Source organism: Achroia grisella, unplaced genomic scaffold (assembly GCF_030625045.1).
Source record: "Achroia grisella isolate CSIRO2021 unplaced genomic scaffold, CSIRO_AGI_Agris_v1 utg976, whole genome shotgun sequence".
Classification (NCBI taxonomy): Eukaryota; Metazoa; Arthropoda; class Insecta; order Lepidoptera; family Pyralidae; genus Achroia; species Achroia grisella.
In genome coordinates, this window is record NW_026713078.1 from 2,169,175 (window position 1) to 2,457,532 (window position 288,358).

A 288,358-nucleotide genomic window follows, 5' to 3' on the forward strand; every position below is an offset into this window, starting at 1 on the left:
TAGGTCACACGTGTCGGCGCGTGTCCCGAGTTACCCGGTGTTTAAGGATGCACTACACCAACTGCCGGGTAATTTGCTTTTTAAAGCACAATATAAACAAATTTCCAACGTTTGTTTATACTATATAATGTTATCTTATCTGTGGTTTATACTAATAATAAGCCCAGACAATTCATTTAGAAGCATCTAGTTCAGTGATTCCCAAACTGGTCTATATCCACACACAGCGGTCATCTTGTTGTTTTTACTTTATGTTTTTAACACTAAACTTTACTACAGTTAGAAATTTACAAAAAATCAGTACCAGGTATGAATGGGTCTACCCAAAACCGAAAAATATGGCAAGGGGTCTACGACACAAAAATGTTTTGGAAACCTCTGATCTAGTTTATTTGTCATAGGTTTTAGACAGTTGATAAAAATACTTAAATACACTTTTTTTGTGAATACGTACGTAATATATAAAGTAAAACTCAGGCCAAGATCTAGTGCCAAAATAAGCAGCTGTCATTGGTACTGGATAGCCGATATAAATACTTAGATACTTGTTTTTTATAAATATATATATAATATACATAGAAAATACCCAGACCCATACAAACAATCATACTAATTAATACATATGTTTTGTACCGTGCGAGGAATCGAACTCGCAACCATCGGAAGTAAAGTGGTGTGCTAAATCGCTAGAGCATTGAGGCTGTCAAAACAATATAAACAATCATGCTCATAAATGTCAATCATACAAATATTTTGCATCGCGCGAGAATCCAACCTGCGATCTTCGGAAGTAATGTATACATATAGCTTTGTAAAGTCATTTATTTTGCGCTATTCTGCGTGTTGTGTCAATCTAGATTGATTAAGTTAGGTGTTCAATATTTTCAGTATTAATTTTAATACTGAAAATATTGAACACCTAAATTAAATTATTAAATTTTTAAGCGATCTCTAACATACCACCAAAAATGAATAAATAGCTAAAAAAATACGATCCTAAAATCGTGAGAAAATTAGCTAGCATATTTCACACATTAGCACTTATAACATTTGTAATTGTATCCTAAAATGACACTTACAGCGATTAAGTAAATTCGTATATATTTTTGACTAATAAAATATAAAAAAACACTCTAAAAAATCTTTAATCATTATAAAATAAACACTTGGATAACAGAGCAGTAAATCCTATAGTATAAGCAATGAAATAATTAGTAAATAAATAAAAAAGTACAATATCCTAAAATCGTGAGAATTTTAACTACCATATTTCACACATTAGCCACTTATAACATTTGTAATTGTATCCTAAAATTACACTTATAGCGATTAAGTAAACTCATATATATTTTTCATGATACGAAACGGCTTCATACAGTTTTTTGTGCGACAAAAAGTGACACGCACCGTTTGAAGTGGGATGAACCAACAATTACACAATGTTTAAAAAGCTATCAATGTATGATAGGGTTAATTTTTGGACGTGTGAACTATACTGCCACTTGAATTAAGTAATATCACTATAATTTTATAATGAGGATTATGTTCAAGTGTTCATCATATTGGCGTGAGTTCGTGAGAATTTATATTTTTTTAAGAATAAACTATTATATATACATATAAATAAAATTGGAGTGTCTGTTTGGATATAATAACTGGCTGTACCCGCGACTTCGTCCGCGTGGAATTTAACTGTATTTTTCTAAACTAAAAGAATTTTTCTAAAAATAAAAGTAGCCTAAGTTATTCCTTATTACATCAGCTACCTGCTCCATTTCCGAGATTCGCTGGAACAAACAGACAGACAGACAAAAAATAGAAAAAAATGATATTTTGGTGTATGTACCGTATTTGCATGTAGTAAAAAACGGTTAGTTCAATATTACAAACAGACACTCCAATTTTATCTATATGTATAGATGTATAGATTAAGAACTAACTTTGTTTATGTATTTATTTGAGAAGAACAACAAAGAGTTTTTATTAAATTTAATTCATTAATAACTATGAATTCAATTTATTAAAAACTCTTTGTACTTATGAACTGAAATAATTATATTATAACTCAGAACAACTTACAGAGCGCCATCTAGTCCTAAGCTAAGCAGAGCTTGTGTTATCTTATACAAACTCATGTCAATTCACACAGCGCGGGAGAAAGAAATGTTTGTGTGTTTGTTTTAAACAAATCTTCGTGTCGATGCTCTGGAGCTGGAAATAGAAATAGAAATAGAAATAATCTTTATTCAAATAAACTCATTACAAGCACTTTTGAATAGTCATATTTTGATTCTACCACTCATTCGGAATGCAGATTCATCACAAGAAGAATGAGCAAGAAACTTGTGTGTTGCTCTTTTTAATAGATGTTTTTTTTTATATAAATAATTACAGTATAACAAGTAAGAGGCATGCGATAATCAACATAGAAGTCGCTACGCACTCATTATTAATGTAATCAGATAATATTGTCAGTGCTATGGATTTAAAGTTTTTCTATAAAAACATTATTATCGTTAACGAATTCTTCAATTTTATAGTAAGCTTTTTTGCAAAGGAACTGTTTTATTTGACATTTAAATCTTTTTTCTGGCAGATTTATAACATACTCTGGTATTTTATTGTAAAACCTTACGCAATTGCCATAAAACGAATTACTAACTTTAGCCAAACGACATTTAGGTAAAATCAGTTTGTTATTGTTACGTAAGCTTTTATTAGTGCAATCACTAACTCTTTTGAAACTGTCTATATTCCTTCTGGCATAGATGATATTTTCATAAATGTATTGAGAAGCAACGGTGAGGATATTTGATTCCTTAAAACACTCTCGCAATGACTCCCTGGAACCCATACCATAAATGGAGCGAATGGCCCTCTTTTGTAAAGTAAATATTGTATTTATATCAGCTGCTTTGCCCCATAACAAAATACCATACGACATAATGCTATGGAAATAGCTAAAATAGACAAGTTTAGCCGTTGCCACGTCTGTTAATTGTCTAATTCTTCTTACCGCATAAGCGGCAGAACTAAGTCGACTCGCCAAAAACCAATCTTTTGGCCAACATAATTCAGAAAACTAAAACATATATACTAATACATCTGTTTTTTTTATTGCGTATGAACTAATAACATCTAAATGCCTTCATATACTGCCATATCCATTACAGTATTATCAGGATACTACAACAGATTGAAGTTTTAGTGATTTCATTAAAGCCACGTGTCATGCACGTGACCGTCTCCAGATTGGGTATCTACATTAATATTTTTAAAATAAACAGTGCATTATCGACCAATTAGTCAAATGTTCAGGGTACATGCGACGTAATTAAGTTTTGAATGAAGTTTATTTCTTGAATATAGGTTCTAAAAAAAATCACAGATAATAAATGATATATTGATGACTAGCTGTTCCCGCGTCTTCGTCCGCGTGGAATATAACTTTATTTTTCTAAAATGAAAGTAGCCTAAGGTACTCAAGTAGCATAAAATTCTCGTGTCGCAGTTTTCGTTCCCATACTCCTCCGAAACGGCTTGACCGATTCTCATGAAATTTTGTGAGCGTATTGAGTAGGTCTGAAAATCGGCCAACATTTATTTTTCATACCCCTAAATGTTAGGGGTAGTCCACCCCTAAATTTTTTTTTATCATTAGACAAAATGTTTAGTTTCTATTTTTTTATGATACAACATACAAAAATACATACAATCCTAAATTTTCACCCTTCTATAATCAACCCCTATTTTTTAATAGCGTTATTAATTTATATGGCAAAACAACGTTTGCCGGGACAGCTAGTTATTATTATATTATTTCTGGCATAAACAAGGATGTAAGTGGTGGTCTTAAACCGCTACACCACCGAGGTCGTCAGACAGGTGCAGATTTTTATAATTGCCTAATCGATACATAACATCAGAGTACAGATGCACTCTCCACTTCAATGACGTCACTATTATCTTTACAAACAAACATACAAAGCTGCAGTTGGTTTTCAATCAACCTCAAGAGGTTGGGGTAAGTTTGGACAAAGTGTACCAAATGTTACAATAACTTTATAAGCCTCTATAGAGGTTTGATGAATTTATTTTTACATTCCAATTTAGTTTTTATAATTCTACTCAGAAAGTTCACATTACTTTATTTTTACCATAATTGTACATAAGCCTCTGTAGAAATTTACTGAATTTATTTTTACATTCCAATTTTAATTTTATTACTATAATAAGAAAGTTGATATTTCGTTATTTTTCCAATGATTGTACATGAATAATAGTTTTAAATAATGCTTACAACGTATTGTATTAAGGTTTATTTTGCAATAACTTTTCCATTGTTTCTTTTCAAGTGTTTACGGTCTATAGAAGGAATTAAGCAATTTATACTAGTATTCTACAATTGTAACATCTTTACATAGTATAAAATAAAGTCGTCATTGCTGTCTGTTCGCCTTTAACTTTTAAATTACACAATAGATTTGAATGCAGTTTTAGCAATAGATAGAGTGATTCAAGAGGAAGCTTTACATCTTGTTAATATTATAAATGCGAAAGTTTGTGGGTATGGATGGATGTTTATTACTCTTTCACGCAAAAAATACTGAACGAATTTTGATGAAACTTTACAGTAACATAGCTTATACATCAGAATAACAGATAAGCGATAAATTAAAAAGATATTGTGTAAATTGGGTGATATATAATGATAAGTGTGATGCAGACGAAGAAATTAAAAAGTATAAAAAAAACAAATTATGAATATATGTATAAATAATAAAAAATATTTTATAAATTATTATAGAATTTTATTACTATACATAAGTTAATATTTTGTACCCTCTGTCGGTCGGTGTAAGGAATGGAATTGTGTACAATGATCAATAATATTTCTATATCTACAAATACCCACGTATTTGCCAAATATTAAACCATTTGCAATGCCAATAAATGCTAAATATCCTTCGCCACAGATTATTAATAATTTATATTTGCTCACTGTCAGATGTGACCCTCATCACTCTATTTATTCGACCACTATAACGAGACATCTCATATCCATTGAAATACATTTCACAGACCCTTCTTATTGTACAACACGAGGGGCGAGGGAGGTTTAATTACATTGGGCATTTTTCTTATAATAATTTTAACAATTTGTTCTTTACTTCGTTGCAGTAAGGTTTATATTTGTTTAATTGGTTTGTTAAGTAAATATTTGAAATAATCAATTCATGGTGCTGCCGATTCATCTTTCGGTATTAGTGTTGTTAAAGTATGGAATCGATATTATTGGCCGTATCGAATTCGTTATAGGGTACTTATATATTTAATATATGACTACCTCAATGGTACACTGGTTTAGCACACGGCCTTTCGACCAATGTTCGGGTTCGAATCCTCGCACGCAAAAAACATTAGTTCATTCATGAGTATGATTGTTTGCATTGGTCCGGGTGGTTTCTATAGAAATATATTTAAGTATTTATATCAGTTGTCTAGTGCCTATAATATAAGCTCTTATTACCTTCTAGATCCTATTTTTATGTATGATAATGGAATAGTGCACCCGCCTGCGCTAACGATTTACGCTGGCGGGGCACCAGTGGAGGATGTTAAGATGAGCATGAGGTCAGGTCAGTTAGCCCATCGTGACAAATTCACTAGGAATTTATCACGATGGTTTCCAGAGGGAACCGCGTGGAGGTCAACCCGATATGGTACATTGCAGGTAATGGGGTCATGAGTCCACATTACTAACGATCCCCTTCCCCCTATAGATCCTAATAGATGGCGCTGTATGAATTGTCCAGAGTTTATATTATTTCGTAAAAAAGTTAAGGTGGTCTAACCTAACAACCTAGAATTGTTAGTAATGTGGAATGATCTCATTGCTAGCAATATACCATGTCAGGTTGACCTCCACGCGGTTCCCCTTGGAAAGCATCGTAATAAATTCTTGGCGAATTTGTCACGATGGGCTAACTGACCTGACTTCATGCTCATCTTATCATCCTCCACTGGTGCCCCGCCAGCGTAAACCGTTAGCGCAGGCGGGTGCACCACTCCATTATCACCCATAAAAAAAAACAACCTAGAATAGAATAGAATAGAAAATCCTTTAATAAAATAAACATCATTTAAACACTTTCAAATAGTCATAACAAATTTTTTAATCTACCGCTCATTCGAAATGCTGTCTCATCACAAGAAGAACGAGCAAGAAACTTGCTTGTATTATATGGCCTAGAATCTAGATACTTAAGATACAAAAATTACAATAAAATGTATATTCGCTGAGATAATTAAAAAGGTATTTTAAATTCAAATATTTTATAGTTAATAAAACGAACCCCACTAAGTTTAAAAAGCAAAACAAACTTCAATATTGGTTTACCGGACTGAATAAACACTAACCGCTGCCCCAGGCGCCGCCCGCACTGATGAATATTAAACAGACACAACAAACAGACAGTCAAACAAAGAGGCAATTAGCCTGAGGCTACTCGGACATACGATATGAACATGTGGTTTATATTTGATTAATTCTTTAAATTAAAAAAAATGTGTACTACTCCAGACTGATTATATAACTCTAGTCTGTCTGTCTGTCTCTTACCTTGTCATAATCATAGGCATTTATTCATGATACAATAATACAAATGTGTTTCAATATAAATAATAATAATATCTCAGGACAACTTACACAGCGCCATCTAGTCCCAAGCTAAGCAGAGCCTGTGTTATGGGTACTACACAAGTGATATACAATACATAAATACATACATACATACATTATGATACTTTTTTTTTTGTAAATCGATACTTAATGTATTTATATCAGTTGTCCCATAACACAAAAGAAGGAAAAATACATATGTTGTGAATAGATCAAAACATAAAAAATTAAAACGGAAGAAAAAATGAGCATACATACCAACAAACACAAATTAGTAAATAATAGTTCTTCCACAACAGAAGCTCTGCTTAGCTTCAGACTAGATGGCGCATTATATTTGTTTTTCTTTTTAATTATTATTAATTAATTAATTTATAAAATATAAGTAATTTATTATTATTAATTAATTAATTGTCTTTCATTATAATTATTATTATTTTAAAGACAATTTATACATCAACTAGTTAGTAATAATAATAACGGCGGCAACGATGTAATAATAATAATAATTATTATTGTGAATGTATAAATTGTCTTTAATTATAATAATAATTATTATTATATCGTTGCCACCGTTATTATTATTACTAACCAGTTGATTGGATTGCTGTAGGGAGGGGGTGAAATCAGAATTTCGGGAGATTTCCGTAGATGCGGGATTACTTGTTGATTGTAATGGAAATTAACGATCTAGGGGAGATACCGTTAAGCATGTCATTCCGCTATTAATATGCGGTGTTCGATTACTTCAAATTAATGTGGTTTTTTTAATGGGTGGTAATGGAATGCACCCGCCTGAGCTACGGTATACGCTGGTGCAACACCAGTGGAGGATGATAAGATGCTTCTTGTCATCTACCACTGGAACTCAAATTTAGAACAGCAGTTTTACATTTGACGTAAATAATTAAAATGGAAATAATTTTTATTCAAATAAACTTAATATAGTAAATAACGGAATGACTGCGAATAGAGATGAATGGAAGAGAAAAACATATTACGCCGACCCCAAATAAATCTGATAAGGAAGAAGCAGATGATGATGTCGATGATGATGAAACTTAATATAATTAAATTTATTTCTATAACAATTATTTCTATATCTTAATCAATATTTATCATTATTTGCGTTAGCAAAGTGCATTAGATATTTGTTCTTAATAATTCTATTTATTTATACACTTTATTGAAACTATTACATACAAAAAAATAATTAAAATAGTAAATATACAAAATTGATACAAAAGGAGGTTATGTCGCTAAGCAATCTCTTCCAGACTATCTTTGGGTGGATAGAAAAAATAAAAATAAGGAAATGTTAGGTGGTGCAGGTAATAAACAAAAATAAATATATATGTATATAAATATACATAACATAATGAAATTTTGTACACATGTTCTTGGAGGTATTAGAATGATTTACTTTTATTAAAAAAAAAAAAACCACATATTTTATTATAAAATAACAAAAAAATAAAATAACAGCATTTCACTTGCTATAAAGTGTATTCATCATATTGATAATTGTAATGATGAAATTGTAAAAATGTAATGAATTTCTATTGTAATGAACTCCGATACTTATTTAATGGATTCAATGCGAGCAAAACCGCGGGTGAAAGCTAGTATTAACATATATAATACAACATATGATACATAAGGTGTATAGTCATCGCCATTTTACCTATCATTGTTTGTTTATTTCATTATTTGTGCATTGATATTTTAATAAATAAATGAAAGTAAGGAATCTATTTTCTTCTATAATGAGTATACCAATATAATTTAAGCCTATTCACACATAAAGCAATGCAACAAGCGCGACAGTCGACAATGCACCCGAAACTGATGGATTATCACGGCTTGCCCCGGGGCTAAATACGGCCATACTGCGATGGGGTTGGCATGTTGGATTTGTTGGTACAAGCCACTAGTCAACCTAAGGATATTGAATGTGTTAAGTCTATTAAAAGTTATTATTGTTAATTTATTTTATCATTTACTACCATGACAACCGAATGCTTGTTAATGTCGTTGTATAAAAAACACAAAACTGGCATAACTTAGTTATATGTTTATGTTTATCCAACAAATATTTAATATATTGTGTGTTTAATATTTAACTCTAATAAATTAGTACTAGTTGGTAGTTTGTATTTACACATTTCGACTTAAAAAATTAAATTTACAACGATTATTTAAAAGAGCAACACGTAAGTTTTTGCCTGTTTTTCTTGTAATGAGACAGCTTTTCGAATGAACTGTAGATTCAAATTCAAATTTAAAATATCTTTATTCATGTAGATCTATTACAGACTCTTATGATATGTCAAATATACCACCAGTTCGGAATGATTTCAAGATGAGAAAAACTGACAAGAATCTCCGCTCGTATTCTTTTAAAATAATTATACATGTTTACAATAATACAGATTCATTTGAATTCAAATTGGGGAGAATAAAGTGACTATCAGCATATGCTGTTGCAAAAAACAAAAAATCGAATCAGTGATCGCAACCTGAACAGACCAGTCCCCACAAGCAACAACCGTTCACGAGTATGACGGAGAGATTATATTTTTTTTTACCATCGACAGTTAGTTTCAATTATTTATGTCGGTTAAAGTTAATAACCCAAATTTATTTCGGAAGTCAATTTCCTGCCACTGTTTTGTAAATCTCTAATGGCAAATAACCCGTGACGAATATTGATTTGTTCTAGAGGAGTATTTTAATTTGTGTGTTTGTAAGTTGCTCTGTATCTACTTATATAGTTTTTTTTTTATTAGTTAAAGAAGTAATACACGAATAAATTATTCTTTTTATTGTTATAAATAAGAGATTTATTGCATTTTCATTCATTGCAATAGCAATCAAAATTGTAATAGCATATGCTGGTAGTCACTGTAAACATGTACAACCATATTTGAAAAGAATAATAGCTGAGTTTCTTATCAGTTCTTCTCATCTCGAAATCATTCCGAACTGACGGTAGATTTGACATATCATAAGAGTCTGTAATAGATCTACATGAATAAAGATATTTTGAATTTAAAACTAAAATCCTTAAAAAAATATAATATATTAACTAAAATATATTATTAAAAGGTGTTGAGAGCAACACATAAGTTTCTTGCTTATTCTTCTTGTGATGAATCTGCAGTCCGAATAAGCGGTAGAATAAAAAAAAACTTGACTATTCAAAAGTGCTTATATTAAGTTTATTTGAATAAAGATTATTTCTATTTCTATTTCTAGTATGTCCTATTAGGCAAGGTTCCGAAGATACTGGCAGCGTTGAACTTGAATTTGAATTAAAAGATATAATGATAACTGGTGTAAAAGAAATTACAATTTCTCATACTACTAATTTTGAAGTCTTTTGCTACGACATCCACTATTTTAATATTTAATAAACTGTAAGCTAGTAAAATTATAACTAAACACATACATTATATTACAAACCGTTACGAATTTTCAATGCAAACATTAGTTTACGTAACTCGATCCAAACGGGTGCCCCCTTTCCACTATTCGCCTGTACCACCTTTATTCCATAGCAATAAGAACTGATTTCGTTAGTAATTATGTAGGTCGATTCCCAAAGATTCCGAACAATGGACATTCATAGGGGTGCGACTACCATTCACAACTTTTCGCTCTTTAGCGGCCATTGTTCCAATTTGATTTATATTCATTTCTTTTATTATTACTCAGTAAATCAAGTGTTCAGCTCTATATACGTTTAATTGGGAGTTGAGCAAAAAATCGACGAACTCAACTGTGGTTTGGGACCATTAACTGGTATAACAGAACGTTTTAGCAGCATAAATTATATGAATACTTCTATTCTATTTTATTATATATGTTGATGCTTTTCAACAGTTATATTCTAAACCAGTGTATCCCAATCATCATTCCCTACATTAGCCTTTCTAAAACATTAAAAAATTGAATTGTTCATTTAAGAAACTTAAATAATAGGTAGGTTTTAGGAACAAATCACTAGGAAATTGTTAATGAAATGGTAAGTAAATTTTTAAGACATGTAATGAAAAATTAACACATTATATTCACATTCCATATAATTTTAATAAAGAGTCCATTTTCGAATTGCCCTCTTAATAATAAATTATCCCCTTTAACAAATGTTATTTTAGCATCAAAAATCCATTGTTGAAATTATTAGAAACTTACACTAACATTGTTGAAAATCAACGATGAACCTTTTACAAATTCGGAAGGTTCACTCCTATCATGGAAGAGAGCAGAATAAAATAAAAGCAAATATATCAAAATAAATTTATTTAAAATTTTACAATAATGACTAGTTATAAACTTTGGTATATCCAACTTAAACTACGTATAAATCCTTACAGTTATTGTCTTTAAATTCACATTATCAATTCCTTCAAATATAAAAATTAGAAAATATAGTGACTAGTTTTTTATACACATCATTATACATTGTTAGAAATATATAGAATAAATTAAATTTGAGCATTTACTACATTATTGGTTCTGTTATAAAAATTTCTATAACATCTTTGGTCATTATAATATGAATTATTTTGACCATAGTAATTATCAATAAAATGTCTCTCGTTATATCCATACATAGAATTGGTGTATGGCTCGTAATTACTTGAGTAATCTTCACTTCTTGTCGGTCTTTTATTTTTAGCATTTTCAAAAGCGGTTTTAAATATTTCATAGTTTGTATTATTGAAATATTCTTCTGAACCATTATGTATATTTGAATTATAAGTGTCATTAGTACTTTTACAAGGTGAAAATTGTCTTTGATTATAACAAGTTTGTTGAATTGTGTCATCTCCGAAACTAGAGGGATTTGTAAAAAATCCACTTCCAGTCGTAGATGTTATGCAATTGCCGCCTTTATTGTTAACCGAAACTGTAACATTCCCAACATTTATCAGTACACCCTCAGGAGTCTGCATGAAATTAGACCCATTCGGAAAGGGTCTACTGAATCCTTGAAAACATCTATAACTACCATCATTGTTATATTCCTCAGTTTTATTGGGTACAAGAAATATTTCCCTAAACGCATCTTTGGTTATTTTTTCACCTGTGATAGAGTAATTTTGTAACTTTTCGTAATTCAAAGCATATCCTTCAGGTGGTATTTGTCCAGGATTTACATTATCTAGAGATTCTAAGGTTTGGCTAAGAGCAAAAATATAATTATGTGCAAATCTTAAGGTCTCTATTTTTGTTAGCTTCGTGTCTTCTGGAAATGTTGGTAGAACACACCTGAGCCGGTCTAACGCTTCATTTAACATATGCATTCTGTTTCTTTCTCTATCGTTAGCCTTCATTCTTCTATTCCTCTTTATTTTCATTATTTGTGTTGGACTTTTGGATCTTGTCACCCTATTCTTGCCATTAGCATATTTTCTTTTCGGTTTATTTGGATCTCTTGGTTTTCTTTCTCTAGATTTTATAGGAGTTGAAGTATTGTTATTTTCATGCATGTTTTCTTCAAATTTCTTCATGTCCACTGAATCTTGATAAGAGTATTCGTAGTTATCAGCAAATAGTTTCCTACGGACATTGGGTTCTTTTTTGGTTGGTGTGAGAGATACTCCCAAATCTATAGTATCATTTTTTATGGGTGTGCTGTTAACTGATACTGGAGTAGCCGATGAATCTACGTAGGACCTTTCAAAACCCGAATCATTGCTGCAGATACTATCGTTAAAATCGCAAAAATCTTCAAAACTAGTGCTGAACATTTTGGAGATCTGAAAAGAAAATAATATATTGTCAATAATTTATGATAACATATAACTAGTAAACAATAACTTTAGTGATAATAAAACTGTATTTTTATTAAGACAAACTAATTAAGATTTATTAAGTAATTAACCAATTTATTTAAAAGAGCAACACGCAAGATTCTTTCTCTTCTTTTTGTAACGAGAAAGAGACGGAATGAACGGTAGATTAAAAAAAGAGTTTCATGATGAGCAACATTTTCTTGTTTAATACAAGATTTTGCTTTGTATACTATTTGATCAACTTATAGAATATAGGAAAATACGTATAAATGTATATAGATGGATGCGAACGGAATGGCTGTCTAGTATAAAGTGATTCAAAGATATTGCTATTTAATTGTGTATATCCTTTATTTATAGGCAACTTTGTGATAAAGTAATCAATAAATAAAAATGTTAAATATTGCTGGATGATGTAGAAGCGAACTACCGTTCTCTCCTAGAAACGATGATCCGATTTTCTATTCAAATAAAGTTACTAGAAGTTAAAACTTACTAGTATATTTGAATAGAAAATTTTCTATTCTATTGTAATATCTCTTCTGTGATTCTACTATCCTTACTAATATTATAAAGCGAAAGCAACTCTGTCTTTCTGTCAGACAATCTATCTCGCTGTTACGCCTAAACTACTAAACCGATTTAAATGAAATTTGGTACACAGATAGTCTAGACCCTGAGAAAGGTCAAATGCTACTTTTTAATACGAAAAAAACGTTGTATGGGGTGGGAAGTGAAGATAAAAAAGAATGGAAATATCGTAATTTTTAAATTAGAAGCTTCAAACTTTTTGTTTTTTATACAACTTAGGTGGCAAACAATTTTCTAAGCTGTTAATTAAATATAACATTCGAATATTGTAAAATTACCACTTAAGGCGTCAAATAAAATAGGAAATGCTTTGAAGTCATTTTTGATGATAGAACGATGAAACTTTTTTCTTTGACTTTTTTGGTTAAGGTCACTATTGCACGCGGATGAAGGCGCGGGTACAGCTAGTAATTTATATATATGTACCTTATGTCCAAGTGCACCCTACTGTTTGTCCCAATATAATTACGTGTCTAACCGTGACAGGTGAGACACCCTAGCACCCGATTGCGTGACTAGTAAGTCAGTTGAACTTTATCACTTCCTATTTCCGCCAGATTTCCGATTTGGGGTTTGTTTGTGACTCCAGTGTTAACATTGCAGGCATTTGTTGTCCAGTGACAAATAATTGCTAAATGACGATTTTGTACTGTGTTATAATAATATGGAAATACTTATAATAAATATGCTATATTTTGTAAAATACATACACAATACACCTTTACAGCCTTTACAACTTTACAGGTGAGAGCAGAAGGCACTCGAAATATACGGAAGGACTTATAAAGCGACTGAAAGCCAACTCCTGCCTGATGGATACGACTTTTCCGAAGGGCATCGCTAGGGATTCTTGTTTCAGCTCAGACTGTCGTAATTTGGATCTCCATTTGAATAGTACAAAGGATCGATCGGAAGGGCATTTCACAGATGTTTGACCATCTATGAATATTTTAATTAGGAATGTACCTAAATATCTATTATACATATAAATAAAATTGGAGTGTGTGTTTGTAATATTGAAATAACCGTTTTTTACTACATACATATGACTCTAAATACTGTACATACACCAAAATAATATTTTTTACAATTTTTGTCTGTCTGGCTGTTAGTTCCGGCTAATCTCTGGAATGGCAGATTTTTTTTATTTTTTTTGGCCGGTAACGGATAGCTAATAAGGAGTAATTTAGGCTACTTTTTTTGTTAAATTTCACAATTTATCGCGGGCACATCCAGTTTATTATAAATGAAATAAGAAACAATTAAACGTTACATAATCAGGAGCTAGATATCTTAATAGTTGTACACTTGTGCTGTAGAGAGGGTGGGTCACCACCTGCCGCACGCGACTAACACGCGACCGTTTGCCGACGGCGCCCACCCAACCGTGGCGACGTCGAGAAGTTAATGAGCTTACAATTAATTTCTAGTTACTATACAATATTTGTATTTATGGCTTATAGGTGAATTATGGAATAGTGCATGGATTGAGTGCATTAAACAAATTTTAATAATTCTCTCTTTTATTAATTTTCTCAGACGTATCTCAGTTTATAGCCGACCGTGGCTACATCGAGAAGTTAGTGAGTTTACAATTAATTTCTAATTACTATACAGTATTTGTAAAAATAGCGTATAGGTGAATTATAGCGTTGGTGAATGGATTGAGTGTGTTAGAGTAATTTTAATAATTCTCTCTTTTATTAATAGACAGACATATATCAAAATACCTTTGTTCATGTAGGTCTATTACATACTCTTATGATATGTCGAAGATTACCGTCAGTTCGGAGTATTAATCATCTTAGACTATGTATAGTATATAGTTAATCAATCAAAATATCTTTATTCATGTACTTCTATTACAGACTCTTATGATATGTCAAAATCGGAGAGCATTTGAGCTAAAAAGAACTGGCAAGAAACTCAGCAATTATTCTATTCAAACATGCTTGTACTTGTTCACAAAAATACAGATCCATTTTTAAATAAACAATTAGGCATATAGAAAACTACATGCCCGCCCCGGCTTCGCACGGGTGTACATGTAATCACAGATAAGATATATTACGTAATATACATATAAAGCTTCAACTTGAATTACATACTCTATCCATTGCTAAATATTGCTTCAAAATCCGTTGCGTCTTTTAAAAGATATTAGTGAACAGAAACTGGTTGCGACTTCAGTTTATACTCAGGACCAGGATTCTAATGAAATTATTTACTTGCGAAATATTCGATCTACTTGATATAAAAATAGATAGGTATAGAAATATATATATTTATTTATATGTATATAAATAAATATAAGAAATAGAAAGTTGTTACATAAATAATTGATCTGCAATATTTACCACAATAGGTATGGAAATTTTAAGAAACTATTTATTTATGTAGAATATTGTTGAACACTAATATTATTTAAATGTAAACTCAACAATTCTTACATTCTTGAGTTTACGTTTAAATAATAATAAATAAATAATATATGTACATAAAATGTATATGTAACTTTAAATTGATTCATTTACAACATATACACGTAAAGGCGAATTATAGCATATAATTAAGAGACTAGATACTTGAATATTTCTTACGTAATAGTTACTTTACTTTGACATTTAGGTACTTAACTTGAAATTTTATTCGTTTAAAAGTTAGAGAAAATTGTTAAAATCGAAAAATAAAATTTGCCAATAAAATAATATGCTATTAAAATACCAAATTTTTATTTGAATGTAGACTCTATTGAATTTATTTACTTTTAATCTTTATTATTATTTATTATACTATTGTTAATTGATTGTATTTAATTTTCAACCTTGAATTCTTACCTCGTATATATATAATTTCCTAAAACTTTTAATCACAACACTAGAGTGTTCACACTCGCACACAACACTATTATAATTACAGAATGTATATTAAAAAAATAAAAATTTATTGTCTAATTTTAGTAGAACATAAAGTCTATTTTGTCCATGACTAGACTGGGGAGGCGCTGTGCTCCCGCGCGTGCGTAGAATTGCACTATGGGATGGGACACCATGCACCCTGTTATATGTGGAAAAGGGTCGTAGGTGAAGTACCGTGTACGCCCACCGCTAGGGCCTTGTTGGGGATACTTTATAAATAATAAACGGAGAAAATACAAGATCAAATATAAATTGAAATAAAATATTTTTAGCGCATTTTTCTTTGGTTAAATCCCAGAATAAAAAAAAACCAATTCTACAGTGGTTAAAATGTGGTTACTATTCTTTATATGTATACGGTTTCCCTTTTTGAACATAATAGGCAAAAACCGATTTTTTGCGCATTTTTCTTTGGTAAATCCATAATCCCAGAATAATAATAAAAAATAAAAACAATTAAATAGTGGGTAAAATGAGTTCACTAGTAGTAAACTCATTTTAACAATATTTTAAAAACCTGTGTACATACAAAGTTGTAATACACAAAGGCCTCGGTAGTCTAGCGGTTTAGCACACCACCTTAGTATTCATGGTCGCGGGTTCGATTCCTCGCATAGTACATACATTTGTATTCATGAGTTTGTACTGGTAATTTATATGTCTATCTCTATTTATATATGCATTTACAAAAAAATATATTTAAGTTTATACTGGACAAGGTGTCTGTTTGTACACATGTATCATATTTTCAGATCATCACATACTGTGTTTTCTAAGAATTATATAATGACTGATATATATATATATATGGCATTCCTAATAAAATACTGAATTAACTAAAAAATTATAAACTTTGGAAAAACCACTCTAAATATTTACGTTTTAAGTCCAAAGTTAAACAATTTGACATCTTTAATTTTTAGTAAACCCGATTGTAGTTTTGCGATATGTACATATTAAAAATACAACATATGCGAAGAATATTGCAAAATAGCAACTTGCATTAAACGGTTTGATTTGTTTAATAGGTTAATAGTGCGTGAAAATGTCTCATTTTTTATTGCCAACCCTTTTATCGATATCGACATGCAATAAATTATATAAATATTTGATCAGACACGGACTCGGCGCACATCAAAATGTGCCGAGTTGTAGGGTCACGTGGTTATTGAACATTTTGTTTTTTGTTTTTAGAAAATTTAAAAAAGTAACGTTAAAATCACCAAAAAATTTGTTATTTGCTAATGTAAACTGTTATTTAAAACTTTTGTATAGATATACTGTTTCATTGTGTTTTATAAATACTAGCGACTCACCCGGCATCGCACGACGTACCTAAACAAATATTGTAGAGATATCTATTTTTTGAAGTTTGCAGATTAATACCAAAAAAGACCAAATCTTATCTCTTTATGACATTATTTCAGATTTTTTTTAATGGATGATAATAGTATATCTGATTTATATGTAGCTGACGCCTGCGCTAACGGTTTACGCTGTCAGGACACCAGTAGGGGATGATAACATGAGCAAGAGGTTAGATTAGTTCATCGTGACAAATCTCCAGCAAGTCATCATGATGGTTTCCAGAGAAAATCGTGTGGATCTGGTAGTAATCCAATGGGGTAATCAGTTCACATTACTACTAATACTCTTTCCCCCTATTATTTTAGATTATAGGTATCTTTTATGATATGAATTATAACCATGTGATGTGCGGATGAATGAAAGATCAATGTTTTTTGTTACGGATTAATGTCGATTCGTAACAAACTGTTGACAAAGTGCGTTACGGTAAAATAAAAAGGTTAAACGGAAATATTGTTCATGTATATTCTTACGAATTTCTACAATACAGTCGCTATACATATATAGTCGTATATAGTCGTAAAGCATAAAATAGTGATACTATTCATGAACCAACTGAAAAAAATCGACAAGGAAGCAGAGGGAAAATTGAAAAATCCCCAAAGAAGTAAAGTTAATAATATTTTTTTTTTACTATATACTAAGTCACGTGATCAATTTAGATAATTAGATATATTTCGGTGTAGTTCCATTGAATATTCTGCTTAACTTTCTATTTATTATAGTATTTATGACTAAATAATATATATAGAAACTGTTAAAGATCGACCTAAATTTTAAAACAGCTGAACTTTTAAATTTGAATATTAATAACTGATTAAGTCCTAGAACTCATATTATAAACTCTGCTTTGTTTTAGATTAGATGACAGTGCGTGAGTTGTCTTAGGTTACTTTTATCTAATATTTTCGATGTTAATGTTAAAAAATAAGCTAGAACAGGTGTAATTACCTCTATAAAGTTAACGACGCGTCATTTCGACCCCTGCACAAATCTCAAAATTATAACACTGCAGTTTAAAATAATAAATATAAGCTAGCACAGGGTGGGGCTGCCAGTTTAGTTACTTTGCAGTCGGTACGCTTGAGAGCCCATGAATGCATTAAAATGTACTCTACGTACATGCAGTTGAAGGGTTAGAGAAAATAGTGTTGTACAATAACGAACTTTTAATCGATAAAGTTTTTATTAGTTACAACTAGTCATTTGTAATTTTTTATTAATTATTGTTATTGAAATTTTCCGTACCTCCAAGTAATTTGTACCACGCTTTGGAAATAATGCATGAGATGAATACAGAAAGACAGTGCATAAAATTCGAATGAAGAAACGAACATTGACTTTTTGTATAAGTACAAAAGTGTATAAGTACAGTAAAGGTGCTGCCTTTACTGCTGTATTAACAATACTTAAGTTGGTATTGACATATATAAAAAGGAAACTAATATTTTTTGTTAAATAAAAGAATAATTATTAATATGTGTTGATTAGAAGGTTGATTCCGCATTAAATTAATTCTAAATACTACTCCCGAGAACTGCGTCACTATGTCAAAATATCTAAACAGTATCATCATCTGTTTATTCCTTATCATCGATAAATTTCTTATAGGGCTATATATAAATTACGAAACTTTATATTTTTTATTCTAAATGCTAAAAAATATAGTGACTATATAAAAATATAATGTTTGGGATTATATTTAAGAAATTTATCGATGCAGAAACATATAGAAACGATATGTAAATATAATAACGATAGATAGATAGCACATCACTACAACTATCAACCCTCAAGAGTCGCGTGCGCGCCCCTCGCACGGACCAAACATCCCAACCCGTTCGCCACCGAGCATAATTCTGCGGACTGAACCCGGCTATATAAATCCATTGATAATTATTTGCTTGTTTCAGGGTTATCAGAATTATTATGTTCACGGCCACATCTTTGATGGGCAGATGCTGGTTGGTACATTGTAATTGCAGTGCAATGCAATGTAACAAGTAGGTTTATTTTATTTTCGACCCAATTCCTATAGCATGTAATTCTACAGTAACACAATTAATAATTTTTATTCCTGACTGATAATTTACAGTTGGTTTTATATTTTAAGTTTAGATAAAATTGTAAATAAAAACCAGAAATTTAAAGAATATAATAATAATAACAGTATCATGGCAGGTTGACCTCCATACGGTTGCCTATGGAAACCATCGTGGTAAATTGACATTTGCCAAGATGAGCTATCTAGTACTAACCTGACTTCATGGTCATTTCATCATTCTCCACTGATGCCCCGCCAGCGTAAACCGTCAGAGCAGGCTGATGCATTATTCCATTATCACCCCTAAAAAATATCCCTGGAGAATTTACACAACGCCATCTAGTCCTAATAGTATTATGGGTGAAAATTATTAGATACATTTTTTTAATAAATATATAATATATATAGAAAATGTCCAGCCCAAAATAAACAATCATATTCATGTAAACAAATGTAACGTTCAAGGAACCGAATCTGCGATCGTCTGAATTAAAGCGGTGTGCTAAACATATGTTTGCGCAAGAGCGCACAGACGATTTCTATGCTATACGGCGGAAGCGAATAATGTCCCTAGTAGGCAGCGAGCGGGCGAGTTCCAACAGTGTCCTGAAGACAATTGCTTGTAAAGTAGACTGTCCCATTCTAAGACACTGGGTGGGACAGGTAATATGTTAAAAGTTACATTTTTATTTTATTATATATTTTATTACTAACATAGGATAAGTTATGTCATTAAGCTGTTACTAACACAATGGATCATGTTGTCTGAAATAAAAAAAATATTATTAAAATTATAAACAGTTAGACCACCGAGGCCATATGAATTTTCGTTTTTTCTACAAGAATATTGCACACGTACACTTGTGAATTCAGATATCTAAAGATACGTACCAAATAATAATACCATTCTCTGCTACAGGGCGTAGTGTCAATAGTTATTTGTAATACGAATAGCACGGTAATAAAGAAATTTCATATGTGTATATATATATATATATATATCCTGATCATCATCATCATGTTTTATCCTGATCATTTGGATGAATGGCGGTCTTCCACAGTGCGGTTTTCTAGAAACTTTTTGCCTCGCACAACCACATTGTGGAATCACCTTCCAGCAATGGTATTTCCGAACCGATACGATATTGAAACCTTCAAGAAAAGAGTTTATTCCTTTTTAAAAGGCCGACTACGTACTTGCAATTCCCCTGGTGTTGCGGGTGCTCATGGGCGGTGGTAATCACTTACCATCAGGTGACCCGCATGCTCGTTTGTGCCCTGTGTTATAAAAAAAAATATAGAAGAAAGTGACCAAATATGGAATATTGGCATCCTAATATGGAATTCGTCCATTTCTCTAAACTACGAATTCACACATTTAAATAGACTGTGATTTTCCACCTCTTTCTACTCCCATTTACGCATACAAATTATAGCATGTTAATCGAGGAAGCATTTTCGTCGTTGTGACAGTGTTTTGTTTTATAACTACCACATAAGTTTCTAAGTTATGTAAAAACTAAATATTTCACGTACAGAAAGTCCGCACAGTATGGTTTTTATAGTTTTTATATACTGTTTAGATGTTCTATTGTATGTTTTAGCGGTATTATATTGTGTTACTTACATAAATATAAAAATGTGTATGTCAGTTGGAAATCGTTGGAAAATGCAAATATGGACAGATTACAGTATCCAATTATCGACTATTCCATAAATGGTAGCTCTGAAGTATCACCTGACTTGATAATTTTATTAATTATATATTTTTTATTGTTTATAAAAAAAAAGAAAATTTATTGGCAAAAAAAAAACAAATTTAAAAAATTGAATGAGAAGAAATCAAAAGAGAATACTAAGCCTACGTCAGATTCAGATGATGAGGAGGTGATACAGATAGTGAACCCAATTCCTTGATATGATATACTGCTCCAGATTCTGCAGATTCGGAGTATATTTTTTGTAATATGCTGTTTTTGAATGATACTCAAAGGAAACATGGGTTAAATGCCTCATGTGTGGGCTCTGGGTACATAATAATTGCGTTAGCCCCGAGGTTTATACCTGGATTGGCCATTTTTATACATAATTTGTGTTGCTCTCTATATTATAGCAACCTTTTTTAAGTCTCTTAAAAGTTAAGGTTAATTTTTGATATTGTTTATGGTATTCCATAAATGGAATGTACGTACGTATGTATTTACTTTACCTTTATTGCTATTTAGTTTTTGTGATTTTTTCTTACCCCAAAGTAATCAATATAACCTAATATTTTCACAAATTAAGTACATATATGACTATTAATAATTACCATAAAAAGTTTTTCTTTATTATAAGATTTGTGGAAATTATGCCTAAAGTCAAAACGGTATTCCATATTTGGTCACTTTCCTATATATATGTATATGATATCAAAATTTCTTCACTGCTTGTAAATAGCTTTTTATTTTACTAAAACATTGATCCCGTATACTACCTACCATACTATATTATATAACCGGTAACAGCTGTATTTAAAAGTCAATATACAAGAAATAGAATATTTGCAATTAATAAGAACTTTATTTGTTTGATAAAACTCATAAATAAATAATATTATCCAGAGAAATATCATAAATGTGTAACATTTATTTATTTATTTTATCAATAGTACTCTATCCTATTCTTTGAAATATTTTATTGATTTAATAATAATAATAATAATAAAACTCTTTATTGTGCATAAAAGAAACAAATAATTACAAAAAGGAAATAAAAAAAAAAAGAAGGATATGCAAACAAAAGGCGGCCTTATCGCTTAAAGCAATCTCTTACAGACAACCTGGGAGATAGAGACATTTAAAATACTGTAATAATAAAATGCATTCATGAAACGTTTCACTTTTTTCTTATAAAAAAAGACGATATTCATATAAATTTGAAAAAAAAAACAATTATTGACAAATTTACAATACCACTAACATACTCCTATAACTACTTAGAACATGTAATGCAAATAAATACACCTAATATTAAATTTGAAAATCTTTACAACAAATAAAAATATTATACCAACAATATTTACGTACACTCAGACAGACTAACATGACGTTAATCTTTTAAATATTAAAACATTTGCGCATGCGACGCTGCGCAACATTGTGCGGGTCAAAAATATACAATACACTACACAATTGCGACCCGGAGCTTTAAAATGTTAAAAAGTTTTGTTGTTAAGGGCTTATCCCAAAGGGTTGTAAATAATGACAATGCAACTCTTTTTAGAGAACTAAACGGTTGCCTATAAAAGGGGAGACCATTAAGTATAATGTTAGTTGTTACTGCTATTAAAGGTCTGGAGTTCGATTCCGATGTCACGGAAATATGTTATAATAATTATATATACTTGTAATGATCTATTTAATTTGACCGTGTTACTTGTATTGTTTTATTAAAGGTCTTGAGTTCGATTTTGATATAACGAAAAATTGTTACAATAATTAAGTAAGTATATGTAATTATTGTAACAATAAATTCAAATTCAAAATATCTTTATTCGTGTAGGTCTATTACAGACTCTTATGATATGTCAAGTCTTCCGTCAGTTGAGTGATTTCAAGATGAGAAGAACTGACAAGAAACTCAGCTCGTATTCCTTTCAAAGATATGTTGTATATGTTTACAATAATACAGATTCATTATAAATTCAAATTTTGGAGAATAGAGTGACCACCAGCATGTGCTATTGCAAAAAAAAAATTCTAGTCAGTGTTCGTAACCTGAACAGATCAGTCCCCACAAGCAGTACTCGTTCACGAGTATGACGGATGTGACATCGGAATCTACTCTAATATATTTTTAATTTTACAGTTTCTGTATGTATTATGGTTTTATACCTATTTGAAATTACGGGTGATGGAGGATTGACATCTTAGTCCTCCAGAATGACAATGCTCGACGGGGGACAGCAGACTGCGGTAGTGCTATTAATATATATAGACGACGACTGGTTTTTTTTTTGAGGGTTGATAATAGAATGGCGCACCCGCCTGCGCTAACGGTTTACGCTGGCGGGACACCAGTGGAGGATGGTAAGATGAGCATGCAGGTCAGGTCAGTTAGCCCATCGTGCAAATTCATCAGGAATTTAACACGATGGTTTCCAGGGGGAACCGCGTGGAGGTCGACCTGACATGGTACATTGCTAGCAATGGGGTTATCAATCCACATTACTAACAATCCCCTTCCCCCGGTTAGGGACGACGACTGGTTGCCATTTAACATTAGATATACCATTAGATTGTTTGCTATTCAAATTATACAAAAAAATATGTTATAATTTCTACATATTAGGAAACATTACAAACAAGCAGTGCTCTCCGTTTCGAGCGCATGAAATTTATAGCCTATCTGTTATTCTTGTGTATAAGCTATATTATTGTAAAGTTTCATCAAAATATGTTTAGTAGTTATTGCGTGAAAGAGTAACAAACATCCATCTATCTATCCATACATACTCACAAATTTTGCGTTTATAATATTAAGTAAGGTTACTCAGTTATATCATTGTGATTGAATTAAAATTATATAATTGCAGATAATGAACTATTCACTTGCGTACATTATAAAATTAAATTAGGTACAATAAAAATATAAAAGAAGACATCTTTTCTTGTTTTTCATTGTTTCGTGTTAAATATACTATTATATATTATTATTGCTCGTTGTATAATATTTCTGCTTGTGTTGCTTTTATTGAATATTTACCGAATAAACATTATTTCATTCTTTCATTTTAATGATACAATAATTAATATTTTTTCTTCTTTTATTTCGATTGCAGGATACTTAGCAAAAAACGGAGAATTATTACCTAAGCATGCAATATATCAAAAGCATCCATACCAACGTAAATGATCATATACACGAATATAAGAGTTTGTTTTGTACGAGAATCGAAGCCGAGACTATTAGAAGGCAAATGTATTAAACTGTTATACCACAACGATCATCTATAATATAATTGTATAATGCAAAGATGTAAATATGCAGTAACTCTATGAATAATTTGTAATAAAATGTGGCAATAGGATATATGATACCTATTACTATGAAACTGAACTAGACAGGCGTACAAACAAATACATCTATATATATTGATAAGACCTTCTATCAGTCACAAGTGACATTATCTTGACAACTTGGTGACGAGACATACAATAATGTTATATTAGTAATATAGCAAACAGAAATCACAATACTGCCAGCTGGCCGGTTCAATGAAAAAGTATAGGATAAATATTTATATACTGCCATAATTTGTAATTAATAAGTACTATTGATAAAGCCGTGGGAATTTTTCACCCTGTGACAGGTGGGGTGTTGACAGATAGCGATTTCATTAATTTTTGCAATATCTTTATGAAATAACTGTGATTGCAACGCTGTTCACAACGAATATCAGAGAACAAGTATAATATAATACCTCATTTATTAAAAAAAATAATGAAAACGTTGCAAGATATTATGTTTTTTTAATAGCTGAATATTAAATTAATACTATTGTATTATAGGCGTAATCAAGTCCTATGATTTAAAATAAATGTGTAAATAAAATTGGATCTATAGTAATTGGCAGAAGAATCTAAAAGTAATGATTGATAAGAACGTAAGATGTCAATTTATAAGCATAAAAATAGTTATAAACCGGTTATTCATGACTTATGTATTAAATATTAAATTAATACTTTACGTCCTATATTTTCTTGTAATAAACTTAAAAGGTTTATTGTGCCTTTCTATGTTCCTCTATTTCAGTTAGATATTATATACCTACTTTACTTGTACTTTATAACATGAAAGATTTACGAACCAACTCTATTGTCTAATTATTCTTTAAAGATTATATTATTCATTACCAGAAGATATTTCTCGAAATAGGAATCCATAGTCCATTTTAGAATGGTTACTTGTATCCAGAGCCGTAAAACATATTAATAAAAAGAATTAGTTACTTTTTTTGGTTCGGATTTTCCAATCACAGCAAAAGGACACATCATAGAACCATTGTGTTCAGAAATGGTCACATTTTAAACTGTCACATATTATGTTTTATGATTCTGTGTTAAAATGTTAATTTGTTCTTCAGGTCTGTAAAATTGATCTAGTTGTCTTCTTAGATTGTCTAATTCTGTATAAATATATACGACTATTAATAAAAACATATCTACCTGAAAGCTCGGAAATCAAAAATATTATTAGTTATAACTTGATAACTTATAAAATAAAAGATCAAATATTTATTGTATCCTAAGGTATTACCGTGGTATTACTTAGTAAATCCTACAATAGACTTCTACTCTTCTAGTCTTAACTACATATAATTGGCGGTAATTATAATTAAGTTAAAAAATAAGTTATTATTCTTACTTACGCTGAAACGTGTAGTTATAAGTTATATTATTATATTTGTTGTATAAAATTATATGCATAAAATACCCACACGTAATTTCACAGAGAAGGTTTTGCTCGAGATATTTTCCATGATGCTGTAATCTCCCAAGTTCATAAATTTTGAACGGAATTAAAAAAAATAAAAATATAATAAATTTGTTTCAAGAGTTTATTATATTAGAAATTAGCAAACTTAAACGAATGCTTCACTGTGGTTGATATTGGAAAAAAATATATGTTTCAATATTTATGACGGATTACTTAAAAAGTGCCCTCTAGTACTGAACAAGGCAATTAATAATGCAATAAGGGCCCCATCAAACTTACAAAAGTGGGTCCTGATAGAAAAAAAGTATTTCCAATCTTTAAAAGTAAAACATGAAGTAGATGGTCTGTGGTATATTTATGTGCAACTTGTTGTAATATATAGCGAAAGTTTAATGGGAATCCTATTGAGTTAATGTTTAAGTTACTAGAACATGTTTTAAGAAATTTCTGAGCATTTTGATTTTAATTTTTTTCTAATTATTTATGTACTTATAAGATTATTTGTTTTAAAATATTTACAATAATATTAATAAGAGGTTTAAGTGAAACAAACACGTAGGCTTTAGGGGAAAATTGGCAGCGCTACGAGTCATACAGCTCAGTGAAAAGCGCCGTAGCTGGCCACTACGCACAAGATGCGCCCGCGCCGCCCAACGTTTCAAGTACCCAAACAATCACCAAACACAACAAAACCACGTGCAAACCCTTTGACAATAAAATCGCAATATAATCATTAAATAAATACCAAAATACAATAAAAATTCAACCACTATTTGCACAATTGGCCGATTTTTTCTAGATAGCCGCCAAATGGTTGTTCTAAAACAGTTCCTGGATAAAGCAAAATTGATAATCGTGCTAATCCTTGTTTGCATTGATGGTGGAGTGCTCGATAAGCAGGCAGGTAGATCGGCAGAGCCATTTCTATTGGTGAATTTTTAGTTTTCATATCGGTTCTACAGCGGCGCCCCGTTGTTTTTTGCTATTCAATGAAGGGTTCGGTTTATTGTCGTTATTACGTGTATATTTATTTAAATGAATATGTAAAATCAATGCAATATAAGAGTAATGTTGTAATAAAAGTGTGTCGATTGAATATTTAATATTTGGCGCGCAATTCAAATGTCCGCCATAAGCGTAGCGATCAACATACGTATAGTAGCGCCGCGTAGTGGTAACTATATTAACTAAAATTCATGTTCCATGAATATACTTCAAAGAATATAGCAGTTTGGGATATTTATTACCTGCTAAATTTTATATGTAGTTAGTAGTTAATTATGTAGGTATATTCTCCATAAATATGAAGCAACATTCCTTATCAATCTGACATTTACTTCATTAGTTCTTTTAAATTAAACTTGAAGCTGTATAAAGGTAGATACAGCGTAATACAGCATACAAATTCAACATTAAACATTTAATATTCGCTTATTTCAAAAATAATTTAATTTTTTTAACTTTTTACTGTTAGTAAATTAACTGAGAATTCCTTTATATAAATTGTATAATAACTATATTATAACTACCTAATGCTATGTATTTTCCCTTATATACATACTTATATTATTGGCAAAGAATTTTTCAACTTTCGCATTTAGTACATATTATTAATATATGTAGTTAAATGGGTTTCAACACAAATATTTTTGCTATATAAAGATATATGTATGTATATTAATCTCCTTTATAAAAATAAATAATTATAGGTAATTCTCTCTCGACGTTTGTACGACTAAAATAGGTAGATCGACGTTTTGACTAGGTAGATTTCGAAAGCTAAATGAATACATTTATACAGCATAAAATTATTCATGTTAAAAACCGTTTGACTATACTAATAAAGAATTTTCCCTTTCAATTTTACAACTAAGTAACCGATGAAAATTTCATTCTTATATCCATTTTGGCCTTTCTATTATGTTTTTGTATAATATGTTCTGTATTTTGATTAAAAAATTAATATACTACCACTACAGGATCAAATTAATCCTTATCTATTCAAAAAAGCAACACACAAGTTTCTTGCTCATTCTTCTTGTGATGAATCGGCTTTCCGAATGAGTGGTAGAATAAAAAATATAACTATTCAAAAGTGCTTGTTTTGAGTTTATTTGTATAAAGATTAATTTTTATTTCTTACTATTTCCTTATCAGTTGTAGAAACACATATTTGCTATAGAGAAGCAAACTTTGTACAAAATTGACAAATTAATTATTATTGTTTAACATTTAAATTTAATATTTTATTGTAGCATTTAAATATATTGTATGCCATCTAGGCTAAACATGTCGGACAAATTCTTTGTATGTATATCATATACTTATGTAATCACGCATGTTTTACAAATAAAGAATCTTGAATCTTAAACCAACTTAAAATATATTTAGTCTTATAGACTTATAGACCCTATTACCGACTCTTATCAAATATATAATTCACCATTATTCTAGTATAAACTAAATCTACCTTCTGTTCTCGGGGTTTTCAAATGAACGTCTCATTTGAAAACCTAACATTCTAATATTATAAACTCGAAAGTTTTTGAGTATGGATGGATAGGATGGGTGTTTGTTACTCTTTCACGCAAAAACTACTGAACGGATTTTGATAAAACTTTACTGTAATATAACTTATAGGTACATTAGAATAATACATAGGCTATAGTGAATGCATTACAGTATGTAAATTAGGCGAAATATAATGATAAATATCAAGTGTAATGCAGACGAAGTTGCACGGGTCAGCTAGTTGTACATAAGTACATAATTATAATAATACAGAATTATTTATAAATTAAATTAGGGAGTTCTTCTCCTTAATTAATATTGGTAGATACATAACATAGATATAAAACATCCAGACTGACACAAACAAACATTCTCCGGAATACAAATATTTGCATCGTTCGAGGAATCAAACCCGCGGCTATTGGAAATAAGGCGGTGTTAGACCGCTACACCACAGTCAATGGGGGCTCCATTTATATATTTCTATACATATTTTTACAGCCCTTTTATATTGACCTTGTCATTACAAGGTCAATAAATCGAATCGTCGCTGGCACCTGTAAATGAAGGACAGAGGGGAAAAGAGATTCTTAATAATATGGATTAATGACCCTATTGTTAACAATGCAGGTTGACCTCCACGCGGTTTACCCTGGAAACCATGAATTTGTCTTAATGAACTATCAGTTAGTTCATTAATACACCTTACCTTTTCTTTATCTGATCATCCTGGTGCTAGCCAGCGTATACCGTTCAGACATGCAGGGGTACCATACTATACCATATATAAACAGACGCTGAAATTTTATCTTAACTTCAATCTGGACATTTTTGTTGCTCTATTTACACTACTTATAAAGATGTTATGAATTTTTATTGGCATAACTTAATTGTACAACTAAGAACCTAAAATTAAGAAGCTTAATAAATATAATATAATTACTAAAATATATTATTAAAATGCCCTTTAGGCAACGTTCCGAAGATACTGGCAACGTCAATTGATAATATGAGTTTGACAAAGTAACAAATAAGTTCGATCGAGATCTGTTCTAAAATGATACTTATCTATACATAGATACATACTACATACTATATATACAAACAAAATTGCAGTGTCTGTTTGTAACATTGAAATAACCGTTTTTTACTACATGCATATGAATATAAATACGGTACATACACCAAAATCTAATCTCTGAAATGAGTGGACCGATTTTGATGGGACTTTTTTGGCAGGTAGTAGATGTAATAAGGAGTAACTTAGGCTACTTTTATTTTAGAAGAATAAAGTTAAATTCCACGCGGACTGTGTCGCGTGTTCAGCTAGTCATACATACATACATAAAAATAAATGAAAGAGACGCGGATTCACACGGGCTGATGGGTGATCGTTGAGCTCTTCATTACGCTTATCTATTCGAATTTATAATACCGCAATAATTTCTTTTCATCACTTGTACACCTGTTAAACTGAACTGCTCGGAGTCTCCCTTTCTGCCACACTATGGACTCGATGCCCACGGTGAATCCAAGGATGATAAAAAGTTCATCTCTTTAAACTCGATTTTTAACAATACAAAATAAAATCTTCGAATAGCACCCAGTATCTATTTGTTTATATTCGACGGCCCCGGTGATGTAACTATTTAGTACACCGCTTTATCTCAACGGAGTTACTGTTGAAAGTATAATGCTGGAATAGAATCTTATATATAAAATTCTCGTGTCACAGTTTTCGTTCCCATACTCCTCCGAAACGGCTTGACCGATTCTCATGAAATTTTGTGAGCGTATTGAGTAGGTCTGAGAATCGGTCAACATCTATTTTTCATCCCCCTAAATTTTAGGGGTAGTCCACCCCTAATTTTTTTTTTATTTTTTAGACAAAATTTTTAGTTTCTTTTTTTTTATGATAAAACATACAAAAATACGTACAATCCTAAATTTTCACCCTTCTATCATGAACCCCTATTTTTTTGTAGCGTTATTAATTTATATGGCAAAACAACGTTTGCCGGGACAGCTAGTAATTATATATTTTTAAAGAATATGTCACTTTTATATCTCAGGAATTTTCCTCATGTCAACGTGTGAACTTCAGCATTTTAATATTTAATCTACTGATGATGTCTCTTATTTCCAAAAGTTACTCGCACGGTACAGTAATTTATATTCATGAGTATGATTGTTTTATTGGTCTCGATGTTTTCTATGTATATTATGTATTAAAAAATGTTTATTAAATATATGTATTAGTTGTCTATTAATGTAACAGAAGCTCTGCTTAGCTTGGGAATATAATCAAATCAAAATATACTTATTCATGTAGGTCTCTTACAGACTCCTTACATGTCAAAAAACTTCATCAGTTCGGAGAGCATTCGAGCCAAGAACTAAGAAACTCAGCCTTATTCTTTTCAAATATGCTTGTACATTATTGTGAAAAACACAGATTTATTTTTAAGTTCAAAATTAGGCTGAACAGTGTGATCACGAGTATATTGGGACAATGTTATCCTATTGGAATTAGTTTGCGTAGTAGACCGGCGTTTATGGAAAGAAAATATTCTCGAAACTTCTAGAATCCACTAGAAGTATATGGAAGTGGGTCATTACCCACTTCCATACACTTCTAGTGTAATAAATATTATTAGTACCTATAGTCATCATTATGACTATACTAATATTATAATGCTGAAGAATTTGTTTATTTGAACGCACTAATCTCGGGAACTACTGGTTCGAATTGAAAAAATTTGTGTTATTAGTCCATTTGTTTGCTTTCAGCTATATAACATTACGCTACGACCAATAGGAGCGGAGCTGCAATGAAAAATATTACAAAAGGTGGGGTACTGATACGCAGACGAAGTCAGGTCAGCCAGTGAGATATATAAAGTTCAAACTTGTGGCAGCGTGGTGGGCCGGGCCAATGTGCTTCCTCTAAAATGATTGCTCATCCGTCACACTCGTGAACGGGTGCTGCTTCTGGGGACTAATTTAGGGACATGTGGGAGTAACTATATTATTAAATGATTCTAATAATATATAATAAAACAAGTGAATTAAAACAAAACAATATATTTCATCACAGACAATACCTAATAATTAATACCATGAAAAAGATAAAAAAGATATATAGAAATATAAATAAATTTTGCCGTTATTTGCCGATACGATTTCTTACATATATTTTATTGCACCAAAAATTAATAAAAATATTATACATTAACTATTATATACCTAGTTACATAAGGCACTATAAAATCACAGTTTTACTTCACCCCTATTAATTCTTACCTACCTAGCTATGCTAGCTGTTACCCCCGACTTTGTTTATTTTTATATCAAAAGATATAATCCGCAAGTCGGAGTTTTTTCGTCAATTATTTCCTCTCGGTCGAAAAGAAACTTGTAAGATGGTTAAGGAAGCTTAACATATAAATTAACAATTGTCAAATTTTCGTATGAGAGGAAATCAATTATTTTTTTAATTAATACATAATATATGTTCGAGCTGGCGTATTAATTTATCGGGCCAGTATTTGTAAAAAACATTGTATTAATGTAATTGTAATGATGGTAAAAGGGCGAAACCCCTAAATTTTCGCCCTTCTACCATCAACCCCTATTATTTAATACCAATCTTAGTACTTAATAAATAAATAATTTTATAAATCTGTACACTATTTACATATTTTCACATGTAATTTCTATAACGCTTATTTTACCTTCTAATTCATCGTAAAGTAGAAATTTTGAAGTATTGCTTTTCATTAACAAGCTATTTTGAATCCTAATTTGAAAGAATATAAAAATCATTATAGAATCTACAAGTGTATTATTTGTAGATTCTATGATTTTATATCTACTTATTTTTTTTTACAAAGGAATAAATTGTTAACTTCAGTTAATTATTTTACTTACATTTTTTGCAATTACTTTCTTCCAATTGCAATGGGTACTTTATTATGGATAAGACTTATTTTTTTACAATGGAAATTTAATTCTTCATTTTATTGAATCATTTTACTTGTATTTTAAACAATTCTGCCAATTGCATATGGTTCTTTCTTATGAATAAGATAATTGCGTTAATTTCCGACCAAATGCGTAATTTTATATTTTTTTTTAATTATCTAAACGACGTTTGAAACCCAATTCTTAATATCAATAAATAATATTTTAATTAAAATTATTTATATTGATTTTTAAATTCAGAATATATTTACTTCTCACCACTCAGGATTGTACTATAGCCACCTTAGTGACACACAACTTACGACTCTATTGCGTACATAATTATGACTATAATCCATTGATTACATTTTACAGATTGCTCTTACGGGTAGCAATGTAGGGTAGACCTGCTTCACAGTACAATTTGTTCCAGAATTCAATCCTCTCGTTGTTGGCAGCCTGTGCAATCGCCAGAGGCTCTTCAATTCTTAGATAATCTTTGTTGAATGCTGTATACGGCTTCCAATTCACGTTGAGGCTCTGATCTGGAGTTGGGTTGCTGAGGATATAAATAATAATGTTGATTCTTTATTAGGTACAGAGCAAAACAATAGAATATTGAAAAAAATAGGACAAAAGGATATAAGCATATCATATAAGCACTCTGTTACAGACAACCTTATAAATAACAATGTGAATATTGTATGTACGGTAAGGGATGTCAAAACAACGACAGATGGACTGTACAAAAGATAAAATGATGACAAAAGATGACAGGAATCGAACCCACTTGTCGTGACATACAAGATATGTCTATAGTATAATTTTACGTCAAAATCCTCCCAACATTTGCATACCTCATCAAACTTCACCTATTCATATAATAATTGTAAAATCAATTAATCAAATCTTAGTGCCTACTAAGTATGTTAGCAGATTTAACAGTAGGGATAGTGAGAGTACCTACATTAGAGGTTGTTACACAGTGGATGTTATCAATCTGTAAAACTATTTAATAAATTAGCCAATGATTTAAAAAATGATCTTTATAAAAACAATTTCAACACAAAGCTTAAAAAATATTTATTAAAAAATGCTTTTACTCCGTGGACGAATATTTTGATGAATGACCTATAACTGTGGATCAATTCGGAAATTATTATTCTTTTATTTTGGAGGATTGTTGTATATGAATAAAATGAATGTGACTTTCAGATATAAAAAAATATTCATACCTAGTTTTAGCGAAGTTAGTCCACAATTTTGTCAGTGTGAACACCAATTCCCTTACTTTTTTCTGCTCGTTGTACAACACCTTTGTTGAACTATTAGAGAACAAGTAAAACAGTTCGTCTGCGTGACAAGTTCCATTCAAATCAGACAGTCCTAGTATCGTCTTTAACAAATTCAAATCAGAATTATAGTTAAATATGTACTTGTAAATTGGCTGTTCTGATGCGGCAAACAAATATGCAAATCTATTAGCACCATACGTGAAATATTTGTCAGACAACAAATCAACTTGTGCATTATTTTGTTCTTCACAGAAATCTTTGTCACCAAGGTAAAACTTTTTAATGCGTTCTCCAAACTCTGTCACTTTCTCTTCAGGTAGTTTATGTGATATTTCCTTGGGTACAAGATATTTCGGGTTTTTATTATTAAACTCTGCTTTCTTTATGAAATCTGGTATCATTAGAATGCTCTCAGCTGAATTATAACCAATTACAATTGGCACTTTATTGACATTGCCTGCAGCTAATGCATCTAGTGGATGTACATTAAAAAATGATTCGACATTATCAAATTTCTTTTCAACAGTAGGCGTAAACACTATTGGTAGGCCTCTGTGTTTCTCATCGTCAGATCTCACTTTGAATGTGAGTGCAGCAAGATCAACGGCAGGCACGCTTTGTAGAAACTCCAATAATTCATGTGGATTATCTGTGTCCTTTCCTAAAACTTTGCCAACTTGGAATGCTCTTAATTTTGAGTCCCCACACATTGCCCAATCATCTATGCATGTTCCACTTTGCATTATAGCTTTGTTGAACAAGCCTTTTGATAACGGGGATATCAGATGGCATGCTACTGATGCTGAACCGGCACTTTCACCGAAAATGGTTATATTATTTGGATCACCACCAAAATTACTGATATTCGTTTTTACCCACTTAAGTGCTGCAAGCTGATCTTTGAGGCCTGCATTACCTGGAACTTCTGGAATGTCCAGATTTAAAAAACCTAATACCTCAAGCCTGTAGTTTATTGTTACTAGGATAACATCATGTTGTAATAAATAATCTGGTCCATACATGGCTGCATTTCCCGATCCACTCATGTAAGCTCCACCATGGATAAACACCATAACAGGTAATTTGTCTTCAGGAGAGAGTGATTTTGTGTACACATTAAGGAACAAACAATTTTCATCTCCTTTAACTACCTCAGAAGTAAACATGTCATATTGTGGGCACACAGGACCATGCTTTATGGCTTCATAAACACCGGTCCAAGGCTTGGGTGGTAATGGTGCCTGAAATTACATTACAAAATTTATGAAAATCAAGTCTTATTATTATTAAACTTTATAAGAAACATGCAAATTATGGGACAACCAAGGTAGAAGCTTTAAAATACTATTGTTCCTTATTTATTTAAGGTTACCAAAATACTTACATCTACACATGTAATCTTACTTATGAATAAAATTTATTTTACCATGTACGGAATTAAACTTGTGACAAATGAAGTAAAGAGGTGTGTTAAACCGCTAGATAACGAAGACATTCAAACTCCTTAGCAGCAGAATTAGGAGAGTCATAGGTACCCATGAAGATGATTTTGTATGTATCCATCTAAATGAGGAAATGCCTCTACACATCCTATGTGGCTGTAGCCCTCTCATGCATAAACAAAATATCTCCTTTGAAAAGTATACACTATATGTCGAGGAGATAAAATCCATCGCTCCTAAGAATATCCTTCAATTCTTGTCCCTCACAGGTCTAGGTAACTTTGAATGAACACAATAGATCTATGTAGGTCGCAGTGTTACAGCTCTTAGCATCCAGCATAGCCCAAACCCCTTAATAAAAAAATATGACAATAGACCAAATGACCCAATAAAAAATAATGTATTTTGTTAAAGTCCTATGTCATAGAATATGTTACTTGCCTTAAATCTAAGCTTTCCAGTCGGAGGTTGTGCATAAGGGATGCCCTTGAAGCTGTAACATGATGATCCATCCAGTAAATTATATATGGAACCTTTCAATTTGCCCTGTATGATGCCTACTACAGGATTTCTGGTCATGGTCCTCTGAAAATAAACAGTTTATTAAAGTTTTAATATGGTAAAAAAATTACTAGATTAATTATTTTGACTCTAATGAACTACTATTTGGTAGTTTGTATTCACACATTTGGTGGGCAGTGGCCCCACCAACATAGAGAGAGCATTGGACACAGGAACATGGAGTCTTTTGGAGAAGGCCTATGTTTTAGGACAAACTGATGAACCTAGGCAGAGAAATAATAAATAAACAACACCAACTCTAACTTTATCATCAGCAAAAAGACAATAAATAAATAAAAATTCACACATTTTAAATAAAAAGTAAAGTTACAACAAAAATTTAAAAGAGCAACATACAAGTTTCTAGTTTGTTTTTCTTGTGATGAGACAGCTTTCCAAATCAGTGGTAGATTAAAAAAGTAAGAATCACTATTCAAAATTGCTTATATTTTAGGATTATTTGAATAAAGAATGTTATATTCCTTTACAATATTTATTGGAATTAGTGTAAATTAAAGGCACTCTAGTTTACAAAAAAATAAGCTTATCTAAATATCTATTGATAAAGATAAAGAACTCATTATTCTATCTATCCTTATAAAGGAGATTGTTAATGATACAAACTAAATAAATTACATTAATGTGCAAGATTTTAACTGATTGTCTTTTTCTAATTTGTAATTCCAATAATTGTAAATTGTTAGAGAAGGGAATGGGTACCTAAAATGCAAGTTTCTACTTAGTTGAGGTAACAGGGAACTATTTAAATTGTAAACATTGGTTGCAAAATAAAAAAAATATTATTTAGGTGGAAGATGTTGTGGTGTGGATGAAGTTATGTCATTTAGTCCATCAAGATAAATAAAAAAAACAATAGCTTCTAGGCAGGCTCAAATTGAGTTATCCGACATAGTACTTTGTTAGTATTTGTGAAAAGTCATTGAACCTGGCACGCCAATGGTCTTGTCTCCGTATCCTGTAAAATCACTACTACATCTCACTCTCCAACCAAAACATCTTACGATACAAGCTGCTTAGCAGCTGAAATAGACGGAACAGAGGTATCTCCTCAGTTGACTATGTATCTTTTACTTTTAAGTCTCTATAAAAGTATTGTAAGTGGTAAAAAGCATTTTTTGTTTAAATAAACTCCTTTTATATTTTATATCTTAAATTATATATGAAGTGTTCCGTAGATTCATGAAATATTCTCAGCAAAATATACATATTATTATTATCTTTATTATTATTATTATTATTATTAAATAAACTGTAATTAAATAATATTAAATATTAGCATAGACTCACCATTGTGGTAATAATAGAAGAAAAAACACTTTGGGTCAGGCTAGAAAAAAAACAATAATCATGTACACGTACACTGAATGAAGTATCTATAATTGTTAATTACTGATAAGCTGCAGATAGTGTTGAAATTTGGTGAAGGATTTTAAAATGTATAAAAATATTGTTGATTGAACTTTGAACAATGTCACATTTCTGCTACTACATCATATTCCGTAATAACAAGTAATAATTACAGCTACAACATTAATATTATAATTATGCTATGCTTATAATTTTAATATTTACTTGAATTTCATTTATAACTTGTTTGGGTGATGCTGTATATATTATGAGAACTCAATAATATAAATTGCATTTACCTACATCCAGTAAAAAATAAAAAACTAAATTAAATAAATAAACAATATCAATGTTTTTTTAATAGTGTGACCAGTTCTCAATTTGTGATTGTGCTAAGTTTTTTTCTTTCTTTGTTTTCTTTATTATTGTGTTAAGTCCTAACAAATTCTAGCCAGAATATTTTTATGTAAAATTTCTTAAATTATGTTATAATAATATAGTATAACATTATATTTCTGTATACTAATATTATGATGGATTGATGTGTGTTTGTTACTCCTTCACGCAAAAATTATTGAACGGATTTTTATGAAACTTTACAGTAATATAGCTCATACATCAAAATAACATAAGCTATAAATTTTACGCAGATGCAACTGCAGGTAAGGATGATATGCTAAATTACTGTATCTATTAATTGAAATTAATTCATTAGTTTTATAAGTGAAACAGTAACACAAATATATCCATCTATACATCCTTCCTGTAAACTATCCCCTAATTTTTTTTATACCGTAACAAAATCATACCGTCATTTCCGTCATCAATCAAACCGTCCGAGTTACTTTTTCGTTAGTTACCAATATTTCCTTTACCAGATAGTCAGTCAGAAATAAACACACAATAAATAGTAAATATAATTATGTCACATAACTTAATATTCTACTGCAAAAAAAATTAGGGGATAGTTTGCAGGATGGATGCATAATTGCATATCCATCCTTATGAGATTGTACCTTATAGTAGGTAAGGAAATACAAATAAAAATCTCGGCTAATACTTGTACTCACTAATATTTTAATATACAAAATATAAGAAAACGCAAAACGTAACACAACATATTTTAATTATTCGTCGCATTATTGTTATAACCTAATAATAAAAATAATGTAATGAATTAGTTCAGCTTCCACCTTAATGCAAATAATGATTAAAATACAAAAAAGAAACTTAAAAAAATAAATCTAACTACTATATTGTTCTGGTTTCATTATTCTAAGAGAGTATTCGTGATTAATATTGACAATATACTTATATACCTACACTGGAAAAGTGGTAAAAATAACAATGAATAATAATGAAGGTACCAAAATGATTTGTGATTAATTTATAAATATAATTGTCTATTCTTAAGCTTCAATCAAAGGATTTAATACAGAGAGCCTGTATTTACTCACAAGAACGGGCTTCATTATTGCTAATGAATTATCAGTTTAAGATATAACACTAATTAAATCTCGATATTCTTTTAGCTTACTCGAAGAAAATTTTATTTAGCTTACTCAAAGTATTGTCTAATACTTCGATCAAGCTAAAATAAAAATTTTCTAAATATCGTAGGTACATATGAACTATTATAGATTAATTATTTCAAAATTCAATTTAAATAAAAATATATGCCGAAGTTCATAATGTCAGACAAAATTGCTAAAATAGCAAAAATCTACTAAATCTGGTCACATTCTTTACGCTAGTGGTGTTATCGTTTTATAAAACCGTTGAATATCGGTTTCTACAATGATTAGAATGCTTTTATATAATCTAATGACTGCATATGTGTGTAACATAGTTACTGATTATAGTTTATGTGAAAATATTTCATCAGGCTGCTTGTGTGTAATATATGAAAAAATATCGATACTTTTCGACTATACACAAGTCTTCATAATTCCGGTTTTTCACGGATTTATTGAAAAAAAAAAACCCGCCTTTTTTAAACATCGATTTAAACTAGAAATAGTATATTGTTTTAGTATTTATAGTTTAATATATAACTTTTTATACATTTAACACATTACATATATGATCTACTTTTATTTGGAATAGCATAAAAACATGTGCACAGGCTTGCCTCCGACTATATCCATATTCCCGAGCATTTGTTTAAGTAAATTCATTTTAAACGTTGTGTCCGCATAAAACATTGTTGTAAAAAAATGTACAATATTTTTACAACAATGTTTAACTTTTTAACTTTTCTTTTTTTAAGAAACTAAAGGTTACACATTATGTATATTAAATGAAGGGGCTTCCGTTGTCTGTTCGCTTATATCTTTTAAATTACGAAACGGATTTTCATGCAGTTTTAGCAATATATAGAAAGATTTCAAGAGGAAAGTTTATATGTATAATACATGTACACCCGTGCGAAGACGCTGCGGGTACCTTATAAAACTTAGTGTTAATTGCTTAAATGCTCTGTTCAATTGTCATAATATAGGAAGACAGGTACGAAAATCCAATTTAATTAGGTTTAGGATCTCTTTCGTCAAGAGAGCGGCACTTAAATTATGAATGAAGATATTATTAATTGTTTTTAGAAGAAATAACATGTGGGAGTCCCGCATCACGGAAAAGTTGGTTCCAAAATTCGACTCTTTCACTGTTGGCAGCGTGCCCCATCCTGAGAGGCTCTCCGATATGTAGGTATTCCTTGCCAGATGGCGTGTATGGATTCCACTTCACTCCTAAGCTCTCGTCTGGCGTTGGATCGCTGTAGACAAAATGACGATAAACATACCGTTATTTTTATTAGGTATATATAGGCTTTATCTTATAACTAGCTTTTGCCCTTCCCATCGCCTTAGGGATGGAATTTATCAAAATCCTTTCTTAGGGGATGCTTACGTAATAGTAGCTTTATGCATGCAAAGTCTCAGCCCGATCGGTTTAAAATTGACAAAGTTTCATACAAATTTTCATCCCTTTGGGGGTAGAATTAATCAAAATCCTTTCTTAGCGGATGCCTACGTCATAACATCTACCTGCATGCCAAATTTCAGCCCGATCCGTCCAGTGGTTTGGGCTGTGCGTTGATAGATCACTATGTCAGTCACCTTTGAGTTATAATATATATATTTAGATCAGAGACTTTGTCAATTATAATAAAAACTAATACAATTGCTGATTATAATAAAATTTAAAAGTAATAAACGAGACAAAACGGTCAATAACTCAGAGGGGGCAGTGAGTCCACCCTCTCTGCTGTTCTGTTATAAGCCTTGTAATTGTCGTTGTCAATACAATTCTACAGCCGGAGGTTGTAAAAAATCCAACCTTTTTCTTAAATTAGATTTATTAATATAAAATAATAATTACAATGCTTATAGTTCGATGTTAGAACAGATAATGATTACTTTATATAACATTTGGTGCCGCGTGCACTGTTTATTGGGGACAGTACAATCCTCCTATACTAGGCTTGTGTAACATACTCATAAATACAAATATTTGTACCCTGACAATCGGGAGTGATGTGTGTGCTAAACCGATAGACCACCGAGGACATGAAAGGATGGAGGAGAAATGATATATGACAAACAGAGAGAGAAGATATGACAGTAAAATTACAAGGTACGAACGCATCACACCTGAGTGAATAAACAGGGTTATCCGCACATCCCTAAAGTGCAGGTTGGGGCCTTGGAACGAGCACCTTTATCCCGGCATGGATGGGCAACAACCCCCGGGGGTTGTTGCCCCCAGACTGGCTTTAAGCTCTTTAATATAAGCAGGAAATAAAAAAAAATAGGCTACTAGGACAAGATATACTTACAACGTAACCTAACCACAGATAACGTAATCTTATTTTAATATATATTATATACGCGAAAGTTTGTGAGTTCCTCTTCCACGCAAAAACTACTGAACGGATTTTGATGAAACTTTGCAGTAATGTTGCTTATACATCAGAATAACATATAGGCTATAAATTTCCCGAGGCTGAATCCGCGAGTACAGCTAGTATTACCTAATCTAACTAGGAACTAGTCTCATCTTTGAGAATTATTTATACTTTTTTAATTTTTTTGTTTTGTTTTTTTTTGCATGACCTGACACCTTTGTTGGTAATAACAATATCAACCCATTACGAGTATCACGGGCATCACATGATACCGTGATGTCCGTGGTGCCGTTCTTCTACGTAGTCGACCGTTATCACTTGCCATTTATCAATGAACAAATGTGCAGCCAGCTTAGCTACTAGTTCTTCTAGTCATAAAAATGATAAGAAAAGATTAAGACCTCCACGTGTAAAGAATACAAACGATATATATATGTATATATACAACTAGCTATCCCGCGCAACTTCGTCTGTTTCATTTCCCCACCTTTTGTAATATTTTCCATTGCAGCTCCGCTCCTATTGGTCGTAGTATAATGTCATATAGCTAGCGAGGCACGCTTTATCCTCGACAAATGGACTATCTAACACAAAAATAATTTACCAATTCGAGCTAGTAGTTCCTGAGATTAGCGCGTTCAAACAAACAAACTCTTTAGCTTTATAATATTAGTATAGGTTAGAAAGCCCATTGTAAGGAGGCCCTTCTTCCCCACTGGGCACGTGCCCAGGGCCCCACGATAGATTGGGGCTCACTAGTCTAGTCTACTCCCTACTCTATTACTAAACGATAATCGACTGCTATCCTACCCTAGAAAATAATAATAATAATCTCAGGACAATTCACACAGCGCCATCTAGTTCCAAGTTAAGCTAGCTAAAGCTTGTGTTATGGGTACTAGATAACTGATACAAATACATAGATATTTTTTTTTTCGTAAATACATACATATTATACATAGAAAATACCCAGACCGATACAAACTATCATACTCGTGAATACAAATGTTTGTGCCGTGCGAGGAATCGAACCCGCGACCATTGGATATAAAGCGGTGTGCTGGACCGCTATACCACCAAGGTCGTCAAAAATAACTTACCGACTATATATTTGTTGGTTATTATTTTTTTTTTTTATAAATGTTAGCAAGACCTTGAACCCCTCATCACATAACGACTTTTTAAAGGTAGAGCATCCCCATATACATCTTTAAAGAGTCATGTTCAAAAATTATTTTGTCTATTCTAACAAAATAGTGCTATATTACTATAGTCGTAGGGGGCCCATTATCCTAATGTGCCCAGGGCCTCAATAGGTGATAGACAGCCCTGATTGTAGTAGCTATGCATGATTATTGGTGACGAATAAGCTATAATATCGGCTATAGATATAATATGGGCGTTTATAACTATAAACCCAGAATTACGTGTATAATTTATTCCGATTTATTACCTACTTACAATCAAATGTAAAGATAAGTATAATAAATATAGCGATAATAAAATCTGTCTGGAAATGATTCTAATTCATACATATATAGTGTCGAATATTTTCCTAATCATTACTAATATTATAAATGCGACAGCAACTCTGTCTGTTTGTTTAATTAATTTTTTTTAAATAATTAAATTTTAACTTTATTTTTTAGGCTGTTGATTAAAGATAAATTAATATGACATTCAAAGTTTGTTGAAACCTTACTCTTAAGGGGCTTAAATAAAAATTACAAAAAAGGCAAAGATTTCATCGTTCTAGCTTCAAAAATGAAGAATATCCATAACCTGAAAATGAAGAATATTCATAACCTGGTTATGGATATTCTTCATTTTTGAAGCTAGAACGATGAAATCTTTGTCTTTTTTGGGTTAGATTGTTATATATTTTATGCGGACGAAGTCGCGGGCACAGCTAAAACGTTGTACTACAAAGTAGAGTGTGTAAGTTCTATACTAGAACGTGTATCTAAAGCTGCACTGTAAGGAAAGAAACCTGAGTGGTGAAGATGAGTGAGAATGAATGAAGATGACGTCGGCAAGACTACACCTAAACCTTACATAACTAAACGTGCAATTTTATAAAAGATATTGCCCTGTCTAAAACTGCAGTAAGTTAAATAGTGGCGTAATGATAATAATTACCTATATATATTTTATCATCACATATTTATCTTAAGGCTATAAATAAAGAGATCATTGTTTATCCGCTATTGTAAAAGAAATATCTTTCTTTATCGACGTTTAAAAATAAACAGTAATTACACTAATTTCATCTGATTGATAGTTGTATTTGGGTATAGTGTTATATGAAAATAGATAAAAGTAATAATATATATTATAAAGGATATCTGAGAAAGATTGCCAACCGATAAGAGAAAATAGTTAATTCTATTATACCTTTACTCCACGTGATTGTATAAATTTATCTGTGGATTGCCTAAGCATTTTGTATGGCAATAGTTTATAAATATATTACGTAAGGACAAATTCTTAGTCTGGTCACCGAATAGTCAACACTAGGCTCTATATCGAAACTCTATTCGTTGCCCGATGATACTTCGTTTAGAGACAAAATTTATGTTACGATATGGGTGTAGACTAAATAACGATCGGAACTTGATCACTAATAGAGAAGGTCGTAAAGGTTCTAGAAGCGGTGGTCAGGTTTCTTATAAATGTATATGTAAAAAACAGCGACATCTTCCTAGCTGACACTATATTTTAATAATATCATATTTGTGTAAGGAATTACTTTACCGTTTTACTTTTCTTTCTCCACTCCAGGACAATTTTACAGAGTCGTCTAGTCTCAAGTTAAGCGGCGTTTGTGTTGTGGGTACTGCCATATACCACTGATAGAAATACTTCTACATTAAATTCATGTGACAACACACTCAACCTTACTTGGACAAACTAGAATACTATAAAGGATAGGAAATAAGATATAAACATACCTAGTTTTCGCGAAGTTAGTCCATAACTTTGTCAGCGTATACACCATATTCCTAATATTCTCCTGCGCTTTATATATATCGGTGGTGGATTTATTAGAGAATAAGTAAAACTGGTCTTCGGCATGACACATCCCCTTAATGTGCTTTACTTTCAGCATTTTCTTAAATAGATTCATATCAGAATTGTAATCTAGTACGTAGTTATAAATTGGCTGATCAGTTTTACTGTACAAATATGTAAACCTGTTAATACTATAAGTATAATGGTAATCAGACAACATATGAATTTGTGCCTCAATTGTATCATCATTGAATTCCCCGTCGCCAACGTAAAACTTTTTAATACGATTTCCAAATTCTTTCAATTTCTCTGCTGACACATTATTAAACACAATTTCTTTGGGTACGAGATAATCAGGATTCTTGCTTCTAAATTCTGCTTTTTTGCGTATAGTCCCTATCATCATAATAGCTTCTAAAGAATTGTAACCTGTAAGTACAGGTATTTTACTAACATTTCCAGAAGCAATAGCATTAACTGGATCCACATTTAAAAAAGGCTCCACGTTACCAAAATCCTTTTCAACTATAGGAGTAAAGAGTATAGGCCCACCTCTGTTTGACTCTTCGAATGTTCTTATTTTGAGCGTAGATCCCGCGAAATTAGTAGCAGGGACGCTTTGAAGGAATTTCAATAAGTCTACTGGGTTATCGGTATCTTTTCCTAAAACTTTACCAAGTCTAAAAGCTCGTGCTTGCGAGTCTCTATTCCGCATCCAGTCATCCATAACGGTTCCACTTTGTGCTATGGCTTTGTTAAACAATCCTTTGGACATTGATGAAATCATGTGACTTGTGACTCCTGCTGCACTAGCGCTTTCACCAATGAGGGTTATATTATCTGGATCACCGCCAAATTTAGCAATATTACTTTTTACCCACTTAAGTGCAGCAACCTGATCTTTCATACCTGCATTTCCAGGTACTTCAGGAATATCGAGATTTAGAAATCCCAATACTTCAAGTCTGTAGTTTAATGTTACCAATATAACATCATGTTGTAAGAGAAAGTCTGGACCATACGCATCAGAATTACCCGATCCAGACATAAGTGCTCCACCGTGGATAAACACCATTACAGGCAACTTATCACTGGGTGCCAGTGATTTTGTGTATACGTTAAGATATAAACAATCTTCATTGCCTTCTATCACCTTTGCAGTAATTGTGTTTAATTGGGGGCATACAGGTCCATGTTTTGTGGCTTCATATACACCGTCCCAAGATTTGGGTGGCAATGGCGCCTGAAAATTATATTTAAAACATACAATCTAGAAAATTATATATAATTAAGTAAGAAGTATAACTTGATATAAAAAAACTTTTTTATGTTTGGGCCAGATTTAAACTGATGACCTTTTGAGTTTAATTCAAGGTAAGAAACTACTAAGCCACAACCACGAATGCATCCTATATTTTAGTCCATTTTTGGGCCTTAGAACAATAATAATATCCTTGGATAATTTTCACAGCGTCATCTAATCCCAAGCTAACCAAAACTTGTGTTATGGGTACTAGACAACTGATATAAATACATAGAACAGTTTTTTTAAACATATATAGATAATATACACAGAAAACCAATATAAATTCTGATACTCATTAATGCAACTATTTCTACAATATTGGAATTAAACGAAAATAATTTATTGTATATCTAGGGGGCGTATTATGAACTCTTTAAAATCCAGTCAGTTTCCAGGCAGTTCAGTTTACGGCCTTAAACTGAATTGTTCTTTTTCGTATTATGAGGGTCCAAATTCAAACCGTATTCTGCCTGGATAGTTTGTCTCTGGCTGGTTAGTGGATTTTCTCGCGCTGCGTTCGGATACGCATACATTCGTTGCAACGTTAAGTTGAGTTTTTGTGTGTCACTTTTTGGACAAAATATTAATTAAATAAATGTAAATTAAATATAGAAAACAGTAATTAAGATACAATGGTAGAATTTGTGTAATATACAAAAATATTCCAGACAGTTTTATTGTCTTTTTTAATAATTCGGATTTATTTGTAAAAAATATTTTCATTATAATATCCAAACGAACTTTGTGCATCTACTTAAAATTCCGCGCAAAGTACTTAATTCTGATTTTAATGTACAATTTGAAACTTAGCCTTTCCATGACTTTATACGCAAGTTAAATTTAATAATTCAATTGTTGTGAAAAATATACCTAATGTAACGTAAGTATTCCTAACATTTTCTTAGTAATGTTTTTTTAAAATGATGCAAATATTTAAATGTTTATATTTGTATATTTATCTAACTAAATTGTAGATCACGGACTGAAACCTCTCGCCTACGTCGTGTATCGTACCGGTAATTTGAAATTATATGGGATTTTTAAAATCCCATAAGGAAATGGCAAGTGGCTTTAATAAGTCCGCCCAAGAATACCATACCAATCGCTTGTGTGAGGACGTCGCTCAACAATTACACTCCTTAGGGGTTTTAAAGACTGGAAAGGATTGTCAAGTTTAAGTGTTATAAGGTAACCATCTGAATTTTAATTTATTTCATTTAATAGGAATCTCAGTAAAATCTGAAATACATGTATCTATGCAAATAAATTGAAGTATCTGTTTGTAATTTTGAAGTTCACCATACAACAGCTTTTCAGTAAATGCATACATATAGAAGGTAAGATAAATGACATTAAAAAAAAATAGTTGTCTGTCCATTTGTTTGTTCTTGCTAATCTTTGAAACAGCTGGGCCAAATTTGAGGGATACTTTCACTGTCATATGTAATGAGTTGTGTAAAGGAGTAACAAGTTGCTTTTATTTGAGATATTTTATTTATTTTAACAAAAACTAGGTATGCCATATGGACAAAGTCATAGGTAATAACTAGTATATAATAAAATTATCATATCCCTTTAATTATAACTACCAATAAAAGACATAAATAATGTACCTATATCATTTATTATAAAAACAAATAATTAAAACATTGAGCTATTAACAATATTATTATTTATAAATGTTTCAATTTCTTAGTTCCACAACTAAACAACATGGGTTTGTCTAGCAGCTAGACCTTCATTTAGTTCTCTATAAGAGCTCAAAGTACATGTAGGCATCTAAATCTAGAAGCCCAATTGTGCTCTCAATGATATTCCATGTTCTTACAGTGTAATATGCTTCTTGTGGTCCTGATATAACATTTGAGATGGGAGTATACTTCTCCAAAGCATATCCTGGATCTCCTAAAAAAAAAACAACATATTATATACTATAATATTAATATTTATTTACAAAAAGTATTATTTCATTAAAAACACAGCACAATAACTGTTGGTGCTGATAAATAACTATGTTTCTAAATTACTGAAGTTTAGAGCTTAGATTTAATGATGTTTATAGTTTCATAATAAAATTTTGTGCTTACCAAGTAATCATAAGGATTTATTCCAGCTTAAGTCCTCTAGATGTTGCCTAATGCCTCTGCTTTGCCCAAATGTCATGAGTAGCTCCAGTTCCAGTTGGCATCCACACTTATAATCTCCATGTCAGCATTACTAACCTAAATTTTTTTTCCAGATTAATTACATAGATGAAGATTATTTGAAACATAAGAGAATAATTAATGGATAAATATTATTTGAAACATATGTCTAAGTGTTATGGTCATTTAATATTTAAGTAAACAATTTATTGTTAGTATATAAGTAGCTTTAGAGATGTATAATCATTAACATATTTTGCATGTCTAAAATCTTGTTTATTGTTAATGTATATAATTATATTAAAAAAAGATATTAAAAGTGCTTATATTATTAAACATGTCTTTTAATTTATATTTCACTTACCAATTATATATTTAATGAATGGTATTGTTTTCTACAGTAATATCTCTTCTTAATTTACAATGGGGTGGCATGTGTACAGTCAAATACAGCCCAATACACCCAGCATTCCAAATTCCAATTATAAAACCTAAAATATAATTAATTTAATTTAATTAATTGTCCTCGGAGGAAAGTGCCGGAGAGACTGCACATCATCAGACTGTTGTATACTTGTATACTTGCTTTCTAGGCTTTACTTGTATGCATACATTTTACCATATATATTATCACTATATCATATGGTATGTTACATGGTACTCATAGAGTTGCTAATTGTATAGAAATAGATACCTTTGAATATTTATTATCTATCCTTTACTCAGATGTCCTTGGAATTTTATATATGTATTTACTTTTGGATGTTGGGTAAATGCAATAAATCGGTTATTTGCCATTGGCTGTACTAAAGAATGAACAGCAATATCACTAATAGGCCGTTGATAAATATGCCTGTAGCATAAATAATAATCCTACTAAAACCTGACATAGTCAGCTAGTGATTTAGTGAAATAATTACAATACATTATACCTTAGTTTCCACTGGTAGGTCTGTAAATTTCGATGATACCGGCATATGAGTTCGCACGCATATTACGCACCAAATCTTTATTTAGATTATAACGTTTTCTAAATTGTTCATTTTGATTGGATTGGTCGCGTAATCACCGTCTTTTCACTTTCCTTACTTCTTTTTCGTAGGGTGCACACATTTCCAAAAACTCCAATACTTCGAGTTCATCACACATAATTAAAATTAAAACGAAACAAAAACAATCGAAATAACTGCACAAACATGTTTTAAACATAATAAAAACTGACATAGAAATAGAAATAATAACCAAATTACAATAATGAAGCTATAAATTAGAAAACAATTCTATAAAAGCTAATATGAAGCCACCGTAAACTGAATTGTTTTTAAACGGTCTTTTTGACAGTTGCGTCCGCTTAGATCTGTCAAATGAAACGCTCATAATACGAAATAGCCGGTCAGTTTTCGGGCAGAAGACGTTCAGCTGTCACGTGACCGCTGACTGGCTGGCTAATAGCGTTCGTAATACGAAATCGCCAGGCAGTTCAGTTTAAGCCGTAAACTGAATGGGAATAAGAGTTCATAATACGGCCCTAGAACTCGACTACTAAAGTACTACAAAGTAACATTACTTTACAGTAGAAAAAAAATATTAGCACAAAAAACTTGACGTCCAAAAGCGGCTGAAATTTATCTATATGAATAAATGATTTGAATTAATTTGATATATGGTTATTATAGATTATATTACCTACTATTTGAGTTAATAGCATAATGAAAATTGAAACTAAGGGAACAATGAAATAATCTTTGCTAATTATACGATCGAATGAAAAAACGTATATACTTATTTTAAACAAATATAATTAATAATAAATAAATAATCCTGAACAATTAACACAGCGCCGTCTAGTCCAACGGTAAGCAGAACTTATGTTATGGGTACTAGACAACTGATATATATATATATATATATATATATATATATATATATATATATATATAGACAAAGGATACAATCAGATCGATACAAACGATTATACTAATGAATACAAATGTTTGCATCGTGCGAGGAATCGAACCCGCGGCCATCGTCATTATAAGTTAAGGTACGTTTAATTAATAATATTAAACTTACCTTAAATCTGAGGTCTCTAATTGGCGGCTGTGCATAGGGTATACCCTTGAAGCTGTAGTACTCTGATCCGTCCAGGAGTTTAGATGCTGCTCCTTTCAATTTACCTTGCTCCACAGCCACTATAGGATTTGTGGTCAAATTCCTCTGAAATACACGACATTTATACAATTACTCTGCCAAACAAAATATAAGTCTGGGCTGATGGTAGTCTAGCATATGGAGAAGGGGAAGGGGATTGATAATAGTGGGGACCAGCGACCTCATTGTACAATGTTAGATCGACCTCCACACGGTTCCTCCTGGAAACAACCGTGTTCAATCCCTAATTTGTTCCAAAACCTGATGTTATTGTTATCTTTTCGTGATCCATTGGAGCCCAGCCAGCGTATACTGTTAGCTTAGGAGGGCGCACTGTCCCATTACCCATAAAAAAAGCATATAGAGGCCAGAATATATATAGAAACTAGTATATATATATGTATATACTAAATTAAGATTTTTTATATTTGAATAGCTATAGAAATAAGTTATATATTATTTTCCATATAGATACGTATCGATAATAAAAATAGTGTCTAACTTATTTTTATTTAAATGACAACTTCTATTTAATTAATATTAATAAATTAAATGTAAATAATAAATTTCTTTCGTTCGTTCGTTTATTTATTATTCTCTTTAACATAAATAGCATAGAATTTGGATAATTCTACGCTATTTATGTTAAAGTGAATTTTATTATTTATACACTATTTTTTTATACCTTTTTAAGAATATTGACCAGACTGGAACAATTATTGTGTTTACACAAATGTTTAGCAAGGAGAGACATTGTTAACTATATTTTTAAATTAAATTTTATTTTTTTATTATATATTTTTAATATTTACTAAATTTTAATAAATTTGCTACGAATTACCAACACGGTCAGTCTAGAACTGGCTTCAATCCCATAAAATATCGAAAATAAATATTGAAAGATATGAAGGATTTCATATAATCATTTTGATTTCGTCAATCAAAATACAATATGATTCTATTTATTGTTTTATGTTATTGCAATCAGCAATGTTGCCAACAACTTGCTCAATTTTCCGGTATAAAATTAACACAATGTAAAGCACTTTTAATAGAAAATGTCTCTGTATAGATTTTTCAAAATATATCTATATCCTCTTTACTAATATTATAAATGCGAAAGTAACTCTGACTGTCTGTCTGTCTAGATTTCAGATCAAAACTACTGAATCGATTTAAATGAAATTTGGTACACAAATAGTCTAGGCCCTGAGAAAGGACTACTTTTTAATGCGATGAAAGGGTTGTAAGGGGTTAAAGGGGGGATGAAAGGTTGTATGGAAGAATCGACGTTTTTGAAGCTAGAAACTTGAAACTTATTTTTGAGGTTGTTAATTAAATACAAATAAATATGACATTCAAAGTTTGTAAAAATATTATCCATCTTAATGTAATTAAGTAAAAAATTTTACTTATATTTTTTAAGTTATTTGTAGTTGATGGAAGTTTGTATGGAAAATCTTTCATTTTATTTGCTTTTTTTGGGTTAGATTATTAATTTTTTTGTTTGGTCGAGGTCACTTCGATATGCGGACGAAGTTGCGGGCACAGTTAGTGATCTATAAATATTAAATGGCTAAAGTAAATGACAAATCTTCTTTCTGTGTCATATCTCTAAAGGTTTCTTTGATTCTCTTCCTATGAGAATACCTAATGAAGATTTTATTTTTATATAAAGCTCTGAAATTCATAACTAACTCAATTAGCAAAAATAAATAAAAATTAGCCTTGAAATAAGGAAATAGAAGATGGCAATACAAAGCATCATTCATAATTAGGATTACGTATCGGAAGGGTAAAACGAAAAGTAATAATTAGTCCGTCTTTATGTCTATCTATTTGTTACTGTGCAATATTGTAAATAATAAAAACGAAATAACTAAAGTTACTGAGAAAAGTAAAGTTACTAAGATATACCATCTTTAAAAATATTACAGGAAAAACAGAATAGTGCACCTGACTATTCTAGAAGTCAACAAAAACTCGACATAAACAAACTTAGTTTTGTTAAAAACAAGATATACTGTAATACTTCTAATATATTTCATGAGCATTAGATATCTATAGATCTCCGTAGGGTTCAAACACCTAATAATAGCTCCCAATAAAAAAAAATATTAGATACCTTGTACAGTATAAATAAATTATGTTGTGAAAAAATTTAATAATATTTTACCACCGTTACCTCTCCACTTAAATTCCTTTTCTGACCTTCTTGCTGTGTGTCTTGTTTTTTTGCATATAACATTATTGTTTTATATTGTATATTGCATGTAGTGTTTATATATATAGTATAATGTGTATTAGTTTTATAATAATTATTTGTATTATTATTCTACCTCTATTATTACCTTTATATTCCATGCTATTCAAGCGCCACCTTACTTTTGTTGTTTTTCTCTACCTACAGGTTGTCTGGAAGAGATTGCTTTTTGCTATAAGACCGCCTATTGTATATACATATGTATATATATCTCTTTTCTGTTTACTTTTTGTGTAAATATATAGTACAATAAACAATTTATAAATAAATATTATAATGATTACCGATTCGTGCTTGACCCGTTTTATTTTACGATATGAAGTGATAGAGTTGTCAACTTGGATTTTATTATAAAAAAAGGGGAGGGGTCTGCATTAACTGATATAATTAAGTATTGGATTATAAAATGTAGATCAATTTATTAACACATTTGTTGGTTTCCGCTTGCGACTCCTTTTGTCAATTTTATGACAGCGTGAAAGTGCAGACTACAAAGCGTAGTCTACTACCATACTACCAAGGTAGATTCAGTGTTAAGTCGTCTGTGACAGTATATTTTTAAGGGATTTTGGTTATTACTCGGTGCTAAAGATACCTGTAGCACTACAACCTGCATACATCTGTGCCTACACTTGTAATATTTCTGTCGACCCTTGAGACCCTTACAATTAGTTTACGTCTCCATTAACATAGATTTCAGTTAAGTGTAAAATCAGTCCGCTTTACGACTCCGCGTTGAGTACTCGCGTCTCTAATAAATATTGTAGCACATTACCAATACCAATAAATACTAAACTTAATAAATAGTACAATTATTTACCGGTATACTCATTACTTACATACTACAATAAATAATATATTAAGTAGCGACATTACAACATATATAACGCTACAGTGGTGAGTATAACCACCGCGCTACAGATCTATTGTGCTCGCCTTTTTTCAGAGTTTGCTGCCTAGGCCCGCCAGGGAAAAAGTTGAAGGATGGCTCTGGTGCGACAGTTTTTATCTCTTTAGGATAAAGTGCGTACTTTCGATAGTTGATATTTCGTTTATTCAAGAGTAGGCTACAACCACATAGGATGTGTAGTGGCGTTTTAACAAAGACTTGCAGATTTTGCCAAACAAAATTCAAATTTTCAAAATCTGGAAGGCCTAAGTTTGCTATTTGTTTATAAAATTTGTAGTGACCAGTCATGTTGCATATATTGTGGGTACTTAATCTCATCTATTTCAGTCTGGCTGGCACGATGGCTGCCTCGTCCGTCATACTTGTGAACGAATGCTGTTTCTAGGGACTTACTCTTATTTACTTACTTAACCAGTTTGTTGTGTGTCTAATATTTTAACTCTAATGAATTAGAGCTAGTTGGTAGTTATCACAGATGACATAATATTACAAAGTAGTATGTATTTACACATTGCCACTTAAAAATATAAAGTTAAGACAATAATTTAAAAGAGCAACACAGAAGTTTCTTGTTCTTTCTTCTAGTGATGAGACTGCTTTCCGGTATAATTAGCGGTAGATTAAAAAAATAAATATGACTATTAAAAAGTGCTTAAATGTAAGTTTATTTAAATAAAGAATTTTCTATTTTTTTCTATGATATTCTGAATAGTATAGTATTCTATGCTATACTATACTATTCATTTTGCCTTGTCAGATGTTTTGGTTGAAAGGTAAGACAAAGCTTGTCATGTACACCAGTGGAGAATGATAAGGCAGATAGGAGATAGGAGAAATAGATGAGGAGTAGAAAGAGATGAGATCAGGTTTACCTAACATCATAAATTCACCAGGAATTTATCACGATGGCTTCCAGGGAAGCCGCATGGAGGTCAAGCTGACATGGTACTTTGCTAGGAATGGGATCAACAGTCCGGATTACTAACAATCCCTTTTCCCTATCTCTCTCCCTCCAAATTCCCTATCTCCCTCCCTCTAAAGATGTAAACATTTTGTATAAAGATAAATAAATAATAAATTTTATTTCATTAACATAGATGTTTTACAAAATTTTTACATATCAACAATCACATATTTTTATTTATATATTTCCTTAGGCCGGGGCTGGGATCTCCTTGTAAGCATAATTAAATACTTGTGATAGGAGATCACGCTCTTCTAGGGTTATTTATTATTATATTAAGAATTTGTTCCTACTGTAAAAGACGTGTGTGTGTATGTATGTGAGTGTATATGTGTGTGTGGAAGGGTGTTGGGTGCGAATATATATTTATTAAAACATAAAGATAGGTAAGTCAGTTGTATTTTTCGAGTGACAGTAGATGCTTACGTCTGCCTTACAAAGTCATTGGGGTCAAGATCACACTTTTTATCATTACAAAAATACAAGATACAAACTAATACAATAAATAACCTTGGACCAACATATCACATAACCTCATGTATATTTTGACAATTAATGAAAATATACAATTACTAGCTGTTCCCGCGGTTTTATCCACGTATTCCCGTAATCCACGTAAAATTTATATACTATATATTATTCTAATAAATAGGCTATATTACTGTAAAGATTCCTTAAAAATCCGTTCAGTAGTTTTTGCGTGAAAGAGTAACAAACATCCATACTTACAAACTTTCGCGTGTGTAATATTATTAAGATGTACAAAATTTTATAGTGTGTAATTAGTACAGTAGAAATTTTTTATACTAGCACGTTTTATATGGAGAGCTGTCGGGAACATTCAGCCTTGAAGTCGGGATTGCCCATGACGCACCGAGAGAGTAATATAAACTGAATTATAGGCAGTGTCGCGATATACTAGTAATTAATTAACTAATACATCCATGCAACTTTAATTTAGTGTCCATTCTGGCTAGATTTTTTATAATTTTTTTTTATACATCAAGGAAACATAATAGATATGGACCTTGCCTTTGGGATAATATATAGTAATCATTTTCTCAGGACAATTCACACAACGCCATCTAGACCCAAATTAAGCTAGTTAAAGTGTCATGGGTATTAGATAACTGATACAAATATGTACATATATATATATTGATTCATAAATATATACATGGTATACATAAAAAATACCCAGACCAATACAAACAACTCATGAATACACATATTTGTGCCGTGCGAGGAATCGAACCCGCAACCACCGGAAGTAAGGCGGTGTGCCAAACCGTTAGATCACCGAGGCCGTCAACGTATGGTTTGTTCTGTGGAGGTGCCTATGTAAATATGCAGGGTACTGTAACGTCCCGCTCAGCTGTTAAGGAAAATTATTACAATACTCAGACTGCAATATAATACGAGAATAACCGATAGTACGTCAGATGTGATCTTACTTCAATGGTGAATAGTGTTATTGGATTATTTATAAGATGGTAAGTCATTTCCTGTTTTATCCACCATTTGCTGTCTTAGGATATAGATTATGAATAGATTCATATTTCAATCACTCATCTGAATAGTGTATTTTGATGTTTTTTGATTTCTATTATTAGTTTAATTATTACATACAATTTTTCATCATTAATATTAGCTCTTAAGAATATTATGTAATATATTTGGAAGACATATTACTTATTTTACATAAGTTGATATTTTACTTCAGTCTGAGAGCACTGCTAGGGGTTTGGAATGTGTGCTATCTTCTTCAACATATTCTGAGCGAACATAACTTTACCAATACTCCGCATTACAGTTCTAAATTGAGAGAATTAAATTTGTTTTGTATTCCCTATGTGTGTTATCAAAAAAATATATTCTTTCTTTCTTTCTGTTATCTTTTAAGGCTACCCGAAATATATAGTTTTGTACCAGTTTACACCAGTTTGTAGCGTTATCATAGATAAAGTAATAGTCGTTTTATATTTCTCTTATCATACTTATGTGACTTACCGAATGTTTTATCGAGTATTACCGAATCAATAAGGACTAATATGACCTTCTCGTATGCATTACGTTAATTATATTACCAGCCGGTGGTTATGGAAATTTAATCATTAAAATTTGGTAGAGCGCAATTTTGGCTTGCACATTCGTTCTACTCGTGAATAGGTATTCCTTGTAGGAACTGATCTGCTCTTATTTATTTATTGCATCAAAATTGCTAGTATATACATAAATATAACTTGCACATGTACCTTTGAATTCATGAACTTTAGTATTTTCTAGATATTCATTAACGGTTTAATCTGCTCTATTATGAAGTAGAGCTTTCAACAGTTTAACGAAATTTATTTTCTTCTTTTGTATTTTAATGTTTAAAATTAACATTGGCAATATTTTTTTAAACAGAAAGTTGTAGCGATCACGGCTGCGCTTTGTGCTACAATATTTGTGAAATTCTCCGATTGCCACAAGGTAAAACATTAATAATGATTATAGTATTGTATATAGTATTGTAACAAATGTTGCCCTTGCAGTTTATCTACCTAAATTTTACCCATAGCATGAGCCTCTAATTGTTCACCAAGTTTACTTATGTTGTGTTAGGGGTGTGGCTTATGTTTCGATCTCAATACTCCAACATATGGAGTTGGACGAGGGACATCTTCGAGTTTTTAATGTGTAAGAGGCTCACAGTATCCGCTTCTCTGGATGAGGGATTTTGTCCAAGTATAAAAGAGAAATATGGTTGTTAAATTATAGAATACACTGACATGACACAGTAATCCTCAGGAATAGTGGCTAGTTCATCTGGAATTAACAACGATGGTGTCCAGGTGGTCCCCCGTGGAGGTCAAATTAACATAGTGTTATGATAAGCAATAGAGTCCCTTACTAGTAATCCTCTCTTTATAAAAATGTAATAAAAAATATATTTGGGAGACTCTTGACGTTAATGTATTGATTTCTATTTCAGGGCTGTCAAAATCCAATAGTAACAGTCCGGGAAGGGCGAATAAAGGGTTCAGTGCACACTCTTATAGATGGATCCACGGCTTATAGCTTTAAAGGCATACCTTATGCAAAGCCTCCAATCGGAAAACTACGATTTAAGGTATACAATAACTAAATAACGTATTTTTTATAAGGTACGGTAAGGTATTTTCCTGAAAGTAATTTTCTCAAAACAACCTTAGAATTATATCAGTTGTTAGGGTCGAATAAGTTAGTAAAATAAAATATATAATTGTATATTATATTGCAGGCACCATTGCCCCCAGAACCTTGGGTAGGTGTATACGAAGCATTAAATCATGGGGCGGTATGTCCACAAATAGACATAACCACAGAAGAATTAATTGCAGGAAATGAAAGTTGTTTATTCTTAAATGTTTTTACAAAATCCTTAAAGTCATCAGCTAAATTACCAGTAATGGTATACATTCATGGTGGAGCTTTCACGTCTGGATCAGGTAACTCAGAATTTCTAGGTCCAGACTATTTATTACAGCATGACGTTATTCTGGTCACAATGAATTATAGACTAGAAGTGCTAGGATTTTTGAGTTTAGATATTCCAGAAGTACCTGGAAATGCAGGCATGAAAGATCAAGTTGCTGCGTTAAAATGGGTAAAAAATAATATAGCACAATTTGGTGGTGATGCAAATAATGTGAGTATTTTTGGTGAAAGTGCTGGTTCAGCCGCTGTTAGTCATCATGTATTATCACCAATGTCTAAAGGTTTATTTAAGAGAGCAATACAACAAAGTGGAACATCTATAGATGACTGGGGTGTTGGTAGAAATCCAGTTGCGAGGGCTTTCAGAGCAGCAAAGGTGCTTGGAAAAGACGCTAAAGATGTTTATGAACTATTGGAGTTCCTTCAAAGTGTGCCAGCTCTGGATCTTGCTGGATTAACATTTAAAACAGATACAGATGATGAAAAAAACAGAGGCCTTCCCATACACTTTGCACCAGTCATAGAAAAGAAATTCAATAATGTAGAATCATTTTTATGCGAAGAACCACTAGATACTTTGCTCGCGGGTAAAACAAACAAAGTTCCAATATTGATTGGATATAATTCAGCTGAAGGTCTACTAATGTTATCCGATCACTTAACGAAAGCAGACTTTAGAAATAAAAACCCTCAATATTTAGTTCCTCGAGAACTAGCACAAAGAATATCAGAGACTAAGACAAAAGAATTTGGAGAGCGCATAAAGAAGTTTTATGTAGGAAACAAAGAATTTTCCAATGATACAGCCGAGGCAATTGTAAATTTACAGACTGATTTAAACTTTGCCTACAACACTAATAGATTCGTCAATTTGTATAGTGCTTCAAATCAGCCTATTTACCAGTATAGGTTTAATTATGTAACTGATATGAACTATATAAAAATATCGTTGGGTTTGGCGCATATGAAAGGAGTGTCCCACGCAGATGACTTATTTTATTTATTCAACAATGCTGAGACTAAAGATGTTTATGAAAAACAAGAGAAAGTTAGGCAAATAGTATACAAAGTAACGAAACTGTGGACTGATTTTGCTAAAACCGGGTACGTATCTATGTTTATTATTTATCCAAAATACTGTATGGTGGTTTAGGGATTAGATAAAAGTATTCAGTGCAAATGATTCTACGTAGATGATAATTAGATTAATCTATAAATATACTATGGATTGAGACTTCCTGATAGAGGAGAAATTAGTCTCAGAAATTAGCTCTTCTATTGCATGATATACATAACTGTATAATTATGTTTCTCTTCTCGTTCTTCCTGTTCTCTACTTGTTTTTGTAAGAGCATCATAATAGACGACTGCAGGATATAGGAAATATTGCAACATAATTTTACTCCTATCTGTTAAGGGCGTGGCGAGAAGATATATATTAGTCTTTTAATTGCGGTCGATTGCACAATCTTGTTTTGTGCATGCATTATTATCAATGTTATGACTGGAACGCAACGTTTGTCTTATCGATATTTGTTGTCATGCAAAATATTTTATTATTTTATGACCATAAATATCTAACTTTATGAGCATATCTTTATATTGTTAAAGATGACTATTGTGTAAAACCTTGACTCATATCTAAGACTTGTTAATGGCAAGTTATTATTATTTGCTATGAAATGTTTTGAACCAGATAGGCTTCTAATACTTTCTTTGTAATTTGCTAAGACGTATCCGACTGGTTCATTAGTCAAATTTTAGATGATAGCCTTCTAAATTTCTTTTATTGATTTATAGCAATTATCCTATCTATGTAATTATATAAAATTAGCTCCATAACAGAGTAGGCTGCCAAAACCTATTATTATTGTCCATCCATATACAACTCTACAATTACTTAGTTGTCTTATACATTACAAATCGATCACAACGACGCTTGACTTCTTTGTCTCCTTTCATATTATATGTATCTCTTTCTTTATTTTTTTTACTATGTGTGCCCGGGTTTTTACCCGCATGAAATGTATAGCCTATGTTTTCTATTCTAATGTATAAGTTATATTATTGTAAAGTTTTATTGAAATCTATTTAGTCGTTTTTGCGTGAGTGAGCTACAAACATCCAACCATCCATCTATCCATTCATACTCACACACTTCCGCGTTTATAATACTTCTATTAGTAAGGTTCTACATGATTGTGACTGTTGTCTTCTTTGATCAGTCTTCTTTTGTATTATATATATATTTTTCTTTAATCTTTTTTCTTTGCATGTCCGGATCAATGTAGTATACACATTTTTATACTTATACTTTCTTTAAAATCTAACTAACTTCTAAATTACAAATGCTATCTAATCAGTTAGAAATAAGATAATTCTGCGTAGTTTGACCGTATTCATTCAACTTTAATAATGGCGCATGTTTATTAATATTACAATTTGTTACCCATATTGCACGTGTCGGTAAATCCAATATTAAACTAATCTATAGGCAATGAATGTTATTTGATTAGTATTATCGCAGTATAACAATATCTAAATCGTGTTGGATTTTTTTATCACTGAGTTGTTAACGATTTTAGAAACATTAAACTTAAACATCAAGCACGGTCAAGGAGTCGAGTTTATTAATATGAAAACGTTGAAGTCACTGTTGAGGAAAATGATAGTTTTCCTTTAATGCATTGGGTTTCTCCTGTTTAACAAGAACAATGAATGAATCATTCATTCATTGTTCTTGTCAAGTCTGAGTGTATCAGATAGACGTGGTTATAATTTGTTTACATATAGCTACCGAGATTGTTTTACATTCGTTTTATTGTTCATTACTGTGCGGCCTTGGCGTTGCTCTAGCGGTTTAGTACACCGCACACCGCCTTACTTCTAATGGTCGTGGGTTCAATTCCTTCATTCATTTGTATTCATGAGTATTGTTTTTATTGGTATTTACAGAAGAAAAATTGACTTATGCATTTCTATCAGTTGTCTAGTACCTATAATACTAATAATAATAAAAACCCTTGAAGTTAACACAGAGCCATCAAGTCCCACTATAAGCAGAGCTTGTATTATGGGTACTAGACAACTGACATAAATACTTATATTTTTTTTTTGTAAATACATATTTAATATATATAAAAACACCCAAACTGATACAAACAATCACATTCATAAATACAAATGTTTGCGAGGAATCGAACCCGCGACTATCGGAAGCAAAGCGGTGTGCCAAACCGCTTGACCACCGAGGCCTTCATTGTCGTCAATTTGAAGTGTTACTTAAGATGTATGTATGTAATATTTCTATTTCTAGTAATCCAACGCCCAACAATAGTCTTGGTGTGAAATGGGAGCCATTCAGTCGTGCTGGTCAGCAGTATTTGAACCTTGAGGATCCATTGTCAGTAGGACACGGCGTTGATCAAGACAGAATAAAATTCTGGGACACTCTGTACTGCGAATCGGGAGCACCTTGTATAGCGAAATAGAAAAAAAACGTTCGTGTACATAATAGACTACTTATAAAAAATAGATTTTATTATAATACAGTTCTGTACATTTGTTTTTATTATACCTTCTGCCATTGAAACCATTCTAGCCTAATGATTATGACTTTATTAAAGATTAATTATGTTTATTATTAGTGTTTCCATCACCGGAGAGTCAATTCAAAATATAAGTATGCTGGCTATGTACCATGTCAGGTTGACCTCCACGCGGTTCCCCCTGGAAACCATCGTGATAAAGTCATAGTGAATTTACCATGATGGGCTAACCTGATCTCGTGCTCATCTTATCATCCCCCACTGATGCCCCGCCAGCGTAAACCGTTAGCGCAGGCGGGTGCACCTTGCCATAAGAAAAAAATACATTATATAGTTTACAAATTACCTCGCCGCAAAGCCAATGGGTCGAGTCTGTCACATAGAATTTGGTAATCAACGTCTATGTGACAGACTCGACCCAATGGCTTTGCGGCGAGATATTGCATCTCTGTGCATTTTCTACCGCATATATCACGGGGAGTGTTCTGAGGAATTGTTCGGATTAATACCAGCTGCTGAGTTTCAACACCGTACCACCCGCCAGAAACTAAAATACCATCCTGATCATCTGGATGAATGGCGGTCTTCCACAGTACGGTTTTCTAGAAACTTTTTGCCTCGCACAACCACATTATGGAATCACCTTCCAGCAATGGTATTTCCGAACCGATACGATATTGAAACCTTCAAGAAAAGAGCTTATTACTTTTTAAAAGGCCGACAACGTACTTGCAATTCCCCTGGTGTTGCGGGTGCTCATGGGCGGTGGTAATCACTTACCATCAGGTGAGCCGCATGCTCGTTTGTCCCCTGTGTTATAAAAAAAAAAAAACCTACGTACATATACATATGTGTACCTATATGTTATTATACAGTAATATAATTTGATAAACATTGTTATCTAATATTAAATCATTATCTATGACTTAAATGAACTTGAATTAGTATTAAGCTATTTATTTCTATTCTAAGCATCGCTTTTACTATAAGAATCTATTAGACTGATAAGCATATTGGTTTACGTTTTTTAAATCCACGTGTAAAAGAAACATTTACTCGTGTCTCTACATATTTTTATTGCGTGTAGTTTGAACCCGTTACCTTCTAAAATAATTTTCCTGTAATCGCATGATCGATTATATCTATACATATAAATAAAATTGGAGTGTCTGTTTGTAATATTGAAATAACCGTTTTTTACATGCCTACGAATATAAATACGGTACATACAGCAAAATAACATTTTTTCAATTAGGTTCCGCCTAATCTCAGAAATGGCTGGACCGATTTTGACGGGACTTTTTTTGCAGGTAGCTGATGTATTAAGGAGTAATTTAGGCTCCTTTAATTTTAGAAAAATTAAGTTAAATTCCACGCGGACGAATCCGCGGGAACATAGATATATATGTTTTATCCGCATGAAATTTGTAGTCTGTCTAAAGTATCATCAAAATCCGTTGAGTAGTTTTTGCGTGAAAGATTAACAAGCATAAATCCATACATCTACCCATCCATACAACAACATATGACAATATTTCGCGTTTATAATATTAGTAAAATATTATTTAAGTTACAAGTGTAATAAAGAGTAATAATATATTATGAGCCAATATTTTAATAAAGCATTTGATAATATAATACTCCTTAAGCGTGATTGTGCAAAAATACAGGCAGTTTAAAAGTCTTAAATTTTTACAATATTAGGTCAATAGTCAATCCAATACATCACTTAAATTGGATAATGCTATATATATAATGCATATTACAAATATTAATTTGACAGCGGGGACTTTGTACAGATATAAGCAATATATATATTTAAAAGTCTTAAATTTTTACAATATTAGGTCAATAGTCAATCCAATACATCACTTAAATTGGATAAGGATATATATCCTTATCCAATTTAAGTATAATACACACTAAAAATGATACAAATAATAATATTTAATTAACTGTACTAAGTCTACACCGCTGTCAAAATAATTTGACAGCGGTGTAGACTTAGTACAGTTCTTTTTAAACCGACTTCAAAAAAGGAAGAGCTTTTTAATGTATGTTATGGGTGGATTGTGTGGAAGATGATATGTATAAAAGGAGAGTAAGCTCGGATATGCCTGAAGGGATCATTGGAAGATGATATATTGCGCCAACCACAAATAAAGGAAAAAAAGGCTTTTTTTCCTACTAAAAACCACTATTCAAATGCTGTCGACCGCAGTTGGTCCTTACAGCTTCACCAAACGATAGGGGGCGAGTGTAGATGGCACCCAAATCTGCGGTAGGACTTCTAGAGTGGTTGAAGGCCAACTCTTACCTGGAGGATACGACTTTACGCTGAGGGCACCACTAGGGGTTCGAACCTCGGCTCAGACCGTCGTAATATCGATCCCCGTTTGAATTGGACGGGGGATCGATCTGACTCAACCGGGATTGTTTCGGATGAGACACAACAGATGCAATCACAACACATTACGCATTACTAGTCGGAACGTAAAGATACTAAATGTACTAAACTAGAGATGTGTCAACTCGAGTTGCGCATAATTCGAGGTTAACTCGAGTTGAATCCTGCCAACTTGAGTTGGAAGAATTCAACTGGTAAATTAATGACGGCTAGGGGTTCGAACACCTATTCAGACCGTCGTAATTTTGGTCCCTTGTAATTTGAATTGGAAATCGTAAGGAGGCATTGAAGATTGTACAGGATAAAAAAAATTACTGTGTAAGCAACAAAAAATGATGTAACCATCATATATATGGTGCTAAGCTATACAAGATACGGTGAAGCTTGATAATCATATCAAAATGCATACATAGATTCATAAATTAAAAAAATCGTATGGCCTTGATCGTGTAATAATAGTAATCGTGTATTTGATAATGTAATTAAGCGGCTTAATGGAATAAAAAATGGCACACCGTTAAAAGATATCCTGGATTAAAAGTAGGATATTTATATCGACATTGACGTAGGCAAAGCCGCGTGTTTACGTCATAGTTGCTAGCTGTATCTGTCTAGTGATTCTTCAATTTTATACAGAACTGAACCCGCGACTTCATAGCTGGATAACTTTTTTATTACCAAACTAATTCATATTCAAATTCAAAAATCATTTATTCATGTAGGACATTTTAGCCGCTTATGAACGTTAAGTTTTTACATTATATTTTTTTTCCCTACCGTTCAGTTCGGTATATAGATCCAATTGAGAAGAACTGGCAAGAAACTCAATTGAATTACTTTTTTTTTAAAGCCAGTTTATTTACAATGCATAGGTATTTATATAGGTGTCTATGTCTAACATTAAATGAAAATCCCGATCATGAAAACTATTGCCATGCACACTCGTATTGCTCAGTAAATATGATTTAACAGATGTTTTGAATTAAGGGTAATTCCAATATATCCTTCGGTATCTTACTGTAAAATTTACCTATTCCCATAAAAGACCTATTGACTTTTTCTAAACGATACTTGGGGATTCGAGTAAATCAAACACTAAATTTTAAACGAAATTGACTAGGTACAATATATTTGTGAAAATGACATTGAATTCAGTTATGTCCTTTAAGAAATTAACTCAGAAATGCATAGAAAACAAACAAGACTCTAACAAACATTGTTTTGGGTTTTATTTGTATTGTAGATAATGGTGCACAACAATAATTTATTTTCTTAAATCTTTCATGTACTGTGATTTAAAAAACTCTTGCGTCTTTTATTTACCAAAATTACATTAAACTCATGGTCACAAATTCCGAGTAATTTCAAATTTAACTCATTCCTTACCATTATTCCATCTATTAACCTGTTTTTTTATATGAATGGTAAATGCCTTAAATAAATGGTAAGGGCATTTACCATTTATTTAAGGTATTTACCATTCATATAAAAAAAACAGGTTAATAGATGGACAGGTTTACAGGTAACAGGTTAACAGCCAGTGTAAATTGTTAGTGCACAGCTAGCGATTTACACTGGCGGCACACCAGCGGAGGATGATAACATGAGCATGGAGTCAGGTCAGTTAATTCATTATGACAAATTCTCCTTTAATTTGTCATGATGGTTTCCAGGGGAACCGAGTCGACGTCAACCTGACATGGTACATTGCTAGCAATGGGGTGAACAGTCCACATTACTATCGCAACTGCTGTATTGAAAAAGATCAAATGTAGTAATGTAGAGATCATATGTAAAACCAAACAAATAAAAAAAAATAAAGAAAACTGCAGACTAAAGTAAAATAATATCAAACAAAAACACACCGTGTTTCAAATGTTTAAATTATACATTTTTTGCAAAATAAACATAAACAAGTTAGCAGCGCTCGGCCGGCAACACATAGTAATAACAAAAGATGATAAGAAACACGTTTCAAGATAGCCTCTGACTTTACCAAGTCATGGAATAAAAACAATGCACTACCTAAAATTGAAGAAATTATACTGAGTGTGTTGTTTGCACTCACTTTGTGATGAATACTAACGTACATAATTTTATTACGAGCGTTTGTTCTTTATTGAAATCTCGCATGTACATATATGTATGTTTAGACTTCAATTCTTTCATACTCTACTGTGTAATTTTCGTAGAAAATGTATATTTTCGGACTACTGTAATGCTGTTGGGCGCAACTGGCCTTTACAGCTTCACTGGACGATAGGGGCGAGTGCAGAAGGCACTCCAAATCCGCGACAGTACTTATGGAACGGCTGAAGGATACGACGCAAGTCTGAGGGCACCTCTGAGTCGAACCTCGACTCAGGCCATCGTAATTTTGATCCCCGTTTGAATTGGACTGGGGATCGATCGGTAACATTTGTTTCATCTATTTATAATATAAATATTGCTTTTGTATTTGTAGTGTTTACTGAATAAATTACATTTAATTTTTTTATTTAAGCAAACTATAATTTAACTTTCAGTAAGGGTATAGAGAAATAATATTAACTACAAATAACATTAATCTATTCTCAATTTGACCACATATTTTAACAATAAACAAAAGAGCATATATGCGTATTGCGTCAAATGTATGGCAGTGTGTGTGTGTAATTTTTTTTTATTGATTTGAGATATTTTTGCACTCCTTCTCTATACAAAGTATAAGGGTGCGAAATTTTGATAAACCTCCGTCCGTGCAACTTTTTAGCTGCACGTATTAATATATAGATAATCAACGTCATACAAATAGTCATAGCTGAGTCTCTCGTGTTGTCATTCAGAGATTTCAAGAACTTAAGGAAAATAAAACGGAATTTCCTGCTTACTACATTTATGTAAAAGTGTACTATGAATAATAAATCTTGTGTTAGTATATCTACGACTGTGAATTAAGTGCAACGCAGTTTTGTGGTCCAGTGTTAACACAATGGTAAGTGACCTACATATTTATTGATTTATCTTAATAAAACTTCATTGCACAAATAATGGTACACAAGGTGCAATGGACATGAATAATTATTTTTTTTTGTAAATATATACATAATACACATATAAAACAGCCTGTTAAACAAACAATCATACTCATGAATACAAATGTTGAAGCGTGCGATGAATTGAACTAATATATTATGTAAATATTTAACAGACATAATAGAAAACACCCTTACAATACAAACAATCATACTAACGAATACAAATATTGTACCGTGCGATGAATCGAACCCGCGACCATAGATGTTCCAAACCGCTGAACCACCGCGGCCGCCCTAGATAAAGGTAGGCCTTGTAAAGATACTGGTTAAATCTATTAATACTTATATGTAAGTCTGAATATAATCTAACAATTCATTCACACATGATCGAACCTAAGTGGTCTCGGACAGTGCGGTTTCGGAAGAGCTTCCTCCCACGTACACTTAAATTGGGGAATTAACTTCCTGCCTAGATTTTCTCACTAGACTACAGCAAGGGGTTTTTCAAGAAGGGTATATTAAGGTTTCTTAAGAGTCGGCAACTCGCACACCTGGTGACTCAGGCGTCCATAGACTATGGTAACACATTACCATCAAATGACTTGTGTGCTTATTTGCCATCATATACAGTAGTCTAATTTGATAATTTGTTTATTCTGGACAGAGGGTGTTTGGCCTTTTGCTGTTTTGTATAATCGCTGCTAATGTAGACTGTAGTCGTAAGGTACGTGTGCAAAATGCATCTTTTTATATATTACTACAAAAATATAAATATTTTAAGTATGTATTTTTAAGGCCATATTATAAAAAAATAAAAAAAAACGTGGACCTCATGCTTCACTTCACTTATCATCCTTTACTGGTGCACCGCCAGCGGAAACACTCAATACAGACCATACTCATGAATACAAATGTGTGTATCGGGAGAGAAAGGGGATTGTTAGTGTGATGTGTACTATTGATCTTATTACTAGCAATCTACTATGTCAGGTTGACGTCCATGCGGTTCCCCCTGGAAACCATCGAATAAATCTTTGATGAATTTGTCATGATGGGCTAACTGACCTGACCTCATGCTCACCTTATCATCCTCTCCGTGCGAGGATTCGAATCCGCGACCATCGGAAGCAAAGCGGTGTGCTAAACCGCTAAACCACCAAGATCGTCAATTTCTGTATTAAAATTAGGTTAATTCAAAATTAATTAATTTTCAGAATGTTAACGATCAAAATCCCCTAGTACAAGTAAGACAAGGATCTTTAAAAGGATCAATCTATACACTCTTGGATGGGTCAACGTGTTACAGTTTCAAGGGAATACCGTACGCGCAGCCTCCGATCGGAAAATTGAGATTTAAGGTAACATCTTATTAATATTATAAATGCGAAAGTTTGTGAGTATGGATGGATGTTTGTTAATCTTTCACGCAAAAAACTGAACGGATTTTGTTGAAACTTTACAGTAATATAGCTTATACATCATCAGAACAAATGACATGCGGGTGAACCGCGGGCACAGCCATTTCATATATAAAAATAATTACTAGTATCATATCCTGTATTAACTTTATATCTCTCTCTTAAACTCTAAAATCCTTTTCCAAAATTATTGTAAAGTAAGAAACGTATAGTTGTTTCATTTTTACTATAAGTTAATTTTACTTTTATTAAACAAACTATCACTATATAGTATCTTATATGTATCTTTTTAAGATATATGAAAGAAGTAAGAATTACTTATTTATCTTTTCAGGCACCATTGCCACCGTTATCTTGGAAAGGTGTTTATGAAGCAAAAGAACATGGCCCAGTTTGCCCACAATTCGACATCACCTCGCAAAAATTGATAGAAGGAAATGAAAGTTGTTTATTCCTAAATGTATACACAAAATGCCTTAGATCCCCTAAGAAGTCACCTGTAATGGTATTCATTCACGGCGGAGCTTTCACATCTGGATCTGGGAATTCTGATGTATTCGGTCCAGATTACCTCTTGCAGCATGATGTAGTTTTAGTGACCATAAACTATAGGCTCGAAGTGCTAGGCTTCTTGAGCCTAGATATTCCCGAAGTACCTGGTAATGCAGGTATGAAAGATCAAGTTGCTGCGTTAAAATGGGTGAGAGAGAATATAGCTGAATTTGGTGGCGATCCAGATAACGTTAGTATTTTCGGTGAAAGCTCTGGCTCTGGGGCAGTTGCATGCCATATGATGTCGCAGATGTCGAAAGGTTTATTTCACAAAGTTATAGCCCAAAGTGGTACAAGCATAGATGATTGGGCCGTTGGTAAAGATCACGTTGCCAGAGCGTTTAGAGCTGGTAAAGTATTAGGCAAAGACACTGATAATGTGTATGAATTATTAGAATTTCTTCAAAGTGTCCCAGCAATAGATCTTGCTGGACTAACCTTTAAAACTGAAACTGACGAAGAAAAACTTAGAGGTTTGCCTGTACATTTTATACCGGTAGTGGAAAAGAGATTCGGAAAAGTGGAATCTTTTCTAAATGAGAAACCACTTGATATACTTCTGACCGGCAAAACTAATAAAGTGCCATTATTAATTGGGTATAACTCAGCAGAAGGATTATTTATGTTGGCTGACCATTTAAAGAAAGTAGAAATCCGAAACAAGAATCCTGAATATTTAGTGCCAAGAGAAATTTCTCAAAAAGTATCCCAAGATACTTATACAAAGGAATTTGGTGTTCGAATAAAGAATTTTTATGTAGGAAATAATGACTTTTCTAATGATACAGCTGAAGCTATTGTTAATTTACATACAGATTTAAACTTTGCATACAGTGTACATAGATTTATACATTTATATACTGCATCAAATCAGCCTATTTACCAATACGTATTTAATTACGTGACAGACATGAACTTTGTGAAGATATCTTTAGGTTTAACTCAAATGAAAGGAGCGGCTCACGCTGACGATCTATTTTATTTGTTTTATAACGGTGGAACGAAAAATGTTTATGAAAAGCAAGAACGAGCAAGACAAATAGTTTATAAGGTGACTAAGCTTTGGACGGATTTCGCTAGAACTGGGTATGTATAAATGGCTTAAACATACACAAATATATTTAAAACGAACTGAAATTTTAGTCCGGGATAGTTAACGAAGTTACGAGCGCCTTTGTATGTAGTTTAGGTAGGTAGTAACTGACTGACTCCCAGAGCAAACAATGCATTGACTTGCAACCTTTTTGCGTCTATGTGGTACACATATAAAGAAAGAGGAAAGGAAGGTCATATATGTAATTTTATATATATTGAATTTACTTCCTTTATATTTTTATTTTAATGTGTCGTAAAATGTGTCAAATCTACTGATGTAAATAAAGTAAAACATTTATCCATCTATATCTCATCAGTTAACACATTTCTTATTCTGCAATTATAGCAAATACTTCTGAAGCCTTTTAACATTTGATAAGGCTAAATATTGACACTTCAAAAGCTAATATTTGCATTGCAAATGCATTGTCGATTTAAAAAGAAACGTCCTTTTTGAAAAATCTTATACTGTAGTCTCTTCATTATTTTGGTGTAAAATGAGTCAATAATATTTGGGATAGAAAAGTTTTTCTAAACTATACAAGGAATATATCTGTAATGAATTGAAATCTAATTCTTCCTATTTGACTGTTTACAAAAAAAATCTTTAATAATTTTGCACAAGTTACATTCATGTATTTTTTATTTCTAGTAATCCAACACCACAAAACATTGATGGCGTGAAGTGGGAGCCATACACCCGTACTGGAAGACAGTACATGAAGCTTGAGGAGCCACTGTCTGTGGGTCACGCTGCGGAGCGAGACAGAATACAGTTTTGGGATGAGCTGTATTGCGAAGCTGGGCTACCGTGTATTGCCAAATAATACCTATTATATTTAACAAATTGTAAATGTAATATTAAAGGAAAACAAGTGTAAAACAGAATCTCTTTAAATGGTCATATTAGGTTTTTATAACTTATTCTTCGATGGATAGAATAAACCAAACATTGTTGTTTAACTTATTGTGGAAAAATTAAAAAGCAAATTTGTATAAATAAAGACCGTATTTATAATAAAAGATGAAAATATTTGTTGTTTGAAGTCTATTTCCCTACTATAAATATTCTTATATTAAACATATTCAATACATTCAAGCAATTCAGTAAATTTTATATTAACATATCACAAATCAGTTGAATTTGTTATCTGATGTTTGGATCTAAAGCTACCAGATATATCAGATGATAGAGTTATGAAATAGTAATATTAATTTTATATGCATAACAGTAAAAAATAAATGAATGTGATCCATTGTGAGATATCCAAGACTCTATTAAGGCCTCAACTTTATGTATTGGTGCATAGTTTTAATGAGTTTGGTAACAATCCTTTTAAGGCAATCTTGAGGTAACCCCTTCTGGAGCATAATAGAAAACTCGATTGGAGTACCAATTTCTTATCAATCGAGTTCAAATGAAACAGTAATATCTGTATTGCAATAACAATTAATTACTATTAATTAACTTGTTTACGATTAATACTCATAATCATACCATGAATATCTAATTACGTCAATCACCATAAATTATTAATATGATCATCATCATCATTCATCTTTGACTTAATTAGATTTTGTGATTTGTTGATAGCACTGCTTTAAAAACATTCATATCTACTATTATAGGCTTAAAGAATGCAAGAACTAAAACAATACATAAAATATATTACCAGTCTTATTATTTTGTAAGAACCAGAAATTTTGGTTTATTTCTAACACTACAGAGTGGTTTGGATCAGTTTATGTAAACCTTCAACATAGTTATTCCAAAATTTTGAATAAGCTTCTTCTTTCTTCATCTTCAAGACACATTATTGCATTTTTAACTGTTAAACAATAACCTTTCATTCTTCATCAGTTAATTTGACCAATTTTACAGATGAATCCCAAACCTGTTTAGCAAGATCATTGTCATATGCTCTTGCAATTGTTTTACAAAGTTTACAATTCTTAAAAAATTCTCCGCTCACTTTACCAGCATCTTTATCTAGCGCCACATGCATCGTAGTTTGAGCACCCTCCCATGGTGTTTTGGAGAACAAATAGAACAAGTAATAAATCAAACTAGCTATAACCACATTAAAACTTGAGTCGAAAATTCTTGTGCCCACTGAGCATGGGTCTAAATTGTTTATAACAACATTTGACTCACTAATTCTCCTTGTCAATTCTCTAGATGATAAAATAACCTACTTAATTAAAGTGTTCCACTTCAACTTTAGGTACTTTGATTACATTCGATGTAATATTAACAACTCTACTCGGTTCCGAATCTTTAGCAGTCTATTTCAATAGTGGTATTAGTAGTATTGTTAGTAAAAAATGACTGTAGTAATTCACTTGCATAGTATATTAAAATTGTCATTAGTCAGTTTGTCTTCAGGAACTGAATTCCTATTCCTGCGTTATTTATTAATATATCCAACATGCGTTCAGTCTTCATTTCAATATCTGCAGCAAATTCACGTACTGCAACTAAGCTAAATCCAGTGTCTTAAAAATTATATTAGCATCTGTGTTATGCTCTTTTATAATTTTCAAAGCATTTTTTCCTTCTTCTTCGAATGGACAGGCGACTATCACTCTAGCTCCTCTTCTAGTAAAATCTTTTGCTATTTCCAGTTCCATATCACTTGTTCCGCCAATGATTATTGTAGTTCTTCCATTTAGCATTTTTTGTGATTTGCAATAAGGATTTCTTGTAAAACAATGTATGGCGTATAAGAATATGCAAATAAACGCTATTAATAGTTCCATTGTGTGGACTGTACAGTAAATATCACTGCAATTTACTGTATCAATAAGCGTCTCGTTAGTTATGGTAATATTTTTGATATCTAAATGTATGTAGTTGTCAGACTTCGTATATAAAATTAATGTAAAAGGTCTGTATGTACTTCTATCTGCGTGTATGTGTTTGTATTCTCGATGAAGTAATATTAGTATGCGACAGTAGTTTCGTTCTGATGGATAAATTGTTTGAACAATACTTACTGTTGTTTTAAATTATGGAGATAAATAAAAAATGGTGGTATTTTCAATCTCTGTAATTTTCTACACGCTTATACGTAAAGTAGATCTAATTTTCCGGTTTTTGATATATAATGTAACTGATAAAACAAGCGTGCGTTATAAATGTAAATAGTGAAGTTATATTCCATAACCGGAAATTTTGCTATTTTTTTTAAATTTCGAACAGATCGTGCGCGGCGCCGGCCAGTAAGCAGCGCGGCGATTTAAAATAATTAAGGCGGGAAATCAACAGTGTGCATTAGTTTTATTTTTGACTTTGTTTAAAGTCGAGTGTGGTGAAAATCCTCGTACTATATACATGCGTATTTAACACACTCGGCTCTATTACGCCCTCTCTATTAGCCGAAATCAGCATCGTGTGTAGCATCATAACGCACATGTATAGTAATATCGTAGATTAATAGAAAAATGGCAGTAATAAAAATGTACTTTTTTTACAAGAAGAGCATTTATAGTTTTTTTATTTTATTTATTTAAATTATTTATTCCTATAAAGTTATTTACACAGAAGTATTATATCTTTTTAAAAGTATTTAGATAATGATTAAGACGGCGTGGTTAATTTAATTGACTTATATAAAAGGAGGCAATTTTAGCTTCTAATTTTGAAAAATGCTATTTTTCGATATATTATGATTCATAAAACAAATTAATGCTATGCATTCGAAATATGGAAGAGGTTTTTATGTCTTGTACAGCTGTTAGCAATTGCTTTATCGTGTTTGCCCCTCTCTAGTTTGTCGTAATTTTTCCAAAATAAGCCCAATATTTTGGAAAAAATTACGACATTGACAGTGATTACATCGTATTGATTATAAAAAAGAATCATCGAAATTTTGATAAAACTAAATTTCAAAATATCATTAGTTTAAAATTTACATAAAACATGCTGAAAAATAGAATTTGTCGTTATTGTTTTTAAACATTTTACAGACAAAGCACGGTCATATACTAGTTTTACATTATTTTTTTATTGATTTTACCTAAATGTCGTTTGGCTAAAGTTAGTAATTCGTTTTATGGCAATTGCGTAAGGTTTTACAATAAAATACCAGAGTCTGTTATAAATCTGCCAGAAAAAAGATTTAAATGTCAAATAAAACACTTCCTTTGCAAAAAAGCTTACTATAAAATTGAAGAATTCGTTAACGATAATAATGTTTTTGTAGATAAATTTTAAATACATAGCACTGACAATATTATCTGATTACACTAATAATGAGTGCGTAGCGATTTCTATGTTGATAAAAAAACATCTATTAAAAAGAGCAACACACAAGTTTCTTGCTCGTTCTTCTTGTGATGAATCTGCATTCCGAATGAGTGGTAGAATCAAAATATGACTATTCAAAAGTGCTTGTAATGAGTTTATTTGAATAAAGATTATTTCTATTTCTATTTCTATTAATGAACAAAGGGTATGTTATCAATCTATATGAATCATTTATAGAGGTACATGGTCTTTGTTGAGATGTACCTACATATTTGTTTTGAATTATAAAAAAGTATTAAAACTTTCATTCAATTAATAAAATAATCTTTACCTTATATTATTGTAGTAAAACCTATATTTATTACAGTATGTGAGGTATGTAATTAACTGTTATAAATTAAGAGATATTTTTATGTGTAGTTAATATTTGTCTAATGGTACAAAATTTTAACTTAGTTATACCATGGTTTCATTCACCTCATGAAATAAACATTTCATCTCATTTTCGGAATATAATTAATGTAAATAAAATGAATGTATATGGATGTAAAGGGAGGGGACGCCCTAAGAAAAGATGGATGGATTGTGTGAAAGATGATGTGAATAAAAGAAGAGTATGTTAAGATATGACGACCGATAGAGAGCAGTGGAAGAGAATGACATACTGCGCCGACCACAAATAATGGGATAAAGGCAAGGAAATGATGAATTAATGTAAATTGAAACAAAACATTAAGAAACATTATAAATTATTTATTCATTTAAAATTTAAAGACAATGAATTGTTAATTAACATATTTCGTTAATTTAATCTACATTTACATTTATTTTAATTCATTGCTCATTGTGACTTAGAATAAATAAATTTATTTTTAATATCACACTTACTTTATAATGACACGCAATACATTTGTACAAATAATATAGTTATTTTTATTTTTATTGAGGGTTTTGGGTTATTGTAAAGTGCTAAGACCTACATAGATCTATATGCAACACGCAAGTTTCTTGCTCGTTCTTCTTGTGATGACTGTCTCATCATCACATCTTTCCGACTGAGCGGTAGATTAAAAAAATGTAATGACTATTCAAAAGTGCTTCAATGTAAGGTTATTTGAATAAATGATTTTCTATTCTATTATATTCTATTTTGCTCGCCCATCTTAAAGTTCGCTACCTAGGGACAAGAATTGTAGGATATTTTTAGCAGCGATGGTTTTTATCTCCTCAGGATAGAGTATAAACTTTCCGAAGGAGATATTTCGTTTATGCCTGAGTGGGCTATAACCACATGTTTATGCATGAGTGAGCTACATAGGATCTGTAGTGGCGTTTTTTCTTCATCTTGGCAAAATCTGCAAATTATTGTTGCACACAGACCTAATTTTGCCTTGTGTTTATTAAATTTATATTGTCCAATGAGGGCCCTAGTCATGTTGCTTGTGTTGTTTATACTCAATAGCAATAGTCTATTGGAGTATTGATTCGAGTTGCCTGTTATGAGTACAAAACCTAAAACCACAAATATATATATATATAGACTTATCTATATAAGCAATTAATAATACTTATCAATAGGTAATGTAAGTATTAGAATATTATAATTACAATAAAATTATCGAAAGATTTTTATATAACGAAAATAAATTATATTGTACATATATTTAAGATTCAAATTCATTTCAAATCTTTCATTTGTTTTACTTACATGTTAATGATATTATAATACAAAAGACTGATCACTTTTAAACATTTTGTTTGTGTGATGTATGTACTCTTATGAAGATTATGTTTATTTGAGACAATTGATTATTAATCAAATCCTACAATTATCTATTATTATATATATGTACCTATAGCAATTAATCTCTGATAAGGTATTCCTCGTTCCAATCTATCTATATGTATATAACTCAAAGGTGACTGACATAGTGATCTATCAACGCACAGCCCAAACCACTGGACGGATCGGGCAAAAATTTGGCATGCAGGTAGATCTTATGACGTAGGCATCCGCTAAGGAATCCGAAAGTATTTTGATTAATTCTACCCCCAAGGGGAAAAAATGGGGGATGAAAGTTTGTATGAAACTTTGTCAATTTTAAACCGATCGGGCTGAGACTTTGCATGCCTAAATCTACTATGACGGCCTCCCCTAAGAAAGGATTTTGATAAATTCCACCCCTAAAGGGATAAATTAACGCGACGACAAAAGCTAGTAGAACATACAAATGTAAACAAAAAAATTATTATAATAATTATCAATATATAAAAATATATAAATATTAGTGATTTTTTAGTCGTACTGCTTTTTTGAATACATTTTCATATCTTTGCCTTTTTAGGTTCAATTGGAACGTGGTTTAGTTGCTATTTTTCTCTTAAGAATAATACACATAGATGATAAATAGACATGCGCAAACGCATTTATTACATTTTTATTGCCTTTGCCTCTCTGTATCAAGAACAAAATATGCATTTGCGTTAAAGGGAACACACACAAGGCACATAGCCCAAGAGCCCACGACGGCCAGACTTACGTCTTATTAGTAAATGTGAAAGTTCTTGTATGTGTATCCCCAACACATGTAAGAACGATCCCCAAACATGAAACGGGGGCGGGGGGTTGGATACTAACGGTCTTATTACAAAAAATCTGTTAAAACTCGGACGAAACGTGGTCTAAATGGTCGTGGTTTAAACCATTCCTAAAGTTAATACTTGGAATAAACCTAACATTATTACGAATCCAGATCTAACAGAGGACTACTTAGTACTACAGTTAAATCGTTCATTATGTATTCCATACAGAAATCAGTCACTCATGTCTGTCACCGTACAATTACGTTCCATTTTACCAGAAAACTGAAAAGATCAAAAATAATATTAGATCAAAGAAAAATGTATAAACTAAAAATAAATTTATTTCTATTTATCTATGTCTTCATTATAACTATTTCATGAATATATAATATTTATTAATGTACTATTAGGCTGAAAATCAGTTTTAAATTACAAGTAGGAGTCCTATACGGAGAAAAGGAACGGCGAGATATTTTTATTGGATCGTTCGAATGATGATAGTCATCATTCGAACGATCCAATAAAAATAACAATTAACGTCTTTTATATGTTTTTATTGTCGTAAAATTTGCTTTAAATATTTTTAGTTAATATATTTTTAATTTAGTTAAAATATATTTCTAAAAACTACAACTAACAATAGAATTTTTAAAATGGAGTTTGTATTTTTGCATTTAGACCACTGTTAAACTAGGGGCATCGCAGGTCTAACAGACCATAGACGAATCACGATTTAGAAATAAACTTCATTTTGTAATAAGGAATACATTGGTGAATGGTTTATTACTAGTGCTAAACCAGATTTATCTTTTTGTAATAAGGCCGTAAGTGTCTGGCAATGAGCAGCGCAAGTTATAATAATGCTACGAACAGAACAATATATGAAATAATGGAGTTTCTTAAAATAACGAATTTGATATGAAACTTTTTTACACCTTTGTTACCTGTTACCTGCCAAACGAACCACAATCCAGGTTTCATGTTTGGGGATCGTTCTTACCTGTGTTGGGGACACACGTTTACTAATAAGACGTCTGGCCGTCGTGGGCTCTTGCTCTAACAGTAATACAAAGAAAATAAGTAAATAAATAACTACATTGGTCAGTTAACAAAACACAATATAAAAAATTTAGGTACAGAAAATTTTTACTTATACATTTTTTGTAGCCATATTTTATTTTGTGTGTAGTGAATGTGCATCGCCCATACGCAAAAAAATGTATTTAACATTTTTATTGTGTTCATCCTTCGCGCGTGTTACATATCATTCCACTTTTATTTTTAAATTATGTTTTTATTCCACAGATTTTATTATCCAAAGACAATTATCAATAACTATAATTATGTCTTTGCTACGTAGTCAGATATCCGCCATTTTGCAATGATAATTGATTATTACAAAATATAAACGCTAAAGCACGCACGGTTGAAGGACGCGTGAATGCACTCAATGTTTGCGCGCGCGGTTTTTCTCGTTCTCTTTGTCTGCATTTAAATGCACACTTTCTTTCATGAAAATAGTATGAAAGAGCGTACGAGTAAAGGCATCTAATGTATACCTTTTTATATGCCAGGACAATTCACACAACGCCATCTAGTCCCATGCTAAGCAGAGCGTGTTATGGGTACTAGACAACTGATACAAATACATGGATGCATTTTTTTTAATAAATACATATTATACATAGAAAACATCCAGGCCGATACAAACAATCATACACATAAATACAAATGTTTGCACCGTGCGAGGAATCGACCCGCGACCATCGGATAGTAAAGCGATATGCTAAACCACTAGACCACCGAGGCTGTCAATTCAATTCATTCATTCATTGAATGTAAATTTATTAATTTGTAATTTTGAATGTATTATTTTTTTATAGGCATATTATAATGTTATTAGAATAATTAAGTGGCATTAACTTAGACTATAGTTAATTGTAGTTTCGTCACGTTGTGTAGAGTGGTTCTGAGTATAGTCTGGTGGGGACGGAGATGTTGCTGGGGGCAGCTAAGGTAGGTTCCCTGGCGAGCAGGAGTGCAGAACGTGCTCTATGTTTGGCTAAAATAGACAAAAATAGATAATTATTATAATATATAATAATAGATTTTGTTAAATTATCATAACATATAATTCGATTTAGGCTATAGCATTATTGTGTATTAATGCCTGCCATATAAAAGCTGTGCACTATGTACTATGAAATATTTTAATCGGGTGTGCAGCTGGTCGGCCATCATTACTAATAATATATGTGAAATGCATATTAATATGAGAAAGTTTTTCTGACTGTTTCCTAACAATAACCTTGGACAATTCACACAGCGTCATCTACGTTCAAGCAGAAGTGTTATGGATATTAGACTGATAGAAATACGATTATAGATTCTCATACCCTAATATATATCTTACTATGTTTTTGTTGAGGATGGTGGGATATGACACCCTCGAAGTAAGACGGAAGATTGCATTAATGGAATATGTAGTCAAAGTCATGGGAGGTGAAAAATGTAACCAAGCGGTATTAACATCAGTATCCATAAGAGCGTCCAATAATTACGTACAAGCAAGAAGACGAAACTTGTTTGATGTTCCATGTAGAAGAACAGAGCTGGCCAAACAGGCTCCTATTTCTCTAGCATTGATTCTACTCAATGGTTTAGTTAGTCGCTTTCCAGATCTAGACATATTTACTTGTAATTTGCTGGAGTTACGTAGGATTGCAGTAGATTATTTAGGTAGTATGTTAAATGGAGATTAGGTATTATTATTATTGTTTTTTATTTATGTGTTTATAATTGTGTGTATTTGTATATTATCTTCCTAGGTGGACATATTGGGAGACTGTAAAGCTCACTTAGTATGTATATATATATGTATACATATGTACAAATAAATAAATAATTTGTTGGAGTTTCGTAGGACGGTAGTAGATTATTTATGTAGTATGGAATATTAAGATTATTATTATTATTCTTGTATAATTAGTGTATGTAATAGTAACTAGTGTTTTATATGTATACAATCTTCCTAAGTGGGCATATTGGGAACTGTAAAGCTCGCTTAGTGTGACGTAAATAAATAAATACATTTTTATACCTATAAACAAAATAAAGATCTTAGACATATATAAACACACAACCCGATAAAAACAATCAAATTCAACAGTCAGCTCTAAAATAAATACAAGAACTATGCTTACCATTAGAATGCATACAGCAAAGTACAATTGCAGCAATGAATGCAGCAACAGGCAGTATCCCAGCTAGCACCAGTAAGGCGTGCTGCGCTGGAGAGTGCTTAGTTCTCGATACACCGCAATTCGTAATGTTGTGGACATTAAACGATTCTAAAATCTCTTGGAACTCCGTCCCTAGAGATCTTATAGCGGCTTTCATTGCTTTGGGCGTTAGTGCTTCTCCAGACTCAGTTTTACGTAACTGGAAGCACGGCCTGAAAACAAATAATAAGTAGTAGATTTGATATATCATAAGAGTGTGTAATAGACCTACATGAATAAGGATATTTTGAATTTGAATAACTCTGGACAATTCACACGGCGCCAACTGTATCGCAATGTAAGCAAAGCTTGTGTTATGGGTATATAGTAAGACAGTATAGACAACTAATATACTTACATATTTCTTTTGTAAATAGTTAAAATGCATAGAAAACACCTATCCCGATATATACTCATGAATACATGCTATTATTAAAATAATAGTTAAATATTATTATTTATGTACCAGGGATGTTATGGATATGAAATTTCGGATACGGATATGTTTCGGATATAGGAACGACTATTATACCGGATACGGATACGGATGCGGATATGAAATTATTTCGGATTATCCGTTCGATATTTCGATTCGGATAATTTCGGTTACGGATATTAATTTTTTAAGGATATTCCTTAAAAAATAGTAAAATACAAATAGCTTATAAAATGGTTACATAACGTGTCTCAATTAGCTCCGCTCCTATCCGCTATTATCCGACACTTTTATTTCGGATTCGGTTACGGTTACGGAGCTCCGTAACATCACTATTATACCTAAAGAGGATTTATTCCAGTCAACCTTTAAGTGACTGGAATAAACCCATTTATATTCTAAGTTATATGTGTCCTTTTATACATAATCTGTACAAAGAAGTGTTACAAAAAACAAACGTCCCGAGCGAGGATTGGAACCTACTACTATCGGAAGTAAGGTGGTCTAAATCGCTAGACCAGAAGCCATCTGAAAAGTACAAATCTTTCCAAGTCAGTTTTAAATAATCACTAATTCAACTTAATAAATAATAATTACCCAGGGTTGGCATAAAATGCCGTATGCGCAGCATCATGCAGTTGCATACGAAGACCTTTCGTAGCGAGTGCAGCGGACATGCGATCTCGTAGTTCCACCACCCTCGCACGAGTTCCACCGCCACCCAACACCAGTCGCAGTAGATCTCGTTCTCGAACCACCACGATCTAGAATTTCACATTTTTTTTGTCTTACAATTAGTGATATTTTTTCTATTGAAAGGCGCACCCGCCTATGCTAAAAGTGTACGGTAGCGGAACACCAGGGAAGGATGATAAGATGAACATGAGCTCAGGTCAGCCATGACATATTCTCCAGGAATATTTATTTATTTATTTGTACACATTACATCAATGGTTGTAGACAGGACAATTAACAGCAATCTCTGCACTAAGCTCAGGGCTTGTGTCGCAGGAATCAGAAATCCTTAATTACAAAAACATTAACTTAAAACATGAATATATTATGATTGTTTAATATATGTACAATAATTCATATATCACGTTTATATATCACGTTCAGTTTATTGGTCATACAATATAATAATATATTGTATTGGTCAATTTATATATTACATAAATTGATTTTTATATTGATTGAATATATATAATATATATTATATTTGAATATAATATTAGTTTCGATATATTATTTATATGCTTTATGGAGAATCGAAATATACTAAAAGTGTATTTATGTTAAAATAAAAAAACAAAGTATAAAATTATAAAGTTACCTCAATTAATATATCGCTGAATCTTTCGGGGTCTTCCGAATTGTTAGCACGTACCACAAGTCTGCAAATATACTACAATTTAGTATGTAGGACTTATACATTAAGATCCTGTGCTCGTAATCGATTCGCTGGGGCTGTCTCCTATTTTATGGTTAATACGAATTTTGTTAGATACCACATCTTATACACCTACATCAATGGATTTTATTAATTGAGTATTGTTGTAGATTTATATCATAAAAATTTTACAACTGTAAAAAATATGTGGACTTATAGGAAGAATATTTTATGTTAAACATTATATTTTATTATGATTTAATGTAACAACTGTAATATTACGGGATAATATGGATAAAAATCTGATAAATATGGATAATAATTTTCATCATCGTAATTCTTAAAAATGTACTTATGAAGAATATTTATTTAAAAGAGTAATAACCAAGTTTATTGCACATTCTTCTTATGATAAATCTGCATTCCGAATAAGTTGTAGATTAAAAAAATATATGACCATACAAAAGTGCTTATATTAAGATTATTTGAATAACAATTATTTCTATTTCTATTATTTTTAATGTCACGGAGGTAGCTTGTTACGCAAATAATGTGTTTAACATTTCTATTTATTTATTTATAAACCTATGTCGGAACGCAGACTAGAAGAAGAATGAAAAATATCTGAACCAAGTTTCATATTTCTTTTATCTTTAAATAGCTAAACTATCCACTCGTTGATAGTTTAGCTATTTAAAGATAAAAGAAATATGAAACTTGGTTCAGATATTTTTCATTCTTCTTCTAGTCTGCGTTCCGAATGAGTGGTAGAATCACAAAATATATTCAAAAGTACTTATATTAAATTTATTTGAACAAATATTATTTTTAATTTTATATAAATATTATTTTATTTGTAAAGTAATAACAAAATTATTTAAAAGAGCAACACGAAAGTTTCTCACTCATTCTTCTTGTGATGAGTTAGCTTTCCGAATGAGCGGTAGATTGAAAAAAATGATTTTCTATTCTATTCTATTTAAACGAAATCTTACCTAAATATCCCATCAGCGTAATGTATTAGATTCTTCATAATCTTCAATTCTCCAGTAACATTATTCAATACAATAACATTAGTAATATTATTTACTGATTTCGTTTTTATCGGCGATTCAAAACTCATGTTGACAACTTTATAATGTATTGGCAGTGCATCTGGATCTTCGTCTGCAGCTCTAACAGTTGCAACATTGGTATCTACTGGTACGTTAAGACGTACTCCAATGGTCAAATTGGCACTTTCAAATTGTGGTAGGTGGTCATCGATATCTAATACCTTGATTAATATTTGAATTTCTGACGGATCCTGTAATATATCAATATATCGTCGGTTAAATAGAAAAATTGCAGTATTCTAAATATAATTTTTTTACAAGATAAGCATTTAAAGTTTTTCTTTTAATTTATTTAAATTATTTTTTCCTTTCAAGTTTTCAATTTATACAGAAGTATTATATATATCATTTTAAAAGTATTTAGATAATGATTAAGACTGCGTGGTTAATTTAATTGTCTTATAGGAAATAGGAGGCAATGCTAATGTCTAATTTTTAAAAATGAGATTTTTCTATTTAATCGACAATATGTTTCAAATATGCTGTGACGACGCTCGTTTTTAGACTTTTATTATATACTAGCTCTAGTCCACGCGACTTCGTCCGCGTGGAAAATAATTTTATTTTCCAAAATAAAAATAGCTTAAATTACTCCTTATTACATTATATACCTGCTAATAAAATTCCCGTCAAAATCGGTCCAGCCATTTCAGAGATTAACCGGAACAAACAAACAGACAAAAATTGGAAAAAATGTTATTTTGGTGTATGTACAGTATTTATTTTCATATGCATGTAGTAAAAAACGGTTATTTCAATATTACAAACAGACACTCAAATTTTATTTATATGTATAGATTGTTTATATTTACATTTTAAATACGTTTTTTCGTTTGTTCTATTATTATATATCACCTTTGAAATATATCTTTTACCACCAGCGACGTTAGTTTCTCTTCGTATTAAAATGATTAATATACAGTCTTTAAGAAACCTTAGTTAGTAAAATAAGCCACATATTTAGGTAATTTTAGTCTACCGATTTCCTTCCGATGGTCGCGGGTTCGATTCCTCGCACGGTACAAATTTATTCATGAGTATGATTGTTTGTAGTGGTCTGGATATATTACAATACTAGCTACTTGCCCCGTCTTCACACGGGGGTGTACATATATTATACATATAAACCTTCCTCTTGAATCACACTATCTATTAAACGAAACGGTTCAAAAAATCCGTTGCGTAGTTTTAAAGATTTAAGCATACATAGGGACGAACAGACAGCGACTTTGTTTTATACTATGTAATGATATTATTTACTTACCAATCTGTTATAAGCAATATTCAATTTCGGTTTAGTATTATATTTAAAACATTTCACAGTAATCAATTCCTTAGATATCGCCTCTCTATCCAACCTGGCTGCAACTCTTATAACTGCTTTACTATTATTTGTGCGCTCTAATGTCAATAGACCAAGTTTATTTCCGTCTGCAAAAATATTATATTCATTATCATGTGACTCGCGTGTTCCCCTTTAGCTTAAGAGGAAGATTTACAAGACCATGATCCGGCCTGCTGTCTTGTATGGATCAGAGTGCTGTCCCGTAAAGGCGACGGATGAAAGACGACTGCATGCAACTGAAATGAGAATGTTGAGGTGGATGTGTGGTGTGACAAGAATGGATAAGATAAAGAATGAATACATTAGAGGAAGTATGAAAGTGGCACCGGTGTTAGAGAGGTTGAAGAGTAATCGTCTATCATGGTATGGACATGTAATGCGTAGGAATGAGGATAATATTTTAAGAAAGGTGTTACATATGAATGTGGATGGTTATAAGGGCAGAGGAAGGCCGAAAAAGAGATAGATGGACTGTGTGAAAGATGATATGGTAAGAAAGGAAGTAAATAACGCGATGACTGCGAACAGGTATGAATGGAAGCGAAAAACATTTTAGAGAACAAAGTGACTAGAGAATAGGAGAGAGAGAGAAAGAGAGAGAGAGAAAGAGAGAGAGAGAGAGAGAGAGAGAGAGAGAGAAAGAGAGAGAGAGAGAGAGAGAGAGAGAGAGAGAGAGAGAGAGAGAGAGAGAGAGCTAGAGCGAGAGAGAGGGGCTAATGTTGCGACACCGTATCTTACGTTATTATTGTTTTTTTAACATCAACACGTTAAAGACTGCATACCCACCGGTAGGTTCTATTCGCAACGCAAGTAAATTTACACGTTAGGACCAGAAATGGACGGGTGATCACCCGTGGGCACGTTAGTAAATCTAGGGGTTAAATAATATCTACCTCAAATTATTGTACAATATTTTAAACAACATACATTATTATAAGAAAATAAAAAATATTTTAAAAAGAAAACATATTTTAAAATTAATATAATGGAAGCGAAAAACATATTACGACGACCACAAATAAATGTGATAAGGAAGAAGTAGATGATGATGGTTAAGATTAAGGTGGATTTATACTTGTGTGATATGTTTTAACATGACGCGATAGAACGGTGATGGTTTAGTACATTTAGTATCGTTACGTTATGACTAGTAGTGCGTAATATATTGCGATGGCATCTGTTGTGTCTCATTCGAAACGATCCCGGTTGAGTCAGAGGGGAGGGCGAACGGACGGACGGAATAGAATTGGACGGGGGATCGATCGGAGGGGACGCCCCCCCTTCGATCGATCCCCCGTCCAATTCAAACGGGGATCGATATTACGGCCTTGGGATCGATATTGTATCGGTCTGGGTGTTTTCTATGTATAATATGTATCTATTTACAAAAAAAATATCTATGTACATGTATCAGTTATCTAGTACCTATAACAGAAGTTTTAGAGAGAGATTACTATTATTATTATTATTATTATGTACATTTTTAGTATGTAGTTATTGGTTGTATGTATTTATATTTGTTGTCTAGTACCCATTACACAAGTTTGGGACTAGTTGGAGTTGTGTGAATTATTATTAAATTATTAAGTTTAGTTTAGTTAAGCGATTTTTAATAATAATAATACTTGGATAACAGAAAAATTGATATAAAATTGTAATTTGTATTAGTATGTGATGTATTACATACTAATACAAATTACAATTTCCAATCCAAGTATTATTATTATTAAAAATCGCTATTTTATTATAATTACCAGTAATTGTGTAGTCTATAGCTGCATTATCACCAATGTCTTCATCAATCGCTTCGAATGTCCCAATGACAGTTCCAATTGGCACTTCTTCTTTGATTGTCATCAATAACGGAGGATCATCCTTGATGAACATAAAACATGAACCATTAAGTTTCATACTGTTCACTATATTAAAAATGAAATGTGCATGACATTATTCATGTCAAAACCCGTTTAAGTATATTAATTCTTTGTTCTACACGCGCAGTAAAATATACATTGGGAAAAATCACGGGATGTTTAGAGGACTAGAGAGAAAGAGAGGAGGGGAGGGGGTTGAGAGAGAGGAGGGGAGAGAGAGAGAGGAGGGGGAGAAAGAGGAGGGGAGGGAGGGAGAGAGAGAGAGAGAGAGAGAGAGAGAGAGAGAGAGAGAGAGAGAGAGAGAGAGTAATAGCTAACGTTGCGACACCGTATCTTATGTTTTTATTGTTTTTTTAACATCAACACGTTAACATCAACCGGTGGGTTCACTCCGCAACGAAATTAAATTTACAAGTTAGGATCAGGTGATCACCCGTGGGCACGTTAATAAATCTAGGGGTCAAATAATATCTACCTCAATTTATTGTACACTAAAAACATATATAAAAATTAATATACGTAAGTAACAATAACAAATGCCGGTCACTATGTGAGAAATAAGATTTAATTAATAACCCAAGACTTTAACTGTAATGCTAGCCGAGTTAATACGTAATAATGGCCGCGTTAAATTTGAAACAGTATTATTAACTTACCAAGTTGCGTGCAAAATGTGGTTTGTGGTCATCAACGTCTGCAACCGTGACAGTCACAATTCTGGTACTCTGCTGTGGCGGCTGACCTCTGTCGCTCACTAACAACACTAGTGTGTACGACGCCTTACGTTCTCTGTCTAGGGACTGGCGTGTTGTTATTATACCGGACTGGGGATCTGGAATTGTTTTTAAAATAGAATAGAATAATATTTATTACGTCACACATCACAACACAACAATAACAACATTTCTTTATATACTGCAGTTCTAGACAGGCCAAGATATTTAAATTCTTATTTTACATTTTTTTTTTTATCTTGCTTGTGTTATGGGTACTAGATAACTGATACATAGATATTTTTTTTTGTAAATACATACATATTATATATAGAAAACACCCAGACCGATACAAACAATCATACTCATGAATACAAATGTTTGTGCCGTGCGAGGAATCGAACCCGCGACCATCGGTCGTAAAGCGGTGTGCTAGACCGCTGGACCACCGAGGTCGTCAAATATATAGAATTTAAATTTTTATATGTTTTTTTTATAATTTATTGCACTATAAAGAGTGTACAAGAGGCGAGCTTAATGCCATATGGTATTCTCTACCAGCTAACGTTTGGGTAGAACTAGAAAGCGTTGTAGGGCAGTGATGGCGAAAATTTGTGATAATAATACTATAATATATAAACAACTAAACAAAATCTATGTACATATATAATTTTATATTTCACTAGCTTTTGCCCGCGGCATCGCTCGCGTTAATTTATCCCCTAAGGGGTGGAATTTATCAAAATCTTTTCTTAGGGGATTCCTTACATCATAGTACCTTTATGAATGCAAAGTCTCAGCCCGATCGGTTTAAATTTGACAAAGCTTCATACAAACTTTCATCCCCTTGGGGGTAGAATTAATCAAAATCCTTACTTAGCGGATGCCTACGTCATAACATCTACCTGCATGCCAAATTTCAGTCCGATCCGTCCAGTGGTTTGGGCAGTGCGTGGATAAGTCACTATGTCAATCACCTTTATATTTAGATTATATTTAGATTACATATAATTATATACATTAGAATTTTAAAAAAGTAAATATTTCCTATACAAATTTTAAAACAAACGTTCGTATTGTATGTATGAACAAGATGCCGACTCGTCACAAAAAATTGTTTTGGTTCAGTATGTTCTATCATTTTATTATTAGTTGTATAGCGATCATATGCTAAAGTATGTGTAACGGCCGCGTGTTGAACATCCCTATTTTAGAAGCTTGTAGAGAGAGATTTCGCTGGTATACCTCTCGCAAGAAGATTGTTAGTAATGTGGACTGATGATCTTATTGCTAGCAATGTACCATGTCAAGTTAACCTCCACGCGGTTCCTCTTGGAAACCTTCGTGATAAATTAATGATGAATTTGTTACGAGGCTAACTGACCTGACCTCATGCTCATCTTATCATCCTCCACTGGTGCCCCGTCATCGAAAACCGTTAGCGCAGGGTGTACCATACCATTATCATCAATAAACAAAAATATTCGTAAAGATAAGAATAGTTACCAATAGCAAATGATTTGGCATCAGCATTACTCTGTTGTATAGAATAATAAAGTTGTCCAGACGGTTGATTTGGGTCGTCGGGGTCACTCGCTACCACTTGGAATACTGTCGATCCAATTGTAGCATTCTGTAAATATAACATACATATAATTCAAATTATATATAAAAAAAAATACATCTTTAGGATTAAAAAAAAATATATTGCATAATAGTAACCAATGCACTTTGGTATGTCACAAATGAACAGCTGCATCATGATCTGGAGATAAACACTGTCAAACAAGAGATTTTAAAAGAAACCAAATCATACGATTAAAGAATGAAAAATCATCCCAACCGCCTGGCAAAGACACTGATGAAAGTGAGCCAATCTAGTCGCAGAATAAAACGCAAAATGCCGCAAGACCTTGCCAAATAAACAGTGCATATGTAAAGTAAAGTAGGATGTGTGTAACACATACCGAGCCTGTCACGACGAGATAACCCAACAAACATACTACTTAATGTTCAATTGTGACAGATTGTAGTACACAAAAATACAAAAAAAAAATCTTTAGGATTAAAAAAATAAATTTTAGCATAATAGTGCACCGCCAACAATCTTTCTCTGCACCACTCCTGGTTGCCTAACGTAGTAGATAACGCCGTATGGTGTTAAATCCGCCATAGGTACATATTGTTTTTGAGCATTAAAATGAAATAAATAATAAGTGATGTATAACACATTATATACAACATTAACATTATAGCTATTTCTAGTTTATTTTTTACATTTTGCAACAGGTATTCTTTATTTTACGTTCTTTATATTTAATTTATAAATATTAATTAATAAACTTTATAAACGTTTTATCACAGCACAAACATTAAAATAATAAATATTAAACTTAGATTGTGTAATGAACTAACTGCCGAGGTTTCTCGAGAGACTACAGCATGAGGTTTTTCAAGAAGGGTATATTAAGGTTTCTTAAGGGTCGGCAACGTGCATGTGACACCTCTGTTGTTTCAGGCGTCCAACTGTATTGTTTTTTATTAATGGTTTTTTAAAAAAAACTTCTTTTTATTTCCATGAGTATACTTTTAAGTTATTCCAATTTGTTCGAGTTTTTGGAGAAAACCGGTATATTTTAAGAATTATATATATAATTTATAATTATTTAAGGTGTGAACGATGATTTACAGTATTAAAGTAAATACAGTTTCAGGAATGAACAATTTTAAGGAAACAAACAAAAATTTACAATCTATCGATTTTTAATTCTAAAAATGTATAAAAAAAATGAGGGCAATATAAAAATAATAAAAAAAACCTGTCCACAGACGGTTTAGAATTTAGAATATCTTACACATGCATGTGCTGCTTTCAATTTACCTCGCTAACAGTCAGGACCTCACCAGCTGCAGGTCTAATAAACCTGGGGACCCCATCATTGGCGCTCACGTCCCCAATGTACAGGGACAATGAAGTGTCCCCCGTGTGACCTCCGCCGTCTGTGGCACCCACCAGCAGCCTGTAAGGGTCTGTTCGACCGCGGCCTGTTAAATCCCAACGTGTTCTTATTTCCCCTGTTTTTGGATCTATTGTGAAGAGACCTGAAATGTATAGATTAGTTAATTTTAAACTTTCGTGTTTAATATACATTATTTAAATTATTAACCGGGTCTTAACACGAATAGACGTGTCATCTCATGACCACGGCTAGTGCAACCTAGTCGAAACGTCGAGAGAGGTAAATACCTTTATTTGCCATAAAATTATTCGTGTTAAGACCCGGTTAATAATTTAAATAATGTATAGATTAGTTTTTTTTTACATTACGATGGTGGCAAACAAGCATACGGCCTATCCAATGGTAAATTGTTACCGTAGCCTGAGACACCGCATTATTAAATGACTATCTTATTATTAATATTATAAATGCGAAAGTTTGTAAGTTTACTCTTTTCACGCAAAAACTACTGAACGAATTTTTATGAAACTTTACAGTAATACAGCTTATGCATCAGAATAACACATAGGCTGTATTTTATATTGAAATTTAACGCGGAAGTAACCGCGGGCACAACTAGTGTTTATATATAAAAATAACTTAATAAGCAAAGGAATTTACGGCGGCCTGAGCCGAGGTTCGAATCTCTAGATGTGCCCTCTAAACTACTATCTAAAGTCGTATCCGTTAGGTAGGAGTAAGCCTTCAATTCCATAAGCACTTCTGCAGGTTTGGAGTGCTATCTGCACTCGCCCCCTTCGTCCGGTGAAGCTGTAAAGGCCATCTGCGGCCAACATCATTAGAGTAGTCCGAAAAAAACACGACAATTCACACAGCGTCATCTAGTCCCACAGACTACGCTGAGCTTATGTTATGGGCACTAGACAACTGATATAAATACTTAAATACATACATAATATACACTGAACGTATGTAATATTATGTTATCTGTGATTGAAAGCATCCAGACCGATACAAACAACCATACTAATGGATACAAATGTTTGCGCCGTACGAGGAATCGAACCCGCAACCAACGGAAATAAAGAGGTGTGCGACACCGCTAGACCACCGATCTCATTTATTTTATACCAGCTATCCACCCCGACTTCACACGGGTGTACATGTATTATACATATAAACTTTCCTCTTGAATCACATGTATTACTGAAACTGCATTAAAATTGCTTTGCAAATTTTAAAAGATCTAATCGAACAGACAGCGAAAGCAACTCCATTTTATACTATGTAAATATAGTAATTTATATGACTTTGGCTAACTTACCATTGGCTTCACCTTCATCCAGGAAATCATATTTAATTTCACCACCCAATCCTTCATCGGGATCTGTTGCAGTAATATTAATGACGCTTTTCCCGACTGCCACATTTTCTGGCACGACAGCTGTAAACGTTATAAACATTTAAATATATTTAAACTTCTATTCAACCATGCCAATTCATATCAATAGCAATCTGTATAAAGGACGGTAGGGAAAACATATTAACATTAAACAATAATGTCTGACTCACGGCGCGTTTAGCCAGCGACCTTATATACATATGCTAACAACACCTATTATTTATGTACGTAGTATGTATAGGTTAACAATATATGTATTACATAACACATCACATCATTTTTAATCTATTTATATATTGTATAATGTTTTGTAATTGTATAATTGTTTAAGAGCTCGAAATGTAATATATAAACATTTACGTATATATGTATATAAGTGTGTATTTAATTATAGGAGCCAGAGTATCAGCGCTGCAGACTTATCTGTAGCTTCATGCTGAGTTGGTTGCCTATTCATCATTGCGACACATAAAGCCACCTCCATTTTTATTTTATTTGTAATATTATATTTCTGTATTATTTAATTTGTAAACTTTATTTCTAATTATAAAATGTATCTCATGTATGCTAAGTGTTTGTAATTGTTGAATAAAGAACTTATCTATCTATCTATCTATCCTTCTAATATAAAAAAACTGGACTTTCATAAGCGACTTAAACGCCCTACAGTAATAAATTATTTTTTATTTGATTCGATTTATTAAATTTTCCAAAGTCATCATCGTCTGCTTCTTCGTTCTTTTCAATCATCATATTTATTTTAATATAAATAACGACGCTTTCAAAATTTTAAAAGAAAGATCATATGGTTATCCCAAACATTTGGGGCCGGCATAACATCTTTTTCTCTTCTGTTCTCATTATATTCTTCCTTTCTTGCCATATCTTTCTGTTAAAATTTTGAAAGCGTCGTTATTTATATTAAAATAAATATGGAATTAAGGATGGAATTTATTAAAATCTTACCATGGGCATGTCTACGTCATAGTAGCTTTAAATATGCAAAATCTCAGCCCGACCGGTTTAAAATTGACAGTTTCATGCAAACTTTCATCTCCTATTTTATCCCCTTGGGAGTAGAATTAATCAAAATCCTTTCTTAGCGGATGCCTACGACATAACATCTACCTGCATGCCAAATTTCAGCCCGATCCGTCCAGTGGTTTGGGCTGTGCGTTGATAGATTACTATGTCAGTAATCTTTAAGTTATATATGTTTACAAATAAATATACATTGTAAATAAACTGGCTTTAAAAAAAAGAAATTCAATTGAGTTTCTTGCCAGTTCTTCTCAACTGAATCTTCATACTGAACTGGACGGTAGGGAAAAAGATATAAATGAATAATCTGACGTTCATAAGCGACTAAAATGTCCTACGTGAATAAATGATTTTTGAATTTGAATTTAAACTGAACTAAATTAAGTCTCAAAATCATACCTGTATATACATTCTTCTCAAAAGCCGGTGCGTTATCATCGACATCTAAGACGTCGATTAAGACGGTAGTTTCTGACTTGAGACGATCCGCCCCACCATTAGGCGTATCTGCAGCTTCCACTATCAACCGTAGTACAGATTGGCGTTCTCGATCCAACGTCTTATTTGGTGCTATCTGAAAGATTATTTATTTCTAACTAGCTATACATACAACTTCGTCCGCGTGGAATTTAACTACATTTTTCTAAAATAAAAGTAGCCTAAGTTACTTCTTATTACATCAGCTACCTGCTAATAAGTCTCGTGAAAATCGATCCAGTCATTTCAGATATTAACCGGAACAAACAGACAGACAGACAAAAATTTAATAAATGTTATTTTGATGTATGTACCGTATTTACATTCATATGCATGTATTAAAAAAAACGGTTATTTCAATATTACAAACAGACACCTCAATTTTATTTATATGTATATATAGATAATAAAATCTTAATCAATTAACTCAGCGCCATCTATGCCCACGGTAAGCAGAGCTTGTGTTAGGTACTAGACAACTGATATAAATATATAGATATTTTTTTGTCGTAAATACATACCTACACATACATACATACATACCATGACTGATATAAACAATCATACTTAATACAAATGTTTGTGCCGTGCGAGGAATCGAACCTGCGACCATCGGTCGTAAAGCGGTGTGCTAGACCGCTAGACCACCGAGGGCGTCAGATTTTACTACGTTATTAGCATTAAATTATAAAAATTGCAATTAAATAATATCTACCTTTATAACTCCAGTAACATTGTCAATAGAGAATAGATCTGAATTTTCTCCTTTGAGTGTATAACGAATATCTGCGTAACCTTTGTGTTTGTCGTTTTCAGTGAGCACAGCATCTGCATCTGTTGCTTTTACTGTCACTACTTGTTCGGGATGTTTCACAGATTCTAATACACTTACTTTATAAAGCTAAAAAAAACAATTATAAATATTATTATTATTTTTTATTAGGTTTTACAACAAACTACAAGGGTCTATTCTAATCTGCCTGAAAAAATCTAAATATATATAACTCAAAGGTGACTGACGTAGTGATCTATCAATGCACAGCCCAAACCACTGGACGGATTGGGTTGAAATTTGGCATGCAGGTAGATGTTATGACGTAGGCATCCGCTAAGAAAGAATTTTGATTAATTCTACCCCCAAAGGGATAAAATAGGGGATGAAAGTTTGTATGAAACTTTGTCAATTTTAAACTGATCGGGCTGAAACTTTGCATGCATAAAGCTACTATGACGTAGGCATACCCTAAGAAAGGATTTTGATAAATTCCAACCCTAAGGGGATAAATTAACGCGAACGAAGCCGCTGGCAAAAGCTAGTGTTCATATAAAATTCTTACCTCTTTCTCAAACAACGGAGCATTGTCATTTAAATTCATGACTTCAATTATGATCTTGCCAATACTATGTTTACTACCATCATTACTAGTGGCTTTAACGGTTAGTGTCAAATTAGAAGTAGATAGCTCTTCATAATCAAGATGTTTAGTTAAGACTACCTGACCACTCAACGGATCAACTTGTAATAGTCCTGTTTCAGAATTTATGACTTTAAAATTTGTTATAACATGACCAGAAACAGGATCTTCAGCCGTCAAAACTAAAACTGTGCTACCAATGGGCTGTTCTTCTTTAATTCTATGGTATATTATTGAACTAGAACTGGACCAACCCGCGTTTGTAAACTGTGGATTTTTATCCGCGTATGGTTGAATATATATCGTATGTTCGATATGAGCAAACTGTTTATCTTTATTAAGTTCAGCGTTTGTGTCGATAACTTTTACAGTTAATATAACAATTGATGCCTGACTATAATCTAAAGCACCATTAACAAGTATTTCTCCAGTATCTTCATTAATTCGAAATATGTTTTTGTAGTCATATGGAGCATTTGCTTTCAGTTGAACACCAGCTTTTGAGAATGCCTTTATAGGTTCGATTAAACTGTATTTTAGTTGGGCATTAACATCTGTATCATAAGCAGATATTTTCGTGACTATGTCTCCAATTTTAGTTTTCTCTGAAATGTATGTGGTTGAATCGGTCATATTGAATTTTGGTGCTTTATCATTAACATCTTGAATTGTGATAAATACTGTAGTGGTAGCGGTTTCTGGTACTGGCATTCCACTGTCTACAGCCGATACTAGAATTTCGTATTTATCAGCATTTACATCTCTATCTAAATTTGCATCATTTGAAACAGTAATCAAACCAGTCCTGTAAAGAGTAAACAAGTTTGTAAATATGTTAAAGCAGAATTTTTTTATTTTATTTTGGAATATTATGCTTATATTTATAAGATTATCTTACTTTTCATTAATGACAAAGTTATCCTTAGATCCCGAAACTATATGATATGTCAAAAGATTATCTAATCCATCCGGGTCGTTAGCAATAACGGTCGTAACATTTTCTCCTGGCTTAGCATCTTCCCTGATACTGGCTTTGTAATTCATAGGATTTAAATCGAATGTGTAGTCCTCATTACTTTCTGGGTTTCTTTGTGTTAAGGTATATTTGTAGTGATGATAATTTCCTTTGAATGTCGGTCGTTGATTGCCTGGTACGCCTACACGTATATAAACTTTTGTTTCATTGTAAAGTGGCGGAGTTCCTATAATGAAATTAATCAATTATATACAACAATTATAATATTTTTTACAGTTAATCATTATTAATACATAAAATAACACCTTATACCACTGTTGTAACATTTGGTGGCTTCTTAGTTATCATTAGATAAATATGCAGGGAAATAAAATCTTCCTTATTAAAATAATATATTATAACTATCTAAAAGTTATTGAAAAACCTACCATAATCAGTAGCTCTTATAACAAGTTCATATTGTCCTCTCGGAGTATCCATAGTTTCAACTTTATCTACAATAGTAATTTCTCCAGTTTCTTCATTAACTGTGAACACATTACCCTTATTCGTAATACTATTATCAGATTCTAGTGTATATCTAATTTGGCCATCGCCTTGTGTTGGTCCATCTGCATCGGTTGCCTGTAAATAAAAATATTATTTCTTGTAACACTGAAATACTTGATAATAGTTATATAAACAAGAAATACGTAATTATTACTTACTCTAATTATAAGTTGAGGTTCAAAACTAGTGGCTCCATCTCTAATAGTTCTACTGTAATCTACAGATTCAAACATCGGAACGTTGTCGTTGACATCCAATACATCCACATAAATGCTGGTTGTGGTTCCTTTACCTCCTCCATCTTTTGCTAGAAGCGTCAAACTGTAACTTTTCTGTTTTTCATAATCCAGTAGTTGTGCAACATATATACCACCTTTGTTACTATCAGTCTTAAATAAATTGGAACCAAATCCAGTTAATATATAATCTATTTCACCAAATATGCCATAGTCCTTATCAGTAGCTTGAACGTCACCAATTTTAGTACCAATAGTTGCATTTTCTAGTACATTGAACTTATAACTTGGTTCTTCAAAAAGTGGTGCATTATCATTCATATCTAAAAGTTTGATATTGACCCGAGCGGAAGACAAATCCAAGTTACCCACTGACGATACGATGTCGAAACTATAAAGTCTTTGTTCTTCATTGTCGACATCGTAGTCAAGTTTTGTCGAATCCTTCACTTTGATACTAATTGGTGTTCTTCCTTCCCCGTGTTCCGTACTTATAGTAAATATGCCTTCGGAATTAAATACATCTCGTAATTTTAAATCGTATCTACTATTTTGCCCTATGTCGTTGTCTTCAACGTATATCGATAAACCAGGTATAGGACTTCCATTTTCAATATTTTCTGGTATTGATATATCAAATACTTCCTTATTAAATTTTGGTACATGATCGTCCACGTCTGTCACAATTATTGTAACAGGTGTCACAGTATAATCAGAGGGCACTTCATTATTTATTAATTCTGTGGCTTTAACAAAAAAGTTATACACTCCTCCATTTTGGATTACTACATCGCTCTCTCGATCTATCGGTATGTCTGAAGTGACCAGTACAGAACGACCTATGGATCTTTCAGGTAATAATTTAAAATATTTTTCTGTATCACCTTCTAATGTTAGTAATACTGGACGAGGATTTGCAGTGTCGCCATCCTTTGCTACAATTTCCATTATACTAGTATTCTGTGAAAAGGATTATAAACAATAGTTTTGTCTCTTGTATTAAATTTCTGAATTGTTAAAGCTTCAGAAATTTAAAACTTTGTATAATAATTAATGTGATGGTAAATTATAATGATTTCAATAATTACTTGTTTAAATAATAAACTGCAGTACTTGTACATAGTACATTGAAGACGGCCTCGGTGGTCTAGCGGTTTACGCCACCGTTTTAATTTCCGATGGTCGCGGATTCGATGCTTCGCACAGTACAATCATTTATATTCATGAGTATGATTGTTTGTATTGGTCTGGGTGTTTGCTGTGTATATTATGTGTATATTTACAAAAATATATCAGTTACCTAGTACCCAAAACACAAACTCTGCTTATCTTGGGACTATATAACGTTGTGTGAATTGTTCCGGGAAATTATTATTAATATTATTATTATATTAACAGAATGTATACATACGGGTGGAGTATTTTCAAGTACTGTTGCTGAATATGGTGCATTGATAAATGAAGGTGGTTGATCTTGAACATCTGATACTGCCACAGAAACACTAGCCGTTGCTCGAAGAGGTTTGTTTGACGAATCAGACGCTTCTAAGCTAATGACATATGCTGATCTACTCTCAAAGTCTAATAGATTATTGAGAAAAATTCGAACTTGGTACTGGTTAGGAGTAATCTGAAAATATAAAACAACTCTATTTACCTTTCGAATTGTATTACCTTTAGCAGCATGTGCGTAGCAGTGGCCACACACATCTTCGGAACGGTGAGGTCGCTCCGTGAAACCTCTGAAACCACCAGGAGACTGCGATATTGGGAGGGGCTTGGCTGGCTACTGTAGTAGTCTCGGCTCTACACGCACAACGGCCCAGATGAGATTATATATAGATATACTGAGGCTGATTGCGGAAAATGGAGTCTCACATTTTACCTTTGACAGTCTCAGTGATCCAGCGGCATAATAAACCCGTTTACTGGCGATTGTCGCTGGTTCGATTCATCGTACAATATAAATATTTGTATCAATGAGAATTACTGTTTCTATTGGTTTAAATATTTGTATTAAATCATTATCAGATTGTGTGTATTGGTCTAGGTAATTTATATATATTTCCAAAAAAATTACCTAAGTGAATATATCTACCTATTGATTGTTTTAGATATATATCTACCAGTTGTCTAGTACCCATAACACAAGCTCTGCTTACTTAGTGACTAGATGTCTCTGTGTGAATTGTCCGGGTTATCATTATTATTCGTGTAAGTGTCGTAAATTTAGTTGTTTTTTGTTTGCAATATAAAATAACAAAGTTACCATATCTGTGACGATCGCAAATGTTTTGCAAGCTTCAGCATCGCTTCCTTTTTCTTTTGTTGTACATCTCACTCGTATTTCTGAGTTTTCATTCTCATCACGATCTGTCACTATAATATTTGGAGTGACCTGATAAAAAATAATACTTTTTACAATATAAATCTACAAATAAGTAAATAATTTTTATAATAATATTCAAAATTGTAAGGTATATATATAACATACTGCAATAAAGAAGAAAGAGACGTAAAGCGATGACAGTAATGCGTAGGTCTTAATTTTCAACTACTTAATAAGAAATTAGTAGGTGAATGACGTTAGGGAAAAAATATTAATACAAAAACATGACGTTCCTAAGCGGTTAAAATGTCCTACACACCGTTGATTAATTTGATTTGATGGATCGAATAGAGATGTACTAACTCGTAATAAACATAACTCGAGTTGAAGTTCAGGTAACTCGAGTTACCTGGAATAAACAGATTTTTTTGTTTTTTTTTATTTTTCGAACCAATCTAATATTTTTGGCCGCAGCTAGGAGCATAGGGGGCGAGTAGAAATGGCACTTCAAAGCCGCGGAAGGACTTATAGAACGCATAATCAATTTAATGATACCATAACCGGACGAATATGCGACAAAAATAAATGATAACAACCTCAAATCAATATTGAAACATTTGTGACGAGTGAAAATTGTATGATATGAAATGATCGGAAAATTTCATGTCATTGTTGGTTCGACGATAGTATCATGCTCTCGATCTTTCACTGATTCGTTCATTTACCAGTTGAATACTTCCAACTCGAGTTGGCAGAATTCAACTCGAGTTAAATCGAACTGACACATCAACAATCTCTAGGATCGAATGGATGACAGTTATGAAATTCCAACTCGAGTTGGCAGAATTCAACTCGAGTTAACTCGAATTGACACATCTCTAGGATCGAATGGATGACAGTTATGAAATAAACAAAAGTAAACCTCAATTTCTGTTCCAGCAGTAGTAGCTTCGCTGATGTTGACGATATACGGTCGGTTGTGAAATACAGGCGGATTGTCGTTGACGTCCTTGACGGGTATGACGCGGCGAAGCGACACGGTGTTGGGTTCCGTGCCAGCGATGCCTTCATCTGGGATTTTAAAACGATAACTTGGTTATAACATATTTTATTACTTATTTTGAGTACATATTCGTCTACGATACCTGTGGAGCTGTTTATGGTTGCCATTTACCATCAGGTTTTGACTATAAGTTATATTATAAATGTTACTCTTACCAATTTTTTTTATTGGATTGTTTGTGCTATTGTCAGATGTGTAGCACCTGTAGCACTGCGACCTACATAGATCTATTGTGCTCGCCCTTTTCAGAGTTCGCTACCTAGACCCGTCAGGGACAAGAATTGAAGGATATTCTTAGGAGCGATCGTTTTTATCTCCTCGGGAAAGAGTGTAAACTTTCCAAAGGAGATATTTCGTTTATGCATGAGTGGGCTACAACCACATAGGATGTGAAGCGGCGTTTCCTCTTCAGTTTGGCAGAATCTGCAGATACTTGTCGTGCATAGGCCTAGTTTAGCCATATGCTTGTTTAATTTGCAGTGTCCTGTGAGGGCCCTAGTCATCATGCATATGTTGTTTTTACTCAATAGCAAGTAATCTATTGGAGTATTTGGTCGAGAAGCCCGATAGTAGGTCTTTTGAATGTGTTAATCCTGGCATTTCTTGCCAGTGATACTACCCTTACCAATACCCTTACTAATATTATAAGTGTGAAAGTAAGGATGTTTGTTCCGCTTTCACGCAAAAACTAGTAAACCGATCATCATGAAATTTTGTACACATATTCTTGGAGGTATTAAAATGACCATAGGATACTTTTTATTAAAAAAAATATTTGTTATTATGTATAATAAAAACCAAAAATTAAATATCAACATTTTGCTACTTCAGCGTCATGTAGCAGCCAGTAATGAAGTTATGCGAGCGAAGACGCGGGTAAAAGCTAGTAATATTATAAACGCGAAAGTTTGTAAATATGTTTGTTACTCTTTCACGTAATGACTATTGTACGGATTTTGATAAAACTTTACAGTAATGTAGCTTATACATCAGAATAACATATAGGCTATAAATTTCATGCAGATGAAACCGTGGGCAAATCTAGTACTTTATACAACTTAATTAAAGCTTACCTGTAATACTAATAATAACTTCGAGTGCATCTTGCTCTTCCCTGTCCAGGGTTTTTGCTAACGTGACCACACCACTTTGTGGATTCACAGAGAAATATTGACCAGATATAGAATACCGCAGTTGTCCATTCTCTGGATCAATACCTTGAATAGAAAAAAAAAATAACATAAGTTTTTTCCTGAACGATTCTAATGTCTGATCTGTTAGCCGCAGTAGGCAGATATTCTTATAATTAAACAGCCATTATTTGTAATAATATATTCGTCAATATTAAGATCCTGCATTATTTATAATATAAATATGTCAATTATTTATTAATGAAATATTTATATATTATACATGTAATTTTTTAATTAAATACTCCTGGACAATGTATTAAGATTTGGTTATTAGCTATCTACGCAGTTAATTTTTGAAAATAACTGTTCTTTTTCATTTTGTAAGTAAATTATCGTTATTTTGAATTCCAGTCTCACCTTTTAATTGATATACTGGTGTACCAGCGGGCGTGTCCTCAGAGAGACTGAATACACTCATATCTCCCGTCTGTGGCACGAAGTGTGGTGCTCTGTTGATCACTTGACTTGTACATAACTGTACTATACATATTATAAGTAATATTATTAGAGGATTCGGTTCGTTGACCACTGTGGCTACTTTACGTCGCTGAAATATTATTTCGGCCATCTGCAATGAAAGAAAATTATTTTTATAATCCCCGATGTAAAAAGGAAGATGTGGGGGTAAGGGGTGTGTTAGTAATGAGGACTGTTGACCCTTTGTTGATTGCTATCAATGTACCATGTCAGGTTGACCTCCACGCGGTTCCCCCTGGAAACCATCGTGACAAATTCCTGATTAATCTGTCACGATGGGCTAACTGACCTGACATCATGCTCATCATATCATCCTTCACTGGTGCCCTGCCAGCGTAAACCGTTAGCGCAGGCGGGTGCACCATTCCATTATAAAGCATCAAAAAAAAAAGAAAGATGGTGGTCGAGCACCGTGTTACTTCCGATGGTTGCGGGTTCGATTTCTCACACGGTACAAACATCTGTACTCATGAGTATGATTGTTTGTATCGGTCTGGATATTATATGTATATTGTGTATGGACAAAAAAATATCGAAATATTTATATCAGTTGAAGTTCAAGACCTGTTATCTTGGAGTAGATGACGCTATGTGAATTATCCAGGGATATTACCATCATCATTTTGACGTGTCAGTGTGTAGCGTTGTAGTTCTATATGGATTATAAACGATTTGTTGCGGTTTTTTTTATTTGCAAGTTGAAATGATCAAGATAATGCTTAGCTACAAATTATTTTTAATTATTTCAGACTACCAAATAAAAATAATCTAATAAAAATTGTAAATATTTTATTACACAAATAAAAAAAAAGTAAGTTAATTAATTTGAGTGCCTACTTAATATTTTAAATTTTATAATTATACAAATTGCAATACTAAGAATGGTACTTATAGTTTTCTGTATACAGTCAAATAGTTTAAAATTTTTAACTAACAAACTAGTAGTTATTTTACACTATTATATTTATTCTATAAATCTATTTCATACTAGCTGTTCCCGCGACTTCGTCCGCATGGAATTTAACTTTATTTTTCTAAAATAAAAGTAGCCTAAGTTACTCCTTATTACATCAGGTATCTACAAAAAAATTCCCGTTAAAATCGGTCCAGCCATTTCAGAGATTAGCCGGAACAAACAGACCGACAGACAGACAGACAAAAATTGTAGTGTTTTTTTTTTGTTTTATGTACCGTATTTATATTCAGATGCTTGTAGTAAAAAACGGTTATTTCAATATTACAAACAGACACTCCAATTTTATTTATATGTCTAGATGTATAGATAAATGTATTGAACTAGGTAAACTATTATGCATTAATGGATTACGTACTTATAACTATTGAAACTATAATATTATAGCAACGTTTCACAATCCGAAGTGAACTAGTCTTATATCGAGCAAGTGTCTGCAATGTTAGCCTTACGAAACCTTTACGTCACGTCGCGTCATCTCATGCGCCGGCGCAGACGTTTACTATGTTGTAATTACCTTTGTTATATACTAGCTGTGAACGCGGTTTCACACGGCGTTTCATTTAAATGACATGGCGGTCACGAAACGCAGTTTTTTTCGGACTATTCTAATGTTGACCGCAGCTGGCTTTTACAGTTTCACCGGACGATAGGGGGCGAGTGCAGATGGCACTCCTCGGCACACTTGAGGGGAAGGGAACTGGTAGTAATGTGGACTGATGACCCTATAGCAATGTACCATGTCAGATTGACCTCCACGCGGTTTCCCTGGAAACCATTGTGATAAATTCATGGTGAATTTGCCACGATGTGCTAAATGCCCTAACTTCATGCTCATCTTATCATCCTCCACTGGTGCCCCGCCAGCGTAAACCGTTAACGCAGGCGGGTGCACCATTCCATTATCATCCATAAAATGCTAAGAAATTCATTTCAGACACAAGTACTCTTTATGTCGTAATTACCTTTGTTTTATATTACATTACTATGAAGAAATTGAGACTGTTGAAGATTTTATCTATATAGCATATTTCTCACAATATCAAGTTAGCTTCTTATGAGTACTGAGTAGAGCAAGAGCCCACGACGGCCAGACCTACCTCTTTTTGTTGATTTCAGTTTAATAGTTCTCTGAATAATATATATAAACTTAAGCTTTAATAAAATAATGTAAGTATATTCATAAAATAATATAGTTTAGGGGTGTCCGGCGGGGGGTTGGAATAATACTAAGTGTCTGGCAATGAGCAGCGCAAGTTATAATACTGTGACGAGCAATATGTGAAAAAATTTAGTTTCATACATTAACGAATTTGATATGAAATTATATACACCGTTGTTACCTAATATACGCTTTCAATGCCTCTGGTAGGATGACAGAACCATCAAAACTGTCTGGCAAATTAGGAAACACAGTTTAATTTTCTCTGAATAATATATATAAACTTCAGCTTTAATAAAATAACGTAAGTATATTCATGAAATAATATAGTTTAGAGGTGTCCGGCGGGGAGCTGAAACCATACTGTCTGGCTATGAACAGCGCAAGTTATAATATTATTACAAACGATATGTGAAAAAGTTGAGTTTCTTAAAATTTTTACACCTTTGTTACCTGTTACCTGCCAAAGGAACCACGATCCAGGTTTCATGTTTGGGGATCGTTCTTACCTGTGTTGGGGACACATATACAAGAACTTTCACATTTACTAATAAGACGTACGTTTGGGCTTCGTGGGCTCTTGGGCTAGAGTATTACTTTAAAAAAAGTCGTCTGTATGGACCTCTTTCTCATGTATTTTAGCCGCTACATAACATACTTTGTAAGCTATGTTTCAGTTGAAATTGAGACCTAGCATTGAAATCACAGGATACCCCTTTAGATTTTAAGCCGTTTTTTAATGGCTGTTTAATGAATGGTACTACAGTCGTAACATGATAACGTGATACGTTGATGAAGGGGTGGTAAACGTGAAAATATAACTTCGATCGTTTTTCAATGTAACTCCGCTCCTATTGATTGTAGCGTTATGTTATACAGCCTATGACATTTCCAAATAATGTAGTTTTCTATTAGTAAAATAATTTTCAAAATTGTTTCAGTAAATCCAGATATTTCTTCCTACAATTTCACAAACTTTACTCCTTTAAACGACCTCGGTAGTGTAGTGGTTTAACACCTCACTTCACTATCAATGGTCGCGAGTATGATTGCTCACACGGTGCAAACATTTGTATTCCTATTTTTTTTTTATTTGAGGGTTTGGGCTATTACCAGGTGCAATGACCTGTAACACGACCTGTGTAGATCTATTGTGCTCGCCCTTTTTTTACAAAGTTCGCTACCTAGACCCGTAAGGGTCAAGAATTGAACGATATTCTTAGGAGCGATGGTTTTTATCTCCTCAGGATATAGTGTATACTTTCCAAAGGAGATATTTCGTTTATGCATAAGTGGGCTACAGCCACATAGGATGTGCAGTGGTGTTTCCTCTTCTGCTAAGGCCTAATTTCGCCATGTGCTTATTCAGCTTGCAGTGTCCAGTCCCTAGTCATGATGCAGTAGATTTGTATTCTTAAGTATGATTGTTTGTATAGCTCTGGGAGTTTTCTATATATATTAACTATCTATATAGAAAAAATATACATATATCTATGTATTTATTTAGTACCCAACACACAAGTTCTGTTTAGCGTGGGACTACATGGCGTTGTGCAGATTGTCCAGGAATCTTGTCATTATTATATTAGTATAGATTGTGTATATAAAGGATTGGTCATAAATTGTACTATACGTTATAACTCTTGATGATTAGTACATCTAAGGTGCTAATAGCTAAAAGGTGACTGACATAGTGATCTATCAACGCACAGCCCAAACCACTGGACGGATCGGGCTGAAATTTGGCATGCAGGTAGATGTTATAACGTAGGGATTCGCTAAGAAAGGATTTTGATTAATTCTACCCCCAAGGGCATAAAATAGGGAATGAAAGTTTGTATGAAACTTTGTCAATTTTAAACCGACCGGGCTGAGACTTTGCATGCATAAATCTACTATGACGTAGGCATCCCCTAAGAAAGGATTTTGATAAATTCCACCCCTAAGGGGTTAAATTAACGCGAGCGAAGCCGTGGGAAACTAGTAATTTATATAATTTATACATGATTACTAAAATTAGTCATCACGGAACACGCGTTGCGCAATCACAACTTGCACTTGACCGAATTAATTGAATTATATTCAGAAATAACATTTTCACACGTATTATAACATCGTAACAATAATAAAATTATATCTCTGAGTATATATTTATTATAATTATACATTCTTCACGCACTTGTTCTACATACCTTCTTTAAGAGCAAGCAATTAATCACGAAATGGTATAAAACTGCTATCCGCGGTTGTTTCTTTACTTATTTTATTGTATTCTACGCAATAGACAGTTTTTTTATACTACTATGGTCGCAAACAAGCATACGGCCCGTCTGATGGTAAACGGTTATCGTAGTCTATGAATGTCTGAGACACCATGGGAGCAACGCGTTGCCGACCCTTAAGAAACCACAATATAAAACCCATGGATATATTATATAGATTTATTTATTACTAGCTATGCCCGTAGTTTGACCCTCAACAATTTTATAGCCTATATGTTATTCTGATGTAGAAGCTATATTACTGTAAAGTTTCACCAAAATCCAGTTCAGTAGTTTTTGCGTCAACGAGTAACAAACATCCATCCATACTAACTGTCACGTTTATAATATTAGTAAGATCGTTATAGACTTTACTTCCTAATGACGCAAGAGCTAGAAGATTATTTGTAACTACTGGTGCTTTAAAAAGAGTACAAGAGATAGATACTGTTCCAGGGACAGCGCTCAAAGAATATATCAACATAATAAATAGTTGTTTTCCTGAAGAAATAGTAAGGTAATGTTAAGTCAATTTTCTCATAAAAGCTGAACGAGTGCAGCTGCAACACAGCTGCTTTTAGAAAATTAAACAATGAGAAAGAAAACTTCTACAGAGATAGTTGTCATCAGTTTTTCGCCTTACCATTGAGAAACCAGCGCGTTACTTTTTAAAAAAAAAATATTTTTTAAATAAATGTTGTTCACAATTAAATTTTTATGAATTTTGAATACAAACTACCAAACAGCAAACTGACATAAAAATAGTTACTTGAGTACCAATAAATCAATCATATAGAGCTACTAGCTTTTGCTCGCGGTTTCGCTCGCGTTAACTTATCCCCTTAGAGGTGGAATTTATCAAAATCCTTTCTTAGGGGATGCCTGTCATAGTAGCTTTATGCATGCAAAGTCTCAGCCCGATCGATTTAAAATTGACAAAGTTTGATACAAACTTTCATCCCCTGTTTTATCCACTTGGGGGTAGAATTAATCAAAATCCTTTCTTAGCGGATGCCTACGTCATAACATATACCTGCATGCCAAATTTCAGCCCGATCCGTCCTGTGGTTTGGGTTGTGGGTTGTGTGTTGATAGAACACTATGTCAGTCACCTTTGAGTTATATATATTTAGATAGTATAAAGCGAGGTATTTTTTAATTAAATTTCCTGACTCTATCAAACACGAAGAATATAAAAAACCGAAGCGCGAACAAATTAACAAATTTATAGTAATCGGCTACTAATGAACAAATAACAATGTCGTGTCTATTCGTCACAAATTAGACACGCACAGGATTTATTAGACAGGTTTATGTAATTAACTTACAAAGAATTATACATGATTATGTTTTTGTACTAAACACAACGAGCAATTAAATAATAATTTGACTAGCCGTCCAATGGAAACTTAAAGTAGCTGGAATTGTTTTTGTTACTGAAAATTTGCTTAGACTTTCAACAAAACTGCAATATTCATAATATTAATACTAGATTTAAAGACAAACTTGCTGTCCCCAAGTATCGTTTAGAAAAAGTCAATAGGTCTTTTATGGGAATAGGTACAAAATTTTACAGTAGTAGTTTATCAAAGGATATATTGGAATTACCCTTAAATAAATTCAAAACATCTGTTAAATCATATTTACGGAGCAAGGCCTATTACTCACTAAACGTTTACTTGAATGACGAGGGTGCATGGCAATAGTTTTCATGTTCGGGATTTTCATTTAATGTTAGACATAGACATCTATATAAGTACCTATGCATTGTAAATAAATTTACTATAAAAAAAAAGTAATAGAATTGAGTTTCTTGCCAGTTCTTCTCAATTGGATCTACATACCGAACTAGACGTTAGGGAAAAAAATTATAATGTATAAACTTGACGTTCATAAGCGGCTAAAATGTCCTACATGAATAAATGATTTTTGAATTTTGAATAATTACAAATTACGGAACGTACGAAAGGTTATGTAATTTGTAATTATTGAATTACAGGTCCATGCAATGGTCCTACCATTCAATAATTTTGTACTCAGGAATGGACGCATCATGCACTCCAGAGATCATAGGGAGCTCCGTATCCGAAATAAAAGTTTCGGATAATATAGGATAGTGGCGAAGCCTAATTGAGACACGTTATGTAACAATTTTATGTACTATATTTGTATTTTACTTTTGAAATTCTTTAAAAATGTATTCATATCCGTAACCGAAATTATCCGAAGCTAACGGATAATTCGAAATAATTTCACATCTGCATCCGTATCCGTATCCGGTGTACCAATCATTCCTATATCCGAAACCTATCCGTATCCGAAATTTCCTATTTATAATATCCCTGATGCATACCATAGACGTCGCGTGACAACGTGATGTCAGTAGTTTCTCTTTACGAACTATTTAAATTCTATAGGCCGCAGCTGGTCTTTATAGCCTTACCGAACAATAGCGAAGTGCAGATGTCACTCCAAAGTCCACAGATACGACTTTGGTCTGAGGGCACCGCTGGGGGTTCGAACCTGACCTCAGGCCTTTGTAATTTCGATCCTCGTATGAATAAGGCCAATTAAATTTCATTACAATAAAAAAAAAACATAACTACTTATGACGACTTCAGTGGCCTACCGATTGAGCACACAGCTTTACTTCCTGTGGTCGCGGGTTCGATTCCTGGCACGGTATATTTGTATTTATGATTATGATGGTTTATATCGGTTTAGGTGTTTATATCAAAGGTATCTAAAAAAATCTATTGTATAAAAGGTATCTGAGTATGAATTGTCTAGTACCCATAACACCAGCTGTGCTTAGCTCGGGACTAGATAGTGCTGTGTTAATAATTCTGGGTTATTATATAAATATACATACTAATATTATATATGCAGAATTGTCTGTTTATTTGCTACCTTTTCTCTACCAAACAGCTGAATGGATCTTAACGAAAAACCTGAAGATATATTATACAAACTCCATATTTCATCGTAAGAAAACTAAAGGAATACAGGGAAAACAGCTTAGTTGTGAATAAAATAGCCGAGCTGTTTTGTACAACAAAGATTTGAAAGGCATAACTTCTACGCTGCAGTGTTTAGAAGCAACAATGGTATATACATCACGACGCAAGTCACTGAACTATCACAATGCTCGTGGGAACAGTGATAATTACTGGTGATGCACGGCGTAACAGTTTTCTTGGCGGGAAACATTGGGCGTTGTTTACACCTATGCTAAATGATTCGATTAATAATACAGCTTTCGTTATGGTACATACATATATACATATATATCCACGTTCTTTGAACTGATGATAAATTAGCTATGAGTACTCGTCGTATGATAGGAACAAAACAATATATGTAATTCAGAGCAATTCACACAGCGCCAACTGGTCCCAACAAGAATGAATATAATATTATAAGAAAGGTGTTACATATGAATGTGGATGGTTATAACGGCAGAGGAAGGCCGAAATAGATGGATGGATTGTGTGAAAGATGATATGGTAAGAAAGGGAGTAAATAACGAGACGACTGCGAAGAGAGGTGAATGGAAGAGACAAATATATTACGCCGACTTTGGAGTCGGACTTTGGAGCCAAAGGAATCGGATAAGGAAGAAGCAGATGATCATGCCATCTAGTCCTAAGCTATGCAGAACTTGTGTTATGGGCACTAGGGAACTGATATAAGTATGTGGATAAGTATTTTTCTGTAAATACAATAGAAAACACCCAGACTGAAACAAGTGTTTATACCGTGCGAGTAATAGAACTTGCGACAATTGGAAATTCGGTGTGCAAAATCTTTCGACCATCTGAGATGCCAATTTTAAAATTATGGCCGAATTTGTACCACTGGGCGACCACTAGTTTTTATTAAATTACGAATTACCATTACGAAGCCTGGTGACCAGTTTATAAAATAGAAAAAAATAAGTTATCTGCATGTACGCCTGCGGTGACCCGAATCTAAACACTAACTCATTGTTGTCGGGGTAGCACAATAAGTCAATATGTTAAACAGTTGAGTCATATGACTCCATTTTTGAATACGGCTTCAAACTTTCATTTGTGTATGTCAATAGAGAAATGAGTAATATCTTAGTGACATAAGATAAACAGAATTCTCAAGAATTCGTGTTATAGAAAAATCCTCTGGGATTTTTCTATAACACGAATTGATATGATGAGAATCTGTTCTCATCATATCTTAAACGAAAAAGTTTCTGAGGTGAAATAGATGTTTGTTAGTAGTATTGGACCACTAATAAAAAATCTAGGGTTTACTAGGGTCGCTCCTCTGATCGATCCCCCGTCCATTTCAAACAGGGATGCAATTACGACGATCTGAGCCGAGGTTGCAACCCCTAGCGGTGTCCTCAGATCAAAGTCGTATTTGTTAGCCAGGATTTTGCCTTCAACCGTAAGTCCTACGCACTTTGGAGTACCGTCAGGCGGGACGTGGCCTTCAGTTTCTCCATAAGTCCTGCGGGTTTGGAGTGCCATCTGCACTCGCTCCCTATTGTCCTGCGAAGCTGTAAAGGCCAGCTGCGGTCTACATTAGTGTAGTAAAAAAAATTACTAACAATTCCCTCGCCCGTAAAGGTATATATTATAATGGTTGCACTAGCCGTGATCACTACTAGAGGTAAATACCTTTATTTGCCATAAAATATTCGTGTTAAGACCCGGTTAATAATTTAAATAATGTATATTAAACACGAAAGTTTAAAGGTAACTATAATTATTTGTAAATTGAAATGTGTATTTTCAAAGTGATAAAACTCTAGAATGAAAATCGCCAGGGATATCAGCTATAGTAGGTCAGGTAGGTATTATACAGCCAGCGTGACCAGTTTACTTAGTAGACACAATTTCACAGAGCTTGATATATGCAGAAATGCTGTCTGACGTTTGTTTACATGTGTTGTAACTAACGGCTAAGCAAGTGGAAGGGCCTTCAAATGACAAGATCTTGCAACGTCAACATTGTACCTATATAAATTCATTAAAACTATTGACTATATGAATTTATATATCTACTAGCTGACTCCGAAAACATTAATTAAAATCGCTATTAAAATATAGGGGGTTGATGGTAGAAGGGTGAAAATTTGGGGTTGTATTTTTTAATGCTACGTTAGATAAAAAAATTGTCTAAAAAATCGGTCAAGCCGTTTCGCCGATTTTTACAAAAATTGCGCGGACTGTAGAGTATGAAATTTCGCACATTTATAGTTAGTTTATATAGAGAAGAAGTGTAGAATCATATTTGTATTGTCGAAAATCGTTAAACCGTCAATTCTTTCTTTCAAGAAACACGTGACTAATCTCTGAAACAAACTGAACACCGGCTAATCTCTGAAATGGTTGAACCGATTTTGACGGGACTTATTGTGGCAGGAAGCTGATGGTAAGGAGTAACTTAGATTTCTTTTATTTTAGAAAAATAAAGTAAAATTCAGCGCGGACGTAGTCGCGGGAACAGCTGGTTTAATATATATTAATAATAATTAAGACAAATGCATAAAATAATATAGTTAACTAATGTCTGTCTTTATTAAATGTCTAAATACAAAATGTTGTCATATTAAATGTTTATTTCACATTAAATTTTGTAAATGTTTTGTTCAGAAACAGAATAATAATAATAATAATAATAAATATTTATTTATACCTAGGTATATATTAATAATAGAGGTTGTGAATGAGGTAATAGCACTTCTATTACCTCATCCAGAGCAATTACTATTACTATGACTGCTAGAATTCTATTATTACAATAAGTAATTATTATTTTGTTAATCAAAAACATATTTAAATTTATCTCACATTTCTATTATATGATAAAATTTAAGTTTTGTTATTCATTAAGTAATCAGACATTGGTTCACGATGACCTTGACAAACTTAAACCAAAGAAAGTTCCGCTTAAGCAAAGTAACTGTTATTTCACAGTTATGCCCAAATAAACGACTTCTTACCTTAAATTAGTAATTTCCATATATGATATAACTTCACTACATCACTCGAAACGTTTTATTTCACATAACATATAATAATATATATAAATTACATTTAATTAACACTAAATAATATAGTTAAACATAGTTTTACTCTACGGACTTGACTTCGTAAAGTTGAAAACATACTGTCTGTTGTACTGTCAAAAACTTGCACCACCGGTCTAAGGTACCGGATTTGTATTGTGTGCATCTCTTTCGCACACTTATACCAATTTCTTCATGTGCGAGCGAAATAGATAATGCTTGTCGGTCCGTACTTAAAGTTCTGCAGATAGAGCCTTTTTGCACAGGTAAAAGTAACGGGGTTTTTCTTGAGATGCGTGAGATGAGACGATGTGATTGAGGTCACGGAAGTGCGAGCGAGAAGTAGGATATACTAGGTCATGATAAAAGGGCGCAAGTATTAACTTGCATTGAGGTCACTACACTGGAATGAAAACTTTGAAAAAGAGTAATTGAATACCTACAAAGAAAATTTTTATTTTATTTTGTAATAAGTATCTAGTACTATTTGACCTACAAATAATAAATGAGTATAGTTACTTGATTTATTGTAGGAATATTTTAATTATATAAAGTAACACTTAAATAAATACATATAATAAAATATTATATGTATTTATTTAAGTTTACTATATTTCATTAATCTTGTTTTATTTCAAATTGCCCCTTTTTTCTGTTGTCAATATGACGGTTATTATATTAATTCTATTTTTATTTGATGTCTGAGCTAAGTATATGTTTACGTAATAATATCTATTACATAACAAATAAAATATGATATGATTACAAATATACTGGCATGTATAGTAAAAATATTTATATTATCTGTGGTAAGACGAACTACAATAGTAAGTAAATAATAATAAAATGTCCTGATTTTTGAAATACTAATTAAAATAATACACAACGCCATCTCTGTTCTAGTCTGTGAACTATATAGTTTCAAAAGCATCTCGAGTTTGCGTTGGCGCTTTAAATTTATGATTGCTTTTGTTGTTGACTATAGATGGGGTGATATGTAAAGAAAAACGTGTTAGTAAAATAGTTATTTTATTTACATTTCGTGCCCACATATTAGACATTGTGATCATCAAGTATCCAAATAAGCACATGTTATTATTATACAAAAGTCGGTGGGTCACTGGAAAATCGGATGTACTTAATTATATACAAGTTTTATGATCTTGAAGTATACGCTATATCATTTTTAGCAATAGCCTAATCAGTTTTTTGTGAATTACTTCTATCAATTTCTACGTAACTCGAATTAAAGCTTGGTCGCCGAAAACCTTTGGCTAACAGCTGAAGTCTTCTTTTTCTGTTCGCTTCAGAATTTGGGTCTAGCCATTGTTTCGCAATAAATTTATTACGGTAATGGCCATTTGTGTGTCTTATTTCATATTCTTTTGTAGTCGTATCTTTAATATTTTCCGTAGTTGTTTCTTCTTTAATTTTATTATGTGTAGTTGTCTCTTCAGTTACATTTTCAGAATTATTTTTAAGTTTTACCACAAGCGTTCTTTTTTCGGATTCTTTTTCGCTTGAATCCAAATCTACTGTAAAACTGCGTCTGTCAATTGTAATAGCGTCACTGCCAAAGTTATTTGTTTGCATGTTTATGTATTGATCGGGGATTTTAGCGTCTTCATGACTAAATTTTATAATATCTGGAGGATTCGTTACCCATGTATTTGTGGTCGTTGGTGTGATATCAAAAAATGGAATCATTGTTGTAACTATTGGTAGAGATGGTGGTGGCTCTGATCTAGTTTGTACTGGTAATACGCCAGAACTACCAAGATGACGATCTTCAACTTGAGTTGTTGATAATTGAATAGGCACATCAGTAACAGGAGTAATTCTTTTCTGATTATTGTTGTTTATTGTAAACTCTGTACTGTTTTCTGTTTTGTCATATAACTTGGATGTTTTATCGGCTTGATAAACATTGACTTGAACAATCATATTGGATTTTCCTTCGGAGTCGCTATGGTCCGTTTTATCTTTAGAACTGAATATAACCTCATTATACTTAGGTGTTTTGTAATTATTAAATATACGAGGCCTTTTACTAGAGACGGAAGTACGACGTACAATAGACTTTCTACGAAATAATGGACGCGAAGTAGTAATATAAATTTTATTGGGTACAGATTGCGTTGTTTTACCAAAGTCTACTCTTTTTGCTTTAGTGTCTAATAATGAAGGCAATAAAGGGTACAAGTTTAACATAACACTAAATGTTTTTGCTTTATCCTTATTATTATTTTCATTAGTATTAAAATTGTTGTTTAAAGAAGAAGACTGCAGTAAGTCAAAAGGTTTCTTCTGACTTGGAACTGGGATTGGTCTGAACATTGGAACTTTCGGATACTCTTTAGAAAATAAAGTAGGTGTTGCTGTTGGCAAAAAACGTAAATAACTATCAGCTAACAAATTTACATCACTAGGATTGTCTGGTTTATATTTAAATAGTGGATCAGACTGGTGACTTGATTTTATAGTTTCTATATTATTAGAACTTTCTAACAACAAATCTATAGAAGGGGGTTGTTTAGGTCCTTTATTGTCATGATGATAAGGCTCAACATAAACACCAGAAAAAGCTATTTGGGTACTAGGCGAAAGTCCGTGCATATCCCCAACTTTTGCGTTTATCGTCTTTTCTAAATATTTTATAACCTGTTGTATATTCTTCAGCCTTTCAGCATTTCGGTAACTTTCGACCCAGCTTTTTGATCGAAATGTTTTACTGAAAGGGACAGGTGTAGGACTTCTTTGTTCGTATATAAATGGTCTGGGACTAGTTCTTCTAATAGAATTCTCGTATTTTGCTTCGTTTGTCGTTATTTTCGGATTCGGGTAAATCATATCGATATTTTTTCCTCTCTTTTGTATCGTTGTATCTATGGAAGGGTCTACATAGCTATTTTCTTGCATAGCATTAACAAGGAGTGGCATTCGTTCATAGTAATCTTGGTCAAAACCGAAGTAACTTCGGTCGAGCCTGTCTGCAACAGGTGTATCATTTACTATTATCGTATTATTACTTCTTCTGTGATATGGTTTTTTGTTTTGTACTAAGCTCCATTCTACTGCAATCGCGTACTCGTAGATTAGTAGAATAACCTGAAAGTAAAAATATTTTAATTAGTTCGCTAATGGAACATGTACTAATAATTGACTGACAAGTTACTGTACACAGTATTGTATCAGTCAATTATACACATATATTGATGAATAACTTATATAAATCATACGTCATTTTCCGTGGCCTTGCTTGACCAGTATTATCTTTACATAATATAAAATGAAGTCGCTTCCTTTATCGATCTTTTAAACTACGCTTTAAATTAGATTGAATGATTCAAGAGCAAGGTTTATATGTATAGTACATACACGTACCCTTGCGAAGCCATGGCGGGTAGCTAGTAGTGCAAGTAAGTAGTAATATATTTTACATACCTGGGTAACTAACAATTCAAAAAAATATATATTGCCTTGTTTTCATAATACATATAATAATCAGTCGTAATATTACTCACTTTTTAGTGTTATATATTAAAAATTAAATAGGTTTTGTTTAGGATATAAATATACGAAATATTGACTTAAATAACTTAGTTTCTATCCGCCCCAACCGACTTCGCTTGGACACATTACAAATCTTTGAATTTCTCAGCTTGTTCTATACTATAACACGCATGTATTATACATATAAAGCTTCCACTTCAATCACTCTATCTATTTCTGAAAACTTCATTAAAACCCGTTGCACAATTTAAAATATATAAACCAACAGACAGCGGTGGCGGCTTTGTTTTTTACTATATAAAGATAAATTCTATATTAAGAAGACAGGAATTTAGTAATAATATGTCACCAATATATCTATTTATTATATTTCTTTAAAATATTAAACATAACTATAAATATACAATAATATTTAGTGTTTATTATAAAATTGTTATTAATATAAAAGAGTTAAATAACTTCAAAGAGTAGATATTAACATAGTTTCAAAAAGTATCTATTAATTTCATTATTATTCTAATAGTATTATATAATATTATCTTATCTATGGTATAATGCAGTTTAAAAAATCAGTCAAAACTATTATATTTCATATTAGTATCATAATCTATAGGCTCATCGTGTTTCCAATAATTTCTTTGAATTTCTAAATAAGTTGGCCGATTTTGAGGCAGCATTGATTGCGATTTCAAAGAGTTTTCTTCACTTTTTAGAGACTCCCATAAATTTGATTCTATGTCTGGTTTATTTTCTATTTCAATTAGTACACTTGTATTCTTATTTAGAACCGGTGTAATGGATGTTACCATTGTATCATCTGTAATAAAATCATCATCTATGCCATATCCTTCTACAACAACATTTAACGACGATTTTTTTAAATGTTTTGGTTGTTCCTTAGTACTTTTATATGCCTGAGTTTCTGTGTATATATCTGCAGGAACTTTTGCATTTACATAAATTTTATCGTTCCTATTTTCACTTGAAGGAATATGTTTTTCCTTCAGCTCTATTGAGAGTGAGATTTTAGGAGTACTTAATATAGGTAAAACTGTTGATGTAGTTTTTGTCTTTTGTATTATAATTTTAGGTACATTTCTTATTTTAATTAATTCTTTGACATTAATATCTTTAATTACATTCTGAGCTGATGCATCATGCTTATAATAATCGTCTTCAGTATATATGGGTATAGAAGGTCGAATTTTCAAAGGTAATTCATTTTGATTATATCCTGTAATTTTGTCGTTTGTATCCAATTTCTCTTTAGTGTCTAATTTATCTGTGGATAAACCAAATATTTTATAGAATTTAGGTTTTGGATAAATTCTGTTAGTTTTCACTACTTTTTCTGGATTTATTTGTAATGCGTATTTATTTATAATGAAAGAATCAGATTTATATATTTTTTCTCCATTATTATCGTTCATTAACATCGGTACTGTGGTTGTTACTTCATCGTAATATTCTGTGCCATCTATATAGCTTTTGGCAGTCGTACTGTATTCATAATGCATATTTGTATTCATATTATTTTCCGAAATTGTTGTAAAATTCTTTATGATTGCATAATATTTTGGACTTATATTCAAAGACTTACGAGGGAAGTAAGTATGGTTCTCCATTACCCTAGTTACAATATTTTGTAATACATTGTCAAATTCTGACATATATTTGAAGACTCTTTTTGTGGATTGTTCAGTTATCGTTTTTTTAGACAATTCTCTAATTTTTGTAGTGGTAGTTGTTATTTTCGTCTTAGTCGTTGTAACGTCTCGTGTAAAGAAAGAAGGTAACGTAGAGAATAAATTTGGTGACTGCGATTTATTTCCGTCGCAAGGTGTTGCTATAGTCATTCTATTGCTTTTATCATCATTTAACAATTGATGGATGCTAAAAATTAATTTATTCAATAAATTCCCCATATTTTTTGGACATTTACAATTAACAATGTTGCTATCAGACAACTGCTGAGAATTATTTTTGAATTGCATTTTTTGCAGCTGTTTCCGTAGCTTTGGTTTCGACTGTTCTTGATTTTTATAGTCAGTGTAAGATTTTGATTTGCTTGTTATTTTTTCAGTTGAACTAATATAATCTCTTCTCATAGATTTGGTATAGTCAATACCCCCTTTTTCACTTATCATTTTTTCGAGATAATTCATTATTCTGTTATAGTCTCTTATTTTTCTGATCTTTGTGTAATAATCGATATTTCTTGTCGGATATTTCAAATATATAATTGGCGATGTTTTATATTCGATAGTATACAGTTTAGACGTTGGAATTCTTATCCAATTTCTATTAGAGAATAAATTTGTCGCACTAGACATTTCTGTAGTGGCTTTAATTTCGTCTTTAATAGGATTAGAGGAATCTTCAATAAGATTCTCTAAATATTTATTATGTTTCAGCGCTTTTAAAATCAATGGTAGAAGCTTTATAGTGGATTTATCAAATTTAACAGTAGTTTTTCTGAACTTGTCTTGATAATTATTGGCGGTGTCATTTCTAAGATTGAGCCAATTAGTTCTGTGTAATGATTTCTTTTTATTTTTGAAGGCTGAATTGATTTCATATTCGTAGACGAGGATGACACACTGAAATGAAAAGAAAGATATACTTAAAATATATTTATTTTAATTTCTCGGTATGTATATTACATGCGAAAGTTTGTAAAGATGTTAGATGCTTGTTACACAAAGACAGATGAAGCTACTGATTACGTCTACATGTAAGCTAAAAGTTTTTAAAGAAACATTAAACATGTTGAATTTATCTTACCTTTGTATTGTAAAGACCAAAAATGAAGAAGGTGCAGTTAAAAATATTTTCAATACCAAATAATAGATCAACTAATTACAACGTTAATACATCACAATTGCTATAGTTTATTAATCGTTATATATACACGTGAAACAAAAACTTTGTACACTCGTACTTTGTATAGAGAAGGCTGCACTCCTTCTCTATACATATGGCAATATTTTTAATTATGCATAAAAAAAATATTAAATCAATTAAAAAAGTATTAAACACACTATAGTGTATTTGACAACTGATATAGAAATCTTTTTTGTAAATACATACTTAATCTCATGTATAAAATTATCGTGTCACATTGTTAGTTACCATACTCCTCCTCAGCATGACCGATTTGTATTAAATTTTATATGCATATTCAATAGGTGTGAGAATCGGCTACTATCTATTTTACATACCCCTAAGTGATAAGTGATCTATCCGTAACATTTTTTTTATATTTTTGTCATTTAGTTTTTATAATGAAGCACTAAAAATGTATACAACCCAAAATTTTCACCCTTCTATCACCAACCCCTATTTTTTAATAGCGATTTTAATTTATATGGCAAAACAAAGTTTGCGGGGTTACCTATATATATAGAAAACACCAAGACTAATACAAAATCAAATAGATATGATTGTTACATATATGTTGAAAACAAATGTTAGTACGGTAAAGCGGTGTGCTAAACTGCTAGACTACCGAAGCCGTAAAAGTTATAAAAGAATCTACAACGCAGTGAAAATTGACTTAAACTGACTGAACATAGAAAATATATTCAACAGTAATTCTAAACTCTCTAAAATCAAACTGATATCTAATATAGATAATGTCATAGATAAACGTAGATAGACGAGCCTTTCGTGCCGTATATAAATAAACTGGCATCTCGTGAGGAGTAACCATTTCATGCCAATTTCCATGCGAGTTTACGTCTGAATGCAGATGATTTCACCGTCATGTAGGAAATGCGTTAACTCTACATGAACGGAATCCAGATCAGATTTAGTCACCTACTAAAATAAGCAATTATAGAATTTTATGATCCACCAATGAATCTTTACGCTCCGTGAGGTTTGGACGTGTAAGAAAATTAAATAGAAAAAGCGGCAATTGTTGTAGAGATTTACAATATAATCTATACATATAAATAAAATTGGAGTGTCTGTTTGTAATATTGAAATAATCGTTTTTTACTACATGCATATGAATATATATATGGTACATACACCAACATAACATTTCTTACAATTTTTGTCAGTCTGTTTGTTCCGGCTAATCTCTGAAATGGGTGGACGGATTTTGACGGGACTTTTATTGGCAGGTATATAATGTAATAAGGAGTACCTTAGGCTACTTTTATTTTAGAAAAGTAAAGTTAAATTCCACGCGAACAAAGTCGCGGGTTAGCTATATCCAAGATAACACAAGATCTGTTTAGCTTGGGACTAGATGACGCTGTATCCTTACAACCCTATATTTTACTAACTAACCTGAACAACTTCATCTACATTACACTTATTTGACATTTATCATATATATCGCCAAATTTACATAATATATTTTTAAATTATAGTCTATATGTTATTCTAATGTATAAGCTACATTACTGTATTATTTCATCAAAATCAGTTCAATAGTGTTTACGTCGCGTCATGCAAACAACCATCCATTTATCCATCCATACTCACAAATATACTACTATAAATTTCGTGCGCGTATAACCGCGGGCACAGCTATGGCCTGATTTTTAATTTTAAATTCTGGTAACTAAATAGACAGGTGCAAAATTTTCAAATAATGTTACCATCTATAGCGGAGTACCTGCGATACCGATTTGTTTAATCGGTAGCTTTAGAGGGAAGGGATTGTTAGTAATGTGGATTGATGTCCCCATCGCTAGCAATGTACCCTGTCAGGTTGACCTTCACGCGGTTCCCCCTGGAAACCATCATGATAAATTCATGGTGAATTTGTCACAATGGGCTAACTGACCTGACCTCATATTCATCCCATCATCCTCCGCTGGCGTCCCAGTCCCAGTCCCACGTTACCAGTCTTAAAAAAAATCGGTAAATTTTTATTTCAACATATTAGTTTAGCTTTAAAAATTTAAATGACGTATCCAAAAGAGATTTTTAAAATTTACGTACATACACTAGTGTTTCGATTACTGTCGTTGTATACCTAAATACAACTTATACATGTTCCTTTCCTGGTATAGCAATATAAACAAGAACCAATGTGTAACATTATGTTAAATAATAATAATAATAATCTCAGGACAATTCACACAGCGCCATCTAGACCCAAGGTAAGCTAGCTAGAGCTTGTGTTATAGGTACCAGATAACTGATACATATACATAGATATTTTTTTTGGTAAATACATACATATTATACATAGAAAACACCCAGACCGATACAAACAATCATACTCATTAATACAAAATGTTTGTGCCGTGCGAGGAATCGAACCCGCGACCATCGGTCGTAAAGCGGTGTGCTAGACCGCTAGACCACCGAGGTCGTCAATGTTATATTTATGATGTATGATGAGGTCGTCAATGAGATATTAAATGTTATATTTATGAAATATTTTATTATAGTTAAATATAGAAAAAAAAAATGCAACCGCGAGAGGTAGACGTACCTACTAGAATATTCCATATTTCAGATATTTTAAATGCTGTATAAGAAGCTCTACCAAAGGCTGCATTGACCTGGTTGTTATGTGACTGCCATTATAATAAATCGTCTTTATTTAAAGTGAATTACTTCATACAAGCCTAGAGACCATTAAGGTTACGACACACGACAACTTTCTTTTTTTATGACCATAATGTAAGTACGCGACATAACGCACGCACGTCTATGGGCCAGTGACTTTGGGTATTGTATGTTCCTAATTTGAACATTTTGTGCATAATTTACATACCTTAATTATATGTGAAATTGGCTGTTATCATATTTAATGGGAATTTAACTCAACCCTACGAGAAACAGATTGAAAATCAAGCGGCCAGGCGGATGAAATAGGTGAATCAGAGCTACCAACTGACCACCTATGAAGACAACTTTATACAATGTCTTCACGTTAAATTCTTAAATTCAATTTTGACCCTATCAGATCATTTGAACATTTCTGTTGAGTTCTTCTCAACTGAAATTAAAATGTTGAAAGTAAGGCTATAATTTTTTTTTATGAGCACTTGGATTGGTCAATTTGTTAAATATATTTTGCTTATTGGGATCATCAAGAGATTAGACCTATCTAACCTTTTTACATATACAGGATTATTAATAGTGTATATTAATAACAATATTGGAAAACTAACTCTATTTATAATAAGTGATATAAATGCGTACATATTAAGTGGCAATTGAATTGCAAGTCCACTGAAGAAATTAACCGAAAACTTTTAATTTTATTGAAAGGGAGTTTTTTGATAAGGGTATATTTGAATTACTTAGTGTTTCAAGAAGGATATATTAAAGTTTCTTAAGGGTCGGCAACACGCACGTGACACCCCTGGTGTTTCAGGCGTCTAAAGGGTACGGTAACCGTTTACCATCAGATATCAGTATTCTTGATTGCTATAGTTATATAAAGTACCATAATATTGTAGAGGGGTAGGGGAAGACCAAGGCACAGCTACATCAAGCAAATTAAAGACAAAATGGGAGTCGTGCCGTATCATCATTTAAAGAGCATGATGGAACATCGTGGAAAGTGGCAAGAGCTCCACCGACAAGAGAGCCGTTCTTAAATTATGAATGAATGAATTGGTTCCTCATTGTCAAATAAAATACAGTTAGTACTCGCAATTGTACAGATCGTTTATTTTAAATTCTTTTATACAATGTAACAATAACTGTTGTTTATTTCAGCGAGCAATATTTGTTTAATTTGCATCAGTCGTACATTTTATTTATAAACATTCGGATCGTAGTTTGGTCGCCGAACAGACAACACTAGGCTTCCAAGCTATATCTGAACTCTATTCAATGCCTGATGATGCCTCGTTCAGAGGTGAAACAAGTGTCGTAATATAGGTGTAGACTCAATTACGGTCGGGATTTGATCACCAATAGAGAAGGAGATAACGCTTTCAGTAGCGGTAGTCAGGTTTTTTTTTTAAGGATGATAATGGAATGGTGCGTCCGCCTGCGCTAACGGTTTACGCTGGCGGGGCACCAGTGGAGGATGATATGATGAACATGAAGTCAGATCAGTTAGCCCAACGTGATAAATTCGCCGGGAATGTATCACGATGGTTTCCAGGGGGAACCGCGTAGAGGTCGATCTGAGCGGTAGTCAGGTTTCCATACCGAATATTTATAATCTCACACATGCTTATGATAGCGTAATTAAATAAAATAAATCCATTAAGTAAACATTCAGTTATAGTTATTCAAATAACAAATACAAACTACTTACAAGCAAGATTAGACAGGTTAGATAATTATATTTTAGCCGATTTCAAAAAAAGGAGGCCCTTAATGTTTGTTACCTCAAAACTCTACCATTTATGAATATTCGTTGTTTGTTATATACATATTTTGATTTCAAAACGAATTTTTCAATATAAAAGTAGGTACTTTTAAGATCTACTTCCAGATTGGAATTTTATTAAACTAAATAAATATGAATATATAAATAACCCTGGACAATTAACACAGCGCTATTTAGTACCACGGTAAGCAGAGCTTGTGTTATGGGTACTAGACAACTGATATAAACACTTAGATTTTTTAAGAAAACATAGAAAACTCGTAGGTCGATACAAACAATTATACTCATGAAAACAAATGTTTAGAACCGTGCGAGGAATCGAACCCGCGTCCATCAGAAGTAAATCGGTGTGCTAAACCGCTGGACCACCGGCCGTCAAAAACAACCTCAATCCAGTAATTTAGTTTTGAAATCAAAATATGTACATATCCCAGATGTGGTTATAAATAATTGAAGTTATTTTTTTTTGGGGTATAGCTATAGTTGTTTATCTATACATATAGATAAAATTGGAGTGTCTGTTTGTAATATTGAAATAACCGTTTTTTACTATGCATATGCATGTGCATATGAATATAAATACGGTGCATACACCAAAATACATATTTTACAATTTTTGTCTGTCTGTCTGTTTGTTCCGGCTAATCTCTGAAATGGCTGGACCGATTTTGACGGGACTTTTATTGGCAGGTAGCTGATGTAATAAGGAGTAACTTAGGCTACTTCTATTTTAGAACATAATTTTAACGCGGACGCTGGACGCCACGCGGACGAAGTCGCGGCTACAGTTAGTTCATAATATAATAATGAAATTACCACTACGATGGCAACAGTGATTGCCGTCGATATAACTGCGCAGGCGCATCCTTGCCTTATCTGTCTCTTCCTTGACAGCTTCAAGAACTCCTCAGTCCTGGCATCGATGGTCCTGTACAATCCAAATTGTCTGATCCTTGAACTAGTGTTGGTCGCTATCGAACTGTCACTGGACATTATGACGTGTCACATCACTATTCGAAGTATGTCTGTTTGTTTGTTTGCACACGCGCTAGCAATGCGTCCGCGCAGTGTAATGCGGCGGATTCTTTGAGAGTCGACCACTATGTGTTTTCCTTTGAGATCGTTGCTGTTTGATGTATTACTAGTGTTGGGATGGGAGCTTTCATTTTAATATCGATATAGGATTTATTTATGAATATAATAACACTAACAGATTTTGATTCTAAAAAGTGAATTAGTTTAAAAAAAACTGCGTAGTATTTATTTGCGCCTAACTTCAGAAGGTATAAATTTAAAGAAAATAATAAGTATACTACAAATGTAGCAAAAATAATAAAATAATATTCCTTTTTGATATGCTAACTAATATAAAATTACTATATAATATAAAATAAAAAGAAGATTTTATCGTCTGTTATAATTAAAACTCAGGTATTATGCATTTGGTTTTAAAAATATTTTCGATATAATTTCGATTTTTTTTAAAAGTATTAAATTTAGAGTTATTCAAAACAGTATCCTCGTAGTCGTACTTACTTGTTAAACCTTTATCTTATATTTCCGGAATCATAAATTTGGTTATAGATTTGCTTAGCTTCATTATTAGTTTAAAACTTAACTTAACGAAACATAAAAAAATACAATAATACTACCTTAGAATTACTTCAAGATGGTCAATTAATAATTTCTTCAAAAAAATGATATTGTATCTTCATTTGCAGTCAGGTAAAATCGAACAAAGCGCAAACCCGTCAATTAGTAAATTAAAAATATTACTAACAAAATCAAAATATCTTTATTCATGTAGGTCTATTACAGACTCTTTTGATATGTCAAAATCTGTGGTCAGTTCGGAATGATTTCGAGATGAGAAGAACTGACAAGAACTCAGCTCGTATTCTTAAACAAGTATGTAATTATTTGTTTAGTTATTTTGTCTAATACTTATCTAACAATAGAATAAGCTATATTTTCTAGTTAGTATATCTAATAGTTATTGATGCGGGTGAATGATACGATGTTGTTGCTTGAGACGATGTATATTACAGATTATAATTGACTGAAAATATGTACATAAAAATATTGATTTTATATACTAAATAACAATTGGAAAATGTAAGGTGGGGTGACACAGTTTAGACACAGCAGTGCTTAGTACACAATATTGGATTTGTCTTACTAGCCATTATTAAATGCAATTATTATTTTGATGTATCTAGACAACTGTGTCCCATAGTTATCGATATAGATATTCATCCCATCACTCGAGTAGCCGCAAGTCACTGAAGCGTATGTGGCTCGCGGTGCAAACGTACTCGAAATATTCATCATTTGAGAGAGGCCTCGTGTTATGTCCAATTTATAACGCATATCTTGAGCATTACAGTGAATGACTGTTAATGTTATGAGCGAGGCAATTATAGTACAAAAATTAATTTGTCTACAGTTCTATTACGTAATCGAGAGCGTTGTAAACTAGTGGTTGAGTATCCCGGTTTTAGGCGTCAAAGGTTGAAAGTTGAAATGGAATGAAATCAAAATTTCTTTATTCATGTAGATCTATTACAGATGCTTATGGTATGTCAAATCTACCGTCATTTTAAAGTGCTTGTACACGACGCACCTCTCTGTATATCATTTATATATTTTGTCTATTATTTTATATAGAAATGTATATATGTCATTGTTATTCTAGTTCTGCTAACTATTATACTTTTGTACATTGTTAACATAATTATATTTACCAGCCCAATATATATACAGTCCTTCGTTCACATTTTTGCAAAGAAAATTCCTTTATGTATTAATTATATATCTAATTATTTTCCAAATGATGGAATATCGATGAAAGAGAGCCTATGTAGAGTATTTAGTTTAGATTTAGATTGTAAATTTTATTCTTGCCGAGAAAATTTATACATAGAATCAACAATTTAAACTAGATTTTAACCTATAGGGCATTTTATTCATACAGATATGACCTAGGAAGGACATCAGTAATATTATGTAATGTGGAGACTTATTGAAAGTAAATATCATAAACTTTTACTGTAACGCTATATATACCAAAAATAATAATATTTAGATTCCTCGCACGGTACAAACATTCCGATTGTTTGTCGTAGTTTAGGTAATGTAGTAGAGTAATGTAGAGTTCAGCTTAGATGATTTTTCCAATTTAGATATCTTTATTCGCGTGAGTCTATTTTAGATTCTTATGAAATCTACTCTAATAACTGATCTGTAAAAGTTAATAGAAATAGACATAAACTTAAAATACACTTTTAAATAACATCTGGCGGTTCTTTTGCGGGCAGATTCACATAGTGCGGGGTCCAATGTACTTAGCTTTATAATATTTGTAAATAAAAAAATAAATAACATACGACAAGTTATATATAATAGTTCGCTAAGTTCCATGAGAGAGAGGCAGGGAAAATAGAACAAACAGACAGACAGACAAAAAAATGTAAAAAAAATGGTATTTAGGTGAATGTACCATATTTTTTTATTATTATTTCGCTCTTACTTTTCATAGACTATTAAGTTCATGCCCTTTTATGGTTATTTTTAGAATCTTTTTTGTATGTTCGGTACATATTTTTTGTATGTACGATTTATATTGATAGGCATGTAGTAAAACACGGTTATTTCAATATTACGAACAGACACTCCAATTTTATTTATATGTATATATTGACTGTTGAAATCATATTGTATTCATTGCTTGCTCATGAGGGCAGTGAAAACAGTAAATTGGTTGCTGTCACATTCTCGTCAAAGTGACAAGTCCATCAAACCTCGCTGAATTAATTTACAGCATGTAATTATACGTACAACTTAAGGTTTTTCATATTGTCATACGAAATCATAGAGAATAACTGTGGAGAAATCGTTACAGAAACGAATGATGCGTGACCATAGTTTTTGTAGTTATACAAAAACGGTTTACGCAACGAGTGGAATCCTTAATCGGTTTTTCGGTGATACATTAAATAACAGTTATCAATTCAGTTGCAAGATTTATATCGTAACTAACAGATTATCTATTGACGGCCTCGGTGTAGCGGTTTAGCACACCACTTTACTTGTGATGGTAGCGGGTTCGATTTCTCGCGGTACTAAAATTTGTATTCATGAGTATGATTGTTTGTATCGTTCTGGGTGTTCTATGTATATTATGTATGTATTTACCAAAAAAAGTATGAATGTTTTTATATCAGTTGTCTAGTGCCCATAACACAAGCTATGTTTATCTTGGGACTAGATGGCGCTGTGTGAATTATTCAGGGATTACTATTATTATTTCTATTAACTATACTCTGTTACAAGTCATTGAGGATATTTTTTGTTTATTATCTTTTTGTAGTCGTGTTTTTGTGTTTGTTCGTTTAAGAAAGAGATTGTATATTGGTTTTTATAGTTTTGTTAATGAGGCTGGATTTGAAAATAAGCAAATGGCCGACCGGATTTTTATACAGCCATCACAAACGTCCGTGTTAACAGAGAGTAATTCCTCAATACCTAATAGTAGAGATGTGTCAACTCGAGTTAACTCGAGTTGCGCATAATTCGAGTTAACTCGAGTTGAATTCTGCCAACTCGAGTTGGAAGAATTCAACTGGTAAATGGATGAATCAAGTGAAAGAGAGAGAGCAAGATTCTGTTCTCGAACTGACAATGACATGAAATTTACCGATCATTTCATATCATACAATTTTCGGTAGTTATAATTTTTTTTCGAATATTCGTCCGATTATGATATCAATAAAATGATTATGCATTCCATAAGTCCTTCCGTGGTTTTAAAGTGCCATTTCTACTCGCCCTCTACAGTTCGGTGAAGCTTTCAAGGCGAGCTGCGACCAAAAACATTAGAATTGTTCGGAAAAATAAAAATAAAACTTTTTATTCCAGGTAACTCGAGTCAACTCGAGTCCTTATGGTTCCTCTGCCATTCAAATTTTACAAAAAATACATTGCTCGCAAAGCAAGTTTGCGATAGTACTATGTAAGTATTGACAATATTTCTGGTAATATTTATTGTATTGTAATTTTTTAATATATATTTTTAATGTATCACGGGGAGTGTTGAGGAATTGTTCGGATTAATACCAGCTGCTGAGTTTCACCACCGTACTACCCGCCAGAAACTGAAATACCATCCTGATCATCTGGATAAATGGCGGTCTTCCACAGTACGGTTTTCTAGAAACTTTTTGCCTCGCACAACCACATTGTGGAATCACCTTCCAGCAATGGTATTTCCGAACCGATACTTGAAACCTTCAAGAAAAGAGCTTATTCCTTTTTAAAAGGCCGACAACGTACTTGCAATTCCCCTGGTGTTGCGGGTGCTCATGGGCGGCGGTAATCACTTACCATCAGGTGAGCCGCATGCTCGTTTGTCCCCTGTGTTATAAAAAAAAAATGTAAACATTTGATTTTGAAGTAAATTACTGAGGTCACGGGCCTGAAATGTTATTAAAAAATATAAATGTTAATAATAAATATAATAAATCCAAAAATATGTTTCTCTGTCTATTTCTAATTTTTACGACTAAACGACTGAACAGATCTTAATGAAGTTATAGTTGTAGATAGATTATATCACAAAGCCGGCATAAGTTATACTTAAACTGAAAAAATCAGACCAAGTCGCAGGTAACTGCTAGTGTTTTCTACATGTATTATCGTGTAATCAGTATTAGACACAACATAATGCGCATGATATAGAGTTTATTCCTGTAATATTTGTAAAGATTTATGGTAGTTGTGTTCGAATGTTCATTGACGCGTGTCCGGACTTGTTTGTGTAACTTTCATGTACAGTCTGACGGTTTGATGAATGGTGACGTACGGAATGCTATCTTCCTTAGAAAGAAAGCGAGAATAATGACCGTGACTTGTGTTATGATATTGTTAGTTAGATTGTATTATTCTATTGAATATTACATTCTAATTAAACACTTCCAAATTACATAACACGGCTTGAGCGTGAACCTATACATATAAATAAAATTGGAGTGTCTGTTTGTAATATTGTAATTACCGTTTTTTACTACCTACATATGAATACGGTATATACACCAAAATAAGATTTTTTACAATTTTTGTCTGTCTGTCTGTTTGTTCCGGCTAATCTCTGAAATGGCTGCACCGATTTCGAGGAGACTTTTTTTGACAGGTAGCTGATGTAATAAGAAGTAACTTAGGCTACTTTTATTTTAGTAAAGTAAATTTAAATTCTACGCGGACGAAATCGCGGGGTCAGCTAGTATGATAATAAAAGGAAAGGTGGTATAGGTAGAGCGAGCGAGATTCGCTTCGGTCATGTTTTGTATATTTTTTTTATCTCAAGACAATTCACACAGCGTTATCAAGTCCCAAGCTGAGCAGCCTATATCCTTTCTCAGAGTGTAGAGTATTTGTGTGTCAAGTTTCATTTAATTCGGTTCAGTAGTTTTGGCGTGAAGGTGAGACAAACGGACAGAATTACTTTCGTTTTTATACTATGAGTAAGGATAATATTTTTAATAATAATATTGGTAGGTATCTCAGAATAATTGACACAGCGTCATCCAGTACTAATTCAAGCTAGCTAGAACCTGTGTTATGGGTACTAAACAACTGATACAAATACATAGAAATGAAATATATAAAAATTTATATCAGTTGTTTAGTACCAATGACAGAAACTCTGCTTACCGTATACCCCCGTATCATTGAATCATATGTGATTTTATTTTCACTTAATAACAAAGCACCGAGGTCAACATTACACAACAGCTCATCTCCGCTGTGATCCAGTATGTAAATACTCCATAATGAGTACATGCATTTATCTCCAGTAGTTTACGAAGAAAGTTGCTGGCGCGATGCCCCTGAAGCGTTACGAATCGGAGCTAGTATGTAACTGTGCACGTTTTGTTGTTGCGAGGGACTGTGCTCATTAATCGAGAATTATTTTCATTCATTCATAATTTAAGAGCTACGCTCTTGTCGGTGGAGCTCTTGCCACTTTCCGCGATCTTCCATCATGCTCTTTAATCCTTGATACGACACGACTCCCATTTTGTCCTCAATTGAGAATTATTTTAATTCCATTTAATTTATTTACTTGAAACATGGTTTTTTATGTAATCATAATGGGAAACAAGCTGACGTTCCAAGTGGTAACCATCGTCTATATACGTAAAGTTACCAAACGTACTCTAAAATAGAGTATTGTACTCTATATCTTGTAGGCGTACTCTATAATCTATAACATTAATAATATTCTTTTTAAAATAATATTTGAGTTACTAGTGCCAATGTCTGTAATCATTTAATATTGTTGTGCCGCAATAAAGTACAAAAATACAATTAAAAAAAATATAAAATTGAAGATCTTATTATTTTCAAATGAGCTTGTACGTTATACAAAAATACAGATTAATTTATAAATTAAATTAAAGAGAAAGTAGTGAAAACCTGAATATGCAATTGCATTTTAGCCAAAAGGAAATAATGTAATCAGTGGCCGTAATCCGAAAAGCCCACTCGCTACAAGCAGCACACGTTTACAACTAAATAAAACTCATATTAAATTGAAATACGTTACGTGGTTAATTACGTTCTATGGTTATTAGTGGAATATCTGTGCTATGAACAAACACCGATGCGCTTGCTCCGCTCTATAGATATGGAGCAGATTCTAATACTACAGCCGACTTAGCGAAGGTGAAGATCATAATCTGGTCGTTTACCGAAACCAAAGGTAACGTATGGTGAAACTTACTATTTTTTTTCTTATTTAAACATTTTTTTAGTACTACGATGGTGGTAAACCAAGATTCGGTCCATTTTATTGTAAATGATTACCGTAGCCTCTGGACGCCTGAAACCCCTGAGAAATTACGTGCCCGTTGCCGACCTTAAGGGTCTTATCTTAATATACTTGAAAATACCAATGCTGTAGTTTCTCTACATGTTGTAGTTTCTCTACTAGTTGAAGGAGTCATGCTAACTGCTACATGTCGGTGAGAACGCGGATTGTTAGTAATGTGAATGGACTGTTGACCCTCGTGCAATGCGGCACGTTTTGATATATTTATTTTTGCACCAATTTTAAATGTATTTTCTTTACTTTATAGAATTGTCATGTTTTTTGCCTTGCTTCTGTTGTTGTGTTGTTATCATTATAAGTATTTACCATTTTCTATCCATAGTTTGATTTATATCACGCAGACAGTCCATTCATATTATCACTAACGACGACTTTGACGACCTCGGTGGTCTAGTGGTCTAGCACACCGCTTTACGACTGATGGTCGCGGGTTCGATTCCTCGCACGGCACAAACATTTGTATTCATGAGTATGATTGTTTGTATCGGTCTGGGTGTTTTCTATGTACAATATGTATGTATTAAAAAAAAATATATATCTATGTATTTGTATCAGTTATCTAGTACCCATAACACAAGCTTTAGCTAGCTTAACTTGGGTCTAGATGGCGCTGTGTGAATTGTCCTGAGATTATTATTATTATTATTATTATTACTAACGTTTTTAAGTGTAAAATATATGATTTAATTATTATAATTTTTATTGTCACTTTTGCCTTGCTTCTGTTGTTATTTTCATTATAAGTATTTACCATTTTCTATCCATTGTTTGATTTATATCACGCAGACAGTCCATTCATAATATCGCTAACGTTTTTAAGTGTAAAATATATGATTTAATTAATTTCTCTATAGTTTTTTTACATTATTGGATAAACACAGACAAATATAAATTACTTTATAATGCTTTCAGCATTTCTAAAAATCTTTTGAATATTTATTTTCTGTTACTGAAGCGGTGTAGTATGGAAATAAAAATAAAACATTGTATTCACATTTAAATATTTTTATTTGTAAAAAATATTTTACAATCTAAACATAATATTAGTTAAGGCAGTGTCGACTTCTAGTCTCGTTTTGAGTATTTTCACAATTTAACATAATATATATAATTAATATATAATAAAAATCGCGGTAACAATGGCAACACATATTTATATAACAATATATACTTACGTACATAAATATATTACAATTCGTTAAACTTAATGAAACAAAATTTAATAATAAGGACTGCTACTCCTGTACTTAATAAGTACATAGTTTGGTATCACATTTATGGCAACTTAAAGACTTGTACTTAAAATTTAAACTAATTTAATACACGAATGGTACTTGAGGACGATCGTAGAAATAACCTTGGTCGGCTACGAAAGGCGGTCGAGTCGTAGGGGGTTGGTATACTGGTAGCTTGATTGTGGAAGGTGGAATGTATACTGGAGGTGGCCTGGTTGTTCTAGGAATGTATACCGGTGGTGGTGTAGTGCTAGGGGGGATGTATACTGGCGGAGGTCTCGTAGGAGGGGGTGTTCTCCTTGTTGTTGGCAGTGAAAACGGTATACTAGGTTGGGGGTAGTTGTAGCCTGTTGTTCTGGTTGCTGGTAAGATGGTGGAATAGGTAGGTGGGGCTCTAGTCGTGGAAGGAGGGATGTATACTGGTGGTGGTCTGGTGCTAGGGGGAATGTAGACTGGTGGCGGTCTGGTGGTACGAGGAATGTATACTGGTGGTGGTGTTGTTCTAGGGGGAATGTATACTGGTGGTGGACTCCTGGTTGTTGGTAAAGTGAACGGTATACTGGGAGGCGGGTAGTTGTATCCGGTTGTTCTAGTCACGGGTAAAATTGTGCTGTACGTTGGGTTTGTTCGTGGTGGTGGTGGCGGGGTTCGTGGAGGCGGTGGTGGTGTTCTTGGTGGTGGGGGTGGTGTACGTGGCGGCGGGGGAGGCGGCGGTGGTGGTGGCCTGGTTGGTGGTCTAGTTGGTGGCGGTGGTGGTAAGTAAGTAGGAGGTGTACGTGGTGGCGGTGGAGGTGGCGGAGGTGGTCTTGTAGGCGGCCGCGTTGGTGGCGGTGGTGGTAAATATGTTGCAGGTGTACGTGGCGGCGGTGGAGGCGGTGGTGGCGGTGGTCTGGTCGGTGGTCGCGTTGGCGGTGGTGGTGGCCTGGTTGGAGGTCTAGTTGGAGGTGGGGGTGGCAAATACGTGGCTGGTGTTCTTGGGGGCGGGGGTGGCGGTGGTGGCGGTGGTCTGGTGGGTGGTCTAGTTGGCGGCGGTGGCGGTAAATATGTTGCTGGTGTTCGCGGTGGTGGGGGTGGTGGAGGAGGTGGCGGCCTTGTAGGGGGTCGTGTTGGTGGTGGCGGTGGTAAGTAGGTTGGAGGTGTGCGTGGTGGTGGTGGTGGCGGTGGCGGCGGTGGTCTCCTAGTTGGAGGTGGTGTCGGTGGTGGCGGAGGTAAGTAGGTTGGTGGTGTACGTGGGGGTGGTGGTGGAGTACGTGGGGGTGGTGGCGGCGGTGGTCTCCTAGTTGGAGGTGGAGTTGGTGGTGGTGGAGGTAAGTAAGTGGGTGGAGTACGTGGAGGTGGTGGTGGGGTACGTGGAGGTGGTGGTGGTGGTGGTCGCCTTGTTGGAGGTGGAGTCGGTGGTGGTGGAGGTAAGTAAGTTGCTGGTGTACGTGGTGGTGGTGGAGGTGGTGGAGGCGGTGGTCGTCTAGTTGGAGGTGGAGTCGGTGGTGGCGGAGGTAAGTAGGTCGGAGGGGTACGTGGGGGTGGTGGTGGAGTACGTGGCGGTGGTGGGGGTGGTGGCGGTGGTGGTCGTCTAGTTGGAGGTGGAGTTGGTGGTGGTGGAGGCAAGTAGGTCGGAGGTGTACGCGGGGGTGGTGGTGGAGTACGTGGGGGTGGTGGGGGCGGTGGTGGTGGTGGTCGTCTAGTTGGAGGTGGCGTCGGCGGTGGTGGAGGCAAGTAGGTCGGAGGTGTACGCGGGGGTGGTGGTGGAGTACGTGGGGGTGGTGGGGGAGGTGGTGGTGGTGGTCGTCTAGTTGGAGGTGGAGTCGGTGGTGGTGGAGGTAAGTAGGTCGGAGGTGTACGCGGGGGTGGTGGTGGAGTACGTGGGGGTGGTGGCGGTGGGGGTCGCCTTGTAGTGGTACTTGTAGGGTATGTAAATGTCACTCGAGGCGTAGGATAAGTATAACCAGTAGTAAATGGCACTCGGGGTGTTGTGTAAGTGTAAGCAGTAGTTCTATAGGTAGGTGGTCTAGTAGGAGGTTGTGTGGGTCTTGGTGTTGTTGTTGTGGTTCTATATACTGGTCGTATTGTTGTCGATGTTGGATAAGTAAATGGTATTCTAGGAGTGGTATAAGTATAACCAGTTGATAGTGGCACTCGTGGTGTTGTGTAAGTGTAACCAGTTGTTCTCAATGTTGGTGGTGGAGTTGGTTGGGTCCTTGGCGTTGGTCTCGTAGTTCTGTATGTTGGTAGTAAAGTAGTTGACGTTATTGGCCTTGGTGTAGTTGGTGACGGATACGTAAATGGTACTCGAGGTGTAGTGTACGAATAACCAGGGGTCCTGAATGTTGGTTGGGTTGGACGTGGTGTAGGTCTTGTTGTCCTATAAGTTGGCAGTAAAGTTGTGGACGTTACTGGTCTTGGTGTCGGGTATGTCAATCGCACTTCAGGTGTAGGATAATTGTAGCCAGTAGTTCGGTAAGTGTTCAATATAGTGGTATAAGTAGGTGCCCTTGTTGTAAGTGGTGGTGGTGGTCTGGTTGGTGGTGGTCTGGGCGGAGGTGGTCTGGTCGGAGGTGGCAGCGTCGGTGGCGGCGGTGGTGGTGGAGGCGCTCTCGTCTGCGGTGGGAACGGGATACGTGGCGTTTCATACACATAACCGTTCGTTTTTGGCGCTAGCGTTGGTGGCGGCGGGGGTCTCCTTGTGGGGGCTTCGTAAATGTACCCAGTTGATGGCGGAGGTGGTGGAGGTCTAGTGGGTGGTGGTGGTGGCGGTCGAGGAGGTAGAGTCGGCGGCGGCGGCGGCGGCGGAGGCGGGAAGGGAATTTTCGGTTTCGGATAAAAGTATCCATCTTCGTTTAAATCAGCATTTATTGGCGCACCTAGCACAGCATAGTTCTGATTGGAGAAGCTAGGTATGGCTCTAACGGCGCGGTCAGCCTGGCAGGTATGGTATACCGCCAGAAGCACCACTGCCAGATGCAGTGACAGCCTCTGCAAGAAAAGAAATACCATCTGTTAATTAAAAATGTATTTGGGAGACATTAAAACGTTGTTGCTGCAACACTTTGATTTTACCGTGGTAACGTTTTCTATGAGAGTTAATGTCGCTAAGATTAGTCCCATATATAGGAGACTTTTTTTAAAAGCTGAAACCATTATTAGTTATTTTAAATACAAATGTCAAATATAATATAACATACATAAATCTTATCTTAATAATATTCTAAACGGGGCAGTTTGTGTGTACATGGATGCATGGATGGTTGTAACTCTTTCACACAAAAAATACTAAATAGATTTTAATAAAACTTTACAGATTGTATCTATTACTTTAATTAATAACATGCAGTGACCCTTAGGGTCAACAATATATTCTAATGATACAAACATGTTAGTATTGCGAAATATAGTCCTTGACATAACGTTAGGTACTATGAAATACTTATGTTTGAAATTAAATTTGAATTTGTTAACATCACCTACAATACAACATATTATCGACCATGTAGCAGTTGTTCTCAAGTGGAAGCGTAGCGTGTCTCGGCGGGGCCCCGTATAAAAATTTGTTTAGGGCCCCCAAAAACCCTTACTAAGGGTAAAGAATAGAAGCTATAGCTTATGCATGAGAATAACAAATAGGCTATAATTTTTATTGAAATTTAACCCGGGTGAAACCGCGGGGCACAGGTAGTAGGCTATAAATTTCAAGCCAGTCAAACCGCAAGCATGGCCAGTCAGTAATAATATGTATTAGTACGAGTATAAATGGGCGTATTCAGTTTCTGACCCTTCGGAAGGAGGGCAAGTCAGTTTTCTTCTGGTGTAGGGAGGTCAAAACTTTTAGGCCGGATCAAACATGCTTGAGAAAACAATATATACTTTTTAAAATCCTTAAATATTTACTTAAATGCTCAATAGTTATCGTTATAAAAAATTAAAACATATTTAGTTTACAATAGCGAAGTGTAAGTAAATAACGTTAACAAGATTAAATAATGTTAACAAAAACCAATGTCTACTTAGCAGAAGGCATTTGGTTTTTGTCGTGACAAGCTGATTTTATATTTAGGTCAATACTATAGTTTGCCAACAAGATATGACCTCCCGAACTCATTACTGTATTAACTAGCTATATCCCGCGTCGTTGTTCACGTACAAAATAGATATTACTCGCTCATAATACATATGTAGCTAGTTTGTAATTTTGTTGTTATGTAGTTAAAATATGTATATACATAGCTGTTATGGCAAACTTTTTCTCTGGAGTTATCTGAGAGATTTTTTTAATAAGAATGTTCCACAATAAAATTATAATGGCTATAATTATTATCAATATGAGTGATTATTGATTTCGTTAAGACTGTAATGATAAAATCATAAGTCATATTTATTTTGTTACACTTGTTCATGTATCGAATAAAAATGTAGCGCCGTTTCAAAAAGTATGAGCAATATTACATTGCGACTGCTTTAAGTTAATAGATAAATATTTCAGGCGTACAATTTTATTCGAAGAATAATTATAAACCATGTTTACTTCGCATACACACAAAAGTAGAAACTTGGTAATTTAGAAAGAGTTTAAGATTGATTGTAGTTGTTTACCGTGGTTTCGACCGTTCGAATTCGTTACCGGATTTCCCTTTTCAGTTAAAGGAAAATATTTTTTATTCATAATACGTAAATAAAAGTTCTTAACCCCAAACTATAAATTAACATTTCTACTACATATCATGAGTTATAATACTAATAAACTCTTCATAATTGTAGATAAATAAGAATAAAAAACCATAGACAACTCACACAGAACCATATCCTAAACTAAACATAGCTTATACTATAGGTACTAGATCATTCATAAACATATTTTCATAACTTTATTTTGATATAAAAAAATATGATGATCAATTACACGTATTGTATTTAAAAGCGAACCCGTAACTACTGTACAGTAAGACAGCGTGACCGCTTGACCATCGCGGTTCTCAGTAGCAATCGACAGACGGAACAGTAAATCATTTATTTGTATTTTAACTGGCCTTCTGAATTGACAAATTAAATATATTGTATTGGATAATAGGCTATATATTTGCAAGTAATATTTCGAAGAAGCTCAAGGCATTCCAGCTATATGTACCGTATACTCAAGGTGCATCTGTTTTAATGTGTTAGCATATAGATACTAATTATGATTTGTATTTTATTATTATTTAACAGGCTTGAAAAATAGAATGGCTATGTACTAGCATACTGCAGCCAAGAATATATATATATATATGTGTTCAAAATCTACCCTGTATCATCGTAAGCACAGATATTATATTATATTAGAGTCCGTTAGTTTTCTGTTCCCGCGCGTTCCCTTCCCCTCCCTAACTAGTAACAAACGGATTGTACAGCGGCCTTGACGCTCGCGCGCATTGTGTTGTGAATTAAAATAAATTAGAACTGTGTTAAACCTACTGTGAAACCTACTGTAAAACTGGAAAGCTAGCGAAGATATCTTCGAGACCCTGAAGCCCAAGAAATCCGCAGAACCATACAGGTACGTGACTGACGCTTCCACATATTTTTCCCTATATATATATACATAGTATTTTCCCTAACATTTTGGTATCAGAGCGTAGTTTCCCTAACAATATATATATTTATACTATTATGGGGTCAAACTGATGGTAAATGGTTACCATAGCTTATGGATGCCTAAAACACCAGGGGTGACAGGTGCGCGTTGCCGATCCTTAAGAAATCTTAATATACTCTTCTCACATGAAAATCCCATGCTGTAGTCTCGTGAGAAAACCTCGGCAGGCAGTTCATTCAAGTGTAATATACATATAGTGGTAAACAGATGCACCTCTCTATATCTGAACTAATATTATAAAGATCGTGATAGACAAATATCTGTCCATAATTTTATTTACCATCTACCCGCTGCTCTTCAATTTTCTTTTTCGAACTATTCTAATGCTGTTGGCTGCGGCTGGCCTTTACAGCTTCACTGGATGATAGGGGGCGAGTGCAGATGGCACTTCAAACCCGCGGAAGGACTTATACAACGGCTAAAGGCCAACTCCCGTCTGACCCATATGACTTTAGTCTGAGGGCACCGCTAGGGATTCGAACGTCGGCTCAGGCCGTCGTTCGAACCCCGTTTGAATTGGAGGGGGGATCGATCCGAGGGATTCAGTTTGCCTGTGATCATGGCGATGCACAGCCGAAATATCGGGAACTCAATAAAAATGAATAAAACGTGGTAAGATCTGATTTTTCCAAATTATATAATACAATAAAATGTATAAATAATTACCGCGTCAAAAAAACAGTTAATAAACAAATGTTATCCTTCATCTGGCGATGTTAAATTTGCATTATAAATTTAGTATACAAATTACACAAAAGGCAAATTCCTTACACATGTAATTATGGCATATTTATTGGCGATGTGTGGGTGCGCGTAGGCAGTACAATGGAGTAAATAGAATATTCGTTTGCGCGTGCGCACTGTTCTCGCATATAAATTACATGCGCGCCAGCCGTGTGTCGCATCGCAGATTAATTAAATACTCACATTTGACCTGGTCGGCTACATATATTGTGTTTTTAACTGCATCTATTATATTTTGTTTTATTATTGATTTAAATTGAATTTGTGTGTTTTGATTTCATATTTTCTTGTTGATCTTGGTAGCTTTGAAATATATTACAAGTTATAATATACAAAGCAAAGGTTATTTTGCGATGTAACATTTTTGCAGTAAAGAAAATTCCTGCATGGGGAGTTCTCTGTATGCTTGTCTGCCAACAATGTATAAAAAACTTAGACTAGAATTATTTTCATACATACACCAAAAATAAATAAAAAATAAGAGATTCCATTTCACAGAACTTCAATGACAAACACTCTGACATGATATTTCATATATTAAATTAAATATAATATACTATAATCTTATTATCAATAATATTATAAACATGAAAGTTTGTGAGTATGGATAGATGTTTGTTACTCTTTCACGCAAAAAGTACTGAACGAATTTTGATGAAACTTTACAGTAATATAACTTATACTTCAGAATGCGGGCAACCGCAGTCATAGCTAGTATGTTATAATATAATGTAATGTATTTGTCGTTGTGCTCAGCGTAACAGATTATAAATGCATACATATTTTCGTAAAAATATGACCTATTTCCTAAATTCCAATCGTAAATTTCCAAATAAGTTCGACAAAAGTGCTCGCAAAACTGTATTTATTGTGATCTGAACAGCGGAATAAATTTAACAATTGCTGTAATGAAACCAAGTAAACCGATTCGTTACAATACGTAATCCTCTATTTACGACACTGAAACGTTGCAATACTGTTAGCAATTATTATGTATATGTACATGCTAGTCCATACTAATATTACAAATGTAAAAGTTCATCTGTCTGTATTTTATTTTATTTTAGACAAGGGCGGATCCAGGTTTGGCGCCAGAAGGGGGTCACATAGTCGTGGTCAAGTCAATAAACTTATAATTTAATTTTGATAACAATAGATACAAGTAAAAAGTAGGTATTTTAATAATGTACAAAGTTATTATATTATATTAAATTAATTAAATATTGAAGGTATGTAGTTACATAAAATATGTATGGTGACAAAATATATAAATAAAATCATTATGTTCAATTAGTGGTCTACCTAAGTCCTGGAACCAGCTCAGAGAGGGGGGGGGGGGTCATGACCCTCATGATCCACCTCTGGATCCCCTGTTGACTTTAGCATAGGGAACAAGCAAGCTTGCGGCTCACCTAATGGCAACTGCCATCGCCCATAAGCACCCGCAACACCAGAGCAATTGCAAAGTTGCCGGCCTTTTAAGAAGGAATAGTTGTTTTTCTAAAGGTTACAATATCGTATCAGTTTGGAAATAACATAGCTGGAAGCCACAATGCGTTATACAAAATTTTGCGTGGCAAAAAGTTACTGCTAAAACGAGGTGCAGAACCGCCGTTCATCCAGATCATGCGGACGGTATTTTAATTTCGGGTAATGCTTTTTGTTACCTTTTTATGATTAAACTGAAAAATAATGTATTTTAACAGGAAATTGATATCTTTGATTTTAATATAATTTATATACTATTACAGTACTAGTTAATTTATGAAAGAAAAATCATATTTCGTTTTATAATGTGACAACTAGCCGATACATATAAACAAAAAGCACCTTCTTCTTACGGAATTCGATTAAAATTAGAGAATGAACTGATTGATAAATATAATAATTAATTAATTCATAATATTAACGGAACTGTAATAAATTAGCACTTTTGATCTAGAAATGTAATCCTAAAATACTCTGCCCTGACCTTGATGGATGGCATTTAAATTGGAGTCTTCTTCTTAAAAAACTGAATTATAACCAATCAAAATAAGGTCGTCATTATAAAATTATATAACTGCCAATTAACAGAAGCTAATACTTTAAAAGCTAAAACAGGTTTTGGTTTTTTCCCACCAATGAAGTAACATTTATTCAAGATATTTGACAATATTTTTAAACCAATATATTCTCGGAACTCATCCATTTTATTTCATAAAGATTATTATTAATATGTATGTAACTAACATAGCGTTTACCATTAAAATATAAAACCACCCAACCAACAAATAAAAGACAATATTAAAAAATATGTGTATATATATTGTGTTTATATTTAAACATACAAATACTATAAAGTTAATTATACACTGTACTCTATTGGACACTGTACTTGGCCAACCTGGATGGATGTAAAGGTAGGGGACGCCCTAAGAAAAGATGGATGGATTGTGTGAAAGATGATACGAATAAAAGAAGAGTATGCTCAGATATGAAGACCGATAGAGAGCAGTGGAAGAGAATGACATACTGCGCCGACCCCAAATAATGGGATAAAAGCAAGGCAATGATGACTGTACTTGGTCAACCTGTTTCTGGAGTCGGATGATTATTACCTATTACAGATCAGCGAGTAAAGTAGATTTGACATATCATAAGAGCCTGTAATAGACCCATACGAATGAAGATATTTTAGTTTGATTTCAAAAGAATATTCCCGATCAATTGTACATTACATAAACTAAATTATTAAACATTATTATTTATACCGATTGTACACGTAATATCTTCACAACAAGGCCGTCTGTCACTTATTACAGGCCCTGGGCAGATTAGGATAACGGGGCCCCTAGGACCACAGTAACAAAGCACTCTTGTTAGAATAGACAAAGTCATTATTGAACATAACTCTTTAGACATGTATACGGGGATGCACTACCTTCAAAACAAATCAGGCAAATAAAATTTATAAGTCGTTATGTGATCAAGTTCTTGCTAGACATTTATAAAAAATAAAAAAATAACAAAAACGAATAAATTGACCATAAGCATTTGTTAAGACTGATTTTCAGTCGAGAGTAGAGTAGCTGTCGGTTGTAGTTTGGTAATGGAGTAGGGATTAGAACAGACTAGGGGGCCCTATTTATCGCGGGGCCCTGGGCACGTATCCAGTGTGCCCAGTGGGGAAGAGGGGCGTGCTTTACATACTCGGTAAGCATTTGTTAAGACAGATTTTCAGGCGAGAGTAGCTATCGATTATCGTTTGGTGATGGAGTAGGGATTAGAACAGACTAGGGGGCCCCATTCATTGCGGGGCCCTGGGCACGTATCCAGTGTGCCCAGTGGGGAAGAGAGGCCTGCTTTACATTTATGTCAAGATTTCAAGAATTAGTACAAATAATTATAGATTTCCATTACGCCGAACATAGAAAACATGAGTTTCCAATTAGTGAGCTTCAGACTTGAGAGATTCTTGACATCGATACGATGACGCCAATGTTTAAGCTATTGTATGCACTTTATGTATATTTAAATAATGTCGCAATTAGATAACACTTTATCTGTATTTACAAAGACTTATTCTGACTGGTCCATCGTTCAAGGAACAGCAAAAACCACAGAGTTTGAGAAATATGAAATTTAACAAAACTTAAGAATGGATATTCGAAATTTTTACTAGTTAATTGTTTAGTCCTGTTGTAGTCTTCAGAAAAAGATGCTAGATATTGCTGGCTCGTTCTTTTTCAAGCATGTGGAAGCGATTAAGCATTGTTTTGTTATATTTATGTACTATTTTGGGAATTTTATACCATGCGCTACTATGAATTTATTATGTAATTTTTACAAAATGTCATAGTAATGCAGGTGTATGTAAATGTATGTAAATCAAATTGAATCAAAGTTTAGAAAGAAACTCAGGCAAGGAAAAGATAAATAATGCATATATCTTATATATAAATCTTAAAAAATATAAATAATATAACTCGTAATTATATTTTTATATTTATTTATAATTCAAATACAGTTGGCGCTATAAAACTAGAGTGCAGAAATAAAGCTACAAAAAAAAATTGCAACTACTATAAACAAATACTTTTGACATTCAAGTGATTCGTGGACTATTTGAATATCAATTTAGAATCATAAGGTAGGATGTTCAGTTCAGGGCTGAGCTAAATATTTGCATACTATACATATTTGTCGACCTCTATGGACTAGCGGTTTAGCAAACTGTCTTACTTCCGATGGCCGCGGCTTCGATTCCTCGCAATTGTTTATATTTTAAGAGTATAATTGTTTGTACCTCGCACTTTCAAAAGTATATTTTATGAGTATGATTGTTTTTAGTGGTCTAGGAGTTTTTTTCTGCTATTAACCTTTGGAATGCACTTCCTGTTGACCTCAGAAGATGTCAAACCAAATTTACCTTGAAGAGGTCCTTGCGTGAACATTATTCCAAATTTCTTTAATAGTATTCAGCCAAACTTCTATCCAGATTATATGATGAGATTATATGAATATGAGATTATATAAACTCCATAAGATTATATGAATATTTATTATATGTAGTTTAAATTTATATTTTACTAGCTGTCCCGGCAAACGTTGTTATGTCGTAAAATAAAATAAAAAAAGGGGTGGACTACCCCTAACATTTAGGAGGATGAAAAATAAATGTTGGCCGATTCTCAGACCTACTCAATACGCTCACAAAATTTCATAAGAATCTGTCAAGCCGTTTCGGAGGAGTATGGGAACGAAAACTGTGACACGAGAATTTTATATATAAGATTTATATGTAATCCATAAACTTGTATATTTTATATTGGTAATTTAGTATTTTCATATGTATTATTTTTCTGTGTCTATTTGCTATAATTTTTGTTTTTTTTTCTTTCAATTAATTATTAAAGTGCACCGCCTTATTATCTCTGATCAACGCGACTGTTGACTGGTAGAGAATACCATCAGGTATTAAGTCCGACATGTATACATTTTTGTGTGCAAAAGAATAAATAAATAAATAAAATTTCATATTTCTCCGACCACGCAATTTCCCTAAAAATGGGTACAAAGTTTTTGCTTCATATATTATATATAATAATGATATAGTTACTACATATAATACTGTTGTGTAATTCAATAACAAGAATCCGGCAGTCGACAAAGATTCATATATCCAAGGTTACAATTTCGTAACTGTACTGTTGGGTCAAGAGTTTAATTTGTTTATTAGTAGGAAAGGTCACCAATATGCTACTCAATAATAAATGGACCGTAATAAAGCGAGTCGAGAGCGTTACAGATCAGTGGTTAGTACTCCGGTTTATAAACCTTTAAGGTAGTGGAATCGAATCTGGCTGATACCAAAAAGTATTATTGTACATATTTTTTATAGAAATAGAAATAATCTTTATTCAAATAAACTCATTACAAGCACTTTTAAATAGTCCTATTTTGATTCTACCACTCATTCGGAATGCAGTTTCATCACAAGAAGAATGAGCAACAAACTTGTGTATTGCTCTTTTGAATAGATGTTTTTTTTTATATAATAATTACAGTATAACAAGTAAGAGGCATGCGATAATCAACATAGAAATCGCTACGCACTCATTATTAGTGTAATCATATTGTCAGTGCTATGGATTTTAAGTTTTTCTATAAAAACATTATTGTCATTAACGAATTCTTCAATTTTATAGTAAGCTTCTATTTTTTTTATATATTTTGACGCTGTTACAATTATGGTTGCGAACCGGAATCTAAAATAGAATATTGTACCCCATATCATATAGACGTACTCTATAATCTACATATAACACTATGGTTAAAATTTTCTTTTTTACAAAGTAATTTAATAAACTAGTGCCAGTATTATAATATTATGTAAACCATTTATTAGAATGAGTAGGTATGACTATCTGTATCGGTCTGGGTGTTTTATATATGCATTTATAAAAAGTAGGTATCTAAATATTTATATCAGTTGTACCTATATCTTGGCATTGTGTAAATTATCCAGGGTAATTTGTATTTATTCACAAGAAAAATACAATGTTATTAAAATATTGTTATTATAATATTGTTTTTAAAATAGAAATAATACGGTTTTTTTTACATTAAATAAATAAATAAATAGCCCTGGACAATTAACACAGAGCCATCGAGTCCCACGGTAAGCAGAGCTTGTGTTACGGATATTAGATAACTGAAATACATACTTACATTTTGTTTCGTAAATACATAATATACATAGAAAACATCCAGACTGATACAAATAATTATACTCATGAATACAAATGTTTGCACCATGCGAGGAATCGAACCCGCGACCGCTAAGACCTAAACAGCTAGACTACTGAGGCCGTAGACGTACGTAAATCGAGGACAGCCTGTATTCGAATGAAGTATATGTATGTTATAAATGCAGTTTTTTTTTAATTTTAAGTCCGTGTGAATCCTAACTCTTAAGTTTTACATGTTAACATATGAAAAAATATGTCTCGACTTACTTCGTTTCGATTTATGTTGAGTATTTCGAGAACCTAACATACCGTAAGTGGGGAAAGGGGATTGTTAGTAATGGGAACTAGTAACCCCCATTGCACGCAATGTACCATGTTAGGTCGACCTCCACGCGGTTCCTCCTGGAAAGCATCGTTATAAATTCCTAGTGAATTTGTCACGACTGGCTAACTGACCTGACCTCATATTCATCTTATCATCCTCCACTGGTGTCCTGCCAGCGTAAACCGTTAGCGCAGGCGGGAGCACCATTTTATTATGCTCCACAAAAAAACATGCCGTAAGTACAAAGACTGCCTGTATTATTAACAATGTATCTATCTGCAGTTGCATTCGCATTGGGTGATAACAATTTCATTCATTGTTAATACTAAGATAACACCAGCTTTAACAAATAACAATGTATATTTATACAAAGACGCATTATTTAAATAGTCTTGAAAATGATAAGTCATGTCATCAGTTGCACGCATTGTAACCATAGATTCAAAAAGCTTTTACGACCTGAAATATACAGCTTTTGTAAGAACTTTTTGTGCGATTCCGATGGTGTAGCGGAATCCTCACAGAATATAAATATCTTATCTCTTTATAGTAATAATATAGTATACGTTTAATTAGTAAAAATCACGGGATTTTACCACGTTTTATTCTTATTGAGTTCCCGATATTTCTGCAGTGTTTTAACCGCCATGATCACGGGTGAACTGAAGAGTAGCGGGTGTTATGACTATGTATTTGTTACTTTTAGCATTGTATTACAATTATATTTATTTTATATAAGTTAAAAAATTTATTTACTAAAAGCTATTTCATTAATTTTGTTTGTAAGAAGTTTAATGATGAAAATTAATGAAAGTTTCACTTGGCTGCGAATAGGATAACTTATTCTTGGTATTGAAGTTTCTGTACGAGTTAACAGTTATTTTTATTATAGAAATTATTTTAACAGAACAAAATAATAATAACTAAATAAAACCAAAATCTTTTTTGTTTTTAAAAAGGTTTTATATGACGGCTTCGGTATATAGACTTATACTAGTTGTCTGGTACTCATAATATAAAGCTCTGCTAGTGCAGCTTGGGACTAGATGGCGCTATGTGAAATGCCAGGAATATTATATATAACTTTGATTTTGATTCAGTTTAGTTACCATTCCACATATATAAAAACTAGCTGACCTGCGTCTTTGTCTCCATCACACATATCATTATATATCGCCAAATTTACATAATATCTTTTTAAATTATAGCCTACTGTGTATAGCCTACTGTGTTATTCTGATGTATAAGCTATGTTACTGTAAAGTTTAATCAAATTCCGTTCACTAGTTTTTGCGTGAAAGAGTAACAAACCTCAATCAATATCAACAACGGAGCTACTCGCTCCGGCTTCGCCCGGGTGTACATGTATTATATATATAAACCTTCCTCTTGAATCACTCTATCTGTTAAAAAAAATCGCTTCAAAATCCGTCGCGTCGTCGTAGTTTTAAAGATTTAAGCAAACATAGAGACGGACAAACAGTGACATCGACTTTGTTTTACACTATGTAATGAAGTAAGATAAGCTATTTGCAGTGTCTATTTCTATTTAAGTCTACGGTTCAGCGACACTAGTGTTGTACATTATTTTGTAACATTTGTAACACTCTGCAGATAACATGTTGCAGTGTTACACAATAAACAATACACTATCGTTTGCATTTGGGCATGCATGATTAATTATTTCTCGACGGCCGTGTTTTACCATATATAGATTGTAGTTAGTGAAATTTAAAAAAGATGTTCCGATTGATCATCTTCAACACTTGATAATCAGGTTTTAAGCCATTTTTTAAATAACTTTTGGACAACAGTAGGTCTTCAATTTAATTGTGTTTCATTTTTGTAGTTACGTATATATCTTTTATATAAAATTCTCGTGTCACAATGCTAGTTACCATATTCCTTCGAAACTTGATTTTATGAAATTTTATATATATATTTAGCAGGTCTAGTACTACTATCTATTTTTTATACCCTTAAGTGATAAGGGTGGTCCACCGCTATCATTTTTTTTACTTATTGGTATAAATTTTATTTTCTTATTTGTTTACAATGTGGCATTAAAATTACATACAACCTTAAATTTTCACCCTTCTACCATCAACCCCTATTATTTAATAGCGATTTAATTTATATGGCAAAACAACGTTTGCAGAGTTCATCATCATTCATCATCATTATGATTATATATTTTTTTACAGAAAAACAGGGATTTGCTCTCCTTAAAAAATAACCTATTCAATGATTGTTATGTTTATATGGAATAAGATTACTTTCTTTCTATTGTATTCTAAAAGAATTATCTACTTTGCATATTGTTAATAGACTGTCTAATATTTTGTTTCATTTTTTATTTTTTTATTTAATTTTATTTCAAATTTCCTTTTTCTTACAATATATATAGTATAAGTTTATTTCAAGTTTTTTCTTGCATAGAGCAAGTTAACTCTAGTAAGAGAAGAAAGAAACCAATCTTACTCTAATGATGAATGAATTAATGAATGAATGAAAAACTCGTTTTTATTCCTCTCATAGAACGAAAGTAACAATTACATGAATTAATACCAAATATATAAAATATAAAGGTAACAAGGCGGCCTTATCGCTAAATTTCTTCCAGGTAGATGGTAATAATCTATTTAATTTTTTATAATATATACAATTTATACCGCGTCATCAGGCGGAAAACTATATATATGTGAATATATATGTAGTTCTTAAAATTTAATACAATATCCTTGAAGATATCGGATTTAGAGATAGGATCCGTTGACCTCGCTCTACCGGATAAAACGAATCCGGGTCAATATAATTTCGAAGAATACCAAAGTTTTCTCATTAATATTATGTCAGGTTTTAATGTTCAGGTGGATTTCAAGACCTACACGTTTTTTTTTTAAGAAATGATTTTTGATGAGTTTTCATATATACTCATAATGCATTGTCTTAGGTTTTTAAATAATTTTCAATATTTCGAATTAATTATTCAAAAGGCTAAAAGTTCTTTAGTAGAAAGCAAAATTATTAATCATAGAACATGTTTCATATAAATATTATCAAATTTTATTTAATCAGTAACAGAGAATTTAATTTTGATGTTATTATATGCAGTATGTTCCAGCTCGCTATACCATGTATTCTTAAGTACCTACTGTGGATATTTAAATAGTGATCTCATTCTAACATTTTCAGTGAAAATACTTTGAAACAGTATGAAATTACTTGCTTGTGATAAGACCGGCTTTTCTTCTCTGTACAATTATGGTTTAAAATATTTGGTGCAATAAAAAGTTTATAAAATAAATAAATAATATAATATAAACATGAGGGTTTTCACGAAGAGTATATTAAGGATACGAATATATTAAGAATACTCAATGGTCATCAACGGATACGTGACACCCCTGGTGTTTCATTCGTTCATAGGCTACAGTAACCGTTTAACATCATTTGGGCATCATCTGTTTGATATTACAAATAGAATAGAATAGAAAATCATTTATTCAAATAAACTTACATTGAAGCACTTTTGAATAGTCATTACATTTTTAATCTACCGCTCGTTCGGAAAGCTGTCTCATCACAAGAAGAACGAGCAAGAAAATGTCCAATTGGTACCACTGAAAAGAATACGAGCTAAGTTTCTTGTCAGTTCTTCTCATCTCGAAAATCATTCCGAACTGATGGTCGATTCGACATATCATAAGAGTCTGTAATAGACCGACATGAATAAAGATATTCTGAATTTGAATTTGAATTGTATTATAAATAATAACTATTTTTTAATAATAGACATTATGAAATTTCTTTAATGACCACTCTCAAAATAAGATGACTCAAATTGACTATATTGTCTTCTTCTCCAACTGAAGTGGAATATAGAAACATTGGAGTTACGTCATTGTGACCTTTGGAAATTATGCGTTAAGAAATATATGATTGATTCAAAGGTGCTCTTGATGTCAACGAATTGTTTTGGATGAGATGAGATAAATCTTCAGAATTTTAATGTCAGCGGTCATTTTAAAGGAAATCAAATAAGGATTCATACTAAATATTCTACTTATTTTTGTGAGCCAACAAAATTGTTACTCAACAAAAATTGGCATGTAAAAAGAACAATGCCGAAATCATTATTATAGTGATTCTGTAATTTATTTATTGTTTTACATGTTAACATTCATTAATGTATATTTTTTTGTATCATAAATATGTATAACATATATTTGTGATACAAATAAATATATATTTTTTATTTGTACTTATTTATTTTCAAATTATCAAATTAAAGTAAATATTAAACTTAATCCAATTAATACATAACTACATTTAATTAAAAAATATATTAAATTTCTAATAATTTCAAATTGTATTTAATTTCAATAAATATATTAATTTCAAATTATATAATTTCTGTTACATTGATAAATTAGTAAACTACCATCATACTAATTTATCAATGTAACAGAAAACTAAACAATAAAAAAAGGCTGAACCGATTTATGTGTGGTTTTCACTAATGAATTCAGGAAATTCAGGAAAGTTACGTATAAAATTTGATGTCTGTTTTATTCCAATCGGTGTGCAAGTAAATAATTATGATACGAAGAGATCTTCATTAATTTTTTTTTATGGATTATTGGAAAACACAATCGAATTGTTCATATTTATATTCAATACTATTACTTGAAATGAAGCTATATAACATGTATTCAAAACTTAATCAATAACAAGTATTTTAAATTATGAATCCATTCATACGTTTATATTTCAATTCAATTGTTGCCGACACAATGAACATTTTTATATCTCAATTGAATAGTTTAGATCATAGGAATTGCGCCTACGCATATCAAGATCGCAATTATGTTTTATATCGCTATAAATAGACTATATTACAATAATAATTCTTACCTATGCTTCTGTGGATTAACAAAATATTTCTTAGATATAATAAAATGGAAGGATGCTATCTTCATAAATTAAGAAAAAAAAATATATAGCCGCGAAAATTATAACTCTAAAGAGTATTTTATATCGAATACTGTCACTGTCTCATTTGACATTTTTTTAGACAAATAAATCTGTAATTGTTATAAATTGTAATTTTCATCTAAAATGAAATTAGAACAATTTTAAACTTGAACGAAATGGCATTGTTGTTTAGACTGTAATATAATATATTTAAGAATATTACAAAGAGAAAATATTCAATATTGGAATTTACAATTTAAATATCACTGTGACCTGGTGGAAATTACAATATTAAAATGATATACAATTTTGTTGTAAATGATGCAAACTGAGTCGAAGTCATAAATCGTTAATTTTTAAAAATAGAACAACTGCAACAATTTAACATTATACAATTTTGTTGTAAATGATGGTCGAAATTAGAATAAAACACGCGTTTTTATTTTTAAAAATAGAACAACTGTATAAACCATAAATTTGAAAAAGGAATAAAAATAAATAGAATGTCATTCAAATTCACATCAGGAAGACGCAGGGCGGACCTGGACAAGATGCGTTACAGATAAAACAAACTGACAAAATTATACAAGAAGCATACATCCAGCAGTGGACTTATATATGCTGAAAGAGAGAAAGATAGGATGTTATTGACCCTGTGGCATTACCGCTGGACGCTATATAATCCAACTAATAGCATCATCATTGCCTTGTCTTTATCCCATTATTTGTGGTCAGCGCAGTATGTAATTCTCTTCCACTGCTCTCTATTGGTCATCATATCTCAACATACTCTTCTTTTATTCATATCATCTTTCACACAATCCATCCATCTTTTCTTAGGGCGTCCCCTCCCTTTACATCCATCCACATTCATATTATACACTTTCCATAAGACATGATCCTCGTTCCTCCGCATAACATGCTCATACCAGCTCAAGTTACCTCGCAACTTGTCTATAACCGGCGCAAGTTTCAAACTTCCTCGTATATACACATTCCTTATTCTGTCATTCCTGGTAACCCCACACATCCATCTCAACATTAGCATTTCTGCCACATGCACACGCCTTTCATTCATCCCCTTTACGGCCCAACATTCAGATCCATACAAAATCCAACCAATAGCAATTACCTACTTAATCCTAATTAAGTAACAGCCATGTGGAAATATTATATAAACTATAAGCCAAACGCTTGTGTGTATACTGTTTAGTAAAAATGTTAACTAATTTAGCCTTGATCACTATTGAAATTTATTGAAATTCGGTAGTAAGTATAATGCAACGTTGACCTATTGCGTAAAAACAAATCTTACGGTTATTTTCCTGTGGTTCGTTGCCACTATTGTTAGTTCTCAATTTTTATACACATTAGAGAAGTAGAAGTATCGATAAATAATGTAACCGTATGTACTAGTTACTAGGAACAGGATAGAGATGCCTGGAAAATATTGATCAGAAGAAGTATTCCTAATGGTCAAGACCCTCAGCCAAAGTAGATGTACTAGTTACTAAAAGATTTGTACGGGTTCGTTACTACAGTGTCGATACGGTACTAGTTACTTTTATACAATTGACATCGTAAAATTGATTTAAACCCTAAATAAGTGCTTTTTTTTAGTCCATAAGAAAAAAAAAAAAATAATGTGATAAAAACATAACACATGCTCTTATCAATTTATTGTCCATAAAACCGCGCCAAAATGCGAGTAATGTAATAGTCGTGACTGTAATAAAAGGTAACTAAAGTTACTAAGTAACTACTCTTACTAAGTAACTGTAGTAGTTAACTGTTTGCCATCATCGTAGTATAAAAAAAAACGACTCCATCCGATCGATCACCCGTCCAATTCAAACAGGGATCGAAATTAAAACGGCTTGAGCCAAGGATCGAATCCCTAGCGGTGCCTTAAATTAAAGTGGTATCTGTCAGGCGGAAGTTGGCGTTCAGTCGCTCTTTAAGTCCTTCCGCGGGTTTGGAGTGCCATCTGCACTCGCCCTCTATCGTCCGGTGAAGCTATAAAGGCCAGCTGCGGTCAACAGCATTAGAGTAGTCCGAAAGAACCAGTACTTCGTTACAAGTAATGTATATTAGTTATAAAATAATGTATACATACTGTTTGCAACAGCTCTAATGTTGATGTATTATGTAAAGTAAGTAAATTAATATTGTTCACCGTTCATTTAATTAAATGTGTTGACAGATGGCAGTAGCATTCGACGGCTATAACAATTAAAATCTATTGTGTTCTTAGTAGGTTGTTAGAGTCACTTCATTTTTAACTAACTTCAAAAAGGAGAAGGTTCTCAATTCAATTTTTTATCTGTATTAACTTTTTTATAAGCCCATGTATCTTATGTGGTTTCATATAAATTTTGATAGGATCTGACTAGATTTTAATAAGATTGTAATTGATTTTTTCTTAATTTTAACAAGATAGTATTTAATCGATAATTATCGAAAAAAATATAATTTAATCGATTTTTTATCGGTTTTATTGTTATATTAGATTCCTAACATACATTTTGTGTGTACATATATGTGATACATATCACCAACGTTATGCAGTACTTCTGCAAGATAAGTATATATTGTAGATTGTTATTTGTTTAATTATAGTCGATTACATTATTAATGACCCATCCTTATTTATTAATTTCATAGAAATTATTTATATCATATATTTTATATTACATACTTGATAGAATATTAATTTACTTGTTTTATTACAGGAAATATAAATAATAGTATGTGTAGGTAATTAAGTAGTTATGTACTGTAAAATAATTAAGTGATATTATTTATATATCTATAATAGATATTATGAAGTAGTTTATTTTTATTTCTAAAAATATTTTGATTAAATAATATAATTATTATATTTCATGACTAATAATAATAATATGTATTAATTAAACAATACTTTCAAATTTGACTATATTGTATTGCTTTAAGGTCGAATTTCCAAAATCGTATTTTTTAATTCGACGCTATAGTTCATAATATATCTTTTGTAATTATTACGTACTATTACAATTAGTTACGACACATTATCTTTCCTAAATCAGTATATATCAGAGGACGCCGCCATAACAACTTTATTATGTTACCTTAATCAATTGATGAAAATATTAAAATGCGTAAAACCGTTTTTGTCTTTGGACTCATAAAAAATACAAAAGTTATGACCTCTTCGCTGACATTTACAGACCTCTGGTTACATAATACGATCCTCTGGTTGCAACCGGTGTCGTAATATTCCATCCATTTCATCCTACGTCTTGAATTTCGTATTTTACAATATTGAATCGAGGATAAAACTGAGTAATGATTCCACGAACCACATTGAATCGATATTATTAATCGATTTAAGTATACGGCCTTCTCTGTGATGACGTTTCGAACTGTCACATTTTGGCGGGAAAATAATTTGACAAGTTCAGGTGATAACTTAGATATTTCTATTCTTATCCTCGATAGTCTATCGATTTGGTACATTGCTAAGTGCTGAGGATAGCGGATTCGATTCTCGCACAGTACAAACATTTGTATTAATGAGTATGATTGTTTGTAATAATCTGGGTGTTTTCTATGTATTAAAAAAAGTATTTATTTTAAACACATAGAAATTATTTCATTAGTATTTAAATACGTAAATACTTCTTTATCAGTTGTTATCTATAGTAAAAGCTCTGAATGCTTAGTCTGGGACTAAATAGCGCCGTATAAATTGTCCTGAGTTATTATTTCTAATGATTTTGTTTTACGATGAGATAATAGGTGAAAATATATCTTGAAGATTCTCAAAACGACAATTTTTTTTTGTTTGTTAAATAACAAATTTTCTACTTGAACCGTATTCGAAATTATATTTATTACGAAGCTAAGACTTCTCTTCTGGTCTTATATAAGATTGAAGAAGATATCAGAAGTTTCTAGAAGTTCAGAAGTTTGTAGGTTATCCTTAATAATGTGATTGAAGGATATTCTTTTCATTGGCCAAAATACTTCATACAAAATGCTTAACTTATAAACATGTTTAACCTGAACCATGTCTCTATAGTGAATAATTATTATAATGAAAATGTATAAAACTTATTCTGATAATTAATATGCTATTAATATGTAAATAACTAGTTCATATCATTTTACAATACATTAATTAATATTAATGTTATTATATAATTTTAAGGACTCGTTGACCTTTTAATATTTTGAAAGGTCACATTTCCAAAATAAAACTTTATTATAATAATAGAAGTTAATGTTAATATTACAAAATAATGAGGTCATTAAGATGTAATAATGACGAAATAAATTATAAATTTATATAATTTAATTAACACGTATTTTATATTATAAGAAAATTTTTCTTTTCTTGATTATATACTGTTCATAAAGTAATTTCAGTATAAGCCCTATTTCTGTCCTATAGAAGGTGAAGGAGAGAAGAAGGAAGCAATAATTATTGTAGAAATTTTAATTTGAAATGTCAACAGCACTTTTCTCCTTTTAAAACTAATAGAGATTCGTAGACATTAATTAATTAAATAACTTTTCCCGCGAATATGTAATCTAAGGAAGTACATGACAAAACTAAGCAAGATAACGACACGATGAAGGAAGGAAAAATAGAAGGAAATTGGTGAAGAAGAGAATAAAACACAGTTGCATAAAGAAGATTAAGGAAAAAATTCACTTTCAACATTTGAAATTAATTATAGAAGATCATGGGAAGATATCTACGTACAATAGCATGGCTATTAAATTATTAATGATATATATGCTTAAGCTAATTCTTCTTTAGGCATATAGCGATTCAAATTCCTTCTAATAAGTTCTTGGATAGCTTAAATCCTATCGTAAGTCAATATAAAATCATTGTCATACGCGTATGGTTGTGAAAACAACAACCTATGAAAACGCTAAATTAAAATTTGAATGCTAAAATGAAACTCTTTAAACATATTTGAATATTTATGAGGCTTTCATAAAATACCCATGCAAAAAATTCAATGGCCTTGACATATTTGGTCAAGGACGACCTCTTGGCATCTTTTGTTCAGTTCGAGTCTCAGTCTCAGTTCGAAATATTTGATACTTTGACCTAAGAATTGTAGAGAGATTTATTTACAGTACTGTAAATAATAATTAATTTCTTGCACGGTACAAACATTTGTATTGATTGTTTGTATCAGTCTGGGTGTTTTCTATTTACAATTTGTATGTACGAAAACAAAAAAAAATATCTATGTATTTGTATCAGTTATCTAGTACCAATAACACAAGCTTTAGCTAGCTTAACTTGGGTCTAGATGGCACTGTGTAAATTGTCCTGAGATTTTTTTTTTTTTTTTTCTCAGCTTTTTCTGGTTTTCTCCATACTTATGGGCCGAAACCAAGTTATTATTATTATAATAATAATTATTATTATTCTGCCGTCTTCGTCTGTTATTTAGAGATGCTAGTAGTTCATATGTTCTTTTGTAAGTTACATACCGATTTAGTCGCTTCATTCTCGCTATACGATACGGCTTACGACACGTTAAGATGAAATTTTTGTACAAGAATTTGTTAATATTGTTACCCAAACATCGAACATTGAGAACAACAGGAGCAGGTGGTAGGAAGAATGTCTGACGAGACGTCTGTGATGAGAGATGAATAGAAGAAAAGGTTTTATGCTGGTATTGATAAGGGATAATAAAAACGAGATTATGATTGTTGCATTCGAAGTCCATTGTAGGATTATAATGTAAATTGGCAAATGTAGTGTGGGACGCTCCGCTAGGTGGAGCGATGACATACGTAGGGTTGCGGGTAGTAACTGGATGAGAAGGGGTGAAGATCGGCCAGTGGCGTGCCTTGGGAGAGGCCTATGTCCAGCCGTGGACTGCAGTGGGCTGATGATGATGATAAATGTAAGTGTATTACAAAGTAAAGTAGTTTAATACACGATATCCTTATTAGGTAATATTATAAATATAAAAGTACGTCTGTCTGTCTGTCTGTATAAATCGCGGAATAGAATTTGGCATGAAGTTAGTTTGTATCGCGACGACAGACATTAGTTATATTTGAAACTAGCTGTATCCGCGACTTCTTCCGCGTGGAAATTAACTTTATTTTTCTAAAATAAAGCTCGCTTAAGTTACTCCTTATTACATCAGCTACCTGCCAAAAAAAGTCCCGTCAAAATCGGTCCAGCCATTTCAGAGATTAGCCAGAATAAACAGACAGACAGACAAAAATTGTAAAAAATGTTATTTTGGTGTATATACCGTATTATTTATTTATATACATGTAGTAGGTAACGGTTATTTCAATATTACATACAGACACTCCAATTTTATTTATATGTATAGATTATAAAAAAAAGTCGCTGTTGAAAGTTAGTTTTTTTATAGCATAAACGAGGTTGCAGCTCTGCTGATGGTAAGTGATTACCGCCGCCTATGAGCATCTGCAACACCTGACAAATAGCAAGTGCGCGGCCGGCCTAATTTTTCCAATAAATTCAAATTCAAAATTCAAATTCAAATTCAATTCAAAAATTTAACAAAATACCGAATGTTAAGAATTGTTTTGTTAAATTGTTATATTGCTAGGAATTTGAATATTAAATTGAATTATCAGGTATTATGTAGTTTTTATTACGATTATATATGTTTTGATAATGACTTGAGTTAAAAAACGATAATATCTTAATGTAAAACTTTAATCAAATGTCTGATTTTCTGGTTATTAATGTCACCAGTTTTTTTTAATAAAATTTAAATAAGCCTTATAAATTCGTTAATTGTTATTATTAATGGATATAGTATATTTTTTTTTTAATGTAATGAACCAGTTTTTCGAAATTGACGTAAAATGTGATATATTGTATGTGAATTCAAGGAATTATAATGTAATATATAGTTATTTTGAATCCTTGAATAATAAATAATTAAATTATTAACCTCAAAAGCAGGATTTCATTCATATCGGTGCTCGTAATTCTATTGCAAATACTTAAGTATCTATTTTGAAATAAAAGCACCGTTGTTTCGAGATATAATTTCTGCCAAGAAGAACTGACAGTAGATTAGGAAAATATATCAAACTAGCTGTGCCAGCGGTTTTACCTGAGGGAAATTTATAGCCTATATATTATTCAGATGTATAAGTTATATTACTGTAAAGTTTCATCAAAATCCGTTCAGTAGGTTTTGCATGAAAGAGTAATAAACATCCATACTCACAAACTTTCGTATTTTATATATTTACTAGCTGCTCGCCCCGGTTTGACATGGGTGTATATGTATTATATATACAACCATCCTCTAGAATCACTCTATTTATTAAAAAAAACGGCATCAAAATCCGTTGTGTAGTTTTAAAGATTTAAGCATACATAAGGACGGGCAGAGAGCGACAGCGACTTTATTTTATACTATGTAATGATATAATCAATATAAATATTATAAACTCGAAATAAATATTTTTTATTGAAATTTAACACAGCTAGTATTGAATATTATTATCTCCATTCAATATCATCAATTGAAAAATTGTACGAGAATTTTTTGTGACGTCCCAGATGTCGTTTATTTCACTATTATCACTTCCAGTATTCCAACAATTTTTTTTTAACTTCGAGATCTTAACAATATATAATGGTGATAATGCAATCAAAAGTAAGCCTTATTCCTCCAATTATAAGAAACAAAATTTGTTGACCATCTTCTCATCATCTTCCGCAGTCTAAGAGCCATCCTTGTCAACCTTTGACATATTTATTTAATATACAACATTGAAGTATATTGGCATTGAAATCTCAGTCACAATTTCAATTTGCATATTTCATTAATGAGATTTACTTGTATTCTGGTCTTTATGGCTGAGGTAATAAGGCATATTGATTGCAGATAGTCGGTAGGTGTCCGATTTATTTTAAATATTGATATTAGCATAGGTATCCACTTGAAACCATACGTACAAAGTGGTCAATTTGTGTGTATAAAAACGGAATTCTTTGTGTAATCATCACAATTGGCTGTTTATTCATCTGAATTTTTCTGCTTAGTTTTTAATTGTACGTTTAACTAATTGACCTTTACGCTTTTTCAGGTTACTGCAGATTAAAAAACGGTGCATCGTGAAATATCATTTATTGAATGATTAATTGCAAACTCTCAATGTTTTTTTTGTAATAAAAATCTTGAATATTTCCTAATCACTGGTATAATCAATACAAATAATACCGTAAAATAATTGTGTTATATGCAGAAATAATTATCTAAATTTGACGACCTCGGTGGCCTAGCGGTCAAGCACACTGCTTTATGACCGATGGTCGCGGGTTTGATTTCTCGCACGGCACAAACATTTGTATTCATGATTGTTTGTATCGGTCTGGGTGTTCTATGTATAATATGTATGTATTTACAAAAAAAAAAATATCTATGTATATATCTAGTACCCATAACACAAGCTCTAGCTAGCTTAACTTGGGTCTAGATGGCTCTGTGTGAATTGTCCTGAGATTATTATTATTATTAGTGTTTTGTATTATTATTGATTTGTTTCAGTATTGGAAAAATGGTATTAATATTTCTGTGCTTTTGAATATTCGGTATTCTATTTAAATACAAATTTATTTATACAGTATCTCGAAAAATACAATTAAATTATCTATTATCTCGAACAACCTATAAATAAAATATAATAATTATGTACATAAGTTTTTTTTTCTTAAATAAATTGTTAATGGGCACTCTTTTTATTTTCCTTTCCTTTCTCCAGTCTAATGTGTCACAAATATTTGGAGCGTCTCAATATCAAAAAAAGAGCAACACACAAGTTTCTTGCTCATTCTTCTTGTGATGAATCTGTATTCCGAATGAGTGGTAGAATCAAAATATGACTATTCAAAAGTGCTTGTAATGAGTTTATTTGAATAAAGATTATTACTATTTCTATTTCTATTTCTATCACATCCACTATTGTACTGACGGTGGTCACTGGATATTTTCAAAACCCTGACCATTTTAAGAAATAAAAAGAAAAATGTAGATTGAATCTGTTTTCTTAAGTACTTAAAAGTGGGCACAGATAACAAAATATATAACATGAACCTGGATGGATGGAAAGGGAGAAGACGACTGAAAAAAAGATAAATGGATTGTGTGAAAGATAATATGTATAAAAGGAGAGTAAGCTCAGATATGACGGCCGGTAGAAATCAGTGGAAGAGAATGACATACTGCGCTGACCACAAAGAATGGGATAAAGGCAAGTCAATGATGGAGTAAGATTTCTGCTTGTGCGTAAGTTCTGCCTGGTTATAAGTATGATTTGAGTATTGTATAATTTTTTATACAGTTTTATATACTGTTAACAAATGTTTGTACCAAATTATTTGTTAATACTATTAAATATATATTAAAAAAATTAATGTTAACGACAAATTTATATAAATTAAAACCGAATAGATAATTTTACATAATATATGTTCTGTCCCTAAAGGTTAACGGGTATCCATAATTATATGTAGATTAAATTAAAAAGATTACAATGTTGAGGCGATTTTTAATGACATGTCATGAAGGTCAACGAGATATCCGTAATACTTGAGGTCCGATGATTTTGTAACACTAACTTATAAGTTATAAGGGTTTCATAAGACATATCAAATATTGCGCTTCTGTGACAATGATTTTTTTATTTACGAAATAAATAATAATGTGTTTTATTTCGTAGTCGATAAAGTTGTAACTTCATTATTGGTTACTATATTATTAGTTATTAATGTGATCATTAGGTATATGCAATATTTCATAGATATATAATTTAAATCATTAACGAGCTGTTTACAGCAATTTTGTCTATATGTTCTTCCGAAGTCTTCATTCCATCTAAAGTATTGCGAGAAATAAATTAACTATTGATTTTGAAAACGAAATTTCGAAATTGACTCTAAGTTCAAAGATTTTATAGAAATTTTCAATTACACATGTGAGTATTGTAATTGTATGTGTAATAAATAAAAATAATTTGAATGTATTATTTGTATTTATGAGTGTAAGTAGTACATAAAAAAAAATAACCGGTATCCTTTAATATGTTTTTATTTAATTTTGATTAGTATTTAATTACATAGACTAGACTATACTTCTTTTGAATGATTTTGGAAAGCGAAGTGAAAATAAGTAATAATTAATTAATTAATTATTGTCTATAGGCTAACTAGTAAATTTTTGTCTCTATTTTATTTAATTGTCTGATATTAAATATATATTTTGACTTTAAATTTTATTATAAAATGTTTTATTTAATTTAATTACATTATAATATTAAGTATAAATTTATATTATAAATTAGTCGGACCTATTTTTAATGAAATTCTTTACGTAGTATAAAATAAAGTCCCTTCAGCTGATCGTTTAGATCTTTTATACTACGCAACGGATTTTAATGCAGTTTTTTGCAATAGATAGAGTGATTTGACAGGAAGGTTTATATGTGTAATACTTGTACACCGATAAGAAGTCGGGGTAGCTAGTTCAATATAAAATTAACTTAAATCGGCAATAATTCTCCGTGGCCACAGATGATATAACCGTGCAAGTATTTATTAATATTTTTCGCTTCAATTGCCCGCGAGTTTTTGTCGGATTGCAGATGCGCGAGTTATGACGTCATCGCGCCATCTTCATCAGTGAAACTGACCGTAGGACCTTGAACTACTTACCACGTTAAATATAACTGCAAAGCTATTTATAGTACACGTTTTGGCAAATATGGTTTTGTTATAAAAAAAGAAGGTTTTCACCGTGAGAAAACATTATATAACACTATAAAATTAAAGTCGCTGTCGCTGTCTGTCCGTCCCTATGTATGCTTTAATATTTAAAACCCTTCAAAACCCTTAAAAATCTTTTACCCAACGGATTTTGAAGCGGATTTTTTATAAATAGATAGAGTGATTCAAGAGTAAGGTTTATATGTATAATACATGTACATCTGGGTGAAGCCGGGGTGGGTAGCTAGTATAGTGTAAGCGCCATCCGAGTGACTAGTATTGACAATCATAAATAATATGTTGTTTGAAGTGTAAGTTCGTTTTTTTTATCGATATATCAAGTTTATAAGTCAACTCGTATTCTTCATAAACATCAGTTAATTTCTTGCTTGAACAGTATTTTTACCTATTGTGTAGTAAAAAATCCTTGTTATAGCTGTAAGACTGTCAAAATAACGTAAACAAAATAATAATATATAAAAGGTAGAAGATACGGTAATTTTCTTTATTTTACTTATAAATAATAACCGGGTCAGATTTAAGAAAAGTATCTAAGCTATCTATCTATCCTATATAGATAGATATACATAGATAAGATAGTGATCATATGTATTTATATCCTATCTACATATCTACTGGTTTACCATCACAACCTATTATCATTTCAATATTGGCTATTTAAAATATTCAAAACCTTTGTTTAAAACTCCTTTTTACGAAAATTGCGAAAACGGAGGAGTATGTAATTTCGCAGATTTATGGTTTATATAGAGAAGGAGTGCAGAATAATAATATTTTTGTATAAAAATACATTAAACGAAAACAATAAAAAAAAATTATAGACTATCCATGTATTTGACATACATATAAGTATAGTCTTTGACAATAGAAGCCTAATTATATTCAAACTTATAATTTTAATTAATTCTTGAATTAATTATATTGAAATTCGACCATTTTCGAAGGGCGAAAACCACCACTATTTTAATATATATATATATATATACTAGAAGCTAGTATATATATATATTAAACCAGTATTTTGTCGCAAGTTCTCGCGACTTCGTCCTCTTGGAATTTTAGTTTATTTTTCTAAAATAAACTTAGCTAAGTTACTCCATATTACATCAGCCAAAAAAGAGAGAGATTAGTCGGAACAAGCAGACAGACAGACAGACAAAAATTGTAAAAAATGTTATTTTGATGTATGTACCGTATTTATATTCGTATGCATATAGTAAAAAACGGTTATTTCGATATTACAAACAGACACTCCAATTTTATTTATATATATGTATATATGTGTATATATATAACACGCTGACCAGGGGACTCCTAATCGGCTTAATGTAAGTTTTTCATCTCTGTAACATATTGTATACCTACATCACCAAATTGAGGATATTTTATATATGTAGATGAGATTGGAATTTAAATACAGACACATAAACTCATTTCTAATGTCAAATCGCCCACAAGTTACAGATCCTTCAACGTATGACATCACAGTATACTTAAATTAGAAAACTTGTCTTCAACATAAATGGTATTCTGACAGATGAATAAAATCGTAATTAAAAATCAACGCTGTAGCTTCGCCGCAGCAATATAATAATAATAATAATCATCATCTCAGGACAATTCACACAGCGCCATCTAGACCCAAGTTAAGCTAGCTAAAGCTTGTATTATTGGTACTAGATAACTGATACAAATACATAGATGTTTTTTTTTTCGTAAATACATACATATTATACATAGAAAATACCCAGACCAATGCAAACAATCTTAAATTAATAGGACAATAAATAGGACTTGTAGGGACTGGTCTGCTCTAATTACTACGACATATTTAATCTTATTGTATATTTATATTTCACCCAAATATTCTTCGACTTAAAAATGTAAAGTTACAACGATCATTTAAAAGAGCAACATACAAGTTTCTTGCTCATTCTTCTTGTGATGAATCTGCGTTCCGAAAGAGTGGTAGAATAAAAAAATATGACTATTCAAAAGTGCTTCTATTGAGTTTATTTGAACAAAGATTATTTCTATTTCTATCATTAAACTAGCTGAATCTGCGAAGTTCGTTCCGCCTCAAAATTAAATATGTCAAAGATTTTTTGAAGTTTACCTACATACGCAATAAATTTCTTAATGTACCTAGTTTGACAGGTATCGGCAGTTTGTATGGAAAAATACAATTGTTATTTTTACTATTTTACATGATATTTCTTCATATTTTCTCACCGTTTAAAACTTCCCTGGACTTCCACGAATATTTTAAGACTAAAATTAGCCAAATCGGTTCAGTCGTTCTCAAGTTTTAGCGAGACTAACGAACAGCAATAAATTTATATATATACATTTAATTTAATTTAATTAATTATAAAAATCATTATGTAAATTTAGTGTGGTTACTAGCCAATGATATGGTCTAGCTGATTTCCATTTGTCTCACACCTGACAAGCTTAGTCATAGCACAGATAACATAATATTACATAGTCATAGGCGTGTTTTGTAATTTATTACGAAATGTCAAGTTTACTACTCACCAGATGATTTTTGAAATGTTAAACGTAGGATGAAATTTGAATTTGTTTTGAGTAGTGTTGAAAATTTTAATGCACATAGTATGTAATTTTAGTAATTCTTTATAAACATTGTCTAAATATAAAGTGGTTCCTAACAAACAAATGAAGTCATTTACGTACGAAATGTTTTATTCACATTTTTATTCTTCTAAGTATTTTGATAATTCGCTATCGTTCACTGAATGCACCATTTTTTAATTTAATCATTATCCTGATTATCTTTAGTCATAGATGATTAAATTTTATAATAATTTTCTTTCGTAAATTTTTAAATAAATATTCTATTCTAAAAAAAGCAATTCTCCGATTAAATATAGAATTTTTCTAATGGTAAAAAATATATAAAAAGAACTACCAAAGCCAACTCTTTGGTAGTTCTTTTTATATATTTTTGTGTTTTATATTTAGACGTTCTGTTTTTTTATACCCATTATTTTCTAATGTCAGGTCTTTACGTTTGCTGTCAAGCTGAATGAATATACTCATATTGTACCTCACTCAGGAACGTGTCTCATGTTAAACCAGCCTAATATAGTCCTCTGTCATTAATAGTATTAATGGTATATTTATTTTTATGTATGAACTATTTAACTTAGTATTTTTTTATTGGGGTTTGGGCTGTTCACTTTTTTATTTTTATATTGGTGTTAAGACCTGTAACACTGTGACCTGTATAGACCGATTGTGCTCGCCCTTTTCTAAGTTCATTAACTAGACCCGTGAGGGACAAGAATTGAAGGATATTCTTAGGAGCGATGTTTTATCTCCTCAGGATAGAGTGTGTACTTTCCAAAGGTGATATTCCGTTTATGCAAGAGTTGGCTACAACCACATAGGATATGTAGTGGCATATCCTCTTCTGCTTGGCAAAATCTACAGATTGATCTGACTTAGTATCGTATCATATTATATTAATTATCATATTACCTATCTGTTTCAACAGCCAACAATATCCAGAAGCGGAGTGCAAACATGTAGAAATTTGGTAAATTGACGACGCAAGAAAAATAGTCGAGTAGAAAGAAAAGTAGTCTTTTGTTTTTTCTTTCTTGACAGCCTCGGTGGTAGATTTAGCATACCGCTTTACTTCTGATGGTCGCGGGTTCGATTCCTCGCACGGTGCAAACACTTGTATTCATGAGTATAATTATTTGTATCCGTCTGAGTGTATTATGTAAGTATTTACAAAAAAATATCTAAGTATTTATATCAGTTGTCACTAGACAACTGATCCATAATACAAGCTCTGCTTACCATGGGACTAGATGACGCTGTGTCATTTGTTCAGGTTTATTTATTTACTAGCTTTTGCCCGCGGCTTCGCTCGCGTTAATTTCTCCCCTTACCCCTAAGGGCATAAATTAACGGAATTTATCAAAGTCCTTTCTTAGCGGATGCCTACGTCATAACATCTACCTGCCAAATTTCAGCCCGATCCGTCCAGTGGTGTGGGCTGTGCGTTGATAGATCAATATGTCGGTCACGTTTGAGTTATATATATTTAGATTTGTACTGCCTATAAGCAGTTCAGTATGAAAGTATGATAAAATTATAAATTACAGGTAAGTCTGATGTTAGAAATATCTTACTGTAGTGAACAAAATATCTGCCAATCAAAATTTCATAACGTATGTAAAACCGCAACCTGTCTTGCGACATTTTCTATAACTGGTACAGTCGTGTGCATAACAATGCAATATTACTAATATTATAAACGAAAAACTTTGTGAGTATGGATGAGGATGTTTGTTACTCTTTCACGCAAAAACTACTGAACGGATTTTGATGAAACTTTACTATTATATAGATTGTACATCAGAATAACACATAGGCTATAATTTAATAAGATATTATGTAAATTGGGTAAAATATAATGATAAATGTTAAGTAAGTGTGATACAGACGAATTCGCTCGGAAAACCTAATAGAAAATAATTTAAAACATATATATTTATCTATTACATAGTATTTACAAAAAAATATCTAAGTATTTATATCACTTGTCTACTATCCATAATACAAGCTCTGCTTATCATGGGACTAGATGACGCTGTGTCCTTTGTTCAGGTTTATTTATTTACTAGCTTTTGCCCGCGGCTTCGCTCGCGTTACAATTACAGCTATATTGTATATAAATATATATATTATAAATATAAAACACTAAACATATATAATTAATATTATATAATTATATTTGTTGGAAACTCCAAAAAAATAGCTATAAAACCTCTTCAATTATTTATTTCATAATTTTTAAATACAGAACGCTGTGTTCTCAAGATATCGATTGTCATTTGTTTTTAGGTTCTTCAATATATTTGATACACTGCTAATTACATCGACATTTTAATAAATATATATATAATTACAATTGAATCATCATATTTGGTGTTTTATAATTATTTACAACGAATACATCGACGCATCTCGTTGAGATTTACACGAAATTCATCTTGTCAACTGTCTCGAATAATGAATTGTTACAATTTCTGGTTATAATAAAATTAAAAGGTATTAATAGAGACATAACAGTCTACAATACATAGGGGGCTGTAAATTCACCCTCTCTGCTATTCTGTTATAGCCTTCATCAGTACATCTATACATTTATACATCTGTACATATAAATAAAATTGGAGTGTCTGTTTGTAATATTAAAATAACCGTTTTTTACTACATGCATATGAATATATATACCAAGATAACATTTTTTATAATTTTTATCTGTCTGCCTGTCGGTCTGTTTGTTCCGGCTAATCTCTGAAATGGCTGGACGGATTTTGACGGGATTTTTTTGGCAGGTAGTTGATGCAATAAGGAGTAATTTAGGCTACATTTATTTTAGATTTTGTTTAATTTTAGAAAAAAAAGGATAAAAATAAATTCCACGCGAACGACAGCGAACGACGCGGGGACAACTAGGTAGTTATTACAATAAAATTCAACATTAATTTGATATCAATATTCATTTCTGAACACGCGCAATGCTCTATTCACAATGAAATAATTTTTTTTCATTCTATCAACTCAATGATTCTTTATGTGATGATTGAGACATAAAATTTTTATGGAATGCACAACAGGATGTTCTAAATGAGTAATGGATAGATTCCAAGATAAGAATGCTATATGTTGATTTAGTAATAGAAAAAATCTAACAACTTAACATGACTAGTTTTTCTTGTTGTCGTGATTATGAGGACGAAGTCACAGGTGGAAATTAGTTGTTTAATTATGATGTTAATAACTAGCTATTACCCGCGATGTCGGCTGTATGAGCTGAATACAATATTCATCCGGAATAATAACATATTAACATATTATTATATAATTACAATTACATAATATACTGAGAATATTTTCCCACAACTTTAAACAACGTTTTTTCATGCGACTTACTTGATTTTTTTTCAATAAAGAATATTACTGAATGGGGAATGAGATTTAGATTGTTTATTAAGGAAATATATTTTTCATGGTTTAATTTCTACGTCTATACGAAATTTCATACTAGCTGGCCCGCGTAACTTTGTCTGAATCAGAATAATTTGACATTTATGATATTATATTTCGCCAATTTCACATAATATATTTTTAACTTAAAGTCTATGTGATATTCTGATGGATAAGCTAAACTACTGTAAAGTTTCATCAAAATCTGTACAGTAATTTTTGCATGAAAGAGTAACAAACATTCATTTATCTATTCATAAATAATAAATATATAAATAATAATCTATTCTATTAATATATATTCTATTATACATAAATAATAATCTATTCACAAATTTTCGTATTTATAATATTAGTAAGATATGTAGCAATACACTTGAGTGCTCGACAGTGCTGTCTAGTCAAACAAAGAGGACAACACAAAGCTATCTGTAGTCACATCTCACATTGTCTGGTGATGGTGCGCCGTAACACGACAACACGCTTACACATTGCGTTTGGGAAAAGACAAACAAACAGAACCAATATGTCTTCTTTACAGATCCTCAATCATGCTTGGGAGTTTTCCCACAAAGTTGGGGAATTCTGTGGCGATGTGGGGAAATTTGGGAAATATATTTGGGGATTTTTCCCAAATTTTGGTCAAAATAGTCTCAAATGAAAATACAATTACATATCTCCAATCATGCTCGATTGGGAGTTTTTCCCACAAAGTCGGCGGATTCTGCGGCGATGTGGGAAAATTTGAAATACTTGGGAAATTTGTTCCCAAAATTTTGGTTAAAATAGTCTCAAATTAAAATACAATTGAAAGGCGTCAATAGAGGTTTAAACTACTAGAATACATGTTATAGAAATGTTGTTGTATTAAAAAGAAACTCTGAGAGCTTGTATATTAGACGATCTTTGTTTTTATGTAAAACTATCAGGAAATTCTTTTGTGGATACAGCCTCCGCCTCATGCAGGGTCCGATATGCAATATAGTCCAGGATATAACCAATACAGGGTGGTCCAATTGCGTTGTATTTATATATAAACATTGAAATACATAAAATAAATTTAAAAAAACTGTTCTTAAACAATATTATTGTTGGATTCCGCTACCATTAGCATGTGTGAGACCACAACTATTCTGTACGCTAAACTGACCACCACTACTGGAAGCGTTACGACCTTTTTCTACTACTGATCAAATTCCGATCGTTGTTGAGTTTACATCCATAATGCGATACGTGTTTCGGCTCTGTTCATCTTAGGCATCATCAGGCACTGAATAGAGTTCGGATGCCTAGTGTTGACTGTTCGGCGAGTCAAAATCGATTAAGCAATGAAACTCAATATAACAAAGCCATACTTTAGAAGTTTTTGAGCAAATGGGCAAAAGTAAGATGGTCAACTGGCAACACCGAAGAAAAGACTTGTTCGTGTAAAACATAGAGAAGTCAAACACAACCATGTGCGATACTATAGTAATCGGTATGCCATTTGTAGAAACGATGCATAAAGGTATATAATGTTAGGAATCTTAGCAAACAATTTGTAGGAACATATATAGTAATTTGCCTTCAATTTGCAATGGAAATATCAAACGATTTATCTGCTTGAACAGATATATTTATGTTAGGTTATGCTTGCGACTAAGTTCGAACGACTAGAATTGAACAGGATGGATTCAAATATATTCCTTCTCAATCATAAATGTTTTTTCATATACTAGAAATGGAAAAATAGAAAATAAAGATAGAATATAATAGAAAATAAATAGAAGAATAACATAAAATCTAACGGTTTACCAGGTGGTAAGTGGTAAATATCATCTATAATAATAATAATATATATATATATTTTTTTTTTTTCTCCACAAAATCATACATAATATAGAGTGCTGTACAGCCTTTGAGGCATGTAAAATTCAATGCAAAAACACAGATTTGTGGAGAACTGGTGCCTGTACTAGGTATCCGAAGAACCTGTATCACGGGTCACCAGGTCACTAGATCTTACATGCTAAAGTTTATATGTAGGTACATTAGATGAAGGATACGGCTATTATATTTAAAGATACAAAGAATATTATGTAAAGAAAGGACAATATATGAACAATACATCACGTTATCATGTGATGTCCGTGATACCACACGTTGCCATTCATGAAGACTACGGCGTAAATCGTCAGGGAGGTATCCGTCTAGTTTAGTACACCGTCTTACTTCCAATGGTCGCGGGTTCGATTTCCCGCACGGTACAAAATTTTGTATGATAACTTATATCAGTCTGGGTATATTCTTGCAAACGTACCCAAGACTTTATAAAATGTCAGTAAAAACTACGTACAATGATTGGTTAAGCTGTTAAAGTGAAAAAGAATGATAAATAAACAAAGTGAACGAAACTTTTGTATTGATGACCTCGGTGGTCTAGCAGTCTAGCACACCGCTTTACGACCAATTCTCGCGGGTTCGATTCCTCGCAAACATTTTGTATTCATGAGTATGATTGTTTGTATCGGTTATATATTTACGAAAAAAATGTATCAGCTATCTAGTACCCATAACACAAGCTTTAGCTAGCTTAACTTGGGTCTAGATGGCGCTGTGTGAATTGTCCTGAGATTATTATTATTATTAGGATTTACTAGTTCGGATCAAGGTTTTAATGTAGGCAGTATAAATACCAACTAACTTGCAGATGACGTGTCCTTACTGTATCCTGCATTTATAAAGTTTTTATGATGGATGTTGCAATTAAAATTGCGTATTTCATTAATTTTGACCGACATTTTGTATTTAATGGTCGTAATTTTATTGATGAAGATGTTTCCTGCCCATTGGATGATCAACCTTGAGTAATTTACGCTCTATATAAAAATAATAATGACTTAGAATGTCCACAAATAAATCAATGCAAATTTTTATTAGAATAGAATAAAAAATCTCTATAGATATGAACATATAAAATAAGTATTTTTTTTATACTACAGCTCTTACGGAGAGCTGTCCTCTAACAAGCAGAACGAGTAAGAAACTTGCGTGTTGCTCTTTTAAATAATTGTTGTAACTTTATATATTTACTAGCTACTCACCCCGGCTTCGCACGGGTGTACATGTATTATATATATGAACCTTCCTCTAGAATCACACTACCTATTAAAAAAATCGCTTCAATATCCGTTGCGTAGTTTTAAAGATTTAAGCATACATAGGGATAGACGTGGCAGCGACTTTATTTTATACTATGTAATGATAATGAAGTTGAAATATGTGAATACAAATTACCAATTAGCACTAATTCTTTAGAGTCAAAATCAATAATAAATACACAATCAACTGGTCAAGTAACTAAATATACAGTATATATAATAATAATAATCTCAGGACAATTCACACAGCGCCATCTAGACCCAAGTTAAGCTAGCTAATGCTTGTGTTATGGGTACTAGACAACAGATACAAATACATAGATATTTTTATTTCGTAAATACATACATATTATACATACAAAACAGCCAGTCCGACACAAAGAATCATACTCATGAATACAAATGTTTGTGCCATGCGAGGAATCGAACCTGCGACTATAGATCGTAAAGCGGTGTGCTAAACCGCTACACCACCAAGGTCGTCGTCATTACAGAAATAGTATCAAGATTTTTATTTTATTTTAATATTTTATTATTTTATCGCCATTCAGATATCGATCGATTAATTTAAAGCACAATGGGAGGATATTGGTCGTAAAATAGAGTGTAACTGTATTCCTTTTTTTATAAAGATCCATTGATTACTATGAGCCTATATATATAACTATATGCAATACTTTAAAGTCATTATATTTGATTGGAATTTCTATATATGTTCATAATATAGTAGGTAATATAATTTATAATACAGTATTGCAATATATTTTATTAATTACTAATAATAATAATTTTTATTTTGCATCCTATATTTACAATAGAAATTGTTCACTGGTACCTAATCTAAGTAGAAACTTTTATTTTAGGTACTATTATATTTGTATTTATTACTATAAGCACAAACGTTATTGTTTTAAAACTGTGTTAATATTTATTTATTTTCTTTTATTAATGTGTATTTTTTAAATACATAATACATGACCCAAAAAAACGTCTATTTACTATAAATAGAAAAAAATGTATATCATATATTATAAATATTATTTTTACATAGAATAACGCAAAAACGTTCTCGCTGCCGCTTAAGAAAATCGCTCCCGCTGTCGCTTAGAACTTAGACGCTTAGATCTTTTAAACTACGCAATTGATTTTAATGCAGTTTTCAGCAATCGATAGAGTGGAAAGTTTGTATATACATAGTCGTGCTTTATATCAACACTAGTAACCTGATTTCATATGGTTGCTGTTTAAATAATAATGTCCAGTAGTATGTAGTGACTAATAATTATATGATTATTTTTTTTTTATTTTTATTTATTTATTCTTTATTGCACTTTTAAAAATTGTACAATTTAGCGAGCTTAATGTCATATGGCATTGTCTACCAGTTAACCATTAGGTAAGAACAGAAAGCTGTTGATGGGCAGTGGTGGTAAAGAACCAACCTATAATTTTACAATTTTTATATATATATATATATATATATTATTTAAATTGCAACCATAGTTTACTAGTGTTGATATAAAACATGTCTAGCAGTCAATAAAAAGCACACTCCGCTAAAAAGTCGACTGACGAAATAAAACATATAAAAGTTATATATTACTAAATTATTTCGTAATAATATTTTACTATAAATGTTACATACATACGTCAATAATCATGATTCAATATTAGCAAAACCTGTTTCTATTGGTTTTAATTTTCAATAGAGATACGTAAAATGTTTAATCGATTACTTCACACTACTGTAACATAATGTTTTCTTTATTAATTTTATGTATTTTTATGCATAATTTAGAATGCTTAGGGTGTACATGTATAATACATATAAACCTTCCTCATGAATCACTCGTATCTATTAAAATTACCACGTCAAAATCCGTTGCGTAATTTTAAAGATTTAAGCATACATACGGACGGACAGACAGCGACAGCGACTTTTTTTTTAATCTATGTAATATGTAGTAAATCATTACATAGTATAAAATAACGTCACTATCGCAGTCTGTTGCTATGTATGCTTAAATCTTTAAAACTACGCAACGGATTTTGAAGCGGTTTTTTTTAAAAAGATAGAGTGATTCTAGAGGAAGATTTATATGTATTATACATGTACGCCGTTCAAAGCCGGGGCGAGTAGTATATACTATAAGTGGAAAATGTCATACTATTGCGTCCGCGTAAAAAAATTTCTTAAAGAGGGGTACAAAGTTTGAAGTATTAATATTATGAATTTTATAAATAAATAAAACTTTATTTATACAAAATTAACTACCTGTTTACATTCGCAGTGTCGTGTTGTTTTCACGTAATGAGATATGATAAGCATCATAGATCAATCTAGAGGCCAACAAGGAATTCCTCTTGTATTTTAGTCTATCTGCGTTAGTTAACTCCTCAAGTTAACTTCAGGTTGTGGATGTGAACTGTGTCAATGTCACATCAACTTCCTAAGTTTTGTTAGAGATGTGTGACATCGTCATCTGAGTCAATATTTTTATTCAATACTAGTGGACCCACGACTTCGTCCGCGTGGAATTTAACTTTATTTTTTCTAAAATAAAAGTAGTCTAAGTTACTCCTTATTACATAAGCTACCTGCCAACAAAAGTCCCGTCAAAATTGGTCTAGCCATTTCAGAGATTAGCCGGAACAAACAGACAGACTGACAAAAATTGAAAAAAATGTTATTTTGGTGTATGTACAGTATTTTTTTTTTTTTTTAATAATAATATGATTTATTTATTTCTCCTCACAAACATAATGGCAACAATACATGTAGTATTTTTTATATTAAAATACTTAAATTTATTATTTTATGTATTTATATTCATATGAATGTAGAAAAAAACAGTTATTTCAATGTTACAAACAGTCACTCCAATTTTATTTATATGTATAGATGTATAGATTAGGAACGCTGTAAATTTTTTTATGGATATAACTTTATTTATGTAACTGTCTTTATTTGAGAAGAACAATAAAGATTTTTTTCATATAATTTTTTTCGTAGATATTTTTATGAACTGAAATAATAATTATATTATAACTCAGAACAACTCATAGATATGCGTTGCGATGATACGCCATCTAGTCATAAGCTAAGCAGAGCTTGTGTTATTGGTAATACAAGCTCTCCTTATTTTGGGATTAGATGGCGCTGTGTAAATTGCTCAGGGTTACATTTATTTCAAAAGATATTTTATCTTCTCTTCTTTTATTTGATAAAAGAAGATAATATTCAACCATACGGATCTTAGCCAAAAGTAAGAGTTTGTCAAGAAGAATGCGTGGTTAATTATTATTACTAACATTTGTCAAAATAATGTATTTTTTACACATCTTACTAGTATTATAAACGCGAAAGTTTGTGAGTATCCATGTATGTTTGTTACTCTTTCACGCGAAAACTACTAAACGGATATTAATGAAACTTTACAGTAATATAGCTTATAATTAGAATAACACATAGGCTATTTATTTTTATTAATTAATAAGATATTATCTAAACTGGGCGAAATATAATGGTAAATGTCAAGTAATGTAGAAATAGAAATTATTTATAGATATTTAAAAAAAAATTATTTTGAAGTGAAAACTAAAGTTAAACTGAGTTAAACGAATTAACAACAAGTGCAGTTCTGCAGCGACCGGTCAACTGCCTAACCTTTCCACGGCCTTCGGTTGCAACATGCGCGCGCGCATCTCTTAGCCTCATTCAATCACAATAATATATAATTTTGTCAGCTGTATATTTAATCTTAATTACTATATTTTGTGCAATTAGGTATAATGATCTATAATAGTCATTTATCTTTATTAGATAATTAGGTTGAACCATTTATAATTTCAATAATGAATTATTATGGAATGGTAATAAAAAATGCATTTTAACTTTTTTTTTATTTGTCTGAGTACATTTGCGATTAGTCTCAGGACTATAAGCGAATATATTCTGTGATGCTATCATGTAGAGTGACTTCCCATTGGAAACTTTATTAAGTAAAAGAATCTTTTCAAAATTGTGAAATTCATCGCAATTTTCATTAAATGATAGTAACCATCAGTAACAATAAACATACAATTAAAATTATATATGACCTATATAAATTATGATAATATTTCATTATATTTAGACTGACATTTTTATTATTTTATCATCTGTTCATTTTTATACTCTATGTTATATTGTATTCTTTTTATAGTGGTATAATTAACTTCTCCAATTATTTCTATATATTGATATGTATATATAAAATATTAGCTCACCATGTTTCCTTGGGCTGTACTATCACATACACTGCATATTCACTACACTAGACGCGGCTACTTCTGCGCGCGTGTCGATCCGTATTGACCTGCGCGTGCGCATCTCACATACAATATATAGCTTCGTACGCTATAGTTTTAGGCTTAAAGTTCTGTGTATCCTGAAAGTTTCACAAGTTATTTTTTTCGGACTACTCCAATGCTATTGGCCGCAGCTGGCCTTTACAGCTTCACCGGACGATAGAGGGCGAGTGCAGATGGCAAACTAAATTTACAAAGCGCCATGTAGTCCCAAGCTAAGCAGAGCTTATATTATTGGTACTAGACAGATGATATAAATGCATATGTAGAAAACAATCATACTCATGAATACAAATGTTGGAACCGTGCGAGGAATCAAATCCCCGACCATTGGAAGTAAGTCGGTGTGCTAAACCGACCGACTCCAGTCGGTCAAGGACTAATATTTATTAAAAAGCTATATTTCTTTTGAAATAAAAGACAATATTCTTCATGTTGTTTTCTTTCTAAAAAATATGAATAGCATTACTGAAAATAAATTTTTTTTCGGATTACTCTAATGCTGTTGGCCGCAGCGCCGTTTACAGCTTCACCGGATGATAGGGGTGAGTGCAGATGGCACACCAAACCCGCGGAAGGACTTATAGAACGGCTGAACGCCAACTCCCGCCTGACGGATACGACTTTAGTCTGGGGCATCGCTAGGGGTTCGAACCTCGGCCGCCGTAACTTCGATCTCCGTTTAAGTTGGACGGAGGGATGGATCAGAGGGGCAATCATTGTTCGAACAGAGGACATTATCGTGTGACCAGTCATGATACAACTTCTTAGTCGTTAGCGCAGGCTAGTGTAATATTTCATAATCATCCAATAAAAAAAACACACCTTAGTTTCTATACTGGATGACTAGCATAATAGTAACACTTAGGACAACTTACACAACATCATCTTGACCCAAGTTAAGCTAGCTAAAACTTGTGTTATGGGTACTAGATAACTGATACAAATACATAGATTTTTTTTGTAAATACATATGTATTATACATAGAAAACACCTAGACCGATACAAACAATCATTCTCATGAATACAAATATTTGTGCCGTGCGAGGAATCGAACCCGCGACCATCGGAAGTAAAGCGGTGTGCTAAACCACTAGACCACCGAAACCGACAATATATCATGCCTCTTATCCTTTATTTGACTATCTTTTCCCATCTTGCTCATTCATCTCGCATTTCTATCACAAACGGAATGAAATCTTTATCTTGTGATCCTATTGTTTTATTGTTAACTTTGACATCTTAACTTCCAATTAATGCTTCATTATAATTAAAAATTATTGAGGTCGAATCTGGCCGATATATAAAAAAAAACTGCTGTTAACGCACTGACTTATATTGTCCTACTAGCTGTACCCGTGAATTTGTCCGCGTGGAAATTACCTTTATTTTTCTAAAATAAAAGTAGCCTAAGTTACTCCTTATTACATCAGCTACCTGGCAAAAAAAGTCCCATCAAAATAAGTCTATCCATTTCAGAGATTAACCGGAACAAACAGACAGACAGATAAAAACTGTAAAAAATGTTATTTTGGTGTATATACCGTATTTATATTTATATACATGTAGTAAGAAACGGTTATTTCAATATTACAAACAGACACTCCAATTTTATTTATAGATTAAAAAAAAAGATAAAGTCTCTATTGAATGGTAGTTTTTTTATAGCATAAACGAGCTTGCAGCTCAGCTGATGGTAAGTGATTACCGTCGCCCATGAGCATCTGCAACACCTGACAAATAGCAAGTGCGTGGCCGGCCTTTTACGAGTAAGTTTTCAAATAGGTTATGTGTAGATGTATAGATAAATCTAAATATATATAACTCAAAGGTGACTGACATAGTGATCTATCAATACACAGCCCAAACCACTGGACGGATCGGGCTGAAATTTGGCATGAAGGTAGATGTTATGACGTAGGTATCCGCTAAGAAAGGATTTTGATTCTACCCCCAAGGGGATAAAATAGGGGATGAAAATTTGTATGAAACTTTGTCAATTTTAAAATCGGGCTGAGAATTTGCATGCATAAAACTACTATTACGTAGGCATTCCCTAAGAAAGGATTTTGATAAATTCCACCCCTAAGGGGATAAATTACCGCAACCGAAGCCACGGGTAAAAGCTAGTTCATTATAAGAGCGTGGTGCAGCACGCACATATATACAAACATAACATGAACCGTGGTCGTTATGGTGAATGTAATGATTTATTTTTGCCACATTTTACGGAAATTAAAAGATAAGTGGATTAAGAACGTGAGAGTTAATCTATTGTTCTATATAACTTCAATCAGATTTGATCTATTGTATTTATATAATGATCAAAAACCTTGCCTGAAACCTGTTTTTTATATTTATCTAAAACTAACGACCCGTCCCGACTTCGCACGGATACATTACGCAACTTTGAATATCTCGGATTGTTCTATATTATAACTCGCATGTATTATATTATATACTAACTTTTACCCGCGGCTTCGCTCGCGTTAATTTCCAATCAAAATCCTCTCTTAGGGGATGCCTACGTCATAGCACAGATAACATAAATAGTAGCTTTATGCATGCAAAGTCTCAGTCCGATTGGTTTAAAATTGACAAAGTTTCATACAAACTTTCATCCCCTATTTTATCCCCTTGGGGGTAGAATTAATCAAAATCCTTTCTTAGCAGGTAGATGTTATGACGTAGGCATCCACGTCATAACATCTACCTGCATGCCAAATTTCAGCCCGATCCGTCCAGTGGTTTGGGCTGTGCGTTGATAGATCACTATGTCAGTCACCTTTGAGTTATATATATTAAGACTAGCTACTCGCCCCGGTTCGCACAGTACATATATTATGTACATAAACATTCCTCTTGAATCACTCTACCTATTCAAAAAAACAGATTCAAAATCCGTTGCGTAGTTTTAAAGATTTAAGCATACATAGCGACAACGACTTTGTTTTGTATTTATATATACTATGTAATGATAAACCTCTTCACCATATAAACCTCTTAAATCAATCTATTTATTGCTAGAAACGGCATTAAAATCTGTTGTGTAATTTAAAAGATATAAGCGAACAGAAAACGGTAGCGACTATGTTTTATGCTATGTAAAGATACGCGGATTAACTTAAAATATTTTGGATTTTATTAAGTATGACTCACATGATATGTTCGTTAAAACAAGTTTATTTATGGTTAGGTCTATAAGAACTAGACAAAAAAAATTGAATATAATTTTCATATTTGAATACTATTTTCCATAATTAGGCATAATTCTTTTATTACACAAAAGCCAAGGATACAATTTCGTAAGAATTTAAATTTGAATAAAAAACTACCTGCATGATCTAGCATTAGTGATAGTTACAAAATCAGTAATAAATATAATATATATGTTATAGTAGAGATTTTATGCTACGTTTACATTCAGCCATTTCCCCTGCCACTCGCGCTGCCGGAAATATTGCCGGGCGACAACTGAGCGAGAGGGCTGAATGTAAAAACACGCTGCCACTCGCGCTGCCAGTCCTTTGACTCGCGCACGAGAAACCGACAATCGAGGGAGCGCCGGGCAGCGCGAGTGGCAGCGCCAATGGCATGGGAAGTGTTTCCACTCGTGTTTCCACTCTCGCGCTGCTCACTTTCCTGCCCACTCGGGCTGAGTGTAAAATGGGCATTAGGTTTTACTGGTAATAATAATAATAATCATTTATTCAGTATCATAGTACAGAGTAAAAATATTGAAAACTTAAAAAGTAATATTTCGCTATGAGCTGAAAGGGCCTCCACTCAGCTGGTGCCGCGGCGTACCACTATAGCGCTGATTTTCAGTGGAGCCACTTGAAACAAAGAAATATCATTCTTGATGAACTTAAATATATAAAATGAAGAGTGAGTTAAATAGATGTATGTGTAATTATAAGTATGTGTAATAATTAGAAGAAAAATATATAAGTATAAAATTTCGTAAAAGTGTTGATTGAAAGACTTAATTATGTAATATGATATAGCTTGAATATAATATAAGTAACATATTTATATATGTAACATATTTATAAATCTGCCAGAAAAAAGATTTAATGTCAAATAAAACAATTCCTTTGCAAAAAAGCTTACTATAAAATTGAAGAATTCGTTAATGATAATAATGTTTTTATAGAAAAACTTTAAATCCATAGCACTGACAATATTATCTGATTACACTAATAATGAGTGCGTAGCGATTTCTATGTTAATTATCGCATGCCTCTTACTTGATATAACTACAGTAATTATTTATATAAAAACATCTACTAAAAAGAGCAACACACAAGTTTCTAGCTCATTCTTCTTGTGATGAATCTGCATTCTGAATGAGTGGTAGAATCAAAATATGACTATTCAAAAGTACTTGTATTGAGTTTATTTCTATTTCTATTTCTGCCACGTTTCAGGTTTTTGTACTTGGAGTAAATATTTTTTATAATGATGTTTAAAAGACGAAACTGACTGAATAGTATTTTGAATCGGGGCTGGTGAATTGTGCTAGGATTTCTAGGTTCATCAATAGGTGCTACGTCAGGTTACCTTGGAGTTTTTTGTGAATAAGAAGTTACAGTACCCGCTCGCCTCCCCCGGGGCGGGCAGGGCTCCATTAGTTTTCTCCAAGTAATAAGAATACAACATTTTTTTTTATTCAAATAAACTTATATTTGAACAGTCATACCTTTTTTTTAATCTACCGCGCTAAGTTATTAAAAAGTAACTTTTAGTTTGATACTTCAGTTGAGAAGAACAGGTACGAAAGTATAGTAGTATATTTTTTATGTCATTATTTTAAATTAGTTTCAATCTTTCAATATTTCATAGCATTTTAATAGTGTATATGACTGATATGGCTAGAATCCGTTGTTTGAAGAACATATGTTATATATATAATAGGAAATCAATTTGTAAAAAAAGGGAAAATGTCGCGATCGTTTTCTTTCATATATCATCATCTCTATATATTCAAGATTCACCTTCATACATTTATTTACTAGGTTTTATTTAATAAGTATAATGCAATGAGAAGCGAAATCAATTTGTAAAAAAAAAGAAAAAAAATTGATATTATTTTCTTTCACATGTACTATATATGTATATATATTACTATATATTCAAGATTCACCTTCATACATTTATTTACTAGATTTTATTTAATAAGTATAATGCAATGAGAAGCGAAATCACTTTGTAAAAAAAAAAAAAGAAAAAAAATTGATATCATTTTCTTTCACATGTACTATATATGTATATATATTACTATATATTCAAGATTCACCTTCATACATTTATTTACTAGGTTTTATTTAATAAGTATAATGCAATGAGAAGCGAAATCAATTTGTAAAAAAAAGAAAAAAATATATATATAATTTTCTTTCACATGTACTATATATGTATATATATTACTATATATTCAAGATTCACCTTCATACATTTATTTACTAGGTTTTATTTAATAAGTATATTAATATTCAATAAGGAAGGAGATTAACTTGTAAAAAAAGAAAAAAGTAGAGTCCATTTTCTTTCATGTCATCATCATTGCCTTGCCTTTATCCCATTATTTGTGGTCGGCGCACTATGTCATTCTCTTCCACTGCTCTCTATCGGTCGTCATATCTGAACACACTCTTCTTTTATTCATACCATCTTTCACACAATCCATCCATCTTTTCTTAGGGCTTCCCCTCCCTTTATATCCATCCACATTCATTCATTTCATTTTCTTTCATGTTGTATAAATATATATATATATATATATATTTCTATATATTCAAGATTCACCTTCACAGATTTATTTACTGAATACTTCAAAACCGCAATGAACAGAGTGCTGTCCACTTCACAGACTATTTCGACTGTATGATAACAATTACAAGGCCTGAAAATCATTTGACATTTTCATCCTAACCAATAATACATACATTATGCAAATATATAAAATAAAATAATGTAATAAAAGTATAATGATGAATATTCATTATGTACCCGTATTTACTATTATGACACAGTTCATATATTGGTTCAAATTAATTTATTGCGAAATTGTAAATCTCTTTATATTTTAACCTTCTATATGTACACTAATTGTGCTCCATGGTTTTATATAACGTATAATTTATATTGGATGGCGGCCATCTTCGTCCACGACCCTGCATTGCAGCATCACTTTCGCCTACATGATTATTTCATTTTCAGTTACTAAAGATTATGTTTGACAGTCTACTGAATACTCAGGTTATCATATTTTTAGATATATATATTTTATTTATATAACTTTAATGCACACAGTACAAAAGTAACAGTACATTTAACGGAAAAAAAGGACTTAACACCATGCGGTATTTTCTACCAGTCAACCATAGGCAGGCATCTATATGTATATTTACGTTACAAATGAAGAACACCACATAACGACATGCTTCCAGAAGGTCATAGTTAAGTGTTTATTCTTCCCGTGCAAATGATTAGCACCACAGATTCATAATATCTACAGTAGTATGCAATATGCAACACAAGCGCGTCATAGACTCAAATAAAAAAAAAATCAGAATATTAAAGATATTCTGATTTTTTTTTAATGTCATAATGAAATCATTCCGAACCGATAGATTTGACATATTATAAGAGTCTGTAATAGACCTACAATTACAGACTCTTATGATATGTCAAATCTATCGGTTCAGAATTATTTCATGATGAGAAGATCTGACAAGAAAGTCAACTCGTATTATTTTCAAATAAATCTTGTAAATGTTTACAATAATACAGATTCATTTTTAAATTCAAACTTGAGAGAATAGAGTGACTACTAGCATTTGCTATTGCAAAAGCAAATAGTGTAATCAGTGTTCGTAACTCGAACAGACCAGTTCCCACAAGTAGCGCCCGTTCACGAGAATGACGGATAGCTGTATGTGCTGTTAATATTTAGCCTCAATATCGCCTATGATCTTTAAGAATTGGACTAACAAATGCAAAAAAGATTTTTCAAACACAACCAAAAGTTTGAACTTTAGCGCGGTCAAACATACAAACTGTGGATCTTTTTATATTAATGTAAATATGTACTTTAATATTATTTCATTCATTCTGCTAAGATAGGGTCAAGTTCTTGAATATATTATAGGGTCATGCATAATTGATATATTATTATAATGATGTATAAAGACGTTAAAAGCAGTAACCAATTCATCAGTTTAATTCTAATTGCAATGTAGTGTGTTATTAGATATAAGTTCTCGGGTTAACCTTTAAAATAGTTGTGTAACAATAAAAATAAATCGCACTAAAATTTTCAAACAATATGAATAATTATATACTTTTATTTTATATATCATAGACATTATATGTACCTAAATAAAATTGGAGTGTCTGTTTGTAATATTAAAATAATCCTTTTTGATACATGCATAATAATAATAATAATAATAATAATCTCAGGACAATTCACACAGCGCCATCTAGAGCCAAGTTAAACTAGCTAAAGCTAGTGTTATGAGTACTAGATAACTGATACATATACATTGATATGTTTTTTGTAAATACATACATATTATACATAGAAAACACCCAGACCGTTACAAACAATATACTCACGAATACAAAATAAATGTTTGTGCCGTGCGAGGAATCGAACCCGCGACCATCGGTCGTAAAGCGGTGTGCTAACCGCTAGACCGAGGTCGTCAAATATAAATCTGGTGTATGTACCGTATTTATATGCATATGAATATAAATACAGTACATACCAGAATAACTTTTTTTAAAATTTTTGTCTGTCTGTCAATATTACAAACAGACACTCCAATTTTATTTGTATGTATAGATAACACATATGGTTACTATTGTAACTAAGTGGAAAGGGATTGTTAGTAATGTGGACTAATGATCAATTTGCTAGCAAATGTACCATGTTAGGTGAACCTCCAAGCTGTTCTCCCTAAATCGGATCACCATCGTGATAAATTCCTGGTGAATTTCCCAGAATGATCTGACTGACCTCACTTCATGCTCATCTTACATCCTCTACTGGTGCCCTGCGAGCGAAATAGATGTATAGATAACTCCTCAGGGTTAACCTTTAAAATAGGTGTGTAACAATAAAAATAAATCGCAATAAAATTTTCAGACCATAAGAATAATTATATAGGTACCTTTATTTTATATACCATAGACATTATCTGTACCTAAATAAAATTGGAGTGTCTGTTTGTAATATTGAAATAATCCTTTTTAATACATGCATATGAACATAAATACGGTACATACACCAGAATAACATTTTTTTCAATTTTTGTCTGTCTGTCAATATTACAAACAGACACTCCAGTTTTATTTGCATGTATAGATAACAGAGATGGTTACTATTTGAGTGGAAAGGGAGGCTGTACCCCCTAAATCGGATCACCATCGTGATAAATTCCTGGTGAATTTCCCAGAATGATCTTACATCCTCTACTGGTGCCCTGCCAGCGAAATAGATGTATAGTTAACTTCTCGGGGTTAACCTTTAAAATAGATGTGTAACAATAAAAATAAATCGCACTACAATTTTAGTACAATAACATTAACGATATACCTACGGATACATCTTTATTTTATATATCACTAGCTATTCGCCCCGGCTTCGTACGGGTGTACATGTTTTATATATATAAACTTCCTCTAGAATCACTCTATCTATAGTATTAAAAACCGCTTCAAAATACGTTGCGTAGTTTTTAAGATTTAAGCATACATAGGGATGGACAGAGCGACAGCGAGTTTATTTTATACTATGTAATGATATCATTAGCTATTCGCCCCGGCTTCGTACGGGTGTACATGTTTTATATATATGTAAACCCTTCTCTGGAATCACTCTATCTATTAAAAACCGCTTCAAAATCCGTTGCGTAGTTTTAAAGATTTAAGCATACATAGGGACGGACAGACAGCGACAGCGACTTTGTTTTATACTATGTAATGATATACATTATATGTACATATGAATGAAATGTGGATAATAAGAAAATAAGAGCTTTTTAGTCTTTGATATTCTACCGCCACTTATAGAGGTCGTGAGTTCAAATCTAGCAGGAAAAAAATGTATTTAGTAATGTTTGACTAATTCTCCAATGATCGGAATGCCAATAACAAACTTAATTAATTTGAATATCAATGTTAGATATGTAATGTTTTTATTATTGTTACTTTTAATAAATAAGGGCTGATTAGATGCGGCAATCTTGTTACATGCGTCCTCGTGTATGTCTCTGGGCAGTGCCTGAAAATCAGTGGTTTGTTGCTTGTATGCTGCAAACAATACACTGAGGTGCTGCCTTTTTGAGTATAGGCTATGCACATACACTACGTTATTCACATTTTTTTTTTTTTGTAACTGTTTTGTATTTTATGTGTATTGTATTTTGTATTTTATTTCTATTATATTGTATTTTGTTGACTAGCCATTATAATTGTGTATCTATTTTTTTTTATTTTATTTGTATTGTATTGTTTTTTGTTGACTGACCATTGCAATTGTGTATCTACTTTATTATTTTTGTTCTTTCTTTCTTTCTTTCTTTCTTTCTTTCTTTCTTTCTTTCTTTCTTTCTTTCTTTCTTTCTTTCTTTCTTTCTTTCTTTCTTTCTTTCTTTCTTTCTTTCTTTCTTTCTTTCTTTCTTTCTTTCTTTCTTTCTTTCTTTCTTTCTTTCTTTCTTTCTTTCTTTCCTTCTTTCTTTCTTTCTTTCGTTCTTTCTTTCTTTCTTTCTTTCTTTCTTTCTTTCTTTCTTTCTTTCTTTCTTTGTTTCTATATATCTATCTAAAGTTCGCTGGGATTTAATCCGAAGTTCCGAGCGTGAAGAGTTTATATAATTGATTTGTATTGTTTTGTTTAATTCCGCTACCAACATGTGTGACACCACGAATATTTAGTGGGGATATCTGACCATCGCTACTGGAAGCTTTACGATCTCCCTACATTATGATGATTTACTGACCTCTGACCATTATTGGACATATTTGTATATATATCCATATTGCAGCACACGTTTCATCTCTAAACCAGGTATCCAGAAGCAATGAATAGAGTTCGGATATTTCTTGGAAGCCCAATGCTGACAGTATCTCTAAACCAGGTATCTAGAAGCAATGAATAGAGCTCGGATATATCTTGGAAGCCCAATGTTGACAGTATCTCTAAACCAGATATCTAGAAGCAATGAATAGAGTTCGGATATATCTTGGAAGCCCAATGCTGACAGTATCTCTAAACCAGGTATCTAGAAGCAATGAATAGAGTTCGGATATATCTTGGAAGCCCAATGTTGACAGTATCTCTAAACCAGGTATCTAGAAGCAATGAATAGAGCTCGGATATATCTTTGAAGTCCAATGCTGACAGTATCTCTAAACCAGGTATCTAGAAGCAATTAATAGAGTTCGGATATATCTTGGAAGTCCAATGCTGACAGTATCTCTAAACCAGGTATCTAGAAGCAATTAATAGAGTTCGGATATATCTTGGAAGTCCAATGCTGACAGTATCTCTAAACCAGATATCTAGAAGCAATTAATAGAGTTCGGATATATCTTGGAAGTCCAATGCTGACAGTATCTCTAAACCAGGTATCTAGAAGCAATTAATAGAGTTCGGATATATCTTGGAAGTCCAATGCTGACAGTATCTCTAAACCAGGTATCTAGAAGCAATTAATAGAGTTCGGATATATCTTGGAAGCCCAATGTTGACAGTATCTCTAAACCAGGTATCTAGAAGCAATGAATAGAGCTCGGATATATCTTGGAAGCCCAATGTTGACAGTATCTCTAAACCAGATATCTAGAAGCAATGAATAGAGTTCGGATATATCTTGGAAGCCCAATGCTGACAGTATCTCTAAACCAGGTATCTAGAAGCAATGAATAGAGTTCGGATATATCTTGGAAGCCCAATGTTGATAGTATCTCTAAACCAGGTATCTAGAAGCAATGAATAGAGTTCGGATATATCTTGGAAGCCCAATGTTGATAGTATCTCTAAACCAGGTATCTAGAAGCAATGAATAGAGTTCGGATATATCTTGGAAGCCCAATGTTGATAGTATCTCTAAACCAGGTATCTAGAAGCAATGAATAGAGTTCGGATATATCTTGCAAGCCCAATGTTGATAGTATCTCTAAACCAGGTATCTAGAAGCAATGAATAGAGTTCGGATATATCTTGGAAGCCCAATGTTGACAGTATCTCTAAACCAGATATCTAGAAGCAATGAATAGAGTTCGGATATATCTTGGAAGCCCAATGTTGATAGTATCTCTAAACCAGGTATCTAGAAGCAATGAATAGAGTTCGGATATATCTTGGAAGCCCAATATCGACAGATACGAGTTAATATCTGTTGTCTCACATGCCAATCCTTACTAATACTACATATATATGTGAAAGTAGAGATGTTTGTTACGCTTTCATGCAAAAACTACTGAACCGATCATCATGAAATTTTGTACATATGTTCTTGGAGGTATTAGAATGAATATAGGATACTGATCTCCGATACTTTTAAAGGATTCAATGCGAGTAAAGCCGTGGGTAAAAGCTAGTGGAAAACAAAACTAAGTAACACAAATCCGTGAAGCAATGAAATGGACTACCGCAAAATAACTCTTAAATTCAATAAAACATGTACGTGACGAGTTTGTTTTGGTTTAATTATAAATTAGAATTGTTACGTCTGCACTAACCTTTAATGAATGAACAATCTTGCTTAATATTAAAACTAGTCACCGTGGGCTGCCGTGTCGGTAAACAATCACATTTTATTACCTGTAATTCTCTCGCTTTAGCACCTGTTGTTAGCATTATGATAATAGGGGCTGTATTTATATGCAGGTTTGTTATATAAAAGTTATTTTAAAAGTAAACAAACCGTAACAATAACAAACTGATTTTACCTAAATGTCGTTTGGCTAAGGTTAGTAATTCGTTTTATGGCAATTGCGTAAGGTTTTACAATAAAATACCAGAGTCTGTTATAAATCTGCCAGAAAAAAGATTTAAATGTCAAATAAAACAGTTCCTTTGCAAAAAAGCTTACTATAAAATTGAAGAATTCGTTAACGATAATAATGTTTTTATAGAAAAACTTTAAATCTATAGCACTGACAATATTATCTGATTACATTAATAATGAGTGCGTAGCGACTTCTATGTTGATTATCGCATGCCTCTTACTTGTTATACTGTAATTATTTATATAAAAAAAAACATCTATTAAAAAGAGCAACACACAAGTTTCTTGCTCATTCTTCTTGTGATGAATCTGCATTCCGAATGAGTGGTAGGATCAAAATATGACTATTCAAAAGTGCTTGTAATGAGTTTATTTGAATAAAGATTATTTCTATTTCTATTTCTATTTCTAAATTGCAGACATATAAAGTAACTAGCTTTTGCCCGCAGCTTCGCTCGCGTTTATTTATCCTCTTAAGGGTGGAATTCATCAAAATCCTTTGTTAGGGGATGCGCAAGTCATAGTACCTTTATGCATGCAAAGTCTCAGCCCGATCGGTTTGAAATTAACAAAGTTTTATACAAACTTTCATCCCCTATTTTATACCCTTGGGGTGGAATTAATCAAAATGTTTTCTTAGCGGATGCCTACGTCATAATATTATCTGCATGCCAAATTTCAGCCCGATCCGTCCAGTGGTGTGCGCTGTGCGTTGATAGATCACTATGTCAGACCTTTGAGTTATATATATTTAGATGTAGAAGGGCATAAAATAATTTAATCAATTTTTTTTTTGGTGAATAAAAATTTTCCATTACTCTGGTATTTTATTGTTATTCTGAAAATTGAATATAATCCGTATGACATTTTTATTTTTATTTATTTATAGTGTATTGGATTGTTCATACGAATGAGCTAAAGATAGATCATTTTTGGTGATGACTGAGTTTTCCATTAACGTGAAACTCTAAGAATAGTTTAAAGAAAATCTATATCCTATAGATAAAATTTCATCGAGTTTAAATTTAATGTAGTAATATACTGTAGTACAATTATTGTAGGAATATACTGTTTTAAATTTGACGAGGTCATTATTTATATGTATAATTGGTAAATTACGGGATCTTACCCACTGTACTATAGGAAATTTTCGTTATTTTCATCACATTGTGTATGTAGAGGGGCGGGGGGACTGCAGCATTAATTTCAGTGATATGTAGATGATAACGTGATCATTATGTCATAGACCATTGTTGTAATGATGATTTGGTTCGAATGATGGAAATTTGCCAAGGTCTTTAACATTGTATACAGTAAGTGTAAATATAAAAAAAACTATTACGTATTTCGTTATGTACGTGCATCAGTAACATGCTTTGGAATTGGTGTCACATTGTACATAGGATTAGCAGTATATCAACCTTGTATGGTTGATATACTTTCTACTAATATCATCATCATTTCAGCCTGTATATCACTGTTGGGTATAGGCTTTGCCTAACGCCTTCTACCATATGCGATCTTCCATCTGTAGGTAATTATGCATTATTATAAAATATTATTATGTTGAAGATTATTATAGTATTTTAAATGCTATTCTTATTTCTAAATGCATGTTTACTTATTTTATTAAAAAAAAAAGGGGATTGTAGGTAATTATGCATTATTATAAAATATATTATAAAGTAAATGTCGGGTAGGCTGAATCAACAATGAAGGCAGTCCCAACTAGCAACTGGTCTTTGAGTCACGTCCTCTTTGCATCCTATATTATTATATACATAAAAACATACATAACACCATCTTCCGCATCCATTCACTCCTGGCCACCTTCGTGATGTTTTCTGTCCATCTTGAAGGAGACGCCTGAAACTCCGTCGGCCCATACGTGGTACACTCCATAACTTTTCTGCCAACATTCATGTACCATCTCTGATGAGTCAGAGTTCGGTGGGTTCATCTTTTCGATGATACGAGTACGCGCCGCCGAATACTACAGCTGTCACTATTCTATATTATAACATTCCAAATATTGAGAACCCTTATCTTGCCAAAATGTCCTACAAATCCCTTCCAAAATTTCATGTATTCCTTACCCCAAAATCTCAGTCACCAACCGCCTGACCAGCGTGGTGACTTATGAGCAAAACTAAAAGACAAGTCTTAGGTACAACCACTAATAGTTTATTGAAAATTAACCATATTAATACTTATTAAAATAAAAATTCATTAATAATTAATTCACGATGGACTTTGTAATCTCTTATGCCGACATTATTTTGTCTTATTATGTATTCCATACATAGTTCAGGCCACAGATTGACTATAGTTGAACTGGCGAGAAACTCGTCTGTTATTTTTTTTAAAGCCTATCTGTTAATATAGTTTACTTAATAAAAATGAATCAAACATGTTTGAGGCTTCTTGATATACAAGGATGAACAAGAGTGGAGACAATATTGTAACATTATCTCAGTACCAGAGTTATTAGTTAAAGAATTTGCCGAGAACATAAATAAATATTAATGTAAATCAACACAATACAAATTATATATTTAAATATATTTTGTATGTAATTATATTAAACATGTTATTAATGAATATGATGCAATCTAATAAATATACCACAGATGTAAAAATAATTCTTATGTTGTTGAAATTGCGTCCAATTAATGAATTAATATAACTATTATATTATGAATATTCATGTCAAAAAAATATCATTAAAAATATATTTATCTGTGATTATTGATCATGTTTTATAATAATTAGATTATACAACACTTTAATGGTAGATTTTGACGTATATTTTCAGGTTGTTTTGAATTAGACTTTGGCCTTTACTTTCTTGGAAGTTGATTTTAAAATACAAAAATTAATTATATTTGAACATAGTTACAGGTTTATACCTTATAAATAAAGAATATAAACCTTATAAATGTATTTAAGAAATACCAACAATGTATATAAACCAAACTATAAAGATATTTGACGTCTAACTGAAATAGTGCGTAATATTTTCAGAGATTCGATTGTCGATGAAAATAACGTATGGAATAAAAATAATAAAATGTTACAGGATTCATTATATGATTTTGAATTTCTTATTATTTGTATAATTTATATTGTTGACAGGCACTTAACATGAATTTTATTGTAAATAAAGATTTACCTCTGTCGACGTTTTTAATCTTTCGTATTTTGTTAACCGAGTTAGACCCTTAAATCTAAAGCTTCAAAATAACTAATTATTTATAGTCCAAATAATTTGAACTATACAATATAAATATGCCTTATTTAATTTAATTTTTAAATTCATAAGAGAAAAATGCTTAAAAAACTTGACTATTGCTGTTTGCAACCACAATTGTAATATTATGAAACGATGTGATATAATATTAGGAAAGGAAGTAAATAGCTAGATGACTGAGAATGAATGAATAGAAGAAAAAAACATTACACCAACCCCAAATCAATGTGATAAGGAATCTTCCTTATCAGCGGCAGATGATACATATCATTTTAGATGCGATATTAAACTATCAAAGATACAACATGTAACATTTTACTCCGTGCAAAATATATAGTATGTAGTTCTGTTTATGATTAAATTGATTCCATTCAATTTTAAACCTAACACCAATTACACTAGTAATAAAATCAAACGGTTTACTCAGCTCTTGCTGCAAACAGGTTGTTATCCTCTTGACTAATTTGAATACACCTTCTCAAGCGATCCATTTAAGGTTAGCAAAAACTGTGTTTATATAAAAAAATATAGTTGATCTTCTCTATATAGTTCAAGGTTAGTTTATAAATATTAATATTTTTTCACATTAGTTACGGTCCTAAATAATCAATCAACAGACATTTAGAAGAATTTAGCATTTTATTCTGCAGTTTTAATGAACATGTTGTTTTGTAATGTATGTTTAGTTTTTTTTTTTGTTTACCATTGTAGTATTAAATTAATAGTTTACATTCCAACCGTATGGGTAAATATATATTTTTTTTGTATTACCTTTAATTATTTATGTTTTTTTTATCTTATCGTAACTTAAATATCAAACAACATGACGGTAGAGCCGTGTTTGTATTAGAATAACATTATATATACTTGTTGTAGAAATGTGTAATTAAACTATTTATAACTGGAAAAATATTTTAATGGTAAGATGGTAAACAGTGAAGTGATATATTATATAATATTGTTTTTTATAGCTTTGATTAAAGAATACAAAAAATAAACTTTAAATGTATTAATATCAAAAGAGTTTCTCAACAATACTACATGACCACAAGACACCAATGACTCCCTTCATGAATTAATAGGCAGTATTGTGGTTAATATTGGTAAGAACTAGGTAACATGCCTCTGTAATTTAACTGCCATTTGAATGTCTCACATTCACAGTTAAACATAACTTAGGACCCAATTACTTGGTGGCAGAAATAGGTAACTTTTTTACGTGTGGAAAATCCATCATGTAGACCTTCTCACCTCTAGGGTTGTACGGTTGCGTACTGTCGAACTCCTACCAGCCAAAAACCCCACGGCAATCCTCCTCGCCGCATAATGGCAGCGAAATATTTTATATAGACCCCAGCGTAGATATACGTGAAACAATTGTCTTCATCCTATTACTAAGACCTATCAAATGAACTAAAACTTTAAATCATTTATAATTTAAGAGACGCGCTCTTGTCGGTGAAGCTCTCTACGATTTTTCATCAAACTCTTCACTAGTTGATACGTCACAACTCCAACTTTTCCCTTAATCTGCTTGATATAGCTGTGTCTACTTTTTTCCCTCTTTCCTTTGATAATATTAGTCATAAGCTCATCGTGTCGCATCAAGTGTCCCAAAAATTTTCTCCGGTTATGTTTAATAAAATTTATGATCTGTCTCTTTTCTTCTCCGTTTCTTATTTTATGTTTCCAGTAAATTCTGTCCACCCTTCTCTAATATCAGATTTCAAAAATTTCCAGTCTATTCCTTTGCTTATGAGCCAATATCCACGGCTCACAAGCATACAAAGCTATACTCCAGATGTAGGTCTTGATAGGTCGTTTACGAGAGGACTTTGATGTGTTGGCTTTAAGAGACGTTTTTTAATATATTTTTTTTTTCGATAGCTATTCTTGCATTAATATCCGTAGTTCATCATTAGTTATTGGTGATTAAAATACCTAAAACTTTAATTAGGCAATAAGATTCTCTCTAAACGAAAAAATAGATTTTGATGGTTAAAGAATCATTTAGAAACTTGACTGGCTTTATTTTTCAGGCACACAAAATACAATTACACAAGATCAATCATATGTAAGACCTATCTTAGTTTCATAAGTCAATTCTTGTGAAACTTAACACCTGCTGATATGAGCGTCGGATACAATTTTGACCTCAGTAGCAAAATGTCATACCTATATATTAAGAAGGTAATATGTTATATTGATGTCTACGCCAGGTTAAGTAGCAATTGACCATCTGTATAATTAATGATTTTATTTTAGACTCCAATAGTTACAAAATTAATGAAAGACATTAAACTAGTAAAGTTTAAAAATAATAAAGACTGATTCTGTGTACAATAAGTATGTATTTGCGAAAACTATCTATGTATTTGTATCAGTTGTCTAATATCCATAATACAAGCTTTAGCTAGCTTAACTTGGGTCTAGATTGCGCTGTGTGAATTGTCTTGAGATTATTATTGATTAACTTGGAAATGTACATATATATTATAGTAATTTTTAAACTTTGGCATTTAAATTCGATATCCTGATGTCAATTTTTTGGTATATATAAGACTGTTCATATATATACCAAAAAATTTAGTTATATACTACTGTTACTACAGACATCACGTTAACCTGTAACTATCCCATAATACCATTTTTTTTTTATGTACGTTCTTTAGTCGTACACTCTTGACAGAGTGGTCGTGGCTTTCATCATGGTATCAGTGGATTCTATTGGTTGTTCTCCTTGACTGGATGGAGACAAATTGCTAGGAGCTCTTCCTAGCAATTTGTCTCCATCTGATACAGTTTTTGCCTGTATGAGAACATTGAGAACATTTCGATCATGCTAGTAGCTGACGTAGCCACTTTACAGCTAGCATATTTTATCTTCTATATACAGTTTTTTAACTATAATTTGATAGCAATTTGGATATGAATGTTTTTATACATGTTTGCGAGGGTGCTGCTCCTCAAATCAACCCTCAGAATCACAGCAGATGTTCACTGCCTTAGAACTACCTTAACAATCTTAGAAGTTTTGGACCGGGAGGAAATCAGTCACCCTTGACCAGTTTCTGTCTTTTCTTTTCGGATTATAGTAATACTGTAGGCCGAAGCTGGCCATTTTGCTTCACTGGACGAGTGCAGATGGCACTCCAAACCCGCAAAAGAACTTATGGATCGCCGCACTCAAGGCCAACTCCCGCCTGACGGTTATGACTTTACAAATTAGTAGTTGTAAGATATTCGAATGAATGACAATTATCAAATTAACAGAAATAAACCTCCATTTATTTTCCAGTAGAAGTAGATTCACTAATGTTGACGATATACGGTCGGTTGAGGAATATAGGCGGATTAGTCTAAGGGCGCCGCTAGGGGTTCGAAACTCGGATCAGGCCATCGTAATATCGATCCCCGTTTGAATTGGACAGGGGGTCGATTTCAGGATCGTTCGATTTCAGTTTTTATATACAGTTAGGCAGGGATTGCTCCCTCATCATCAAAAAGAAAGGCAGTGTCATTGGAAGTAGTTTCCAATGCAACAACAGTGGTATCATGTTCGTAAAATAAGATATGAATGTAACGTTTATATTGACATTATGCAGTCTACATCTTGCGTATAGGTCAAAGATTGCGCCGAGGTCAATAGATGCTAATGGAAATCACTATATTTGATACAAAAATAATGTTTTAAATTGTTCTTTTTAGGATTCCAAATATAAAAAAAACACTTTTTCTTTTTCTGTACCTGAAGACACATAGAACCAGACAGCCTAACTGATGAAAAAGACATGTAACGATCGAGATATCATGGTTTCATTACCATATAATTGATGCTTCATACCTTATACTGACGGTCTCGGTGATCTTGTGGTTTAGACTATGATTGCAGGTTCGAATAGCTCGCATGGTACAAACAATTCTATACAGAAGTATAAATTTTTGTGTTGATCTGAGTGTGTTTTATATATATACTAGCTGTTCCCGCGACTTCGTCCGCGTGGAATATAACTTTATTTTTATAAAATAATAGAATTTTCTAAAATAAGAGCAGCCTAAGTTACTCCTTATTATATCAGCTAGATAAACAGACCGACAGACAGACAAAAATTGTAAAAAATGTTATTTTGGTATATGTACCATATATATATATTCATATGCATGTAGTAAAACATGGTTATTTCAATTTTACAAACAGACACTCCAATTTTATTTATATGTATAGATTTACCAAAATGTATCTAAACATTAATATGTTTAGATACATGTTGTCAAGTAAAAATAAGACATGCTATGTTTGAAAAAACACCCAGACTATGTATTACAAATAATAATACTCATGAATACAAATGTTAGTACCGTGCCAGGAATCAAACCCACGATCATCGGAAATTTTGGAAAAACTCGAAACAAATTCTGAATTTATAGTATTATTTGCTTTTAAAAAGGGATTAAATAGTGATTGTGATTACAATTTCTTAGCATCTGTTATAGCGATTTTTCTTTTATTAACATGTACTTAGATAATTATTTATCTATACATATAAATAAAATTCGAGTGTCTGTTTGTAATATTGAAATAACGGGTTTTTACTATATGCATATGAATATAAATACGGTACATACACCAAAATAACATTTTTTACAATTTTTGTCTGTCTGTCTGTTTGTTCCGGCTAATCTTTGAAATGGCTGGACCGATTTTAACGGGACTTTTATTGGCAGGTACCTGATGTAATAATGAGTACCTTAGGCTACTTTTAGAAAACAAAGTTAAATTCCACGCAGACGAAGTCGCGGATACAGCTAATATTATATAAAATTGCTTACAATATATGTACGGAACCCTTAGTATGCGAGTTATACACACACTTTGCAGTCTCTATTTTTTGGAGCAAGGCTGATCGAGGGACAATATTATCCGAAGAAGGAATTTATTTGACGCACCGACACTATCGAGTAAACCTTCGGCATTACATTATTGGTCATTAGTACATCAAGCAATTTACAACTTTATTTTCATTAATAAAGAATTCACAATAAAACATGTTAATTGATATTCATATATCGTTATTAACAATGTGTGACCTCAGAATAGTGTAATTTGTCTTTAATAGATTGTATACGTATCATCTTAATTGTAATATCATCATCATAATCATGATTGCCTTGCCTTTATCTCATTACTAGCTTTTGCTCGCAGCTTCGCTCGCGTTAATTTATCCCCTTAGGGGTCGAATTTATCAAAATTCTTTCTTAGAGGATGCCTACGTCATAGTAGTTCTTTATGCATGCAAAGTCTCAGCCTGATAGGTTTAAAATTGACAAACATTCATATAAACTTACATCCCCTACTTTATCCCTTTGGGGGTAGAATTAATCAAAAACCTTTCTTAGCGGATGCCTACGTCATAACATCTGTCTGCATGCCAAATTTCAGCCCGATCCATCCAGCGGTTTGGGCTGTGCGTTGATAGATCACTATGTCAGACACCTTTGAGTTATATATATTTAGATTATCTCATTATTTTTGGTCTGCGCAGCATGTCATCCACTGATCTCTATCGGTCGTGATATCTGAGCATACTCTCCTTTTATTCATATCATCTTTCACACAAACCATCAATTTTTTTTTGGCGTCCTCTATCTTTCCACCCATCCACTTCTATATTATACACTTTTTTTAAGACTTGGTCCTCGGTCTTCCGCATAACATGCTCATACCAGCTCAATGTGTTACCTCGCAACTTGTCTATAACCGGCGCAACTTTCAAACTTCCTCGTATATACACATTCCTTATTCTGTCATTCCTGGTAACCCGACACATCCATCTTAACAGTGACGACCTCGGTGGTCCAGCGGTCTAGTACACTGCTTTACGACCGATGGTCGCGGGTTCGATTCCTCGTACGGCACAAACATTTGTATTGATGAGTATGATTGTTTGTATCGGTCTGGGTGTTTTCTATATATAATATGTATGTATTTACAAAAAAAAAAAATCTATGTATTTGTATCAGTTATCTAGTACCCATAACACAAGCTTTAGCTAGCTTAACTTGGGTCTAGATGGCGCTGTGTGAATTGTCCTGAGATTATTATATTATTATTATTATAACATTCGCATTTCTGCCACATGCACACGCCTTTCATCCATTCCCTTTACGGCCCAACATTCAGATCCATACAAAATTACTGGTCTTATAATAGTTTTATAACTTTACTCTTTAATTTCAAGGGTATTCGTGGTCGCATATCGTAATAATAATAATAATTTTTATATAAACGCAGTGTCATACTGTAACTATTAGACTAATTATGTAATTTTAATTGCAAATATTATTGTTATTATTTATAAGCCAAAAACGACAGAGCATGTTTGAAATAATTACAGTTTTAGGACCACTATGTACACATGTTCCAGTAAATAATAGGATTTTTTTTGGACTATTCTAATGCTGTTGACCGCAGCTGGCTTTTACAGCTTCACCGGACGATAGGGGGCGAGTGCAGATGGCACTTCAAACCCGCGGAAGGACTTATGGAGCGGCTAAAGGCCAACTCCCGCCTTACGGATACGACTTTAGTCTGAGGGCACCGCTAGGGGTCAGGTCATCGCAATTTCGATACCAGTTTGAATTGCACTGAAAACTTAATTGAATTGAATTAAAATTTATTTTGCCAATAAATAAATGTTGTTAATTGTAATAAGTTTGGGTAGTTTAATGGTTTAATGTACTGCTTCGCCTATTGACGGTTGCAGGATCAATCCCCGTATCTACAGTACATTTAGGAATATTTATTTATTTATTAGCACATAAAACAGATTACTATCAGTACAAACATTTATTTAGAAGCGTGCAATAGGTTTAAAACTAGATTATAATCTAGTATAATCCAACACTATGTATGCAAGGAAGTTATATTATATAGGTGCATGCAATATATGGTAGATAAGGCGAGATATAAAAAGTACAGTAAATAAATAATAGTCTAGAATTACGCAATACTTATAATTTAAATAATTTTCGGTACATTTTGTAACAGAAATTTATATAAAAATTAATAGAAATAGAATGTCAGTATGTATGGTATATATATATATTTTTTTTTTTTTGGTCAAGTATGTCAAGTAATAATATAGGTTTAAACAAATAATGTCACGAGAACATTTGTTGTTCCAAATGGGGTAGCCAGAGGCATTAAATCAACTGGCGACATATTGGTGCAAATGCAACTCTGAATGTGACAACATTTTGCTGATAAAGTCCAACATTTTCTGGCTTAACTCAGTTATGTTACGGTTGTTTGCCATCACTGGAGAGTCAGTCAAAATATAAATTAAGACAAAAAATTATAATATTATTTTGGTGTAACTTATAGAACCTTTTGCATATCGGTGTATTAAACCATTAGGTCAAGATGTTAGCAGATTAGTTAGTTTTAAAGTTAACCTTTGATTATGAATCATAAAATTAATATAATGTAATCTTAAAAGCATCCATTAATATATAAATTTGCTAACTAATACACTACTATGGTACTTGAACTTATAGAACGGTGAAAGGGTACACGTAGAACCGTATGGGCTTATTAATAGACGTAAAGAATGAATGTGGTAAATTCTTGAAGGTACAGTAAAATATAGAAGAGATATGACGGCCTCGGTGGTGTAGCGGTATAAGCAATGGTGAATTAGACAGGGCCATAAAGCATAGAATTAACGCAGGATGGATGAAGTGGCGGCAGGTTGCCGTAAGGCAACGACGTGTGACTCGCGTGTTCCCCTTAAGCTTAAGGGGAAAATTTACAAGACCATGATCCGGCCTGCTGTCTTGTATGGATCAGAGTGCTGGCCCGTAAAGGCGACGGATGAAAGACGACTGCATGCAACTGAAATGAGACTGTTGAGGTGGATGTGTGGTGTGACAAGAATGGATAAGATAAAGAATGAATATATTAGAGGAAGTATGAAAGTGGCACCGGTGTCAGAGAGGTTGAAGAGTAATCGTCTATCATGGTATGGACATGTAATGCGTAGGAACGAGGATAATATTTTAAGAAAGATGTTACAAATGAATGTGGATGGTTATAAGGGCAGAGGAAGGCCAAAGAAGAGATGGATGGACTATGTGAAAGATGATATGGTAAGAAAGGAAGTAAATAACGCGATGACTGCGAACAGGGATGAATGGAAGCGAAAAACATATCACGCCGACCCCAAATAAATGGGATAAGGAAGAAGCAGATGATGATAATGATGGTGGTGTAGCGGTATAAGACACCGATTTTCTTCCGATGCTCGTGGGTTCGATTCCTCACATGGTACAAACATTTGTATTCATGAGTATGATGAGTATGATTGATTATATCGGTCTGGGTGTTTTCTATGTATATCATCTATTTATTTATTACAATTATTATTATTTTCGTTGTTTCATTTTCTCAGCTTATTACTAATATTATAGTAATAGAAGGTATGGTATTATATACTTATTTATCTAGTATTTTTGCAACCAACTTCAAAATGTAGAGATTATCACTGTCTTATCGACTATATACCTAACATATGTTAGCAATGACTAATAACTTACATATATAAACAATCATATAAATTCGAATCTGGAGGGTCTTCGTTTCTGACATAGGCCGTGTAGATTTTGGACTCATTGAGCCCAGAAACTAAATTGTTTTCAACGGTTTTTTGACGCCCCCAATCGATCGAGTTTATAAGTTTATAAATATAAACTTCTAAACTCGGCGCAGTTATTATTAAAAGATGTTGATATAATGTTTAAAATATTTGCCTATTTTATACCTATGTCTAAATAATCTGAATCATATATTACATTTTGAATCTTTTAACATAAATTTCAATAAACCTCCAACTAAAACAACACGCGCACACATTTTTGAAGTAGACTTCCGCAATCGGACGATTTTTTTAATATTTATCAACTGAACTATTAATGTATTTAGGTAATATTATAGTGTATTAGATAACTATAAAAATCAATAAAATAACCATAAATTAGAGGACAAAATATAAACAAGAATTCAAAAAGCTAATTTTGATGTCATCATGATGTAAAAAATTGGTTCATTACATTGACGTTTTTAATATATAACTTGTTTTACTCCATTGAGATGATGCATTGGAATCAGTATAAGATAAGAAAATATTTAATAAGATAATATAATTTATTTATTAAAGGAAAACCAAGGCTGACTATACATAAATGGAATCAATATAAACAACATACTAAGCCACTGGCTGATTCTAAAAAATTGAAAAACTGACTGGCTTTCACAAATAACAACAGACTAATTCTAAAAAATTTGACATCACTACATATAAAGGCAACAACACATTGTAAAATTAACAGAGAATATGAAATTAATAAAGGAACAAGAGTACAGTAACGAATAGTGAATTTATACAGATATATATATATACATGATCTTCGATAATAATATAATTATTTGATACATATCATCTTATAGTTACGCTCTTAAAAAACGGCCATGATTATTATGTAGTGAAATGTAAGAGTCAAATGTCATTCCCTATAGAACAGCTTATTATTTTTATCCTTCTAGTGCCAAGTGAAGTTACCTAAAGCTTGTGTTATGTGTACTAGATAACTGATAAATAAATAGATATTTTTTTATCGTAAATACATACCTATTATATATGTTCTACGACTTATTAATACCAATGTTTGTGCCGTGCAAGGAATCGAATCCGCGACCATAGTAAGGCGGTGTGCTAAATTGTTAGACCACCGAGGCCGTTACTTTCCTAGCCTTCTCTTATAACCAATAGCAATCTTTCCTCCCAGATATTGAAACCTCCAAGATCATATTCCTACTTTCTTAAGTAGGATACCTTCTTCTTAGTCGGTACACTCTTGTCAGAGTGGTCGTGGTCAACATTTTGAATCACGATGAGTGAGGTTTTTGGTAATACGGCGCCATTCGTCGCAGACTGTAGCTTTCCTAACTAGTGGGTACAATGGGTACATTCGTAAACTGAGCACTTAGTTGCGGCCTTGATCTGATCTGTCCATCTCATTGGTGATCTACCACGTGGCCTGGTGCCTTCCACTTTACCCTGCACTACGAGACGCTCTATGGAGTCATTACCACGACGAGATACATGGCCGAAGAAGGTCAGAAAGCGTGATTGCACTGTGGTTGATAGGCGCTGTCTGATGCAGAGTTCTTTTAATATGGAATCATTTGTACGAAACTCTGTCCACGATATTCCTAGCATCCGTCTCCAGCACCACATCGCTAACGCATCAACTTTCTTCTTCTCCGTTTTACGAAGAGTCCATGTCTCCGACGCATATAGGAAAATGGGGAATATTTGGCAATAAACGAGTCTAGTTTTCGTGGCCTTGGTAATGTTCCTATTACGCCAGATCTTTTTCATTTTATCATATAAGAGGATACCTAAGCACTTGCAATTCGCTTGGTATTGCGGGTGCTCATAGGCGTCGGTAATCACTTACCATCAGGTGAGTTACAAACTCGTTTGTCTCCAATGCTATAAATATTGTGACTACCAGGAGCTCTCTGATACGCACCGAGGAGTAATATCCGACATACGCGACAACGTCGCCCGAGGCACATTCTCATTGACCCCGACGACCCCATAACGGCAGGTAACCTCCCCACGGGCCCACCCGTTCCACCCCGACCACACTTTTACACACACACACGACACCGTCCTCGCCGGCGAAGACGACGACCTCAAACACTCAATATCGCGCATTCAACCGGGCGCTTGCGCGCGCCCGGGTGCTCCACAACGGCGCCCCCGGGCGCCCCTCCGATCGATCCCGAGGTTCGAACCCCTAGTGGTGCCCTCAGATTAAAGTCGTATCCGTCAGGCAGGAGTTGGCCTTCAGCCGCTCCATAAGTCCTTTCGCGGGTTTGGAGTGCCATCTGCACTCGCCCCATAATGTCCGGTGAAGCCGTAAAGGCCAGCTACGGCCAACAGCATTAGAGTAGTCCGAAAAAAAAAAAGAGCTCTCTGATAGATGGTTTTGTGGCAACAGTGGCAGTATCACAATCGATCAATTTGCACTAAACTCCTCTAAACGTTATCTAATATTGACAAATCTGCTTTACGACATTCTTATTCGCGATATTTATTCGTATAATCGTTGTTAAATATATTTCCTAATTTCGTTTGGATATTTAAATTACATAAATGACAGTTTTACTCAATATAAACATTGATAAATTGTATATGGTATTTAATAAATGTATTTCACAAAGAATCCTTGAATAAAATTCAATAAAGAAAATTAATAGTAGTAGTTAATTTTAATGAAAAATTTAACTCATTTACTACCTTTTTCTCACTTAGTTAAATTTAACGTCGAGGGAGGTAAATACCTTTATCTAAATATATATTATATAATTCAAAGGTGACTGACATAGTGATCTATCAACGCATAGCCCAAACCACTGGACGGATCGGGCTGAAATCTGGCATGCAGGTAGATGTTATGACGTAGCCATCCGTTAAGAAAGGATTTTGATTAATTCTACCCCCAAGGGGATAAAATGGGGGATGAAAGTTTGTATGAAACTTTGTCAATTTTAAACCGATCGGGTTGAGACTTTGCTTGCATAAAGCTACTATGACGTAGGCTAAGAAAGGATTTTGATAAATAAACCCCACATCCACCCTTAAAGGGATAAATTAACGCGAGCGAAGACGCGAGCAAAAGCTAGTTTGCCATAAAATTATTCGTGTTAAGACCCGGTTAATAATATAAATAATCTTTGTCACTTATTTCCAGGCGCCAAGCGGCTTGGTTAGTAAGGTCTGATAATGAAATGGTGCACCCGCCTGCGCTAACGATATACGCTGGCGGGGCACCAGAGAGGACGATAAGATGAGCAAGCGGTCAGGTCAGTTTCCAGGGGGAAACGAGTGAAGGTCTAACTGATATGGTATATTGCTAGCAATGGGTTCATTGATACTTATTACTCACAATTATATATTAGTATACATTGTATCACGAAGCTGGTCATAGGTCTCCTGTAATCTAAAAGAATGAACGAAGTCGCGTGTAACAGCTAGTCTTCCATAAAATGAACATTGGCAATTTGTTACTTATTTATATAGACTGTAAAGCATCGACGTAGCATATACTGCGTCATTTAAATTTGAACTTTGTGTGTTGTACATAAATAAACAAGTCAAATTAGCCAACTGCTCGATTCTAACAGCAAACGATTTGTTGGCTAATTTCTATACAATTGTAGAAATTAATTAGCCGATGTTAACAATATTACGATATCAATTTTATTACCACATAATTTACGTTTTGTAAAATAGACTCTATTGTTATGTTTTAACGTGGATTTTCCGAAATTTGCTGTTTTTGACTTAATGCAGTTTGTGATATTGTGTAGTAGCATTGCCGCTTTAGTTATCCAAATATAATAAAGAGGAAGTTGGTAATTATCTAAACAATACAATATTTATATTATTAATCGCGTCTTAATACGAATAATTTTATGGCAAACTAGCTTTTGCTCGCGGCTTCGTTAGCGTTAATTTATCCCTTTAGGGGTAGAATTTATCAAAATCCTTTCTTAGCCTACGTCATTGTAGCTTTATGCAAGCAAAGTCTCAGTCCGATCGGTTTTAAGTTGACAAAGTTTCATACAAACTTTCATCCCCTATTTTATCCCCTTGGGTCTAGAATTAATCAAGTACTTATGTAGAATTAATCAAAATCCATGGCAAATAAAGGTATTCGTGTTTAGACCCGGTTAATAATAATAATACTAACAATAATCTCAGGACAATTCACACAGCGCCATCTAGACCAAGTTAAGCTAGCTAAAGCTTGTGTTATGGGTACTAGATAACTCATACAAATACATAGATAATTTTTTTTTCGTAAATACCTACATAATATACATAGAAAACACCCAGACCGATACAAACAATCATACTCATGAATACAAATGTTTGTGCCGTAGGAATCGAACCCGCGACCATCGGACGTAAAGCGGTGTAAAAATATATATCAGTTATCTGAACTGTTATTGGAAAGAAAGTTGCAAAAAATCAATTGTCAAACTTAATATTACAAATACGAAAGATTGTGAGTATGGATCGACAGATATAGGTGTGTTGCATGGAGCGTGAAGCGCGTGGATGGATGTTTGTTCCTATTTTACACAAAAACTGCCAAACTGATTTTGATGAAACTTAAATATTCTTTGCATTTAAATACATTTGTAGGTATATTAATTACAGCTAATGTTAACAAAGGAGGACTTATCTCTAAAAGAGATCTCTTCCAGTCAACCCAATAGAGCGTGGCATAGGAAGTGTTGAGTGGGTTAAAATGTGCAAATAATATTTTTTATAAAAATGTCAAAAATAATTAAAACTAAATATAAAAATATAATGTCCAATATAAACTTTACAGTAATATAGCTTATACATCAGAATAACACAGGCTATAAATTTCACGCGGATGATTCTTCGGGCACAGATAGTTGTCTATAAAAAACGTCTGCAACTTCCCAATATATTTAAGAAAGACTCATAGAGTGGCTGAAAGCCACCTCCAGCCTCAGTCATACGACTTTAGTCTGAAGGCACTGCTAGGAGTTCGTACTTCGGCTCAAGCAGTCGTGATTTAGATCGCCGTCTGAACTAGATCTGGGTGAACACAACTTGCATATATGTAATATATTTAATTCTAACGTTACCTGAAAGGAAATTACTATTATTATGGCATGTTAACGATGTTTTATCACTAATCTAAATATATATAACTTAAAAGTGACTGATATAGTGATCTATCAACACACAGCCCAAACCACTGGACAGATCGGGCTGAAATTTGGCATGCAGGTACATGTTATGACGTAGGCATCCGCTAAGAAAGGATTTTGATTAATTCTGCCCCCAAGGTGATAAAATAGGGGATGAAAGTTTGTATGAAACTTTGTCAATATTAAACCGATCGGGCTGAGACTTTGCATGCATAAAGCTACTATGACGTAGGTATCCCCTAAGAAAGAATTTTGATAAATTCCACCCCTAAGGGGATAAATTAACGCGAGCGAAGTCGCGGGCAAAAGCTGGTAATATATGTTTTTTTATTAAGTTACAAATAATAATTAATGTATATCATAAAATATTTGTACTTGATGCCGATTCTTACTCAGGGTCGACTGGTGGTAAACCTGAATATCTGAATATTAAACATCTGAGGGACAAATTGAAGCATCTATTATGTATTATGAAATTATACTTAGAACACATTATTTTATTATTTGCTATAAACTAAGTTCTATACTCTCCGATAGTAACATTGCTAGACTTTTTAATATTCAAGTTAGAATATAGATTGTATTGTATGTACTTTTCTAGAAAAAACTTAAAAATCGAAATTCATAGCGCTGACTTATCTGATTGCACTAGGAATGAGTACGTATCGGTTTCTATGATGATTATGGCATGTAGATTTATCCCTGGCATGTTGGATTAAAATAAACATACCGAAATATGGTCATATTATGTGTTAAGGGAACTATAATATCAACAGATAATAATGCCCCCGATTACCCCCAAATGGGGTAATAAAAAATATGTGACATAAATATGATGGTACATTCATGTGAACGATTTTTCATTTAATCTTAGATAATTTTACTGATTAAATGAAAAATCATTGGCATAAATGTATTGTGATGGTACATTTATATGAAATTTTTGTTTAATCTTAAATAATTTTACAATAATTATTATTATGTTTAAAATATCAGATGTCGTTCGTCTCGTTTTCTTCTAATAAAGGAACTATATATACGTTTCAACTATATATATATAATATATAAATATAATTACAATTTGAATTTAGAATTAAAAAAATATATAAGTGTACAAATAGTAAATGTATATACAGCTTTATATTTCTTTTAAATAACGTAATGCTTATAAAGTCATCAATCGAAATAATAAATTAGTTTCAATAAGCAAATGAATACAACAACACTCATTACCATAAGGGTCACGTCTCCTTAAATGTGATATTAAATATTATTAAATAGTTACCAAAAAAAGAATTACAAGACACATACAAATAAGGTCGAAAGTCAGTTATCAAATTATAATTGAATTAACACAGTGCTAAATGTAGTGGAAGCATTTTAATCCGTGAAATTAAAGATTAAATTTATCAATTAATCAATACAAGCGCAGTTATACATCTGCGTATTATAACAATTTGGTAAAGGTTAACTATGAAAAGAGGGAATAGGAAGTCAATTGACTTGTAAAATTGGACTTTATTTGTTGTATATATTTCGACGAATTAGGTGTTTATTTGGCGGAAGTGAGTTTCATTACTTAATGGATTTAAACAAAATAATATAAATAATAAATAACCCTGGACTATTAATACAGCGCTATGTAGTACCATGGTAAGCAAAGATTGTGTTATGGGTACCAGACAACTGACATAAACACTTTTTTTCATAAATACATGCATAATATACATAGAAAACACTCAGACTTATGCAAACAATCAAATATATATATATATATATTCGTAAACTAGAGATGTTTGTCCAAACTTCCTACTTTATTTTTTTTCTGTAGGCCGTGGGTACAGATTTTATACTGAGGTGCCCAATAACCTTTTCGCAGTTGACATGCGTGAGCCTTTTACTTATACCAATTTTATATATATTTTACTTTTGTATTTGACCATATTTATGCGTATTAAACCGGCTCCATAAGTACTCGTATACTTAACTTTCGTTTCTTCCCTTTTTATTCCATAGATAAAACAATATTTATAAAAGAAATCACGGCACTCCAAACAAATCATAACTGTTGCATAACACTGTTTAAAAGTCAATGTCGGTTACATCTCGATTCAGTGTCAGACATTTACGTAATGTCTACGAGTGTGTGACACAAACGTACCGACAGCCTGCTGGTATTGTCAACAAAACTGTCACCTGCTTTCAGGTTATGCCATCGGCTCGTTTTGCAAATATGTATTGTATTTGACGACCTCGTTGGTCTGGCGGTTTAGCATACCGCTTCACGTCCGATGGTCGCGGGTTCGATTCCTCGCATAGTATAAACATTTGTATTCATAAGTATGATTGTATCGGTCTGGCTGTTTTCTGTGTATATTATGTATGTATTTATAAAAATTGTTTATATCAGTTGTCTAGTGCCCATAACACAAGCTGTGCTTAATTTGGAACTAGATGGCACTGTGTGATTTGTCCATCGATACAATAATATGATATATGTATATAATGAAACTAGTAAACCTTCTTGGTTTTGCATGTTTGGATAGGTTGATGCATGAAATGGAACAGTGTGTGAAAGGAAGACATCGATATGTGCGAGAGAGAGAAAGCAAACGGGGAAATAAAAGAGAGGATATCATGTAAAACAATAGAAAAATGTTCTTAAAAAGCCGGCAAGGCACTTGCAATTTCCCTAGTGTTGCGGGTGCTCATGGGTGGCGGTAATCATTTACCATCCTAAGCCGCAAGGTCTAAGCCAGAACAACTCCGAAAATGTACCTGTTTATAATATTAGTCATCATCATCATCATCATCTCAGCCCGGAAGACGTCCACTGCTGGATATAGGCCTCCCCCAAAGATCTCCACGACGATCTGTCCTGCGCTGCCCGCATCCAATGCCTTCCAGCGATCTTAACCAGATCGTCGGTCCACCTTGCTGGAGGCCTTCCCACGCTGCGTCTTCCAGTCCGTGGTCGCCACTCGAGGACTTTACTGCCCCAACGGCTATCTATCCTACGAGCTATGTGCCCTGCCCATTGCCACATCAGAGTCGCAATTCTTCAGGCTATGTCGGTCACTCTGCTATGTCGGTCTGTCGGTTCTTCTGCGGATGTCCTCATTTCTGATTCGATCACGCAGAGTAACTCCGAGCATAGCCCTCTCTCTCCATTGCCCTCCGATTGACTCTGAGCTTGTTCATGGGGCCCATAGTTAGCGACCTATTAGTACATAAGCGTACATAGCGATATTATTAGTACATAAGTCAATTTACACAACGCGATCTAGTCCCTAGTTAACCAGAGCTTGTGGGGAGGGGGAGGGGTCTGTAATGTGGACTTATAATCCCATTGCTAACAAAATAGCATGTCAAGTTGACCTCCACGCGGTTCCTCCTGGAAACCATCGTAATAAATTACTAGTGAATTTATCACTATGGGCTAACTGACCTAACCATGAAGTTAGGTCAGTTAGCAAGATGAGCATGAGCTCATCTTATCATTCTCCACTGATACCCTGCCAGCGTAAACCGTTATCACAGGAGGGTGTACCATTTCATTATCATCTCATTAAACAGAAACAGAGCTTGTGTTATGGGTTCTAGACAACTGATAAAAAATTACATACATAAATACTACACATAGATAATACCCAGACTTATACAAACAATCCTACTCGTGAATACAAATATTTGTACAGTGCGAGAAATCGAACATGCGACCATCGGAAGTTAACCGGCGTTCTAAACCGCTGGACCACGGAGGACGTGGAATGCACGTAGCTACATTGGAATGTTATATGTTATGTACGTGTGTAAACATTTTTTCCTCATTATATATGTACATGTAGGCTCAAAAGATAGCCATTTCCATTCCACCTCATTAACCTTATTTGTACAGCTTGTAAGAGAAACGACAATAGAATAACTAATTGTAAATTGCACAAACTCCTTCAAACAATGCCTTAGTGTTTTGTTGAAAAAATGATGATTTATTTATGATCAGATAAAGATACTGGCAACGTTGCATCTTTGAATGGCCATACTTACCCTCTGGGAGTGGGGGGGGGAGGGGGATTATTAGTAATGTAGTCCACATTACTAACAATCCCCCCTCCCCAGGCCCCATGACCCCATTACTAGCAATGTACCATGTCAGGTTGACCTCCACGCGGTTCCCCCTGGAAACCATCGTGATAAATTCCTGGTGAACTTGTCAATGGGCTAACTGACCTGACCTCATGTTCATTTTATCATTCCGAACTGACAATAGATTTGACATATCATAAGAGTCTGTAATGGATCTACATGAATAAAGATATTTTGAATTTGCATTTCAATTGAATATATAACAGTAAATATAATTGAATCTGGTTTTCGTCACAGTCCCGTCTTTCCCGGGACATCTCGTATTTTGGGCTTAGTTTAAAATGTCCCGGTGCGGCGGGACTGACTCTGTCCCGTATTCAAATCGTGCACCATTTTTTTTAAATCGATCGATCTACGCTAGACAAGAATACTCACATGCAACGTTCGTACCCCTAATTTAATAAAAAGCGAGTTTATGACCGTATTTACCTATGTATGTTAAATTTAATAAAAAGATGTTAAAACTGATTCGCTCCGCAGAAAATATATAAAAAAATTAAGAATGTCACTATAGAATATAGATTTTTATTTGTCCCAGGGAAAAAACTAAATTCCCGTATTTCTTTGCCTATTTAAGCGTTTGCCCCTTTTTACCAGTATCCAGCCATTGCTGGAAATACCATTGTATTTCCGAACCGATACGATATTGAAACCCTCAAGAAAAGAGCTTATTACAACGTACTTACAGTACGTTATCGGCCTTTTAAAAAGGAATAAGCTAATATAATTTAGATTTTTATTTGTCCCGGGTAAAAAACTAAATTCCCCTGGTGTTGCGGGTGTTCATGGGCGGCGGTAAACACTTACCATCAGGTGAGCCGCATGCACGTTTGTCCCCTGCGTTATATTAAAAAAAAAAGGCTAAAAAATAATCTGGCAACTATAGATATAACTGTTAGTCAACTACAAGAACACTGATCTTGAACAGACACAGACACATTGATTCTGGAAAAAAAAGTATAAGTGATGCATTATACTTTTTTTTTCAGAATCAATGTCTAATACGAAGGAGCTACCAGTTAGTAGTAGGTTACTACCCAATTCAGCGCAGCTCGCGTTGAAATACTTGTAAAAAAACAATTTAGTTTTCCATGGGCCCAAGGCTTCCACAACAAATGGCAAAAACGAATATTTTACTTTATTTCATAATTATGTGCATATTCAAGTTGTTACACATCCACGTGTCACCCATGCTAGTTACCATATCAGCGTCATGGGTCAGTAGTTATTTGTTAAGGTTGTGTTATGTGACCTATTGATAGGTATGTCGAGGGTTTCCTATCCTACTTACCTAAATAAGTTACCACAGTTAATTGCAGTACGGTAATGACACTACAATTCCCCTCTTTTTAATTTTACAATAACTTTTAGATTTTATTGTATGTCAAAAATTTTAAAAAGAGCAGATTAACATACGAATGAAGTTCACTTCACTATTACTTGCTAAATAGTACTTTAAATTTGTCGATAGTATATTCAGTGCTGATGATGATATGCCTCATCGAAAATTTGTTACAGTCACAAGGTCCTAAGGGTATAAACCAACACGCTACACTTGTGTATATAAGATTCATTGGTCGGTTTTAAATACAGGTACAGGTTCAAAAACATTTTTTTTTTCGGACTACTCTAATGCTTTTGGCCTTTACAGCTTCACCAGACGATAAGGGGCGAGTGCAGATGGCACTCCAAACCCGCGGAAGGACTTATGGAGCGGCTGAAGGCCAACTCCCGCCTGTCGGATACGACTTTAGTCTGAGGGCACCGCTAAAGGTCGAATCTCGGCTCAGGCCGTCGTAATATCTATTAGAAATGTGTCAACTCGAGTTAACTCGAGTTGCGCATAATTCTAATTAACTCGAGTTGAATTCTACCAACTCGACTTGGAAGAATTCAACTGGTAAATGAATGAATCAAGTGAAAGAGCAAGAGCATGATTCTGTCATCGAACGGACAATGACATGAAATTTTCTGATCATTTCATATCATACAATTTTCACTCGTCTCACAAATATTTCAGTATTGATTCGAGGTTGTAATCAATTTTTTTTTCGCATATTTGTACCATTATGTTATCAATAAAATGATTATGCGTTCTATAAGTCCTTCTGCGGCTTTATAGTGCCATTTCTACTCGCCTCCTATAGCTTTCAAGGCTAGCTGCGCCCAAAAACATAAGAATTGATGAACATTAGAAATATATTTTTTTTTATTATTTCGAAAATAATAAAAAAAAACTTTTTATTCCAGGTAACTCGAGTCCTGTTTATTACGAGTTAGCACATCTCTAATATTTTAACAGGACTTTTCGTGGCAGGTAGCTGATGTAATAAAGAGTAACATAGGCTACCTTTATTTTAGAAAAATAAAGTTAAATTCCACGCGGACGAAGTCGCGGGAACAGCTAGTGTAAATATAAGATGCCTTACCTTGAGTTGTAGACTAAAAAACTAAACAATGCAATATTATTTTTGACATAATAAACCATGAGAGCACATTTGCATCTAGATCTTAATTGCTAGTGTTAATAAATATCACGGTCCAATGTGATCCTAACGGTACATATTTAATTTGGCTTGAAAACTATTAAATAATGTTTTTTGTAGAAAAAACTTAAAATTCATAGCGCTGACAATATTATCTGATTGCACTAAGAATGAGTGTGTAGCGGTTTGTATGTTAATTATCGCATGCCTCTTACTTGTTGTTGTGTAATTATATGCTAAAAAATATTCAAAAGTTTCTTGCTTACTCTTCTTGTGATGAATCTGTATTCCGAATGAGTGGTAGAACCAAATTTGACTATTCAAAAGTTCTTGTAATGAGTTTATTTGAATAAAGATTATTTCTATATATCACAATTAAACATATATACAACCCTATATACCCATCTACCATCAACTCTTTTTTAGTATCGATTTATTTATATCGCAATACTGTTTGCCGGATCAGTGTATATACATATATTAAATTCATCTGTATTTCTGAGAAACCGAAGTGGGTAGCAAGTTTATAACGTTTATTTTAAAATAGCCTTTGCCCGCGGCTTCGCTCACGTTAATTTATCCCCTTAGACCTATGGAACTTATCAAAATTCTTTCTTAGTGGATGCCTACGTAATTGTAGCTTTATGCATGCAAAGTCTCAGCCCGATCGGTTTAAATTTGACAAAGTTTCATACAAACTTTCATCCCCTATTTTATCCCCTTGGGAATAGAATGAATCAAAATCCTTTACTAGCGGATGCCTACGTCATAACATCTACCTGCGTGCCAAATTTCAGCCCGATCCGTCCAGTGGTTTGGGCTGTGCGTTGATAGATCACTATGTCAGTCAGTCAGTCACCTTTGAGTTATATATATTTAGAAGAATACGAGCCGAGTTCCTTTTCAGTTCTTCTCATCTCAAAATCATTCCGAACTGACGGTAAATTTGACATATCATAAGAGTCTGCAATAGACCTTTTTGAATATGAATTGAATAAATGAAAAAAGCTGTTCAGTTATTTAAACTGTGTTGATATAGAGTGTCATAAGGCCTTATAAGTCAAGGCCGACAGACGGAGATGTTTTATAAAGAATCAAAATGTCAATTGATCATGTACCATACAATGATTATAACAAGACAAAGTGCTGTTCATATTGGGCAGACTATAAAGAAAGGTGTTTTGACACATCGCTAATATGATTTGACGGCCACGGTAGTCTAGCGGTTTAGCATGGCGCTTTACTTCCGATGGTCGCGGGTTCGTTACAGACTTTTGTATTCATGATGATGATATTTGTAATATTTATATTTTATATATATTGTCTGGGTATTTTCTATGTGTATTATGTATGCATTTCCAAAAAAATATCTATCAATTTATATCAGAGTTCTATAGTACCTATAACATAAGCTCTGCTTACCGTAGGACTAGATGTGTTAATTGTCCAAAAAAATATAGGTATTAAAGTAATTTAATTGAATTATGTTTTTAACGATTGGATGTATTGCCAGTTCATCTTTAACACAAATATCCTTATATTAGTGTGTGAACTGATAATTGTAATATTAATCCAGAACTATTCTCACAGCGCCATATAATCTTAAACTAAGAACTTGTGTTATGAGTACTAGACAACTGATATAAACACAAATGTTTCATTAATAATATATATAGAAAACACCCAAACTAAGACAAACAATCATACTCATGAATATGAATTAATGTACCGTGAGAATAATCGAACCCGCGACCGTCAGATGCAAGGCGGTGTGCTACCGCTAGACCACCGAGGACATCATAAAAACATAGAACCCCCTAATAGCAAAATAACTGCTCTACCTATGAAATAGACTATGTTCAGAAAATTTTAAATAGAATATAAAACGAGGTATTGTCAAATTGAGCCGTAGGTATCTAAATAAAGAAATTATAATCATTAATAAAAATATCCTAAATAAGAATCGAACCAAAAACCTCGCATCAGACGTAGGTGGTCAATTTAGTCAAATTACTTATAAGAGGTTTGTTGTATGAATAACGATGTATGATTACAACTAAAACATATTTCCAATTTACATACAACCTTCACAATTGACAGATGTATTTGATGATAGGAAATTAAATAGTCAACTTGGGACCGAGTTGTGATTCTGTAATTTAAATAGTTATTAATGAGTAGTGCGTCTCAAGACGAAGGTTTACGACCAATGTGTGTTGCCAGTGATTACTTACACAGAGTGGTCGCTAAGTATGGGCCTCATGAACAAGCTCAGAGTCACTCAGAGGGGAATGGAGAGGGCTATGCTCGGAGTTTCTCTGCGTGATCGGATCAGAAGAATTGTGACACTGAAGTGGCAATGGGCAGGGCACATAGCTCGTAGGACAGATGGCCGTTGGGGCAATAAAATCCTCAAATGGCGACCACGGACCGGAAGACCCAGTGTGGGAAGGCCTCCAGCAAGGTGGACCGACGATCTGGTCAAAATCGCTGGAAGGTACTGGATGCGAGCAGCGCAGGACCAATCGTCGTGGAGATCTTTGGAGAGGCCTATGTCCAGCAGTGGACGGCTTCCGGGCTGCGATGATGAGTAGTGCGTTGCTTGTAATGTCTTATGAAAACCACATTATTTAGATCCTTGATGTACAAGGTCTCATAAAATGCTATGCTCATAGACTCAAGAGATCAACACACAAGTTTCTCGCTCGTTCTTCTTGTGATGAGACATTTTTCCGAACGGTAGATTAAAAAAAATGTTATGACTATTCAAAAGTGCTTATATTGAGTTTATTTGAATAAAGAATTTTCTATTCTATTCTATACATTGGTATTTTCGACTATTTTAACAGAGGCTAATACAGCCTCTGTTAAAATAGTCATTATATTAAGTAAAATAGAATTATTGTTAATAATAATAACCGTAATAATTCACACAGCGCCATCTAGTACCAAGCTAAGCAGAGCTTGTGTTATATTAGGCAACTGATATAAATACATAGATATCAGTTAAATTGGTAAAGGTTAACTATGAAAAGAATAGGAATAGGAAATTAATTGACTTGTAAAATTTAACTATGTATATATATTTCATCGGACTAGGTGTCATTATGCGGAAGTTTAATTAATTATTGGATTTAAACTAAATAATATAAATAAATTGGATAATTATTACAGCGCCATCTAATTCCACGGTAAGCTAAGCTTGTGTTATGGATAAACTGATATAAACACGTTTTTTTTTGTAAACACTTACATAATAAACACAGATAACACCCAGACCGAGAGGAGAAGGAGATTGTTAGTAATGTGGACTCATGAACCTATTACTAACAATGTACCATGTCAGGACCTCTACGCGGTTACCCCTGGAAACTATCACGATAAATTCCTGGTGAATTTGTCACGATGGGCTAACTGACCTGACCTCATGCTCATCTTATCATCCTCCACTGGTGCCCCGCCTGCGTAATCCGTTAGCGCAGGCGGAAACACCATCCCATTATCATCCATAAAAAAAAAACACCCAGACCAATACAAACATTTATAGTAATGAATACAAATGTTTGTACCGGGCGATTAATGGAACCCGCGACTGTCGGAAGTAAGGCGCTGTGCTAAACCGTAGGACTACCGAGGCCGACATCAAAACTAAATATTGATAACTGGTAGAACCACAGATAATATAATATTACATAGTAGAACTGACTTCATATTCATAACGCTGACAATATTATTTGCAATTACAAAACGTGCGTGCGTAGCGGTTTTTATATTGTTTGCAGCACGTTTCTTATTGCTATCCTTACTTCCTTACTAATCATGACTAATATTATAAATGCGTAAGTAACTCTGTCTGTCTGTCACAGTGAGTTATTCTTGGGTTGTTTGGGATATTGGCAGGTGCTTAGACTTGCAAGCACTGCGACCTACATAGATCTATTGTGCTTTATTGTGCCTTTTTTCAGAGTTCGCTACCTAGAGACAAATATTTAAGAATATTCTTAGAAGCGATGATTTTTATCTCCTCGGGAAAGAGTATAATCTTCCAAAGGAGATATTTCGTTTATGCATGAGTGGGCTACAACCACATAGGATGTGTAGTGGCACTAGTGGCGTTTCCTCTTCAGTTTGGCAAAATCTGCAGATTTTGTGATAAGCCTAGGTTTGCTATATGTTTGTTTTATGAGTTACATATGTTATATTCAGTGCAGACGATGATTAGATCTCTCAGTAATTTAATGGAAGATCCGCTTCTTGATTTATGGCATAATTTATCTCGATTTAAATATACAAAGTGTCTATTAAGATATTCCGGATTTTGTTCATTTAGCAATTAGTTTTTAACATTATATTGAAATTTGATATCTTATCCGTATGTTTATCACCCATTATTACCTTATGTTGTTACAAACAAACAAAATAGGTACATATTATTCTATTATTCTTCTAACTGAAAGTTCTAATCAAACTATGTGGGCATAGTGATAGAAAATTATGAGTAATAGAAATATAAATAATCTTTATTCAAATAAACTCAGTACAAGCACTTTTGAATAGTCATACTTTATTGATTATACCACTCATTCGGAACGCAGACTCATCACAAGAAGAACGAGTAAGAAACTTGTGTGTTTCTCTTTTTAATAAATGTTATTTTGAATAAATACACAGTAACAAGTAGGAGGCATACGATAGTCAATATAGAAACCGCTATTTACACATTTTTTTGTGTAATCATTGCCAGCAATATGAATTTTAAGTTACGACGTGAACAAATAACTATAAGTATTATTATCTGTTTTTGACTGTGAATAGGCACCTAGATTCAAAATTAGTGCGAGTTGGTAGTTTGTATTCGCACGTTTCAACTTAAAAATATAAAGTAACATCAAAATTATTTAAAAGAGCAACACTCAAGTTTCTCGCTCATTCTTCTTGTGATGAGACAGCTTTCCAAATAAGCGTTAGATTAAAAAGAAGTGACGATTATTCAAAAGTGCTTCAATGTCAGTTTATTTGAATAAATGACCACTATACTTGAATATATTAATACTATATAAAAAGAACAACTATTCAAAAGAGCAACACACAAGTTACTTGCTCATTCTTCTTGTGATGAATCTGCATTCCGAATGAGTGGTAGAATCAAAATATGACTATTCAAAAGTGCTTGTAATGAGTTTATTTGAATAAAGATTATTACTATTTCTATTTCTGACTTTCTATTCTATTCTATTACATAAAAAAAGATTATTTATATTTAGAAGGTGTATGGTGGCAGAAATAGTTGAGATAGATACCCACGCAAAATCGGAGTAGAGATAAAATAAAAAAAAACAATCCACCGAACCATCGATTAATTCAAATAATTCTTCACGAACGTCATAAATAAACCGAGAAGCGACGTGGGCGGTTGTTCCACATAGTTCAATTCTCGGATGTCACTATTCCTTACCCAATATGGCCGGCCTTGCTTCTGTAAAGGTCGGCGGGTTGACCTTTCGAACCGTAACTAAGTTATGTTAGTTTGATCACAAACATTTGTGATGACACCTGCCACCTGCTTGTGACACTGGTTGCCGTTTAAATACGTTTCCTTTGTTAACTACAATAAATAAAATAAATAAATTTGTTTTTATTTTTTACTACCTGACTTCGACTTCGACTTCTTCGACTTCGTCTGCATCACACTTATCATTATATATATCCTAAATTGGGCCGGCCAATGTATATATCTTTTTAAATTATAGCCTATGTGTTATTCTGATGTATAAGCTATATTACTGTAGAGTTTCATCGAAATCCGTTTAGTAGTTTTTGCGTGAACGAGTAACAAACATCCATCCAAATTCACAAACTTAATATTAGCAAGATTTTATTATTTAATTTGTACATTAAGAACCTATTTGATGACCTCGTTCTTAACACGTCGCTTCACTTCCGATAGTCGCAGGTTCGATCCTTGCAAGATGCAAATATTTGTATTAGTAACATTAATCTTTACGTATATTATGTATGTATTTATAAATAAAATATATGTAAGTAGTTACATCTGTTGTCGAATAAACTTGTCGTCACATGGTAATCATAACACAAGCTCTGTTTAGCTTGAAATTAGATGACGCAGTGTGAATTGTCCAGGATTATTATTGTTAATGATGCAGATTCTGGAGGAGAAAATATTGGCAGTAATGTAATTTAATAATGGCTCCATTCATGTCACAGGTGTCCATAGAATATATAACTATACTATATAGAACTGTACTATATAATATCATCATCATCATCATCTCAGTCCGGAAGACGTCTACTACTGAACAAAGTAAGAACTTGAATGCTGCCTTTTTGTTAAAATGCATTCATATCTATTTATAAAAAAGGGTGACTTCTATAAATTTTCTGTGAGAGATCCTGGAAAACTTGTGTTACCAAAAATGAGAACACGTTTGTATCACAGTAATAGTTATACCTGTTGCATAAATATATATAATAAATTACCAACTACAATTACAAATCTTTGTTTAAAATGGTTCAAAGACAAATTAATGAAATGGCTGATAAATAAGTGTTTTTACTCAGTGAAAGATTATTTTACTTGCAAAATAGATGATTTTTAATAATAACTATAAATATTGACAGTAATTAATTAATATATATATTTAAATATATTTGTGGGTATTCGTAATGTAATGACATAATTTTATATTAAATTGAATATGATTTAATTTGAATATTTGCATACCTCTAAGGGGTGCTGCAGGTCATGTACTTTTATTAGTTAATAAGATCCGAAACTACCATGTAGCAAGCAAATAAATAAATTATTATTATTATTATTATTAAAGGCCTCCCCCAAAAATCTCCAAGACGATCGGTCCTGCGCCGCTCGCATCCAATGCCTTCCAGCAATCTTGACCAGATCGTCAGTCCACCTTGCTGGAGGCCTTCCCACGCTGCGTCTTCCGGTCCGCGGTCGCCACTCGAGGACTTTACTGTCCCAGCGGCCGTCTGTCCTACGAGCTATGTGCCCTGCTCATTGCCACTTCAGTTTTGCAATTCTTCGGGCTATGTCACTCTGGTTCTTCAGCGGATCTCTTCATTTCTGATTTGGTCACGCAGAGAGTATTTATTATTTTTTTTAATTTATATTATTTTTTCTCGACTTTCGCCGGTAATCTTGGTATGTACGGGCCTAAGCCAAGTACATAACAATGTTCTATTTCAGGTGGATATACCATAATACAAATGTAGGCCTAATCTGTTTGTAGAAATTTTCTAACAATGCGGCATGTGTTTAGAACTGCAGCCTTCTGTAGTTGGCAGTATATATTAGGGGGCAAGTTCAGGGTATTTAGTGACTGATGCTTATTATTATTATTATTATAGTGTAGTATTTATTATTATTATTATTATATTAATTAACACAGTTAAATTAAAATTTTAATATTTATACACACATTTATGCATTATGAGGTAAAATTGCATTTTGTCAGTAGGACTTTTTTTTATACTACAATCGTGGCCAACAAGCACACGGTCCATCTGATGGTAATTGGTTACCGTAGCCTATGGACGCCTGAGATACCAGGGGTGTCACGTGTGCATTGCCGACCCTTAAGAAACCTTAAGATACCCTTCTTGAAAAACCCCACGCTGTAGTCTCGTGAAAAAACCTCGGCAGGCAGTTCATTCCAAATCTAATTGCACGTGTGCACAATAACCAGGCATGTGTTTAACTACTAACTATTGTATACAAAATATAATATAATATATATGTACTTATTTCGTAATTTAGCATCCCCTCCAGAGGAAATTAAACAAATAAAACTTTGGTCGTATCAAATCGCGGCTGAAGTACTAGTTAATATCATAATCCAAATAAACACAATAGAGAAACAAATAAAATAAAAAAAAAACAGGCATGTGTTCCAACCAGTAATACCTGGTATCGTATCATACAGTACCATTTTTTATTTTAGTCAAGATTAACTAGAAGAGATTTCTCACTAGGATGTGTACGCTATTGTATCAATCTTCTACATGATTCCTATGTAAATTTATGTAAAATAAAGATTTTACAATATAATTATCTCAGATATACTAACATCCATTATTTATATATTTAAATGTAAATTTAATATTGCGCATGAAATATAATTAAATTTCCATAGAAAATTACAAGAATGGTAGGGTAAAGTTTTTTTTTAATTTCAGAGGACAAAACTAGCAATATCTCTGAAAATAATTATTACCTACTAGCTTTTGTATTTAATTTTTTTTGTCGATTTTAGTTTTTGCGTGAGAGATCAATCCATCCACCCATCCATAATCTCAAAATTTCGCGTTTATAATACTAATACTAATTACATAAACGTAATTATAATATCGCAATCAAATTTATTATTAGTTTTTTTTTATATTATCAGTATATTAAGTCAAGTAAAAACTTTGTAGCACTTTTTATAAAAAATGCGCGAACGGAGATGTATGAAATTTCTTACACTTATAGCTTGTATCTTTTTGTATTCTTTATTATGGTCGACTAGTAAAATGGAATAAAGATTTTGACATTGTCCCTGGATTTCATCAATTTCGACAAGCAGTAGGTTATTTAAAAACAGTTCGTAATAATATCTACGAAAATATTTCTACATAAATAGTTTTAGTAAGTATCTACAGCTGAGTTAAATAATAGTTCTAATTTATGAGTGTGTATAATTTCTATATAAATGTAACTGGCAGCCTACAAATATGTGCGTTGCCATATTCGTAAAAACATAATAAAAAAGAAAGATAAAAAAAGAATAAAATTCAAAAATTAGCAGAGACATTAACGCAACATTGCATTTTTATTTCATAAACATAATTAAATATCTATCAACCATCCCTCAAATCCTCGATTTAGGTTTAAACAGAGTGTTTGTTACTGGTAATGTCGTACAAAAATAAAACGTTCTGAAACAGTTTCGCAAAATACAAATACTTAAAAGCCACAAGAAATTATTTTAATTTCATGAACATTAGCAAATATGTAGACTTGCAGAAAATAAGTATTTAAAAAGCAACAGGCGTTTATAGTACACATGTAATAAAACAGATGTCGCTAGTGGTAGATTCTTGCGTCCTTCTATTAAAGACATCAACGTGATACGGTTCTTAAGAAAGTATGATCCTAAAATATTTACAGATAAAGTAACTTAAATAAGGAAATACGACTTTTATACGGACGGTAGGGAAAAATTATAATATAAAAGAAAATTACGTTCATAAGCGGCGAAAATGTCCTACTTCATGTAGGACATTTTCGCCTTTCCTTTCGCCTAAATGATTTAATAATTTGAATTTGAATTCTAATATAATGATTATGGTGTGTTCCCCAACAAATGTTTTTTAGATAATAAAATTTGATACTTATTATACGAATTATTAATAATAATAATCTCAGGACAATTAACACAGCGCCATCTAGACGCAAGTTAAGCTAGCTAAAGCTACTAAATACCTGATACAAATACATAGATAATTTTTTTTTCGTAAATTCATACATATAAATAGAAAACACCCAGACCGATACAAACAATCATACTCATGAATACAAATGTTTGTGCAGTGCAAGGAATCGAACCCGCGACCATCGGACGTAAAGCGTGGTGTTAGACCGCTATACCACCGAGGTCGTCGTAGATTAAACTTATTAAGCGTATTTGACAAAATTGCAACTATATTCTCTCTAATTTGAATTAAAAATGATACACTTAGATGTACAAGTTAATTAGAAAATAACAAGATCTGAGTTTCTTTTAAATTCTTCTCACCTCGAAAGCACTTCTGACGGTAGATTTGACATATCACAAGAGTCTGTAATGGACCTGCATGAATCCATCATAATCGTGAGCGGATGATGCTCGTGGGGACTGGGCTGTTCAGGGTACGAACACTGATTAGACTATTTGCTACTGTAATAGCATATGCTGGTGGTCACTATATTCTCCCAAATTTGAATTTAAAAATGAATCTGTATCATTTTAAACATGTACAACATTTTGAAAAGAATACGAGCTGAGTTTCTTGTCAGTTCTTCTCATCTCGAAATCATTTAGAAGTAACGGTGTATTTGACATATCATAAAAGTCTGTAATAGACCTACATGAATAATGATATTTTGATTAGATTATTGCAAACGTTTTAGTCCTTCTATAGTTTAAGAAAAATGATAAAAAAGTCCTCCTGAATATATTGGTGGTCTCATAAATGTCACATGATAACGTGGCATCTGTGATGCTGTTCTTATAGGTGTACTAGCTGTCCCGACAAACGTTTGTTTTGCCTTAAAATAAAAAAAAAATTAGGGGTGGACTACCCCTAACATTTAGGGGGATGAAAAATGATGTTGGCCGATTCTCAGACCTACTCAATACGCTCACAAAATTTCATGAGAATCGCTCAAGCCGTTTCGGAGGAGTATGGGAACGAAAACTGTGACACGAGAATTTTATATATAAGATTGAAGACAGTTCACATTATAAAGAAACGTCCTCCTGAATGGCAAAGTATTAATGGTCTCATAGGCGTCACGTGATAATGATTACTATGATGCTGTTGGCTTAGATGATGGCTACCACCTACCACCAGAATAAATATGCCATTTCTGTTACAAGAACAAAATATAGCTATGCAACTTTTTCCATTAATTAGCTTATCACTTTATTATCTATACATCTATACATATAAATAAAAAGTGTAAATATTGAAATAACCGTTTTTTACTACACGCATATGAATATAAATACGGTACATACACCAAAATAACATTTTTTACAATTTTTGTCTGTCCGTCTGTCTGTCTGTTTGTTCCGGCTAATCTCTGAAATGGCTGGGCCGATTTTGACGGAACTTTTATTAGCAGGTAGATGATGTAATATGGAGTGGAGTAACTTCTTCTTTCGTTTCAACAACTAAATATATTTCCCCAGAACGTGGCGACGAGGAGTAACTTAAGCTACTTTTATTTTAGAAAAATAAAGTTAAATTCCACGCGTGTACCAGCGGGTGCAGCTAGTTCTTAAATAAAAAACAATTTTTTTCAGTATTTCTCATTATTCATGAATACTTTAATAAATACATTTACTGCTTAATAACTATTTATACAAGTGATACAGTAAAGGCAGTGATTTAAAGTTTATTTTCTTGTAAAGCTCACTCACATGTTGTTTTAAGGTACTAAAATTCGATTCCTGACATATGTGAAGATACACAAAAAATATATTATACTTATTATATACTAAAATGTTTACACTCTTAATATATGTATATATGTACATAGACAAATAAATATATAGTCGATGCATATTGCATATATATATGTTACATAAGCACCACTATAAAAACAATAACCCAATCATAAGAATGTTTACAACCAACATATATATTTCTATCATTAATATATATCGACCCTTTCTTTCTAATCCGATAATCAGCTTGAGAGAAAGAGAGAAATGCTTCACAAATATATTTTGAGCATTTATGAACGTATTACATACTCATGAATAAAGCATATTGTTTTAACTTGTGTCTATTACTATTACATCGTGAACTTAGATCATCAAATGTACGCACAAAAATTTACATCGATACAACATGTGTTTAAAAAAGAGTAGTAAAAATTCCCTACCGATTCGTGACAGTCCACTACTGTTATAGTCCCATACATAAACATATAAAATTCTAAGTACTAAACGAAATTTGGACGTGAGTGAAATTTGCAAGTAACATAACTTAATATAATCTAAATCTTCAAGTAAGTACTATATTACACAACGGCAAGCATTATTCAGTTATATATCAAAAATAAGTATGTAATAATAATAGTAATAGTCTAAGAATATCGTTGTTCATATTTATTATTAACTTATTAATTCACAACACTATTGTTTGATCATAAAAATAATTTCATCAATATGTTTATTATATTCATATATGTATCTATAATTAAAAATTGAATCTGATTCATTATGATCATGTACAAGCTCATTTGAAAAGAATAAGAGCTGAGTTTCTTTTCAGTTTTTCATAGCTCGAAAGTACTCCGAAAAACTGTAAATTTCACATACCATAAGAGTCTGTAATAGACCTACAGGAATAGAGATATTTACATTTAATTTCATTTGAGTATAATCTTAAGATTCACGATTATTAAGAAATAAAAAAATTACTTCTTTGACGTCAGACGTTGGTTAGACTATGCCTGTTTTGTTATTTCCTTTATTTAAGTTTAATATAAACGCACATAAGTATTTACAATATAGAAACATATATTGGTTTCAAACGAATATCACCCTTATTTATACTAATACTGGCGTAGTTATTCCGTAACACTAGTTCTTTGTAACTTTACCACCAATAACCGTGATGCCCGTATCCACCGTACGGCCAGTATCCGTATCCGCCGTAACCACCGTATCCGCCGTATCCGCCGTATCCGCCATAGGGCCACCCGCCCCAATAGCTACCGTAATAGGGATATCCCCAACCACCGCCGCCCCAATGTCCGCCGTATCCTCCCCAATGTCCACCCCAATGGGAGGCTGCAGTTTTGAGGTCTTCCTTCTCGGGAGTTTCAAGGTCGTCTTTCTGAACTTCCACGTCTTCTTTCGCAGCGGGAGCTGCTAAGCATGCTGCTAGAAGTAAAAATGCAGCGACGAAGAAGATGATCTGGAAATATAAGTACTTTTAAATTTCTTTATTAAAAGTTCAATTCGACCCGGCTCGACCAACGTACAGATATTTGTATTCATGAGTATGATTGTTTGGAATGGCCTGGGTGTTTTCTATGTATAGTATGTATGTACTGACAAAAAAATATCGTTGTATTTATATCAATTGTACCCAAAACACAATCTCTGCTTAGCTTGGGACTAGAAATGTTGTGCAAGTTGTCGTGAAAACAAAAATGTTAGCGACATAGACTTTGTATAAAGTAATGTACGTTGGTACTAGGTACTAACGCAGCACTTTATAAATTTACTGCCATTTCTCACCCATCAGTTGAAACAGATACCTATTTTTGTCATTAAGCAACCTGCATCTTTAAGTTCCTATTCGTTTAAGAAGTGGGATAAGGCAGTGGACATTACCGGATATAGAGACATGATTCTATGAAACTATGAACTTCTCCCAGATTGTCTGTAAGAGATTGCTTTGAGCGATACGGCCGCCTTTTGTTAGAATAGTTTTATATGAAGTTCTGTTTAGGTAAATATGTTTTTTTTAATGCACAACAAAAAGTATTATTATTATTATTTATATTTTGTCTCTCCAGTAATTTAAACACCAATACTGCGGAGGAAAGGAGCTTGTTAGTAATTCCTGGTGAATTTATCACGATATCCTAACTGATCTGACATAATGTTCATTTTATCATCCTCCAATGGTGCCCCGCCAGCATATACCGATAGCGTACGCGGGGCACCATTTCATATTTATATTTAAAAAAATAAACACAAATTTGTCTGTCAAACTGAGTGATAGAAAGATTAGGTTTCTGCTATTTTGGATTCAAATATTCTAAGCTACGACAAGACTTACAAGAACTGAAACTACGCATGTAGTTTTTACCAATGTGTCCGACTACGTTATTTGATAATAAACTCATATACAAGAGAAAATTCGATTAAAATTTCTGAGTAATTAATTTTTTGTTCGTGTTTGACTTAGGTTCTAAACTTTTTGTTCGTTTTATTGATGTTGTTATTTTTTTTCTTCATGTTACGGGTAAACTAGATTAATATTGGCGTTTTCAGAAACGTCCAATTTATATTCTTTATCAATAATTATGTTTTCATTAAATTGTAACATATACGGGAATTATATTATTTAGAAATAGGACTGATAGAATTTAATTTTTTATTGTAACTTAATCGATTATTGGTAGTAAGTTTAAATATAGAATCATCAGAGAGTTTACCAGACTAATAAAAAGGTGAAGAAAAACACCGATAACAAACTTAATAAACTTTTTTTTAAGTTATAGGTACAGTTACTCGGCTATCTCGTCGTCGTTATCATCTCATGATCCCCCGCATCACGTTGCGGTTTATTGACCTACTGATTTTGTGTAAGAATTTGTATGCGTTGACACTCAAATATTAATTAATGAGGGGAACTGCCGGAAGAAGCTGTGTCTGGAAAATGCAGTGTCGACAATTATGTCGATAATAATGTAATGGTACACTCGCCTGCGCTGACTGTCGTTTATGCTGGCGGAACACCAGTGGCGGATGATAAGATGAACATGAGGTCAGGTCAGTTAGCCCATTGTGACAGATTCACTATGAATTTATCATACTGGTTTCCAGAAGAAATCGTGTAGTGGTCTATCTAACATGGTATATTGCTAGCAATGGGGTCATCAGTCCACATTACTAGCAATTCCTTTCCCCATAGTGTCGACAGTTTATTACCCCATCTGGGATTATTGTCGCTTGGATATATAAATATATATTTATGTTCTTAAGATGTAATTTAATAATGGCAACAGGTGGTTAGTTTATATGTAACATACGCATAAATAACAGTATTACGAGCGTGTATCGCATGCCACTACGCTCGGTAAATACACACTTTTTCCAGTGTTTCACACGAAAACATATTACAGCAATTACGTGCGTAAAACAATGACACCGGGCTCGACTGTTTGGTATCTGTTTATTGACATGTGCACACTTATTTATATAAAATATAAAAAAAATAAGATATGAGTTGATCCGGCTCGAAGGACCAAAGTTTTTTCATTCGAAAATTTCTAATGTCATTGACCGCAGCTGGTCTTTACAGCTTCACAGAATGATAAGCAAGTGCAGATGGCACATCAAACCACGCGGCTGAAAGCCAACATGTGCCTGAAGGATACTGCTTTAGTCTGAGGGCATCGCTAGCGGTTCGAACTTCGGCACAGGTCGTCGTAATTGCGAACCCCGTTTGAATTAGACGGGGGACCAATGAATTTTGGGCTTTAGGCCCATGTTCTGTGATATTGATTGATTGATGCTAAAACTTGATGAGAGGTATTTTTACTTAGAACCCCATAGGCTTAATACTACTCGAACACTGACTTTATTGCTAGTGAAAAGTACAATAAGACGAAATGCATTATGAAATGAAATTGTATGGGTTGACTATTAAATAGTGCACAGTAAGCAGGCTTGTACGGTTGCCCGTTTAGGAAGTTTGAAAATGAAATATTATATAATGTATCAGAATATATCAATGTTATAATTTTGGGTTTGTTCCGTTGTTTTTAAAAAGGTGAAATAACTTTGGCGCCAAAATGTAAAAAAACATAATATTACAGAGATCAGAAGTGAACTGTAGAGAAAATATATATATTGTCATATTTATTACATAAATACGTTATAACTATACTTTATAAATAGTTTTCAAAGTGATGTAATGTACAAATATATTTAAGGCTACAAATTAAAGATATATGTTTAGTGATTACAGTTTTAATTGTTAATATAGAAGATTCCCCAAATAAATAAATAAATGTTTTTGAAACTTTTGGACATATCAAGTAATCTTAGAACTACTAATCGGATTTAAATGAAATTTGAAAATACAGACAGATCGTTTTTCAGATTTATACATACATATTTTTATATTTACAACACGCGGAATAGAGCCGAACTAATAACATAAGATTACTCAATAAATATAAATATTTATTAGTAAGTAAATTTAAATAATATTAGTAAAAAAATATTTGAGTCATGTAAATACTAGTATTTATTATATCGCCATTGCATGAATTTATTTCATAATTTAATTATATTTTTAATACTAAGTTTTTATTCTACAATAACTGTTAAGCAAACAAACTATTTTTCTGATCAATAAATTGTAAAATAAAATAAAATTTATTGTACAGTAAAGTTACTCTATTTCATTACTATAAATTTATGATCCATTTATATTCGTAATAACTCATCAACGTCCACTGTAAGCCGTGAATTGATATAAGGATTATGGTTTATAACTACACTGGCCAGGCGGCTTGGTATATGGATGTAGTTTCACATATTGCTTCTTTTGCACTAGCTTAGATAAAATAATTCTACTAAATTTAAAATACAATAAAAAAATAATCGCTGTTAAAAAAAGTACTGTTTAAATTACGATTTTATTTAGAGAATACGTCTCGAATAAAATAAACAAAAATTGTTTAGAATATTACAGACTGACTTAAACTTAAGTTATATTCATAATAAATTTCAAAATTAGAAAAATGTTATCTTAAATAGAAAAACCGAATTCTAAATTTGAAAATAAATATTGATAATTACTTCTTGTTGACCGCAAATTTTAGCATTTTTTTTTATTTTGAAATAAAAAAAATATTTTAATTATCCAGATTCTAAATTTGAAAATAAAAATTAATAACTACTTCTTGTTGACCGCAAATATTTGCATTATTTTTATTTTGAAATAAAATAATAAAATATTTTGACTTTCCAGATTCTAAATTTGAAAATAAAAATGATTAATTACTTCTTATTGACCGCAAATTTTAGCATTATTTTTATTTTGAAACAAAACAAAAAAGTATTCAAAATTCCAGATTCTAAATTTGAAAATAAAAATTAATAATTACTGACCGCAAATTATAGCATATTTATTTTTGATTTAATTAAAAAGACTTTTGTTAGCCGTGCAATTTTAATTTTAATAATCTTATAAAATATTTGTTAATAATTCCCAATATCCAAATGTGTATGACTTACATTTCTGGACGTCATGTTGCCGTGTCTGCGTGTCCACACTGCCTATGGCGTAAACACGCCGCTGTTATATATGAACGGAGCGTCCTAGACTTGCACGGATGAGTGGCTGGCTTCCTTCACCATTGTCATGATATGCTATTGACCTCATAGGATTAGGTCGGGAGCGATATGAGCGGCCATCTCATGGGGTATGAACGTTGAAACATCATCTATTTACGTATTTAACTGAAACGCTCCTTTTTACTAATATGCGTTTTTTATTGATGATAATGGAATTATGCACATACGTCCGCTATCGGATCATGCTGGAAGGGTACCAGTGGAAGATAATAAAATGAGAATATGGGCAGGTCAATTTGGCTGTCTTTGAAAATGGTAATATACCACAACAGTTTCCAGGGGGAAGCGCGTGGAGGTCAACCTGACATGCACCCTTTACTAGCAATAGGGTTAATAATTAATGAAACCACATTACTAATATTATAAAGGCATTATTATTAAGGCGTTTGGGTTATCACTCTGAAGACTACGACCATAGTAGATCATATATCTATTTTTTTTTAAGGATGATAATGGAATGGAGCACCCGCCTGCGCTAACGGTTTACGCTGGCGGGACACCAATGGAGAAGTTTCCAGGGGGAAGCGCATGGAGGTCAATCTAACTTATTACATTAATAGCAATGGGAAAAAAAAATGTGGACTTATACATTTTTTTTTGTATGTGATAATGAAATGAATAATGTTAGACATAGACACCTATATAAATACCTATGCATTGTAAATAAACTGTATTTAAAAAAAAAAGTAATTCAATTTTCTTGCCAGTTCTTCTCAATTGGACCTATATACCGAACTGGACGGTAGGGGAAAAAAATATAATGTAAAAACTTGACGTTCATAAGCGGCTAAAATGTCCTACATGAATAAATGATTTTTGAATTTGAATTTGAATTTGAAAGGTTTACGCTGGCGGGGCACCAGTGGAGGATGATAAGATGAGCATGAGGACAGGTCAGTTAGCCCATCGTGACAAATTCACCTGGAATTTATCTCGATGGTTTCCAGGGGGAACAGCGTGGAGATCAACCTGACATGGTACATTGCTAGTTATAGGATCAAGTGTCCACGTTACTAACAATCCTATTCCCCCCATAGATCTATTACGCAGGTCGTAGTCCCTTTTCGTCGTAGTCGTGACCCCTTTTTTAGAAGCCGCTTAGGTCCGTCAGGGACAAGAATTGAAGGATATTCTTAGAAGCGATACCATCACTTCTTTATCTCCGCAAGATAGTGTGTACTTTACCAAAGGAGATTCGTTTGTGCATGAGTGGGCTACTACCAGATGGGATGTGTAGTGGCGGATTCTCTTCTATTTGTCAAAATCTGCAAATCTTTGCTAATTACAGGCCTAGGTTGTTGTTTATTTAATTTGCAGCAAGGGCCCGTAGTCATGATCATCTTTTCTAGTCACAAGTCTAGGTATTCCATGGGTTTATTTAATTGCAGTGAGCAGTGAGTCCCTTAATCACAATGTGTATATTGTTTTATTAATTAGAGTTTTTACTAGAATAATAAGTAGCTCATTATTATAGCTTTTGAATGTACTAAACCTGTCGCTTTCTGCCTGTGATTTAGAGCTTCCTGCTTAGTTATTGTTATAAGATGTTCCTTCTTTAGCCATCGAGGCACGTCACACAAGGGTCCGGAATCCTGTTGGATAGTTTTTCATTCTAACTTTGCCCGTTGGCCAGTATTTTCATTGCCTTCAATGTTCAAGTGACCGGGGATCCATCTTAACGTCATATTATCATGTACAACGTTTATTTAAAGAATACGAGCTGAGTTTCTTGTCAGTCATTCTCATTTCGAAATCATTCAGAACTGACACATCATAAGAGTCTGTAACAGACCTACATGAATAGAGATATTTTTAGTTTGAAATTTGAATTTGAATTATTCCTAATTCTTACTTAATTTAGTAGCAACATATATTTTCTATGGATATATAGATTTCGTACGAGTGTACTGCTGCAGAGCTACTCGTCAGTCCGAATAAATATATATTCTGTTTGATATATTTAAGGCTTAAATTCTAATGAGTTTAGTTCGGATTTCGTACAAGTGTAGTGCCAGCGGAGTAGCTTTGTTTTCCGAATAGATGTGTATATTTAAATTAATGTAGTTAGGGCTTAGAATTACTTCCAAACATCTTATATTTCACTAGTATGGATAGGTGGATATTTGTTACTCTTTCACGCAAAAACTACTCAACGGATTTTGATGAAACTATAGTAATACCTATAGCTTATACATCAAAATAACACATAGGTTATATTTTAAAAAGATATTATTATAATTACTTATAATAATCCCACTGCAATTGCAATTGTTTGATTCGACTTTCTATCTGAAAAGTAATCGACCAAGTATACATAGAGTACTCAGTTTTATTTTTTTTTAACCCTAGGTAATAATAATTAACACAGCGTCATCTCGTCCCATGGTAAGCAGAGCTTGTATTATGGGTACTAGACAACTGATATAAATACTTAGTTTTTTTTTGTGCTTCGCTACCTTAATATAATAAAAAAAAATTAGCAAGTATTTGTTTAACTGTGTATTTATAATACAGCAAAATTAAGTACTAATTGGAATTTTAAAAAAATGTGTGCAAAAAAGGCCCTAAAGACACCGGCACCCAGATCAGTAAGTAGTTTTTTTTGTAAATAAACACATAATATACATAGAAAACACCCAGACCGATACAAACAATCATACTGATAAATACAAATATTTGCACCGCGCGAAGAATCAAATCCGCGACCATTGGATGTAAAGCGGTGTGAAACCACTAGACCATCGAGGCGTAATTAAGATAGTACTATAAGTAATTTCATATTTATAATCGATTCATATCTAAACAGACAATTATTTAGTTACAGCTAATTTACATAAGTCAATTATTGGTTAATTTTCCACTCAACTGATCGGTGCATTCAACAAGAAACTTAGTATGCACACGTACCTGTCCAACAATGACAATAAGTTTTTAATTATATGTATTTTAAAAGACATTTCTCAACGTAATTAATTTAATTTAAATTTATTATTATTATTTTTTTCTCTTCTTTTATATATTTAAAAGAAGGTAATACTCACCTACACGGGCCTTAGCCAAGTGTGGGAGAGGTTGTGCTGGGTGAAGATATTGTTGAGGAGGTTAAGAATTTTCGGGTTATGCGACATGTTATTATTATTATTTATATTTATATAATATTACTTATATTATTTACAAAAATACATCTACTATGTGGAATGATGAATGATTGACTTACACATGTAAACTATGATGAGATAAGGTCCCTAGTCTAGTTTGCCTATTTTGAGGCAACAGAAGTATGTAAATCTTTTTAATATTATAAACGCGAAAATTTGTGAGTATGGATGGATGTATGTTAGTCTTTCACGCAAAAACTACTTAACGGATTTTGATGAAACTTTACAGTAATATAGCTTATACATCAGAATAAAACAGGCTATAATTTAAAAATGTAGTATAAAAAATACAAAAATATAGTGATAAATGTCAAGTAAGTGTGATGCAGACGCAGTTGCGCAGGTCTCAGTAGTTTAGTTTCTCTGATTGTTTCTGCGGTTTCATCTGCATGAAATTTATAATCTATGTATTATATCAGCTATATTATTGTAAAGTTTCATCAAAATCTGTTCAGTAGTTTTTCTGTGAAGGAGTAACAATCTATCCGTTAATCTATGCATCGCGTCTTTAATATTAGTAAGATGGTCGCAGGTTCGATTCCTCGCACGGTACAGTTATTTGTCATTATGAGTGTTCTATGCATCTTTCTGGATGTTTTCTATGTATTTGTTTAAAAAAAATGTGTGTATTTATACCAGTCGTCTAGTACTAGTACCCTAAACCATAAACTCTGCTTAGTTTGGGACTAGATAGCGCTGTGTGAATTATCCTGAGATATTATTACTATTATAAAATTCTCTTTTTTGTATCGGCTAGATTTGAACTCACGACCTTTAGGTTGTGAACCACTACCCTGCAATAGATTACTGCAGCAATATCAGTATACATCGTAAACAATGAAGTATATAAAGTAGATACAACAAAAAGTAAAAGGGAAATTAAATTACACGCCGCACTAGCATATCTTTAAGGTAATTATTTTTTTGCTGTCCTAAAACCACCTATGAAAACTGGCGGAGTCATCTCTAAGTGTACTCTTTTTGCTCGGCTGTGTACTTTAAATGCCTTTATTACATGAGTATGACTCGTGTAATTTTGTCATATATTTAAATAAATAAATACCTTGGACAATTTACACAGCGCCATCTATCCTCAAGCTAAGCAGAGCTTGTCTTATGGTTTGGTGTTTTTTGTGCTTCGTATGTATTAAGGTAAATACATAAAAAAAACTAGCAAGTATTTTTCTGTATATTCATAATACAGTAAAATTAAATATTAGGTTGGAATTTAAAAAAAGGAGCTTAAGGCACCGGTACACAGATCAGTAAAAATATTTATTAAAAAAAAAGATATAGGATAGAAATAATGAAAGTGACACAAATCTATGTAACTGTAAGTCTATATGTAATGAAGTCTAGGATGAATTATCCATATCCTAATGCTATTAGGTCTGTCATTAGCTTGTTTGCCATTAGAATAATATCTATATATCTACTAATATCACAGAGCTGAAGTTTGTTTGTTTGAGCGCGTTAATCTCAGGAGCTACTGATGCGAATTGAAAAATTACATTTGTGTTGGATAGTCCATTTGTCTAAGAAAGGTTTTAAGGTATATCACATTACGCTAGGACCAATAGGAGCGGAGCTGCAATGAAAAATATTGCAAAAGGTGCGGAAATGAAAGACAGACGATGATGCGTGGTTCATCTTTTAAAAATATAAACAGAAGACTGTTGAAAAAAAAACACCAGTAAATAAAATCCCAAACAACAATGAGACTAACATTTGTCGTGCGTATAATGTTTATTGTGATAGTACATAATCAGTGTGAAGTAGGCAGTAGGCTTGTAAATTAACCCTTTCGGTTTGTAATCATTAAAGCTGTGTCACATTGCTGAAGCTTCAGCGATATAGTTTTTTGAGAGAACGCGATTATTTTAATACAAATGTTCTATTGTAGAAATTGATATTACATAAAGATAGAAATATGATGAGTATCGTATCATAAAGATATAATAATAAAAATCTGACTGATGTAGAAGTTTAACTATCCAACTTTTCGATAGTCATAGATTCAAATCAGGCTTAAAATAAAGCGTTAATATACATTTAAAACATATTTTAGGGATGATAACTGAATGGTACTCCTGTCTATGCGAATTAATTCTAGATGGCGCTTTATGAAAAGAACTAGCCTAGTTCAAAAAATGACTCAAAATGATATACGTAAATATATTCTAAAATAAATATTAATTAAGTGTAATTAATTATAATAAGTGTAAATGTAATTAATTAAATAGCTAAGTCAACTGTCAAATTTTTTTACTTAAGGATGAGAAAGGATTGTGAAAATGTAGTATGCTAAGTTGGTGCTCATGATAAATTACTTCATACAAAGTAAATTAATTCTACCGTATAAAAAAATTGTTACCGACATAAACAACATTTTTTATATGTTCAGACGTTGAACATAGAACATTTTTTCGGTAGAACAAATAGCGCCATCTGTATAAAAAATATTGTTACCGACATAAACAACATTTTTTATACAGGGTGTTCGGCAGATCGTTGAACATAGAACATTTTTTCGGTAGAATTCAAATAGCGCCATCTAGTTCCTTGCTAAGCAGAGCTTATGCTATCCGTACTAGAGAACTGATATAAATACATAGATATGGGATAAGGGAATTGTTAGTAATGTGGACTAATAGACTATTCTATGTTGATTATCGCATGCTCTTACTTGTTATACTGTAATTATTTATATAAAAAAAAAACATCTATTAAAAAGAGCAACACACAAGTTTCTTGCTCATTCTTCTTGTGATGAATCTGCATTCCGAATGAGTGGTAGAATCAAAATATGACTATTCAAAAGTGCTTGTAGTGAGTTTATTTGAATAAAGATTATTTCTATTTCTATATCCAGTGGTGTTCCACCAGCGTAAGCTGTCAGCGCAGGCGCATGGAATGGTACACATTCTATTATCATCTATAAAACAATACATAATATAAATAGAAAAACACTCAGATTGATACAAATAATCATACTCATGAATACAAATGTTAGCACCGCGCGGAATGGAACCCGCGACCATCGCATGTAAAGCAGTGTGATAAACCACTAGACCTCCGTGTCCGTGAATTTAATATTAACCCTCTACTTACTGGTCTCACTCCATGATGACAAGAAGCGTAATTGACATGAATCGCAAGCATAATTGTAGTACATGAATCGCTCCGCTTATCACCACATCCGCTACCTGAACCAAAGGACCGGACACCGGACACAATTGCCGGTGACAACCTCAAGCACAGTTTACGTCCTTCCTTCCGTAATTCTGAGGCCGCAGTGATTACGTGTCATTGAAATGACTTATTTAACTCTTAAATAATCTGTCGAACAAGTCATTTAGATTTTGAACATCGCTAGAACGATACTCTACTCAATATATACGAGTATAAAGTTCTCTAGTCTAATAGTTATTGCATAGGGTGGCTTTGCGAAGTCGCCGTTCCATTTTTCTGCCTTTTGTGTAAGTTATGCTATAGTTCTAAATAGTGAGAAGAAACTCTAGGTACAGAGACATAGATTAGTACTAACCAAATTAATATCGCATTAAAAAAATAGAGACTTAGAGGTTGATGATAAAAGAATGAAAATTTAGGGTTGTAATATATTGTTTTAATCAGAATAAAATGTAATTTAAATGTCTTTAGGGGCGGACATTACCCATGGGCAGGGTTTATCACTTAAGGATATAAAAATAGATAACAACGTATTCTTAGGTCTACGAGAAGTATGGTAGCTACCATTGGGATTCGAAAATTTTATATTATACATATATATATATATAAATATATATGGAGACCGCGAATTGGCAAACGTAGTGTAGGACACCCCGCAGCTAGGTGGAGCGACGACATACGTAGGGTTGCAGGTAAAAACTGGAAGAGAAGGGGTGAAGATCGTGCCCAGTAGCGTGCTTTGGGAGAGACCTATGTCCAGCAGTGGACTGAAGTGGGCTAATGATGATGATGATGATTGGTATATAAATTTGACACCAATTTTAATGTATACTATATACATAATTTATCTCTCCTTCTTCTTCTCTTATCCTCTCTCTCTCTCACACACACACACATACACATACACTTTGCAAGTAAATAATGATAAGCTTGTGTTATTACCTTACTTAATTGTCTTTTTATAAATTGTAATTCCAAACATTGTGAATTGTAAGAGGAGGGAACTGGTACCTAAAATACAAGTTTCTACTTAGTTTAGGTACCAGGGAACAATTTAAATTGTAAATATTGGATGCAAAATAAAATTATTATTATTATTATTATTATTATTAAAGAAAAAATAATTGAAGAAAAAATAAAGTTACCAACCGTCCTGGCATTTCTCAGGGCATGTCCTAGTTTTTGTTGGGTTCTGAGACTGGTCTGTTCAGGTTGTGAACACTGATTAAATTTTTTGTTCTTTGCGATAGCATATGCTGGTGGTCACTCTATTCTCTCAAATTTGAATTTTAATAACTGTATTTATCATAAACATGTTCCACTATTATTTGAAAAAAATACGAGCTGAGTTTCTTGTCAGTTCTTCTCATCTCGATATCATTCCGAACTGACGGTAGATTTGACATATCATAAGAGTCTGTAATAGACCTACATGAATAAAGATATTTTGAATTTGAATTTGAGATGTCCTGAATAATTTTAAAAGCAGCCGCAGCAGAAAAAAAAATCTCGCTACTCTTTTTAAAAAATATGACTTTTTTATTATTAAATATTTCGCCCTACTCCATCGTGAAGGCATGTGGATAGATGCGCACACCTGCACGGCTATTTTATTGGGGAGTTGCCTCCCTTAAGGCAAACGCACCGGCCTTTGTGTTACAGCAACCCTAGGTTATGCAGACTGCTTCAAGTACAACCAGATTTATCATGAATCGATGACTTAAGTCAATTGATGACTTATCAATGAAAATTCGCTTAAAATTCCCATCTCGAGTTATAGCTTCCGTGTGCACTAAACAAACAAGTATAACACAATACCGCGGCGTTTGTCGCATCGTAAAACAGTTAACGGTGATAAGAACTGTGCTTGATATTGTTCGTATTAACTCTTATCCAGTGTTGGATTTAGTAAATTTAGTTTAAAACATTTTATTGGAGGCAGCCTGGTGTTATATTGGTCATACGTTAGTTGCATTAAGTTATCACACATTCGATTCTCGCAAGGGCCGATTAGACTTTAAAAAATAGAATACAATATTCTATATTCAAATTAAACTTAAATTTAAGCACTTTTGAATAGTCATACTTATTTATTTTATCTACCGCTCATTCTGAAAGCCGTCTGTCTCATCACAAAGACAACGAGCAAGAACCTTGTGCGTTGCTCTTTTAAATAATGTAGTTGTAACTTAATTTTTTTAAGTTAAAATGTTTGAATAAAAACTACCATTCATTAATTAGAGTCAAAAAATTAAATACACAATTAACTTAAATTGAAATAACCTAAAAGTGTAAAAATAAATTATTTAAAATAGCAAGACGCAAGTTTCTTGCTTCATCTTCTTGTGATGAGACAACTTTCCAAATGAGCGGTAGATTAAAAAAAATATTATTGTGATTTTTCAAAAGTGCGTAAAATTAAGATATTCGATTAAATAATGTTTTATTCTATTGAAATAGCTTTCCGACTGAACAGTAAAAAAAGTTAGTTATATAACTAGTTAACTACACAAAAGTGATTAAATTTAAGTTTATTTGAATAAAGAATCTTCTATTCTATTCTAATAACGTCCTGATTCGGCTCTGGATAAAACAATCAAATTGTAGAATATTGTCTGTGGCGGGGTGCGAATGACCTCTCAAAATGCCGAATGCTCTGTGCACTGAATTCTCAATGAATGTCAAATGGGATTTTTTAACGTCAGAGTGATGTCAGAGGTGTAATAATATAAAGCCGTGCCTCCATATACAAAGCGTACATATATTTTAATATCCATTTCAAAACGAAGTTGAAGGATATTTATTATTTTAATTGAGGGTTTGGATTATTGTCAGGTGCTTGGACCTGTATCACTGCCACTACTTAGATATATCAATAATAAACCCTGAAACACAGGGCGCTATCAAGAAATCTATGAAAATTGTTTAGGACTCAAAACACAAGTTAATTAAAGCTTGTGTTGAGATTCTAAAAATACTAACACAGATTTCTGTAAATATATATAGAAAACACGTAGGCCAAAAGAAATAATCATAATACATTTATAAAATTAATTTTCATCACGCAAAGAATCGAATCCGCGACCATCGGAAATAAAGCGGTGTAAAGCACTAAATTTAAATTGCAGTGTATAATTTTTTTGTCTACGTTATTACATAAATAATTAGAAAGGAAGGTACAACGTGCAGATCGGTCACAAAAAGTTTTCAGACCAATAAATTTTGGACCATACGGTCGAAAATAAGTTTCTACACACGGTCAAAAATTAAACCATGTGTTAATACTGATAAGATTGCTACGCTCGCTTTAGCTGTACAATAAACTTTAAATGCGTATGATATAGAAACCTAATGAACTCTAATGGGATAACAGTCGTGGGAATTATATTCAAATAATGATAATGTATAATGTTTTATGGTGTTGTAAACGTCCATTTGTACACACATACGCTGAGCCGAATGCAAATTACAAAGACTCTATTTTACTTTAGTGAAATTAAGTTATAGTGTAACAGAGCTGTTAAAAAAAAAGTTGTTAGTTCTTCTCGGGAGAAACTAGATTCCGCATTCAGTATGCGGAATCTAGGTTCTCCCGGGGAATAACATCTCCCGTTCCATCTATTACCTCTATCCCTAGAATAGAAGAAGATAAAAGCTCCATCTCTAACAGTAATATAATAACAATAATAATAATAATAATAATAATTTCAGGACAATTCACACAGCGCCATCTATACCCAAGTTAAGCTAGCTAAAGCTTGTGTTACGGGTACTAGATAACTGATACAAGTACAAAGATAATTTTTTGTTTCGTAAATACATACATATTATACATAGAAAATACCCAGAGCGATACAAACAATCATACTCATGAATACAAATGCTTGTGCCGTGCGAGGAATCGAACCCGCGACCATCGGACGTAAAGTGGTATGCTAGACCACCGAGGTCATACTGTCGTCGTCGAATATGTAATCAATATATTCTGTGTGTTTGCTTCTTTAATTTCTTTTAAAACTTAACCTTTATTATTAACTAGCTAATCCTTAGGGGTGGAATTTATCAAAATACTTTCTTAAGGAATCGCCTACGTCATAGTAGCTTTATGCATGCAAAGTCTCAGTTCGATCGGTTTAAAATTGACAAAGTTTCATACTATTTTATCCCCTTGGGAATAAGTAGTAGAAGAGTAGAATTAATCAAAATCCTTTCTTAGCGGATGTCTACGTCATAACATCTACCTGCATGCCAAATTTCAGCCCGATCCGTCCAGTGGTTTGGCTTGTGCGTTGATAGATCACTATGGCAGTCACCTTTGAGTTCTATATATTTAGATATTTACCGTAACTCAAGATACATATCAATATGAAAGGGTAATTCTAAGTTGAGAGAATTCAGCGAGAGACTGTACCACGAGAACTGTACTGTTTTTGAGTTAAAATATAAACCAGACATATCTTTTAAACAGTAGTTTGAATATACTATATGTAAGTACATATATAAACCATTACAAATTAATCTAAGCAGACAACAATCGTCTGTACATTTCAATATACTATAACCGAATCAAATGGTGAATAGAAGTGACCGTGTCACTGCCGATTGTGTCTTGGCGGCCATCTAATTATCTTATGTCACACTAGTTGACCCACCCAACTTCGTCTGTTATATATAGAGAGAGAGAAAACATCGAAAGTTTAATATTAAAATGATTGTAAAATTAAAAAGGTTATCGCAATAATAATATCTCAGGACAATTCACAGATTGCGCGTGAGTTTTTGGCCTTTTAACAAAGGGATATAGGAAAAAGGTTAGAGGATGAGGAGTCCAGATCGATGAAGGAAGGTCTCAAAATAACTAAATATTCTCCTGTTTTTACATTATTATCTTCTCCTGATGGTTCTAGGGCAATGTTATTGTTGAAAAACTACATTGCCAGCCAACGCCGTTACGAACCCCAACATTTGATGTACCCACATTACGATCCAACGAACTTACTGTCGCGACAGTAGCCTCGGCGGTGACGCGTAGTTTTTCCAGTAACATTTTTGGTTTGTTAACGGTGTTTAAATTAACGGAGAGTTAGTCAGAAATATAAATTAACATACAATGTTTATTAGTGTCGTATTTTCGATCCCGTTTGAATTGAACCGGGAGTCGATCGGAGGAGTCCGTTCGACGTGGTGCGGCGGGAGTACTCCAGGGCTGTGATATTTGGTGTTTCTGTTAAATTGTTGGGTAATCGGGTTTGAACTTTTTTTTTATACTACATAAGTGGCAAATAAGCATACGGCCTGACTGATGATAAAGAGTTACCGTACTCTATGGACGTTTGAAACACCAGGGGTGTCACGTACGCGTTGCCGACCCTTAAGAAACCATAATATACCCTTCTTGAAAAGGTGGAATTAAAGGACCACTCCATAGAACCAACAGTGTTAACTATAAACCATATGTATGTAAGTGTTATATGTATGTATGTACTATACCATCTTCCGCACTTATCTGCTATCTTATTTTACTTACCATGTATCACAAATTATACACTAGCTGATGATGATTTCATAGTCACTTTGAGGAAATATTTTCTAAGCATGCAGTTTGTAGCGAGAAATGCGTTCCATCAAGCAACTAAAGCTATATAAAGCTGGACCAGTTCAGCTCTATATGGGTTTAGTTACTTAATGATTGCATAGTATAAAGCAATTAATCAATTTCTCGGATTAATGAGAGTTAATCATGACGGTCCCAATCATTTGATTACATAAATTAACAGATTAGTTTTTATAAAACGACGGCCTCGATGGACTAGTGGTTTAGCACACTGCCTTACTTTCGATGGTCGGGAGTTCGATTCCTTGCACACTACAAATATTTGTATTCATGACTATGATTGTTTGTATCAGTCTGGATCTTTTCTATGTATATTAAGTATGTATTTACAAAAAAAAAACTATTCCTTGCACACTACAAACTTTTGTATTCACGAGTGCAATTGTTTTTATAGGTCTGGCTGAATCTTAACAAGTACATATATGCTGATCTGTGATGCTATAGTTTTCGTGTCTATAGGCAAGAGTTATCAATTTCCGTCAGTTTGATCATTAGACTATATGATATCTAAATCCTAATAATATTATATATGCGAAAGTTTCTGAGTATGGATGTTTGTTATTCTTTCACGCGAAAACTACTAAACGGATTTTGATGAATCTTTACACTAATATCGCTTATGTATCATAATACCACATAGGCTATTTTTTTTATTGAAAGTTAATACGGGTGAAACCGCGGCGACACAGCTAGTTCAAATAAAAACATAAATAATCCAAAAACAATATTACAACGTCACACGTTTGTGCAATGACCCACTTGCTGCCAATGACCATAATGTCAACGGATTGCACACTACAAGTAGGTAGGTATATGGGTTTAATTCTACGGCCGGGATGCCGCCAACCGTAACGATGGCCGACTGTCAGTTATGTCATTAGGGACAAAAAGATTTACGCGGGTTTTTGTACCCTTTTAAACTGGTTGACGTGCGTAAAGAGATTTTTGTCTGCATTTGTATTGGGTCAGTATATTTTTTATATAAATAAAAATCTAGTCTTAAAAAACTAGGAGTCAATTATTTATTTATTTATTCTTTTGCACACAAAAATGTATATATATACATCGCGGACTTAATTATGTAACGATGGTGCTAATCTTATTAATATAGTTAGTAGTTTACCCCGCAAATGTTGTTTTGACATATAAATTAAAATCGCTATTAAAAAATAGGGGTTGATGGTAGAAGGTTGAAAATATGTGGTTGTATGTTGATAACTGTACAGTAAATAAAAAAATAACATTTATTTTAATTTATAACTCTTTATTGCACCTTAAAAAAGTACAAAACAAAGCAATATTCATTCATTTGTTATTCGTATGTGTAGTTACACAAAGGCTCATTCTTCTTGTGATGAATCTGAATCGAAATATGACTATTCAAAAGTGCTTGTAATGAGTTTATTTGAATAAAGATTATTTGTATTTCTTCCAGACGACCTTTGTGTTATATGTTAGAGGTGGACAACCTTTAGCACTTTGTGGTATGAAAAATACATAGTAACCAATTCAGATCTACTGAATGTGAATCTAAATTTTCATAAAAATCAGTCAAGCCGTTTCGGAGAAGTATGGTAACTAACATTGTGTCACGACAATTTATATATAAGATAAATGCGAAACTTTGTGAGTATAAATACATAGATGAATGGATGTTTATTACATTTTCACTCAAAAACTACTTAACGCATTTTGATTAAACTTTAAAGTAATATAGTTTATACATTAGAAAAACTCAGGCTACAAATTTCATGCGGGTGAAATCGGGCCCAGCTAGAAGTTTATATTTCAAACGGTTAATCTACAATTTAAGGTTAGTACGGACCCTAACATTTGTATTTGTCAACCATATAACTTACCTCTGCGGTTGGTTCATAGAAAATATACCTAGCATAATAAAACATCGTTTTATTATTATTTTTATTAAACAAACACCTGTATACAATAGGCGCTACAGACAGTCCCCTTTGTTGGGGCTGCTTTGAAGCCGAAGGAACGGCTGCTCACGTAATCCTGGAGTGCTTGCAGTGGCCACACAACGAAAACAATTCCTCGGAACGGTGAGATCGCTCCGTGAAGCCTGTGAGGACACCAGGGACTTCTGCACTTTTGGGAGGAGCTTGGCTGGCTACTGTAGTAGTCTGGCTCTACACGCACAACGGCCCAGATGAGAAGCTAATTGCGGAGAATGGATACCAACTTACACTACACTATAAATAATAGGGAATAGGGAATTATTGAGGGATCTGTACCACTTTGCCTATGCTCTTTTTTTTCAGAGTTCTTTACCCGTAACCCGCCAAGGACAAGAATTAAAACACGTTTTTACAACGTTCCCTAAATTGATAAGAACATCTTAATTATTATTTTCAGATATATGTTGAGTATACAATTTTATCATATAAATCCGAAATTTTAGATTAAATTTTATCATATAAATATTTACATTTTTAAGTAAATATAGGTATCAATACTGAAATGTTTCATATAATAACGTTTTGATTATATAAAAAGGTATTTTACATTGACTGATAACTTAAATATTTGACTGATAACGTATATAAAAATAAACATTATGAGAAAAACATTTAGAAATTAAAGTAAATATTTACATGCATGTCAGTAATAGAGCGGTCACTTACCTGAATCCACTGATTTGTAAATGTTTAATTTAAATGCCTACAATACCTTAGTATGTACATATTCAGTAATTTCATTACCAAATTCTCTCATTCTTCTATGCGGAACAATGTAGAATGAAATAGCTTTCTTCCCTCTGATCGAAATATGAAACCTTGATAAGAGGGGTGTGGGGATGAAGAGGATGTAAATTAAATATTGTAATGGGTGAAAACTGTAATTGTTACAGCCTATGCTGTAAATAATATAAGTGACGTAGTGGAGTTACTTGAAACAGTCATGCTCGCTATAAAGTTCAAACATGGGGCGGCGTGGTGGGACGGATAAATGTGCTCCCTCTAATATGGTTGAGTGCAATGATGGCTGGCTCATCCGTCATACTCGTGAACGGGTGCTGCTTGTGGGGTTTGGTCTGTTCGGGTTATGAACACTGATTAGATTAACTGCTTTTACAATAGCATATGCTGGCGGTCACTCTATTCTCCCAAATTTGAATTTAAAAATGAAACTGTATTATTGTAAATATGTATCAGTTATTTGAAAAAATACGAGCTGAGTTTCTTGTCAATTCTTCTCATCTCGAAATCATTCCGAACTGACGGTAGATTTGACATATCATAAGAGTCTGTAATAGACCTACATGAATAAAGATATTTTGTATTTGAATTGTTAGTAATAGTACTAATGACATGCTAGCAATATACCACATCAGGTTGACCCCCTCGGGGTTTCCTCTGGAAGCCATAGTGGGTAATTACCGGTGAATTCGTAACAATGGGCTAACTGACTTGAGGTTAGACCAGTTAGCCCATCTTGTCATCCTCCACTGGCCTTCCGCCAGCGTAATCTATAGCATATATATATTCTTCGCACACTCATCACAAGAAGAATGAACAACAAACATGCGTGTTGCTTTTTAATTCTAGATTATTAGTGATTCTTGCAAAGCGTCATCATCATTGCCTTGCCTTTATCCCATTATTTGTGGTCGGCGCAGTATGTCATTCTCTTCCACTAATCTCTATCGGTCGTCATATCTAAACATACTCTTCTTTTATTCATATCATCTTTCACACAATCCATCTATCTTTTCTTAGGGCGTCCCCTCCCTTTACATCCATCCACATTGCAAAGCGTATAGATACTTAAAGTCTGTTGGAATGTAAGTCTAGTACATTTCAGTCATTGTTTTGTATTGAAGCCAAAAAAAAGTGAGTCCTACAAAGACATTAGTGCGAAATAAGTGGGTACGTAATTAAAAAGGCTACAATCGTGAGAAATACATAACAATGGAATAGAAGGTATAGCTACTTATGGACAGTATTGTACACGTATTATCATAGGGTAAATGTCATTATTATTTTTATTATCAGTCTCGGTAGTTTCCTATGTATATTATTTTCTAAAGCGTAGCGGTTTTTGTATTAATTGCCGCATGCATTCTTATGTAAAATGTGAATACTATAACTATTAGATGGCAATTGTGAGTGAGTCTGGTGTTTTGACGTTGTCTAAAATGTGTTTTGGTCAGTAAAATAGTCATGCTCACTGAAAAATGTCCTAAGTTTAACCAGTTGGTTATGTATTCAATATTTTTTCTTTTTGAGTATTTAATAGAATTAGTGCTAATTGGTGGTTTGTATTCACACACTTAAACTTAAAAATGTAAAGTAATAATAAAATATGGTCGAGCTTGCAGTCTCATCACAAGATGGAAAAAAATGTTATGACTATTCAAAAGTGCTTCAATGTAAGTTTATTTGAATAAATGATTTTCTATTCTATTCTATTCTATTCTATGTATCATATTTTCTAATATGTATTTAAAGTTGTCTCGTACCCATAACACGAGCTCTGCTTACCGTAGGACTAGGCGGCGCTATGTTAATTGTTCAGAGTTATTTATTTATTTATTGTACTGTTGTGTTGGATTACGAATCCTTATAAATTAATATATAAAAGAGAGAGTGGACTGTATTTATTGAAAAGAAAATAATTAATGGAAAAGCAAGTAAAAATACGATTACGATTTCCTGGAAGAACGTCTTCCACACTCCGAACACCCCAAAGTAAGCAATGTAACACCAAACTTACTCACCTTTGCTCAGGAACGTCCCGATGTGTAGTACTGTTTAGTGGCCACGCACTCTACAGTGTATATTTTCATCAAAAACAATTATATTGTGTTAAATAAATCATTAATTATCTTGTTTTATATAGATAAAAATACGGAGCGTCCTTTTAATTCCAGTTATTATTTTAAATTGTTTTATTATTCTTTTTTTGGTGGATGGATGTAAATGGAGGGGACGCCCTAAGAAAAGATGGATGGATTGTGTGAAAGATGATATGAATAAAAGAAGAGTATGTTCAGATATGACGACTGATAGAGAGCAGTGGAAGAGAATGACATACAGCCGACCACAAATAATGGGATAAAGGCAAGGCAATGATGATATTATTCTTTTTTTTTAAATTTAAGTGGCCACATGTTTTTATATGTGGCCAGTATTACCGAGCACCCTTTGGTCCAGTAAGTAAGCCGGTGATACGACCTGCTTGGACTAAGGAGGTTCGGAATACGGAACAGGTACGTTAGCTTGCTTGGTGCCCTATTCATCCATTAAAAATTCCATTATCATCAATTAAAAAAGGCTGACTTCATGCATCATTTATTCATTCAATCAATCTCTTATTGATTCATACAGGGGTAGTATATTTTAACAGTGTCATGGAAGGGAATTGTTGGTAATGTAGACTAATGGTCCCATTGCTAGGTTGACCTCCACGCGGTTCCCCCTGGAAACTATCGTGATAAATTCCCGGTGAATTTGTCACGATGGACTAACTGATTTGACCTCATGCTCATCCTATCATCCTCCACTGGTGCCCCGCCAGCGTAAACCGTTAGCGCAGACAAGTGCACCATTCCATTATCATCCACTAAAAATAGTCTGTTAATTTGCAACCTCTCATAGGCAGAATAGCAGAATATATAAGATTATGCCTATGTATAAGCGTAATTAAATAAATGTTAAACAATAAGTTATATTATTTGTCATTTAAGTAACTATTAATATACATATATATTATAATACTTTTTATGTTACTTTATTTATAAACAAATAAAGAGAGCCGATTTCCAGTATATTTCTTGATTCATCGTGCCCACTGGTGCTCAGCCAACAGGTTTTTTTCTTTATTATTTTGACTGACATTATTATTTCCTATTAACATATTGACTTCAGTGATTTGATACGGCAGAACTTTTTGTAGGACTAATTGTGTTTTACTAGGTGTCATACCAGCCAACAGGGTGACCGTTTCATTACAGATAGGTACTAGCGTTGCCAGTCCCATATTTCCCGAGACGTCCCGTATTTTAGGCTTAGTTTAAAATGTCCCAGCGCGGCGGAAATGACTCTGTCCCGTATTCGAATCGTGCTCCGTATTTTATTATTAAATCGATCGATCTATGCTAGACAATTTGTCTTTTGATGATTTGTCCCGGGTAAAAAATTAAATTCCCGTATATTTTTTTTGCCTATTTAAGCATTTGCCCCTTATACGCTAATAAAATATCTGGCAACTGTAATAGATACTATATTTTAATAATATTTATGTCTGACCTAAAAAATCTGAGTAAAAAAGAAACTTATTAGGAAACTAGCTGTTCCCGCAACTTCGTCCGTGTGGAATTTAACTTTATTTTTCTAAAATAAAAGTCATAAAGCCTAAAGGACTAAAAATTATTTTGTTCGTCTTAATTTATTCGTTCCATTAGGTACTGATAGGTTCAAACTAATACATTTACATGCTGCATCATCCCTTATTTTATCCCCATGGGGTTGAATTTATCAAAATCCTATTTAAGCGAACGTCTTCATCATAGTAGCTCTAATCTTTAATTTCAGTTCAATCAGTCGAAAATCTAAGAAGATTTATACAAACTTACATCCCCTATTTATTTTATCCCCTTAGGGGTGGAATTTATCAAAATCCTTTCTTAAGGAATGCCTACGTCATAACATCTACCTGCATGCCAAATTTCATTCCGATCCATCCAGTGGTTTGGGCTGTGCGTCGATAGATCACTATGTCAGTCACCTTTTAGTTATATATATTTAGATAGAGGAATATAGAAAGAAATAACATAATAAAACAACAAATCAATCAAACAACAACAAACAATTATTTATAATACTACGTGAACACCTCTAATGGCACATTTTTTTTCCATCACCACAAATCCTAAAGTACACTAGCGCCATCTATCACAACCATTGTTCAATAGGAGCAAAGTCAATGTCAGGTAAAGCAGGATCGACCAAGTTCCGAGGTCGTGCGGCAGATGGCGCTTGACGTCTAAAGTATTCTGCAACATTTCCGCTCATACTGCCGTATGGTATTCCACCTGGAACGTAAAAATCCAATATATTGAATATATCCAATAGTTAAAACAATAAAATACTGCGTCATGCCTCAGTGGTTTATTTCGCCAGCTTATTAGCCATGAGTTCGAATCTGACAATCCTAAATAAAACTGGCATGTCTTAGTTTTTTTTAACTTACAATGGTGCACCCACCTGCGCTAATGGTGTACGCTAGCGGGGACCCAGTGGAGGATGGTAAGAACATGAGGTCAGGTCAGTTAGCCCATCATGGCACATTCACCAGGAATTTATCATTTTTTGGAAACCATCGTGATGAATTCCTGGTGAATTTGTCACGATGAGCTAACTGATCTGACCTCATGATTTTTTCCAGAATCAAGTCTTAGATCACTGATCTGACCTCATATTCAACTTATGATCCTCCACTAGTGCCCTGCCAGCGTATACCATTAGCGCAGGTGGGTGCAGCATTTCAATATCATCCATAAAAAAAATGGGTACCGCTGGGTGTTACCAATGTTAACAATGTACCGTATCAGTTTGACCTCCACACGGTTCCCCTTAGTAACCATATTAAATTCCTGATGATTTGACACGATGGGCATAACTGATCTGACCTCATACTTATCTTGGCTTGGCTTGGCGAATGCACCATTATCATCCATTAAAAAATGTTTAGGTACCAGTGACATGTGGGATCAGCTTCATCGCTATTCCGATAACATGGAAATTACCTGATAAGAGACATGACGTCGTATGAAGTCATGCTTATCCTGTAATTTCATTTCAGGATTAATTAATGGAGTATCACGAGTGTCACATGATAACGTGATGTCCGTCGTACTGTTCATGTATATAGCCAACAGGTACCGTTTACCATCAGGTGAGGCGTCAGTTACTTTGCCATTCAAATTACATAAAAAAAAAGAAAGATTGTCCATTATTTATGTGAAACTATAGATAGTTACCGTAAGATAATCCTGGACCTGGTAATGGAGGGATTCCAGCGCTATCTGGGGAAGGAGCCGCTGATACCAGCAGAACGCAAATACACAACAGCACAGTCAGCTAGAAACAAACATAAATCAAATCAAATCAAAATATATACAATTAGAAAATCATAGGATCATACGACGTTTTATTTATTTTTATTGAGTTTCGATATTTCGGCAGTGTTTCAACCGCCATGATTACGGGTAAACTGACGAGCAGCGGGTAGATGGGAAATAAAATATATTATGGGTAGACAGTAGACATAATCAATCTATAACCACCTGCCACAAACTTAAATACCATCCTGATCATCTGAATGAATGGCGGTCCTCTACAGTGTGGTTTTCTATAAACTTTTGCCCATGCACAACCACATAGTGAAATCACCTTCCAGCAATGGTATTTCCGAACCTATACGATATTGAAACATTCAAGAAAACAGCTTATTCAGCTATATTATATATATCAGTTATCTAGTATCCATAACACAAGTTCTGCTTACTGTGTGACTAGACGGCGTTGTGTTAATTGTAAAAAAAACAATGAAGTTGTCCAGTTACCTCTGTCTTTTAATTATAAGTTTTTATATATTTATATATATAAATTTATGTATGTATGGTTTCAGTTCATTCATTTTCATTCAAATCGAAATATCTTCTATTTTTTGTGAATATTTTTTATCAATACCTGCAATTATCACTATGTTTAAACGTTAACACAAGTTGAAGCCTCTACACAGATAATAATAACCAAAGATTTTATACGGAACATCCTTGACTGTGGATCGAATTGCTTTGTTCAATCTGAGCAAGCCATCATTTAAAAGGGCAAAGATAAATGTGAACAATAAACTTATGTACTCCACACGTCCGTCGATAATCTATAATAATAGTTCATTAAACAGAGACCTCAAGAATCAATACGTTATACGACATTGATTTCTGTTTAAAGTCAAATTCTAAGTACAAAAATAATTTATTAATTTAAGACGTCATAGGCACTAAAGCGATTAATTTTTCGTATCATTTTGACGGGCTCGGTGGTATAGCCATCTAGGAAACGGTCTAGGAAACCGCTTTACATATGATGGTCGCGGGTTCGATTCCTCACACGGCACAGACATTTGTATTTATGAGTATGATTGTTTGTTCTGGGTGTTTTCTATGTATAATATGTATGTATTTACGAAAAACTACTCTAATGCTGTTGGCCGCAGCTGGCTTTTACAGCTTCACCGGACGATAGGGGGCGAGTGCAGATGGCACTCCATACCCGCGGAAGGACTTATGGAGCGGCTGAAGGCCAACTACCGCCTGACGGATACGACTTTAGTCTGAGGGCACCGCTAGGAGTTCGAACCTCGGCTCAGGCCGTCGTAATATCGATCCCCGTTTCAATTGGACGGGGGATCGATCGGAGAGGAAGGGCATGAAGAGAAACTTGAGCGGTGAAGGTGAGGGTTGACGTATGTCGGCAAACGAGCTTACCTACACCCAGGTCACGAGTCCCGGGAAATACTCAGAGTTTCCCTCTCTGGCACATGATGGACCTGACACACGCACGGTGTATCCAAGGAATGCTAAGAAGTTCTTCTCTTTCTTTTACGCTATCAATCAGCAATCTATTTTATAGATAAGTCTACTTTTCCTTACTTTGTATATAATTAAGTTTACACTGTATTTTAAAGTGCAATAAAGAATATAAAAATAATAAAAGCAACCCTGAGTTTTGAGATGTTGTTATTATTACTATTATATCATAATGAGAGTGAAACGCAAAAAAAATAAGAATATAAAATCTTATACATAAATTTCATTTTGACTACGTATGGGATACATATCCCCATACGTAACCAAAAGTACAAAAGTACATACTTTACTAGCTACTCGCCTCGGCTTCGCACGGGTGTACATGTATTATACACATAAACCTTCCTCTTGAATCACTCTATCTATTAAAAAGAACAGCTTCAAAATCCGTTACGTAGTTTTAAAGATTTAAGCATACATAGGAACGGACAGACAGCGACAGCGACTATGTTTTATACTATGTAATGAGGTAGTTATTTTCAACCGATTCTTACTAAAGTCTGCGGATTTTAAAAGCAGATGAAACCGTTACATTTTTGTTTTAGGTATAGCGAGATTGACAGTCTGAAAGTGTATCTGTCGTACTCAAAATGTGACGGATGGTCACGTCAGGTGTACCAAGGTTAATATATGATATCCAATGAAACTGGAACAACAGCTGACTTATTGTGGCATGTCAGAGTGACCTTTAGATGTACAAAGTCGAGCCATAACATATGAAGCTTGCACGTCGATAATGACCTTCAATTCAGGCTTGTCACTTAGTGTGCATAGATTTACTTAATATGGCACGTAATTGTTTTAGCCTACTTCAAAAATATGTAGTATAACTTTGTTATTTTTTTTTAATATTTACCTCCAAACTAAATAGAACTTGTTCCACAGTTATTTATTGACAGATGGATAAATCAAAACTGTTTTTTTTTATGCTGAACAACGCTTATTTAAATGTTGCCATATTACGCAAGTTGCTTGCTCGTTCGTCTTGTGATGAGTTTGTTTTTCGAATCTGAATCAGGGGTAGAATAAAAAAAAATATTATAAAATATGACTAATCAAAAATGGTTATATTAATTTTATTTGAATAAAAATATTTACATAGTTTTATATAGTTGGGGAACCGAGAAGAACTTGAAATTATTCGTATTTTAATAATAATTTTTATTTTCTATAAAATATACTGATTACTTATATTATTTTATAGGTACTTATCACTTATATATAAAATCTTAGTGACCGTTTTTTATAAAGAACACAATATCTTTCCAGCTGCCTCATTTCCGAAAACATGTTTATTTTAAGATAGTATAAGTGCCAGATGAAAAGAGCAATTCACAAAATTTTGAAGTATGTGGTAAAATAGAAGATATATATGCTTTGCTAGCCAGGAGCGATGATCTTCGACAGAGGATCACGTTAGATCATGAAATAATCATATTCGAATTTCGTTGAATGGCGTCTGTAGGTGCCATTCAAGCGATATAGCTGATCCTTCAGATCCTTCTTCAAATTGCCTTTGCAGCACTGCAAAGGCAATTTGCTCACTGGTGAAGCGATATAGTGGTTAGTTTCAAGGTATAATGAGACTGGCTTGTATATTTAATCTGTAGAAACTATAAACATATAAAAAAAGCTACTCAAGTGTTCTTTTATTTGTGTTGCAATATAAAACACACAAAAAATACACAAGCATTTAAATATTGTTATAAGTTTTGTTTACACTGTGGCATTTACCAGTGAAGTAATACTACATTTTCCCGTGATAGTAAATGATGCGGAACTGGTCTGTCTTTAAGTTCCGTAACCAAATGACAAGAACGGAACTGATTTCATCATGCTCATCCATCTGTCCATCGGTATTTATGCTTGAACTATACCATAATTTACATTGAAAGTATAATTTCTTTTTAGCTGTCTGAATACAGTTTGAGTTGACTGACTATAGAATTGACTCCCTCCGATCGATCTCGTCCAATTCATACGGGGATCGAAATTACGAGATCCTGAGCCAAGGTTCGAACTCCTAGCGGTGGCTTCAGATAAAGTCGTATCCGTCAGGCGGGAGTTGGCTTTCAGTAGGAATCTTTTCAGGAATCGAACCAGTGACCATCGGAAGTAAAGCGGTGTGCTAAACCGTTAAGCTACCGAGGCATATGGCCACATATGCCACAAAAAATGTGAATAGATTATCTTGAATATATATTTTTTTTTATTTTAATTATGAAACAAATCTATTCAAAATTTGAACAAACATACCGTCTGTTTTTAAAAGCATGTTAAAGAATATAAATATTACACTTTATGAGTCATGATTGAAGAATAAGACTTCAATCTAAGGGCACCGCTTGTGGTCCGAACCTCGGCTCTCGGGCCTCCATCTGCTCTACTTTTATAAAGTCCAGGACTTAGTACATAAATGCACATGTTTGCAAAACATTTAGCGCGTATACTAATATTACCTATTTTTTTATAACTATTTCAATGCTTTTGAGCGCAGCTGACCTTTACCTATATCTTCACCATACAATAGCAGGGGGCAAGTGCAGATGGCATTCCAAACCGCAGAAGGACTTACAGAGTGGCTAATTACCGACTCATGCTTGTCGACTTTAGTCTGAAGGCACTGTTAAAAGTTCGTGGCTCGGCTCTGCTCGGCTCATATTAATCAGGGAAGACAAGATGGGATTTCTACAAGAGGGCACCAGTAAAGATTCGAGCCTCATCTCAGGCTGTTGTAATATCGATCCCCGTTTGAATTTTGATATTGAAACATTAAAAAAAAGAGCTTATTCCTTTTTAAAAGGCCGACAACGTACTTGCAATTCCCCTGGTGTTGCGAGTGCTCATGCGCGGCGGTAATCACTTACCATCAGGTGAGCCGCACGCTCGTTTGTCCCCTGTGTTATAAAAAAAGACAGGGGATCGATCAGAGGGGACAATATGGGTAGTATTTTTACAATATAATGTTATATTTGCAGACTTATAAGGCAATTGTTGAAAGGTAAAGTCAATAATGTGTTCAAACCTTAACAGATGTGTGTGGCACATATATAATACCACTTGAACTTGATCTTGACTTAATATACAAGTTCTGCAACTCCATATTGGATTAATAAATACAGACGATTCTACGGCTGTTTTTTTTTAATGGATATATTGTTCATTTATTTTATAGCTTTACTATATTATAGTGATTATAACATATTAACTATATCTTGTAGCGCTACTCGCGTCGAATATGTACTATGTACTTCACTGTTAAAGTATTTTTTTTAAAGATCTAATGTACGCTATGCTTAAGTTTATCCATCATTAAATAGTATAAAACATTATATAGTAACAAACAAACGAAGTCGCTGTCACTGTCTGTCCGTCACTATGTATAAAATCTTTAAAACTACGCAACGAATTTTGAAAACGGATTTTTTTAATACATACAAATAAATAAAATTGAATTATATATTTGTAATTAAAAATTAACACATTTTTACTAAACGCATATGTAATTATATACCTTACTTACATCAAATAATTAATAAAAAAAATTGTCAATCTCTTTGTTCTTGCTAATCTGTGAAACGGCTGGACCGATTTTAACGAGACTATCACTCGCTGAGGGCTAATGTTAGGAGTAACTTAGTTTATTATCTTTTTAGAAATTTTAATAAAGAAAAAGTGAAATTTCGTTTAAAGTGAACAATTGTGTTGAAAATAAGCTTAATTTAGTACGTTAAATAAATAGTGTTGAGAAATTGGGGAAAGCTTGGTGAAAACCGTAAGCACTGAAGCTTTCATAACTCCCTAAACATAAAAAACTTATTTGCAAAATATACTTATTTTGCAGTCATTTATTATAAGAATGATATATTTCTACTTATAAAATAAGGCACAATGCAATACGACCTCGAGCCCTGAGAGTAGGTGTCTTTGAAACAGAAGGTAATTACCAAACGGTTAATTTTTGTAATACTATCATTTTAACTATAGTTATATTTAACTAAGAGTTTAATTATAGGTTATTTAATTTAATGCCTAATATTACAGTTATATTCAATAATTGATTATAAAGTTGAATAATATTATTAAACTCATATTTGTTAAGTAGAAATGGTGGTGATAGCTATTGTATATATGAAACTAATGTATTTATTCCTTACTTAAAAAAATGACGTTCATAACCGGCTCAAATGAATGAATATATTATTAAAACATGAATAAATTATTTTTGATTTTGAAATTGAATTACCAATAAAGATGACAAATATCTATGTAATATATTACTTGATGCAAATAAATTAATTGAATTAGTAAATACAGGTATTTAAATAAATATATTTACACACAGAAGCAAATATATATAAATAAATAAATAGAAAAGTTTATTATATTATATATTACGTATATTTCTATAATGGCTATAATGTAATTAAATATAACAAAAAATTCAAACTAATTATTACAATTTTGAAATAAGAACTATAAATGATCATTTCTAATTCAAACAATTACAAATAATAATATTTAAAGTGAAAAATAATCTTACCAATACGAAAGTTTGTGAGTATACACGCACGCAAATATTTCACACTAATACTACTGAACGAATTGTGATGAAACTTTACACTAATATAGCTTATATATCAGAATAACACATAGAATATGAATTTCACACGCTTGAAACCGCTGGTTTTCTGAATAGGCCTGGTAGATTGTTTTTGATATAATCGTTTTAATGCGAGATATCGAATTGTCAATTGATTAACTACAATACACAGTTATTAATATTTTTTTACTAAAAAATAATAAAATTTACGTATCTACACCTCTCGTTAATTAAATATTATAGTTCAAAAACATCACAAACACGATACGTCCTTCACATGTATTGATGTATTTTATGCATTTGACTGACACGAAATACACATAAAGGTATAGTAAACTGTATATTCACAAGTTCAGACACAGATAACTATTGAAATAGAAATAGAAATAATCTTCACTTCAAGCACTTTTGTATAGTCATATTTGATTCTACCACTAATTCGGAACGCAGATACATCACACGAAGAATGAGCAAGAAACTTGTGTGTTGCACTTTTTTATTTTATATAAATAATTACACAATAACAAGTAAGAGGCATGCGATATTAAAAATAATGAACTGACCTGTTCTGCACACATGTTGGCTAATCCAGGCTGTGATAAAATGAGTCGCGCGTCCGTTTGTGTGCCATTTATAAACTCATTTCATGGCCCTCGGTTAAAAGCATGACTGGTTGGTGATCGCGGACCTTGAGTCTTCAGATTTTGTTCAGAGTTTGTAAACTAATTGTTATAGTTTGCAAGTACGCCCTGTATTTCTGTCTCTCTGAATGTTTGTATCGTTTTCGATTGCAGCTAAAAATCAGGACGAATGTTGTTTTATTAACATTACCACAGATAACATAATATTACACATCATTCCGGATATCAATAATAAGGCTTGGTATTGTTTATACAAACTAATTATTTATTTTATATATATACTAGCTACTCGGCCCGGCATCGCACGCATAATACATACAAGGTTAGTCGACATCACAGAAAAACTTAATATAAGCACTTTTGACAAAGTTTTTTTTTTTTTCTAGCCATTCAAAAGGGCTGCCAGATGTCATCACAAGAAGAACTTTGCCTAAACACCTTTTGATAATATATTTTAGTTATTATATTATATATTTAAGGTTTTTAATTTTAAGTACTTAGTTGTACAATTAAGTTATATAAATAAATTTTAATCGTAATTATAATCTTATTAAATACATGTATTATATATAAAAACCTTCATCTAGAATCACTCTATTGATTTAAAAAAACCGTTTCAAAATCCGTTGCGTGGTTTTAATGATTTAAGCATACATAGAGACAGACAGCGACAGCGACTTTATTCTATACTATGTAATAATGATACATTTTAGGATTTATATTTCGTATCTTATCCTATTTGTTTATTATTACGTTTTTATTATTTAGTATACAGTTTGTGATCTTACAATACAACTTAATACAGACTTACTAACTATTTTCTTTTGCTATCCTCTGAATTAAAGACGAATATTTAGACAATTAGTTGTAAGAATGAATTATATCATTACATAGAATAAAACAAAGTCGCTGTCGCTGTCTGTCCGTCCCTATGTGAAGATTTTGAAGCGGATATTTTTAATAGATAGCGAAGCCGGGCGAGTAGCTAGTAGATTATATTTTATCTCAAATAATAATCTGGTTGGGGTTGAAATAATAATGAGGTAATATGTCAGAACATTTCACGCAGCACCATCTAGTCCTAAGCTAAGCAGAGCCGGTGTTATGGATATTATACAGGTAAGCCTGGAGTTGTATAATCGAGAATGAAAACAGATAATTGATTTAAAGCGTAAACTATCACTAACGCATATATAAATGTAAACGACGCTCTGTAGATTACTATGACAGATGTAGAAAGTATCACTTTCTACCCCTGTATATGAGACGCAATACTAACGATATCTGTTATCTTATGGATATAGCGAACGGAATAATTGATTGCTCGGGGCTGCTATCAAAAATAAACTTAAGAACTAATACCCTAAGACTTAGACAAAGAGCCATATTAAGTGTCCCTACAGTCAGGACCAGATACAGAGAGAACACTTTCGTTTTACGAGCATGTAAATCCTTCAACCAAGTACCACATGATATTGACCTGTTTTGTTCCAGCACTGCCTCAGTTAGGACACTCATATGTAACCAATTCTTTAACGATACATAGCCGTACTTTATTTGTGTGTTCTGTGGATACATCGCTACTTGTGGGTATGTTGGTCTATTTACTTGTACTGTAAAACTACAACTGAAACACTGTCACGTGATTACTTCAATATGTTAAAATTGGCTAATGAAAAATTTAATCTGGTAATACTATTGGCGAAGATTATTAATTGGCACAGGACAGTTTTATATGACAAGTAACATGTAAAATTACACCGTTAATCTTCCTAAATAAAAAAAATAATAAAAAAAATAAAAATAAATATACGAGTATGTGCGTCCGTACTGTGGGCCCAACTGAAACTCAACGTTGGAAACTATGTTTCTAGGATTATGCTGAGTTGTGGCCCACATTGACTTTGTTTTTTTAATGTGTAAATTATTCTTGCACTTCTTATGTTATTACTGTATAAAACGAGTTAATAAATTCTATTCTATTCTGTAGCACGTGGACAGTGGATGCGTTAGCTTGCGGTGTGAGAGAAGTGATAACTACCTAGGGGTCGGTATCTATGCACAAGCGGTGGGATCAAATTAATTAACACATTTATATGTATAATATAAATAAAATTAGAGTGTCCGTTGGTAATATTGAAATAACGCATTTTATATATTTGCATTATTTATATTTATGCAATTTTTGTCTGTCTGTCTGTTTGTTCCGGCTAATCTCTGAAATGGCTGGACCGATTTTGACGGGACTTTTATTGGCAGGTAGCTGATGTAATAAGGAGTAACTTAGGCTACTTTTATTTTAGAAAAATAAAGTAAATTTGATATCGCCGGTACAGCTAACTAGCTGTACACGCGACTTCGTCCGCGTGGAATAAATAAGAAAATACCACCAAGTGCCTATTAAAAATGATCACGTTTTTGTTATTGTCATTAAATTGCAATTATGTACGTTACATCATTTTCACGTCTCTGCTATTTAGTATACTTTAATGAAATCCTTGAAGTTAATTACTACATTAGTAGAAAAAATATGCCAAAAACATCTTGACATTTGCTACTGTGCTTGATCTTTGTAATATACCGTCATGACTGTTATTGGAAAGTACCTACAATAACACTATCCATAACGAAAAGAGTCCATTTTGTATGGCGATACAAATATTTAATAAGCTTCCTGACGATATAAGAACTCTCTATAAAATATTATTTTAATAAAACTGCATGAATGGTTAGTTTCCAAGTGTTTTACTTAATTAAAAAGTTTTTCGAATATTAAAATGATAAATTGTTCCTCATGACATTTAGATTTATATACAAATTGACATATACATAGAATAATTCATAATTATATAAACAATCGATAATTTAATTAACTTAAGATTTGTACGCTTGATATAAGCAGATTTTGCAAGGGCCATATTTTTGTATAACATATATATATGTATGTACCCAAAATCTATTACAAATAAATTTTATTTTCTCAGTTTTGCTGGTTTTCTCCACACTTACGCGCCGAAACCAAGTAAGTGCAGAGTGTGTGTATGTGTGTGAGCGCGTGTGTGTATGTGTGAGTGTGTGTGTGTACTTATTGTGTGCCTGGTGTGACTGGTGTTATATCCTTTTCATCTATTTCGAGAAATTTTTGGACTGTACGACAGGTATTCAAGATGGCAGCCTTTTGAAGGGTGATGTAAAGTGTTTTTTGTATATGTAATTGTTTCAGGCTATGATGTAGGTGTTTGGGTATGATACCTGTAGATGAGAGGACTATGGGTATTATATAAACTTTTTCCTGTTTCCAAATTCTTGTTACCTCTTCCTTTGCTCTGCATATTTGTTTATTTTTTCAGCAATTGTCTTCAATTTTTATTATTATTAATTACTATCCAAAAATTCTCATCTCCCCTCTTAAGGAGAGTAGATGGCAACTTACCCCCGGTAGAAGCACAGTCGGCCGGGGTTCAGGGCCCCAGGGAGAGAAACCGGCGTACAATGCGGGCAGAATCTAAGAGCACCGCTTTCTGCATCTTTCCCGGGAGTGAGCCGCTCCGGAATCCCAACCGTCTGAGATGTTGTTCCAGACTGGTTGGGACAAGACCGTTCACCGATATAACGATTGGAATGATTTCGGTGGACATCACCCCCCACATTTCGGTCACCTCGTGAGCCAGGTCGAGATATTTTCTCTTTTTCTCTGTTTCGGCTTTCACGAGGTTCTCGTCATGCGGTATGGTGAAGTCCACTAAAAACACCCTCGAGAGTGCCCGATCCATTACCACTATATCAGGTTTCTTATTATTATTATTATTATCCAATCAGAGGTAGTCAGAGACACCGTCTACTGTCGATGTTGAGGTTACACCTACATTTAGATATGTTTAACTGAATCTAACTGTGAAGAAAGGGATTGTAAGTAATGTGGATGATCCCATAGCTAGCAATGTATTACACTACTGAACGGATTTTGATGAAACTTTACAGTAATATAGCTTATGCATCGGAATAAGACATTAGCTAGTGCTGTGGTAATGCTAGTAGATACATTATTAGTAATATTATACAAGATTTAAAACTAAATATAGACTATATGGTTCTTGTTTTACGTGAATTGATTGTTAGATTATTAATAATGTACTGAAAAAAGTATGAGGCTAAATCTAAATCAATATAAAATATATATTGAAATTTGACGCGGGTAAAACCGCGGGCACAGGTAGTATAATATAATATTAACTAGTAATACCTATCTAAAAATTTCACGAATTAATTGTGCAATAGTTGAACTTTGACTTAGTTTTTCATGATCCATTTTTTCACGCCCTCCGCCGTCGACCGAGAGTCAACTGATTTGCATTTGGCAACCGCACCCCGCATTTGTTTTGCAACTACCCCGATTAGAAACTAAGTTTTAGTCAAGGAAACTTTTTTTTCTTTTGACTGTGCTTATAAAAAAAATAATGATTAATTTGTTGCTCAAGTAACTATTTAGAAACTTTCAATTTTACTTTTATTTATTTATGTCATGTTCGCTATTTGGTAATTTGTATTCATACGAAATTATTAAAAAAATAATTGTGAACAACATTTCTTTAAAAGAGCAACACGCAGATTTTTAGTTTCTACTTCTACTTGTGATGAGTCTGGCGAGAATGGTCGAGAAATATGGTCGAGCGCAGTGATGGCTGGCTCATCCGTCATACTCGTGAACGGGTGCTGCTTGTAGGGATTGGTCTGCTCTAATCACTATGACTGATTTCCTCTTATTAATTGTTTAACCAGTTGGTTATGTATTCAATATTTTTTCTTTTTGAGTATTTAATTGAATTAGTGCTAATCGGTGGTTTGTATTCACACACTTAAACTTAAATTGTAAGTAAGAATAAATTATTTAAAAGAGCAACACACAAGTTTCTTGCTTGTTCTTCTTGTGATGAGACAGCATTCCGAATGAGCGGTAGATTAAAAAAAAAAAAAATGTTATGACTATTCAAAAGTGCTTCAATGTAAGTTTATTTGAATAAATGATTTTCTATTATTCTATTCTATTATTATTCTATTCTGCGTTCCGAATGAGTGGTGTAAAAAATATCATAATAAAAATAATAAATATCAAAAGCTTATATAAAGTTTATTTGAATAAAGAATATTTCTATTACTGTTTTAAGTTCGACGCGGTCATTATTTATAAGTATAATTAGTAAACCACGGGATCTTACCACATTTTATTTTTGTTGAGGTCCCGATAGTTCAGCAGTGTCTACCAAAAAAAGTCCCGTCAAAATCGGTGCAGCCATTTCAGAGATTAGCCGGAACAAACAGACCGACAGACAGACTTTTGTCTGTTTGTAAAAAATGTTACCGTATTTATATTCATATGAATGTAGTAAAAAACGGTTATTTCAATATTACAAACAGACACTCCAATTTTATTTATATGTATAGATAAAAAAAATGCTGACGCTGCGTAATACACTTCTTCTAGCCTTAGCCAATCCTTATCAACACCTCTCATTTTTACAATAGGTACAATAAAAAGGCTATTCGGTGTTTTTAATCTCAGTAGCGACGGGGGTTCTGACTAAATGTCTCATAGATTTTACGTCATTACTCATTTCTATTTTCTTTTATTATGTTATAGCTCTAACAAGTAATTAGTGGTTTAATAAATTGCAGTATTTCATTTTCTGAGACAAAGTTTTTAAGTTCCTTTCATTTGCAGACAAAAAACTATTTAAAATAGTATTATTTATTTATACATCAACTTGTTAAGTAACACTTAATTATAATTTTGTTGCTGACTTTGGGTACAGATGTAATTTTGAGATGATCCTTACAAAACTTGAATATTAATATTTGTACATTTGACATAAACGTACAAATATCAATCAATATTCAAGAATAAAAGACTAGAATATTCACCATCACCTCATGATATATATATATGGTTATGGGTAGAGAAAGGCCGAAAAACAGATGGATGGACTGTGTGAAAGATGATATGGTAAGGGAGTAAATAACATGATGACTGCGAACAGGATGAATGGAAGAGAAAAACATATTACGCCGACCACAGATAAATGGGATAAGGAAGAAGCAGATGATGATGGTATATATATATATATATACATGTATGAATTTTTCACGATGTGCTAACTGATCTCATCCTATCATTCTCCAATGGTGCCCCGCCTAAGGTGCATAAACCGCTAGCGCAGGCGGGGGCACCATTCCATTATCATCCATTAGAATGTTTTAAACCACAATAATTAAATCGTGATGAAATAGCAGTTTTAATTCCAAAATCTCAGTCTGGGCGGTGCCATGCCAGCGTAAACCGCTAGCGCAGGCCGGGGCCCCATCCATTGCAAAAATGTGTTTAAGAACAATCTCTAAAATGAAACAGCAGTTTAAGTTCCAAACTCTCAGTCTGGGTGGTGCCCCGCCAGCGTAAACCGCTAGCGCAGGCCGGGGCCCCATCCATTGCAAAAATGTGTTTAAAAACAATCTCTAAAATGAAACAGCAGTTTAGTTCCAAACTCTCAGTCTGGGTGGTGCCCCGCCAGCGTAAACCGTTCGCGCAGGCCGGGGCACCATTACATTATCATCCATTGCAAAAATGTGTACAAAAAATCTCTAAAATGAAACAGCAGTTTTAGTTCCAAACTCTCAGTAAATCAATAGATATTTAAAATTACGTGGCTAATTAAATATTTCTCAAGTCACAAGCTCTGACAGTCGAGATCGTGATTATTGTAGGAATAACAGAATAGGCGCAGGTAAGTTGTTGTAATTTTAATAATAGCATGCGCCAATTGATGTAATGTCTTGCTCAGTTGCGATTGAATAAATGTAGGCCGATTTTTTAGTACACTCTGACAATAGTACATTCAATTTTTTCAGTCAATTTTATTCATTTCAATGTTTGTGCATGACTACTGAAATGCCTTGGTGGTCTAGCGGTTTAACACATCGCTTTACTTCCTTTCATCGTGGGTTCGATTCCTCGCACGGTACAAATACTTGTATTCGTGATTATGACTGATTGTATCGGTCTGGGTGTTTTCTGTATATGTATTTATAAAAAAATATTTAAGTATTTATATCAGTTACGTAGTAACCAGAACACAAGCTCTGATTACCGTGGGACTAGATGGCGTTGTGTGAATTGTACACAGACGCAATTTTTTTTCCTGAAATATAACAATCATGAAATAAACTCTCAATAAAATCATTTCTATACTACAGCGTTATAAGAAATTGCAAATATACTATCATATACTTTCATATGCATTTAGTTAACAGCTGTTAATTTGAAATTACAAAAACAGTTCTGTTTTATTTATTTGTATAGACTTAAATGGAGTCTGTTTTATTTTAAAATTGAATACTATATGATATCTATATCTATCTTATTCTATCTAGTTAATAATAAAGATTCTTATTTTTCTTTTATATATAACATATTTAATCCATCTACCCTTTCTTCTCCCTTACCATTCACGTTCATGCTGCACACCATCAATAGTTTCTCAAAAACATGGTGTTCCTTCTACAAGCTTAATTCTACTGAAAACAATACAAATAAACCTTCCATCTTCAATTCAATACTCTGATTCATCTGACCTAGACCTGGGTCAGTGACACGTAAAATCAATTGTCAAAGTCCAACAAAGGATTAGGACAAGATCGAAATTGGTTCTGTTTTTTAATCGGCGAGTGCCCACGCAAAAAAGCCACTTGCACTCACTGCCACCGCATTACATCAAGTTCTATTTTCAACGGTTGCCAATGTGATTACATAAAGAAATCCCCCTCAATTCGTTGCATAAATAACACTACCACTGGAATTGTTATCAGAATTGCGTCAAACGTGATAAAAGGCGTCGAATTACACCGATTCGATACATTATAAAGGATTTTAATTATGACTTTTGCAAGATTAGTACAGTTGACTCCGTAAAGACGGTAGATGACGAAGTTAAGAATGATAATTTTTACGACAAAGTGTCGCCCGTGTCGCCAAAAATTTGTTTACAAATAATTATAGTTTTTAAATTTTCACCATTTTCATCTAAAAGAAAGCATCTAAATAATATTATTTAGATTCTTTCTTTTAGATGAAAATATCACGGTAACAAAGTTTAATTTTCATACCAAAGTTCACGTGTTGCCAACAAATTATTTATAAATAGTTTACTTTTTAGTTTAGGTTACAGTTTTTAATTTTCATCATTTTCATCTAAAAGAAAGCATCTAAATAATACGATGGTAACAAAGTTTAATTTTTAGAACAGAGTTCCCGTGGTGCCTAAATTTTATTTACAAATCGTTACAGTCTTCAAATTTTCACCATTTTCATCTAAAAAGCATCTAAAAGATATGTAAAGATTTGCTTCAATTACTAGATACTAATATCTTTTTCAAATTTGAAAGTGTTGATAAAATTTCAAATCTGTCCACCTTATAGTAAATTATACCTGCATACGTATATAAACAGTATCATCATCATCTGCTTCTTCCTTATCCACTTCATTTGTGGTCGGCGTAACATGTTTTTATCTTCCTTCTCTGTTAGCTATCTTCTCTTATTTACTTCTTTTCTTACCATATCATCTTTCACAGTGCCTACACTTCTTCTTCGGCCTTACTCTGCCCTTATAACCGTCCACATTCATATGTAACATATATAAACAGTACGACGACGGCGTTAACATCGTTACATGATGCCTCTGATAGACCTCATTTGTAACCTTTCCTGGAGACTATAATGTTCGCCTCCATACTACATAGTTCACTATATGATATGATACATTCTTCAAGTTACTTTCTTCATATTCTGTTTATCCTAAAACCATATATAAGATTCTATTTGCAGTGTCTGATAGAATTTAGATCACTCTTAACTCCACTGTCTGTATAATGCCGAGTGTACGTGTTGAGAGAAGTGGTGAGATTATTACAAAATTATTTGTTATTCGACGAAATAAAGCATTTTTGTTGAGTAAATTGATCAAGCGTAAATCACTTCTTAGTACTTTTATTTCAATTGCAAGATTTCAGGCTTTTCAAAAATCCTATCTACTTCACAACATTCGTTTCAGGGTTTGCTAAAGGAATTTCGACAGCCTTATTTCTGTAATCTGTGACTCTGGTTTAAAAGAATCATTCGTTTGTGGACAATTAATTTCAGTTTTGTTTAAAAAGTGAAGAGTATCGGTATGTAAATAGAATATTATAGGTTGTAGACATATTTTGATATGTACAAGTACATTCCGAAATTTTCTTACTACAAAAACAAGCATACAGCCCATCTGTTGGTAAACGGTTACAGTAACCTATGGACACCTGAAACATAAGTGTCACATGTGCATTGCGATAAATTCAATCGAGTTTCTTGCCAGTTCTTCTCAATTGGATCTATATACTGAAATGAATAGTAGGGAAAACATTATAATATAAAAAAAAATACGTTCATGTGCGGCTAAAATGTCCTACATGAATAAATTATTTTATAATTTGAATTTGAATTTGATTCTTAAGAAACCTTAATATACCCTTTTTGAAAATCCCATGCTATAGTCTCTCGAGAAAACCTCTGCAGTTCATTCTACAATGTAAGTGTACGCGGGAGGAAGCTCCTCTGAAACCGCACTGTTCGAGACCACTTAAGCATTCGGGAATAAATTCACTGTCGAAGGCGAGCGGTGCGATGGTAACAGGGAGCCGGTCTTATTCATGTCTACAATCATATAATCAACCTAATTAATATTTGTTTTATGCACAGACATTACGTATTCATATATATTTTGAAGTAATTTATTAAATCCCTAATCCTGTTGTATACTGTAGTTCTTAATAACTATGCAAAATTTGATTCATAGCAAAATCTAATGCCATTTTGCCAACTTAAATTCTTAAAGTCTGTACATAGTATAAAACAAAGTCGCTGTTGTCTATTCGCTTATATACCTTAAATTACGTAACGGATTTTAATGCAGTTTTAGCAATAGATAGAGTGATTCAAGAAGATGGTTTTTAAGTATAATAGAAGCGTGTTATAGTATAGAACAAGCCGAAAAATTCAAAGATTTGAAATGCGTCCGTATGAATCCGTGGCGGGTGCCTAGCTACTTTATAAAGATATATATATTATATATGGAGAATATCATTTCAATCACATGTATTATAATTTATTATTTATTTAACGGTTTACCTTATTTACTTCGTTATTATCTCTAATAGGTCCAATTAACCTATTTAATTTGTAATGTTAATTAAACTACTTCAGTTAACTTTAAATACAATAAAGTATACGTTAAACAATAAGTTACATAGTTAACTTTCACACGTTTAAACGTTCACAAGATCCGGTTACTGGTCAATCTTTTGTTCTTAAGATACTTATCTGTTCTCAAATAGTAACTACATAAATTTTTTGTCAATTTCTCCATCGTAGCAGTGACCTTAGGCCTAAGGGAAAAGCTTATGGAATTAATTATATCAACTAAAAATTTATAATCTATAATATATATTTTTAATATAAAAGCATGTAATAAATTATAACACAATAACATAAATCGTTAAAAAAATATAATATAAAATATTATTTATGACGATTTACCTAACGCACTATTACCAAAATAAGAATTAAAGAAAATCTAGAGTTTTATTAATTTTAGAAATTATCCTTTTACACGTCAATATTAAAATTGTACTTTAAATATTTTATTATTATTATTATACAAACACGTTAGTTGTTGTGAAAGTGATACTTTTTTAATGATGCCTTTTTAACAGTAGTTTAAATAACTTAAAGTATAAAAATTGCAGTAGTGTTGTCCATTAGGTGATACATATTTTGTGTTTGGGTAATGTTGATCACCGTTCGCTTGCTCCTATGCTTTACACCAACGCCCACTGCGCTAGAGCAATTGGTCCGCGACTTCTAACCGAGGAGATAAATACAATTGTCAATTTCCCGACCCGGTTCAGTCAACCGCCTTACCTCGCCGCGATCGTGATGTCACGATGTACATGTCAACAGCCTTAGCGACGCTCCTAGTGCTGCAGTGTTGTGATCTGTGTGTGACAATCAGAGTCCCAATTTATTGGGACAATGGTGATAATAGTGAAGTGAATGATAAACAAAACGACTATTCTGTTGTGACTATTAAACCTGACGCCCAATTTACACAGCAGAAGCCGATACCGCTCGAATATTTTGAGTACACAGCAAAGAAACCGCAATTTGCTATCGATGTAGCTGCGTTTCACGGTGTGCAGTCGCCAGAAACTCATTACAAAGCATACCCTATTAGGCCTTATACGGGACAAGAAAAGCCTGATTTAGGAAAACATAGGCTACAAGACCAAAATAGAGATATATATCGTCCATTACAAAAATTTACGAAGTCCGTTGGAAATTTACAAAATCATGTCACGCCTGTAATTTCGGATTATGAAGTTTTTCATCCATATAAGGCAGAAGAACCAGCATTACAAGAATTATACAAGGATCCAGTGTTCCATAAAATTCGAAATGATTTGCGAGACGCGAGTAAGAATATTGAAAATTATGAGAAAAAAGAAGAAAAGCCGAATAATACAAAGGATGAATACTTAGAGTCTCCAGATCAAATTGATCAGAAAAAAATCCCACATAGAAATGTGCCAACTCAGTTTGAAATACATAGACCACAACGAAGACCTATATACTACAAGCGACTTCCAAAATTTCGTAATAGAGATCAAATTTTGAATCACAAATTTAAGCACCCATGGAACCAAAATTATGTGAAAATTCGACCAGTGCATTATAATCCTTTAAAAAATTATTTACAGAGATTAAGGCAACATCAAGCATTGACATATGATGATGAACGTAATGAATACCCACAAGTACCTGTCAAGGAAGATATCATTGAACCATCAGACGGATACGATATTTACGAAAATGGCAAAGCGAAATATATGCAACTAAGAAACAATATTGATGAATCGATAAATAAAGCTGTAGTAGCGAATCGGCCCCTGATATCTCAAAATTTGGAGCTTCAAAATGAAGATCAGCCGCCTGAAGATGAAGAGAATGAATTCGTACCCGTAAAAAATTATGCTCAAGTAAGAAAAACTGAAACAACTAAGCATTTACCAAAAGAAGCAGCATTTGAAGATGCAGATAGCTACGAAGAAATACGAAATGCACCACGTTTAAAAGAAGCTGTGAAAACTACAAAGGCACAAACTGTATATACAGAGGAAGGTTATGAAGATTCGGCGTATGATCATGCAGGTGAACAAAAACATGCTTCAGACCATGAAGGACATGGTGGATATCTTAAAGAACAAGAGATTAGTGGAGGTAAATATAAAATACCAACTGTAAGTGGCAGTTTTGATGACGCTCATGGATCTGCATATCAAAATAATAAATTACATGGAACAAAATGGAAACATAGTGACGAAAATAATAAGGAAAATATAGATTCTGAAGATTACTCTGAGAATGATCAACAACAGTCTGTTGAAGCAAAAATTTACAAAGAAGGTATTAATGACAGTAGTAACGACGATGATGAATCTGAAACTGACCTTGAAAATACGAACGATATGAATAATCATGATGTAAATAAACGAGAAGCAAATTTTAAAGTTCCTGAAATAAATTTGAATACAACATATTTAACTGAAGACGAAATACTGGAAATTGCTAAAGAAAAAGTAATTATTAATAATGATTTCAAATTAAAATATCCATATTACCATAAAAAACTCAAGTCATTAAACAAAGATTCTCCGCTCAGGTATGCAGAAAACCTGAAACTTATACCTAAGAAATCAGAGGGAGGTACTGAATTTTACGATTCTAGATCACAACTGGTATGTCCTGAGGTAGACGAAAACGTTGATGCTATACCAAACAAACTGAAAAGAAAAGGTCACCCAGACGGCGATGAAAATTCTGCTCAGAATGATGAAAAGGAAATTGAGGTACTTGAGGAACAACCTCGTCTTAAACGGCTAGGTGATAAAATAGATTGTTTTAAGGCAAAATACTTTGGTGAAAATCCCCTAGACAGTCCATTTTTTAAGGAAGAGTTAATAGCCAATCCTGATCCAATTATTTTGCCAAATATTCCAACATATAAAATAAAAGAAAATCGTGAGCAATTTTCACTTAAACCAATAATTAATACAATAAATAAAGAAAAAAATAACAAAAATAGTAAAAGAGATGTTTATGATTTAATCGACAAGTTAAGAAATAAACAATTTACACCAAAAGAATCTTTGAAAAATGACAGTGATTATTTACGATTATTACTTATATCTCCTCAAGATACATCTATTAATAATAGTCAAATATTGCAGGAATCAAGGTTTTCTATGGATCTTATTGATAACATTGAAGACAATACGTCAAATTTTACATCCAATACTGATAAAAATAAGACAGATATTAATTTATTGAATGATACTGTGCATAACAAATCTGATGGTAATGTTACCTATGAGTTCTTTAAAAATAAAGAAGAAATTAAGAAAATATCTAAAAGTAATAGAAAGAAAAGAGCAGCACCCTTTATATACGAACCCTATAAAATAATAAGAGATGGACAAATTCAAGAATCTAAACGGACAACGACATCTAGTAATATAAGCCCACTTATAAAACAGCTTCAGTCCAGTAATGTTGCTGATAAATTCACAAATGTAAATCAAGACAAAAATTCTACTAAACAAAATAATAGTCGTATGTATAAAGATATTGGTAAAAGAGACAGGGAACAGTCAAAAAATTCAAAAGAAAATATTGGAACCTCTGTACGAATTGTTGATGTTAATATTGACAAACGACGGGGCGAACCAAGGTACGAAATAAGACCTTCCAATCATAAATGGCAATATTCTCCAGTTGAAAACAGAAAAGCTATGTCTGTAAAAGACTATGAAGCACAAACTAATAGTAAAAGAAATAAAGATAAACTTCAGTCACGATCATTATCACTAAACCGTAACAAATCAGATTTTACACAAGAAGATATACAAACGCCGGCAGCATCAAATACTATTAAAAAGACTATTATAACCACCACTACTCCTCCTGCATCAGAAATAAACAATAACAGTGATGAGAGTGAGGAAGAATATGATGAATATGAAGAGGAAGACGAGGAAGAGAAAGTTGAAATTATTACTACAACAACTACAACTACACCAAAACCAATATTCCGAAGAAAACTTAAAACAACAACTACTACAGAACAAAATGTAAAAGTAGAGAGTGCGACGACCGAGATTCCGAAATTACGATTAGTTACAAGATTCCGTAATTCTCCACATGTTCATGAAGACAAACATGAGCAGAAAAACAATTCCAAAGCAAATACATATAATGATGCCAATAATTCTCCAAAGTACAGAGAAAAGAAAAAAAAGAGTACGAAAAGTACATTAGTAACCGACACAAAAAGCTACGGCGAAGATGATGATAACATGAGAGAAGAAGAAGTTGATGCATTGATTGGAGTTAAACAAGATATGAATGATTATATGCCTCTATATGAAAAAGAAGCAAGAGAAAAAGAGAATCAGTCAATAAGATCTAGTGAAGAAAATAGCAGCGAAGAAGATGATTATGAAGATGAAGACGACGAAAGTGGTATTGAAGATGATGAAGATGAGGACGATGAAGACGATGAAGACGAGGAGGAAAATGTACCTATACTGATAACAACGACGCCAGAACCTACTAAACGTACTTTGATTATGACTACTTCAGCTCCATTATCAATAACTGAACCAGTAACAACGGAACCTAAGAGAAAACCTATAGTTTTAAAGAAAAAAATAGAAATACATAAGGAGTTACCAGTTAATAAATCATCACCTCATATTACTCAATATAAACAAGACATCAAAGAAATAGAAATTGTTAAAGAAATGCCTCGAAATATTGTTCATAAGATGCCAAAAAAAAATTCAGAACTATTAGAGTTATACAAAGATGAAAATCTGGCAAAAAATGTAAATAAATTAGATGCTGTAGAAGTATTCAAAGAAGATTTGGATCTTAAGAATAGTCCAAGACATGGAGGAAATTATAAAAGTGCTAAAACAGTTCAACAAATTAAGGAAACTCCTACCTCTAAACTAGTACATAGAGATAATTCTAGAGTTCCTAAAGAAGATGCAGAAGCTTCTCAAAGTGAATATAAAAAATCTATAGAGTTTGATGACGATATATCATCTATAAGAATGCACGGAGGTAATTTAAAAGCTATTGCGAATATAAAAAACTATAATAAAAGTGATAACAAAAATGTCAAATTGGTAGAACTCGCAGAAATACCAGAAAATAATCCTATACCAGTACATAGTGGTAACCTGAGACTACTTAAGGATATGAAACGAAGACATGTTAAGGAAAATGAAAAATTAATTGAACTAAGTGATGATGATGTTGAGGATTATGACGATGTTCCTTCTACGCATACAGACAATTATAAACCTTATAGCTCTAGACATGGGGGTGGGTCTATGCATGGTGGTAATTACAAAAGTGCGAGGCTTGTGCGAACAGAAAAAAGAAAACCAGAATCTTCTGCTAAAAAGGAACAATCTAATATAAATGTTGATAGTCAAAAAGATCCTAGAGCCAAAGCTGCAGTACTGCTAAATAGTTTCGCACAAGCAGTACCCATATTAACAACTACGCCTGCGTATATATTAGATCCAAGTAAACGTATGTATTATTACGTTGAAGCTTAAATATAATTAAATTAATTCATAATTAAATTCATAACAGCCTTTTGTCCTTTGATATATGTATTCAAAGTAATTATAGGTTATGACTGTAATAGAAAGTGCCACAAAGTGTGTTTTATGTTACTTTTATTAAACAAATATTGTTAAAGTAAATAAAATCACATTGAGTTGTTTTTAAATTAATTCTTATGAAAGATAATTGAGAGAATTATGCTTCTGTGATAGATGTATTTACATGGATATTTTGTAAATGTGTATATTTTTTATAAATAAATGTAATAAAATATGTTGTGTTTTATTATTATAGTAAATGATAAGATAGATAAGAATTTTATTTGTATCTTCTGCATACACATGAAGCTTGTTTGTAGCTGTAAATGTGTAAATGCATAGTTACGTTATGTTCTTCACTGTCATAATTTATATTAAAAAAATCTCTGAATTTTAACTCTTCTTAGAGATAAGATTGTCTTTGTACTTTAGTTTTATTTTATTTAACTGTTTTACTATTTATTTTGTATTGTATAATGAGTATAAATTAGTAAATAATATCAGTCAAACCTTTATGAAGTACTAAGCCAATATTTAACTAGTCACTTACCTTTTAACACAATATACGTTGATTGTAAAATGTGACTAGATTATTCCTTCTTAATAGATATTTTTTTGACTACATACTCATTTCGCTTGTTACTAATGTTTCAAAATTGCTCTGAAGCAGTACTGTTTGTATTGTTGAAAACAATTACCAACAAATTGTTCCACTTTAATACTTCACGTAGCGTACATTCAACTCTGCACAAAAACTATTCGCTTTCACTTTCGTATCTCTGTATCGCTTAAAAAGGTTGTCAATTTTCTGAACCCATTTGATTTTAATTAAAACCGTGATTTGCTATTACGAAATGGAACATGTCAGGTTTCAAACTGTTGGCCATGTCTGATTGGCTATTGACTCAGTGTGATTACGGCCGATGTTGCAAATGATAACAATGACTCTTTTATTCTTTATACGTTTATTTCTGTGGCAAGTCTTTCAATTTATAAAACGAATACAATTAAAATCTATTCATTATAACTAGTAAACTAATTCGTATAATAAATTAAGAATAAATTAAATATTTTATAAATATATTAAAAATTCGATTTGGCTTCAATTATAACCTTAGTTATAAATATTTGCTATCAAATAAAATCATTATTTAAACAAGTAATATACAAAACACATTTAAGTTGTGCTTTTATGATATTATGATATTATATAATCTCAGATGTATCTTATCAGATTAACATTCTCATTGATATAAGAATGTTATATAATCTACTAATGTTTCTTTTGTCTAATTATGTCGGAAGATTGCAAATTTCTCGAAGGAGGGTGATTTATAGGTTTCCATTCCGATTCAGGAGGTTCATAACTTGATATATTATCTTCTCTATCTATAGATTCATTTACGTCACCTTTTTCTTCGGCACCAAAAAAGTCTATAATTGGATGATAATTATAGTTAACTCTTTTACCATTGGAGGTAAAATTTTCGTCGGGTTCACTGTTTTGTTCATGTGGTCTGAATGACGTTGTGATTTTTTCCGTAGTGGCTGCTTGCAACTTTGGCGCTATAGTAATTCTTCTAGGTACATTCGAAGTAACCGAACCTATTTCATGTTCTACTGATTTATCTATATCTTCCAAAGTTTCTAAATTGCCATTGGAAAGTGATCCAACAGATGATGTACCAGATGATACCAAATCATCAGGTCCTCCAGAAATCTTCTTTCTTATTGGCAGACGACTTGGTCTGACTGGTCCTCTTTTAAATTGGCTTCCGGTTATCTTATATTGATTAGGTGTTTCTTTTACAAAATTAAATGAAGAAGGTCCAGATGGCGTTGGAGGTTCTAAGTAACTTGGCAGTGTAACCGTATCTAAATTGGCAGATCCTGCAGGGTTTCTTCCGGGCAGTGGTCGCTTTACGTTTCTTATTGAACTTGCTTGGTTAAAGGAATCTGGATAGTATGTATTTCCATAAGAGTCCATAGGATTAGATTGCGGTAGTTTACCTGTATTAACAACTACTTCATCATTATCGTTCAATTTTGAATTGCTAAATGGTATTCCAGATAGCAAATCGTGATTTTCATTGAAAGATGGGAAGGGTTCCAGTTGTTTGCTATGAGTCAATCCAGGTGATTTTATACTTGGTCTATGAACCGTAGATTGGACTGCTTCAAATGCGTGGTTTCCGTGTTCTGATGAAAGGTCTTCCCCAGGAAATTGTTCTGAAGACGTTTCGTGAACTCGGTGACCAAGTGGAGGGAAAGATACGCTGTAGCCTTCTATGTGGCAAGAACAACACGTGGGTACCTGAAAAGATTTAATTACAAATTTATACCTTCTTACGTTATGTTTAGTTGTACAATACTTATTTAATTTTCGTCTGAATGTCTTAAATATTAGCACATGATATAAAGGTTATGATAAATAAAGAAATCAATGATATAAATTTACCTTAAATATATCCATATGTAGACCATTTTGCTGATCCCATGTTAAAAGTCTGTGATAATTGTACACTTGTACACATTTCGACTTGAAATTGTCTGTGAGGTATGTACAAGATTCTTTTGGTTTCCTAAAATCATAGAAAACAATTTATGTAAAAATTATCAGACCTATTGATTTCTTATATGTAAATATACTAGCTGACCCGGCAAATGTTGTTTCGCGGTAAATAGATTGGTAGGGTTGATGGTAGAAGGGAGAAAATTTAAGGTTGTATATATTTTTTAATGACAAATCTATAATAATGTTACCATCCATAAAAAAGATCTTGACCAAATATTAAAGCAATTTATGAAATCAGAGACTATCATTATAGATATTTTTTGTTTCAATCTGTAAAATTTCTATAATATAGTAGTTCAAATTGAGGGAAAAGGATATTGTTAGTAATGTGTAGTAATGACCTCAATGCTAGCAATATACCATGTCAGATAGATATCCACGCCAAGTCAAGTCAAGTCAAGCCAACGCCCCAAGGGGGAGGGACCCCCTCTGGAAACCATCGTAATGAATTCCTGGTGAATTTGTCACTATAAACTATCAGACCTGACATGCTCATCTTATCATCCTCTACTGCCCCATAAACCGTTAGCACAGGCGGGTGCACCATTCCATTATCATCCGTTAAAAAATATATCAAGTGAGTAACTTACAAGCACTTTTCTAGTCGTAAAGTCTGCGTGTGCTCCCCAGTATTGACAATGTACTTCCACTGGCCAGAAGTGGCTCGGGCTCGCTGGGGTCTAGCATATTTGACAATACTGGGGCACATGAAGCCAGCTTCTCCAGCACCCGCAAAGTCACGGTTTGCTGTGTCACCTCGCCTGGTAATAATATAGTTTTTTTTTAATCTACAATGGTGGTAAACAAGCAAACACCAGGGGTGTCACATGCGCGTTGCTAACCCTGTTGAATAGTTGGTGTAATATGGTTGAAACTTTACACAATATGTCGTGGTACGGAAAGCTAACCCAGGATAAATAACATCGAAGACGACCCCGGTGGTCTAGCGGTCTAGCACACCACTTCATGGTCGCGGGTTCGATTCCTCGCACGGCACAAACATTTGTATTCATGAGTATGATTGTTTGTATCGTTCTGGGTGTTTTCTATGTATAATATGTATGTATTTAAAAAAAATATTTATGTATATGTATCAGTTATCTAGTAACTATAACACAAGCTTTAGCTAGCTTAACTTGGGTCTAGATGTGTGAATTGTCCTGAGATTATTTTTTTTTTTTTTTATTTTATTATTTGAACCAGTAGTTGCTGAGATTAGCGCGTTCAAACAAACAAACAAATTCTTTTGCTTTATAATTTTAGCATATATTACACCTGGTGCCTTATACTCTTACAGACTAAAACCTTTATTTGTTATTTCAGTTATTATTATTAGAATAAAAAAATAGAAACATATATTTCTATATTTTCTTTACTCTCACCTATTGGAGACCAGGTAATGATCAGCCGTGTACTTCGCCTCCTGAGCAGCCGTGACCCCATCGACAGCCCCGTCACCAGGATCCCTGTAATCAGCCAGGAGTGCCCCAGCTGCCGCCTTGTTGCGTCTGATTGTCTGTACAATCATGTCTCTGAAATTGAATAGTTTTAATTATTTTTTCTGTATGTAATTTCTGATAAATTTAATGTTCTACAAATCAAACGTCATTTTTATTCATGTAGGAAATTTTTACGTTTATGAACGTCAAATTTTTTGTATTAATATTTTTTTCCTACCGTCCAGTTCAGTACATAGATTCAATTGAGAGGAACCGTCAAGAAACTCCACTGAATTACTTTTTTTTAAGTTATATACAATGTATATTTATATAGGTGTCTATGTCTAACATTAAATGAAAATCCCGTGCATGAACAACTATTGTCAAGTTAGTTACTTAGTTTGAAATAGTATATATTTTTACCATCTAATTAAAAAATATTGTATTGCTCCGTAGTTTGTTATACTGTCACTTAATCTATTTACATTATACAAGTGTTTGGACTAGACTTCATTCGTTTCTTATGTGTTATATTGATTGATAAGAAAAATAGTAAGTACATCCTCAATTAATACTAATACAAAGGAAAAATATAAACATACAAAAAACATTTTTTTTACCAGTAACTTCGTCTGTACACTCAGTTGTATAGATAACAATTAATATGACATATAATAAAAAAAGTAAAAAAGGAATCTGACTCGTGAAGGATTTGAACCTCCGCCCTCCGATAATCAATCAACAGAAGATATCGGTGCTCTTACCTACTGAGCTAACGAGTCGCATTACGCGTATTTCAAAAACGTGCTTTATATTATGAGGAATAACGTCAACCGATCTGACGTCATTTTCTATTACTCACCGAGTGGCGGTAAACAAACTAATGTAGCTGAACTGATGTCACAACAGATATGATATGATTAACTGCATATCAGGCACTTGATAACAATGTTATATTTATAAGACATTGTTCAATGCTCATTGCCAATTTGTATCAATAACTTTATTTTATTTTCATACTGTAGGTTGCTTCAAATATACTAAAAAAAATGGAAACAAATTGCGAGGAGCTCTGTCGCCAAGGTAGATAATGAGGACATACCATCAAGAAAGCCACGACCTGTCAAGAGTTTAGGTACAATGAATGAAGAACCCAGAACAATTAACACAGTGCTATCTAGTCCTAATCTAATCAGAGCTTGTGTTGTGGTACCTACTAGATAACTGATATAAATACATCGATTTTTTTCTAAATATATTGAAAACCTATGTATATAATCAATGCTACTGAAACCGTACTATCAACAAGGGCGGATCCAGCTTTGGCGCCAGGAGGGGTCACATAGTCGTGGTCATGGCGCCAGGAGGGGGTCACATAGTCGTGGTCAAGTCAAGAACTTATAATTTAATTTTGATAACAATAAAACGTTAAATACAAGTTAAAAATAGGTATTTTAATAATGTACAAAGTTATTATATTATATTAAATTAATTAAATATTGAGGGTATGTAGTTACATAAAATCTGTATGGTGACAAAATATATAAATAAAATCATTATGTTCAATTAATGGTCCACCTTAGTCCTGGAACCAGCTGAGCCCCCCCCCCCCTTCAGCTGGTCATGAAACCCATGAACACCCCCCCTGGATCCGCCGTTGACTAGCAATGGGGTCATTAATCCCTCACCCCTGCGATTTCTGGTATATGATGATTTTTTTTCAAATTAATGATAATGAAATGGTGCACCCGCCTGCGATAACGGTGCACCAGTGGAGGATGATAAGATGAGCATGATGTCAGGTCAGTTAGAACATCATGTCCAATTCTCCATGAATTTATCGGTTCAGGAGGAACTGCATGAGGACTACCTAATATATTCCTAGCAATGGGAGTTGTGCAAATTACTAACATAGCTACTTCACCCCACATTTTTCAATAATAACACTAACCGTGTGACCTTCACATGCATCCATCCAAACTGCGTAACTGCGCAATGCGTAAATCAAAATTAGGGACCTGTTTTAGCACAAGATTGGAATTTCTTTAGTGGAACTCGATGTTTTACTTATTTAGACATGTAATATAAAAAATTGTACAGAGCAAGAACCACTTGTGTAACATGGCCGAGTTAGAAGTGAGTGATATTTATTATTCTTCCACCCGCAACAAACTGTTACATTTTTGTTGTAACTTAAGCTCGCGAAAAGGACCAAATCCTCATTGTCTTCTTAAATTAGGTAATGAATTCACCAGTACTTATATTTTTTATTGACTTTATGAGTGATTTGTTAATTTTTCTTGTAAATAATATTTATTATTGAATCAAGTAAGGTATTTAAAATTTAGAAAACGATTGTATAATATATTAATTATTAAGCGACACATAACTACCTATGTAAATTATTAGTAATTTTAACTACGAGTATATGCATATAGTCACTCATTGCTATTTAATACTATAAAGTGGAATCCGTTATTTTTTTTTAATAATAGGTAACATAAAAAAATCTATTAATTTTATACAATTTTTTTTTTAATGCTTTTTAACAGCCAATAACGAAGGCTTATAATAATAGGTTACATAAAAAAACTTTATTAAACTTAAACGATTTTTTTTCAACTACAAAATGGTATATTAACAGCCAGTAACATAGGCAGTGTTTTATTTTTAAAATATAAAATATTTTAAAATAAAACATTTTTTATACTGTAATAATTCCGACATCGTCATCTAGTACCAATCTCCATAATATGTATAGAAAACAACAAGACCAATACACACAATCATCTTCATGAATACAAATGTTTATACCATGCAAGGAATCGAACCCGCAACCATCGGAGGTAAAGCGGTGCTAAACGATTACCGAAAAAAGGAAATTATCTTATATATTCTTTATTGTACTTTTTAAATACATCATTATTTGAATAGAGATTATTAATTACAGTATTTATAAAATTTCTAAAAACACAAGTACAGCCGGATTGTATCGCTAGTGAGTAATAGAAAACAATCCAACAATAGCTACGGTTAAAATGGCCTTGTGTTTCGGCCTTCATGACTAATGGTAGTCGGAGTGACGTCATTTCAAATATAGTGATACTTGAATATCCCTATGGCGGCAACAGACTCGTTAGCTCAATAGGTCAGAGCACCGACATAATCAGCAAGCCTAGAAAGTCGGAGGGTGTAGGTTCAAATCCTTCACGAGTCCTAATAATTTATTTTTAACAGTATCAATAATTAATTAGTGCTATGTGGTAGTTTGTAGACATTTCAACTTAAACTATATTTAAAAAAAAAGAAGTGATGTCTATTTAAAAGTGCTTCAATTTAAGTTTATTTGAATGAAGTTGTGATGACAGGAGTGGTGGTGAGAGTAAACACACACAGTAGGGTGTAACTTGTATATTTAACTGTTACATCTTGAATACTCTCGCTTACACTAATTACATAAACTATATATATGAGGTACTGCGTGACCTACGTGTCGTTATACAAAACGTACACTCGCACAATCTTTTACTGAACGTGCTGATTTGCATCACTATACCACACCTCCCCTGAAAAGTAGGGTGTCTATGGTGAGGGTGTCCCCTCCCTCTGAAAGTTTAACATTACAAGGACAATTTTATTATTTAAACATACAAAAAGACAAAAAAAAAACAGCACCAAGGATTAATTTAACTTAACAATTTCTCAAGGTATATCATACCTGAGTACAAAAAAAATACAAACTTTTATAAATACATTGTATTATTAATACATATTTGTCATCATCTAACAGATCTTGTTTTCTACTAAACGAGTAGTAACCAAAAATTAAAATTAGGCCTTTTACTCTATAACAATTTTAAGAAATTTTATGCTTTACATTATTGGCCAATGTGACAATGCTCACTTCATTATCTGTACTTATTAACTTACTATACTTATCTATACATTTTACAGTATACCTACATAATCGTAAAAACTCATCATACTTCTGTATATACCGACAGAACTTATTAACTTGAGACTTATTGTACATATTTTTAATAATTGTAACTTCCATAATATTATGATCCTTGCATATCTCTACAAGTTCTCTTAATGATTCATCTACGCCCACCTTTGTTAATAGAGACGTTTGATTTAAATATATTATAGATCCAGATAGAACTACATTGCACGCATTATCATGCATATTATGCATACCTAACACTTTTCCTAATGTCTCCTTATTACAAATATTTAATTTCACACGAAACGTGTGATTTTGTAGTAATTTCTGCCATCTTTGATGGACTAGGTTTTACTTTCACTTGAGAACATTTATTAACTTTCTTAATTGGACCTTGCGTAATAACGCCTGAACAGCATGAGTTTAATTTTTTTAACTCATCGGACGTTGCAATTATTTTCGATAATTCGTCCGTTGTTCTATTTTTCGCACAATTTCCATTTTCCACAATATAATCAGTTTTCCTTTTATTAGGAAAATTAACATATATTATACCATTTTCTCTTTTTTGAAAAGGTATACGGACCCTATCGAGTGATCCGTGGGGCTTTACACTTAAACAGCCCAATTCAAAATTTATAATACCTTTAAATTGTATTAAAAAATCTTCTCCTAATATACCATGGGAACTGCACTGTAATTCTTTAAATACATAAAACTTTTGTCTAAATTGCAGTTTCTGAAATTCAAGATTCAGGTAAACAAATCCCATTGCCTCTAGATTACCACATACGCCTTTTATTATAGCGTTATCTTTATGAATCTTAATTGAAGGCAAATTTTTTAACCAATCGTACTTTAAAACAGACATTGACGCTCCTGAGTCTGCTATCAAAAATATATCCTTATTAAAACAATTAAATTTAACTACATTATTTGTGTTAAAAGCTAAAATTTCGGTATTCTTATTTCCATGAACAAAATCTAACGATGTCTTTCTATCGCTATTCCTACTATCAGCTGACGCTTTGACGTAATTCATATGCTTACTATAACAAACTTCGCGACCTTCTTTACTATGCATTATTGTATTTTGCTGACTTCGCGCCTTAGTATTATTACGCTTCGCTTGACATTGATTTGTTCTGCGATCAAATTCTCTTGCGTCATAATTTATTTTATTTATTAAACACGTTTGGAAGTTCTTAGGAATGAATTCCTCCTCTTCTATTGCTGTTTTGACAGCTTCTTGTAAATTTGATATATTTCTACATATTATATACATTGTCAACCTACTATCGTTTAGCCCGTATGCAAATTGCCTAATTGCAATATTCTCATTTATGGGCAATAGAATATCATACGCGGTGTTCAAACCCCTCGCTTGGGCAATTGTTAATTCAACAAACAACCTTTCAATTTCATCCCCAAACTCTAAAATTGTCCTATTACCCTGCCTACATTTTTGTAGTTGCGTTAAAATGAATGTATACGATTTACTTGGTAATAGAATTTTTCTTATATCCTCCGTTAAATTATTAATATTGTCGTAGTTTGATTTTAATTTTAATTTGGCACAACTAGAAAGTCTCGTCTTTAATATAAAATTTATTAGTAAGGTATGGTCATCAGGCCTGAGGATAGTTTTGTAAAATTCAATGCCATCTAAAAGGCTTTTTATAACTTTCTCATCTCGATTCACTATAGGTAATAGCAATAAAGCTGTTTTTAAATCAAATGCGGCCATTTTTAAAATATACAGACTAATATAAAATTCTTTCAAAAATTGTGTAAGTGGCCTGTCACAGTTTGCCTACTTCCTGTTCAAAATAAGTGACTTAAATTTAAATACACAATCAAATATTATATACCACTTAATATGTCTCTAAATTATATTTTCACTACACCAAACACGTATAAAAAAAAATGTCTTCAGAAATGACACTAATCACGGCACAATAATCACTACAACTTTTGTAGACCGCTAGCACCCTTTTATTCAATCTTTATAATTCCATCTATGGATGCTTCAATCAATTTTTTAGGCACAGGTATGCGGTGAACCTCAATTTGAGGATATTGGACACCGATGGCCTAGGAACTTTAATTTCCACCGTACAATATATTGAAGATAAATAATTTATACCTCTTTGCTGCCCGAAGATCTTCAGAGTATAGTCTGATCTTGATCCATTTATGCAGCTTCTTTGTCACGGTCGCCATGTGATGACAGGAGTGGTGGTGAGAGTAAACACACACAGTAGGGTGTAACTTGTATATTTAACTGTTACATCTTGAATACTCTCGCATCCTTACACTAATTACATAAACTATATATATGAGGTACTGCGTGACCTACGTGTCGTTATACAAAACGTACACTCGCACAATCTTTTACTGAACGTGCTGATTTGCATCACTATACCACAAAGTCTTTTCTATTATTTTTAATAATAACTAAAGAAGATTATAAATTTGCTACTCACTTTTAATAAAGTCCATGTGTATTGTTAATTTATTATATATATATATATATATATATAAATTTATTGTTCATGCATGTCCATAAATAAATAAATACTTATTGCAAGTGTGTTAATAGTCATACTAGTATCACAGATAAGATAATCTTACATACTAGTATTATGTAATATTATGTTATCTGTGCCAGTATTAAAACCGCGCATACAGCCATGACGCGCTCGTCGATCCTACTGCGACTGTGCGCCGTACAATATTGTGCATCTGTGGCGCATTACGTTTGCGCGCGAAAATAGAAAATACTACAAAATGGCGTCTTCTGCAGACATACTGATTAATTATTGTTCTGTTCATTGTTACCTATTTTATACTAATTATGTCTGCAATTTACTTTTATTATAATAAAACACCTATATTTTATGAAATAGAAATAGAAATAACCTTTAATCAAATTAACTCATTACAAGCACTTTTGAATAGTCATATTTTGATTCTACCACTCATTCGGAATGCAGATTCATCACAAGAAGAATGAGCAAGAAACTTGTGTGTTGCTCTTTTTAATAGATGTTTTTTTTATATAAATATTTACAGTATAACAAGTAAGAGGCATGCGATAATCAACATAGAAATCGCTACGCACTCATTATTAGTGTAATCAGATAATATTGTCAGTGCTATGGATTTAAAGTTTTTCTATAAAAACATTATTATCGTTAACGAATTCTTCAATTTTATAGTAAGCTTTTTTGCAAAGGAACTGTTTTATTTGACATTTAAATCTTTTTTCTGGCAGATTTATAACAGACTCTGGTATTTTATATGTTCAGTTATTGTCACTTTTCATGTATACTTTGTTAGTAGTTTAGACCTTAAGTGCTATCATCGTCGTTGTTTGCCTATTGTATTAATTTACTAATAAAGGCTATAACAGAATAACAGTGAGGGTGGACTCACTGTCCCCACTGAGTTATAGAGCGTTATGCTTCTACATTACTTTTAAATGTTATTATTATATAAGCAGCAATTTTATTAGTTTTTATTAGACACAAATAAAGATGATTATTATTATTATACACAACAAATCTGAATATAAATACAGCCCCTAGTCACCAGCGTTGTTAGGTAACCAAGGGTCCAGGGGCAAATAAAAAAATGGGGCTAAAAATATTATCAAAAGGCACATGTCGCTATCCGTCAAATTAACAAAACTGCCAACCAGAAAGAATTTAGAGGAATTTCGAAGGTATAATTTTCGAATTTCTCTCAACTGAGATGATGGCATCTCAGTTGAGAGAAAATTAATCATGGGATTAAAGTTCGTAAAAGGTTGCAACCTATCATATTTATTTTGAAAATTGGAGAAATTTTGAAAAGTTCTGTTTGATCGAGATATTCTGGTAAGGGTTCGAGGGCCCCCTGAACTTGAGGGCCCCAGGGCACTGCCCCGGCTAGCCCCTAGGTAGGCACGCCACTAGTAACATACCTAACAGGTGCATTCAAATGTAGACAGTAACTACATTACTTACGTTGGATAATCGTCTGCATGTAGACACAGCGAGTTTGTGAACAGCTCGCATTTTGCCTGCTCGCTTGGTGTTGGCAGCTTCCTCGCTGGTAAGGGTCGTCTCCTGATAGGATTAAGGGTCGGTTCCGCTGTAGTTCTGCGGCCAACTGGAGGTTTAGGCGAGTAGGAACCCCGTCTAAACAAGTTGCCTGAAATTATAGTTGTAAGAGATTGGTTTCTGTTGCGAGTTGTAATAATACAATGTTGTCGGTTGAGACGATGTATATTACAGATGATAATATTCTGATAAAATTTACATAAAAATATTGATCTTATATACTAAATAACAATAGGAAAGTGTAAAGTGGGGTGACATAGTTTAGACACGGCAGTGCTTATAAGACAATATTGAGTTTGTCTGACTAGGCATATATAATTGCAATTATTGTATTGATGTATCTAGGTAACTGTGTCCTATAGTTTCCAAAATGTCGCCTTTTGTTTAGCACATTTATGCACTATAATTTAACAAATTTACGTAAAATTATCATCGTTTAATTAGATAACAACAGTTATTTATGATTTTTCTTGAAGAATTGCATATTATCTAAGTTGCACAAGGTTACTGGTAATCTTTATATATAAAAATTACGTGTCACGTCACGTTGCTTGTCAGCGATGGACTCCTAACTACTGAACCGATTGCAAATTTGATTTGCACATTGTGTGCAATTTGATCCAAATTAAAAGATGGGATAGCGTACATCTCAATTTGTAGTCGCAATATTATTTTATTCAATATATTTTTGGACCCATGCAGAAAATACTGTTATTTATAGACAGTTTTAGATTAACTACTGGTCGTTTGGTCGAAATTAATTTAAATTATAAGTTTGAAAATAGTTATGATTCGACTGTCAAAGAGCTATACATCTATGCATGTGTGGGTCAAGTATATGATAGTTGTATAATTAAAAAAAAAATATTAGGATTCTACACTCCTTCTCTATATCTTATATATAAAATTCTGGTGTCATAGTTTTCGTTCCCATACTCCTCCGAAACGGCTTGACCGATTCTCATGAAATTTTGTGCGTATTGAGTAGGCCTGAGAATCGGCCAACATCTATTTTTCATCCCCCTAAATGTTAGGGGTAGTCCACCTCTAATTTTTTTTTATTTTTAAGATAAAACAACGTTTGCCTGGACAGCTAGTAAACTATATAAGTGTGCGAATTTTTTTAAGAAGTGGTACAAAGTTTTTGCTTTAAGTATTTATTATTATTATAGCCTTTATTCAGATCCAGCTTATACATTATTTTAAAACAAACATAAAGCTTTAAAACTTAAAACGAATTAATTATTCTATTAATTGAATCTTTTTTAATGTCTGTAGATCTGTTTGCCAATCGGCAAAGGCCTCATCCAATCGTTTCCATTCTTCTCTTTCTTGTGCCACTCTGTTCCACATTACTCCTGCCACTGTCCTAATGTCATCATCCCATCTTGGGCTGGGTCTGCCTCTTTTTCTTTTTCCTTCCCTGAGATACCATCTTATCACTTTCTTACTCCATTTATCATATCCTCTTATTATGTGACTTTAAGTACATTATATTATATTAATGTAATGATTCTTTTTTGAGTAAATATTTTATGGGCCTTTTTCCTTTCAATGACATAAAAAAGTGGTTCAGAAGTTGACTTCCCTTTTTGTACTTTAAATTTATATAGACGATCTATAAAATTCTCATGTTACAAAACTACTCTGAAACGGCTTGAACGATTCTTATGAAATTTTGTGTATATAATCAGCAGGGATAGGACGTAAAGTATTTTTCATACCCCTAAGGGACTAAGGACCAACCAAAATTTTTTTTTGAGATCTCGTTTTATTTTTTTGTTATGGTTCGTCATTAAATATATGCATATTGCAACCTAAAATTTTAACCCTTCTACCATCATACTATTTTTTAATAGTGATATTTTTTTTTTGGGTTGATAATGAAATGTTGCACCTGCCTGCGCTAGCGGTTTACGCTGGCGGGGCACCAGTGGAGGATGATAGGATGAGTATAAAGGTCAGGTCAGCCCATCGTGACAAATTCACTAGGAATTTATCACGATGGTTTCCAGGGGGACCGCGTGGAGGTCGACCTAATATAGTACATTGCTAGCAATGGGAATTACTAGTTCCCATTACTAGCAATCCCCTTTCCCCCAATAGTGATATTAAGGTCTATGGGAAAACAACGTTTGCCGGGCTACTTAAATTTAGATTACAGATAGTATAGTATAGAAAAGGAAAGGGTTTGTTCATAATGAAGTATAGTAATATAGCATGTTAGATGGACCTCCACGCGGTCCGCCGGGAAATCATCGTTGTTAATTTCTGGTGAATTCATCACTATAGGTTAATTAGCCTAACTTCATGCATCCTTCACTGATGCCCCGTCAGCGTATACCATTAGTCAGCCAGTAAAAAAATCAACATCATTCATTAAAAGAAATGTGATAGATTACCTTTTCGGTCGATGTATCTGTTAAGTGCTCGTAACTTCTCGGCCACTGGTAGATCCTGTGCCAGGGTCTGATTGGTGGAGTCTGCTGCCAGGTCTATTGTGTTGTTATCATATTTGGTTGTATTGAGTTCCGCTCTCGCAGTTGACACAGCTTCAGTAGACGCTGAAATCTTTGGAGACTTTTTCTGAAATTTTTTTTAAAGAAACATATTAAAACTTTGTGGTTTAGTGGCTGTTTGTGGTAAATACATATATAAAATACATCTAAAACACCCAGACCGATGCAAACAATCATACTCATGAATACAATTGTTTGTATCGTTCGAGGAATCGAACCCCACCACCGAGGACCGTCAACTTTGGTAAGTCGAAAAATTATTATTATACTAGCTGTTCCCGCGACTTCTTCCGCGTGAAATTCAAAACATCAAAATCTGTCCAGCCATTTCAGAGATTAGCCGGAACAAACAGACAGACAGACAGACAAAAATTATAAAAAATGTTATTTCGATGAATGTAGCGTATTTATATTCATATGAATGTAATAAAAAACGGTTATTTCAATATTACAAACAGACACTCCAATTTTATTTATAATACACTATTAATTAATTACATTCTATTATAAAAGCCTAATATATTAATTAACTAACAATACAACAATAAACTACACGTAATTACACAGGTTTAATTAATGTTACAATGTTAAATTAAACACAATAATAATTAAAACTGCAGTTCAAGGCCTAACTGACAATTTAGTGCACTTATATAACTATAAATCATATGTTGACAGCGATAAGTTGATATAAAAATAAAAATTCAATTATTGTTTATATTAAATTACTGAATTTTATAGTATTTATATGCCAACTAGGCTAAACATGGACTAGTCCATGTACCTAACATCTATTTATGATTACATTGTATAAAACCAAGTCGCTGTCGCTGTCCGTCCCTATGTATACTTAAATCTTTAAAACTATTCAACAGATTTTGAAGCGGTTTTTTTAATAGATAAAGTGATTCAAGAGGAAGGTTTATATATATAGTATGTACATGTACACTCGTGCGAAGTCGGGGCAAGTAGCTAGTTACATAGTATAAAAATAAAGCGCTGTCGCTGTCCGTCCCTATGTGTGCTTAAATCTTTAAAACTACTCAACGGATTTTGAAACGGTTTTTTTAATTGATAGAGTGATTCAAGAGGAAGGTTTATATATATAGTACATGTACACCCGTGCGAAGTCAGGGCGAGTAGCTAGTAATAGTATAAAATAAAGTCGCTGCTGGATTCTGATCGCTTATATCTTTTAAATTACGCAACGGATTTTAATACAGTTTTCAGCAATCATCATCATCATCATCATCATCGCAGCCCGGAAGACGTCCACTGCTGGACATAGGCCTCCCCCAAAGATCTCTACGACGATCGGTCCTGCGCTGCTCGCATCCAATGCCTTCCAGCGATCTTGACCAGATCGTCGGTCCACCTTTTCAGCAATAGATAGAGTGATTCAAGAGGAAGTTTATATATATAATACATGCATGTTATACTATAGAACATGCCGAGAAATTAAATGATTATTACAGCATCCGTGCGAAGCTTTTAGTTCTAGAAAATTGGTTAAGTTGTTAAGGCGCCAAGACAAATCAAATTCACTTGAACTTTATTTTTAGTAATATGGTTGTGTAATGCATATTCTGACACGTAATGTACTGAGATAAATGTTTAACGGCTTTCACATGACTGTCAGTAATAACACTGCCTTAAAAGATTGTACGTACAGACAGTAATTTTATTATTATATCTAAAATTATGTTAGTAGTAAATCACACGTAACAAAAAATGAAAATTGTATCATATATATGAAAGCATGATAACCAACAGATCAACACAAATATAAATATAAACAAATACATAACGCATGTATAGAACACGTCACTGCAGGTCGGGTTCATTGAAATAATTCTTAAAATTTGTTTTTGTATTTGTAAATTTCAATAAAATATTTCTATGAAAGAAAATCGGAATAAATTTATAATGTGGTTGAAATTACTTCATTTTCCAATTTATATTTATTCACGTACCAATGAAAGATTTGGTTAAGTTTTGTTTCATTAATATACACGTATGAAGACGGGGTATGGAGCTAGTGTATGAATGAGTGTATGTAGGTCCATTCACAAATAGGTTATATAAATACAATAGCTGTGCCCGCGGTTTCACCCGCCAGTGATGTTTCATCAAAATCCGTTCAGCAATTTTTGCGTGTAAAAACATTCATCCGTTCATCCATATTTACAATAATAATAATAATAATCTCAGGACAATTCACACAGCGCCATCTAGTCCCAAGTTAAACTAGCTAAAGCTTGTGTTACGGGTACTAGATAACTGATACAGATACATAGATATTTTTTTTTGTAAATACATACATATTATATATAGAAAATACCCAGACCGATACAAACAATCATACTCATGAATACAAATGTTTGTGCCGTGCGAGGAATCGAACCCGCGACCATCGGACGTAAAGCGGTGTGCTAGACCGCTAGACCACCGAGGTCGTCAAACTACAAACTTTCGCGTTTATAATATTATGTTATCTGTGATATTAGTAAGAATAATTTCTTAAGGTAATTCTTAAGATAAGATTTAATTTATTGTAATAATATTTTTAAACTATTGTATAGTTTAAAAATATTTATACAGTTTTAATAATTGTTAGTCTAAGAATTACTAGAATAAATACAAAATAATAGACAAAAATATTGTAACATAAGCTAACGGTAAATACATTCACCTTAATTGAATTAAAAAAATGATTTGTACTTTTGTAATAATTTATAAACTCATTTGAATAGAATAAGAGCAGAGTTTCTTGTCAGTCCTTCATAACTGATTGTTAATTTGTCTTGGGTATCTCTTAGACGTACATGAATAAAAATATTTTGATTGGCTAAAACGAATTCTTTTTTTTTTATAATACAGGGGACAAACGAGCATGCGGCTCACCTGACGGTAAGTGATTACCGCCGCCCATGAGCACCCGCAACACCAGGGGAATTGCAAGTACGTTGTCGGCCTTTTCAAAGGAATAAGCTCTTTTCTTGAAGGTATCAATATCGTATCGGTTCGGAAATACTATTGCTGGAAGGTGATTCCACATTGTGGTTAGTTCCACAATTCTGGCCGGATGTGTTCTTGTAGCCTTTGAAGATATATTTGTATATTGTATACTTACATTGTCATAAACTTTATGTGAATTGATTTCAGTATCAGTTGTTTTAGTGTCTTTTGTATCAATTTTTTCGTCCGCTACGTTTTGTGATTGATTTCTCTGCGGTATGATTCTGCGGTTTCTTAATCTCTGAATGAATGGCGGTCTAGTGGATGTCTGTGGGTATGATACATCGAACGGTTCTTCATCTAACGTGTCTTCTGTGAATGATCGTCTTGAAATTTGTGCCTGTGGTACGAGTGGTTGTGTGATTTCTCTCAACTGCTTGCCGGGTCTGACGGCGCGTCTAATTAAATTCGCCATGTCTAATAGTATTGGTAGCATTAAGTCTGTCGTTGTGTTTGCATCATTACCGAACATCGATCTCACCTGGAACGTAAAATTAGGTTGTCTGTTAAATATTACTTTGCAACTTATTTAATACTGACTGTACTTGCGACTCCGTCCGCATGGAATTTAACTTTATGTTTCTAAAATAAAAGTAGGGCAAGTTACTCCTTATTACATCAGATACCTGTCAATAAAAGTCCCGTCAGAATTGGTCCAGCCATTCCAAAGATTAGCCGGAACAAACAGACAGAAAAAAATTGTAAAAATGTTATTTTGGTATATGTAACGTTTTTATATTTATATGTATGTAGTAAAAAATGGTTATTTCAATATTATATAACACAAAACACACAAACAGACACTCCAATTTTATTTATATGTATACATACATAAACTCCAGCATAGGGTTGTTATAATATAACTTTAAATAAGGTAAATGCAACTTATTTGTAATATTTACTTTATATATATAAACTATATTATGAGGGTTTTTCATGAAGGGTTTATTAAGGTTTCTTAAGGATTCTTAAGGACCTCGTATTTCAGGCGTCCATAGACTTCGGTAAATGTTTACCATCAGATGGGTCATGTGCTTCGTTGCCACCACAAATGTACATAAAAATATATGTGTGTAATGCTGTTTGTACATGGAAAGTACATAAGAAAATATATTTTTGGAGAACTATATTTAAATAATAGAAAACCAAAACAATTATTTAGTATTTTTTATTATTTATTGGTCAATTAAATTCTGGTGATTAAATTTTTCTTGATTAACCAATGAATCAGAACAGGTCTTATTAAATTAATATACCTATTTTATTTCTTAATTATTAAAATTATGCTTCTTTGAAAAATAATTAAAATTAAGTAACAATAAATTACTGCAAAAACATCATTACATAGTATAAAACAAAGTCGCTGTCGCTATCTGTCCGTCCCTATGTATGCTTAAATCTTTAAAACTACGCAACGGATTTTGAAGCAGTTTTTTTAATAGAGTGATTCAAGATGAATGTTTATATATATAATATATGTATACCCGTGCGAAGCCGGGGCGAGTAGCTAGTATTCTATAAATCTAATAACACCCAGGAATATTCATTATTAATCTTATACTACGATGGTGATAAACAAACATACGGCCCATCTGATGGTAAATGGTTACCATAGCCTATGGACGCCTAAGACACTAGAAGTGTCACATATGCGTTTCCGAACGAAATTCTCTAAAATCGCTCGTGCCTGAGACACCAGGGGTGTCACGTATGCGTTTCCGAACGAATTTCTCTAAAATCGCTCTTGCCTGAGACACCAGGGGTGTCACGTATGCGTTTCCGAACGAATTTCTCTAAAATCGCTCTTGCCTGAGACACCAGGGGTGTCACGTATGCGTTTCCGAACGAAATTCTCTAAAATCGCTCTTGCCTGAGACACCAGGGGTGTCACGTATGCGTTTCCGAACGAAATTCTCTAAAATCGCTCTTGCCTGAGACACCAGGGGTGTCACGTATGCGTTTCCGAACGAAATTCTCTAAAATCGCTCTTGCCTGAGACACCAGGGGTGTCACGTACGCCGACATTCTCTAATACAGCTTTTTGTAATTATTGTAGTTACTGCAGTTTATTAAATAAGTTTGTAATATTAACACAATAGCTGTGCGTTACCTTATCATCAAAATATACGTTTCATTGAATATTACATCAGCATTGTTTACATTATCTCCATTATTAAGGTTATGGGAAAACCTAGGCCCACTTTTTCGGTATTATGTTAAAGCCAAAAATATTGGCATTGTACTAATTTGGTACGGCGGTTCAAGTATAAGTCTTGTTCATATTAATTACGTTTGTTGAATAATCATAATAGTGTATTATGTCAGGGAACATTGACACTAATAACAATGTTTTAAAGTTGTTTTATTTGCTGATTAAATGAAACGAAATGAAAATTCTTTATTGTTCTCCTCATAGGATACAAACGAACATTTGTATATACTATTAATATATAAATATGTATAAATAGACAACGTTGGCAAAGGAATGAGGCAACGAGCAAAACAATGGGCGGCCTTATCGCTGAAAAGCGATTTCTTCCAGGTTATCATAGGATGTAGATGGAGAAATCTACA

The 288,358-nt window shown here is 32.8% G+C and overlaps 12 protein-coding genes, 1 long non-coding RNA gene and 1 pseudogene across 13 annotated transcripts; 3 read left to right on the forward strand and 11 right to left on the reverse strand.

Annotated features, from left to right (window-relative positions):
• Window positions 1-11,172: 11,172 nt before the first annotated feature.
• LOC131854302 (basic helix-loop-helix neural transcription factor TAP) lies at window positions 11,173-12,441 on the reverse strand. Its single transcript, XM_059205401.1, has one exon. The coding sequence runs from the start codon at window positions 12,439-12,441 to the stop codon at window positions 11,173-11,175; it is 1,269 nt and encodes a 422-aa protein (XP_059061384.1).
• Window positions 12,442-32,392: 19,951 nt separating this feature from the next.
• Window positions 32,393-35,680, reverse strand: LOC131854313 (juvenile hormone esterase-like). The gene is made up of 3 exons (XM_059205411.1): window positions 35,540-35,680; window positions 33,597-34,897; window positions 32,393-32,920 (listed from the first exon to the last, which is right to left on the reverse strand). The coding sequence occupies exons 1-3, from the start codon at window positions 35,675-35,677 to the stop codon at window positions 32,731-32,733; spliced, it is 1,629 nt and encodes a 542-aa protein (XP_059061394.1). The 5' UTR covers window positions 35,678-35,680; the 3' UTR covers window positions 32,393-32,730.
• A 3,933-nt stretch (window positions 35,681-39,613) lies between these two features.
• LOC131854296 (juvenile hormone esterase-like) lies at window positions 39,614-50,298 on the reverse strand. The gene is made up of 4 exons (XM_059205394.1): window positions 50,230-50,298; window positions 49,467-49,610; window positions 43,883-45,186; window positions 39,614-39,800 (listed from the first exon to the last, which is right to left on the reverse strand). Exons 1-4 carry the CDS (start codon window positions 50,296-50,298, stop codon window positions 39,614-39,616), a joined length of 1,704 nt encoding a protein of 567 aa, XP_059061377.1.
• LOC131854317 (uncharacterized) lies at window positions 46,886-48,921 on the reverse strand. The gene is made up of 4 exons (XR_009358046.1): window positions 48,326-48,921; window positions 47,758-47,884; window positions 47,337-47,471; window positions 46,886-47,154 (listed from the first exon to the last, which is right to left on the reverse strand). It is a non-coding gene; the product is annotated as an uncharacterized LOC131854317 (long non-coding RNA).
• A 4,771-nt stretch (window positions 50,299-55,069) lies between the features above and the next one.
• LOC131854295 (juvenile hormone esterase-like) lies at window positions 55,070-60,694 on the forward strand. The gene is made up of 5 exons (XM_059205393.1): window positions 55,070-55,174; window positions 56,091-56,156; window positions 56,659-56,796; window positions 56,947-58,247; window positions 60,460-60,694. The coding sequence occupies exons 1-5, from the start codon at window positions 55,172-55,174 to the stop codon at window positions 60,632-60,634; spliced, it is 1,683 nt and encodes a 560-aa protein (XP_059061376.1). The 5' UTR covers window positions 55,070-55,171; the 3' UTR covers window positions 60,635-60,694.
• A 4,831-nt stretch (window positions 60,695-65,525) lies between these two features.
• Window positions 65,526-70,008, forward strand: LOC131854312 (juvenile hormone esterase-like). The gene is made up of 5 exons (XM_059205410.1): window positions 65,526-66,072; window positions 66,780-66,839; window positions 67,330-67,473; window positions 67,868-69,171; window positions 69,833-70,008. The coding sequence occupies exons 1-5, from the start codon at window positions 66,070-66,072 to the stop codon at window positions 70,005-70,007; spliced, it is 1,686 nt and encodes a 561-aa protein (XP_059061393.1). The 5' UTR covers window positions 65,526-66,069; the 3' UTR covers window position 70,008.
• Window positions 70,009-70,740: 732 nt separating this feature from the next.
• LOC131854354 (retinol dehydrogenase 14-like) lies at window positions 70,741-71,600 on the reverse strand (annotated as a pseudogene).
• Window positions 71,601-77,913: 6,313 nt separating this feature from the next.
• LOC131854310 (cadherin-23) lies at window positions 77,914-100,375 on the reverse strand. Its single transcript, XM_059205407.1, has 22 exons — window positions 100,165-100,375; window positions 99,688-99,831; window positions 98,474-98,622; window positions 97,492-97,620; window positions 96,634-96,852; window positions 95,145-96,182; window positions 94,866-95,061; window positions 94,360-94,663; window positions 93,384-94,266; window positions 92,762-92,947; window positions 91,969-92,143; window positions 90,451-90,570; window positions 89,048-89,268; window positions 87,673-87,799; window positions 86,110-86,285; window positions 85,334-85,454; window positions 83,499-83,665; window positions 82,115-82,425; window positions 81,063-81,123; window positions 80,327-80,493; window positions 79,216-79,466; window positions 77,914-78,074 (listed from the first exon to the last, which is right to left on the reverse strand). The coding sequence occupies exons 1-22, from the start codon at window positions 100,373-100,375 to the stop codon at window positions 77,962-77,964; spliced, it is 5,469 nt and encodes a 1,822-aa protein (XP_059061390.1). The 3' UTR covers window positions 77,914-77,961.
• An 11,409-nt stretch (window positions 100,376-111,784) lies between these two features.
• Window positions 111,785-122,651, reverse strand: LOC131854345 (uncharacterized). Its single transcript, XM_059205453.1, has 2 exons — window positions 122,383-122,651; window positions 111,785-113,840 (listed from the first exon to the last, which is right to left on the reverse strand). The coding sequence occupies exons 1-2, from the start codon at window positions 122,557-122,559 to the stop codon at window positions 111,930-111,932; spliced, it is 2,088 nt and encodes a 695-aa protein (XP_059061436.1). The 5' UTR covers window positions 122,560-122,651; the 3' UTR covers window positions 111,785-111,929.
• Window positions 122,652-130,528: 7,877 nt separating this feature from the next.
• Window positions 130,529-172,908, reverse strand: LOC131854332 (basic proline-rich protein). Its single transcript, XM_059205440.1, has 2 exons — window positions 172,835-172,908; window positions 130,529-133,659 (listed from the first exon to the last, which is right to left on the reverse strand). The coding sequence occupies exons 1-2, from the start codon at window positions 172,835-172,837 to the stop codon at window positions 130,771-130,773; spliced, it is 2,892 nt and encodes a 963-aa protein (XP_059061423.1). The 5' UTR covers window positions 172,838-172,908; the 3' UTR covers window positions 130,529-130,770.
• A 46,830-nt stretch (window positions 172,909-219,738) lies between these two features.
• LOC131854360 (keratin-associated protein 19-2-like) lies at window positions 219,739-225,449 on the reverse strand. Its single transcript, XM_059205467.1, has 2 exons — window positions 225,419-225,449; window positions 219,739-221,351 (listed from the first exon to the last, which is right to left on the reverse strand). The coding sequence occupies exons 1-2, from the start codon at window positions 225,431-225,433 to the stop codon at window positions 221,031-221,033; spliced, it is 336 nt and encodes a 111-aa protein (XP_059061450.1). The 5' UTR covers window positions 225,434-225,449; the 3' UTR covers window positions 219,739-221,030.
• Window positions 225,450-244,311: 18,862 nt separating this feature from the next.
• On the reverse strand, window positions 244,312-252,379 carry LOC131854340 (uncharacterized). Its single transcript, XM_059205449.1, has 3 exons — window positions 252,285-252,379; window positions 245,505-245,604; window positions 244,312-244,556 (listed from the first exon to the last, which is right to left on the reverse strand). Exons 1-3 carry the CDS (start codon window positions 252,297-252,299, stop codon window positions 244,417-244,419), a joined length of 255 nt encoding a protein of 84 aa, XP_059061432.1. The 5' UTR covers window positions 252,300-252,379; the 3' UTR covers window positions 244,312-244,416.
• Window positions 252,380-263,375: 10,996 nt separating this feature from the next.
• Window positions 263,376-268,283, forward strand: LOC131854339 (myb-like protein X). The gene has a single exon (XM_059205448.1). It carries the CDS (start codon window positions 263,391-263,393, stop codon window positions 268,131-268,133), a length of 4,743 nt encoding a protein of 1,580 aa, XP_059061431.1. The 5' UTR covers window positions 263,376-263,390; the 3' UTR covers window positions 268,134-268,283.
• A 1,102-nt stretch (window positions 268,284-269,385) lies between these two features.
• LOC131854356 (neurotrophin 1-like) lies at window positions 269,386-287,809 on the reverse strand. The gene is made up of 8 exons (XM_059205462.1): window positions 287,777-287,809; window positions 285,900-286,265; window positions 282,650-282,833; window positions 280,152-280,338; window positions 272,139-272,288; window positions 271,347-271,517; window positions 270,640-270,763; window positions 269,386-270,495 (listed from the first exon to the last, which is right to left on the reverse strand). Exons 1-8 carry the CDS (start codon window positions 287,807-287,809, stop codon window positions 269,455-269,457), a joined length of 2,256 nt encoding a protein of 751 aa, XP_059061445.1. The 3' UTR covers window positions 269,386-269,454.
• Window positions 287,810-288,358: the final 549 nt, after the last annotated feature.

Excerpts from the sequence above, each read along its gene's own strand:
- LOC131854340 (XM_059205449.1), bottom strand. Across the intron at positions 244,557-245,504 it reads AGGTCCAGGATTATCTTACG|GTGGAATACCATACGGCAGT; the intron begins GTAACTATCTAT and ends TTTACGTTCCAG.
- LOC131854345 (XM_059205453.1), bottom strand. The coding sequence starts at position 122,559 with ATGTCCAGTGACAGTTCGATAGCGACCAACACTAGTTCAAGGATCAGA. Across the intron at positions 113,841-122,382 it reads TCACTGTTGCCATCGTAGTG|GTTATTCTACTAATCTACGA; the intron begins GTAATTTCATTA and ends TTTTACTTTCAG.
- LOC131854356 (XM_059205462.1), bottom strand. The coding sequence starts at position 287,809 with ATGTCGGCGTACGTGACACCCCTGGTGTCTCAG. Across the intron at positions 270,764-271,346 it reads TTACGACTAGAAAAGTGCTT|GAAACCAAAAGAATCTTGTA; the intron begins GTAAGTTACTCA and ends CTATGATTTTAG. Across the intron at positions 270,496-270,639 it reads TACATATGGATATATTTAAG|GTACCCACGTGTTGTTCTTG; the intron begins GTAAATTTATAT and ends AAATCTTTTCAG.
- LOC131854313 (XM_059205411.1), bottom strand. The coding sequence starts at position 35,677 with ATGACCAGAAATCCTGTAGTAGGCATCATACAGGGCAAATTGAAAGGT. Across the intron at positions 34,898-35,539 it reads CTGGAAAGCTTAGATTTAAG|GCACCATTACCACCCAAGCC; the intron begins GCAAGTAACATA and ends ATGTAATTTCAG. Across the intron at positions 32,921-33,596 it reads ACTAACTTCGCTAAAACTAG|CAACCCAACTCCAGATCAGA; the intron begins GTATGAATATTT and ends TTATATCCTCAG.
- LOC131854296 (XM_059205394.1), bottom strand. The coding sequence starts at position 50,298 with ATGTCTCTCCTTGCTAAACATTTGTGTAAACACAATAATTGTTCCAGT. Across the intron at positions 45,187-49,466 it reads TTAGAGACCTCAGATTTAAG|GCGCCATTGCCACCCAAATC; the intron begins GTAAGTTTAATA and ends TATAATTTTCAG. Across the intron at positions 39,801-43,882 it reads ACTAACTTCGCGAAAACTAG|CGATCCAACGCCAGACGAGA; the intron begins GTATGTTTATAT and ends TTTTGTCTACAG.
- LOC131854312 (XM_059205410.1), top strand. Across the intron at positions 66,840-67,329 it reads ATGTAGACTGTAGTCGTAAG|AATGTTAACGATCAAAATCC; the intron begins GTACGTGTGCAA and ends ATTAATTTTCAG. Across the intron at positions 69,172-69,832 it reads ACGGATTTCGCTAGAACTGG|TAATCCAACACCACAAAACA; the intron begins GTATGTATAAAT and ends TTTTATTTCTAG.
- LOC131854295 (XM_059205393.1), top strand. Across the intron at positions 56,157-56,658 it reads AATTCTCCGATTGCCACAAG|GGCTGTCAAAATCCAATAGT; the intron begins GTAAAACATTAA and ends TTTCTATTTCAG. Across the intron at positions 56,797-56,946 it reads TCGGAAAACTACGATTTAAG|GCACCATTGCCCCCAGAACC; the intron begins GTATACAATAAC and ends ATTATATTGCAG.
- LOC131854339 (XM_059205448.1), top strand. The coding sequence starts at position 263,391 with ATGTACATGTCAACAGCCTTAGCGACGCTCCTAGTGCTGCAGTGTTGT.
- LOC131854302 (XM_059205401.1), bottom strand. The coding sequence starts at position 12,441 with ATGTTCAGCACTAGTTTTGAAGATTTTTGCGATTTTAACGATAGTATC.
- LOC131854310 (XM_059205407.1), bottom strand. The coding sequence starts at position 100,375 with ATGGCCGAAATAATATTTCAGCGACGTAAAGTAGCCACAGTGGTCAAC. Across the intron at positions 99,832-100,164 it reads ACCAGTATATCAATTAAAAG|GTATTGATCCAGAGAATGGA; the intron begins GTGAGACTGGAA and ends TTTCTATTCAAG. Across the intron at positions 86,286-87,672 it reads TGCCAAATCATTTGCTATTG|ATCCCCAGTCCGGTATAATA; the intron begins GTAACTATTCTT and ends AAACAATTCCAG.